The 265,023-nt window shown below is 38.6% G+C and overlaps 8 protein-coding genes and 1 long non-coding RNA gene across 12 annotated transcripts; 3 read left to right on the forward strand and 6 right to left on the reverse strand.

Annotated features, from left to right (window-relative positions):
• Window positions 1–43,932: 43,932 nt before the first annotated feature.
• ciao2b (cytosolic iron-sulfur assembly component 2B) lies at window positions 43,933–48,926 on the forward strand. Its single transcript, XM_026190145.2, has 5 exons — window positions 43,933–44,184; window positions 46,644–46,723; window positions 46,981–47,106; window positions 47,249–47,294; window positions 47,401–48,926. The coding sequence occupies exons 1-5, from the start codon at window positions 44,058–44,060 to the stop codon at window positions 47,499–47,501; spliced, it is 480 nt and encodes a 159-aa protein (XP_026045930.1). The 5' UTR covers window positions 43,933–44,057; the 3' UTR covers window positions 47,502–48,926.
• Window positions 48,927–50,436: 1,510 nt separating this feature from the next.
• On the forward strand, window positions 50,437–74,409 carry wipf1b (WAS/WASL interacting protein family, member 1b). 3 transcript variants are annotated; one of them, XM_026190325.2, is made up of 10 exons: window positions 50,437–50,603; window positions 56,853–56,960; window positions 68,567–68,675; window positions 69,598–69,727; window positions 69,903–70,052; window positions 70,151–70,901; window positions 72,200–72,300; window positions 72,466–72,642; window positions 73,152–73,265; window positions 74,117–74,409. In XM_026190325.2, the coding sequence occupies exons 3-10, from the start codon at window positions 68,613–68,615 to the stop codon at window positions 74,167–74,169; spliced, it is 1,539 nt and encodes a 512-aa protein (XP_026046110.1). In that variant the 5' UTR covers window positions 50,437–50,603; window positions 56,853–56,960; window positions 68,567–68,612; the 3' UTR covers window positions 74,170–74,409. The 3 variants fall into 3 exon arrangements, with proteins under 3 accessions (XP_026046110.1, XP_026046109.1, XP_026046111.1); XM_026190324.2 differs by lacking the exon at window positions 56,853–56,960 and having other exon boundaries at window positions 50,439–50,603; XM_026190326.2 differs by lacking the exons at window positions 50,437–50,603; window positions 56,853–56,960 and adding an exon at window positions 56,766–56,790.
• A 2,664-nt stretch (window positions 74,410–77,073) lies between these two features.
• Window positions 77,074–88,073, forward strand: gpr155b (G protein-coupled receptor 155b). Of its 2 annotated transcripts, none has more exons than XM_026190752.2 (20): window positions 77,074–77,196; window positions 77,645–77,853; window positions 77,964–78,111; window positions 78,199–78,328; window positions 79,123–79,301; window positions 79,478–79,630; window positions 79,733–79,800; window positions 80,141–80,312; window positions 80,551–80,706; window positions 80,909–80,992; window positions 81,126–81,249; window positions 81,373–81,457; window positions 81,652–81,739; window positions 82,006–82,231; window positions 82,377–82,454; window positions 82,720–82,874; window positions 83,234–83,329; window positions 83,431–83,495; window positions 83,591–83,728; window positions 84,422–88,073. In XM_026190752.2, the coding sequence occupies exons 2-20, from the start codon at window positions 77,696–77,698 to the stop codon at window positions 84,930–84,932; spliced, it is 2,814 nt and encodes a 937-aa protein (XP_026046537.2). In that variant the 5' UTR covers window positions 77,074–77,196; window positions 77,645–77,695; the 3' UTR covers window positions 84,933–88,073. The 2 variants fall into 2 exon arrangements, with proteins under 2 accessions (XP_026046537.2, XP_026046538.1); XM_026190753.2 differs by having other exon boundaries at window positions 84,364–84,625.
• A 476-nt stretch (window positions 88,074–88,549) lies between these two features.
• Window positions 88,550–95,693, reverse strand: LOC113035265 (transmembrane protein 41A-B-like). Its single transcript, XM_026190718.2, has 6 exons — window positions 95,454–95,693; window positions 95,165–95,360; window positions 91,481–91,631; window positions 91,198–91,359; window positions 90,866–91,004; window positions 88,550–90,775 (listed from the first exon to the last, which is right to left on the reverse strand). The coding sequence occupies exons 2-6, from the start codon at window positions 95,302–95,304 to the stop codon at window positions 90,540–90,542; spliced, it is 828 nt and encodes a 275-aa protein (XP_026046503.1). The 5' UTR covers window positions 95,305–95,360; window positions 95,454–95,693; the 3' UTR covers window positions 88,550–90,539.
• Window positions 95,694–96,298: 605 nt separating this feature from the next.
• On the reverse strand, window positions 96,299–97,675 carry LOC113035309 (uncharacterized). The gene is made up of 4 exons (XR_003274335.2): window positions 97,533–97,675; window positions 97,355–97,442; window positions 97,192–97,269; window positions 96,299–96,474 (listed from the first exon to the last, which is right to left on the reverse strand). It is a non-coding gene; the product is annotated as an uncharacterized LOC113035309 (long non-coding RNA).
• Window positions 97,676–103,703: 6,028 nt separating this feature from the next.
• bean1 (brain expressed, associated with NEDD4, 1) lies at window positions 103,704–156,753 on the reverse strand. The gene is made up of 5 exons (XM_026189861.2): window positions 156,208–156,753; window positions 148,849–148,968; window positions 121,778–121,981; window positions 121,186–121,321; window positions 103,704–104,340 (listed from the first exon to the last, which is right to left on the reverse strand). Exons 2-5 carry the CDS (start codon window positions 148,871–148,873, stop codon window positions 103,950–103,952), a joined length of 756 nt encoding a protein of 251 aa, XP_026045646.1. The 5' UTR covers window positions 148,874–148,968; window positions 156,208–156,753; the 3' UTR covers window positions 103,704–103,949.
• A 12,039-nt stretch (window positions 156,754–168,792) lies between these two features.
• Window positions 168,793–201,184, reverse strand: cdh5 (cadherin 5). Its single transcript, XM_026189707.2, has 15 exons — window positions 200,373–201,184; window positions 189,253–189,486; window positions 188,732–189,011; window positions 187,907–188,026; window positions 187,558–187,725; window positions 187,211–187,392; window positions 184,056–184,160; window positions 183,551–183,693; window positions 183,330–183,463; window positions 182,224–182,333; window positions 181,340–181,442; window positions 176,017–176,147; window positions 175,705–175,819; window positions 171,168–171,300; window positions 168,793–170,150 (listed from the first exon to the last, which is right to left on the reverse strand). The coding sequence occupies exons 2-15, from the start codon at window positions 189,484–189,486 to the stop codon at window positions 169,766–169,768; spliced, it is 2,343 nt and encodes a 780-aa protein (XP_026045492.2). The 5' UTR covers window positions 200,373–201,184; the 3' UTR covers window positions 168,793–169,765.
• Window positions 201,185–240,612: 39,428 nt separating this feature from the next.
• On the reverse strand, window positions 240,613–245,575 carry mtx2 (metaxin 2). Its single transcript, XM_026190290.2, has 10 exons — window positions 245,392–245,575; window positions 244,222–244,269; window positions 244,098–244,144; window positions 243,312–243,384; window positions 242,974–243,050; window positions 242,762–242,854; window positions 242,610–242,648; window positions 242,408–242,533; window positions 242,057–242,133; window positions 240,613–241,669 (listed from the first exon to the last, which is right to left on the reverse strand). The coding sequence occupies exons 1-10, from the start codon at window positions 245,429–245,431 to the stop codon at window positions 241,510–241,512; spliced, it is 780 nt and encodes a 259-aa protein (XP_026046075.1). The 5' UTR covers window positions 245,432–245,575; the 3' UTR covers window positions 240,613–241,509.
• A 3,906-nt stretch (window positions 245,576–249,481) lies between these two features.
• Window positions 249,482–252,156, reverse strand: LOC113035045 (homeobox protein Hox-D4b-like). The gene is made up of 2 exons (XM_026190291.2): window positions 251,599–252,156; window positions 249,482–250,932 (listed from the first exon to the last, which is right to left on the reverse strand). Exons 1-2 carry the CDS (start codon window positions 252,032–252,034, stop codon window positions 250,616–250,618), a joined length of 753 nt encoding a protein of 250 aa, XP_026046076.2. The 5' UTR covers window positions 252,035–252,156; the 3' UTR covers window positions 249,482–250,615.
• Between the last annotated feature and the right edge of the window lie 12,867 nt (window positions 252,157–265,023).

A 265,023-nucleotide genomic window follows, 5' to 3' on the forward strand; every position in this document is an offset into this window, starting at 1 on the left:
TGTACAGCATGCACCTTTAATGACTTTAAAATGACTTTTAAAGAAAAGAATTAGGTTAACAAGTTTGAATTTAGTTTGGATTTTCTCTAATCCACACAGGCTTAAAACTCTACGTATAGCCTCAAATATATGCATACACTCATTAAAATATTTGAATAAATGGTACTGAAGAGTCCAAAGTATCTTTTAACTTCACAAGACCAAGGCCTATTAACGTCACACTAGTGATTATGATAAAGTAAAACTAATAGTTTCTCTTTGCCAGAAAAAAAGTCAAAAGCATTCGTTCTGATTGACCAATACAATCAGAACGGAGAAAGTCCAGCAAACTCGGTGAACAGACAGAGACAGAAGACAGAGAAGAGATTTAAGTTGGGATAAAATTGAGAGGATAAGAGAAAAGTTAGGAAATTGGTTAGGCTGATCAGGAATAATCCAAAGTCTCAAGCCTGCCATGCACTGGAAATTGTTGTAACACGAGCATCACTGTCCACAATGAAGCAAGTTGTAGATGGACTAAGAGGGTGGAAACCAAGCTTCCCAAGTCTGGAGAAAAGTTTAATGGTGAGAGGGGAGGAAGATTGACAAGAAGACAAGACACAGGAGTAAGGGTGAAGCTTCATAATCTTAACAACCTGCTGTCAATAATGGTAACCTTCATGTCAAGCATGGTGATGGCAGCATCATGATCTATAATCTAACAAACCATCTTAAATAAATTCTACCAATTTTGCTAAGAAGAGTGGTTAAATCTCCAGCCTTTATTATGACAGAAGCTTACTGACTAAAACATCTGGCAAATATTTATACACTTTTCACTGAAACACTAAAAACATCTGATTGAGGTACAACTTTCAAAGGGACAGATAAGGATAAGATTCAAGGAAGTTTTTGAGCCTGGATGCATGTTTTTGACAGCAGGCAGGTGCAAAATGTAAGTGAAAGCATGATCTGCAGAGTTTCTAATCAAACTAGTGTGTAAAATGTTACAGCCTGAGCAAATAAGTGTGTTATCGTAACACATCACCTATGTCCTGACCAATGGTAGGTTTGCGAGTGGGGTGTAGGGTATGTTAAGAAGTCCAATGCATGAGGAAGGAAAGTGCTCATGTGCCATGAGGAATCTGTCCTGATGAACCCTAACTGCAATCTCCAGGGGGATGGGTGGGAGAGCACGCTTTCTTATCTCAGTATCCCGGAGGTGTGCAAGCAATAATTACCATGCATTAAGCTTATCATTGCTTCATTTCTAAAAAGCATGACATTTCCAAAAAGTTTCTACTCTGCATAGACTTTATAAAGTGACAGGATGACACTCAGTGCCCTGTAGGGTAATGACCAAGCTGACTGTAAATATTTCCATGGATAATATTTACTCAGCATTTTCAAATATTTCTGTGTGTCATCAGCAGATTCACTGTGTAAATACTGATGTAAAAACCATCTAGTGATTATCCATCATTTCAGTGGATCTTTGAAAAATATGATGATTTTCTTCTTTATTAGGCCACCCAGTGATGCAGAAGGTCCTGGGCTCAGCAGACATCTGTGGGCCTTTGTACTGTGGAAGGAAGCTGGATAACCCAGAGAGGACCCATGCAGGCACAGGTAGAACAGGCAAATGCCATGCACAAAGGCATATGTGGTCCCTGGGCAAATGAAACTTTACAATAACCAAGATACACAACAAAAACAAAAGCAAATTCAGTATCTTACAAAGGTGAGCTAAATGTGACCACAGATCTGGTTTGCCATCATACATTGTTTGTGTAGAGGATGTGTAGAGGTTTCTTTCATTGCCATTCGTATGCTATTCCAATATTTGGTTCCCTTTACTGAGAGCAGTTTGTCTAAATATGCTGCACCTATGAAGCAACTAAAACATCTGGTTAATAAATTCACTTAATTAATTTATATTTTTTATTCAGATTGAGAGCTGAGAATATTTTTTGATCAAAACTAACAAATACAGTATTTTGTACATAATGCAACAAACGTATCATCCATTCGATTTCTTGTGGTACAACTGAGTACAGCCTTTTCCAACCTAATTTACTTAAGTCACATATTAATAGTGTTCCTTTAAGTAGATCTTTGCTAGTTTCTTTTTCCTGCTGTTTCATCCTGGATGCAGAATTATTTTTTCATTTTTGAATCAACAAATCTACCATCTGGGTTATAATGTGAAAAATATTTTTCGACCAAACCATGCCATTTTTGCTCTCTTAGAAAAAAAAATGGTATAAATTATGCATGTTCCTATAGTAGTTGACTGGATGTCATTTCCAAATCTGCCTGGTGGCAACTCAAACAGCTAATGAATTCCTATGAATTGTATCAAAGTGAAAATAACTGAGATTACTTTGACATTGTGTTTTTGGTGCATTAGTGCTTATTTTGCCTTGACTTTGTCCCTCTGCTTTGCAGCTGTATTTGAGGCCCTCTGAAGCCACGTGTCAGGGATCATTTATTGAAATCGTTTTTATTGTTGCATACCAAATAAAGCCCACCAATGACTGATGTACTCGCACTCTGCTTCACTTCACTGTCTGTGTAAAGATTTTGTCTTTGGGGAAAGCTAAAATTCATCCTGTTTTTTTATATTTATTATTAACTTGACAAATGTCAAAACAGGGAAATCCAAGACTTTTCTCACAGTCTAAACTAAATATGAATTTTGTGAGGTTACAAATGTATCCTGTTAATGGTACAATCGTATGGGTTATTGACACTATTATCATGTTGTTGTCAGGCATCTCTTAACATTTTTCTCATATGCACTGTTATTGGTTTAAGTACTTGGACATGAAATAAAAAAAGGGGAAAAATATTGTATGTCCACCACATTTCCATCACTGACAACGAGAGCTGGAGCCAATAAATACCCATGACCACTGCAGAACAATCTGATCCAGGAATTACTGCTGATTTTACCCGTGTAATGACGACCAAGGACACTTTTTAATGGTGGTCAGTGTTTTGATTTTGCTTTTTGCTTTTTTGCGGTTCATTATGAAGTGGGTATGAGTGGTTACAGGGTAACAGTGATGTATGGGTTGTTTTCCTAATTACAATTACAAGTGTTTATCATAAATGTTAGGAAGAGATGTTAAGTGTAACTTCCACTGAGAAAAATGCTGTCAGTTATTAAGTATTTAGCAAATGCAGAGCTGTTTTTTGGATTTGCTTGGAGTTAGATTTTTTTCCTGAGCAGAAAATGTTATTTATACATAAATAAAAGCATGATCTTTTAGTCAAGGTCTAGTGATAGCCATGAAATGGTAAGCATTTAAACCGGTGATGTTGCTCTTTTTCTCTTCATTCACTGCATTACGAAAAAAAAAGAAATTCACAGATTTCTTTGTTAACACCTTAAAAGGGGGAATAGTGTTGGTTGTTAATGTTCAGTCTTTGGTCACCTTGAATATTAATGAAAATTTATCCTGCAACAAAGAAACTGACTTATTTATGAGGGGTATCTGCAAACCACTGGCATGCATTGTTTATTTGGCAGCCTGGAGCACTTTCTTGCAGAAAAGTGCATCTTCACTTTGGTAGCAGCAGTGTTTGCCTAGCTGATTATTTGTTTCAATTGAATGTGCAGCTAATTCTTAAATAATATGACTAAGAGCACTTTAGGTAGAATTCCTCTACATGGAATGCTGCCATGGCTAATTTCACAGAAGTGGCTGTTTCCACTATTGACTTCACTTTTTTCACTTTCATTACTGGCCATGAGAAATGCTTGGTTTCTTTGTATTTCAGCTGAACTCCAAAACAGCTAATGCATGAATAATTTTAATAAACATTGATGAAACAGACTGATTCATACAGCACTTGTGTTTCTTGTTTTGAAAAATCAATGTCATCCATGAAAACTGTGTACATGCATAATGTAAGATTTGGTAGCTTAGCTTTCAGTCAACCCTAAGAATGTGGAGAAAACAGAGGTTGTAATACAAGGGCAAATTAAAGTACAACAGGGCCTCAGGGCTCTGACTTTTTCAAGGCAATCCCTTCCCCCCATTCACTTGCATGACAGAGCTACTGCACCGCTCAACCTACCAAAATATCAGCCACTCTAAATTTCCATATATTAATGCCCCAGCAATCACTCATGACAGCAGATTAATTTAATGACTGTCACGGCACCAAACACAAGTCAAAAACTGATTATGAGACCACAATGGAGCATGCATAAGAAAGAGGATAGTTCCATATCAGTCCAAATAAACAGCATATCTGTCTGTGAAGCTGATGAAAACTCTGGATACTCTCTATGTTATAGAAATGTATCCAATCAGCATTGTGCACTCCTTGTTACTAGTCTACATATGGCAATATTTTGGTGTACGCTTTAATGTCAAAGTATGCATAATAATGTAATTACTGCTACAAACACACAGCCCACTGTGAGACTGGATAATAAAAAAAATCATAATAATTTGGCATGATAAAAAAATATTCAGATATAAGATAAAATGCCTGTGATGGAACCAAGGGCTCATCCTGAGGACGGTCACTGTGTAACAACAAAAAGCTATTTGAAACCTCCATGTTTGACAGCTTACCTGTCACAATGTTAGACAGCTGTGGATAAAACCCAAGCTGCTTCTCTGCAGAGACATATGCATAAATCAGCACAGCTCTCTTACTTCAGAGATGCTCACACTGATCCTGCAGAGATTTAATACATTCAGAAGAAAAACTGCTGCAAACACCTGGAAGCAGACCGTTTCACCTCCTGTTAGCATTTTTTGTCTTCTTCACTTTATATTAAAATTTTAGATGCATTTAAGTTTGTATAAGATTTGAAACAATATTTTTCCACCACTTTGTTTCGGTTTATGGGGTGCGTTTCTGTTACCCACAGTCCAAATCTTCCCACAATCCAAAGACAACTGATGATTTTAGAGTGGCTTTGTGTGTGTTTGTTTGTCCCTGTGCATATGTGTGTCTGTGTTAATCCCATGACAGGCTGGGCACCTGTTCAGAGTGTGTCCTAAAACAGCTGGGATAGGCTCCTGTGTCCTTTAGTTGGATAAGCAGAAGAAAATGGATTGATAGTCTCCCACAATTGCTGATTTCTGTCCTTAGTGAATGAAGGTTCAAAAGCATTAAAATAATCTTCGCATGCTTCAGGCCACACAAAACTTTTTTCTATAAATCTCACTAGTGTGTCCCTGCGTGTTCATTTGGCACGAATGTCTAAGCTGGGCTATTTGCAAAAAAGTCCCTATTACATTAATATGTTAACTTTCAATTGGATAAGATTATAAGCAGAATCAGCCGGTCACTACTGATTAATGATTTTAAAGGTTGTGACATCAAACAAACAAACAAAAATCTGCAGTCGACCACCCGAGCTGCGATCTTTAGCTGAAAAACTGACTTTCATATTTATTGTCTGGCTGTCTTGCTGATTGAGTGACTGCTCTTACACTTCCCAGACATATGACAGCTGATTTGTTCTTGGTGGCTCCGACCTCAGTGAGCAGTGGGGTGAATGAAAGCATGTCCTCTAGTGTTCTGGGGGCATTTAGGCTCAGGCTGGGCTTTTTCACGGAGCTGCTGGGTATTGACCGGTTTGTGAAGCGTGATATTAGCTGCAAGTCTTTGAGCCAAGATGCCTCAGAGCCTTAACGATTTCGGAGCAATGCTTACCCATCTGCAGTGACTGACAGGAGCCACTCAGCTGGAAGAAAACACCACTTTGGGGGTGTGACTTTTACTAGCTAGAGAACAGGATAAGTGCCAGAGGGTAAATTTGCTTGGGACAGAGAGGACGTACTAAACCATGCAACATTTATTATAACATGAATTTAAATCAATTCAGCATACGGTTCCTTTTGTTGTATGCAAACCACTTCAAAACAAGCACATTTCTTGCAAATAAGATGTGCCTGTACCTGCTGAGGCTACATTCACCCTTTATTTACTCTGTCATTATCCAGCGAGATGAGGATCTTGCAGCCAGAACTGGTGCTGAGATAATATGGAGTTGAGTCAGAGGGTTTGATGATAGGAAAGACCTTAGTTCAATGTGCAACTCTGGGGAGACAATGCACATCAACCTTAGCTTTGCCGTTTATAAAAGGAAGTTTCCAGCAAGGCAAAAATATACTGGAAGAGATGTGGATAAATCTCACCAATAACCAGCAAAATTGGTTTAAGGATTTCTCACTCTATCTGACCTGCATTGCTGTTAAGAGCATTCAGTCAGTGAATCTGTCATTGTGGTGACCTCTGACCCTTATAGTGGGTTTGTTTAGTGTATAATCTGTTCATAAAGTTGAATTCTTTCTTCCCCCACCATTAGGCACAGGAGCACTATAAAGTAAATATCCCACATATGAGGCTGCCATTTCATTTCTCAGCGAGTGCTCCATTAAATTTATGTAGGCGACAAAAATCTCTCTGAAACGGCTCGGCAGATTTCTCAATCCTGGCTTATGATGCAGTGATCAAGACCAGGGACAACGATAACCTCTGGTTTCCTACCCACTCTCCATCCACATCCAAGCTAACAATTCTCTCTCTGTCTACCTCAGCTCTTTGTCGTCTCTTCATTTGTGTCTCTGACGTCCTTTTTGTCTGTCACTGCCAACACCAATTTCCTTTCAGACAATCTCCTGCTGACAAGAGCTGTGTTAATCTGAGTAAACTGATTTTCACTCTTACAGGAGGTAAAGTACAGCATGCCTTCCTTTTTGTTATTTTTGTAACCTCTGCAAGTTGCAATTAACTCTGAAGTGTAAAGTAACATATGTTTATTCATTTCTTTCTTCTAAAACCAACCATTTCAACGGGGTTTCTCTGTTCAGGTTCAGTCGTGCTCACAGTGATAATCTCCTAACTTTTACTTGAGGAAATAGCTCCATTACTTGGGTTAGCTACATTACTTTTCAAGTCAAGATATGACGATCCAATATTTCTATACTTGGATGACTGGATGGTTAAGTTCTGGGTTTTATTTTTGCTGTTTACATTATTTCAGTGTCATTAAAGACACGTGAAATCCTTAATTTTTCATTCAAACTTGACAATAAAAATACATTTTTAAATTTAGGACCTTCAGTGATCTCGTATTTAGGATAGGACGTTTTTGTCATTTGAAGAATGAAACTTTGAATTCATTGCCTTTCCACATGTCTTGATTTGCAATTGCTTGTGCAGTGCACCATAAATTCCTATTGCAGTTTCTCTTATTTTACTTTTTTATATTACCTGCAAAGATCCTATTAGTCCATCCTACTTTATATTTTCATACATTCTAAATTATATTCAGCTGTTGTTTTCAACATCATTTGCCAAAAAGGAATGATTGATCAAATAATATTGAAAATAACTATATGAATCTAGGAGAGATACTAATTTGTGATTTATATTCCTTTTCCTCAGTGAAAGTTTGTAATTAATCATGTATTTTGCTAAAGTAATGTCATTAAATGAAAGCTGCTCATAAGTAATTCTTAAGCAGTAAGCCAAATGTAACTGTGTCTTATTGCATACACAGCTTCCTAAAGTAGCTCTTCTTTTAATTATATGAACCTTAAGCTTCTTCCTGTCAGCCAACAAATGACATAATCTCAGTAGGTAACTCTGCAGCTTCATCTTCTAAAATTTACATAGCTTTGTGAAGTGTTATGAATACATTTTCATCTCAAATCCATATCAGTCACTGAATCTGTGCACATTTAATCATTTGGCTGATTGAACTGCCTGCTGCTGGCAGTTTATTGTGGTAAACCAGCAGTGTATGGAGATGACGAATTAATGGAGAGCCTAACGGCATTACAGGATGGTAATGGAGCTTTTTTGTGCATCAGTGGTTCCAGGTTCACCAGGCTAATGGGGTATTACTTATCTAAGACAGCGATGACAAGTAATGCGCTATAGAGAGATGTGAGAAGGACAGGATGAAGCATGTAGGAGACAATAGGAGGGTGAAGAAATGCAAAACTAAGAAGGGAAAACAGAGGAAATGAGACTGAAGCATTATCTGGATACTGTTTCTGTTCTCACTTCTCATAAGTATAGTTAACGTTTGATGACACTGATGTTTGGTTTTAATTGCAGTCAACTACTCATTGCCGTTGATCAATTGCAATATAAACCCAAAGCAGAAGGTTAAGGATCTGGTTGTGTGGAATATTAAACTAGATGAGGGGAATAGTGTGATGACCTTCATGGAAACAAAACCAAATGCTCCACACTACTTTCAAACTGAACATACTCTGTGGTCTGGCAGGATGATGCAAGGTGGTGACCGCCAGACCTTCTGTCTTTATATTTGTTTACCTACATGTTTAGTTACACAGGGAGTGGGTGGGGGTGACTATTCTACTTCAGAAAATGAATCTAGCCCCTTTAGACGGGGTGAAACCTGAAACCTTGAAAATGCAGAGGATAAAGCTTTCTGACATTTTTTAATGTCGTACTTTGAGTGAAAACAAAAGCAAAAAGCAGTTGTAAGAGACAGAGGTTTGGTCTCTAGTTCAGCTCCAGGAAGAAAGGTGGGACAGAATGACTCGGAGAGCAGGTGACTTTGCAGCCTGTGCATGGAACACAGAACAGACCTAGAAAGCTGTGAACCGTCCAAAAGAGACTTTGCTAAACCTTCCTGATAGGTCAAGTGTATCCATGCTCTTTACAAAGTGCACAATGTTGAGTTTGTGTGGTGTGTATCCAGAGGAGCAAAGAAAAGTCAGGTATTCACATGTCAGCAGCCTGTCTATCATTTATACTGAGAAGAATGAACTGCTATGGAAAAGACTCAAAGACCTTTCTAGTGGCCAAAAGCTGTGTGTGTGTCCTGCTTCTTGCTCCCTTGCTTCATATATAAGACAGATTTTATTGATTCTCACTAGTGAAAATGCCCCTAAATGTCATTTCAGACAGGCTCACAGGTATTCAGAATCAGAATACTATTCAATCCCTGAAGAAATTATGTGCTCACCGTTGCTCCAAGTAAGTAGGGACAGTAACTAAACTATATTAAACAATACAACACATTCAAAAGTTACTAAATGTAACAAAATAGCTCTAATTATAAATATCTCACTATTAGACTGTAGTAGCTGTTAGACTGGAGGACCAAATGATAGGAATGATTGCTCAGTTACAGAAATCTATTTTGTTCATCTTGGTTCTGGTCTGAGACAAATTACACACAAAATGAATATGTTCTGCGTAATGTCAAAGACAAAATATTTCAGACATTTTCATTTTCTGTAGATATTCATATATTTCGAGTTTCAATATTAAAATACATGTTATTCAGTGTCACACTCCTAATATCAGCCTGGATATTAGAGTAAAGAGTCCCTTACCATAAATGCACTCGTAACTTAGGCAGAGCCTTAACCTGTTTGTTTTAACCACAATTTAGGTACTGCTACCATTTGATTACACTATACAGTCTTCAGTTGTTTTACTTGTGTGGCAGTTTTGGACTTTGCATTGTCTTTTTGTTGTGTTTCTGCTCACTGTTGCACTGAAGGTCGTCATGTGGGCAATTTTTCACCCGAGCTAAAATTAATTTTAGCTGCCTGCCTCTACCTCTGTCTCTCTCTGTCTGTTTGGAGGAAGAGGATGATAAATCAGATAACTAAACTTTTCCTTTTGTCTGTGGGGCCAAAGACACTTGCAGTGGTAATAATGAAAAAATTAAATAAATAAACAAAAAAAACTTCATTTTTGCTGAAGTAAGACTAACTTATTTTAGTGCAGTGTCATCAGTTATGCTGAATTGTTGTTTCGTTTTTGCAGCTTGGATTGTTTTGTTAATAGCTCTGGAGTTAGCACTTTGCTTGACAGTCTTAGCATAGGCAATGTTTCACAACTATGACGTCTGCTATCAGAACATATTATTTTATTTTATTATTTTTAGAATTGTTCTACCAAATCTTGGAAACACACAAACAAGAAAAAAAGCATTTGTTATTTATTCTAAATAAATGCTTTTTTTTTTTTTTTTTTCAAAAACATAGTTAGGGTTAGTTAAGACTGAGACCTCCTATGTTAAATGTTTTTAAAACTATTTTACCATTATAAAAATGGAATAAAGGCATTTTGAGGTGGGCGCTTTTTGATTTTCTTTAAAAAGGATTAACCTGAAACGCTAATGACCTGCTGAGCACATGAGAGATGAGCACACGGAAGAGACAAGAAGCTACATGATAAACAGAGATCACTGAACGTCAATGAAATTCGGCAACTTGAAGTGACGGGAAGAAAATTAATAGTGGAGTAAAGTCGATCGGTAATAGGTTAAATTAATCTGAACTGTGAGCTTCAGGTTTGAGGCCAGCATTAGGAGCAAAGGATACTGTTAATTGAAAATATGTCATCTGAGCAATGACAGCATGGAATGTTAAATAGAGACCAGCTGTCTGCTAGAGAGCAGTTTTATACATAGACAGGGTTTCAAGAGTGAAGATAAATTTATGGTCATATTGGCTCCGACAACACCAGAAAAAAGGCAGTTTATCAGCAGTGGTATAGAAGTAGAAGTAGAAACAGGAAGAAAAGATATCAAGTTGTGGTTTTTTTTCCCCAGTTTGCTCTTGAATGTCTGTTCCAGAACATCACCTATCAAGCTGTCGCAATCTGCAGTTCATGAAAGCCAAAATGATACCAAAGCCTGGTGTGCACCAGCACTTTTGGCCACGGTCCATGAGAGTCACAACAACAAGAACAAACTGGGCTTACGTGTAAGAGAGACTTGTTAAACTTGCATTCCCTGCACGGTTCGGTCTGTGTATCACAAGGCCACCTCCATATCTGAAAAATGAAGCCAACAAAGTGGCAAACACTAAAGGCTGGTTCCAATCAATCACCACAGACCCCCAAGCTAAAATGCCCAACTTTATAGCACAAGAAATTATTACTATTATTAAAAAAAACTGACAGCCTGTTATAGTTTTGGCCTCTATTGATAGTTTCGCCCATTATAACAACTGATCTAAAAAAAAAAAATCAGTCTCTATAATTGAATAAGGAGTATTACCACACTGATACTGTCTCCTAACACGGGCAGCTGGAGCCAGTCTTTTAGGCCTCATTCACTACTTTGAGTCATTAAACCTGCTGATGGTGCCCTTTGGAGCATTCTAATGGTCCACAAAGCACTAATGAGTCAATGTGTGCCTGTGCATTTTACACATATGGTTTATGAATAAATCTACAGAACATAACTGTAACTAAATACACCATTATACTGGTGTTCATGTGTGTGTATTGTCCAGTTATTACTCATGGTGTAACAGAGAGTGGTACAATAGATAAAGGATATCATGGTGGGAAGGTTAGGATTGGTGGGAATTATGCACACTTGGTGAAAGTATAGACATTCTATACTTTAAGTAGAAGTACAAGCACTACTGTTTATAAATACTCCAGTAAAAGTACTGATTTAACTTCTTTACTCAAGTAAAAGTAAAAATGTACAGTCTCTGAAATATACTCAAAGTAACAAACTAAAGAGTAGCTCTTTGGAAGATGTTTCTATCTTTGTGCAAACCTAACACAACATTTTGCCATTAAAACATTATAATAAGAAAATATCAGTAGATAAGAATACAAACTTCAGTCTAACTTTTTTTATTCTGCTTATAATCAGCTTGAATCTGAAGAAAAAGAAGAAAAATAAAAAATATCTATTTTCTGTTGCTTACACTGTAGAGGGTGACTTTGCCTCTGAACAGCAGTGAGTGGGATTCAGCAGATGGGGGAACCCTAAAATTGGTTGTAATTGCTCAGTTTGAGGAAAAGAATCACAACTCACAGTAATTTATATTGAGAGCTCGAGTAGATTTTCTTAGTGCACAGCTGACCTGCTGCTCTTTGTGGATGTACACAACTGAATTTAACCAGATGTCAGCAGATGTTTCATGAGCTGTCCTGGCTGATTTCCATCCTCTACACTGACAGTACACTGTTTATGCTGTCTTTTTTCTAGATGGTATAAAGGTGGAATTCAGTTGATGAATATAAGCATCATCAGCCAAAATTCATATTTGCTACACTACATCTGCTACACTTGATGTAATCTACCTCCGACCATGAAACCAGTGCAGCAGCCACACACTGCAGGTCAGTGCAGGATAAACAGATTAGATTAGTTTAGTCTACTGTGATGGACTTAAAGTAAAGAACAGAGTATTTTCATGTTGCCTTTAAATAACAGTTAGTCTACTTCAGTTTGTTTTGCATGTTTCACACTATGAAAAAACACAATGTCACATGTACAAACCCAATATCTGATTTAAAAACATGAGGACTTTAAATTTCCAGTTTATTAAACACCACTGAGCAGTCCTTACCTTTAAATATAACATCTCTTCTTCGTCTCCTGTCCTGTCTTTCTAAATTTCTCCATCTCTAAGTGAAGTTCAGTCTCTTTCTTTTCTCTCCCTGTGAAATACAGCAATTGGATCTTTAGCTAGCACACTGTCAGACAAACTCTTTGTTGAGCTGATAGAAATGTTGCATTTTAAATTACCTAACACTTTTAAAAAGTCACTCCCTTTATGTTTGCTCTTCTTTTATAGAGTTAGCCAGATGCTGAGTTGTTCAGGTGCTGTGGCATAAAACAGGCAAAAACAAAACATAAAACACCATCCCACTATAACCCCTGACTTTGACACACATCATCTCTTTTTAAGCGACATCTTCTGGTGATTAATAAACGAACATGAGTGCCATTCATTTGTTTCTATTTGGGCTCAAATCAGTTTGATGTTCGAAGGCTTGAAGTGACGAAATAATAACTCCTCCCAATTGCGTTAAAGCAAAAGTAACTAACCTTTTTTGAAATGTAAAAGTACAAATATTTGTTTTAAAATGTAAGCAGTGAAAATAAAAAAAAACTACCAAAGTAAAGTATAGATACCTGAAAATTGTATTTAAGTACAGTAACAAAGTATTTGTGCTTCGTTAATTCCCACCTCTGGAATTATGGTTAGATGTACAGGAAATTAAATACAGTCCACTGTGGGTTTTTGGTGTTGTGATATTCTTGTACTTGTTTTAGGCAGCAGGATTTTTAGTAAATTTAGTCTCTGCAAAAAGTCAACATGTACTTGAAAGATGTAGGAAGAGACAAACTCAAATCACTGAAAATTGCTTCCAAACAGGGGTGAGATTAACATATTAAATTGCAACAAACAGCTGAAATTGGGTCCTTCATGTGCATTAAATGATTATCAAGAAGTGGTGACAAAACCCAGCCAGATGAAAGGACTGTATTCACTTTGGGACACACAGTGAACAGCCTGTTTAATGCATTCCTGTCCCTTTGTAAATTTGTCATTTCTTGCATTTCATTCTGTTGTGTGCACGCAGTGATAAGGGAAATGGAAAAAGGAGGCTTGGATCTCCTCCTAGTTTTTAAAAATTATTTTCCCCTTTTGTTGTTCTTCATTTGAGAAGGTCTTGCATGCTCTAAAAAATGTACTTTATCTGAGATTCTTTGAAGGTCCAGTGCATGTCATGAATTATTTGCATTACTGCTGAGCCTTTTTAAATCCTACAAAAATTTTGAATAATATACAAGCAACTGATGGCTACACTTTCACTTTCTAGCGCAATCAAAGAAGCTCCAACACCAAAGGGTTTATCAGTAGAAGATACTTTGTCAGGAAGCTAAATATAGACTGAATTTCTTTAAGTTTTTTGTCCCATTTTTTCTCCCTAGACTTCCTCACCTTGTGAAAATATTTGTAAAAAGGCAGAAAACATATAAAGCAGAATGTGTGCAGTGAAGACTCCTTTTGAAATATATACGCAGTGATGCAAGCTTACATACCACAACATGACTGATCAATGCATTTTTTCAAAAGGAGCAGAGCTTAAATGGACGCAAACTCATATATAATCATGTCATCACAGTCAGAGTGAAACCTCTGAAGAAAGCTTCTGCGATTTCCTCTGCGTTGCAGTCAGAAAAAAAAAGAATCCTCTAAATGTTCTTCAAAGCCTTTTCACTTTTAGAGTGCAGCTGCTCCAACGCTGCCATTTAGTATTCTGTTTATGACTGTGGAATCAGAAACTGTGTCATTTTCACTGCTCTGCACAATCAAAGCCAATCCGAAAGCTGTGATTACATCTTAAAAACAAACATTACAGTTTTCTGTCAAACCTGCAGCGGGGTCTGCCTGTGATTTGGGTTCTCTTGTTTGTCCAGATAAATCTGGGATTGAGAGGTTTACCTGTCATCACCGCCTCATACATATATAATCTTAGAGTAATCAGCAGTTGGAACAGTCTCTGCATTGCTCCGTTAACAGAATGAAATGGAAGTTGAGACACCGGCTCAGTGAAATATGGCCCGAAGAAGCCAACTGTGGTTGGACTGCAGAATCACAACTTTTGTCAGACTAACTTTACCTAACTTCTACGAGGATGCTGATGAGCCACATTTGAAATTTAATCCTGTTCCTGTATAGAAGGTTAAATAATGTGATCCTAAATCTTATGAACCAGTAGTCCCACCAGAATCTGTTTTACTTTAACCCTCTCGAGGCAGGCGTTGCCGAATTGCAACAGTTAAAAATTAACAACCTGATTACCCCACATACATATTTTACAAGGTTTTTTTACTCAGAAGTACCACTGCAGGACTTGGTTGTGCATTAGTGTCAAGAAATATACTCTAAAACACTTCTTCAGTAAAGACTCAGAGAAGAGAAAAACACAGAACTTCTTGCTAGCAAGGGCAGCCTCCAGAACTGAGACTCGCACTGAGAAACTGCCCCGGTCTTTATTTATATGCTTCGGTGAGTGTTTGTTCCTTACATTGAAATGTGGAGGTGTGTGTGTGTGTGTGTGTGTGTGTGTGTGTGTGTGTGTGTGTGTGTGTGTGGGGGGGGTCAGAGTGTGACCCCATAAATGACTTCTCCACACCTGCTAGTCTCGAAGTCCAGTAGTTCATCAAACCAAAAAGCACTTAGACTAAGACAGATATAGCTACGTTAATCCTACCGTAAAACAATAAGACAAGGTACGACCTCTTCCCATGCTCCCAGGATGTGGGGGTGAAGCTAGAGCACCTTGGAAAGTTACAGGCCTCCTAGGATGAGACATTCTTTCAATATGCCACCAACTATATACTTCTAAACACTAATGATTACATGCAGTATTCTACCATATGCAAACTTATATCATTAAAAGATTATACTGACTACTAAGTACAATTTCCTATTGACAATTAGCAACAAAAAGTTTAATTTGAGCCTGAGAGGGTTAAAGGTAATAAAATGTCATAAATTACATGGTACCAACAAGTATATGCATGTTATACAAGCACACATTTACTGCAGGCATGAGCTGTTCAGATATAGTCTTACCATCAGTAAGAAATTACAGAGTCTATGTTCACTGCCTGCTTTCTTCAGCTCCTCTAGACACTTGTCATTTTAGCTTCAGTCTGATGCCGTTTCAAGGCAGACAGCTCATCATGTTGAGTGACATGAGGGGATGTGAGCCACTGAGGTCAAGTGTAATGGGAGTCACGCTTTCAATGGTGCAAGGCAAAAAGCTGCATAAAGTAGTTTTAATCATAATAATGTGCTTTGATTTCTTTCTGTGGGGAATTTATCTTTATATTTGTCCTCCTTCAGGGAGTGTAAAGGTCAAGGGCAGATGCAGCAGCACAACTGCAAGACATTCACAGTCAAGAACACTAGATCAGTGGATATGCTTTCCAAAAAAGCCCAGACTTCCTGATCAGCAAACGCCTTCGTTGCACTGGCTGTCCTCTACTGGCCTCCAGCTGAATCTGGTTGACTTTAAGGTTTGAGTCCTTGCTGCTGAATAAATAACTGGATTTTACCCAAGTGTATATTGCAGAACTTTCATCATCCGTTAGATCTATACTGAAAGCGTTTTCAAATGTAAAATAGACATAAAAGTCTGTCGGTTTCAGGGGACTTCAGCCTTATCATTCAGGGCTGAAATAAAAATGCATTATGTTTAACTATGTAAGCTATGTAAACTAACTATATAAACTATGTAAGTTACATTATAGGAGCCACAAAATATCTGTGATAAAAGCATAAATTAAATAACTTTTTTTGTTTTGTCTGCTTGGTTAGGAAAGTGCACGCATCACTGGAAGCATCACCGGAAACATTTTTTTAAGAGACATGATTTAGCAATGTTACTTATATTGATTTAGGCCCAGGAAATGCTAAAAAGTTTGATACTTTAATATAAGTAAATCAGGAGTTAATTCAGCAGGGTACAGGTGGATTTGCAAGGTGTGCAAGCAGACCAGTAATCAAAACTTAGACAAGTATTCTCAGGTTTACGAGCAAGCAGGAACGCCACTGAGTGCTGGAATGTTTAGTTATGCAAAAAGATTCATAGTCTCTGGACACTCTGCAACCTACGATCTGTTTCCTGAGAAGGTAGATGAATTCCACAGTAACGACCAATCTCCCTTCTCCTTGCTGGATACCAGTGACTGTGTTTGGCCCTTGTAAAGCAGCGTATTGCACGCAGAAAGGAGTGGGAATAGCAAACAGGCACAATGATAATGGGATGGGTTTTCCAAAGAGGATCCTGAGCAAAGGAGAAGAAAGGAGCACGAATGTTTCATAGATTACTCGGCACCAGCAGATATTAGAACCTGAGCAACACAATACAATTAGATGAGGTCAACAAACTGCAAATGAGTAGTGGAGAAGTTTGAGCTTAAATACCAAGCTTGATTGTAAATGGATGATACTTGTACTTACCAAAGGTTTTCAGGGACCACACCTGCTGTCAGATGAGATAGTTTGTCGCCATTCATGCCCACACTTGCACAGGCAAGTGTCTTTGTCTTGCTGTAATATTATATTGATATTAAGACTTGCCTTTAAGAAGGTCATGGTCCTCCTAGCCACAAAACCTGGATAAGTTCCACCAGTGACTTGTGATGACTGCTGATTTGGTTATTATGCACTTTAATGATTAATTAATTCACAGATTGGTTTACTAACCCAAATTACAAGATAACACCAAAACTAAAGACATGCAATGATTAGTAAATTAAGAGAACCCCTATTGCCTAGATGTTTTTTGCCCTCGTTTGGCGCATCACATCCCACTTCTGAAACCATGCTAACTATGCGTGGGGAGCAGGTGGTTGATTGTTTTTGATATCTTCTGCCTCCATTTCCACACTGAGCCATGGAGATCTGATGAAGTTTAATTAATGATTTGATAACTATCGATGCATTAAGAAGGATGAAGGCATGAAATACCACTGAGGAGTGGGAGCATGGCTAAGCGGGATTTCTTTCCACCTGCTTCTCCATATGCTCTGCATCTTGTTGTGTTTACCCTCTCTGTCGTTGTCCTGCCTTCTCTGTTTTCCATCTGTCTCACTGTTTCATTCAATGTACCTCCTGCTAGCCAGCTTATCGCTCTGTTTTTAACAAACTCACAGACACACGCCTCAAGCAGCAGGAGGTATGAAACTGTGTAGGAAATCTGCGAAGAGCCTTGCAGACACTTTGGTGTCAGAGCTAAAAGGATGCAGTGAGAAGAGTGTGTTATTTTGTCTCATTAAAAAACAGCCGTGGTTCCACTTGTATCAGGACAGTGTCGACAGTGCATCAGTGATACTATCTGGGAGTCAACTTGGATGAATAAACAGCTCTGCACAGTGAGAGTAACACACGATTACCAACTGTGGGCTGTATCTGTTCTATCGGACCTTATCTGTGTGCTAGTGTGTGCAACAGTAAAAGGAGGAATGTGTGTTTTTCACTGTTGGAGGTGATAACAGTGTATTACCTGGGAATGCATATATAAGTGTAACATTATATATTCTGTGCAAATGCTAAAATCTAACTTTATAAATGTTAAAATTGTCACATAACTGAATAACTTTAACGCTTAATTAACAGGGCTGATTCATATTTACACACTGACTTAAAATGAAATCTTCTGAACACCTGTGATAAATAAATGTGTATGTATTATTGTTTACAGTTTAACTGTAGATGGGCCCATTTGTTAAGTCAGTCGTTCCCAACTTACTCCCCAACTTCAGATTTTGAAATACAGAAATCCCACCTGGGATCATCATGCCAGCTTAAGCTTTTTTTTTCCTTCTTGAAAAATTTATGTTGACCTTCTTGAGATTTGCTTGTTAGCGTCGGTTATTCATTAATAGATTCATTTCCACCAGGTAAATCTGAAAGCCAGTGCTTCATTTTATTTGTTTCCTGCAACTGATCATGTATGACTTGAGGTTCAAAAGTTTTTTCATTAGTTCAATTTCTTCTTTTATTATTAAACAATCTAAATTTTGAATTGTATGAAACCGATGACAAATTTAAAAGAAAAACTACTTGGAAGAATATTTATTGTAAATTACTTCTTGTAACCAAATTGCCGGTGTCTACACAGGAACTTTGAGGAATCAATACTTTAAATGCACCCGTCCTTTTCATTACTTCCCAAACTACCGGGAGATGGAACGTCACCTGTCTGGTGAGGATGGAGCCTGAACTAGTGCGTAAGGATAGACATAGTCAAGCTCACCTCAATGCTGTGCTTGGGCTCTGGAACCAGTCTCCTGGAGAGGAGGTGATCTTTATTCCAGTCTGGGTTGCATTCAGAAAAAGCGGCATGTTGGTGGTTTGTTGGCGTCAGTTTTTACCAGTGGATTCGAGGGGATGATTGATCCATACATAAGGGATGTATGGATGAACTGACTGATGGATTGATGGAAGGCACAAAAATTCCAAACCAAACCACAATCCAAACTAGAATATATCAGGAAAGGGATGGAACTTGGACAGAGAAGGACACACTGAGGCTGCTTTTGGTGTGCCAAGGTTTCAACAATGAAATACTCATAGAATTAAAGCTGAAAGTCTGCACTTCATATCATCCCCATCCCCTTAAAATACTCTGTTGTACTGTGAAGAGGCCAAACAAATTAAGGCCCTAATCGTACATGAAATGAATTACACCTATTCTCATTAGTTACAGCTGTACATTATGGTATGTATCATGTCAGTGTAAACCACTTTAAAAGCACTTCATAGCAAGGGTTATTCAGAATAAACTATTTGGCAAAAACAAGAACAAATTCTGTATGCAAATGTTTGCATGCCAGAAATGTAGAGGTGGCAGCTGCACAATAACAAAAGAAAAAGAGAAAACTCTCCAGCTTAGGATGATTAGTTATTAAAATTCCTGAATTTGCATTGTGTAGTGTTGTACTCTGCCTGCTTGAACTAACTGGACTGCCAATAGAGAGGCACTTGCTTCAGTTCTGGCTTGGCTTCCTCATTATGTTCAATATTTCATATTCTGTTTGATTATATATGCACAGAAAAGGGTTCACTGGTACATGTTTCCATCCCACCATCTATGTCAGCTGTGAACCAGGTTCTGAGTTTATATTTCAGAGAGTAAGAGGATGACACATGTGGAATTACTTCCATAAAGTAAAAAAACAAACAAACCATAAAACCACAAACATCCTCATCGCAAGTGTCAGTCTAGATGCTGGACATTTTGGCTTGGCATTCTCTCCACTTTGCCCTCATCTGTGTCTTTTTTCTCTGTGGTTGGCAGTGTGCGAAGAGGAGCCATCTGTTTGGGAGGAAAGCTCATCCTTTGGCTGTCTCTTTGTTGTTAGAAATAAAACATCCCCTGTGCTTATGCTTTTTTTTCTGATCTTTGAAATCTGAAAGCGCCACATGTTTCACAATCGTTGCTTGCCCAGATTTTCAGGTTAGATTTGTTGAATATGTATGGAAATACAGTATATAAGACAAAAGCAGATTTTGAACAATTCTAATTGATAATCAATATTTGGTATGACCACCTTTATTATTTAACAGTCTGAATTCTCTTAGGAAAGCTTTCTTAGAATTTCTTGAAGAAGTCTTTAGGAAAAGCTCTCAATGATACTTGACATTTCAAGTTTGTCTGTTTTCTGTTACAATATCACAACACTGCTTCACTAATGTTACGTCTCAGGCTACGAGGAGGCCAGTCCACTGTGTGGAACACTGTTACTTAAATTCAGGTATGCTTTTACTAAATTGGCTTTGTGGTTTAGATCATTTAAATGTTGAAAACTGAATCAGACAACTTTTCAGATTATTTAGCATGGCGCACTTTTCTGTTTAGAGAATTCCATCAATGACAACAGAGCATGGACCATGTTTTACAGATGTGTGCCGATCTCATCATTGTTCCTTTCTCTGGAGCCCCCCCCCCCCCCATTAAACCTACTGCCACTGACTTCCAGTGCTTGTGTAATGTTTCCCCTCCTTCATGCCAGCCACCCTCCCACAGATACCATTTCTGACTTTAGCAAACAGTAGTTGATCACCTAAAGGACCACATGAATCTGTCAGGTGTTCCTCGTGTGACAGGTCTTTGCTGGGTTTTTTTTTTTCCCATTTTGTATTTTCTTCAGCTAGGTTGTCTATTACATATAGACACTGGTTCATCCCTTGAGGTAGGTGCCTTTTTTTTAACACTTGAATAACTAATAAGTCAGTTTTAGGTGGCTTAAGAAAGGACAAAAATAATGTTTCTCAGAAAATGGTAGAAACGAAGAAGCCTGAAAACTTAGACACTCAACACTGTAAAATAGTTTTGTTGCTAGTCCAAAGAATCTCCTCATCCTATTAGCTAGAAAACAAAAACTTTCATTCTCAAAATTATTTTTGCTCTCAGACATTTTAACGATTACCAAAAAATATATAAGAAGACAAGAGTATGCTTTTAAAGTCCCATTCTTCTGTTCTTTAGGTGGGAATAATGACATAGAGAATATTTATGCCCATACACAGTCCTATTTGTTAGCAATAATTGCACCAGTAAAACACAACTTGACAGTGAGTTGGTATATATTGCTTATTTAACAACATCAGCAAAAACTGGATGTCCAGCTTCCAAACTCCAATATGATCAAAGAATCACATCATCTTTATTTAGACAGACTCCACTGGTGGGCCACCATCTCTGAGTCTCAGGAGGGAATTAAGAAACCTGCTGTATATGTAAAATAAAGAGTACCATACCTCATTAAAATGATGCTTTGGCACAACCACTGATTTCTCCTGGATCATCTCATTATTTAATTAAGGTAACGGTGCATAAAGTTATAGAGAGATACCTGGATACAGAGAGACCTGGATGGAACAGTGCTGAGTTTGTTTACAGAAATACCAACATGTGACAGCGCTTTGCCTGCTGTTTACTGCATGAGCACATTTTGGCATTGCTTGCTGTCAAAGAATCACCATAAATATAAACTTGCATTAAAGTTCTACGAAAGCAAATTAAGTTAAAAACAAATTATCCACACAAGGCAGCATATGTTGATATTTTCATTTTATGTACAGAAGGTGACAGACTGTCACATCTTTCTGATGAAAGTAAACTGACCACAAAGTTTTTCAGAAACTGCTGTGTTTGACAAATCTGAGATGCAGCTTGTGTTAGAAGTAAGTGTTAGAACCAACCACTGGTGTAAGAAGGAAACTTTTAACATGTCACCACTTTACTTCCCTTTTTTCCAAACTCTTCAGCTAAGACAGGCCACAGAGTCAAGCTCAGCCATAATCCCAGAAGACCAGGCCAATATGACCTCATGTAAGGTGATAACTCTGCCAATTTCCCTCAATGCATCCGAGTAATCCAGAGCTATTTAAGCTTCTTGAGCCCGTCTGCAGCTGATGCAGAGCTACAAGCCACGTTGCCAGCCACCTCTTCCCCAGCTCATTAAATGAGAGAGATTCTGCTGAAAATGTTTGTTAACCTCCAATTGATAAGATTCTTTGGTTTATTTTCATACTTATAATCTGAACTGAAACTCAACTGAAAACAACTGGCTTTTATAGCAAGTGAAGTTAATTAGCAGAATCTAAATCTTAGCGTCTGTGATCCATGTTACTTAACTGAAACTGGAGCACAGCAGCTCCAGTTTCAGTCCTGTCCATCTGAGTTACAGAGGCATTTTACTAAAAATGATGTTAAAAAAATTGGTTGGTAGAAGCATTTGCTGTTTAATGTACATAATTTAATAGAGCACTTTGTTCTGCCCTGGTAAGTCCATAATTTCCTGTTGGATAACCTTTAAAATTCTGTGTATATTACTCAGTATTTGAGTACCACTGTGGCTTCATTAGCTGCCATTTATTTCCCTAATTGTAGTTTTAACAGGCTCTCCATTATAGCACCCTGTGTTTTGCAGAAGTGCCAGGTTTTATCTAATCATCTTGCCCTCGGCTTGAACAGTAATTCCATAAAAGGTTATTGTGCTTAGGGTCATTGAAAACCTTTCACGGGTAATTATGATTTTTTTCCCCTTTTTTTTCTGAGCTGCTTACATTCAAAAAAGCCACGAACCAACAACTCTGTCTTCCACAACAGGCCCGAGTACTCAGAATGGGAAGCTACCTAGAACAGATTATGTCTATATTTTGTAATAATTTAGTCAAGAGGAGTCAATCACGAGGACCATGAGGTGAGTTTGCAATGTTGGTCATCAGCAAATGTTATTGATATAAGTAGGCACATTTTCCAAAACTAGTGTTTTTAAATAAAACAGAACATCTAAGGGCATGTTGGTGGCTAAATAACTACAAAGTCCAAGGACTAAATCCAGACTGAGATGTTTGTTGTATGTTTAAAACTCTTTGTCTCCCTCTCTCTCAAAGCAATTTTGTGATATTGGACTTTCTAGTGGTCAGGGGGATTGTTAATCTACCGTTTACGTGGTGCCACACGGTGCTGTTTGGTCTGATGTTGCCTGTTTTTCATCAGTGGAATTGTGTGTGCATCTTTGCAGGTGCATCAAGACACCACCTGCAAAGATGCACCTACAAAAGGGTGCTTCTGTTTATTTATTTGTTTTTTGAACTGCCTTTTTAAATTGAGCTTTTTCCTGCTTTTTAGTTTTAAGCATTAAAGGGTGCTTGCTTTAAAGCTTTAAAGCACTTAGGTAAAGAGAAAGATTGGCTGATAACATGGCCTTTAAATTCTTTGCACTGATAAATGATGGGTTGGGAAAGACAGGCCTGTTATACTAATCCCATAAGGTGGATTTTCAGGCACAGCCACCACAGGACATCTGTGGTGTGTAAGTGAGACACCAGAAGCTTTGAAAAAACTGTATTTTGTTCACTTAGAATGAGAATGCCCTGACCAAGCATCAGAACTTGTTAAGCGTCACCATTTGACATCCATGAGGGTAATTACATTTTTTCCCAATTCTTAATGAGCTCTTACTGTCTGGATCCTCAAGACAGAAAGATCAGAATTCTGGATGCAACCATGTGTGGGTAAAGCCAGCAGAGATTTCACTTTTTCAGTAGCTGCAAAGTAAGTGGTGATTTAAAAAGATTTGCATTGTATATAGTATCTTCTCTGTAACCAGATTCAAGAAAACTCTTTTCTAAAGACCTCACAGCAAAAATCAAACTCAGGGATTTCCAACTCCAGTCCTCAAGACTAACTGTCCTGCAGCTTTTAGATGCATCCCTACTCCAACACGGCTGAATCATAATGCCGTCAAGTTTGGCAAAGGCCTAATAACAAGCGATTCATTTGATTAAGGTGTGTCAGAACAAGGATGCGTCTAAAAGCTGCAGGACAGTAACCTTGAGGACTAGAGTTGGACACTCCTGAGCTAAGTGAAGGTAGAGTTATGGAGTAAATCTGAATGCTGACATTGGAACTCAAAAAATAAATTTTATATATATATATATATATATATATATATATATATATATATATATATATATATATATATATATATATATATATATATATATATATATATATATATATATATATTGTGCCAAGCATGAACTGCACATAAATACATTTTGGAGACAGCAGAGGTCAGCTCAGATTGTATATGCATCCCTCAATTTACATCCTCATTGAGTGCATTTAAAAATTTGTTCATTTTCTGCAAAAAAAAAAAAAAAAAAAACCCCTGCTAGTTTCAATTAATCAGTATTTGCTTTAGGGTTGATGATTTATGTTTACTACTTGAGCGTGTAGTGTCCTCTTGTGACTTGTGGGTCATAAAAAAAAATAACACGTCACAGCAGTTATGTTTGTCTTTTGCAGCCTTTGATTACAAATGCCTAATAAGTTTCATTTAAGCTTCTTGTCCTTTGTGTCGACACATCAGAAATATTCTTCTGCTTTTGTTGCTGTTGATGGAAGACAGTTTCCCTATTTAATCCAGTGGGTTTTGTCAAGAAAAACTGGGAATGAAAAGCAGGAAGTGAAAAGGGAAGTGAAGGGAAAATGAAAGACAAAACCTGATCTTTTCCCCTTCTTTTTTCCAAAATCATAGCTTCACCCTTGGCTTGGGAAAATAAAACAAGTTTCACCTGAAACACCCAAACCGTATTTAAATCACCACCAGCAGCTGGGTGATTTCTGCATGGCAGCAGCAGTGTGGTAAAGCAGAACCAACTAATCAGTCCTAAAGTAATCCGCGCTGAAAGACTTTCACGTTAGCAGAGCTGCCTATCCTTGAAGCCGTTAACATGCCTTACATGGAGCAAATTGATTTTTCTGGCCTGATTAAACTTGCCCTGCCTGTGATTGGTGCTGTTGACTGACAGTGATTCTGGAGGCTGTGATTGCTTGGCTTGTTGTGTTGGCAGACACTTCATTTAAACACAGATTAGTAGAAGGGAGCATGGAATCTTTACTTTCAAAGAAAAGGTTTTCAATCTTCTTAAAAAAAAAAGTCTTCTCTCCACTTTTGTTTATTGTGTTCTTTGTTTTATATAATGTCAAAAGTCAGCCAGTAACTGATGGTTAGTGAGCTCTTACAGAAACCTAGCACCCACACATGGAATCAAAATGCGTGAATCTGTCACATTGTATGCAAACTTTCACATGTTTAGACTTACAGAAAATAATTATATTTATTGTAACCTAATTGAAATTCAAAGAAAGAGAAGGAATAAAAGAAATAATCATCGCAATGAAGAGGACGTGTCACTTACTTGTGGTGAACCTTGCTGAGACTGATGAAAGTGAACTTGACCACCAGATGTGGCAGAAAGTCTGTGATGGTATGGGGATGTGAATGATCTTTTGAGGGGGCAAAATCATCAGCCCCTAAACTCAGAAACATTAACAGGTACAAATAGTTACAGATGGCAGATTGTAGAGTTTTGTGATATTTATTGACTGGCCTGTTTTGTAGGTTTAACACATCCATTTCCAAAAGACCAGAGAACACTCTGACGTTCATCGTTCAGATACTTCCTTGTTTTATTATTTTAGTATAAGTTTCCTGGTTTAGCAGTTTGTTTTCTTCCTATTTTCTTTCTTCAGTTGGAAATGAATGATGGTGCATATTTAGTTAGTCGGCATATTTGAAAACTATTCATTAAATTCCATACAATTCCATACAATTCCATACAATAAGATAAGATAAGATAACCTTTATATGTTGAACACCTACATGGACATCAACATCCTCAACTTTGAATGGATGTTTTTAGTGCCATTTATATTATAATTATTTAGAATTCCTATTACAGAACCAGGTTGAATAAGTAGATTTCCTGTGGCACAAGTTGTTGCTGTTAGATCTCTGTCTTTTAATTGGTTATGCTGTTTTTATCCGTTGTTGTCTGTACTTCTTATCGTATTTACCTGAGGTAAAGTGATGCATATCTAACCATGCCTCTTTTCACTACTCAGAGGAACCAGCTGTTTACTGTGGCTTTCAAATGAATAACCCTCATTCTTTAAGGACCCCAATAATGGATTTAATGGTGTGAAGTTAGAGTCTTGTCCTCTTGTTTAGCCTGTGGGGAAAGTCTGCTGTTCTGGCCACTAAATGATCAGTCTAAAAGGGGATGAAATGCCATTCGATCAGCAGATTGGCCTTTCTGGATAAATCTCATTAACTCAGGAACATGCCATTCCCTCGTCACTCGTCAAGCCAAAATGTCACAGAAAATTGGCACCTTTGCTCCGGGTGCACAGAAATTTCATATGAACCCATGAAATGTTCAGCCTCCACTGCACCACTTTGCACGTCTGGGTCTTCTTTTTTTCCACTGAACACTCTTCTCGGCTTTAACTGGTTCAACAAAGTGTTCTGGATCAATTTCCCATTCGAATAACTGAAGAAAAGTATCTTTATATAGCACACATGCTTCTGAGTGAATAAGACAGGAAGAGCTTGGAAATGTGCCTGAAAGACTTTCAACTTGCTATATATTTGACATTTTATATTTTCTGAGCATGATCAAAAAGATCACAAATAAACACTGAATGTGAACGTGCATTTTGTTGGAGCATTGCACTGTACTATGTGTGTGCAATTGTGAAGCATATTATCATCTTTCCTCTATATAATGCTTACTTGGTTTTAGTGATTTTTGTTGGAGCCTTTTGTTTTCAGTTTTGAAGTAACCCAGTGATGGTGGTCAGGGGTTCCTTTTGTATACAGTAAAGGAAATATTTGTTTACAAAGTTGATTCACTGATGATTTTGCAACATCAGTGTTGCAAAATCAAAGCAAAAATGAAATAAATACTTATACTTACACTGTAAGGCATGTTATTTAAACCTAATCGAGTACTGTTAACTGAAGAATAAACTAAAAAGTTTGTGACTATTTGATTCATTACTGTTTAAGTGAGGGCCAACTTGCTTCGAAACCAAAGGAGACATCACTTCAATTTGTGTGAATAGAATAAAACTCCAAGAGCACAGTTGCCTGCGAGAGTGTGTGTGCGTACGCCCTACAGCCCTCAGAAAGCAGAGGCTGTCACATGCATGGTGGCTGTTTTGTACGCTTGACTTCTTTGTTCCACACATGTGGTTTGCTGAATTTGCAGATGAGGACAGTAGGTGTGTGCTTGTCTGATGAAATGTATGTCACTCAGATTCAAGTGAACCCGAGCAGATTCACAGACATGGAAAGTGTAATCAAGACTAGAGAAGTTCTTGTTTATTTTCAGGTTCTGTTGCTTTATGATTTTTTGTTTTAGTTTTCCTAATTGTGCAGTTTTACTCAGTGTCATGAGTTTTTTTCCCCCCATGGTTGTATTGTAGTTCTAGTTTCTTTCCTGTATTTATAGAGTTTAAGTTCATGTTTCTATTTTTTTAAATTATTGTTAGTCATTTCATGCTTTACTTAGTAGTCAAGTGTTTCTTGTGTTTAATTATACTTCTTCCCCTGTATGATTAATTTTATTGCCTTCACCTGTGTCTAGTTTTGTTTCCACTACCCCTGCCTGACTATCTATCTTCATGGTGATCTGTTATTTTTAAGGCATTATTGGATTTGTTCTTGCATCAGCTTCTGTATACAAAAAAATAAAAGTTACTTGTTTTTTTCCTGGGAATTATTTTTCTACACCAGAGGTTTCAGTTGATTCACAAAAATAGAAAAAAGTCATCTAATTTGTTTTTTTACTCAAAAAAATACAGTTCCTGTCATGGTGCTGGGTCATTTGACCGAGCCTTTTGAGTTTATGGTTTTTTGTGTTGTAATATTTGGGTTTTTTATTTTCTGTGTGTCTTAGTTACGTGCTTCCTGTTTTATTTTGGTAGCCTCATGTTCCATGTTCAGTGTGTTTAGTTTTGCTTCCCCTGTGGCATCATGTTCATTTGTATCACCTGTGTTCCCCATGTGTTTCCACTTCCCTTGTACCCTTCTGTGTATCTAAAACCTCTGTCTTCCTTTGTTCATGTTGTCTGTTGTCATCGTCACATGTCCACAGATTTCAGGTTTCTTGAGTCTCAGTTTTGTCATGCTCCTGTTCATTTATTTGTTATGCTTTTTCATATCTAGTTTAGTTCTCCCAGTCTAGGTTACTGGTAGTTTCACCCTTGCCCTTTGTTTGTAGTTTCTCCTAACAGCTTGAAGAAACTCATGTGAAGAAACTCAGCCTCTCGTGTGTCTGCTTAGGTCTGCTCCACAAACTCACCTGCCACTCGGCCTTGACAGTTCCTAAATCAAGCTCGTATTTTCAATCCTGAATATCCAGAACATCCGTGCATAGGTTATTGCAGAGCTTCAGTATGAAACCCTTAATTTACATAAGATTATATGCAACCCAGGTTTCGCATTGATGTGTTACAAGTTATCGTTTCACCCTTTGTATAAATGATGTCTGAAGTAAATTACTTCACCATATTGTAGATGGGATTCTATACAATTTGTCTCTGTGTTATGAATAATTGATGAATGATATCTTGTTAATTCCAAATAAACTGTCATAATCGCAAGATGAAGTGAAGAACTGATCAAGGAATGAAAAATGCCGCTATAATGTTGGGCACATGATCTAAAGCAGGGGTAGGGGGGGACTCCAGGCCTTAACGGTCAGCGTCCTGCATGTTTTAGATGTGTCCTTGATCCAACACAGCTGATTTAAATGGCTAAATCACCTCCCCAACATGTCTTGAAGTTCTCCAGAGGCCTGGTAATGAGCTAATCATTTGATTCAGGTGTGTTGACCTGGGGTGAACTCTATAACCTGCAGGACACTGGCCCTTGAGGCCTGGAGTTCCCCAAGGATAATGAAAGCAGGTCTGCTTTTTTGTTCAAGTTTAAAACTTAAAAAAAAAAAAAAAAAAAAAAAAAAAAAAATTCTCTCTGCAACCATCGGCCAAAACTCATAAAAAGGTCAGTCCCGTGAAATCTGGATAATGTTGCAAGGATCAGGTCTGGAGCAGCTGTCTCACACACACAACAGGAAATGCCTGGATGTTTTCCCACGACTGGAAACTCTGTTCATTGAAGCACACTCATTCACCCTGAACTCACTGGAAAATTACCTTTTTAGCTAAAGAGTTGGCAGAGTAAAGGCCCTTTAATATCCTGTTTCAGTCAGTTGGAAAAAAATTGGTTATATTTCTTATTAATTTTTTAAAAAAAAGATAAAACAAACATGACAGTAAGATCCCAGCATTTTTATGTTTTTGTCTTTTAGCCAAGGAAGAAATGTTTTACACAAAAGTTTCAGAGATGCTCTTCTGCATTCCTTGGTTGTGAGGAGTGGTTATTTGAGTCACTGTTGCCTTCCATCAGTTTAAAGCAGTGTGGCCATTCTCCTCTGACTTCTGACATAAATTTGACCCACAGGACTGGATTGGGAAATTTTTGTTTATAGGACCAATCTCTGTAAAATCTAGAAAAAGCTTTGTGGAAAAATCCAAGTAAATCAGAACTTTTAATGATACTCAGAACTACCTTACCCATTCTGATGCTCGGTTTGAACTTCAGCAGGTTATCTACATGATTAAATGTACAGAGTTGCTGCCATGTGAATTGATGATTACATATTTGTGTTAACAAGCGGTTGAATAGGTATGACAGGAAGAGGAGTGTTTACACTTCAGAATTTAAGCTAAACTCTAATTAATTCCAAAAGCATCTGTTGTTGTTCGGAGACATACAAGCAATGCCAAACAACACAGAAAATGTATATCAGTTTACACACACTGTTATCACAATTTTATTTCTATGCTGTGGGGTTTTAAATTGCTGGTCTTGAAAAGAGGGATGCAAGCATGGCAAACCTCCCTCGTAAACACAGACAAAATAAATAAAACAAAACAGCCGGCCCTTTGTTCTAATAGAGTCCATAAATAGGACAAAAGAGGCCATAAATACAGAACAGTGCTCTGTGAAGCAGAACAGTCTCTCAGGAGGTATATTCAGCTGGTGTTGTGCTCGTCTTCCTCTCTGCCCTGCTTCAGCCTGGTTTGAATTGCTTTCCATAATTGAGGACAGAGGGAGGCTCCTCATCTCCTAAAGCCTGCAGTCTCAGCCTATCTTAATAGAGATCTCCCCTCTCAGACTGAATCCATGGAACCTCATCAATCTGGCAGTGAATGCCACCTGAAAACAAAAGATGCTTAAGAGTTACTACCTGTAGGCTGAAGGGGAAAAACATGTGCTGATGATCAGATAATGATTAATGCTCAGCAGCGTAGGCTGAGGTTTCCAAAATCCACCAGTACCCCAAAATATCAGTGGTGTTTATTAAATAAGTTGTATGATCTGTCATCAGAGTAATTTAAAAGCCTGGTAATGTAAATTAAAGGCACAGAGGACTTGCAGCCCTCAAACAAGGCTCTACATTATCTTAAATTGAAAAAAATGCTTTGGAACTGTTAATCAGATTTCCTTGATTGCACACAGATTGCAGAGAATATATACGGCTAATCTCCATGCAGACATAAAAATCGAATAAGTTAAGGTAGCATGTGCATTTCAAGTCACAGTACTGATGAACTAAAAATGCGTCAAAAAAATAGATACATTGTTAACACTTAGTTTTTTTTTTAAGAACGGACAGAGTTTGGGAGGAAATTTTCAAAGTATTTATGGGCTGCAATATCAAATATTAGCTCTTTGGGATACTGTTAAGTTAAAATTTGAATGCACAAGTCGAGTAGCCTACAAATGTGTGTGTCTGTGAGTGTACCAAGCAATGCAAATCCTCAGATCTCTCAAAACTCAGACTGGACTCTAAACAAAATACTTTTAACTGAGTCAGTATCCAGAGTTGACAGTTATTTTTTGGACACATATTTTTCTGTAAACTGCAGACTTTGCTGCAAACTTGTATGGTCCTCTTCTCTATGCTCTCTAATATTTCTTATCATCATCATTCCTGTTTTATTCAGTTATTCTTGTTTAGATCCTCCACTTTTTGCTCTTATTTTGTGATTGTTTTGCCTGTCAGAATGTGGTCTGTGAATGATATTCTTCACTTATGAGTATTTGAATATTTCTTTCCCTTTTTTCATTGTTTTTCTCCTTGGATAACTAAGATGGGGGGGGGGGGGAAGAGCTTAAAGTGCAATGAGTTTAAAAATGATTCAGACGATGACAACAAAGAATGTGAACCAATAAATACAGAGGGTCCAGAAGTATTTATTCACAATTAAAATAACATCCCCAAAACATCCTACTGTCCTTCCATTTTCTTAACCATATATCCGATTCAGAATGATGAAGTGGCTAGAGCTTCATCTTCTCATAGGGCAAAAGGCAGGATTCACCTTGCACAGGACCGAATCCTGAATGACATAAACTCTTTAGGAGTTAAATATAAAATTTCAACTTAAACAGCAGTTTTTTTTTTTAAAGAGTCTCTGGGGTTTGCTGCACAATTGGCTTGTCCAAGTGTGGCTGTTCCTGCTGCGAGAAGCTCCTTGAAACTGACTTTCTCTACTGGATCAGACAGCGGTCCCTCGCCTCACTGGTTTCAGCGTGGAAAAACACCCTGTCCAAATTGTCCGGAAACAGCGTCTTTTATAAGAGTGGGTGTAAACATGTGCAGATTTTTAGTGCAGTTAATAAGTTAAACTGAAAAGGAAAACTGGGATCAATTAATTTGCCTGAACCCATGACACTAATAAAGTGTAAATAAAACACTTGCTCCCAGTAATGAAAGCCTACAATGCAGTATTATGGCCACATAAGGGCAAAATAAATATTGATCATTCTGAGAATCAAGTTGAAATTTCTAGATTAAATCTATTTTGAGAATAAAGTTGAAATACATTTAAACAACAAACGGTTGTTTTAAGACAACCTGCCCATAACCTCAGTGAAATCGTTCTTCAGATTCAGTATTAGTTACACAGAAGGAAATGGTTGCTCATTTTGCACATAAACACATTGTTGTGGTGACTATAAGGGTGTTAAAAAGATGGTGCAGAAACTGCATCTTGTGGGATGGAAAAGCACACAAATGTGGAAGAGTCAATCGATGCAAGGTTACCCCCTCGTGCAATAAAGAGCATGTATGTAGTATCACAAGGCGGCCAATCAATTTGTTTCATTAACTCATATACACAAGGCATTTTGTAGAGGGTATAACAGCCGTGGCAGTTTGTCTTAAAACAACTGTAATCTGCACATTTCGACTTTTCTCTTAAAGTAGTATTTAGTCTTTTTTGCTATATGCAATTTTGAATTTTTTCAAGATAGTATTGCAACTGCATCTAATATTTACAAAATGATTCTTAATGTAGCCCTAATACTCCTTCCTCAAAGCCCCTAATTTTAGCAGCCTTATCATTTCTTCACGAACCTTATAGTGTGACGTGGGTTTAATAATCTTGGGTATGACATCAAGTCTGTCCATGTTGACTTACATTGATATTACATACTACAAGAGGACCAAAACACTGTAGCTCAGTTCAGCAAAGAAAATGTCTGTTCACTTGCCTCCATTCAAGGACATTTCTGCAACTATTCTGTTCTTTGCATCATTTCCACTTTAACACTCTTTAACCTTCTGAGTTCTCTCAACAGTAAACTGGACTAATAATTTTCATGCTCAAATAATGCAAGCCAATCAGACTCTGCTCCCAGTGCTTATAATATTTCTGCGCTACGTCATTCTGCCTTTCTGACTCTCGTTCATGTGACCTGCCTCCTTTCCATCCCCACTTAATCCTGGTCAATCAGAGAGCTTCATCCAAGTTTCAGACTGCTTCATCTTCACCACCACTCCCAACATCTAGATTCTGCCTTACTTTCTACGATTGCTGGGACTTCACTCTGCTATTATGTTGCTTTACTGAATTCCCAAATAGTTTTATTTAAACTCTGAAAGAACTGGATTTATTAAAGCCCAAATAATCTCTTTATGCTAACAACTGCAAACCATATTTTAACTAATTTCCTTTTATGTTGGCATCCAAAACCTTTCGCTTTGCATGCTTTACTTTCATGTATCCCAGTTGGATTTGTTTTATTTCTTTATTTATTCTCTGCATGTGCCAGTGTTGAGTTGATCAGTACCTTCCTGTTGATCAGTAAGTACAAAGTAGGCACTTTGTGAGATGGTGACCTTGGGTATTTTTTGTGTGGGAGAGTACAAAATCACGCAGTCACCATCCAGTTTTAGTGTTCCCATGTGTTTGGCCTTGTTTGTCCTCCTACTTTCTGCCTCTACCTTGTCCCTTTGGTTTTGTTTGCCTGGCTGAACTGTTCACCCATGTATGAACCCGTTTTTTGCCTGAAGTAAAGTTTGTCTTTTTAAATTTTAACTCTCCTGTCATGTCATGCATCTGAGTTCCCCAGTTTCTCCCTAATAATTATTTCAAAACTATATTTTACACTTGCTGTTTGAAAAATATCTTTATTCCATAATTACATCTGTTAGAAAACATGCCTCTAATCACAATGGGACTCATGTTAAAAATGTGGAACTTGCAGCCTAAATGGCTATCAGTTCCTTTTATGGTTCAGTAGTGCAGGAGACTACACATATGGCCAAGGATTTCAGTACAAACAACCCAGATCACTATACAGAGAATATTAATGAATCTTTATTGATCATATATTCGAGCCAACATCTTTTTTTTTTTTGCCAACTTTCTAATTTGACTAGAAATCCAAAGGCCAGTGTAGTAAGTAGTTCACTCCCAGAATACTTCTATATATGACAAAAATATAGCAGCCCATATATCCCCATAGGAATTTATTCTACTTAAGTGCTTTGAAATTATTCATAATTTATTTTGGTTACACTCTTTAAAGAAAAAAAGTGTTTTTCTTTTCTTTCTTTTTTTTTTAGCCCCAATCTTCAGTTATCTTAGAAAAGTAGGACCCATACTGAGGTCATTTTCCTCCAAAACCCTCTGTGCTGACCTGTTTGCTCTCTCCTCAGCCTCTCCTCTACCAGGCTATCAGGCCAGTAAACCCTGAAAGCCCTCATAGATCAAATCACGGCATCAGAGCTATACTTAAAAAACAGATCCATCCAAACGGCGTCTCATTTTGGAGTTAAATAGGTCGGTGCTCAGCTGGAAGCTTCTACTGCCCTGGAAAAGTAGAGGGCCACACAAAAGAGCGATAGATAGATAGATAGATAGATAGATAGATAGATAGATAGATAGATAGATAGATAGATAGATAGATAGATAGATAGATAGATAGATAGATAGATAGATAGATAGATATTACTTATTGTAAGCTTAGTTTTACAACTGCCTTATTTCTTTGCCATTTTGCAGGGAGTCTGAGCGAAATATGAATTGGACTGAGAGCAGCAGACATGCCGCCCTGACAGAACATAATTACAGTAAAAGGTCAACAGAGACCCAATCTTCTCTAATGACAGGATAGGAAATGTTGTCTGGGCCGGGAGTGTTAGACGCTGGCAGAAACAGATACAGCTGTTGGTCGTTACCGAGCTGTTTCAAGCAGAGCATGTCCACTTTAGAAATTGTATTAATGCGAGTTTATCATTAACTGGCTGTTTATATTTGGTGTTACAGAACATGGTCATCATTTTGCACTGTCAGCATATTTCTGTGTGGGTCTCTTCAGGTGTGCCCTACTTCCATACTGCTTTACAGTATCTATTATTGTATACTAAATTGCATCCTGTAAATGAATAAACATGAAATGAAATTTAATACTTATGAAATTAAGTAAACCAGCCAAGTGTCTTCATAACTTGGATTGCAGATGAGTTTAAGTTTCTTTTTCAAATGCAAGCTCATGCAAATCAGCCAAAATAATAAACAGTTTCACATTCAAACACCTGAATCCCTTGTCCCCTCCCCTCTACATGAGGTCACCAGGCAGCTCTATTATATGCATGGATATTTTAGAGGTATAGTTAGAGACCCTTGTCTCTTTAGAGGAAAGGTCAGTCTGAGTGATAAACTTGATCGTACTATGCATATTAATAGGAGTGTTCTTTCTAGAATGAAATTACCCTAATTCACAGGGCAGAAGGTTTGAGTGTGAAAATAATTTGCTGTGACCTTTAGTCATCAGATCTCAATCTTCAGTCAAACACTTATGGGAGGTTGTGGACACGTTACAGAACATTCACCATCATCAAAACATTTGAGGGAATATCTTTGGGAAGAATGGTGTTTAAACCTTCCTGTAGATTCCCAGAGATTTGAGAAGTTAACACTGAGGTACATCAGGAGCATTAAAGCTGTTCTGGTGTTCAGCAGATCAAGACCAACTTGGGCTTTTTTTTGCCTTTGTAATGTTATTGTCTGTTGATATATCATTAATGAAAAATACAATTATTGTTATATTTATTTATTGAGAGGGGTTGTTTTGGGTTTTCAAAAGCTTCAATGTCTTTTATTGTTTCATTGTTTTACTTTGTCTCAAAAAAGAGATCCTACTACCCTAACACCATGAGACCCGCTTCTACATGTTCTCCAAACTGCATGGCACAAAACACACATCAAAGAACATGCATGCCTGCAGTATGACATCAATGTTTCGTTTATCAAGGGTCTTGTTTTCTCTTGTTAAAGTACATCTCAGCCACCAGACTTAAAACAACAGCAATGTGATGCTGCGTGCTGGAGAAAGGCTGCAGTTATGCGAGGCAAATTGGTCATTGCCCACTTGAACTGTGACATAAGCTTTTTATATTTGCACTTGAGGAGCACTTGACTCACTGCAGTCTTCCCAATGAATTTCAGACAAATTGATTTCGCAAAGTGCCTCTTGGATGGTTTGGGAGACAGTGTAATGGCAAGCTGTGATCAACAGTATTCACGGAGCAGCAGGAAGGCAAAGGTGAGGTTGAGTCATCAGTAGCAAAATGATCACTTGTCACGCAAACCAGTGTGGTTTCAGTGGAAATGTGTATAAAAGGTTATACTCACCAGACACTTTGTTGGCAGGGTGGACCTCCCTTTGCCTTCAGAACTGCCGTAATTTTTGTGGCATATATTCTGGACTGTGTATCCATGATGTGAATCTCCCGTTCCCTCACATCTCAAGGCGTTCTATAGGATTAAGATCTAGTGACGTGGAGGCCATCTGAGTAGATTAAACTCATTGTGACAAAACCAGTTTGAGATGATTTTAGCTTTCTGATATGGCACTGTATTATGCTGGAAGCAGGCATCAAAAGATGGGTACACTTCTGATGGCCTCTGATGGACAACATTACTCAGAACGTGCCATCTAAACAATGCTGATAGGAGTGGCACTCAGTGTGGTCTTCTGCTGCTGTAGTCCATCTGCTTCAAGGTTTGATGAGATGTGCATTCAGATGTTGTTCTGCTTGCATTGGTTGCTACAGTCTAGCCATTTATCTCTGACCTCTTTTCCTACAACAATAATATTTTCACCTAGAGAACTGGATATTTTCTCTTTGAATATTGTATGATTGTTGGTGCCAAAGAGGCTCATCTGAGTATTTCAGAAAGTATTTCCCACATGACCATCTCTAAGATTTATAAAGAATGATCTCACAAAGTCATTTAAAAATCACCATTCTTCTTCACTGATGTTTGGTTTGAGCTTCAGCAGGTCATCTTGACCATACCTTTATCCCGCATTGTATTGAGTTGCGGCCATGTGGTCATCAGATTACATGCTGACATTAAAGAGCAGTTGAACAGGTGAAATTTGTAATGTGGCCGGTGAGTTTGTAACAACATGTAACAACTAACGTGTGTTCTTTGGTTGTTTTCAGGTTGGTGTGAGCTCACCATTGAGCTGATGTGTCATGAGAGAATGACTATAGGATTTAAACACGGCAAGGTTTCAGTTTGTTGCTGGTGAAACTTTGTTGGGCTTATTCTGTTTGTGTGTGAGGCTGAATCAATACAAAATAATTTCTCCCTCTATACCCTCATATGTCACTGTCTGAACTCACTCTACTACAATCTTGTGATCCTTTCAGACTGAAGTCTCCCTCTGAAGTCCTGTCTATGTGCTTCTCCCTCTTCTCTCTATGGACAGAAGGTACATTTATCACAGTCTTTCCTACATAAATCTGACTGAAAGAGAGAAAAACAACCAGCACCCTCTTGTGAAGCTATCCTGAGGTTCACTGACTGGCTGCAGGGCCTCTGTTCTTGTCTTCCTCTCTGCTGTCACTGCTTAGAAAATAAACAAGTTCACAGCAGCTGGCTTCCTTTACATAAAAAGCTTTATATTTCTTCCCCACCTTTGCTAGAGAACTGAATGTTATATTTGACGTAACAACCTTACAGTCACATATAGTAATATTCATTATATTGCGTTTTTTTAATGTGCTCTCATTTGGTAATGAGACATGAGGCTATGGCTTTCAAAAGAGAGCAGAGGCAAGCCTGCTTTAAATATCTTTTTAAAAGGTGTTTTCAGTACAAAACTAACCAAAATGCCCTGCAGAGAGAATTCAAAAGTCCTGCCAAAGCGAAAGGCACTGAGATATAACTGCAGACCGAACAAGAAACATCAAAAAATATTGCAATCTTTCAGTTTTGTGTGCTGTGAATCTCACACACAAGAGCAGTTGAAATGTTTAGCAGTCAGTGTGAGAAAACACAAGGGACGAGAGCAATGGGGGAAAGTCAAAGCATTGATCTATATCTCCAACATCAGAAATATTTCCACAGAAAAAAAGGACCAGCTCATCCTCTGTTCTTGCCAGCATGAGTTGGGCATTAACTGACAACTGCTATGTCTGGAAATGTATGACCTCCAAGGGCTCAGCCCACACCAAACCTCAGCGTTGTGGTGGGAATTTAATGAGCTTTTATTGATTCTAGACTTGTCGGATGGACCGACAGAACAGTTGGTGGGAAAAAGGCCTCTTTCATTTTAATTTCAAACATTTTTGTGTGGAATAAGTTGTTAACTTTTATTTAAATTTATTCAGTTCAAGGGACAGTTTAATCTGGAATTTCCTTCTCCATTGCATTTTCATGATAATTAAATATAAAATACATTATTCACATTAGTTTGAGGTCTATCAATATGAGATCACTGAACATTTAAAGGCCTGGAAGAGTATCCAGAAGTATAATTGCAGCCTTTCTTTGTGATGCACCACTAGCTGTTGAAAAGCAAGTAGTGGTGTAAAGCCCTGTGCTTGTCGTAAACATTTTTATTGGTCAATAATTCATTGTTTGCTCCATAAAATTAAGAATACACTCATTGCATTCACCATTTTCAAGAAGACATCTCAGCATGTTTCATTTTTGTCTGGCCCGCACTGGGAACGTCTCATCAACTGTTGTTACACTAATAGATTAAGATAAAATGGCTCAGTTGACATCCAAAGGCCTTATCTTCTGTATAAAACTCTTCAAATGTTCAAATATTGTGTATTTTATTTAAATATTATAGTCACAAAACATCCTAAGATTAAAAGCTGCAGTGTTGCTAGATGTTTTTAGATTAGAACACTTACATTAGGACCCTTTGTTCCTTAATCTTTCTTCCTCTGTTGTCCCTCTCCTTTTGTTTCCTGTTTTTGCTCCCCTTGCTGTTTCTGTTTGCATCTCTCTGGCTCCACTCCAACCAGTATGTACCCCTGTGGCTCATTGACTTGAGCAGTATATGTACCCTGGCTCTCTGCTTACACTCCTGCTTCAGTGATAGTTAAACTGAGCCAAAGATCAAACCTATATTACCTTTAAAAGCTCCTCTTAAATAATCGTTAACTTGTCTTCGAGTGCTGTGCATCTGGGTCGCGAGACTGACATTGTTAATTAAAGACCAGGTTTTCTGGATGATCTCCTGTATTCTTGATGAAATGATCAACATTATTTATCAGCCACAGTGATATGTGTGTGCATATGTGATTGATATGTATGACTAGTGTTGCCAGCACTGGAGGGCAGATATCTGTGGAAATAAACTATTACATATTAGTTTTCAAGAGCTGTCATGTTGATCATCCCTTATTTAAGGCTCATTTCCCCACAAGTCAGTGAACAGCCAGAAAACATTGATGCCTGATTTGATGTGATGGTGGATAAATACACAGAGAGTAAAGATGTGGGGAGGGAGAACCCCACAGCAGGAGGACTCTCGTGTCAAACCTATACCACCTTGGAGGAGATCACATCTTTTAGAGACGACCTGGTCCCTGTGAAGCTGAATGACACTAAAACTGGAAGAAAGAGAAATAATTGCACTATTAGAGGGATGCAAGTCAAAACATGAAAACAAACAGAACACTGTCCCACTTTTTATTTTTTACAAAATCAATAGGCTATATGAAATAAAATGAAAACAAACCAGAGGGTGTTCCATGTAAAGTTGCTGCAAAAACATTAAGGATATCTAAGGAAAAAATGACTCAAATATAGCTGTGACTGAAAGCATGCTTGCTATCTCATTACTAGTGTGAGGAGTCAGCAGTCGAAATATAGAGAACAGTAGAGATTCAAATTGGCTCCTGAGAGGTTTGAAAAAAAAATGATCAAATTTGGAAGCTGGATTTGCATTTGCAAGACATTTAACACATTTTAACTGGACCCTGAACAGATGAGTTGTTCTTTAAACTGAACTGGTTAGTCTTCATGTTTTTGAACTGGAGTTTACTTCTCTATGTGGTTGAACTTGAGGGTTTTTATCAGCTCCCTTGACATCCAGCAGCTCAAACTATTATAAGAGATGACAAGTGACTGTTCCAAAGTATAAACCTGTTTCATCTTTTACACCTCTCTCTCTTCCTCTGTAAGACTCCCGAAACCTGTGCTGCTCCCCTCCCTGCACAAAAAATGACGAAATTATTAATTAACTGATCCAAAGGAGCAGCCATATCATACTATAGAGTCCCACTAAACCTGCGCTTAAAGAGCTGAGCTTACATCAGCTTAAACAGCCCATGAAAGACATTTACTGTATGCGGTGCTGTTTTGTCGCTGGATGATATTAAATGAGACACACAAAACGCTGAAGCCGCTCTTAAAAATTGTGAGCTAGTTTAATTTACGCCTTCAATAAATGTTCTGCCACATCCTTTTTTTATAAATAGTTGTTCAAATGATAGTCTCTTTGGCTGGTTCCTTCACCTAATTCCCCCGAGGGCGAGGTAAAAGCAGAAAAGAAATTCTTCCTGACTCTTCGAAATTGCTTTCCAAAGTAAGTCATCTTCTGCTGTCACTTTGTGACTGCTGCAGTCACTCTGAATATGCACATTAATGTGAAACAATGAGCAAACTCCTGAAAAGGAAAATGTGAACATTTCTAAAAGGCAGCAATTATGAAACACATAGTTATTAACTTTTCAACTGGAACGATACATCATTCTAAAAGACTGAACAATAATTTGTCAGAACTGATACTTTCCTCTTTGAGAGGAAAATGCAACCTGAAACTTAAAAAGAGGCACGATGTCTCATCCATTCTCATCTCACAGTATGGGGTATAAACCATGAGTTAGATAAATAATTTAAAACTAAAAGATCTTGATTTTGCCATTTCATGTTTAATTCAATGAATAACAAAACATAGGTTTAGCATGAGTGAACACATCATATAAAAGCTTATGTTCAAACTTCATTGTTCACTCTGGTTGTAGCTTTTGTAAAGAGAAAAAAAAAGTCTGGTTCCTATAGTTTGTATTTCTCCTCCAAAAGTTTACCTTTGACCTCGTATATTTAATTCAGTATTTCAAAAATGATGAAAGGCATCTCATTTTCTGACAAGACACAGAAACTCTTTGTGAGACTGCAAAGTTGGCCTCAATATGTATAATATATTTTATGCACTCCAGTGGCCAAAACCCATAGTACAAAAGGTCATGGCTTTCTGGGCTTAATTACAAAGCTGTAGCAAATCTTAAACAATATAAATGTCAACTTGAATTATCAGAATTTACACAATATTGGTCAACTTTTTTTTAATGTAGGTTCACAAATATGACATGGCAGCAGTGTACAGGTGGAAATCACTAACCTGGTAAGGAAAAATGAGCTTTTATGCTGATGTGGCAGAGATTTTTAAAGCATTTAAATGATACAGTTTCACTGATGTCTTTAACTTTATAAACTTAAACCATGATCCTAATAATTCGCAAGTAAAAGTGACAGCATGCAAGACAAGGCTTGTTCTCCTGGAAGTATTTTTGTTTTATTTTGCTTTCATTTCTGTTACAAAAATGAATAATTAAAATGATAAAATCTCTCTAAATTTTCCAGGATTTGTATTCCCACACTGGTGATTTGCGTAGCTGCCTGGATATGCAGAGAGAGGGATATGAGGGATTGAACCTCCAAAAAGCCATCAGTGCAATGCCCTGCACAGGTCAAATAATGACTTGTTGCAAAGTTGACTCGAACAGAAAAGAGAGCACGAGCAAAGCTCACCCTTAACAAGGAGAAGTGTGAAAACATCAAAGATCAAGAGGGAAAAAAAAACAGGAGAAGCACAGAGAGCTGCACTGGACAGTTTCCATTCTTTGATAATCTTTTTCCTTCACTACAAACTTCTTTGCATGTTATGACTTCTTTCTCCTCAGCTGCAGGGGCAAAGCTACAGAGCTACCAAGTAGCCGAATCATGAAAAATAGCAGTTGACATTTCTGGTTATTCAACCTATTTTTTGCCCGGACCCAGGTGACAGTAGACAACTGTTATACACAGACATGGGTCTACAAAGCTCTGCCTGGCACCTATGGACTACCATCACACTAACATGCAGGGTGCTTTAGTGATTGTCTGCTTCTTGCTACTGTTCTTACATCACATAGCAAGAGTGAAATTTACACTCCTAATGTCAAGCACTGACCTCCGTTCTGGTGTGACTGCTGTCCATCAAGTGGATAAATCACATTTACATTGTCTTTAGTCTTTATTTTAATGCCAAAAAATTAGTTACCGTAATTTAAAAGTTGTCTTGAGAGGGAAGTTCAAGCCTTCTATGCTTTTCCATTTCTCTGCACCTAATTTTTGCACTGTGTATTTCAAAAAACTACAAATACAGTCAAACCTAAAGACCTCTTTGCAATAAAATTTGCTAGTCCTCCATAATCCATTTTTGGGAATACATTGTGACATTAAGGAAAAGAATCTACCCATATTTCTTCATATTGCAAACATTTGCTGCTATTTATATGGCAAGCTGTGAACTGGTTGTCTGCAGCTTTGTCTCATTATGCACATCAGGTGTGCTGCTCCGGGCTCAACACCACCAGTGGTTCTCTATAAATATGGAATCCCACCATGCTCTGAACACAAAGACCAAATGAGGAACAATCACATAATGCACACAGTGCATGGCAGCAGCAAGCTGCTCTCCACAGGTAGCTCCATTTTATTATCAGTACTGTTGAGAATTTTAAAAAAGACTTCTTTAAATTCAGAAGCTTAAGAAACCCATGTCTGACAAACAGTGTTCATTTTTCACAAATGTTTTGACTTCAGAACAGGATATTATTTCCTTCACATTCACAATGTCAGACCATGAAAAACTCACCTCTCTGGACTCTCTACATTATGCAGCAGCAAACTCTTACTTCTCATTCTGATAGTGCACTGCATTAATGCGAAACATTAAACTTTACTGTTTGTGCCTCATTTATCTACATGCTTCTAAACTTTTCATCCCCAAATGCTGAAGGTTGTCTAATCAGGTGTTCTGATTAGACATTAAGCTTGTGAGATATTTAAGACTGGTAATGTTGATATGATTTTAATTTAGCAGCTCATTAAGATTTTGCCTTTTATAATGAAAATGTTCAGTCTTTTTCATGTAGTTGCAAGACACTGAGGTTTTGGAGTCATATGTGCTGATAATGCAATTCTTGCATAAATTGGACTTAGCAGTGAACATTTTTTCTATCTAATTTCATAGAAACAACTATTTATAAATAGCATGTTACCACCTGAAACCAGAATTGTGACTCTAAAGGTTGTTAGTCCATATTGTCACAGTTAGGAAAATATTTTCGCCCTTTCAAACTGTCGCTGCCCTTATCCATGACATTTTTGTTAAAACATGTGTCAGCGGCCGTGCGCAGTCTCATTATATGCACATTTTTTCTCAAAAAGGTGAACATATCAGGCTGAAGTAAAACTTCACATCTACCGCACTCCATATTTCCAGTGACTGCAGCAGTTCATTAAGATTCTGACTTGATAGAAGTAGGTGATGGTGGTTGTGTAGTACAGAAATGAAGACCATATGATAATTTAATCTTTAAATAAAGTGCTTCCATAAAGGGGTTTGGCTGAAAGGCTGACACAAATATGTAATACCTGTGTTCTAACCAGTTTGTTTTAATTTTTTCAAAGATAATCATTGCAGTGAGTTTGTAGGGACTTAACATCAAAATGGTGAAATTACTGTGTTTAATTGAGTTGTAGATACCAGTTTAGCTTTGAATACAGTTACAAATTCTCATTATCATACTCGAACTTTGCAAACAGAGAGAAAATTCTAGGAAACTAAAGCGAGAACTTACAGGTAATGGCATAAAAATCAGGAATAGCTAACCCACCAATCTAAACTACCACTGGTGGCTTGTCATAAATTAATTAGGATACACTTTTTACTCTGCACAGATGAAAAAGTAGAATCGCTCTTCTTCCCGCTAACAGGTCAAATGTGTTTGTGTACAAAATAAAAGAAATGCGAGAAAAAGAAATATGTTTGTGTTTAAAAAAAAAAACACAAACTAAAATATAGTAAAACAAACAAACAAAAAACAATAAAGTAATAATGTTTCATGTAAAAATTCCTGTGAAATTAAGATTATTGTGGTCAGTATATTGTTATTGCAATAACACTTTTATTAAAGCGTATTCTGTGTTAGTGTCAAGTGCTAAAATGGGCTGTATCTGCCATCTGCCGGACAAACAGGGAAACATATGCCAGTAAAAATAATATATATATTTCCATGTACAGTCTAAGCCTTCAAAATGGGAAGCCTGGGGAAATTTGAAAATAGCAAGAGAATAAGCAAAGACTAGGAAAGGAAATTTAAATGGTATTTTTTAAACATTTGTATAGGCTTACACGTCCGAAAACGCACGAAGTTAACTGAATATCCTACTAAAAGAATGTGTATTTGTATACGGATTATCCATTGTTTAAATATTATATATATATATATATATATATATATATATATATATATATATATATATATATATATATATATATATATATATATATTTTTTTTTTTATATATATTGAACGTCGCAATGTTGGCAAAGAGAGGAAGTGACGTAAGATTTGCGCATGCGGTTACCGATTGGGTTTCCGGTACGGATCGGGTAGAGACAGCAATCTCTAACAAAATACGAGGTTTTTTACTGTTTAACGCGGACTAAAGTAAGCGCTGAAGATGTCCGAGGGGACCCGCTTGGAGAATGCAAACCCTGTGATTTTTCAGCGGTCGGGGGACAGAGTACAGACGGCGTCCGAAGAGGATGAAGACGTCCACGACCCCATCGACGACAGAGAAATATTCGATATCCTGTTTTCATGTTTTACTGTGGTTTAGAGTGCATTTACGCTTTAGAGATATGCCCTTCATCATTTTTTTTTTACTGATGTTCATGTATTCTGTTATTTGCCTGACTTAAAAGCTAATGCCAGTGCCATTCAGCTAGATAATGAAATGGAGGGAGTTAACAGCAGTTTAAGAAGTAGCACGATTGTATCTGGGTTTACCGACAAGTAACAGTAGTCACATTTTTAGTATTGAAAGCGTAACTAAACATTTTGAAGTGCAACTGTGTTTTAATAGGTTAGTTAACCATCGTAGATTAAAATTATAAACACCGTTAATGATTTAGGTTGCTCAATTCGTATTCTCAGGAATGTAAAATTGTCTCATTTTTGTAAATATATTTTATTATATAATTTGAACAATTTGACAGTTTTTAATTGAGTTATTGTTAAGCTGATGTTAGTATTTCTTGGACTTAGGTACAGTGGCTATGCAAACAGCTTAAAGTTTGTCTTTTTGTCCTTTCTTTCCCCTCCTCCCAACTGGTTATGGCCAATCTCTGTACTTTGAAAAGCCTGATTCTGCTGGAGGTCTCTCCCTGTTACAAGGGAGCTCTTCTGTTCCACTTTTACCAAACACTTGCTTCACAGGAGATATCGTTCTTTGCGTTTCTTTCTAATATTTTTGGATCTTTACTTTAATATCATTAGTACACTGATTACAGTAGTGCAGAAACAAAAATATTTATTATTTGTATTACAGAGGTGGGACCAAGTCATTGTTTTGCAAGTCTCAAGTAAGTCTCAAGTCTTTATCCTCAAGTCTCAAGTCAAGTCTCAAGTAATGTCAGGCAAGTCAGAGTCGAGTCTCAAGTCACTGGTGTAAAAGTCCGAGTCAAGTCACAAGTCTGAAACTTTGAATTTCAAGTCCTTTCGAATCTTTAAAAAAAAAACGAAAAAATAATGTTGCAGTTATATGCTAAATGTAAATATTAGACCATGTAATTTTAAAATCTGTGTTTTTCTCAACACATGACAAAATAGTGAACTTAGAAAATATACACAAATTGTGAAATTGCACCTCTTTAAAATGCAGCTCAATTAAACCTAGCTCCAAGAATAATTTTCACCGACAGTTCTGAGATAAGCTGCATGTTATTCTTGGATGCGGTTGTAGGACCGGCTTTAAAATCGCATGACAAAAATATCATACACATTAAAAAAAACTGCATCACCAACGTAGCCTGGACAACATTTGCTAGTTAGATGAAGTCAGCTATCTCATCGTAGCATATTTATATGCATATTTATAATTATACGCTTCTTGGAGTGAGTGCATACACTCATGAAGTTTAGTAACTTCAGGTCACTGCAACAAGCCCAGGTACAGTTTACCGACGGATGGGTGCAGGACCTTGAAATGCACCGTGTAGAACGAAAGACCATCGTACATATCATAAGTTTACCAGTCTCACAAATTCTCGTCATAAATACACATTCGTTAACCGTTTATTAATAGGACCTTTGAGCTCAACGGTAATTAATTAGTAGTGGAAATAATTTCTGGTACCCATCACAGAAATGTAGCAGTGACAATAATATTGTATGCTGTAATCGTACTGGGCAATTAGTGATACAAAAACCTGTTTTATCCTGTGAATAAAAGTATATGTTTTTGTCAATGTACCATAATAACAGAAGCGAAACGCAATATTGTGTCAGGACAATTCACTATTTATGCACAATAAACAAAGGAGCATAGCGCGACAATTTCTGTTCAGCGCCAGACTTGCTTGTAACCTATATCACCAATTATGTTATGAAAATGACGCATTAACTACTACAAAACACTGACCTTCGTGTAAATGCTTGGAGCAGACTAACCTGTGAGCTGGAGTGTTCTGGGACGTTATATTTGATCTTTGAATGGCTGCAATCCAGGCCATCCGTCGCGTCTTTGTTACTTTGGAAACATGGCTCGAACAATTTCTCTTCAACGACGTAATTCGATAACAACCGATCTCTTTACCCGTCGGCTTCCCGTGGCTGTCATGCGACCGGCTATTGCAGTTAATAATACAACGGCTTCTTGACATTTTTGTGTTTCTTTTTATCACTGTATAACTGATTTTAATTGAAAGCCTGCATGCGCTAGTACCGCTTGCCACGAGTTCCCAGAATCCTTTGCGGTTCTACCCGTGAATGACGTCACATTTTCAATCTCTATATAATATGCATGTTAAATTTTATATTTGGGGTGAAATATCAAGTCTTTTCAAGTAAACCGGTTCAAGTCCAATTCAAGTCCCAAGTCATTGGTGTAAAAGTCCAAGTCAAGTCACAAGTCTTAGAACATTTTTTCAAGTCAAGTCTAAAGTCATAAAATTAATGACTCGAGTCTGACTCGAGTCCAAGTCATGTGACTCGAGTCCACACCTCTGTTGTATTATACCGTCTTGAATTCTTTAACTAAAGTTACATCTGATCAGATCTATCAATGACCCAGAGCATCCACTGTCACTGGAAGAGCTCAATGTTGTGGAGCAAGTTCGAGTTAAGGTATGGGTTTTTTTTTTTGCTTCCTATTATCTTATATTTTTCCTATGTTTGTAGTAGTGTGAATAAAGAAATAAAAAGATGCTCTATAACACACTTGCAGATTACTTTAGTAAAGACATGGTTGAAGACAGTTGAATCCAACAACAAACATTTCATTCAAAAGTATTAACAGTGAATTTCATTGATAAATGAATGCAGTATGCTGTTAGGAAGATAAATTGATGAATGAAGTTTATTATTTGTGTATGCTTCCTCAGGTTAATGATGCAGAGAGTACTGTGGGTATTGAGTTCACGCCCACCATCCCTCACTGCAGCATGGCAACACTCATTGGTCTGTCCATCAAAGTCAAGCTTCTGCGCTCCCTGCCAGACAGGTTCAAAGTATGTTTATGCATGTTTTTTCACATGGCATGCACATTTAACCTTAAACATATTTTACAGTGTCAAATTTTTATGTGCTTTAATTTTTTGTTATTTTCAATTGTGGCCTAAATTGCAGTATATTTTTTCTATTTTCTCTCAGATTGATGTTTGTATCACTCCTGGGACTCATGCTTCAGAGGAAGCAGGTAAAACTCCATAGAGAGAAACGAGGCGAGATGGAATTTTAGACCATTTTTACCAGTATAATCGAATGCATTATTTATCATACTGCTTATGTCATTGTGTGTACAGTGAACAAACAGCTGGCAGACAAAGAGAGAGTGGCAGCAGCTCTGGAGAATGCATCTCTACTGGAGGTGGTCAACCAGTGTCTGTCGACCAGGAGCATCTGAACAGTCAGCCAGCTTTACTCTTGTCAGCTTTTAGACTCAGATTTTTGCAGGAGGACTTGTTTGGTTTCTTTGAAAACTTGGTTTGTATCTACCAACTATCTGCACACCCCTACTCCTGGTATGAGTAGTGGGAATGATCAGGATCATACAGGTTCTGTACATTGGCAACATTTACTGAATAAGAGTGCAGACAAAGCCAGTTCTTAAATTGCCAAAGAATAATATAATCTGAGTGTAAGCTCGTAACACAGAGTCGTTTGGACAAATAAATTATTCTTCCACCTGGAAATTTTAACAGTGTGGAAATGCAGAGAAACTCTACCTGTTACATTTGTCATATACACTCACCGGCCACTTTGTCAGGTATACCTGTTCAACTGCTCGTTCATTTAATTATTAATCAGCCACTCTTATGTGAAGAACCAAATGCATTTCAACATATATACACGAGAAGGGTCATCCGCTGAAGTTTCAGTGCTAGACTGGCTGGCCTGAGGATGTTATAAAATGCTTATCTAGTGGGGTTTCCCCACTCTCCATCCACTTGTGGGGTTTACAGAGAATGGTCTAAATAAAAAAGAGAAAATATCCAGTGAGAGGCAGGTTTCTGTTAGATTTGTATTGTTGGATTGTCATTTATGCCTAGAAATATATATTTATATATGCTTAGCTTTGAAGGTCTGTAACAACTCTGTGTAGCATGAAGAGGGGAGTGCGTTCACTCCTCTTCAGAGGGTTCTGGCATAGATCACACACCTCCTAGGAGAGGTCGTATCTTCTCTTGCTGATATATGGTATAGCAAACACATGTATATCTGTTTAAGTATAAGAGCCTTTTGTTCAGATGGACCGCTAGACTCCTGGCACCAGCTTTGGGGAGTCTTCACAGGGTCACATCTTGACCTCACACAGACAAGGTATTCTTTGTCCACATGTATACCTATATGAAATGTCATATGTTAATGAACCTATACATATTCATGTAACCACAATAAAAGGATTGCTATGGGAAACCTGGTTGAGAGTGACGGAGGTCAAGTGGGTGGAACGACACTTGGCTCCAGGCAGGTCTCCCTCATGCATGAGTAACACAAAGAACTTTGCTTCCAGCATCATTCCACAAAACTGAAGTCTACTCACTGGTTTCTTGAACATGCCAATTACTTCACTGTACTCCAATGGCCTCCACAGTCACCAGATCTCAATCCAATAGAGCAGCGGTTCCCTTCATGGGCCACGGACCGGTACCGGTCTGTGAGTGGTTTGGTACCGGGCCGCGAGAGTTGAGGCTCGGGTTCCAACGTGATAACAGTAAGGTGTACCTAACAAAGGCATTTGTGACTCATAATTTCTCTGCAATAACTGTTGTATATAATCTTAATGTTTTTGAAATGTTATTAAAATGTACAGCTTATTAAATGAAAATGATGCTTTTGTCTTTTTTCCCTGTACGTGTACTGTGATGTAGAACTTCTACTACAGAGCTGGTAATTTATGGTTAAACACGGCAACTGTTTATTTAGTAAAACTTGTGTTTACATTAGTCCACCAGGAGGCAGCCTTGTCTTATTCGTGTAAGGCGGGCCACGTGAAGCTTATGTCCGTCAGATGTGAGGAGGCATTCTGGCAGAACAAACTGCACCTCTGATATGTCCAGCATGCTTGTCCACCCACTCACCAATCAGCTCGGGTTTCCTTTAAGTCCTTTTTTGCAAGAAGGGCTTCTGCATTGTCACAAGCATTTCTGAACTCATGTTGTGTAAAAGACGTGTAACTTTAGCACAAATATGAAAATAATATGTGAGTAAGATATAGTTCAAAATGTTAAAATCAAGCAAAAGAATGATAAAACATGGATTTGTTTTTGTTTTTTTAATTTTAAAAGTAAGTATCGCGATACAGCTGTTTGTCTCGCTGGGGGAAAAGGGTTATGTAATCAAACTGTTGACGGTCTTCTCTCTGAGAGTGGAATTTGGTGTTTCTTTCCAAATTCAATGACGTCAGAAACCCTTATATATAGTGTTTGTGTGTCTTTTGAGAAAATAACTTTTTCAGGTTACACTAATGCTGTTTTTTCTCTCTCTTGTTCCACATCTGGAAACATTGCATCACTATTAAAACTCCGGATAAGAGACCCTGCCGGCACAGCTGCATTGGCCGAACCCAGAGTCATACCTTCAAAGAGTTGAGCCTAGGAAGGAGGAAAAATACTGTCATCTGAAAATGAAAATGGCATGAACAGAACAGGATCATTTTAGGTCTATGTAGATGTAAAAGATGGGGGTAGAAATGACATTTGTGGGGAGAATAGGAAGACAAGGGGGGACCAAGAACAAGGCAGGAGAACCCGACAGGAAAACAAAATGTTTGATCAGGGATTTTAGAAAGCATGGAAACACTGCATATTATTGTGTGCATCATTTGCAGGCCTGTGCAGCCAGATCAATGCTAAGACATGAAAAGGGTTACATATCATTTATCATTTTGTAAAGAATAGCTGTTTCCAAAGTGGCAAACAAAGTATTTAGCCATTGAAGAATATGTCAAAATTCTACTGAAGTAGCATAATAGTACTGATTCTTCTAAAAAATAAAATATATAAAGCTTAAAACACCTAAAATACAAATGCATATTTGTTACCTGCCATTCTCTTTACAGTATTTTGGCAGTTAGCTGCACCTACAATCCTTTTTCAGGTCTGGCCAGTGCCACCACATACCTTCCCCTCTAGACACACACCTACATCTTAATATTTACTGGTAACACTACCGAAGTTATTACAATGTTTTATGACTAAATGTCTTGTGTTGTCTATAGAAAGTATAAATATTATTTATGGTCTCATTTAGCTAAACTACATTTTCCACACAGTCACTGTGATCATGAAACTACTTCCTCATGTAGCTCTCCTTCAGCAGTCTTTGCTCAACCCACTGTGCACAAGGCTCTGGATGAGGCGAGTGTGGCAGGGCTGTCTGTCTGCCTGCCAGCCCTCTGCAGACTTCAGGATTGGCTGCGTAGCGGTCCTCAACATCAACCATATTGTGTTGACGGTCGATGGAAGATTACATCGGCCGTGGACAGCAATTCGGTCTTGCAGAGGTAAGTTAAGCAAACATTGTCTTAAATTTCGTTGAAGTTTTGCTTTTGTGTGATTGTGTGGAGAAAATAAAAAGCTTCACTTAAGCGGAAACCGTGACAGACGAGTTCGCTGTACAAGCAGAAAGAAGGAGAATTGTCATCTTTCCGAAAGCAGCTGGGAATGATTTGAGCAGAGATGGAAACAACTGTTTATTTCAAGATCAGAAGAGTAGTTTACACGCTTAAAATACGACTTTAAGGCACTTGCGGGGATCTGGCTGGGACTTTGGGCACAGGCCAGGGTTTTTTTCCTTCTTCATTCCACCCACAAATAGTGCTCAGTGTTGGTTTCTGTTAAAACTTCCGATTTTTCATAGATCATGAAGATGTAGCTCGTCTCTCTTACAGTTAAGCTACACATAAGGCATGCGTTTCGTGTTGCGTAATTGTAAAGAGAGCTACAGGCGTGCGGGGACGGGCTGCAATGTTGGGTTTTATTTTCAAAGAGCCTTGTAAAAAGCAGGGGCCACTTGTGGCAACACACACACACACATACAAAAATGCACTTGACTACAGCTGCACAGAAGAGATATTAGGCTGAAAGCGTATAACGCGAGTTTGTGTGCGTCCACAACCTGTTTGGCAAGCAGTATCTCTGCATGCACTTACACAGACAGATTCATAAACCCGAGCTAGTACTGTAAACGTTTAGTTTATAAGGCTACTTACTTTGAATGGAGGAATGGCGACAACACATTAATCAAATGGGGAACACAGTACTGCTTCCCTTCTCTGCAAGGCCTGGAGAGTCATTTTCACAGTTTAGCAGCCACTTTATCTGACATTTCTTAGCTCCAGTCTGACTTGCATGGCTTTATCAGTAGTTTAAATCAGTTGACTTTTTCTTTCTTTCCACTGTGTAGCTTTTCTTGATATTGTGTAATATCTCACCTGTTACTGTTGTTCAAAAAACTTTACGTTTTGGTGCCTGGGTAGATAACTTTTTTCAGATATGGGGAGTCGGCAAACATGCTGGTATAGTTCGGGACACTTGACACTAAAAGGAACACTTGTAAATTAACCAAGTATACATTTCGTTCTGAATGGTGTGAAATTGACTTGAATTCAGTTTTCCGTACTGAAGCACTACTGAAATGCTATTTGTGCATTTGTCAATATGTAGCCACTTCTTATTTCTTATATCCTCAGTGTATTAATTCACCAAACCTCCTGGTTTGTCCCAGACCTCTCTCACTTTATTTACTTAATTGCATAATGTATTCAGAGCATTAGTGCACCAGTAGCTCCAGGGATGATGATCCAGTGTGATCTGTGCATTTCATCAAAGCAATGTCTAGAAGGACAAAAGAATAGAGTAGGCTGTAAGTATCTTGGATCTTAATGACTCATTTTATTACCCCCCCCCCAAAAAAAAAGGTTTTAAATGCCTCTTTTAGAGGGGATGATGTTGTCGTGTTGTTCCTGGAACTATGGCACCTATAGAGATTTGTTTCTTCCATTAGAAAGTTTTGTTAATTTAAGATTATTAGAGATGCTTTTAAACTGAAAGCATTACCATACAAGCACTCATTGAGCTTTGTTCCATCCTCAGTAAGAAGCAGGCTTTATTGCTCATAAGTAGAGCCTCTTGAAATCTGCAGTGAAGTCAAGTATCCTTAACTGGGGAAATGGACTGTATTCTTGAAATTACTTTTAACTGACGACAGTTTAGAGCACTTTACATTTACCTATGCTGCAAGAGCGCCTGTATCAGCTACTGGGATAATGTTTGGATACATTGTGGGGGCTCAGGGTTAGGATTATGTGTCTTGACCTTTAGTATCTTGCTGAAAGTTACTTGACTGCGTGAGTGAGGATGACTAGAAGTGGTGCTTTTTGGGATCCTGAAACTTGGAAAAAAATCCAATACTTTCACGTCAGTGCCATCACATCTTCTTTGACTTGACCTTTTCAAGCTTTGTCTATTAAGCGGCCTAATAAGGTAGCTGTGTGTAAATATGTGGTGTTCCTGTGTAACCTTATTTTGGACTGAACCTGTTACTTCTCTGGATTACAACCTTCAAAAAGAGCAGCACTGTGTAGAAAGTTTTGTTCTACTTTATGTCCGGGTTTCATTAAAATCGTTTGAGGTTTTGGTCATTGCACAACAGAGGGCAGCCTCGTGAGTGTGCTCATATCGCCCCCGGTTGTATTTCATTCATGTGCCTCGTCACAGAACTAGTATTAGCTCAGAGTTCTTTTCATTCCACAGTGCGCAGTGGGCCGAACCCAGCGTCAGTTAGGAAGCGAGGAGCTTCCACTTCTGTCATCTCCTAAAATAACTCAGAAAGACATGTTCTAAGAAACATCATACCATTTCCTTCTATGAAGGCTATGATGTGAAAAGAAATGCACCACTGTTCAGATGCATTTGTGTAGCATGTGCGGGTAGTAGTAAAACCAAAAAACTTGTTTTTTGTGCTCTGCTCGGTTTCCTGTGTAAAGCATGTGATTCTGGCACCACTGTGTCCGTCCAGTACTGAAATTCATGACCATGTGCTTCATGTGCCATTAATGTAACCAGCCAAAGCTATAAACAGGCACAGTCACAAATGAAACAATGATTTATGTGGTCAGGAAATGCCAGAGTGGTTAAATTCCAACGCTTGATTAGTATTCCTCCAATTCAATGTCACTATTCATTCTGGTACTCTACGTTTTTCCCAACTGCATATCAATCATGGGATAATTATTTTAACTTAACAGATGTACAAGTTAAAGTGTTTCTTCAAATAAGCATTAGCTGTTGCATATTTTCCGATGTTTTTTTTCACACTATTGAAGCATTTAAGTGACACAATTGTGTCATCTCTGTTTAACCTACACTATATGAGTCATATGCGGTCTGATGTGTGATCACAAAGCATCTAAAGTGACTGAGTGGCCTGCAGGCAAGTTCCACTAACACTCATGTGACTGTGACATACAGCAAAGGATGAGTCTCTTCTCTTCTCTTCTCTTCTCTTCTCTTCTCTTCTCTTCTCTTCTCTTCTCTTCTCTTCTCTTCTCTTCTCTTCTCTTCTCTTCAGCCTAATGAGTCTAATAACAGTGTTTGATGTTTGCATCTATATTAATACCATATTTGAGGTTGTGTGTTGAGATGCAAAAAAAATCAATAAGCATTTGAACCCCATGACATTCCTTCCTGAACTCTATTGAGAGTCCTGAACTCTATTGAGACTTCCCTGTGTCTACACAGGGAAGTGTGTAATATATAGACAATATAGACTGCAAGCCGTATTATCACATTAATACCACACTTTTTGTGCACTAGGCTGCTGTGTAGTAGATTTATATGCTGCTGCTTTACACCAACACCTGCCTTTATTTTGTCATATTACATTTTTACAACTGAAAAAAAACCCCACTCTGGAACCTATAGACTTATCCATGTTTGTATTGGTGATGCACTGCCAACATATTCCCCTTACATATATAAGTGCTGATACCTCAGCCAACCCACCAACCCTGGGTTGACTTACTGAGTTGTGTTACCATTCAGCCTGACAAAAGAAGTATAAATGAACCTAGATACATGTTTCCAAAGATAAGGAAAATATATCTTGGGTATGTTGAACTTGCTTTATAGTACATGCTTTAGGTGTGGTTGTGATGTCAATGGTAACAAAGAGGAAATACTGAGACACAACTCCGCTCAGACTGTGAATCTGATAGGGCTGAATATGCCCGAGACACAACAAGAGTGCCTGCTGTGGTTGTGAAGACTACAGAGATGGTGTGTAACCTTTTCAAACTCTTATTACAGTATATTACAGCAGCACTTATATATGTATATATATATATATATATATATATTATATGACACTTAAGTTAATTTAAAATTTGACATGCCACAACAAATACATCAGCATTTCAGGTAGAAGCCTGTGGCAATTTTGGAATATGGAGTCATCCACTTGCTGTTACGAGCTAGACAAAAAGATTGATAGCTCTCTCATATCTGTTAGTTTAAGATCAAGCTACAACCAGCACCGACTTAGCTTAGTACGGAGTGGAAACAGGGAAACGGTTATCTTTGCTTTGTCATAACAGAACTCACCCACAAACACCTGACTAATGAAAACGTGTCTGGTATGAAACAGTGCAGACAGCCTCTGTTCTATAGGGAGGTATAAGAACAAAAATGTGACTCTGTTCCTTTAAAGATGCATTTTCCTAGATTATTTTTGAGATTTACTACAGTTGCAGCCCAAACTGCTGATGCTGCAGTGACTAAACACTGCAACATGATGTAATGGGAAAACATCTTAGACATAGTGTTGGTGCATAACAAAAAATAACCCGTGCATTTCCAAAAAAGTCACACACTGAAAGATACTTAATACTTAATCTCTGGATTCAAAGCTTTAAGACTGTTTAATTTTAGCAGGATCTGTGCAGAATGAGTAAAAATACACTAATACACACTGCATGCTAAAGTATTGTAATGTAAATCACCATGCTATTGCTAGGGATGCATTTAAGCAGGGCTAGAAAACATGGAAGGATTTTGCTGTTGATCTCTTAAAGGTTAATGTTCTTGTGTTTCAGAATGTTTCGAGGAGATATAGAGGGATGTTTGTTTTTTGAATGCTTGCTTCATTCTCAGTCATTTATCAGTCCCATCACCTGCAATGAGTGTTTAAATCTGTGTTTGCTTTGTTTGGGTGAGTGATGATTTAACAGAATAGGCATTTCTTTGATGGATTAGCCAGTTGCAACAGTCTCCGTTAAGGGAAACAGTGGCCTTTTATATGGTTAACTGAGGTAACTACCCAGACGTGTTTTTTCCCCTCACTGGAGACTCGATTCTGGTAAAGAAAAACAGCTGAGTACATGAGAATAAGCCAAGGTGTCTCCTTAAGACGCTGCTCTGTTGCTGTAGTTGGATGGAAAGCGGAGACATGAGGGAGAGTATTGAAGTGCAGCTGACGGTGGCTTGGCAGACCGCCTCTGACTGTGTGGTGAAGCAGGAAGTTTGACACTGAGAGCACAGGAAGCGTCTGCTGTGGAGCTATGCTAACCTTTATGTCCAGCCACATTATGGGCCGGAATCAATCAATTCACTTTCAGTTAAATAACAGCTGCACCTGATATTCTGTCATTAAAAAGCAGGGGAAAATAAATAAATATATATATATATATATATATATATATATATTTATTGTGTGTCTGTGTGTGTGTGTATATGTATATGACACAGTCATGTCCCATTCACCACACAGCAGCTGAAGACACCAAATTGTAGCAAAAAAGAAAATGTTTTGGTGTCATCACTAGGCTTCAGTTTGCAGGATGCAAAAAGACTGACAAAGATGTTAATGTTCCTAGCTGGTTCATCTCAGTACTCACTTGACTCTACTGCACTCAGGTGTTGCATACCAAAGAGCTGTTAATTTTATAAAATATATAAAAAATGTCTCTTGATAATAGTGTAACATCTATTTATCAATTAGTGAAATTGGCCATTAAGGCCACCTTTAGAATCTTAGATCTTAAACAGTCGCACAAAATAACACTGCCTTTCTATGTAAAGAAGTATCGAAATCTGGTTGTGCAGGAAGGTCACTGCAACCAAATAGGTCATCACATCTTGTAAACTGAGTGAAGAGCAAGCGAGCGAGGGTGCGCTAATTCCTCTTCTCTGAGGTTTCACCTTTTTTATAGTCGCTGTTTGTATCACACACAGTGTGCAGATGATCTTTACTTGAAAAGAACGTCCTTTAAAACATGAATTGCAATGCTGATGAACTACTGCATTTAACTTTTAAAAGTATAATATATTATAGATACATTACTTCTAAAAACTCTAGAAGGACCTTGTTGTGCTAGATTATATAACAAAAAATAACTTTGCATATTTCTTCTTATTTAGTGAATTTTGCTGCCTCAGTGTACGATTGCATTCTAATGATATTGCTGGACTCCTACCTGGATGAATAACCTCCACAGAGGTCAGATATTTGCTGGATTTCTATTGGCCCAGACTTCTTTTTAAACTCCAGCTCCCCTCCCCCTCCACCAGGTGGGGGAACTGAAAAAAGGAAGTGGTGCACGCTGTATGTATGCTCTGTATGTGTTTAAGAGGGACTTCTCTGAATATGTGATATGCAACTTTAGAGGAAGTGGAATCAAGAAGTCCTACTTGGTAATGAATGTGTGTTGAAGACTTTTAGATGCTACTAATCTTCCGTTTTTTTCCGTTTTCAGCTGTATGTGGCTGCTGTTCGCATTTTGCCTTTTTATGAGGAATGAGCTAAGGTGCTTTTTCTACTGTCTACTGAATATACTGCTGATTCTTCTATGGACACAGATTGAGTAAGTCCATTCACTTCTATGTTCTTTCCACTGTTTTGCGTCACATTAAAAAAAAAAGACTCTAAATCAGCCTGAAGTCTGTTGTTAACCTGGCGGCCCCTTTTTTGGAGTAGTTTAGTTGAAGTTATGAGCTAAAAAATAATTTGTTCCTATGGTGAGGAAGTTTGAGGGCAAAGCCCAGTCTTGGTTAAAGCCAGCTGAGCATCCGTTAGAATTCATTTCCTGGATTCTTTTAGTAATGTGAAAGTACATTGCATTGAGAAACTAGATAAAACAAATACATTAGGTAATGAATGCTGACCTTTTACAACATAACACTCAAAGTTTAGGTTCTTCAAAAGCAATTAGATGGATAAACATAACACATTGACTTCCTGGAGTTGTTAAGCCCACATTAGCAGACTTGCTATATTGTACATGATGATGATCTTACCGGGCCCCATTTAGCTCTAGCTTATTGTGGTCTTTCGCTGTCTTAAGCCTGGTCTTCACTGTAACAGGTGAGTTACTTAGTATGCTGCAGATTCAGCATACTAGATCAATTTCTTTGCCCTGAAAAGGTCTTTATTAGGTTTGGATTTATGTTCAAGAATATCATGTTTAACAAGGATATTAGTTTTGATGCATTTAACTGAATCTGAGCACAAAGAATGTGAAACAGCAGTACAACAACACAGTAGTTCAGCTGGCAATAATTATTAAGGCAATAGCATAACAGAAACACCACCAATATGCAGTCACATGCTTTCAATGCTATTTTCCGGTGTATTTTTTGCCTTAGCCTTATTTTGTTTCAGCTCATTGGGCTGTGACTCAGGAGCCTACATTTGTATTTGCAAACTACAAATGGGCCTTTCTGCTCTTTGAGGATTAATGATCATTGTGAGTTTATATTCACAGTAATCCTCAAAATTCTAGCAAAAGATAGATATGCATGCCTACATCTTAGATTATCATTATTATTATTATTGATTTTTTTTGCACCACGTAGCTTGACTGTCAATTCAGTATGTTATACAAGAACATTATATATAATAATATAATGTTTCTCCTACTTCCCTGTTATATTTTCTAACATATGTTGTTAGAAAGTATCCAACTGTTTTTGAGTTTCATCTTCACTTGTGTGGTCATCTCCTATCTGAGTCTTTTGTGCATGATCTGTTTTTAAATGACATACTGCTGCCCAAACAGTGTCTCTGGAGTCTATATAGCCTTGAGGTGACTGTTGTAATTTGGAACTATATAATTAAATATAAACTGAAACATAATAACTACATGTCCAGTTACTTTGAAAGCCCTTGCAATCTGGCTGTTGTGTTAAAAGAGGTCTTTGAATAACCAACTCTGTGGGTAGTTATAGAATGTACCATCAATTTAAAAAACATAATTTTTTTTATTTAAAAGGACTGTATTGAATCATCCTTCAGCCTGCTTCAGAAAAAACACACATGATGAATCGTAAAACAAAATCTTTGAATGGTAGCCAAAGTCAAGGTAAATACATTGTCTTTTTTGTAGGAAGTGGTGTAGGTATGGAGGAAAACCAGAAAAAATGGTAAAAGTGGTTAGAAATCACATCACGTCGCCGAGTGGTTTCATATGCCTGTCCAGTCTATATTTGTCTTATGTGAATTTTGTGCAATAACCTTTTTTTCCTTTTCTGCTTAAATGTTGTCTGTCCATATTTCAATGCACGTCAGGGGAAAAACACAAATCCACAATACTTACAATAACGTTTTTTGAAGAAAAACTTAGGTGTTTTTTTTGTTGTTGTTGGAGGAAGACACATTCCCATCACAAACTATTTTCAGCTTTTAATTCTATTTTGGAGAAATGTTTGAGAGGTAAAATTACCCTGCTGAGTCGAAGACTAAAACAGCAGCAATGGAACCACATCTGTCAACATTCAGCTGGTGTGTGTGTCAGCGGGTGTGTGTATGTGAACACACCACAGGATGTTAGCTTAGCCACTCAGCACTGTTTCTGCTTAGTGTCAGACACATTTATTACTACCCTGGGCTTCTTGTAAAGTGTATAATATTACAGTTTTCCTGCAGCTCATGTTTAAAATCACCTCACATTCGGATCCTTTTGGAATTGGCATCAAATTTTTTGTTCGATTTCCAATGCATGAAAATGTTAAAATAGTAATTTGTAGTTATAGAGTTAAAATTTTTGAAATACACAAAATGTGTCTGATTTGTCTTATCGTTTATGGTAACTTAACACTCACTACTGAACCTGTTTGCAGCTTGGGTGGAGTTGAATGAAAAGTGATTGCAGGCTTCCCCTTAATGATAAGCCCGCTTCCACCCAACATGACCCCTTTGAAATTATTACACATGCTTATACTGACAAACAGCTTTTTAAAAAATAGTTTATACACAGTCTTCCACATTTCTTTACTTCCATATGAATGTAGAATCAATCTTTGGAAAAGTTACTATTTTGGCCATTCATCTGCACGTAATCAAAATGTTGAAGTCAGTTTGAGATAAAATCAGCTTTTATTTATTTATTTATTTTTTGCCTGTCCCTGTGTGGGATTGTCAATATTTGTCAATGCCATTTCCATAGAGAAGCACTGTCCACCCTCCCACCCTGCAAGCATAGTGCATGGCACAAACGCAAAAAACACAACAGCTCTTATCAACATTACAGATGGAGAGAAACGCACACTGGTGAGTTCATTTCCCACGTGCAGGAAAAGAATAACAAACAATGTATGTAATAACAGTAAGGGAGCCTTGTTCACATACAGTGATGAATGACTTTTGGCTCACGGTAACGGTGAATACAAGTGGATGGATACCAGAATACCAGCTATATTATCAAGTCATTAAATGGTCCTTGTTTCTTCTTTACTTGTTTCTTTTTGTCTTTGTGCTAACCTGTTTGTTCTTGTATACGTGTAAAACCGAAGTGCAATTTGTGGAAAGAAAAAAATAACAAAAGGGGGGCGGATTCCTGCTCTAATTCACGAACCACAGCGTTCCTGTATGCTCTGAAGCCTGATAGTGTTTGTTACTGCTGTGCATCTAACATTTGTGAACTTTAAATAATCAAGTTTAGAGCTTGAAAATAAAATCACAGCATTTACAATATTGTGATGTATTTTTTTAATTAATCATTATGCACAATATTCTAAATGCCATATATTTCTTTTCAGACATTCACCATCGCATGCAATAATGTAAATGCTTTAAGATGCCAGAATTAAATTTCCCTTCCACTTAGCTAATTCCACTTAGCTATTTGGCTAGTTGTGCCATTTAACTTTAACAGTGAATATGAAATAATGTCAAAATACAGGAGTGCAAATTTCTAAGCTCCATAAGAAAACGCTCAGCTTTGATGATGGACTTTCTGGCTTTCATGTGGAGCATGTCATGTCACCCCTCTTTTATCCAGAAAGGGACAGAGGTGATTCTGTTCGATTAACTGAGAACAGTAGTAGACTTCTGAAGTCTAAAAGTTAATGTGTTAATGTATGTGAATTCACTCTATAATGTTATTTTTACAGTACCAGGCTTTAACTGTGAATGATGCAGTGAATCACAGTCAGATTAGGGTTATTCTTGCCACACAGAAGTGTGGCTGCTCCTTTGTATCTGCACATCATAGCTCCATCGCTTATGAAGCCAACAACCTGTGCACGTTAACGTTTTTTCAGAGACACCCTTTAGAACAAGAGTTTTCAACTTTGGGATATCACAAACAGCAACCCCGAGGTATAACGGCTATTTAACAAGTTGTAAAGAAAAGCTGCAGATCTGATCTTTGTAGAGAATTATTGCTGATCAGGCACATTTTAGACTCAGCAGCCTCTTTGATCAGAAATATTTTTTAGAATTTTTGTGACGTTCCTATGAAATTTGACACTCTGAATCCTTTTAATTTCTCTTTTCATTAGATAGCTTTCTTGTTGAAATGGCAACACTATTATGGCGGTATAATAAAAAGTCCAAATGGTATGGGAGTTAGATGGTCCTGTATATGCAGTGCCATCTCTTCTGTTTACAGACCACAAGCACTCAAAGTCAATTTCTAATTGTATTGTGGTTTGCGACATAGACTATTTGAAGATATAGTGCTAAAAATCAGAGGGTTTGTGGGGGTTGTATTCCTACGAGCCGTAATACATATTTTTGCAAAGGCTGTAGCATGTAGACTGGGGGGTCTGCCCATCCATTTTCACAAAACAGACAGAGATACAATCCCTCTGCTTTCTCTCTTTATGAATAGACACTTCTCGCTAAATTCAAAGAGGTTAGATGTGTGAGCATGTATGTCAGTTTGTATGTGCATGCACGTGTGCACAAGTGTGTATGCACGTGAGTCATGTATGTCAGTTTGTATGTGCATGCACGTGTGCACAAGTGTGTATGCACGTGAGTCATGTGTGTTGGTTCAGTGCAAAGATGCCAAGATGAAAGTATAATGGGGCCGATTAAATTTAATGTGTTAGTGGGAAAACACTTTGACTGGCATTCGGTTACCGATAACTCATTGCAGCAAGCCCAGCCAGTGGTGCTTTGGGGACACATAGACGTGACTTAATAAGCTACCAAAATGTGATGTTTCCATTTTAGGGAGCCTTCAGTCGGTAAAATGCATCAAGTTAGCGAGTCACCAAGCAATGAAATGTGGAGATCTTAACAAAAGAACAAACTTTGTTCTTCTTCAGGGTAGCAGTCACAAAGTCTGTGCTTTGTAATATGAATTTGTGTATGTATGATTTTACTTAAGCAGTAAATCTAATGAGGATGTGGAGCACAGGGGGTTCAGTGGCGGGATGAAGAAGCCTTTTTATGACCATTTGTAAACTGAAGCATATGTTAGAGGTTGAGTCTGTGTTTTCATGGAGTCTCTTCAAAGTCCCTCAAATCTTCCTCCCTGCTTCTCCCTTCTTGCTCCTCTCTGTTTGTCAAAGGAACCATTGTGAAGTGCTTTGCTAATATTAGGCTATGTGTGAATAAGAGAGAGGGAGAGAAGTTTTGAAGCGCATTTTACCATTTCATCACACAAGCCTGTTTCCTTTGGGGAAGTTGATGTCTTTCTGCAGTTAGTCAGAGCTGTTTCAGCATTATTTAAAAATGCAGCTAGCACACAGCTCATAATGCAAATTAATTCTTGTTTTGTTGTTGTCACCTTAAATAACTTACATGCTCACTTTCAACTATATAAAACCAGAAAGGTGGTTTTAACCACAGCTTCACTCCCTTGCCAACATACGAGAGTGGATGGATTGTGCATTGAACACAATGACCAGTTGTCAGCAGTGAATGCACCCAACAATTAACTGCACTCTTCAGATATTGCACCAACTGACATCACACGAACTGTGTACTAGGGAACTGGCAGGTGGAAAATCATTCAACTATGTCGGAAATTTGCATTCTCAAATGCATTCTGTCAGGTATTCAGGGTTCAATGCATGTGTGAAAAATGTCTTTGGTAATCCTGACGCTCACTTACCAGTCTTCTATCTGCAGTTGTATCAGTGTAATTTCATCACTGGGAGAGGAAATGAGTTGATGCAGCAGTCTTGGTATTTGGCAACTTAGGCATATTTGGAGAAAATTTACTACAGATAAAAGCAAGATCAGACATCCCTTGTTGTTAGTCCTTTACTGATTACCAGGATATCATGAATTAACCTCTTGCTAGTAATCTAATCCTTGCGCTGTCTACTGTGATTTCAATGTTATTTTTTTTCTTTATGTAGCATCAAATCACAACAGCAGTCACCTCAATTGTAAAGCAAAGACCCTACAATAATACACAGAAAAGGAATGCCTTAAAATAGCATTCTTTGTAATGTCTTTGAGGGGAATTAGGGGACTTCTCTAGCTTCAAAAATAAATCTGTTGTATAAAAGTCTATAGACCAATAGGCTTAGGGGCTCACTCATGAGTTTCAAATCTTTTTGAATACTGCATAATGTTTATTGTATGATTGCAGGTTGTATGAGCATAAAATCACACAGTTTACCAGACATTTAATTTTAGTTTCTTGAGTTTTTCAGTCTCATCCAACCCTCATCACAGCCAAACGCCAAGATGGATGAGGCTTCACAGCAGGACTTCACTAAGCACTAGTAGAAATCACAGTTGTGTCTCTCTCATACAATGTCTGGTGGTAACTCAAAAAATGAATTGAATTTAATAATTCTGTGGGGTTGGCTTGGGCCAGCTTCATCTTATCAAGACAACTTGGACAATTCTATGTTTCAAAATTTATGGGAGCAGTTTGTTCAAGCATGCCTGTGCCCCAGTGCACAAATCAAGGTCCCTAAAGGCATGGGCTGGGTGCCTTTAGAGACCTTGATTGTGGAAGAACTTCATTGGGTCGCACAGAGTGCTGACCTCTACCGCACCGTACACCTTTGGGACACATTAGATTGCAAGTCAGGCCCTGTTCTACAACATCATTATCTGTCCTCAAAATGCTTGGGAATTCTGGATGAATGAGTAAAAATTCCCACACACATACTCCAAAATTTTGCTGAAAGCCTACCCGGAAGAGTAACGGCCTTTATAACTGCAAAAGTTACTCCACCTATTTAAAGTGGATTGTCCTAAAAGGTTGTGTAGAAGTGTAGGTGGCTTCGTATCTTTTGTCTATGTATAATTTCTATGATTATCATCTACTTGTACCACAGTAGAAAGCGCAAGGATAAATTATATTGCAAGTATCAGGATATAATGCTTGTCTTCAAAGCCAAATACATTGCTACTGTAAGAGGAAAACTCGTTTAAAACAAATATATATGTCATTAACTAACACGTTAGTTTTTCCTGTGTATCAGTGTTGACAGAGCTACTCTGTGATCACAGAGGTTAGGTAAGCTCGGGCACAGTAGGCAAGAGGTCTTTCACAATCTTCAAAAACACCCCACACGAACTGATACATTATATTTCCAAATAAATGTTATACACTGAATTTTTCAACTCTGTAGTTTTTAAAACAGAAATATTTAGGAATTGGTGAACATCTTTGTGCACCAACACACAATTTTCTTCTAAATCCTCTCTTTACTCTTCACCGAATCTGTATTCTTATTACTGCTAAATATGACTAAAGAATGTATGAAAGGAATTGCAAATGAGAAGTTTCCAATTTCTGAGTGACTTAATTACTTGAGGTGGTGTGATATACCAGCCCTGACACTGATGCATGTTTACGGTACATGCTGTCCTCTTTAGACTCTGTTCTCACTCAGTGTTTTATCGTTTGTTTCTGCAGCATTTACAGGCTTTTTCTTGCTCTACATTGAGAAATAACTGCCTAATGTTTCAACTTCTTACTAATAATCATGTTGAATATTATTGTTATTGTTTTTTTGCTATAAACATGTTCTTTTGTCCCTGTAACAGATATACAGTTGTTATAATGGAAGTAAATTTGTATGACATTTGCTGTATCCCTATAACAACCCCAGTACGAGATGGGGATCATTTTTGAAGACCCATGTATGCCTTAAAATAAGATTTGTGTTGCTAGCTTTAGGAAGCAGACAAAATCTAAACTTCACTTTTCGCTGTTTTGAGACACTGAGAGCGACAAAGGACGCAGGAACCAGTGAGACTGGGCGATAGGGAAAGGGCATTGAGTGAAACTGTCCGAGACTGAGAAAAGAAGGCTGATAGTTCATGCAAGGGTGAACATGAAGGCACAAAAAAGGAGGAACATGGGGGTTATACACACATGCAGGGTGTGTGTGTGGAGTTGGGGTGTGGTTTGGCGATTCACAGTTGAGAGAAAGAAAATGAGGTAGGAGAATATCAAAATGATGCGTGGCTGCGATGTAGAGGCATCGGATGGCAACCGGATGGCTGCGGTTCTTGAGGCGCATCGTGACTTCCTGTTTGTCAGCAGCATACAGGAAGTAAGAGGCCCCTTGAGGATGGTCTTTTTTTATGCGTGCAAATAAAAATGAAGTGAGAACGTGAGGTGTGTATTTTTGTGAGATGAAACAGTTGATATGGATAAATACAAGTGAAAGTTAGTCAATAAGGTTAAATGCCTTTTGCCTACTGTACGTGGCCTCGCCTAACCTCTGTGATTAGAGTAGTTATGTTGACACTGGTAAACAGACAAACCAATGAGTTTGTTTGTTATTTGCATTCAGACTAGTTTGCCATTATGATAGCAATGGATTAGGCTTAGAAAATAAATATTATATTATTTATATATTCATCTTTGGAGTAAATCAGTAATCACAACCCTGCCTTGATTGCTTCGTGGCTTTTTTTACATCAACCTTTTTTATCAAACAGGTAATTTAAACTATCCACTCAGATATCGACTCAGAAGTCTTGTTCATTTTCAGTTTATTTGGGGAAGTGTCAAATGTGAGTGACGCACTGGGTTTCTGACACCTTCCTGACATCATTTTCTCTGGTAGTAAACAAGTCTTACTCTTTACTGGAATCTTAGTCCTTTTCTCATAGGGTGAAATGTGACTGGTGACATGGCCACTTGCATTGGTGTAGTGTTCTGGATACATTGCATTACAGACAGGGATTGCATTTATTTGCCTCATCGATGAGAGTTTACATTCAAGAGATCCAATTGAAAAGAACTTTTAAACTTAAGCACGTAATGATGGAGATCCAGCTCATTATTTTTGTTTTTCTTTGCCATCCTTATGACACAGTTACTGTTATACAAACAGACAACTGTACTGAACATTTCTATCTGACTTAACTCTTGAAATGCAGGTAAACCAGTATACTTGCATAACTACACGTCAGCGGTCACATAAAATAATCTTAGATTCAGTTAGATACATTGGTATCTTGTGATAGGTTAAGAAAAACTGAATCTCTCCCTCGTGAAAAACAACGCATAGTGGATGCTTGAAGCAAATGAGTTTAGCAAGTTCATAGTTCTGCCTGATGTTAGAACAGAAAGCTGCTGCTGCACAGCTTCATGGACATGAGAATCAGTGGTCTGCAGCTGTTTCTACATCAGCCATGTTCAGTTTGTCCTTAAGCTGCATGCATTCACTATTCACGTACTGTTTTTCTTTCCCCTATTTTCTTCTCAGTGGAAAAGAGCAATGGTAATGAGAATAATAGCAGCTAATACATTATCACAGTCACAGGATGGTGTGTTAATCATCAGTATTTTATTATAAGCATTATAAACTCTTGGACTTCCCATTGGCATTTACACAGAATGAGCCCTTGTAACATTGTCTTCTGGCTTTGTAAAAATAAACTCTTTATATAGATTTACAACACTTTTTGAAGCTGTGGTTACAGGAACTGAACACTCAAGTTCCTTAGTGATGAAACTTTTACTGTCAGTTTGCCGTTGTATGTGAGATCGATATCAACTGATTTGTTGTTATGACCTGCTACTCCTCATATTTCTGGAAAAAAATATTTCCTTCTCGAGCGATCTTGTCTCCGTCGTTTACTTTCAGTTCCTCCAAGAATTCAACATAGCATAAATACATGACATTATAGTGCAAAGGGTGATACATTTTCCAGTCAGAACCACTTTTATTAGTAATGTTTAGTTAAAAAAAGACTCGACTAAAGAGGAAGTCATATCATAGAGAGCCTTTGCTGCTGTCTTTGCAGTTGCTGGACTCCCCCACTGATTTGTACAGCAGGCTAAAACCCAAGTGGAGCTCAGATGTAGTGAACGAGCACCACCACGATAAATGATTGTGATGTTGTGCGATCCCTGCCAGTCAAACAAAGTAACCTACAGTTTTTGTTTTTTTGTTTTTTTTGTATTCTGCATATTTTCAGACTTCTCACCAAATTTAAGGAAATGAAAGTAACTTTCTTTAGCCACTGTTTTTTGTGTGCAAAATATATAGACGCATGCACTTCAGTGCAGTCAGCTCATAGTATCTACTGTACTTGTCATTAAATAAACTACAGCTTAAAATACTTTAAAAAGGATTTCCTTGTGGTATTTTTCTAAACAGTTATTAGCATCCATATGTAGTCCTATCAATCCCTGCTAGTCTGTGAATGACAGAGATTTTGCTAGAGAAATGATCATCAGAGTGTGCTTTTGCTGTTTGGCACGAACATAATGAGAACTGTTACTTCCACACCAACATTTTGTAGTTTAACCTTTTGGTTTGTAGAAACTAGTTGAGGAAGTCAGAGAGTAACTCACAGCACAATACTATCACATCAAAGCTATGTATAATGTTGCGTTCCTGTGATATTTGAAACACGAAACAGTTATCTGTAATCTACACACATAAGCCACACTATTAGGTACACCTCACTACGTATTATATAGTTGTGGCAAATTTGTCAGATGCACATCCAAGATGCAAATCTTCTGTTCCACAACATCCCAAAGGTGCACTGTTGGATTGAAATCTGATGACTGTGAAATACATTTGAATACAGTGAACTCACTGCCATATTCAAGCAGCCAGTCTGAGATGATTTGAAATGTGTCATCCTGCTGGACGCAGCCATCAGTGGCTGGATGGACAATAGCAGGTTGGCTGTGAAGTTTAAACAATGCTCAGTTGGTACTAAGGCTCTAAATGTGTACCACCAACCTGAACCACTGGCCAGATTGGATCCATGCTTTCATGTTGGTGAAATTCTGACTCTACCATTTGAATGTCATGGCAGAAATTAAGACTCATCAGACTAGGTAACTTGTTTCCGATATTCATTCATGCAATTTCGATGAATTCGTATGAATCCTCAGTTTCCTTTTTTTAGCTGACCTGAGTGGCAACAGGCGTGGCCTTCTAGCCCATGTGCTTCAAGGCTTGCTGTTAATTTAAAGATCCTCTTCTGCTTAACTTGGTTTGTAAAGAGTTCTTATTTGAGTTACTGTTGCCCTTGCATCAGCTCAAAGCAGTCTGGCCCTGGCATCAAGAAGGCATTTTCTCCCAGAGGACTGCTGCTCACTGGAAACTTTCTCTTTAGGACCATTCTCTATAAACTCTAGAGACGGTTGTATGGGAAAGTCATAGTAGTTCATAGGTTTCTGAAATACTCAGACCAACCGGTCTGGGACCAACTGCCATGCCAAATTCAAAGTCACTTAAATCACCTTTATCACTCAATCAGATGCTTCATTTGAACTTCAGCTGGTCATCTGTTTCATGTCTACATGCCTTAATGCTTCGAGTTGCTGCCATGTGATTGGCTGATTAGATTTTTATGTTAATGGGCAGTTGAACACGTGTACCTAACAAACTGGCGAGTAAGTGTATCACAAAAACCGTGTAACTGAAGGAGGAAAAAAATGTCCCTAAAAAGGCAAAAAGCAATGGCAATCACTACATTGTGATGTCAGCAGCATACAGCATTTTTGTCACTATTTTTGTGATTCAGTTTTGTTTGCCGTCTGCCATTTTTTTACTGTCTCTACCATCCTGTGGTGGAGTCATGAATAATATAGTCATCAGAAAAGCCTTTAATTGATAAACAAATTGTAAGAGGAAACACAAATGTACTGCAGTGCAAGCATCCTGCCTCATCCCTAATGGGACACTGGGATGCTTTAAAAATGCAGTCTGCTGCTTAAGAGGTCCAAACATAATTCAACATCAGCTTGTTTTCCCTGTTTTTCAAGAATGTCTGTGATCTGTATTCCAGGGTGCGGCATCCAGTGCAGATAGAGTAAAACAGAGGAAAGCAGAAGATGCCAGGACCACCTCCACCACCGCCACCTCCAGCAGCTCCCCCTCCTCCTACTTTTGCTCTTGTGAGTTTTTGTTTTCATTTATCTAAATCAAGCCAGATCTGTTGCTCTGTTCTACTGAGCTAGAGACATCTTGTGGCCATATAATGTCATAACAAATCTTTTTTTTTTTGTTATTTTTCATTCATAGTTTCATCTACATGGCCTGTCACTTTAAAGTTGAAGTAATTTAAGAAATGACAGTTTTCTCTTTCTTTCACTGACTGTTTATCCATCTCTCTATAAAATGCTATAAAGTAATGTAGTGTTGAAAAGCTTGCTCTAGAAATCTAAAAGCTTACAATTGACTAGGTACCCTGCCAAAAATGAAAGAAATGTCAACATTTTAATCACATCCTCAATGTAATAGATTGACCTTACCTCTTTGAGCATTTAATAGCAACAGCATCTTCACCGTTTCACACTGAAGAATATGTGTTGGAGCTTTTTTTTTATTATTTCAAAAGGAAAATGCTATTTAATTTCCAGAAATTAGTCTTTTGTGACAGACGAAAAGACCACCCACTTTGAGGCATTTGACTGGTTGAAGGCATGGCAGATAGCAATCAGCAGTGATGCGACCAGCAGAAAAAGGGCAGTGTAATTTCTGCCAAGAATTTGAAGGGAAAAGAAAGCTTAAATATGTATTGAACACTGGGTAATAATGAACAGTATCATCCTTTGCTGAGTTGCGTTGTCCAGTAATATCTGAAAAAGAAGTGCAGGCATGTTCAAAACAACAATATTAATGTTAGATGTATTATAAATCCCTTAATCAAAAATATATCAAAATAACTTGTAACCTTGATTTTAACCACTAACATTTTGCTTTAATGTTAATTTAATGACATCTTTTTCCAATTAAGCATAACTAATTACAATTACATGTATTTCTCAATTTGCTAGTGGCTTCCAAAGGCTGACAGTGTTTGTGTGTCTTTTTCAGGCCAACACAGAAAAACCAAATCTAAGCCGTTCAGAGCAGCATGGAAGGAGTGCTCTTTTGTCTGATATTGGTAAAGGAGCCAGACTAAAGAAAACTGTTACAAATGACCGCAGTGCACCCGTATTTGACAGTAAGTCGATGTCATTTCAGTGACTATTTCAGTTATGATTGCAAAGGAGAAATAATGGGAGTTAGTCATATTAACTTAGTCACAAGTAATGAGGAAATAATATGATTCAGTAATGAATGTCCTCCACATGTCGCAAGAATGATTAACTCAATATTTGTTTGTTTTTTTCTATCAGAACCCAAAGGAGGAGGAGGAGGTGGGGGAGGAGGAGGAGGAGGCGGGGGAGGAGGAGGAGGATGTGGTGGTGGGGCTCCTGCTGGCTTAGGAGGCCTGTTTGCGGGTGGGATGCCAAAACTGAGATCTGCAGCGAACAGAGACTCCAATGGTAAAAAAAAAAAAAAAAAAAGATACAAAACAATGACAAACAACAAAGAAAATTTTGTGCAATCTCGTAGTTTATTTTTCCGTTTTGTTCTCTGTCAGACTCGGGACCCAGCCGAGGACCCATTCTCCCACCTGGAGGCCGATCCGGTGGCCCAAGCCCTTTTGGTGGTGGTGGCCCAAGCCCTTTTGGTGGTGGTGGAAGCCCTAGCGGCGGACCACCTAGACTTCCAGGAACCCCTGCTGGTGGCCGTAGCAGTGCCCCTGATCTTCCCAAGGGCCGCCCAGGTTTTCCATCCAGGCAAGACTCTCCAGGAGGTGCTCCTCCTCCCGTACCCAACACACCTCGACCTGCTCAGTCCTTCCCATCTCGTGGGGGCCCACCTCCACCATCACTCCCCACAGGACCAAGGCCGGGCCATGGATCTCCATCTGGACCACCAAGCATTCCATCAGGGAGGCACGGCCCTCTTCCTCCGCCACCAGGAGGTTCCACACCAGGCCCTCGAACAAGCTTCTCCTCGCCTCCTCCACCTTCAAATAGCAGCAGACCTCCCTTACCACCTGCTCCAGGAGGGAGGCCCCCACTTCCTGATGATCGACCGCCACCACCACCTGCCCCTGGAGGACACCGGCCATCCATACCACGTGACATGCCGCCACCTCCTCCTCCTTCAGTCAACTCCAAACCTTCTCCGTCTGTTGCTTCTTCCTCACCTTCGCGTCCCACACCCGGTGGGGGTGCACCTCCTCTTCCACCAGGACGTCCAGGGCCTCCTTCCTTACCTCCCACCCCAGTAGGAGGTGATGACCCCTCACCTCGTCTACCCCAAAGAAACAGCTCGCTCAACAGGTACTGACAAAGTTTTATCTGATATGCCACCTGAAATCTGTTAAATCTTAATGGATGACTGCAAGAAATAAGAAATGCAGCGGTGCATTTCTTATCAGACAATGTGAGCATGGTATCTACTTTGGTCGACATATCAGAGTTTGCATAGATTCAAATCTAATAGCTGTTCTATGATGCTGCAGTTCACACTTCATGCAAAGGAACCAGTACCTTCCTTAAAAAGGCCACTCGCAGTTTGAAAACTTAAGTTGAATGTTGATAAAATCTTTTTTTTTTCTCGAATTTAATTTGACTTTAAACTAAGAGGTTTCCTAGTCTAGTCACAGTCTAAAACATACATACCACTAAGCACTTACTCTAGCTTTGGAAGGTTCCTGTTGCTACTGAGGTGGGAAACCTACTGTTAAATTAGGTGTTTGCTTTGCTATTAAGCAGTAGGTAATCGTCCCAAACCACAAAATAAATGACAAACAGATAAAGCAAAATTAAGTACACAATAAAACAGCAAACTTGCAAATTGCAAGGAAAAATAAAAATAAAGCTAAACTACCTGTCCACACCAAAAAACACAAAATAATGTGTGTATCTATAAAAAAGTTAAGTCTACCCCACTCCTCAGCTTTCAGGATGATCTGATATCGTCGTGTTGGTGTTTTTGCTGGAACAACATAGTAAATGTTGCTCCAGGATCAACATTGCAAGTGACCAATCACATTGTTGTGACGTTATTCTTTGGCGCGCCAAGCCATTCGTGCATTTATGAAATTCCAATGTTGCAAGGACAATATCAATTCTGCTTAGTGTTTATTAAAGGGTTAGGGTTAGGTAAAAGTATGATGTCACAATATTCTGATTGGTCACTTGCAATGTTGATGCTGGAACAACATTTACTATGTTGATCTGGGAACAACACCAACATGACAATATCAGATTGTGGCAGGTTTCATCTCTTAGCTAAACTCCACCTGGTGTCTGCTTACAACATTGGCTGATTTAACAGATGGCATTCAAACATTGCTAACTGTGGAGAACAGAAGGAGAGGTGCACACAGCAACATCCAAGTTTGCTTAACTAAAATGGCAAAAGTGACTGGGGTGCAAATCTGAAAGAAGAGCGATTAGTGCTTGATGCTCTATGAAGTTAAATCTGTATGTCGTATTTCAGATATGCAGTTTAATCCTCAAGGTTTTAAAGTAGTGTGCACAATGATTTATATTTCCTAAGGGATGTGTGCTTAAAAAATAGGGATACTTTAAAAAGGATTAACATAGATTAATATTACATTTATCTTCGCCAGCCATAGTCCAGCACCACCACCTACCCGGTCAGGACCTCTCCCTCCTCCTCCAAATGAGAGACCACCAGCTCTTGGAAGGAACCAGTCATCAGTACGCTCGGGTAAAAAAGAGCTCACCTGTTAATTGAACTATGAATTACTGCAGCATTCTAATTTTATATTAGACATATTTATGATATAGCATGCCCATTAACATCAAAAGTTACTGGATTTTATGCCACTTTGGATCATTTAACATCCTATTGTTTTTTTCTCCCGCTCCAAAGGCCCTCTACCTCCTCCACCTCCTGCAGGTCGACCTATGGGACGGCCAGGCCCAGAGCCCCCTCGTGGTGGACCCGGAGGCAGGCCTCCCCTTCCTCCTGACAGGCCGGGAACAGGAGGTGGGTTTCCTCCACCACCACCCATGGGGAATGGTTTCCAAAACCACAACCAAATACAAGGTGAGAAAAACCTTTAATATGTCATTAAGGTTTATTTGAGTAGTCTATAAAATAATTTTGCTACTTTATGGCAAGACGATGCAAAAATAAAGAGGAAAATAGCACTGAAGTATGTCGAGTCTGTTTAAGGAACAACAATAAAATCCTAAAACCAGCACGTAAGCCCATGTGTACCAGTGGTTACTTTCCAAACAGAAGAGGCTAACTCTGACTTCTAAAGGACTTTTTCAGACGATATCCTTCAGCACTGTTTTTAAGACGTAAAGTCTGTTATGTTCAGTTATGGCAAAAGAACTCACTCACCTCCGCTGCAGTTGTTTTTACTCCTTTAACCAAAGTAGTAAGATTGTAAAACGAGTTTACAGGGATCCATTTTTTAAAATTACATTTTTAGTCATGTTTCATCCAATTCTAAACAAATACAATATCCTTTATACATATACTGTCATAAAGCTAAGTCACTCTCCTGGAGAAATTAACACTGACACCTTCATTCTTTCCATTAATAGATGAGTGGGAGGGTCGGTTCAATTTTCACCCAGTGTCAGACCTTCCTCCACCTGAGCCCTATGTGCACTCCCAGAAGACCTACCCCAGTAAGCTTGGCAAAAATGAAAGCAAAGGTGAGTTCTGCATGTTATCTGCACTCAGCATCGTTAGATGATCTTCATGCAGTTTTCAGTTTGCTTAGTAACCTGTTAAAGACACTGACAGACCAGTGCATAACATTACATATTTTAACATTACTTTGGACATGAGCCACTTGATCCACAGTCCTTTACAGCACAAAAAACATCAGAAAAAAGGAAAGAATACAAAACAGGAAAAAGTGATGCTGATTATAACATTACAAATTAACGATATATTATTGATTTAATATATTCAATATGAGATTCTAATCAAAGCAAAGTAGTTTATCAGCATTCCTTTATGGTTTGTAAATTACTTCTGATGAACTGACATCTGACATTGTAGCTCCTCATTTCAGCCCAGGCCACGTTCTGGTACCAGTCCTAATTGTGTTGTCTGTGGCCTATTACTACTAGCCTCAACATTAATTTATCTCTCTTATAATCGTCTGCAGTACTTTTCCGACATTTGACAATAACTCCCATTTAACTCCCAACATCAAAGTTTGCTGTCCCTCCCAGTTCATTACTTTGCTTTTGTAATCTTCTTTTCAACAATCAATCAATGTCCCAACTGTAAAACGTCACAACATTCAGTTTAGTTCTGTTAAGTCTTTCTGGCTATAATCAGACTACCTTACAATATTTAAGCATTTGTGCACCATTAAATTAAAAATATTGAACTCACTAAAGATTTTGGCTGATATTTACATTATATTAGTCCAAACTTCCAAACAAGTGGGAAAACTGTTGATCTGGCTTGTCAGACACTGCCATCTGGTGGAGGAAAACATGCTCTGTTACTAAAGAAAGCACTAACTTTGTGTGTCTTTGATTCTTTGCAGGTTCTGGTAAAAAGGAAAGAGGAGCACCTCCTCTTCCTCCTATACCCAGGTGAAGATAAGATGGAAGCTATCGCAACACTTGGAACTACCCCCTTTGTCTACCTGCCCTATTTGTCTTTTTTGTTGCGCTCATTGTGCTTTGACCTGCAGCATGTAGTTCAAGTAAGAACTGCAACATGTAAGATGGACCTGAAATACAGTTGTCCAAAAAAAGGACAAACTCACAATGTGGAGTTTACATCATGTGCCTCTGTAACAGCAGAATGACACATTAAATGACCAAAGCATGTTTATATTTTGGTACACTTTGTCTAGGTTTACAACCATGCCGTTTTATTTGGGTGTCCTGAGTCATAGCTGCCTCATGAGCAACAGTGGTTTCATGACCCTTTATGCACATCGACTTTATTCCAATAACTTATTTAGTCTTTGCTTCCAATGTTTGGATTGCATAAACTGCTTGCTAGTTATTCCATTCTTATCAACCAACCAGTTACACTTTTGAAAAGGAATAGAAAAGCATACTTGACAAATGTGGCATGTAGCACATGTGACTTTCTGGGACTATTTATGGATTAAAACGGATTAAAAATCTTATGACTATATTTTAGTTCCAGGATTGTTGTGTAGTGCAAGGCTTCTTATGCAATCAGTCATCTTATACAAGTGTTGAAAAGCTGCAAGCTGTTATTTTATGAACCAGTGTTTCCCTAGTGCCTTTTCTATTCATGATTATACTTAAGGTTACTTAAAGGAATTAGCTAGAGATGCCTTTTGTGCCTTATGATGCTTATGCCTCATCTGTTTGTTAAGTTGGAACAACTCTGGTGATGTCAGTGTTGAAACAGAAGCATTGACTACCAGATCATTTAGAACAGAGGTTCTCAAAGTGGGGTTCAGGAACCTTAGGGAGTCCACAACTTAAAGGTCCACAAAATAATTTTCTTTAAAGAATGTGGTATGACTGAAAATTGCATACGTACATACAGGGACCATTGGCGCAACTACAAAAAGCATCATTCCCACATTATCAATAAAACAGTTAGAACATCAGTACTATATCAGCGTGTCATACTTACATAGACCTAGACATGGAACCAAAGTGTAAAAGGCCTTAACTTCCAGGCTCCACTGCAGAAAACACATCAGGGGGAACATGAATGTCTAATTTGCCAAAACCACATGTGCCTTAACAATGTGCATCTGTGTGTTTCTGTTGGAGCCACTGAATGGTACGTTTTTTTGTTTGTTTGTCTTTTACAGTTATGTGTGACATGAGCTTGCTTCTAATGTTTATGATTGAGGTGTTAAAATAAATTTTGTATGGGAATATGGCAACATAATTGAACTGATTTTTGTTTTGCGTTTTTTTGTTGTTGTTTTTTTTGTTTGTTTTTTTGTCAAAGCTCCCTTGACTTAATATGAAGGTCATGTGTTTGTATCAGTATAATTTCAACAACCAATATTGAATGATGGTATTATTTTAAGTTATGTTTAAGAACTGTGCAGTATTATGTGTTTGCTTCACAAAGCATTGCTTTAAAACTGTCCGGTATACATGATCCATCATGTAGGGATCATGTATACATGATGGATCGTACATATACAGTACATGTATGGATCGTGTATGATCCATATATATGATACATGTATGGATTTTGAAACCTACATGTCAAAAAGGAACTCTTAAAGACAATCATACACAAACTTATTTACTTTAAAACAATGCTTTATGTTCTTTGCTTGGGGGTGAAAATGGAGCGCTTTTATTCTGTTATGCATTGTAAGTAATTTGATATGACTGTACAATGATCATGTGATAAAATGGGAACGATGCATTGTAGTGGCAGGATCCAGATGAAGTGACTTTTCTTTTGTATTGCCAAATAAAAATATGCATCTTTTACATATCTGTGCAATAAAATCAGCAAATACATTCTTCTGAGTGAGATCAAAGAAGGCATTGTCTGTTTTATTGTTGTTTTGTTTTGTTTGTGTCTTCTGTAACATAATTAGGCAGAATTATAGTATGTGCAACTTTCATTACCCAGCAGTATGACTGTTTATTATTTCACATTGTGTTACTGCAAGTGCAGGCTCGATCTCAATCTTTTCTTGAGCTGCAGAACTTGGGAGTCGTCTCAGACATTTTGCTCCTTTGGCATAATTTATCCCTGCTTGATGTGGTGTATCACTCAAATCACAATGTAATGTTAAGAAACCCACCCTGCTGAATTAGAGTTTAAAAAGCCCACATTACAAAACTAAAATATAAGAACTGTTTTGCAAGTATAAGATCATCCATTTTTTTTCTTTCAGTTTTCAAATTTCATTATGTAATCATTTTTAGTTAGATGAAATTATGTCAGTAAACTGTGTCTGCCCCTTAACATGACTGTCACTTCCTTTAGTGATATTGAATCCACACCCCTGATGTAAACTGGATGGATTTTCATCTCCCCATCGTCTTCCCCTTATTTTTACCCCTCCTTCCTCTGAACTGATTTATTGTTTCCCATCATTTCAGTTACATACAGTCTTCTTCACGTTACTTTAATAAGTATATCACTTCTGTGACTACATACCAGTTCAAGTCTTATTGATGGACTTGAAATCCAACAGTTTTCCTTGCGCAGGCTCAGTCATACCTCCTCACATTTGCTCAGTATCATCAAGTGAAGGATTTATTCAGTAATTGCTTAAACCGTAAAGGTATGTTTATAAAATCATCACCTCTGGAACTTACAATCATTATTTGAGGCACTATTTCTTTTTTTCCACAGAAAACGTGCAACAAACATTTATAGCTGATAAACGACAAAAATACCTGCAATTTTTTTGCACACTTTCCCTAAATTCAATAAATCCAGCGCACATGACGCTGCGACACGCCAAACTTTTTGAAAACCCAATCACAGTTGTGTGCCAACATACCTCGGCTCTCATTGGCTGAATCATCTGTCAGTCATTTTTCAGGGCGTTGCCACATCTCAGCAGCTGTCAGATTGTATCCAAATGACAATAACACGGAATTGCACAGCGAGCTTTTCTGCACAACGATGTTCGTCTAAAATAGAGAGGTAGGAGGTGTCGCTGTGAAACAAAGTATTTTAAACAGCACACTCAGTCAGATGTAAAGTTACCGCGCCCCCGTATTCGTTTTTAGCATTTAATTATGCTAGCGCTAACCTGCGGTAGGCAGTAGAAACGGTGCTTGTTTGGAAAATAGCATATTTTGTATCAGCGTTGGTAGACTTTAAATATTTCCGGATATTGCATTTAAAAAAAAGGCACCGTGCTAACATCGCTTATAGTGACGCGGATGCGCAAATAGAGATGCTGGTAACCCTGAGACTCAACCAGTCGCTAACCTTTCATTTACATATTTGTCTAAAGCCCTTTTTAAATTCTATAGACGTGACGTTGCAATTTGCTCTTAGTCTTAGTTTACCCGCTGTTATATTTCTATGTTGCCTGTTTTTGAATCGCTCCAACCTCTGATAGTTTCCTCTCGGCGTCCTCCCTTAGTGTGCTGATATTCCTCACCTGACCTCTCTGATCACCCTGTCCCACATCACAATGGAGACAACCAACAGCTATGTGTTAATCCATGGGAAGAACATCTCCCATAGCACTCTGACAGGGCCTGCTGCAGGACCTCACATGTCCATAGACAAGCTCTTCCCAGCACTCCTGGAGTGCTTTGGCATCATACTGTGTGGCTATATAGCAGGCAGGTAGGTGATTGAGAATTAGACCATGTTTTTGCCCAGTTTTCCCAAAATATTGGCTGGGAAATGTAGTAAGTGCCTAGTGTAAATGTGTATTTATCCCCCCCCCCACCCAGGGGTGACATCATCACAGAGAGCCAGGCTAAAGGTTTGGGGAACTTCGTATCCAAGTTTGCTCTTCCAGCGCTGCTTTTTAAAAACATGGTGCTGTTGGACTTCAGAAATGTCATATGGGCATTTCTGTGGAGTGTCTTGGTTGCTAAGGTTTGTGTCTAACCACTTGTAAGTTTGCATTATGCTGAAGATTTATAGAAAACAAAAACCTGATCATCACGCTTCTGTCCTGTGTAGGTGACAGTCTTTGTGCTGGTATGTGTGCTGACACTGATGGTAGCCAGTCCAGACAACAGATACAGCAAGGCTGGTCTGTATGCCATCTTTGCTACTCAGAGTAATGACTTCGCCCTTGGATATCCTATAGGTAAGTGCAACAAAACATTACTGTTTGCTCTTCATTCAGGGTTAGCAGTGGAGAAAGTCCTCTCATGTCAGGGAATAACACAGAGTATAAACAGGTTCGATATGAGCTACAAAGTGCTATCAAGGCTGCCAAGGAAGCATATTCCCAATAATTTAAGTGCTGCTGCTGAGATATGTGGCAGGGAATCAAAGTTTTAACTACCCATAAACAACGGAATACACACTGGTCAGGGATCCAGGACAACACCCTACTGGAAAACCATAATGACCTTTCAACGTTGATATCAAACTTCAGGTAGCACACATATAGGGTCTCAGGGCATCTCCATCCTAGACTTCCTTGCTCACAGATCACCGTTGGTGACGGTACAAAACAGCTCTGCCAAGCTTTCAGTCAACACAGGAGCCTCCCAAGGATGCCACTTCAGCACCTATGATTGTAAACCTTTGACTGTGCCTCTACTCAGAAAAGATCACCATAAAGTATGTAGATATGGTTATGGCACAGCCATCCTCAGCTGCATTATAGAAGAGGAGTCATGGTACAGGGGACTGGCAAACGATATAACTTGCTATAGACAGGAGAATAATTCCTCTTCTTAACATACGGAAAGCCAAAAAGCTGTCAAAATGGATCTTGATCTTTAAGAAGATAATTTTGTGAGAAAGACTGATAAATCCACCAGCAGCTGTACTGCTTTGTGCCAATGGCAATAAAGTCTATCTTAATCTTATCTAATTAAGACATAGAGAGTGTGTATATATTTCATTGCCTCTCTGTCTTCACTTTTCTAGTTGATGCTTTGTATCGAAGTACATATCCAGAATACCTCCAGTACATATACCTGGTTGCTCCTGTATCCCTCATGCTCCTCAATCCCATCGGCTTTGCTCTTTGTGAGGTGCAGAGGTGGAGACAGGCCAGCCATCCACAGCACAGTAGTCTTGGCATCCTGGGAGTTGTTGTCTTACAGGTACTAAGCATGCAGGTGTTTTGACAAGTGCATTAATACACCTGTATATCCTAAGGTTTACTTTATTTGCAAACTTTAAGGACCCAATTTGTACATTTGTAGCTGTTTCCCACTTTGACCTTTTGCACCAATTTTAGGTCTTCGAGTTTTAATTTTTATTATTTTTTTCACTCTAGGTGTTGAAGAACCCAATAGTGTTCATGGTGATAGTGGGAATCATCTCTCACTTTGCGCTGGGCCAGCAGATCCCTGCTGTGTTGTCAGAGTTTATAGATGGTCTCGCAAACTCTTTTGGAGGGGCAGCGTTGTTTTACCTTGGCCTCACTATGGTGAGTTGCACTCTTGTGTTTGTCTATCTTTTTTTCTTCTCCTAAGGATAACCTGTTTTACTTACCATGAAGGATATCATCAGCTGCCGTCTTATTTGGCAGGTTGGTCAGCTTAGAAAATTAACCAGAGACACTGGAGTTGCCTTGATATTGCTCATCACAGCCAAACTGTAAGTGAAGCCTGAATGGAATAGTGTGAGCGTAATTGGTTTAAGGTGGCCTGAGCTAGTGGGTTTTTGTATTTGACCATATTTTGCATGGTACATATTTTTGTGTTAGTTGCCATTATTTTGTATATAATATGTAATGCAAGATACACTCTGTCTTCAAAAATACGGAAATGCATCTTTCTAAAATGGCAACAAGCCTTTAAGCTTCACCAAGAACTCTTAAAGAAAATGAACAAAATATGAAGTACAGAAGTGTTTTTAATAGTCAGTTTGGTTTTTGGTTGATTACACAGCTCCATGAGTATATTTTTGTCTGTCTCTCTCAATGTCATCCTTTCAGCTTGATAATGCCGCTGGTCTGTAAAGACATGGTGGATATTCTGGACACTGGAGTGAACAGCACGAGTGCCAATCACACAAGTTTGTCCAACTTTGCTTTCTTATATGGAGTTTTCCCAACAGCCCCCAGTGTGGCCATCTATGCTGGACACTATAACATGGAGTTAGAAGTGGTATGTTCTCTTAATGTAACAATCATACTTTAAAAAGCTGTATGAAAGGAATATTACTTTTTGTTGTTGTTGTTGAAACACAAAGAGAAGAGGACTCCCTTGTGACTAAAATGTTCCATCTTTCATGCTACTGGTAATGATGGCATGGAAACCCACATGGTCGACACTTAGCCAGGTATTTTAAACTTGGTTTTTACATTCTCTCACCCCCAAATCCTGTTTGTTTGGGTTTTTTTAGGTAACGTCAGGGATGGTAATCAGTACATTCTTGTCGGCACCAATCATGTATGTGTCCGCCTGGCTATTAACAATCCCTTTAATGGACCCAACCCCCTTGGTTACAGAGCTTGAAAATGTAAGCTTCAACATCAGCATTGTCAGCCTTATAGCTCTGGTAAGTGCCTTTGAATTCACCCCAGTGCTCTGGTTGGATCAGTGGGACAGGGAAGAATTTCAAAATGATAAAGAAGAAGCACAGAAATGCTTTAACAACACCTAGAGCTTAAGCACAGGAAGTTGTGGATGATAGCTGGTGTCATGATTGATTTTCCAAATATAGACATATCAAATGATCGAGTATGATTATCTTCATTCAGGTGTGGACCATAGCGGTGATGCTGCTCAGCAGGAAATTTAACAAACTCCCTCACCTATTTGCGCTAAATCTATTCCTGGCCCAGGTCAGTCTTATTTCGAAAACATTTTTTAAAATGAGATTTCAGTGTTTAATTCAATTGATTCATTCATGAAATGTTAATTGAGAACCTTGTATAGGTACATGTTGTACCTTAAACTCTGTACTTTTCTCTATAGTTCCTAGTGTGTGTCAGTATGATCCTGTGGAATTTCTTGGTGAAACAAGAGGACAACCTGCTCGGCAAAATTCTCACCTTCACTTTGCTCTATGGGTCTCTTTACAGTACATACATTTGGACAGGTAAGTGAATACCTGTAAGTGGTTACACCTGTTTTATGAATGAAATACCCCAAAAGTCAAATGATTTGTGTTTAGCTGGTAGATGTTGGTGATTGTATTTGAATGTTTTGTTCTCTTTTTCAGGTTTAATCCCTCTCTGTCTGGCTCTGACTAACAGAGATGATCTGCTGAGACTCCGACCAGGAGTATTCATGATTTTGGGTTGGGGGTAGGCCACCACAGAGAAATGAATAAGGATATTTTAATTGACAATAGAATAAGAGAATGAAACATTTTAAAACTTTTACTGATTGAAATGTGACTTTCTTTTTCTTTGTGGAGACAAGAAAAGAAGATCATATCAGAGAATATGATCTAAAGTCTAAGTAATAACAAAATTATTCAACCTTTCTCCACGCACAGGGTTCCTTTCCTAATGGTTGGTGGTCTTCTCATATCAGGAGAGAGGAGTGATACGATAGACTCTGCCTTCTTCTATGGCAGAGCCCAGGTTGGAACAATACCTGCTGTAACTCTACATTACACTTTCTAAAGAGTCGTTCTGAACTCTTTGTTTATTTTTGTCCAGTCTTTTTCCTTTTTTTTTTCAGCTCAAGACTTTTTATTTTAAGTTCAGGTTTAATGCGGTATGTGGAGAAAACGCACTGAAATTCTTTTACCAAATTAAAGTAATATTTATAAAAAGCACACTTCAGGAATTCTAGAACAAGGTTTGTTTGGGAAGTTTAATTCATAATCTCATCAATTCTCCTCCAGATAATCAGCACTGCAGTAATTCTTGCGGTCAGCCTGGTTCTCGGTGCAATATCTTTGATGGGTCTCAGCCAGGGAGACTGGGAGCAGAGCGGCTACCAAGCCCTGAGCAGAGCTACTGTAACGGGTATCAATGATGAGGTGAGGGTCCCTGGTGGCCTGGAGGATTCACACCAACAGCAAGAGCAGACACAGATGTCAAATTCACCTGCCTGTGGTATCAACTCGGGTAACTCCATTCTTTCACTTTGTCTTTAGTTTATTCTAACTTAAACATAATCTGAGTCTGAATCTCTGTTATCTGTTGTCATTGAGTTTGTAACCAGATGATGTGCAGTAAATATGTTCATTCATTCTGTTCTGTTGCTGTGCAGACCTCCACGGTTTCTCTCCTCTCCAGCCCATACCTGATATGATAGCCAGTACACAGAGGGACCACACGAACAGCACAGGTAATAAACATACATTTCACCTCACCATTCACCGTTCAGAGTAAATTGTGACATTTCATTAGTTTTATTATGAATTCTGTTATTTTAATTCTAACAATAAGTAAATGACACAAATTTAAATGTTTGTCTTCTGTGGTTGATTATTATGCATTTTTATAACTAAACCAAGTGTATAGCCAACAGTAGTCTGTATAATCCAATAAAGATGGTTTACAACCATAAAGTTGGCTTTGTCATCTTTACTTGGAATTCTCTTCCTCTCTAGGCCACATTGGGGCGCTGTGTGATGGGCATCAGCAAAGTACTTCCTCCTCTGAGCAGCCGCTGAATCTTCCACCACCCGGGCTTCAAACCACAGACGATAAACAGACTGTGAGACATGTTCTGCTCTGTCTGCTGCTCATTGTCAGCCTGCTAGCAGTAAGGATGAAACACTCTTTATGATTATGTGTGAGAAAATGTGTGAATGGACTGATGCTGTTGTCATCCACATTTAAATCACCATTTATATGGACATTACAAGTGTATGAAAATTGCCTTCAAACAGTGTTATCAGTTAGATGAATGAGACCTTTAAATATAATAAATCCTTTGTAGTGTTGTCTTTATCTACTTATCTATCTTGTTTATGATATAAACATCTGGATTAATATAAAAGCTGTTAATAATTAGTAACCTTATGCTACGTTGGATTACCTGTTTGTAAAAATGGAAAGTTGTAATGCATGCCATAACAATGTCCTGGTGCCTGATTGGTGAATGTTTCTGCCTAAATGAAGAACCTGTCCAGCTGTCTGTGGTGGTTGTTCAACAAAGATCCAGGAAGGCTCTACCTTGAACTACAGTTCTTCTGTGCTGTGGCTAACTATGGACAGGTATCTCATACATCAGCTTATTGTATATATGAAGTGTTGCGAGTAAAAAAAATACTATGTTCAGTTGTATCTACTACATTTTGTTTTCTTTTTTCCCCCAGGGCTTTTTGTCCTTTGGGATTTTTGGTCTGGACAGACACCTAATCATCTTGCCTTTTAAGAAGAGGTGATCTGAGACTTCATTGTGGTTTCTAAATTAATTTGTGATCAAATAAATAAAACAATACTAGAACAAGTTTTTTTTGTCTGCATTTTCTTTAGATTGCTTAGCCTGTGGCAGGGCAGGGACATTGATGATTTGAGTCCCTCGGGTGTACCAGAGGAGGTCAGGCTCACCTGTACTCAGTTTGTCCGCTACCACAAAGACCAGTGTGTACAAGACATAGTACACACACGCAGGTATGAGTACTTGTTTACATGTATTTGTGTGGGGTTTTCTTTAAGGACATTTGTGTGTGTTACATAGTACAGTTTGTGTATATGATTTGTTTTTAAATCACCCCTCACATCATCTGCTTATAGAATTTATTCCCTCTAAGCAAAATATTTTTGAAGTAAACACGGGAAAAAAATTATTAGAGATCTCCGTTTTTGAGTTTGAATTCTCTCTCTCTCTTTTTTTTTTAAATTGTGTTCTTGTTCAATTCTGAGCATGTCCAAATAATTACTTCTGATTTTCCAGTTTGTCTCTGAATCCTCTTTGCATGTTGCATCAGTTTCTGGGTTTCCCTCTACATAAGAATGTTATTTTTCTTAAAATCAAGTCTAACCATTTTAATTTTATACTCTGCCGTGCCTGTTTTAAAATACTGAAGATCAAATTTAGTCACCCTACTACAAAACTAAAACTTTTTTTTTTTTTACAAGTCCTGGGTGCTATCGTTCTAACACAAAATAATTTATATTATCTCTATACCTTCTTTATGCCTTATAATCCTTCCTTTGCTTTCTCTTTTATTCCTTTCATGTACCCTTCCTTTCTTTTGCCTGCCCATTCCCTCTTCTTTTCTTCACCATCACCATCATCATCATAGTGGCTCAGGGGAGAGTGTGAACACTTCGACAGGTGAATCCTTCCTCTGATACTAACAGGTTTGGAGGAGGACTGGAGGATGAAAATGAAGTTCTGAGACATTCCTCAGCCCATGAACCCCTTTACCTAAACACAAATTCTAGTGATCAGGGTCAGCTAAACGATCACTCACAGATTCTTAACCGAAACCACAATCCAGATAAATCCAGCAGCCAGTGTTTGCTTCCGAGTCAACCCCACCTAGAGCCCGAGAATGAATTGCAAGCGCATATTTCCAACCCTGATGCACCAGGAACCTCCCTTGACCACGAACCCACCAATTCTCAGCATGGTAATGCTTCAAGCCCTCCCCAGTTTCATCAGTATCCCCAGTCCCATCTTGAAAATGTGTTCCGAGGCAGTGACTTAGTAGATTGGCTGGTGGAACGAGGCCTCAGCGCTGGACGAGCCGAGGCACAGCTGTATGGTGCCCGTCTTCAGCGGGGAGGAGTGTTGACAGGTCAGCACAGCTTCAAGGATGAACCCAACTTTCTTTATCACTTCACGCAGCCAAGACGGGAGGAAGAGTAGGAGGGATCAAGATGATGAAAGTGATGAACAAAGCTTTCGGCATACCAAGCGACGGCCACCATAGCTGAGTGCCAAAGCAGAAGTGCCTTATGGTGCAGCTGCTTCAAAGGCCACTTAAGGTTGAATCTGGATCATATGAGACACTCATTTGCCCACCAGAATTGGGTTATTTGTCCTTGTATATTCAGGGTGGTTCCCAGTTGAATATCAACTTATTAGCTAATCGGGAGAGAGGTTGCGCTTGCAGTTGCTTTAGAACAGGGGTGGGGAACTCCAGACCTCAAGGGCCGGTGTCCTGCAGGTTTCAGATGTGTCCTTGATCCAACACAGCTGACTCAAATGGCTAAATTACCTCTTCAACATGTCTTGAAGTTCTCCAGAGGCCTGATAAGGAACTAATAATTTGATTCAGGTATGTTGACCCAGGGTGAGATCTAAAAGCTGCAGGACATCGTCCCCTGAGGTCTGGATTCCCCACCCCTGTATTAGAAGGAACTTAAACAAGGAAATTGATGGTTGGGGTTAAAAAGTTAAAAAGGCGAAACGATCACTTCCGACTGTTACTTGCCTCCTTTTGGTTGTGGAAAGAGCCCTTTGGAATTTTATTATGGCTATTATATTCTTCTATTTTATTTTCATCGATTATTTTGCTCTCAGTTTTCTCACTGGAATCACTCTGAGATGTAAACAGTACAGAATCAGTCCCAATTGTAGCAGGTAAAAGTTTTATTTCCTTGATTGCTTTCTGGATATATTTTTCAAAGAAATTAACTTAAATGACCATGCTTGAATAAATAATATTTAAGATAAGCATGCACGTGGTGAGAAGACCAGAAAAGCCGTCAGTAAACTACTCAGTGACAGCCTGTGACATTTCTATCAAAGAACAATGTCATATTTTCTTTCAGGGGATATCAAAGCGTCCAGAATCTGCCTGTTAGTTCAGTTATCATTTTGCACGCTGTGTCTTTTTTAAAAGCTCCAGTCTATGCTGACTGCTTGCATGACTCAGCAGTATGGACTTCTCCTCAGCAATGAGCTGTTTGCACTAACTGAATAAATACATTCTTCCCTTTTTTTTTTCTTTTTTTTTTTTTTTAAATTATGCAACTCACTGGATAGCTGTCTCTTGGTGATGCTGCAGAGGAAGTTTGTTTTCTTTGCAACTGTAATTGTGTTGCAGCTGTTTAGTTTTAAATATTTGTTCAGGACTGATTTTGAATTCACTCATCCATGGTGGAGCACCACCTCATACGGGCTTAATTTGAGAATTCAGCCAAAATTCCTCTCATGTTCTTTGCCTTTGAGCCCAACCTACACAACAGAAGACAAAAGCACGTACAGTAGTTATTGGAATGACAAATCTGTCCATTTGAATGAAAGACAGGTAAAGCCAGAGGGCTCACGTTGTCACAGATACAGTCCTGTTTTTGTTTCAAATGGCTTATCTTTCTTTACAAACCACTGCTAAACTGTTTACATCTGTAAGAAAGTTCTACTACTCTGTCCATTTAAAAAGATCCTGTTCAAAATGTGTCGAGTCTACGGTAGCAAAGTCTGCGGTCACTGTAGACGGTTACGTCTTTTCATTGGCCCGGAGTCTACGGTGAACGTAGACACTCTACGCTCTGGTCCAATAGGAGTGCTGAATCCCACTGTAGACTAGCCAACATCTAATGTATTACCCCCATTTCTAGTCAGTGGCGACACTAGAAATTTGTGTTATAAATCCAGATGCCCCTGCATGTCGTCAGCAGGCCGGGTGTTGTGAGCACAAGAAAACGATTAGAATAAAATGTGATGAAGTTTGTTTAGATGATAGGGTCCAGCTGTAAATCAGAGGAATAAGAAAGGATTTGTGAATGTGTGTGCGTGTTTTAGGCTGGTTTAGCTATAAGCCTGAGTGTGTGTGTGTAATTTGTAACTGTAATGTAAAAGTGGGGGTCTGCCTGTCATAAAAGGAAATAGGAAGCCACAGTTGGGAGATGCTAGGAATGTATGGAACAGAAACAGGAAAGAGAGAAGAAGTTTGTTACCCTTCTTCCCGAGGTGCAGAGAGGGTACGGCATACCTCCACACATCCTGTTTTATAGGGGCCTGAGCATTTGTGTCACACACACACACATCAGCTATGTGTATCCATATATGGTAAATTAGGAAAGTTGTATTGGATGCTGTAAATGACCATTAGGGGTGCGGCTACCAAGTATAAATGTAAGGATCTGCATGACTGCCCCTAATTAATGTCTAATTATTGGGGGGGTCATACCCCCCTATCCCCCCCTGGAAATTGCGGCCCTGATGGTCACCGTAGACCTTGTGCTACCCTAGACTTGACTTCTCTGTGAATAGTGAATACAATCCCAGTAGTGCTCCAGACCTAGTGTGTTTCCTTTGCGTTTGGAAATCGAAGATGTGCAATTGAAAGTGGTCAAACTGGGATGTTCAAGGAGTGTCATCCTCAGGTGACATTAAAGCAGGCTTGAGCCGAATTTAAAAAAAAAAAAATTAAATGGTTGTTGGATGCAATTTTATTATTATTACTTTTTAAGTGGGCAGAGTTACAAAACTGTGTGGTTGCACTTTCGTAAATACCTGTTACGTTGTTGCTGTTTTACACTATTGCTACTATGAAGTTTACAGTGTGTTGGCGAAGTTATAAAAGGTGGATGGAAATATATGCATGTTTAAAAAATGTCAGGGACACAGATCATGTTAATGTCAAACTAATGTTTGCTGTGATTTTTTTTTTTTTTTTTTTTTTTTGTTGACCTACTAATGTATTTGGTCCCCATGCATATATTTCCATCTTTTGATCCTCTGCCAACAAACACCATACTGGTTCATGCAATCAACATCAGGTCCTTGTGTTTATGATGTTTGAGAAAAATGTGATTCACCTTTTTTTAAAGAGTGCCTGCCTCAGTTAACATGAAGGTGTGTGTGTGTGTCTTTGTGTTTGCATGAACAAAAATGTCTGAGTGTGTATGCGCGTGTTGCAAAGCACTGAGATAAAGTAAGACATTTTAATGTCGGTCAGCAGGTTCAGTGTAACAGTGGATGTTTTTAGTGTGTTGCTTTAAGTTAGTCGGGGTCAGTGACTGTAACAGAAGGCATAAATAAAAAATGTTTGCATCTAAATTCGTTTTTACTTCATCACTAAACTCGATTATTGATTCTAATTGGAAATTCACAAGTAAAACAAAGTAAAAAACATTTTAGATTTTTATTACATTACATACAACCATAGAATATAAAATGATGGATAACTCCACCATGATGTCCCATTTTGAAGCGTGTAGATGAGCCTGTAATTTCATCACTAGGCCACTTCCCATAGGCTCCCACAGTACTGAAAATCTTGTTTGCCCCATGATGGGCATTAAATAGAAGGTTTAAGTCAAAAACATTGGCTTCACTTTTCAGATTTGTAAGCTAAATCCATCATTTCTGCTGTCTATGGCTAAAACATGATGGAGGGGGGAAGAAAAGATTTTTGATCAAACAAGAGGAAAATAAAAATCCTCTTCCACCCACACAAAAAGCCCTTTAAAAATAAAGGCAGCATACTTAGCAACTCCCCAGCCCCCCATAAATGTGTAATTTCACGCTGCTGATAAAAAAACAAACAAACTTGAATTTATTTATTTATATCATGTAGCTTTGACAAAATTACAGATAAAAATAAGTTAGGCACTTTGGGTGTTTTTCACATTCACAAATCAGGGAAAGCAGGAAAAGTTCACACACTGGGAGGCTACATTATAAAATGTGATACTCTAAATCCTAAACTGTAGTATATTGTTGAATATCAAAAAACAGTACATATACATATACTCAAACAATTATCCTGAAATGAGGTTGATCATGAAATGCCTCTAAAATACACACCAGACAATTCAGATTTCTGTAAGTAAGGTTTGTCATTTTCTCAGTTAAGGTTATTTGTTGCCCCTCTGTTGCACCTAACATTTGTTTTTGTGTGTTTTCTTTCATGATATAAATAAAAAGCTAGATTTTAAGACTCCTTTCTAAAGACTTTCTTCTCTCAAACATTGACTTAATAAATAAAGAACAATTCCAGTCAAATGTAAAGTGCAACACCACACGTGTTAATAGGAGCACATTATACGATTTTCTCATGTCTGTAGTTTAAATATTTAAAAATGACACAATAAAAGGCTGGAAAGCTGATTTTAACTCTTCACTGAATGAATTGAGTGATTTAAGTGTTTTTCTACAAGTGATTATAATGTCTCTCTTAAAAAACAACAACAACAAAAAACAAGCTAGTTCATTACTGTAAATGAGTCCAGAAAAGCTCCACATTTCTGCAACATTTAGAGCATGTTGCTCTAAATTATCTTTGTTGAAACCACCATGAAACCTCACACCTCTCATGTCAGTGAAAAACAGCTTCATTAAGACACATGTGTAAATGCTTCAGGAAATACAGGTACAAAACATTTTAAAGTCCAAATATATTTTCTCCATGAAGCTTCTTTAACAGCAATGACTACCAAATTAGTTACTAAATAAACATATGTAAGAGAAATGTTAGTCTAGCTGCTCTCTTCTTTATGAATAAAATAAAGAACATTGTTAAACTAATATCTGTAAAGAGATCCAGTCCAGTGTCCATGTAATATGTTAAAGTTATTAGAAAAATAGTTACGTAGGACTTTCAGTCTAAATCTACCTTACATATTTTGTGTGTATTTTCCACCATGACAGATCCAGATCAGAGAGACAAACCCTGAATAGCAGCCAATGGAAACTTAGGGGGAAAAAAAGTCATTTTAAGGCACTAAATTTGATTATATTTTTGAAAGAACACCAAAATGTTGTATATCAGACACCCTTCAGTTTGCCCAGAAATGAAACTCACAGTATGACAAACATACTCATAATCATCATAAAAGCCATATCCATAAGAACTACTGAGACTGCACGGTCCGTTTCAATTATGTTTTGTTTGTTTTAGGATTTAGATTGGGATCTGTAGATGGGGAAGTTCAAAAAGTTTCTCAGGGTCATTACGCAGGGTTAAAGAAAATGACATGAAACAAGGCACTGTCGAAAAAATAAAAACCTGCAACTATTTTTAAGGTAAAATATTTTGTAAATAGATTGTTTTACCTTCTCACATGCTCTAATGTGCAGCTTTTCTTCATAATATCTGATTAATAATCTGAACATTTCTAGATTTTGGACTGCTTAGCCTTATAAAAATGCCAGTCCTGTCCTGTTTAATTAAGACAATAGGTGCAGATCATTACAGCGTATGTATTTAAACAATACCTTTATTGTTTTAGGGCATTTAATTGCCTCTGTATTGCTGTAACAAAGGAGCCCAAGACATTTCCAGCCCCATCTCAGAAAACTTACCCCAAACCTTTAGGGAACCTTCAGTATTAAAACTTGGTGTAACATGATCAGAAGCCAAGTTCAGAACAGATCGTACTGTAGGTATGATAACTCTCTGGCGTGACCTTACAGAAATCTGGAGTCACCAAAAGGTCACATGCCAACCAGCGGTCAGTTTTTCCTCACCTCACTTCTTCTCACATTAAGTTACATTTAGGTCTTCTTTTACCTCACACTCCGTCATCGCCTCTTCCGTTCCTGCTTGATATCAGTCTCACTGATTCCGTTGCTATCCATGCCATCCACTGTGAGGCGACCTTTGCTGTAGTGTTTAATCAGTGCTCCGGGTAAGAGGGCCACGAGGGCGATGGCGAGGAGCTGAGCCAGCGTCCCCCAGGAGAATATGTCATCCAGTGAGGAGATCTCTGAGAGGATGGCTCCGGTGCGAACACATATGAAGTTGTAGGGGATCAAACCTGAAAGCGAGAGAGTGGTGGCTGACTGATCAGTACTTGTTTTGTAGGTTTTTTAGTCTGCATGTTTCATGTTTGAAACTATGGTCTCACCTATGAACACGGAGAAAAAGAAAATATGCATAGGGATGTTGAGAACAGGACAGGTGATGTTAAGGAACCAGTTAGGAGTCATAGGGAAGAAACGAAGGAAAAGGAGGAAAAAGAACAAACTGCTGCGGTTTTCCTCCACCTGACGGAGGGAGGAGAATGGGTGAGGAGAGAAGAAGATAAAAGGAAATGTGAGAAAATTAAAACCTAGACAGCAAATGATAAAAAAGACATAGAGAGGAAACTGTAATTGGTTTGTCCTTCACTGAATAAATGATTTGCTGCGTAGTATAAAGTGAGAGAATAGGTGAGAAGGGGATTTAAAACATGCCTACCTTCCTCTGCAGCAGGGCCACCTTCTCAGGGAAGAGGTACACCACATACTGCTTTCCAAATGCTGCAGATAGCAGGAAGCAGAACGTGGAGCCTGTGGTGGCGAGCATGCAGGCCAATACCAGACCCTCCCAGGGCCCGAATATTGCACCAGCTAACATGTTCTGAGGAAGAAAAGCAGTCTCTGTTTAAAAGAAATTTGCACGTAGGAATAAGATATTTATCGGAAATCAACAAGACACAGGATTGGTTCGGATCATTGGTTTGCATTACTGTGTGTCTCACCAGAAAGGAGGAGCCAGGTATGGCAAAAGACTGTTTGTACAGGTATGCGCTACAGAAGAGCAACAGAACATAGGCGTAGTGTTGTCTTTTGTAAAACTTGAGCATCTCTGCGAGCTCCCGTAGCTCGACCAGGTCAGATGGGAACTTTAGCCTAGATGGAACAAACACAAGAATGCTGTGTGCATGGAAATACAGTATAAAAGGCAAAAACAGAGTATGTACTATTCTAACAAGTTGTGAGCTTTTTTTTGGTTTGACTACCTTTATTTTTTCAAAATGATTAAAAAAATAAATTGGTATTGATTTTTACCATTGTCTGCTCACATGTGATGCTACTTCGCTACCTGAGTACCGTGAACAATAAATGATCTGATACGTTTTAAATCACCTTCATCATCTTATTTTCTGCTTTGTGGTAATTAAAAATAAATGGAAAAATACAGTGACAGACAGCACGTACATGGCAGTATATAAGTAATCTGGATTTTATATGAGAGCCTGAAATTAAACCCCATTTACTTCTACTGCATTGGTTCAGTGGTTGAACTACAGCACCCATAGGCAAAAATGTCAGCATGACTATGATGCAATTGTTTTTTTGAGTTGTATATATAGTATTTTTTAAATTTGATAAAAAAAAAAAAACACACACACACACAAAGTGTAAGAGAAGTGTGTCTATCTGTGCGCATGTGTGCACCAAAGCGAATCAGAGGGTAACAGGATATATCTGATTGAAGGACAGAAATAGTGTTGCTGCCTGTAGACTTGCGCAGAGGGTAGGAAGACACTTCTCAAAGCTCACATGCACACACAATAAAATCCCCCCAGTTGAAACTCAAGATGCCGGCTTCCTCTGCCAGCTGCTCTGGCATTCAGTGTTCCTTGTTCCCACTGGTCAGTGGACGAATATTCTGTTCTGTCATTGGTCCACAAGTTGATGATGCATGAGGGTTCAGATACATGAAACTGCATGAGTGTATGTACTGTATTCAAGCAGCTACAAGTGTCATCATGGGCACTTTTAAATTTTGCTAATACACAACCTTATGCAAAACACTCTGTATCTGCGCACACACACAACATTCATATATAGCTTTCCACTAGCTTGATATTAATATGAAGCCGGACTGTATTAGGCTGACTGTAATCTCCAGCATTAGAAGATGTGACTGGGGCTGATATATAACTATTAATTAATTTCTTGTTTCTTTCAGTGATAAATTTGGTTACAGGTTCTCACTTATTCTCATTATTCAGCCTGAACCTCTGATACAAGGAAGGATGGATCCACGCTTTCATGTTGATCACTCCAAATTCGGACCACAGCAGAAATTGAGATTTATCAGACCAGTTAACATTTTCTTCAGTGTTTTTCGAGTCACTTTTGGTGAGCTTATGTGAAGTCTATCCTCCGTTTCTTGTTCTTAGCTGAGAGCAGTGCCACCCGGTGTGGTCTTCTGCTGCTGTAGCCCATGTACTTTAAAGTTTGATGTTTTGTTCATTCAGAGATGCTATTCTGCATACCTTGGTTGTAATGAGTAGTTACTTGCTTACCTATCAGCTCAATGCAGTCTGTTCATTCTCGCCTGACCGCAACAGGACATTTTCATCTAGAGAGCTGTCACTGGATATTATCTCTTGTGAGGGTGGTCAGGTGGAAAAACCCCAGTGGATCGGCAGTTTTTGAAATACCTATATCAGCCCATCTGGCACCAGCAACCATACCAACCATGTCAAAGTCACTTAAACCACCTTTCTACCCCATTGTGATGCTCAGTTTGTTCAGATTAAAGTCATTTGTAATAAAAACAATAACTCAGAAATTCTAAGATTAAAGTTACAGACTCAGAAGAAAGCAACTAAGATTTTGTAAGGAATGGCATAACCTTCCTGTGCAAGCATCTGATCACATCTCCATCTTCCATGTATCGTACCTGCAGTGGATGACCCTGAAGTTAAAATGATACTTTACAACACAAAAAAGTAAGTGCGTCTGGACTTTCAAAATCCACTGCTGTATACTGGAGCTAAACAAAATGGGGAAAAAATTATGTACTGATGTTGATGGGGTGATAGTTTGTTTAGCTGCACATCCTCACTAATGTCTTTATGGAGCATTCTCTGTGTATGTAGAGTAGTGGAGTAGATATAACATTGCAGAGGCTGTGCGATATGACCAAAATCTCATATCCCGATATAAGAATTCTATCGTCCCGATAATGATATAAATCACAAAAATTTAACATTTTCTGTAAATTCTGTGAATCTTGTGCAGCTCGACTTGCGGGAAGTGTTTCCTGCTGCGCGTCATGTAGCTGGAGTCGAGTGTTTTAACAGAGGCATGAAACTATACATTTTTAGACATAAGTTGTAACGGCCACCGTTTTCTTTGTGAGTATTTATTACACGGCGTGCTGCGGGGAAAAGCCTGTTCTAACGTTTGAGTCTAAGGTTTATTTTTTAGCACCTGGCGGCTCTTTTTTACTTCTCATCAGACAACACTACTTCTCATCCGTAAATAAAAATAGAAATTTTTATTGAAAACGTCACCTCACCAGATCCACTCACGCTATGCTTTTACTTTATAAGTAACAAAATATGGGTAATATCATTTTACTGGGAGTGCACCCTTTCTCTCTCCAACACACACACATACACACTCAAGGATCCTACTCTTGGCTTCAGAGTGCATTGGTCTGCGTTATTCTATCATCTCTAGACAACCTCACACTTGACCGTCTGGCACATTACAACATATCAGTTTCATAACTCTCTCTCTCTCGCTCTCTCTCACACACACACACACACACACACACACACACACACACACACACACACACACACACACACTGAGACACACACACTGAGACACACATATAGAAAATAAATCACTTCAAAACACTAATACACACACACATAAACACTTAGAAGTGAGTTAATCGGTCCAGTATAGCTTGGGTCCAGTATGTACTTGAGGAGACATGATGTAAATATCAAGCAGATAATATTTTAGTGCAACAATAACAATAATAATAATAAATTATTAATGTGATACTTATTGTAGATGTGATACTTTAAAAACAAATATCCTTTATTTAAGGCATATATAATTTTAGACCTTCATATCTTTAGATGAGTTCACATCATGTTCCAACTAATTCAACGATGGGAAGGTTATATGTCACTACTGCTTTGGTTTCCAAGATGGGGGGAGGCCAGGGAATCCCCAAGGAATTTTAAGACAGACTTTAGGGGTGTCATAAAACAAATGTATCCAGGAATTATTTTATTTCACTTTCCTCCTGACTAAAAATGTCTCAGATAAAAGCGTGTAAGTAAAAAAAGAAAAAGATTTCTCTGCACTAAAGCCACAACCCACAACCTTCTCTCAACCAAGATTTTCTGCTTATGAAGAGTATTAGCACCGTGCTTTGGTGAAAAATGCCTGCAGTCCAAATTCAGATTATAGGCAGATAGATTTTAAAGAATGGAGTACCATAAGTACCAGCTTTGTCAAAGACACCCAATAATACTGATAATAAGGAACAGGTTAATGTAATACTGCTATGATAATTGACTTACCTGCATATCCATCAGTAACACCAAGTGGCTCTAATAACTGAAAGTAATATTTTTGCCCAAACTTGAATTCTGCATGTAAAGTATGTAAAGTTTCCTTACCTGTACTCCTGGACCTCCTCGTGCTCCCCCTGGGAGCCAGGCTGGAGCTGCTTGGGTCCCGGGGGAAGATGCGTGGACAGCAGGTAGAGGTAGACACTTGCCGCCCCGACAACTGCAGCCAGTCCCGTTAAGGAGCGCATGTTGCTCCCTACAGAAACTCCGTGATCACCGGATAAAACTCCGCTGACAACTCGGGCTGAATTTAAGCAAAGGGGAAAACCGCCGATGAGATAAAGTCGACGTGCTGCGGTTCAGTTGGACGGCAGCGAAAAAAGTGGGTGTCGCTTACCGAGAACCAGGCTACGGTGACGGCTGACATTCTGGCCGGTGTTCGGCACACGGATCACATGGCAGCCGGGCAAACTTTCTTTAGACTGATGGAAAAGAAGCTTTGTGCCCACAGTTTCTCCCCCAACACGTCTTATTTAAAATAACACCAAAAATTCATCCCAACAGGTCGTAATAATCAGGATGAGTTAATGGTCGGTATATATCTACAGTTGCACTTATGCGACCAGCCACCAGGGGGCGCTAAAGTCCACGATGAGTTCAGAGTAAGATGATACGATCTGATATTGTGCAATGGTAGTATTTATAGAGCAGGATCCTAACTGTGTGTCATTCAGATTTAAACGCTAGGTTATAACAGTAATAATAATAATAGTTGTTATTCATACATATATAAATACAATAAAGACACTTAAAGCAGTCACACTGGCAACATTTTAAAGCATATATATATATATATATATATATATATATATATATATATATATATATATATATATATATATATATATATATATATATAATATACCTTTTTTTCATCTTTACAATGCAAAAGTTTTGTTCTTGCAAGTCTCTGTTTAGTGGATTTATATTCTTCTGCAAGGTCCTATGCATTTTATATATTATAAAAGGTAGCAATACTGCAGGAAGGTTGGATCAACCTAATTAAGGTTAAAGTTCTTCATTTGTTTTCCATAGCATACATGTGAGTTCTCTGAGGTAAAGATCAAAAACAAAGTAACGTACCTTTTATTTTACTAATTATTTACCATATAAGAAAATGTATTCTTATAATAATCTAAATTAGAGCATTGTAAATTAGGAATTAAAGATATCAGATTATCCTTTTAAATCCAAGTTGAACTTTATTATTTTTCTGTATATAATATAACACAAAATATTTACATTAGCATTATTTGTATGATTGCCATGTTTGTTTATTCAGCATGCCTTGGGTGGGAGCCACATTTATAAGAAGCTTTTGAAAACCTCTCTTTTCTGTCATGGATCATCAGGTTTCCCTGCAATAAAAAAAACAAAAGATCATTAAGTCACAAACACTACTTCCACACCAAGTACAACCAACATATACTCTGAGAAAGGTTTAGTCTGTTATCCTGAACTCTACAACTTTCTGGTTTCATAGTTGTTCGAGGTCTAAGTAAATACATTTCTGGTAAGTTTATGTACAGCACACCTGTCAGTACTTTCAAAATTGTGCTGAGTGCAACCCTGAGGTACTGCATGTACAGTTTTTTATGGCAACTTCATGGCCATAGTGGTAAAGACTTTAAACACAAACACACTTCTTTTCATATCTTAGTGAGGACATCTACTTGACTTTATGTTTTCCCTAGCCACTTACCATAACCATCACAAGTGAATGGCTAACTCTAACCCTTAGCCTAAACCTAACCATAGCCTAACTGTAACCCTGACACTAAACCACATTTTGAGCCTTAAACATGTCTCCAAACTCGTGGGGCTGGGCATTTTGTCCCCATAAGGGCTGTTGGTCCCCACAAGTATAGTAGCATTCCAATTTTTGGTCCTTACAAAGATATCTAAACATGGTACACACACACACACACACACACACACACACACACACACACACACACACACACACACACACACACACACACACACACACACACACACACACACAAATGTGAGCAAACACAAAACTATTCTTAGTCAACATACCTCCTGCGCAAGGAAAAAAAAAAAAAACATACCTCCTGCGTTTTCTGGTATAAATGGCTTCAAAGTTCCATCTCTCTCTAGCTCGTGTAGGGCTATGTAATCTGGAATGACTGTAAGATTGAAACCATCATAAACAAACTTAGTGTTTAGTAAGGGCTGTTTGAGTATTCTCTAAGTCATACACACAGGTCTTACCTTTAGAGTCCTCATTGGGATAAGCAGGCATCACTGTAAGTCCGACCACAAGAACAAGGATCAGGAGCACAATATGAGCTTTCATTTTCTACAGGAGAAATGAGGTTTAGTGTAGTCCTTTGGCTTCAATTCCACATTAAGGGGAGAAAAACAGATTTTTAATAATAGCTCATCTTACCTTTTTATTCACGAGCAGTAGCCTCTCAATGGGTCTTTAAAGTTATAACTGCTGTTTACAGTGTCTCAGACTGACTTATAAACCAGTCCAGCAGGACTTAAGCTAGGTGTGCACATGTCAGAAGCATCTTAAAAATCTACCCAGGTCAGTTTTGGGAAATAAAGTGTTCTAAAAATAAATCACATGTTCCCTGTATTCAAAAGCACAGAGCTTGGCGAACTGAACTAAACTGCTCACACTGATATGAGGTATTTGACTGGGTTAGCAATAAAGAGCACTCAAAGCAAACATACTGACGCTAAATAAAAACAATGATTGTGAAATAAAAGACTTGAAACTAAGCTTCAATTTAAATTTGCACGTATAAGCAAGGCAAATAGGAGTTGAAACTATTCATCTACAGTCACTCTGTTTTAATGTTACAAAAAGTCAAACCCTTTTTAAAGTAATCACGAAAACCTGTGTTTTTGTTACAATGAGATCCACCAAAAGGGCTCCGTATAAACGACTCCTTCTGTAATTCCTAGTATTCTATGTTGCAACTTGTAAACAGTAGATGAACAGATACATCATGACTGCATATTTTTCAGCAGTGTAACTATGTAGCTCTAAAAAAAAAAAAGAAATAGAAAAAGTGTGCCATTTGCATGTTGTTTTTCATTTCCCCAGATGACTGCAATTTAGAAACAGAGTAACTTCATATTTATCAAAGATTTTGTTTTGTCAAAGAGCTTGTTTTTCTTAGAGTAAAATGAGACTCCCCTCCTCCGCAGTTCTGTAAAAAAGTCAATACAAACTCAGAAAATCTCCCTGTGACTCTTCAGCTAACCTCTCCAAATATCTTATTGTCAATACTATTATTATCACTTTTGTAACTGCTATTGTTTTTGCAGAATAACATACCAGACAAAAACAAAATGTAGAAGAGAATAGTATGAAGTTAGAAGATGTCAAGGTGTGTGGAGTGTAAGGCTGAGGATTCAAATGCAGAACACAAGAGGTCGACTTCAGCAAAAAGTGAGCCTTTAATATGGTTTATAAGAGAAAGTCTAAAATAGCAGAGAAAAGTCCAGAAAGTAAAGAAACAATAATCCAATAACCACAATGAGTGAGGCTAACAGTATGCTGAGCACAGGGAACAAACACGGGAAATGGAGTAGATGCTGTGAAAAAGTATAAAGGCTGATTAGGGAATGTCCAACAGCAGAGTAAGGACTGGCAAGGACAATCAGGCAGATGAGAGCAACACTACACAGGGCATGAGAGAAACAAATCTTCACTGTAAAATAGGAAAAAATACAATGGGTACTAACACTTAACATGTATGAAAGAACATGAAGACTAACACTTAACACAAAAAGATGTGACAGAGAGAGGAGCAGATAGGGAAATGCTCAGGGAACTTAAACATCTACCAAAAACACGGAAAATAATAACACAAAATCCACAGAATCACAACAGCCACACCGAGGAAAATGTCAGGTTAAAATAACCCATAATTAGCCAACTTTTAAAAATCTGTTTAGAAAAAAATGGATAAATCTAATCACAAGTTTGAATTTGCAAATGTCACACTGATGCAATATTTCAACATTGTAGAGCCTCTAATGTGGGCCTTGCTAGTGTTTGCTCAAAAAACAATTTATTTAGATTATGATTGGTTACACATGTAAACCATCAAAATTGTATTTACTTACAGAGAATGCACCTGCAAAGTAATGCAATCCTAGCTGAACAATTAAGTTAAAGACTGAGACACTTTAACTAAGAAAGAATTCACACAGTTCCTATTAACTGCATTAAATCAGACAAATTTAATGATCTTTCCATTTTACCTTTTGTTTAATCTTATAAAGGTGTGACACATTCCTCCTCTGATACAGAACGTTGTGTAGTTCAGTGTTTCCCAACCGTTCCACCTGATTAGTACTCTAAGCAATCGGCATGAGTAACGGGCAGGATAATTACCTTCTCTTCCTGCTCTAATTAAATGGTTTGCCAACTGCCAGTGAAACAAAGACAAAGAAGCAATTGCGTAATAGTCATGCTGTGAGACGCGTAATAGCAATAGATAAAAAAATTTTTTTTTTTTTTAAAAGTAGTCAATCTGACCTGGGTCCTGGAGAAAATTCTGACCCAGATGAAGGCCCTAGCATGAGTAGCGATCAGAAGAAAGCAAAAAAGGTATACTGGGGACAAACCAAGCCAATTCCGCTATACCTAATGCACGGGAAAAAAATATAATATGCTTTTTGTGACATTTTTGTTTGGTGGTGTGCTGTTTTCTAATGTAAAATAAGTGCCGTGGCTCCAAAAGGTCGGGAAACACTGCTGTAGTTAGATAAATGTTCTCACCATTCTGTGTAGACTATTTTGTTCTGCAGCGCCCCCTAGTGGATAAATGTAAAACTGGCTTATCATAATGTCTGATTTTTAAATATTCTTCCGAGACCCAGCATATTCATTCATGGTCATTTGTCATTTTGGTCTTTATAACTTTTGACTTATTGGAGCTACCCTACTAAGTCCTGATGTGCCTAATTGTGGAATTTCCTGGTCTTTCTGATGATATCTCATGTGTTTGGGTGGTCTCTTTCAGTTCCGAAGAGACAGGAAATCACAAAAAAGTTCAACAGGAAGATACTTTTTTCCTCGGTTCTCAGGAGAATATGGTCAAAATACATAATTGGTTTAAATGTGCCTGTCTGAATCTTTGCTAGCCTGGGTGATTCTATCACGTTTGTTATGTGGCTTATACATCTTCTCATAAAACCCATCATTTTTATTTCATATTATTTTTACAAATGATTTTACTCTATACTTTTTCTATAGTATATAGAAGTCAGAAAAATGAAAGAGAGGAAAATAAGTAAACATGAATAGTGCAGAAACTTTGAAATGGCAGACAAAAACGTTTTATTACAACATATGGTAATCCATCAGAGAAAATTACTCTTGACTGAATGCTTAAAATCTTAAAAGCAGTACTGAGATTCTAACGTAATGAAGTAAATGTTGTGAGTGGCTCGTTTCCAGGTGCTAATTTGAGCCAAAAGACAACCAGTGATTAACTAGAACCCTTAAGAACAGCTTGAAACAGTCAAGAAAATGGTATCCTTTAGTAAAATCTGTCATCACAAGGCATTTAACAGGGATTCAGTTACAATAGCATGCTTTTACCTACATCACAAAATCAGTACATCACCAGAGATTTAGCTCAAAGCAGCAGATTGGTTGCCTTGAGATAATTATGGCTACAATGTTCAAGCTAACAGTCTGGGGGCTAATAGGCACATCTTTAACTAAAACACTATGTCACACGTAAAGATAATTTAAAAAAAATTGTCAATTTCTCAAATTAAACTAACATTGAAAAAAAATGTTATTAAAGCTCAGCCTTTAGTGGCTTCCTGCTTCAATAACTGGTGAATGATGATGTTGTCTACAGGTCTTAGTGTCTCCAGGATAGCCCCAATTTTAACTCTAAACACTTCATTCAAACATTTTGTGTATTTGTGACACATATAGTAAATTATATAACATATGTACACAGACACCTGAGGTGATAGATCAGGTTGCCTGGTGACCATAATGCAGGTATATTCATATTTTGTGCACCAACAGTGGCTGTCTGGGTTTTTGTTCCGTTTTGGTTAAGTTAGAAAAGTTTGTGATTTGTTCTGCTTTTATCCAACCGGGCTGTTCAGAGATAACACCCACATTGTAAAAATCCCCCTCTGAACATGTCTATGTCATGGTAACTGTACCATGTTTGTTGTACTTTAAAGAATTTCCCAACTTATTATGTTTCAAACTCAAACACAAAATAAATAATGAACAATTTAGATTTCTTTGGAAACTAATTGCCCTGATGTTTCCCCACATCTCATTAACAGAATGGAGTGTGTAATGATTGCATGGTCCATTTGAAAGAATGGCTGCAGATATATATTAAAATAACAACATTATCTCTCCGTTATTAACTTATTTACCGTTTTAATGCTGACTAATTATTAATTGGCAAAATTGTTCACTACAGATGCTTCCGACTGGCTTTACTTCCCCTTTGCTCAACTCAATTTATGTACAGCTGATGCATTTTAGCTCATATCTATTGCTTTGTTTCTGATTAGGAAATGATGCATAAATGGTGAAACATCGAAAACATTTGTATCTGGATTTACTTTGTTTACACTTTAAGCAGTTTGCTCAGCAACAGTCAGCTCTGATGCATATTAGTGTAAATGACCACCAATACACAGCATTACCAGATCACCCAAACCACCTGCTAATGGGATGCATTTGACCACATATCTGCTGTTGTATAAACTAATTTCCCCTGATGCATCTACAGCAAAATAACAAGGAAATACTGTATCAAGGACACAATGATAATTTTCTTTTGTCTTGTCTTGAACCATTTTGCAATTCTAACACTTGGAACAGTCCATACATGTTTATCACCTTAAACATTTTTAAATAATGCCTGTAAAAGAAGTCTGGTGCCTGTCAGGCAGAATGATGTAATAACCTTTCAAGGGGACCCTTTGATTTACAAGTACCAGCAGAAACTTTGCAGCTGACAGTTACATGTTTAAATGTTGAGATACTGTAGCGGAAACATTTTTTTAGAATCAAATGCGAAAGGCTTTGCATATTACAAAAAATCTTACTGGGTCACTCTGTCTCAAATCATCGTTGTCCTTCAGCTCAGCCATCTTTGACTTTCCTAAAAATATTCATGGTTTGCATATATGCCATGATTGCTATGACATTTTGCTTTCATGCTATGACATTTTGCCCCCAAAACCATCTCACGTTGTCAAAGACCACTATTGACAAAGTAATTTAAATGTTCAAAATTTAATGTAAAATGAAACACACAGAATGCTTTTTGACCTAAAAATGCTATTTTCACTAAACTTCCATGCTGTTTTAAATTTTTCATTGTGTTTAGGATACGTGCCTGAATATTACACTAATGTGTAAATTAATGTTGTTGTTTTTAAAATCTAGAAAGGTATTTAATATCTTAAGGTAAAATTTCACAACAATTATCATACAGAATATATCCAAACTTTGAACATTTCGTCGAAAACAAAGGTGGCTGAAAAGAGAAGTTACTAGAAATTTAATGAGTTAAGATGGAATGACCCAAAAAGTTTCCACATCAGTTTATTTTGTTCATTAGTAATTAGTTTAGTGGCTATCGCAAGCCATGTGTTGCTCACCTGTGTGCAATACAGAGAACATTTGTAACGGTTTAAGCCAAGTGAATTATTTTATGAGAGCAGAACAAGAACAACAACGCAGAAGCATCCCTTATGAGTGAATAATGTAATAAAGTCTACAGTTTACTGTGTTTCTTCTCCGTTGCATCAACCCAACCTCGACAAGAGGAGAGCTCCAAGCTACATTTTGCTGCTGGGATCCAGTTACAGCATTGACATTAAAACCAGAGCCCTTGATTGGAAGAATTATGACAACTTATACAGCTGGACAAGTTGAACTCCTCTCTGGTGATGACAGATTCAAATGACATGCTAGCAATGTTTTCTATGGCATCATCATGGTGCTAAAAGGTAATACAAATATACCTGGAAAAATGGCATGTTGATAATTCCTTGTCCAGGTAGTTCCCCTGTTATACACAGCCATTTCATCACAAACTCCTTCTAATCAAACTACCACAACCAACAAACTAACACTGGAGGTTGCCATAAACCACGCTACTGTCTGCACACACTATAGAGATTGTAAATCAGCAGTGGTGTGCTGGTAGTTGACATGTTCTATATAACATCAGAGCTAAGTACAGTTTTTTCCCAAAACATTTCTAAATACGAAGATATGTGACATCACAGCAAAATAAACTCAGGGATGGTACTGAGTGTGCTTGTGTATACCTTAAACTAGACTACTAAAACCCACATCTATACTGTTCATACTCTTTCTTGTAAAGACAAACTCAATTTCCTGTTGTCTATGACATGATGGATAAATGTAAATGCATTTGTTTGGAAGCGATTCAGACTAAACTCCACACAAGACACACAACTCTTGTATCAGTCCTACTTCAAGGAGACGATAACAGTCAACACATGGCAAAACTAAACTAAACAACATAGAGGAGAGCCATTGAGAGAAGTTGCCATTCCAGGAACTTTGCAGTATAATGCAGTTCTTGAGTTTTATTTTGTCCATAGTCAAACAACAGTAAAATGGTTGAAAGCTGGAGTTTTGACTGCACTGCAGTCAAGCTTCAGCCTCTTCAGGTCTTTGCAACCGTGTGGAAGAAATGCACATCTTTTGGACCATCGTTTGGTGTCACAGCTGCTAATGAAAGCTATTTTCCACACATCCCAAGTGTTTGTTTAATTCACCAAGCCCACAGGTGAGAGAAACAAATTAACTGTCCTATGAGATCTGGTTCGCAGGGAGTTGCTGGGAGTTGCCATCATCCCCCCTCTCTGATTGGTGTTTATAAAGGTCACATGGCATGAGAGGGAGGGGCTGTCCCTGCTCTGGCAGCATTGACTCATAAGGTGGTGCTGCCTCCAGTGGGAAGGAGATGGATGCAAGATGTTGATGCTCCTGCTCTTGCAGTCCCAGTGGGTAGTGGGAGGGAGAAAACCAGGCAGCACTGGCTGAGGTCTCTCCGCAGTGTGGGGAAGGATCTGTAAGGGAGTAGCAAGGCCGTTCATCCTGCTCTGCTCCCCCCTGACAGGGGTCCACCAATGAGTAAGGAGGTGGGTCATCTGTAGGGATGTAGATCTGAGTCGAACCTGGACCGACACACTCATCATAGCTACAGGCAAAAGGACAAAAATGAAAAAGTTAGATAAATTACAGAACATTGATTTTATATCATAACATCAGTTACTAAGTTATGTTCTTCTTTGCCATTTGTGCATGTGGGTGTCTGGAGGTGGTTTTCTTTTCTCTTTATTATTTTTTTAGCTTACTCCAAGTGCAGGCACATAAAATGTATCCTTCCCAACACAGGAAAAATGATAGCAACTGCAAAATAACTCATACTTAAAGGGAGTAATCTGCTCAAACTCTTAATGGGCATTTTGTAAAGAAACATGTCTTTAGCAAATTTACAGTTGTGCTGACAAATGGTTCATGTCAGGTAGTGCGCTTGCTGAACTCTCCCAATGCTTATCTTTTTAATAAGCCGGCTTTTAATCTGCTATTTCATGATAGCTTGATGCCATTGCCTTATTTTCTATGTTCAAATACATCCATCCATAATAGAAATTCACAGGAGAATACCATAGGAGACAAGATGGACCCCTCCCACCATCAGACATGAGCTGTTGCACTGAGACATTCAGTTTCAAATATAAAGACAGTTTTAACTATGCACAATCAAGCAATATCTACAATGTGCTCTATATAAAACCATCTAAAACATACATTTGGAAGATAAATAGGCAAGACACAAAAAAATATAAACCTGCAGAATTCAGCTGTAGTCTAGAAAAGGTTTATGTATCTTTAATGCAAATTTTAAATACAGTTGTTCAGTGTTCTGGTAGGGAAAACCAAAGATGCACACTGTTGGCACTCAGGACTGAGCTGTTAATGAAGCCATAATATTGTTTTGCTTGACTAGTGACTCTATACATGCATAGCTGCAGTTATTAAGTCTTAATGAAAAGTGAGATTAAAGTTCCATGGCTTTTGTCAAAATATTCACTTAAGGTTTATAAGTGGGCTTAATCCATGTAAAGAAAACTGGAAATTCAACCTTAAAATTATGAAAGATTTCTGCAGGTTAGATGGATTATAACTGAATAAAAGACAAACAAAATACAAGCCAATGTAAAACGTTTCTTGTTTGACAGCAACTGCGTCATGTTGATGCTGGAAAGATGCAAAGCATGGGCACAATGACGTGACTGGTTCAGCTGCTGTTGTTCTGATCATTGCTCTGCCACTGCAAACCATGAGGAGCCCTAGAATTTTTATTTTATAAAATAGCCCTGTGGAAGTAATGGTAGATGAGAATGGGCCGTAGGAAGAGGTAAATCAGCGTAACTTAATCAGCACAGTGGTTAACAACATCAATACACAGCAGTTTCTTTCTTTCTTTTTCAATTTCATTTTAGTTCAATTCAATTTTATTTATACAATACCAAATCACAACAGCAGTTGCCTCAAGGCGCTTCATATTCTACAATAATAGAAAGAAAACGGAGAAAACCCCAACAATCACATGACCTCCTATAAGTAAGCGCTTAAGCGATAGTTTCTTTCACGTTAAATTTGTGTCTTTCTGTGTATAGAAAAAGTGAGTGAGAGCTACTTCCGCCATGATGTGAAGATAACAGCTAATGTTCACTCCAGTTGAACATTAGCTGACGTCATTAGCTGTTTCCGGGTCAAAACTCTTCAGGTCTCAAAGTCAAACAAACACTGCGGCATCACTAAGAGTTAGAAAACTTTTCAAATAATGTAAATATGTAAGAAAATTGTGTATGTTTCTGTTCCGTGTCCTGTGTACTGTTTGTTTGTATATTTGTCTTTTTGGCTGCTGTTACAACCAAATTTCTCCTTGTGGGACAATTAAAGGATTATTCTATTCTATTCTATTCTATTCTATTCTAAATTCTTTCATCTTTAATGACATGATCAGTGTTGCTGCTTTACCAGGTGTAACAATTAAGTTTGACATCCAGGCATCCATAAAAACAGGATTTATTAAGTTTAACAGAATTTGAAGTTAGCAGGGAGTTAGCTTGCTAGTTTCCATCTAAGGTCTATATACCATGCTCTGACTGAGAGATATCTGAAAAATTAAAACGTACAGCTCTGCTATCTCTTCCGACATAAATGAAGATAGAAAACTAAACAGTGATGTTTGTAGGGTTACTGAAGTTGGGCTTGCTGGTATATAATGATGTGCTACATGGTGGCTAGCTACATGGCTATGGTTAGCATAATATAAACACATGAAGCTGGAAGATGAACACAATCACTTTTTTCCACTTGATAAAAGTTAACATGAGGAGAAATATAATACAAAAAACATAATATAGAAAAATAAAGTTTTCTGCGATGGCTTTAGTTATAATTATTTATTATTAAATATTGTTTATCATTTATCATTTATCGTCTTTCTCTTCTCTTTCTCACACCCCCATATAACTCAGGGTTTCAATAAATATATTCATGTGGATTATTTTCACTTGCCTCATGCTAAGAAATCTGACTGTAAACATCAGTGGCATGACAGCACGTTGAGGTGAAAATTGAAGACAGAGGGAAAGTGAGCGCTAGGCACGATGAGGTGTTGTAACACACTCTAAATCCCTGTGTCTCTTGTCTCTGAGGAGCTATATGCTGCTCTGTTCCCACTGTGTCTGTTTCTGCAAACACCTCACACTAGATAATGAATGAGGTGTTTTACACCTTTGTGTGTTCACTAGCATGTGTGTTAGCAGGGTGTGGCAGAATAAATAATAATTCGCCCCCTCTGGGAGACTTGCTGGGAGCTGCACAACTGCTTTTCTGTTTGTTGTTTTGTTTGTTTTTATCTGCTGCTTGTTTCTATTTAAAGTCCAGACATATCATGTAAATGAAATTCAATATCAAGGTATTAATTTATTAATAACTTAAGGATGCTGTTGCTTGGTGGCAAACAAACACATTGACACAATCCTCATGCTACAGTTTGGGAAATCCATGTTTCAACGTTTTTCCTGCATAGGCTGGCTGCTTCTGTCAATTAAGGCTAGGTTTATCTACTAGTTATTTTGCTATTTTATGCAGCTGTATGGAGGTTTGCTTTACAACAAAGCAACCCCCCCAAACTTTCACATGCAACCAATAAGTGAAGCCTGTCAAAAGCAATGGATGAAGTAGTTTGCCACTGATACAAGTGTGAAGAATGTTGCTTTTTCATTTTTCCTATTAACAGTCATGGTTTATTTAAACCCAGATATTTCCCAGACTTCTAACCTTGACCTAAAAGATTTTGTCTTAACATTTGTCACAGTAGAAAAAGAAGTCAAATGCACACGCATGTCAGCAGAAAGGGAGGACCTCTGGCATGTATTCATGCAATGGTTATGACGCTCTACAGAGCTGAACACCACACAGCTCTTGCTTACAGCATATGGTCTCTGTGTGTCAGTGCAAGTGTGTGTATTTGTGTGTGTAAAGCCAGCATGTTTCTGCTCTTTACCACTGTGAGAGGTTCTTGCCTGTGGAGTTAAACTGTAGATGGTGCTGCTACTGTGTGTGAATCATACCCAAAACTGATTTGATTTTTACAGCATAAAGCAGAAACAATATGAAACCTCTATATGACATTCAACAAATCAGTTTTCATCATATCAAATTACTCTTAGTGCCAGAAAACAATAATCAGGTGTCTACTTTCATTTTCCTGCTTTTCATCTCTTTACATTACCAGTTTGTGCACAGTGGGAAGATTAGTTTCCTCCTATGAGATGACAAGTGACACTGTGCAGAAATTGCTTTACAGCTTAATAACATGAAAAAACGCTTCCTGTATTTGTCAAACACTTGCAGTTAGTGTCACGCAGCCTGACACAGCAACGGGCAAATTATTGCAAATGCCTCAGCTGCTCCTAAACATGTCATTATTGAATGTTACGTGAAAAGTCACAGATGCAGGCTACTGTTGCTCCATCGTGGTTTACTGCTGTACAACTGGTAAAACACAGGTAACATCTCTGACTGCCTGCCTTTGCAACATGTAATTTACAGTTAATTACATATTATATATCAACAAAGAAGCAAATGTGATTCTAAATTCTCTATAATTCCAAGCTTAAAATACAAATGGATAAACTGTAGTTTTCCATCCATAGGTCATAGTATCCATAAACTGCTGACCAGAAACTAAGATGTTTCCACTGTTGTAGGCAGAACTCTGGATCAGAATCGGCAATCAGACCAGCAGCATATGCTGTGACACTCGAGACCAGACATAATAATGGGCAAACCTCAGCCTAAATTTGAGCAACATGACATAAATATTCCTTTTCACATGCTCACCATAACAGAATTGAAAAAATTATATTAATAGATCAGTGTCTGGACACATGTAAGTGGCAAACACAAAACAAATCAAAAGGAAACAAAGCTGTGACGTTAATGCTTATTTAAATCTTCTCAATACACGATGAGAATGTCACACGTGCCTTCCTACACTATGTGCTCACCAATGCTATTATGCAAATCAAATCAGAAAGAAAGGAATCTGTGTCCATGCGTGTGTGTGTGTGCTTGCTGAGCTTCTCCCTGAGAGGAAGCAGAAGCTTTCAGTCTCCACAGGTGAGGCGCTGATCCGCAAGCGTGACTTTTTTTCTCTACCAGACTTTGTGTGTGTACGTGTGTGTCGGAAGTGTAGCGTTCACAGTCGCAGCAGGTGAGCTGTTGATCTGAGTTCTCTGAGTTTTCCTCAACCATCTGTGGCCTACACACGCAAAAATATGCACGCCCACACACGCTCTGATCATATGACTGCAACTACCTGCTTCTTCACAGGGTACCAAACAATAATTTGCCAGCACTATGGTTACAAAAAAAAGTGTGATTCGAATGTATGGATGTGAGTGTATGTGAGTTTATGCATATGCGTTGGTTGGCTGCTGTCCTGTAGTCCAAGCCAAAAAGTACGTCTCACACGCAGGCGGTCCAGAACATTCTGGTTTCCTGCCAGAGTACTGACGTAGCGCTCTAGCTCCCCTTCCTTTTCCCTGCTCTCCTCTTTGCTTTCTTTCCTTATTCTTGATAGAAAGCTGAGGAGTTCTTCACAGTTATTCTCACATTTCCGCTGTTCAAACTGAAATTCTCTAACTGCGTATGGGCACAATTTGTCGCCCACATTAGGCTCAAGCATCATTTAACACCACCAAACCCTGCTGCTACCAGGTGCATCCCTTCACATATGAGGTTTGACCAAAAACAATAGCAAACTTTACAATTGAAGTCCATATGGGGCTTTTTAAACACTGCACAGAGAATAAACTAAAAGGAAAAAAAAAAACCCCAATAACTTAAAAATAACAAGGTCATGTCTTAATTTCTTTTTTATTTCTATTGTCATATGTAACAAAAAAAATGCATTTTTGCAAACAGTGTTTGTCAGGGAGACAAAAGGTTAACTCACTTAAAACAATGTGGTTTGTAGTTGTAATACTCTGATAAATATCAGTGGTATTTATTTTGTTTTCATGAGAATAAGTTAAAGAGAAAATAATTGTTCATGGTGAGGTTAAGAGTGGTATAGATATGTGATATAACTGTTTGTATTAAAATGCATAAATAGTGTATGAAAAAATCAGTTACGTTAAAAAACCATAATTTCATGGAATGTGAATGTCTGTTAAAAGAGAAGAAGTGTAACTTGTTTTGTATGCTACGTCACGAGAGGTCATGACTTGCAGATGACTTCCGGGGGAAAGAGACTCGGGAGGAAGAGAGGAGAAAAAGAAGGATTACTAAAATGGCATAGACAAAGCATGGACTTCGGGACTGCTTATGTCACCAAAGTTGTTCGGCAACAACATATCACCCGTCTGCGGACTTCCCGGTAATCATTCGGAGCGTTTGAGCCGGGCTTCCCGTATCTTTTGGTGCTTGGCTAAGCACGAGGCACGTTTGGCTACATTGGCTAGCTGGAGCTAGGCTAACGCCACGGTCCTGGCTAACGGAGATTCCGCCGGAGCGGAGAGACGGAGTTGGAGAGTTGTCTCGGGAGAGAGTCGCTAACCGTGGATGATTCGCTGCTATCTAAGGAACCGGAGATTCGTTGCTCGCTGCCGCGAGTGGAGACGGTTGCTACCACAACGAGCGAGTTATTCATCGGAGGAGGTGGAGACATCACGGATACTCGGAGGTATTGTTGTTATTATTAAGAGCTCCAACTAAAGCGCGCCAACAACAAAAATAAACTAAGAGTGCACTCTGGGAAAAGAATAACATTGGACAGGTTAAGGGAAAAAAATACTGAAATCTATCCCCCGGGGGTTTATTGTATGTTTTGTATATGTGTTTTTTTCATGAAGAAAAAAGGGTTGGATGTGAATTTCCTGCAATTGTTTAATACATTTTCTAACCCTGAGATCCTGTGTTGGGTTTATTGCATGGTGTCTTATCATTTGAGTATTCACATGTATTAGCCTTAATCGGTTAAGTGTATTTCCTTAGCCTCCGCTTGTCTGTGTAGACACGAGAATCATATGAACCCTAGACTGATATTTATTTTTCGAGATGTATCTTTTATCACAGAATGTTTAAGTAGAGTCAAGACTGCACCCGAGGGCATAAGGGGGGAGTCTTGTCACACGAGCCGGTGGTAAAAGTGTTACATTTTTGGGGGCTCGTCCGGGATTGTATGTAATTTGTGTTATGACTGACCTGGTTTTCCGTTATTCACCAAAGAGAGGGAACTAATTTTTTTTTTGAGATTGCTAAGGAAATTATTTTCATTGTCAAGTGTGGTTACATTTATTGTGAGATCTCTTACTGTTTGAGCTAAAAAAGAAAAAAAAGAAAAATGGAAGCAGTTGAAATTGAAGCTTGGTGCAAAAGGAAGCAGTTAGCTTATGGACATGCAGTTGTTTTGAGTGATGTGGACCCCGATGTCACAGATGCAGTTCTGCTATCGGCCTTGAGCCAGGTCAAAGTATTTGGAAAATCCGAGATAGTTGACCGTTGTCTTGATGTAGCTTCTAAGACACAGTTGGTACTGATCAAGACTTCAACTGACTTAAAAAATCAAACCGTACCGGATGTTGTTGGACTTCCTGGGGAGGCGGGTCCATGGCCAGCTCATGTGCTCACTGCTCCTGCAGAAAATGATGAGTTTCAATCTAAGCTAATGTCATTCCTGAATGCGGAAGGTAAAACTCTTACTGACGTTGGTGGCTTACTTCAGCCTTCACCCCTTGATGTGAACACGGCTTTGATACATGCTATCAGTTCCTTAGTGGATAAATGTAACGCCACATCTGTTGATTCTCAGAGCTATCGTAAGCTGCGCATGTTCTCTGGTGTGAAACCTACGCCCAATGGGGAGGAAGAGTATGATGCCTGGGCAGAACAGACAACACATCTGCTAGATGAGTGGCAGTGCAGTGACAACATAAAGAAACAGCGAATAGTGGAAAATCTGAAAGGTCCAGCTGCAGACATTGTAAGGTTCTTGAGAGTGCAGCAGCCCACTGCAACTTCATATGACTACATGCAGGTTTTGGAGACGGCTTTTGGAACAACTGAGAGTGCGTCCGATCTTCTGGTGAAGTTCAGACATACCTACCAAAATGTGGGCGAAAAGTTGTCTACTTACTTGTTGAGGTTGGATAAACTGCTGCACTGTATTTTCAGAAAAGGAGGCGTGGCACTGTCTGACATGAATCGATTACGGATGGAGCAGGTTGTGAGGGGAGCACTGCAACAAGACATGATTGCACTCCGTCTTCGTATGACTCACAAGCTGCGAGAACCCCCTTCTTTCAGTGAGTTGCTAAAAGAAGTAAGGGAGGAAGAGGACATGCTCCAAAGCAGAAATGATAGCAAGAACCCAGTAATGTCACAGTCTGTAACTCCTGTTTCTAAGTTGGCACCTGAACAAGAAGTTGATCCTGAAGTGGCAAAGCTGAAAAAAGAGATAAGTGTCATGAAAGCTGAGATGCTTAGTCTTAAAGCTGCTACGGTTGCATCACATCCAGACACCCAGATTTCACAACCAGAAGTCCCTGCCAAGCCACCTTATAAAAGAAATGCTACCCCACAAAGGTCTGGCTATCAAGAGGATAAACCTGGAATATTTTGCTACAGATGTGGGGAGGATGGACATTTTAAGAGAGAATGTGAAGGTGAAGAAAACCTACTCAAAGTCAACAAGCGCCTCATTAAACTGACAAAGAAATCGGGAAACTACCGCGGGGTCCAGTAGAGGAACGGCCTGGCATCCCGGTGGTTGTAACACGTTCCACCAAGTGCAGCACCTTAGAGGGAAAAGTGAAAGACACTGTACCTGCAGGCTTAGTGGGCCCTAGCTCTGTAGTGTCGGTACAGATTGAAGGCATCTACTCTAAAGCCATACTCGATTCTGGTTCTCAAGTAACCCTGCTGTACAGATCCTTCTACGACAGATATTTGACACACCTGCCATTGACGTCTATCGACACGTTGGCGATATGGGGTCTCAGTTCCGCCGAGTACCCTTATGATGGCTATTTGTCACTTAGGCTGGAGTTTTTGGAAGCAGATGTAGGTGTGAGTGAGACCATTGATGCACTTGTGTTGGTATGTCCCGACCCAGTTGTGAGAGGTGAAGTTTCCCTGCTTGTTGGCACTAACACACCCACTGTGAGTTGATTGCTTAGCCACTGCAGGGAAAAGGGAGGAGAAAACTTTGTGAGATCCATGCACATTCACCCAGTCTTCAGAAAAGTTTTCAGTGAGATCTCAGTGTTACCACCTGATGCTGACAGTAACCAGAGGGGAACAGTGTGGTTCACCCAAGCCAAACCTGTCATCCAACGGCCTGGGGGAGTCGCCCAAGTGGCTGGGGCACCAAAGTTTCATGGAGTGCTGAGCACTCAGACAATCCTTGTAGACTCACCTGATGACCCTGAGAATGAGTCACGGTTTCCCGATGGACTTCTGGTGAGACCAGAGTTGCAGACCTCCACTGGTGTGACGGCCAAAAGAATTACTGTTCTGGTTAGAAACGTGTCAGCACGGGAAATTACCTTGACCAGAGGGACACCAATAGCTCATCTGTTTCCAGTCGACGTCGTGTCATCTCTACCTGGGAGGGAAGAGTCTGAAGTCGAGTTCCCTGGGAAGCTGAGCCCCTCTTCTTTCAACTTTGGAGACTCACCAGTTCCTAAGGAGTGGAAGGAAAGGTTGGTGACAGAAATGATGGAGCGAAGTGAAGTTTTCTCTCTGCATGAGTTTGATGTCGGATGCAGTAAGGGCACCCAGCACACTATCAAAACCACAGAGGACAAACCATTTCGGGAGAGGTCTCGTCGGTTGCCACCTGCTGACGTGGAGGCACTGAGACAGCATCTAGCGCAGCTAAAAACTGCTGGTGTTATTACAGAGTCACGCAGTCCTTATGCCTCACCCACTGTGGTCGTGAGAAAGAAGAATGGGAAAATAAGGATGTGTGTGGATTTTCGGACTCTAAACCGCCGCACCACTCCCGACCAATACACGGTGCCAAGAATTGAAGATGCTTTGGCATGTCTCAGTGGAAGCAAGTGGTTCAGTGTGCTTGACCTTCGGAGTGGATACTATCAAGTGCCCATGGCAGACTCCGACAAGGAAAAGACAGCTTTCATTTGCCCGGCTGGATTCTTCCAATTTGAAAGAATGCCACAGGGAGTGACAGGGGCTCCCGCTACATTTCAGCGGGTAATGGAACAAACTGTTGGAGACATGAACTTGCTTGAGGTGTTGGTCTATCTCGACGATCTCATTGTGTTTGGAGCCACGCTTGAGTAGCATGAGATCCGGTTGCTGAAGGTGCTTGACCGTCTAAAGGACGAAGGACTGAAGCTGTCACTGGATAAATGTCAGTTTTGTCAGCCATCGGTGACTTACGTTGGGCACATATCTCATATCTCAAGACGGGGTGTCTACTGATCCAAAGAAGACTGAAGCTGTAACCGCATGGCCAAGACCCAACACTGTGACTGCGTTACGGTCGTTTCTTGGATTCTGTGGGTACTACCGGCGTTTCGTGAAAGATTACTCCAAGGTAGCTCACCCATTGAACCAACTGTTGTCTGGTTACCCTTCAACTGCAAAGAAGAAAGTAAAGGAGAGACAGGATGGTCCGTACCTTAACCCCGCAGAGCCCTTTGGTGGTCGATGGAGCGGAGAATATGAGGCAGCCTTCGAGGAGCTGAAGCGACGACTTATTCAAGCTCCTGTGTTGGCCTTTGCCGATCCTCAGCTACCTTATGTGCTGCATGTAGACGCTAGCCGGGAGGGGCTAGGAGGAGTGCTGTACCAGGATCAAGGCAAAGGATTGAGACCTGTGGCTTTCGTCAGTCGGAGTTTGACTCCTTCAGAAAAGAATTACCCAGCCCATAAATTGGAATTTTTGGCGCTGAAGTGGGCGGTAGTGGACAGACTGCATGACTATCTGTACGGGACCAAGTTCGAGGTGAGGACAGACAACAACCCTCTGACATATGTGCTAACGTCTGCCAAGCTAGACGCGACGGGTCACCGTTGGCTTGCTGCCCTGTCTACATATGACTTTAGTCTCAAGTACAGAGCAGGAGTCCAAAACATTGACGCTGACGCCCTCTCTCGCCGGCCACAATCGGGGTCGATATCCAAATCCGAGTGGGACGACGTTCCTGCAGCAGGAGTGAGAGCCTTGTGTCAAATGTCTGGGGTGATGAAACATAAAAACCCACGATCCAGAAGAGCCATTGACTCTTTTGGCACTTCTCCACAAGCTATCCCACAAGCTTATTGCAATCTGGCTTCTTTGAGTGTTAAGAATATGCCCTTTGTGAGTCTTGCTGAGTTGTCGACCGCTCAACGGGAAGACCCCGGCATAGGACAAGTGTGGACAGCTCTGAGTAATGGGAATAGTAACCAAGTTGACAAGACCAAGCAACCAACTTGCTCTTTGCTGTTGAGAGAGTGGGACAGGTTAAAGATGCAGAAAGGAGTGATGTATCGCATTGTAACTCCTCCAGGGAAATCCCGCTGTTCTCAGTTGGTACTACCAGAAAAGTATAGAGTCCCTGTACTGAAATCACTGCACGATGACTCAGGTCATTTGGGCCTCGACAAGACATACGGTTTGGTAAGAAACCGGTTCTACTGGCCTCGGATGAAGTCAGAGATTGAAGAGTATTGCAAGTCTTGTGAGAGGTGTATAAAAAGAAAGACTCTACCCAAGAGAGCTGCACCTTTGTCGCATTTGCAAAGTGAGGGACCGTTCGACCTCGTTTGTATGGACTTTTTGTCCATAGAGCCTGATTCGAGCAGCACAGAAAATGTTCTGGTCATTACCGATCACTACACTCGTTATGCTCAAGCTTTTCCAACAAGAGACCAGAGAGCCTCTACGGTTGCAAAGGTGTTGCTGGAGAAGTATTTCGTTCATTACGGACTGCCACGGAGGATGCACAGTGATCAGGGCAGAGATTTTGAAAGTCGCCTTGTCCATGAAGTGTTGAGTTTACTTGGAGTTGAAAAATTAAGAACGACGCCCTATCATCCTCAAGGAGACCCTCAACCCGAGAGGTTTAATAGGACATTGTTGGACATGTTGGGGACCCTGGAACCGAACAGAAAGAAAAAATGGAGTCAGCACGTCGTTCATTTGGTTCATGCTTATAATTGCACTCCAAATGAAGCTACAGGTTTCTCTCCTTATTTCCTTATGTTTGGGCGTGAAGCTAGGTTACCTGTGGATTTGTGTTTCGAGACTTCTAGTGATGGCACACCACAGAAAACTTACCTCAAGTACGTTTCTGACCTGAGGAAGGAGTTAAAGGCTGCCTATGAACTAGCAGAGTCCGTCGCTGCCAAACAGAATGAGAACAATAAGCAGCGGTATGATAAAAGAATTAGGTTCGCACAGCTGCTACCGGGAGACAGAGTCTTGCTACGAAACCTCGGGTTGCAAGGGAAACATAAACCGGCCGACCGCTGGGCGTCAAAACCATATGTTGTGGAAAGTAAGATGCCGAACCTACCTGTGTTCCGGTTGAAACCCGAAGATGGTGATGGACCAATCAAGATCCTCCATCGGAATCACTTGTTGCCTCTTGGGGAGAGGATATGTCTAGACTCTGCATCCCATACGGATCTCACCCCTACAAGGAGAGTTTTGCAACGGAGGAAACAGAAAGAATGCACAGACAAGCCTGGAAAGGAAAAGACACTATCGCAGAGAACGGCAGATAAAGACTCTGAAAGGGAAGGAGTCACACCCTGGAGCTAGGCTAACGCCACGGTCCTGGCTAACGGAGATTCCGCCGGAGCGGAGAGACGGAGTTGGAGAGTTGTCTCGGGAGAGAGTCGCTAACCGTGGATGACTCGCTGCTATCTAAGGAACCGGAGATTCGTTGCTCGCTGCCGCGAGTGGAGACGGTTGCTACCACAACGAGCGAGTTATTCATCGGAGGAGGTGGAGACATCACGGATACTCGGAGGTATTGTTGTTATTATTAAGAGCTCCAACTAAAGCGCGCCAACAACAAAAATAAACTAAGAGTGCACTCTGGGAAAAGAATAACATTGGACAGGTTAAGGGAAAAAAATACTGAAATCTATCCCCCGGGGGTTTATTGTATGTTTTGTATATGTGTTTTTTTTCATGAAGAAAAAAGGGTTGGATGTGAATTTCCTGCAATTGTTTAATACATTTTCTAACCCTGAGATCCTGTGTTGGGTTTATTGCATGGTGTCTTATCATTTGAGTATTCACATGTATTAGCCTTAATCGGTTAAGTGTATTTCCTTAGCCTCCGCTTGTCTGTGTAGACACGAGAATCATATGAACCCTAGACTGATATTTATTTTTCGAGATGTATCTTTTATCACAGAATGTTTAAGTAGAGTCAAGACTGCACCCGAGGGCATAAGGGGGGAGTCTTATCACACGAGCCGGTGGTAAAAGTGTTACATAGTGTTTTGATTTTTAAGTTCATATATGTAGATCAGTTCCAAAGAGCCCAAAAACAATCATAATCCAGGAAGCACTACATTTCTTATTTACCTTCTATGTGAACTGAGGAGATGAAGATGGGAATCCTTGATTATGTCACATGCAGCAGTTCTGTGATGCTCAATACATTGCACATGACAATTACTTTGTAACTACATAAGAAAAGAGCAAAAAGCTGGATTTCTTTCCGCAATGTGGTGCCACTGTGTCTAATTATTACTATTATTATTAAATTTCAGTGAGTCATTTCAGTAAATTATCTCTCTGATATCCTCGTTATCCCTGTTGTCTGACAATAATTGTGGAAGTGATAAGATGTAATGTCATCTCAATCACGTACTACAGATGGATGATACTCCCCGGATAATCATGAAATAGAGTGTACACTTGGTGCCAGCAGAAAGGGAGAACTGTAAGCAATATCCTCTGATAAACCATAAAATAAAATGATATGTTCAGTCGTATGACAATTATTCCCTCTGAGTTATAGACTACAGATCATCCACCCTTGAACAGAGTAAAATGTTTGAACGGTTCTAAAGAACTGTGATGAGAATGAAGCACACACATATGCACTGCAGGGGAGGGATTTATGTGAATTATTAAAGTTGCCAATTAGACCAGCTGACATTTAGATCAAAAACACCATGACACCAGCTTTTAGCAAGTCCATTCTCTCTCTCTCTCTCTCTCTCTCTCTCTCTCTCTCTCTCTCTCTCCCTCTTTCTCACACACATGCACATATTCACAGCCAACCTTGCAATGGGCACCAAAGTTAGCACTGCTCTCTAATAAATGAATTACCACAGAAAAAGGTCAAACCAAGTGGCCAAAGAACAGTGCATGATAGTGTATGAATGGTCACTTATATTTCATACTTGACATTTCACATATATGTCAAAGGAAAGGCTCTTCTTTCTTATTTTGACAATAGAATGTAGTGTGTAGCTGAGGAAAGGCAAAAAATTCCATTTGACTTGTTTTTTCTTAATATTTTATTTTCAACTTTTGCCAGAAAAAAGGAATTTTCCAAAACCAGAGACCTTCCTGCGCCGTTAAATCTAAGTAATTATCAAATGGTATGTGTAAAAAAACCCAAGCGTCCTTCTGTTTCCAATTTTAACAGGTGTCTAGCAGTATTTTAGTTTCATATTTAGTATACAGACATCACTATGGTACATTTTCATTTACATTTTGTTGTAATAAAGCAATAGATGTATAGTAGATTAAACTTTAACTTTTTTTTTTTTTTTTTTTTTTTTGGCCTGTCCCGTTTGGCTCTTTTGCCATCAGAATTGTTGTCTAAAGGCAAAGAAAGATGCCCAACGGATTTACTTTACCAAACTGACCATCCCAGCCTTGCCGTAATGGTCCATTTGATTCACCTTTTATTGTTTATTTTATTTTCACTTACTGAATACGGGACAGACTTGACTGGGGGAAAGAAGGGGAGAAAGAAAGAGGGAAAGAGAAACAGCTGAGAAGAGGGACGGGGAGAAGGGCAAAAAACAAAAACCAACAGAATGAGCAGAGAAAAAAAATGCATATATCAATCACCTGGATCACCTGCTGAGAAAGAAAAAAGAAAGCAAGCAGAAGAGAACAAGAGTAATAGAATAAACAACATCACAATGATATATGGGAATATGACAGTAAATACTAAATGTTAAACATTATTGTGCAGCACATAAGATCAACAGAACACAGTGTGCTTTGAGGTAGGAGCCAAAAAGGGTGTAGTTTGTGGGTGTGATCACCCGTGTGTACACCTGTGAGCATGGACGCGCTTGTTTTTTGTTTTTTAAAAGGTTCCTTCATGTAATAATCTGCTAGAGGGTGTGGGGGGGGGGGGGGGGGGGGGGGGGCACAGCCCCGTCCTCCAGGGCGTGAAGCAGGTGTGGAGGAGATCAAAACTCCAGACATCCAGAGGCCCCCAGAACACAAGAGACCAAGGAAGACCAACAGAGGGGCAGCTGCGCCACTGTCCCGGAAAGAGCTGAGGAGAGTCCCAGATGAGGGCTCACTCAGCAGCCGCGGAGCAGAAGCCAGGGGGAGTTGCAGTGACGCGCCCGTGAGCTCCGCCGGCAGCCAGCTGCGCCTGAGTGACCGAGCCCCAGGCCGAGAGGCCGGGGGCACCCCACCTCCGAAGTGGCCCGAGCGAGCCCCAGGCTCCAGGCCCCGATAAGCGGCCGCCAAGGAGTGAGCCGGTGTGTACCTGGACGCCCATCCCCGGACACAAAGAACCACCAACGCACCGATGTCTGAGGGGGTCCGCCACTGGCAGGGGAAGTGGTGGTAGGGGGAGATAGGCCTCCAAACCTTGGAGGGCCTGAGATGTCCCCAGAGAGGTGGCGCCTGACACCCAACCTGACATATAGACACAGACATACAGGCACACACAGATACAAACATCCATTCCCACCCTCATGCTCTCATATGCACTTACTCCACACTCAACCAACGTGGAGACAGACATAAAGAGACGTTGTACACACGATCACACTCCCCAAGCGTACTCTACAAACCGGGTCTAGGTGCCCCCGCCCCTGGAGGGGGGAACTGCACCCAGACCCAGGTGGTGTTTCCCTTTTCCCTGTGGTGGGGGGAGGCAGACCGCCCCGACTCCGCAGCAGCAGGAAGGCTCCACACTCCAGACCGCAGTCGGACGGCCAACTCCTCCTCCTAGTCCTAGCCCCCCTGCTCCAGCAGGTCGCAGAGAATGGGGGTGAGAGAAGACTCCAAACCTCCCTCCACCCGCTCATTGTAATGTTGATGCATGTGTGTTCTAAGGTGCATTTAAAACCCAGGAGGGCTTGGAGCTACCTGCCAGAGAGCAGCAGGTAAGCGCATGGTCCCTCCTGCTAGCCCTCAATGTCTACGTGTATTTAAAATTGAGAGGTGGGCAACGATGCCAGGGGTGGGGTGTACACCCTGATGGTACTTTGGACTCCGTGTATCGTGCCCACCCCCAAGATCCTATATGTATGTGTAATGAGAGTGTGAGTAATGTGAATGTCTAAGTTGTGGGATAAAATTGAGGCAGAGGCAGCCAGAAGGGGACAGAGGGGGGGGTAGCCTCCTCTGCACCCTGGTGACATACCCCTACTCCAAGGCCCTGCATGTGTGGGTGGTTGTGGTGGAGCGGGAAGAGGGAGGCAGCTGGAGATGGGGAGGGAAGGAAGGGAGGGGCAAGTGACCCCTCCCTGGGGCCAGCTCCCCCGCTGACCCCAGTAGGCACCCCCATACTCCGCGACCCGCCAGGGAAAGGGGGCCCAGGCCCATCCAGACCGGGCCCAGTGCAGCAGCGCCGCCCGGCCCCACAGAGCCCGGGACAGTCCACCCAACCCCACCACAGAGAAAACTGCACCCACCCCACCATCCACTCATCTTCCAAACTACATAAGACAATAAACACCCAGGCTGAGATCTTCCTCCACCTCTCCTGTATCTCCCCCTCCTGCAGAGGGAGCTCCTGAGGAGAGGAAAGCTCCTGCAAGATGTGACAATCTCCCCCACCAGTTGAAGAGCCCCCCAGGTGGCTCGACGCACCGGCGGCACCCTGCTCCAGGGCTGGGCCCCCATGCACCCACCCGCCCACAACCCCGGCAACACACCAACCAGGACCCAAGCCCCCGAGGCCCGATCCGGGTCCCAGCCCAGAGACGGAGCGCCCCCAGAACCTCACACCCATCCCGGACCCACCCAGGGGCAGCCAGGCTACCAGGTCAGTAACCCACGTCCGTCAGCACAGACCCTCCCCTAGCCCCGCTGCACGCAGCCGCGAGGAAACAGTCACCTGAGAGCCAACAGAGCCCCTAACCGGACATGACCGCTACCCCGGGTTGAGCCCCCCAAGGAAGATGCCTCCGGGGAAACTTTAACTCTGAAAAGAGGGTTTTTTATTTGAATACTGACATCTGTTACACAGGCTTTTTAAATTCAAAAAGCACTTACCGTGGTGGGGAGTCAGGATACACACTGTTTATCTGAGACTCTCTGTATGAGTCAAAGTCTAAACCAGGAGGAAAGTCTTCCAAGCAGCTAGACCTCAGTTCACCTGCTGAACCTCCATAAGAAAAACTGTCTTGTCCTGTGGAGACACAAAAATCAACTTCATGCTGTGCTAGAATCAGACTTTTGTCATCTGGGGACATTCAGTTACTTCAGCGTGATGAACTAAGGTTTATTTGAACCTATTATGTGGTGCTCTTCTACATGGCATCTCATCTCATACTCCAGCTGTGCTTTACAGATCAGCACCGCACCACTGTATTTAGAGCCAACTTTTGCATATTTCAGTCTGGTATCATGTCCTGATCCTCACCGTAATTAACCCCAAACCTAACCAACCAATTTACGTCAATTTAAGCTCGTAGCATGACACTCAAAAAGATTTAAATGTATAGTCATACCTGAAGTCGTGGACATTGTATCAAGTTGCGTATTAACTTAATGTCTTACGATGCTGTATTTACATTCCAATGGGAGTCTGAAAAGCTACCAAAAAGGAAGTTCTAGAATATGTCAAGGTGTGTCACAGACTGACCATAGCTTGCTCGAAGGTGAGGGTTTCGGAGTCGACTGTCTTTGCGCAAGCTGCCGACGATGATGGTGATGCATGAGAGGAAGAGGACTAGACCTATAACGATCCCCGCCACCACCAGCGGAGACACCAGGAGAGATGCCTCCCCTCCTGACTCCCTCTCACTCCGGCAGTCTGGGTACTCCCCATGGCTCTGGTTGGAGCTCACTGTAGGGAAACAGAGAGAGATGGAGATCAGGGTGGAGTGTGTATTTGTGTGATTCAGTGTGTTTAACTACTTTAAAAAATAACTGAGGTTTGAGGGAGTGCACCCTTAAAGTTAAATATTAAACTGTTTGCAAAAAGCCAACAAAAAAAAAGAAAAAATGAAAAAAAAAAACAAAACAATAAAACTTGATAGTCAACACTAAAGAAAATGTAAAAAGCAAATTTCCAAGAATTATGAAATGTGGGCTTAATAGTTTTCCATTTCTGTTTTATTAATAAATACTCATAGACATGCAGCAAATGGTACAATTTCCCCACATCTACAAAGACAGTCTTCTAGTGCTATCTGTCCATCTGTACATTAAACATGTATCCAACTTGGTGTTGTGAAGCTGGAGTTGTGAAGCCAGTGTAACCCAATGACACATTTCTCAAAATCAGTCATCACAAGCTGCACTGCTGAAGCACTTTCAGCTGTCATCTCTTGCACTATCCGCCTCCTGAACCGTCAGAAATAGCATCCATCTATTTTGTGAATCAGTGAATCAGTTCAGGGTCAAAGGAACTGGAGCTAATCCCAAATGTCTTGGGGTGAAAAGCAGGGTACACCTTAAACGTGTCACTAGAACATTACAAGGCTAACACTGAAAAAGACATCTACGTATTTATGGCACAGAATCGCCAAGAATCACCAATTAATCCAACATTCATGTCTTTCCATTGTGGGTAGAATCCATAGTTTCCAGATGAAACCATTGTCCTGTACCTATAATGAGCTGCAGCACAGCTGGATGTTACAGTCATGTCAAACATCCCATGGCTTGTAGAACCACCTTAAGCAGCAATCATTTTCCCTATGACTTTATCAGTTTCTCACGTCGCTGTGGAAGAATTTTGACCCACTCTCTTTTACAGTGATGCACTGGTTTATTGAAGTTTTTGACATTCGTTTGTACACAGCTCTCTTAATGTCCTACCAGACCATTTCAATCAGATTGAGGTCTGAACTTTAACTGGACCATTACAACACCTTCTTTTTCAGCCATTTCGTTGTAGATTTGCTGCTTTGCTTGGAGTCATTGTCCTGTTGCCTGATCCAATTTTAGCCAAGCTTTATCTGTCTGACAAATTGCCTCACATTTGACTCCAGAATACTTTGGTATAAAGAGAAGTTCATGGTTGACTCAATGCCCAGGTCCAGCGGCTGAAAAATCAAGGTTTTTACTAAAGTGATGCTGTGCATTACTTTTCGCAAAAGGTCGGCATTAAGTTCTGTGAAACCTCTCTTTGTCACATGACTGTGGGGGCATTTGTTTCTCAGTAACATGTGAGTGCTTTAAATTAGTATAGTCATGTCCTTCCTGCGAAAAGCCCTGATATTACATTATGGAGCATTATCATACATCATCAGCTGTGCATTTGTCTGTCTCTTGTGGTAGGCAAAGCATGCTTTACCTACTACATATATGGAAGGCAGAAGCATTTGTAGTTATTCTCCACCACCAGATGACACCATAAGTTAACATACAGTGTTGTTTTCTGAAATTTTGTTCCTCTACATATTTGGATTTACTTGTCCATAAATAAATGAAAAATTGGTCAAAGTTAAGTTTTCTACCCATCATCCATCTGTTGATCAGATATCTGGTTTTATGACCACAACAGTATGCCAGGGGGTCATGTTATGCAACTGTTGTCTTGCCCTGTACACATAGTACTGCCTCCTCATTCTTTCTCCTTCCCTTCGTCTTCCCCCCTCTTTTCCAGCTCTCTCTCCCGAGGACTTATTCCATTTCAGTGTGTGACAGATAATTAGACCTAGAGTCTAGGCACACAGTCCCTCTCTCTCTCAGTCATCATCATCATTAGATTACAGACCGATCCTGTTCCTCTCCATTTCTGTTTAATGTCTCATCTGTCTGTTTGTTCTGCTTCTCCAGCATCAGCCTGTTTCTCTGTCTGCCTTCTTATCTGTCTTCCTGCCAATCACTTGGAATCAGTCTGTCTACATTCACAATGCAGGTGAAAGAGAAGACTTCTTTATTCTTTTCCTTTATTTTTCTGTTGCAGTTGTTTTGTTCACTCTGCACCAAAAGTGTTCCGATATTGTCAAGCTATTTATTTTGTTGTGGATAATTAATGCCATTTAGATTTATTATTTATGTATCACTGTGTAGTTTAGATGTTATTTCTCCATATTATCGGAGGATGAGCTCATTGATGCTTCTATTAAAGGACCATTGTGCAATTCTATAGCTCACCCACTGTGTGTACTATACCAGTTCCTCAAAATAAAGTATGCATTCTCTGATTTGACCTTAATTATCTTCTTAAATGATGCAATGCTGTTTTTATGTATTGTTAACATCACTCTGGTTTTGGCTAGCTTAGTGTTAGGATGCTGTCTGCGTGTTTCAAAGTTCTGTCTTGGACACAGTTTGCACTTTACCATCATGCTCTTGTCCTTTTGTGCAAAAAAAAAAGTAAAAGTGATGTCCATAGCCGTGCTGTAGACTGCGTCACTATTTTCCTGAAATCAGCTGATTGTACCGCAAGTTCAAGTGGAATTGATTGGCAAGCAGACAAACAATTTTAAGGAAGTGATTTACTGGGCACAGTATCCACATTGTCTCTTGCATGTGCATGTTATGTGAATAAATAATTGATAGGCACTTTCATTCATTTATCATCATTATTTTCTAACTTTTGTTATATTGTGTCGATCTGTGGAACCAACACCCCAATACAGGAAGTTTGGATCGGTTGTCTGTTTAAATAGTCCAGTCTCTGATCCGATGAGTCGTACCCAGGAGGCAGTGCAGAGCTCAAATGGAGCAGATGGGTGAAGGGACTTGCCCAGTTCGAATTGCCTCTATCCCACGGATTTCTACAGGCAGGGATTTCTACCCTGCCTGTTAAACTGTGAAACTGATTATTAGGATGACTGCTTTTATTTAAAACCATTATCATCAGCAACACAAAAAACAAAACAAAACAAAAAACTAGACAAAACGTGACTGGATCATGGGACCATTTTTTTCTATTGATATTTAACTTCAATATATGGATTAAATACAGTTTCTGTTTAAATCACTGCCTTTTTAAAGACAAAAAGAAACAAAAAGAAACATGATGAATGTGTTAGCATGAATTTAGTCATGAAAAGTAAATTGAATTTTAAGGTTTTGATTCTATAAATATTCATCTCCACTGTGTTGCTACAGTTAAAGCTGAGTGAACCGATCTTGAACTTCAACAGGTAACAAAAGCAGTGATGAAGAGTCAGGCTACAGCCTCCATTTATACCTGTTCATGTTTCTCAGGAACCCAATGGGAATCAGTAAGAGCACTGATAAGGAGTCAAGTCGATAAGTGATGCTGACAATGGAAATGGAATTGCTAAATTCTTAATTTCAATTAATGCTTGATTTCCATCCTTTGTGCACATATTAATCACAAATTCCTTCTGGAGTTCAATGAGGGACTAAAATATTATTATTATTAACTTAGGTTTGTGTCTTGCTTGTATGTGCATTTGTGTATTTTAAAACATGTTTAAAACAATTTAACTATTATCTGGACTCAGTATTCAACAAATACTGAGGTTATGGAGGTGCATTTGCATGCAATCCTCCTTCAAGCCCACAACTCAAAGGCTGTGTGTGTTGTGCTAAATGAAACAAAGATGAAGGAAGAAAGGATGGAAATCTTGGTTTATATTTATCCACAGCAGAGGCAAAGCTAAAAAACAAACACTAACACAAATCAGAACTACAGCAGCCCACGTTACCAGTTGCCAAATATTTTTGGCAATGCAGCCAAGTAGCCATGGAGAGATACAACATATAGAACTGCGAATTTAAAGCTTTGCATAGCATTTACACCAAAACAACACAGGAATATTTTGGAGTCACTAGAACTGGAGTCTGGAGACACAGATGGAGACATCCATCTGATGTTTCCTTGCTGTTTCCTTTTAAAAAAATATTTCTGTCTTCAGCTGCAATGAATGTAAAGCAGGAGGAACAATCAAAGTCTCTAAATGATTTACAATCACAATATTATTTTCATTTCAGTCTCTGGGCTTCTCCATTGCTTTTTTCTTTTCTCTTTCTCCCTTGTATGTCTACGTCTATAATTCTGTTGTCAACAGTAATTTGGTTTAACACATTTCCCCGAGAACAGGAAAATGTTCTCTCACCCCAAATGATTCTCAGCGGACCTCTTTACTCTCTTGGTAATGTTTCCTCTCTCTCACACTTCTTTGTCTCCTCTTTCTCTCTCCCCTAACATGATTTTCTCTTCAATTCTCTTCTCATCTCTTCCTCAAAAACTCCATTTTCTCTCATTCTCTCTAGATAGAACTCACAAGGAAATCTATAATTGTATAGATTTAAATTTGCATAACCCTTGCTTCCTTCCTTCCACACATATGCACATAAACATCTACCTTTGTGAGGAGATTCACTGACATAGCCATCACAGCTGAACACCTAACCCTAGTCCTAACCTATAAAATACACTGCACAAAAACACTGCCTTAAGGGGACACTAAATCACAACAAAACAAAAACAAAAAAGTCAGTTAAACTTCAGGAATATCAGTCTCTGCAGTTAGGAACCATAAACAATTGTGAATCCAGTTCACCTGCTTTGACGTATATGAAAGTGACAACGGGTGCACTGGAAAGGCAGCAACAAGCCAATACACCCCACAGGGAATAGTTTTGCAGGTGGTCCATTCAAGTTGCACAGGCAGTCTAGCTCATGGCACATCAGTAGGTGCTGTCACAAGAAAATTCATCTCCCAGCACAGTGTCAAGAATGTGGAGGAGATACCAACAGATAGCCCTTTATACAAGCAGAACTGGGCAGGGCCATAATAGGACATCAATCAAGCAGCAAGACCAGCATTTGCTCCTTTTAAGGAACATGAACAATGCTTACACAATGATCTCTGGCAATCTATTCATGTGCATGTTTCTGACCAAGCTATCAGGAACACACTCCATGATGGTGGTGGTAGACCCCAGGATACCTTAGTGGGACCTGTGCTCGCAGCCCAGCGTCATGCAACTGGCATTCACCAAAGAACACCAGAAATGTCCACTGACGCGCCGTTCTCCTCACTTAGATTGCAAACATCCTAAATTTTGCAACTGTGTCTCTAGAATCTTTCAAACCTGTCACATGTGAACCTTCTCATGTTTGATTCTGACAGGTTGGTCAGAAACATGGACATGAGCCAGTACTCTGCTGAACGTTATTTTGTAGAGCCCTGGCAGTGCTCCTCCTGTTCCTCCTTACACAAAGGAACAGATACCAGTACTGCAAAGGTTGATGCCCTTCAGTGGTCCTGTCCAGTGCTCCTTGTGTGTCTTGATATCGCCTTCATGCTCGAGACTATGCTGGAGGACATGGCAGATCTTCAGCATGTAAGAATTTGTCATCCTGTTTGAGCTGGACTAACTATTGGTTTAAAACTATTTAGACTATTTACAATGTTATCTTTAATGTCAAATATATAAAATAATAATCTAACACATCTGTTCATTTGCATACTTAAATTTCTAATCTGTTTCCACTCACAGTGGCAATCACTTTTGCTTACGCTTCAATAAAATAAAGTTTTATTAATGACAAATAAAGTGTGACTGGTGCACATGTGGGACATATTTGTCGGGGGTCTCCTAAACGTCTCCCGAACAAATGCAGGAGTAGTCAGGAACCATTCAGTGTGTATAGTTTATTCCTCCCAGGTGCACAAAAGATTATTTACAAAGAAAATAAACAACTGACTTAATTCAAAACAAAACAAAAATCTGTATACAAAACACAAGCGGCTGAGCCAGTCTGCATGTTACCCTCAATGTAACATCTCACAGAATGCCCAGGTAGGCCCTGACAGCCCCACTGCCCCTCCCACTAGGCATAATAGTCATCCCTTTATCATTTCTTTCCCCCAAACACTCTTTTTTCCTCAGCATATTTCCAGCTGTATTCCTACAATACATATATATATATATGTATACACACATTTATGGCCACTTCCAGGCAGCCTACAGTGTTTCACAATAACAAAAAACAAAACAAAAACAAAACAAACCAAAATAATGCAGTTCACGTGACCTTTCCAAGGGCGCGCAAACCCACTATTTGAACCCCGGAACACCATACCATCGGCTTGCATAACCACTCGTATGATCGGCGATCACGGAGAGTCTACGCGACCGGCTTTATTAAAGGTGAGTAAAAAAAAAATATGTTGGCCACCCTCTGTGCCGCTCAAAATATACCTCTTACCCCTTCCTGTTATCTGCCCGGTCGACTAAAAGACGCGCAGCCATGGTAACCCAGCGCTACAAGTGTAGAAACTAACGGTGGTGGTGCGTGTATGCGCTCAGGTCAGCTGTCTGCGGCCCGGGACGGTGTAACTCCGTCACATATTTAACAGCTGGTTCTCTCAATTGGTCTGCAGCTGACATTATTTACAATTCTGTGTATCTTCACAATTAGAGATTATCGTGCTAATTTAAAGACCTCATAATGTACCTGCTGAGTGATAAAAGCTATGTTGTTAAATCCCTGCTATAAGGAAAAATTGCTCTTGGACATTCACGATGCATAGTCATTCATTTGAGCTTGCTCACTGGGATTGGTCAATGCTCTCTTACAATATCTTAGATCATCATATAGCTTCTTACTTCTTATTGAGGAAGAATTTGCTTCATACAGCACCATGGATTTTATTGTCCTATAAGGCAGCTGGGCAAGGCTTTTGTTCTTTCCACTTCCAATATGATTTAAGACAGAAGGAGAACTTAAGTGATACATAGAGTAAAGTAAGAGCGCAGGGAGAAGGCAAGCACAATAATTTTGGAGTGAGGGCGCAGGAAAAGGAAGAGGGAGGGAACCCTTGTAATAAAAGATGATAGTGTTATATTTCACAAAACCCTGAGGGGACTGGATGCACCTGCAGAGATAAGGTACAGAAGGATGAGAGAAATTTTGCTTGTATGTATGTGTTGGTGATTCTGGGTTAGATGAGCCTTAAAGTGTAAATACTATTTTAAAAAATTACATTTAGATAAATAGGTTATGAAGCTTTGACAACACAAACTTCCACCAAAGCTCACAGGGAGAAGTTTAGTTCATAAACTCAAACTTTGTTAAGAGAAGCTATAAACTTACTATGGTATGGAAAACATGTGGTTTTGTGTTAGAAGGTTTATGCCTATTATCCCCAAAACAAAACATTTGGATGTATTTATTTGTATTTAATCGGATGTATTTATTGGAAGTAAATTAATGCAGACTTTAATTCTAAGAATTTCAAATATACACCAAAAATTATCATAGTAAAATAAAAGCCATGCAAATTCTGACACAATAACCTGAAAAAAGAGAAAATGCAGATTAAAAATATACACTAAAGGTACCGACTCACTCAAGACAAAGCATAAAAGTAAAAACACTTGAGCACCTGTCATTTAACATAAAACATGAAGTAGCACAAAGGACCACTGTGGCGGGGCGTGGTCTGCGATGCCGCTGCAGGCGAGATGGACACGCCTGCGTGGCATCTGCAGTCATGCCTCACCTGCATAAAAAGCTGGTCCTGACTGCCATGATTGTTGTTGTTGGTATGTTGGTAGTTGAACTGGCAGCGGGAGAGCTGCAGCTGTGTGTTTGAACAGCAACCATACGTGTGAAAACTGGTGTTAATAAAGATGGTGAAGAGCACAGGAATGTCATCGGGTCTGCCGTGGTTTGTTACAAGGACTAATAATAAAAATTCCAGACAATTTAAAACAGACAGAGGGAATGAAAAATAAGTAGGAGTCATCACAAAGAACACTTTTCATACAACAGCCACTAAAATTATCTTGAAATTCATTCTGAAGCAGACATGAAGTCAATGCAGAGACTTCATAACTGGTGTAGCCATGTAAACCAGGGTGTCATCAGCATAACTATAGAAAAAAAATGCAAACAATTGTGATGAAATATTGCAGTTAATTTTAAATTGGTTGAGATGTTCAGTGTGATGACTTGCAAGATAATCTGGAGATTAGTACATCACAGTCATAATGGATTTATGACCTCAAAGTTTGACTGGACAGGAGCCAGGCTGACCCACCAATAAAGGGCCTGCTGAACCTCACAACCAAAGAACAACTGAGTATCCAGTATCCAGTTCTTTTTCTTACCCGTGTTATTATTTTATTATTTAATTTGAGTTTTTGATAAAGAAAAAAAATGTTTCTTTCTTTCTTAAATATACACATCCCAAACATGCTTTTCCTGAAAAAAAGCTCTCTGAGCTGTACTTCATTATTGTTTCAACTCTTACCTGGGAGCATAACTGCAAGAAGTAATATTAGTGCCACATTAAAAAGAAATATATTCATAATTCTGAGAATAATCTAGAAAGTTTGAGGTTGAAATCAAAATACTATTCCAGGAAAAAAGAAAAAGAAAAAAGAGAATAAAGTCAAAATGTGGAGATTAAAGTTGTCGTTTTAAGCCAAACAACTGCCTCGACTTCTGTGTGATCTATACCTTGTGTTGATGTATTAGTGAAACAGCTGGATCAGCTGTTATATTATCTCTTGTGATACAACGTACATCCTCTTTATTGCACTGGGGTGTAGCCATTAGTATCATGCCATGCCTCCTGATAACATTTCCTATGGGTAGCATTAGATTTTTCCCATTTCCCATTGTTATTATTTTAAGCTTTTCATTTTCTTACTTTTTGCACTGTACTGTATATATCTACTTTTGTATTGTTTTGACTTTTTTTCAAACTGTTATTTTGATTTTAATGTCAAAATTTTGACTTTAATTTCAAAATGAACTATTTTTTTCCTGAATGTGGCCCTAATGCCCCGTTGTAGTCTGTGTTTATGTATGTGGAAAAACTTGGAATAAACATAGCATTTTAATCAGAAAACAAACAAACAACAAATAAATAAAAGAAAGGTCTGGCATGTACTTTAGAGGTTTTATTAAAGCTGTATTTTAATGGTTATTGGAATTTTTTTTCCAATAAGAATTGTGCTTTGTACATATATGCACACATTCCTGTTTCATATGTCTCATTACTGAAAAAAAAAACAAAACGGATCCTCCAAACAAGCTGGCTAGGGCTTTTGTGCCCGGGCTTCTGTACGTTGATGATTCGGGCATGAATATAAGCATGTATCTAATTTCACAATTAATCCTTGGATATTTATCTGGTGTTAAAGGTCAAACTGCATCTAATAAATGCATGTGTACCTATCCAGACTGGTGACTCACTAAGGGTGTCATAAACTATAAAGGTTAGAAGCTTCTCATATTGACTGCTGTTGTGCATGCTGCATCACTTTATACATTAGCTGCACAAATTATACAGAAGCATCAAGCAGCTGCTCGAATTCAATCTGACAGCTTGTCATTATGTGTTACAGCCACCTTCTCTTCAATATAAAGTATACCATAGCACTGACTCAGTGTACATCCATTGACACTGAGGCAGAAAGAGTTTCTCCTGGAGAAGGGTTTAATAGGAAAAAAGAAAAAACTTAAGAAAAAGAAATCAGCTCAAGCCAATAGTGACATCTCTGTCAGACAACGAGGATCAAAGAAAATATCTTAAGGTATATGACACTGAACTCAAAGTGTAGAAAAAGTTATTTGTGCCTTATTTTACAATAAAGTTTCATTGTGAGGAAGCATGACTGATTCTCAAAAAACTGCTATAGGGCTTATTTGTTGACTCCAAACGACTTAGGGAAATCATGAAAACCTAAAATGGTATTTTATCAACTCAAATCATAAATAAATTACCTTTTATCTTTTCTCTCATCCATCTAAAAAGTTAACATTTTCTTAGTACATCTCAACTGAAAGCATAAATTCATCCTTTATTGTGGGTAGGGTTTTTTTTTTCTTGAGCGACATTGTGTTTTTTTACTTGTATTGCTATGTATCACTTTTATTTTATTTATCTCTTTAGTTTCAAATAGTTTTACAGCACTTTGTTTGAAAGCTCTTTATAAATAAAGTTATTATTATTATTATTATTATTATTATTACTACTACTAATGGAAAAAGTGCTAAAGTGTGCCTCATACGCCAACAGGGAGTGGGTTTTTAAAACTAACAGGGACACCAGTAAGAACACAAAACATAAACATTGCAGAACCGAGAGACGGCGTGCCATGACCCCCGGTGCCATCTTGAACACATACTCGGATCGACTCATCATGGGTTGCCACGACTCTATTCGGATCGACTGGTTTTCCATTACAATCCAGTACTACCTAATGTGCGTGATTTCGTCATAGCAACACTGCAAAGCGGGGTGGGACACTCTCACGACTCATCGAGTGACGCTACTGAACAGCCAACCGGTGGCATGAAGTCTGATGACTTCACATTTTAGTACCTGCTCAGATCACTTGGAACCCCGGCCGAGCAGGTACTAAAAAAGTACCTGGTACCACGTACTATGACCTACTGGAAAACCCTGAAAACCATGGTGAACCGCTGTGACTCAATCCGAGTAGGTACTAATGGAAAAGGGGCTTTTGTGCTCCTTAGTAACCATCTTCTGATGGCTGCTGACAGAAGGATAACATGCCAAATCAGAAAACTCACACTGATGGTCAACCAGATCTCAAGACAATAGAGTACATTTGGAATGTGTTAGAAAAGGAAGCTGGCATCGTGGATGTTCAGCCAACAAATTTGCAGCAACTGTTTGATGCTCTCATGTCAAAAGAGACCACAGTTTCTGGGAAATGGTTCCAAAACCTTTCTGAATCTTTGCCATGAAAAATTTAGGGAATTAGGTATAAGTGGGTCAAATCAAGTGCTAGCAATCTCTAGCTAGTGCTGGATTAGTGATTAGTTATATTGTTATGAAAACAATTATTATATATACAATATTATGACATTTTGTTTTTTTTGTAGGTGTACTGCGATATACATTAACATAACAGCTCTGATGAAATATGATTTGCCCTGTAAAGCCTTAACCATTAAATAATTGCCAGGAAATTATATTTTTTGAAACTATAATATTTACTGAACATTCCAACAAATTTAATTAAAAGAAATAAAATATCAATTTTCATAATTTTGTATCACTTTTACTACATTTGTGCAATTTTTGCTCACAGTCACACTGTGTGTGTCTGATTGGTTAGCTACAATGGTAGATAAAGTTGTGTCGAATAGCAGATGTGTATGTTGTGACTTGAAGAAATGTTTATTCTATGTGAGTAATAGCAGAAACAAAATCTCATCTTCAAAAGAGTATTAAAGTTTGACCACCCTTTGTAATAATTATTTAGAAAAAAAGATTAATCAAGACGCACTATACAGTAAGTCATTAGGAGATGTTTCTCATAACATAGCATGGAGGATTGCTGTAGGCAGTAGAAAGATGAATTGGTTTTGGTGATTTTTCTCTTACCTTTAGTAACATACCAAGTTAGTCCTGTTCATCTAAATATTTGCCTAATTTATATAAATAAATGCATTTCTTGCATATAGTTTTTTTTTTCTTAAATAGGATCAAAGGAAGAGTTTTTTCCAAGGTAACAACACACGATCAAAAAATTGCATAGGAAGTAAGTGAGTTGTTTTTAGGTGACTGATTTTTTTCAAAATCTCTGTATGTCTAGAAAATGTGTTTTAAGTGAGCTCATTCATTAGCTAATGGACAACATTTAGCACATTTGACACTGAGGGGCAATTAAGGCAGTTACACATAACAATCAGTATCAATGCAATTCGTTCAGGATGCTCATTAGGGTGCATTATCATCATTGCAAGTGTCTGACTACACAGCAGGGGTTTCAAGCCAATCAGCCTAAGTGATATTGAAGACATCTCAACCACAATATACGGCCATTTACCTTGTTAGCATGCAGTCAATTAATTAAATGTGCTTTTCAATTTGAAATGGGGACATTTTGACAGCAGTATTATGGATACATTTACAGTTGCACATCTTTTGATTTAAATACTATGACTGATTTTGTGTCATTCAGTATTCTTTAATAGCTGTATGTCTGTTTCTTTTTGACCTCTCCAGTCTTCAGCGTTAAAATAAAATCTTCCATTAGTTTTTTTTTATGAACCTTTAAAAAAAATCAAAAAACTCTTTGGCATCCAAAAAGGGTTTAATAAATTAAGCGTTTTCTATCATTGAGGAACACATACATCCTTTCCCTCCAATTTTTATGTACATTTCCTGTTCAGGATTCTGTAGTTACAGGCAAATATGCTTTAAATGTTCCTGTTGTTGCTTTTTTGTGGATGGCTATAGCAGAGGTGCTAGAGTGGGGCATCTACAAATCAAAAGGTCAGTGGCTTAATCCCTGACTCCTACAGTCTATGTGTCAAAGCATCTTTGGGCAAGATCCTCAGCAAATTCATCAGTGTGTGTGTCAATGTTTGATAAAAGTAGTTAGGTATAGGTAAGCTGAATGAAAGTGTGTGAATGGGTTAATAGATAGTAGAAGAACTATGAGTGCTCAAATTGAGTAGAAAGATGCAGTACCAGTATACCATTTGACAATATTTTGACTAATTCTATTCTAGAATTTGGGCCATAGAGCCGGCATTGTTGTGCATCGATCATAGGTAGAGCCTAAGCGCAGCTTAGCGGACCAACATCTAGATGTTGCTGCTCATTATCACCAAGGTCCAGTTTCAAAAATATGTGGAACAATATTTCTGTTGGATATTCTTGCTTGTGCTCTTTTGGGTCTTTCATCCAGCGGCCAAGATAACCAAAGTTGTACCATACAATGAGTTGATGTGAAACTCAGTGTTAAAAACAATGGAAATTACCACTGTCTGTGTTTCTTAAGCTGCTTTTTTGAAAAATGTTTATTCTTTTTTTTCTTTCCCCCTTTGTAGTAAATGACACAGTTGCTTCCTTTTCATGGTCAGGCCAAATTTTTTGCCAATCAGTATTCAACCTGCACAAAGCTTCATCTGTGTCACGCTAAACCCATCTCACTTTTTTGAAGAGTGCATACAAGCACATCTGGTTATGTACGTGCAATTCTTACCTCTCCACAGCTAAACGGACACAAATGCACTACTTTTCCAACCAGACAGCACAGACATACAGGGAGTGCAGCATTATTAGGCAAATGAGTATTTTGTCCACATCATCCTCTTCATGCATGTTGTCTTACTCCAAGCTGTATAGGCTCGAAAGCCTACTACCAATTAAGCATATTAGGTGATGTGCATCTCTGTAATGAGAAGGGGTGGGGTCTAATGATGCACACCCTATATCAGGTGTGCATAATTATTAGGCAACATCCTTTCCTTTGGCAAAATGGGTCAAAAGAAGGACTTGATGGGCTCAGAAAAGTCAAAAATAGTGAGATATCTTGCAGAGGGATGCAGCAGTCTCAAAATTGCAAAGCTTCTGAAGCGTGATCATCGAACAATCAAGCGTTTCATTCAAAATAGTCAACAGGGTCGCAAGAAGCGTGTGGAAAAACCAAGGCGCAAAATAACTGCCCATGAACTGAGAAAAGTCAAGCGTGCAGCTGCCAACATGCCACTTGCCACCAGTTTGGCCATATTTCAGAGCTGCAACATCACTGGAGTGCCCAAAAGCACAAGGTGTGCAATACTCAGAGACATGGCCAAGGTAAGAAAGGCTGAAAGACGACCACCACTGAACAAGACACACAAGCTGAAACGTCAAGACTGGGCCAAGAAATATCTCAAGACTGATTTTTCTAAGGTTTTATGGACTGATGAAATGAGAGGGAGTCTTGATGGGCCAGATGGATGGGCCCGTGGCTGGATTGGTAAAGGGCAGAGAGCTCCAGTCCGACTCAGACGCCAGCAAGGTGGAGGTGGAGTACTGGTTTGGGCTGGTATCATCAAAGATGAGCTCGTGGGGCCTTTTCAGGTTGAGGATGGAGTCAAGTTCAACTCCCAGTCCTACTGCCAGTTTCTGGAAGACACCTTCTTCAAGCAGTGGTACAGGAAGAAGTCTGCATCCTTCAAGAAAAACATGATTTTCATGCAGGACAATGCTCCATCACACGCGTCCAAGTACTCCACAGAGTGGCTGGCAAGAAAGGGTATAAAAGAAGAAAAACTAATGACATGGCCTCCTTGTTCACCTGATCTGAACCCCACTGAGAACCTGTGGTCCATCATCAAATGTGAGATTTACAAGGAGGGAAAACAGTACACCTCTCTGAACAGTGTCTGGGAGGCTGTGGTTGCTGCTGCACGCAATGTTGATGGTGAACAGATCAAAACACTGACAGAATCCATGGAGGGCAGGCTTTTGAGTGTCCTTGCAAAGAAAGGTGGCTATATTGGTCGCTGATTTGTTTTTGTTTTGTTTTTGAATGTCAGAAATGTATATTTGTGAATGTGGAGATGTTATATTGGTTTCACTGGTAAAAATAAATAATTGAAATGGGTATATATTTGTTTTTTGTTAAGTTGCCTAATAATTATGCACAGTAATAGTCACCTGCACACACAGATATCCCTCTAAAATAGCTAAAACTAAAAACAAACTAAAAACTACTTCCTAAAACATTCAGCTTTGATATTAATGAGTTTTTTGGGTTCATTGAGAACATGGTTGTTGTTCAATAATAAAATTATTCCTCAAAAATACAACTTGCCTAATAATTCTGCACTCCCTGTATTGCTGTGGTTCTCCACTGTGTCGGTACCGGAAAGCATGAAGACATGTGTTTACTTATTAGGAAGAGGTAGTTCCTCCACTGTTTATTGCTGCTTTATTATGAAACATCTCTCTCTGCACCATCCACACAGAGGGATATTATGGTGTTAATGTAGTTCTCAGTCACAAGACATTGAGGTAACGTTACTTACCTTTGCTTTACGGATAGTCTTTCTCTGAAAAGATGAAAAATTGCCTTTTTCTTTTCAGTAGAGCTCCAACGATTTAATGCCAAGGCACAGTGAACCTGTGTGTGCTAGCTCACAACCTCACAGCTAGTTTTAATTGGTTTCTCTTTGACTCGTTACCTGACTGTGTCTTTAAAACAGCTAGTGCTCAGCAGGACGCTAATGAAACTAAGAACATGTCACTTTGTGCACATATTCTGAATCAGCATGTTTATAATTGTTTTTCTTTCCTTGGCACTGAATCATTGGTGTCATTTAAACATGATACAATCACATTCTTGTAAATTTCTTCTTCACAATGACTGACATTTTGACACATTCTGTAGTGGGTTCATTATTGTATCTAAAGGTATACAAGGGAGACTACTGAGGGTTTATTAGTCTATTAGTTGTATTTTTCATAACCACATTTTTTAAATAATTGCTGGCAGTGTCTGGTCGGGTGATTTGTTTTGTTTGACATGAAGCCAAAAGTGTTTGTGCTCCACACATTATTGTTTAGCTAATTAAAAAAAGACTAGAAAGAATAGAAAGTTGGCACTTTACTTCAATATGTCTAACTTACCACTGCTGGGAGAGTCTTGACATGATTTAATGCGCCTTTGTACAGAGTTTTCATGCTTAGCAGGGACTGCGGAGATTTGAGTGTATTTGAAAACCCCTCTGTGTGCATCTAACCCATGCTGGATTTGCATCAGCTAGCACAGACACTAATTAACCTCTCAGCTGGTGTTTTTTTTCAAATGCAATGTTACATTTATTTGTTTATCATTACAAAATAAGGAACATTTCCAACCTAATTGTTTTTGGTAGAAGCCTTCAGGGTCTCTCTTACTTTGGCTATGAGCTTTTTTTTTTGATGGTTTCTTTCAGTAAGACACTCTTCCAAAGTATTTCATGAAGCTTAAAAACCCCCCAAAACTAGTGACATACACTCACGCAACTACACATCTGCTTGTTAATGCGCCATGATGTATTTAAGAATGAAGACCTGCTAGATGGGCTTTTCTGAATATTTCACAAACTGGAAATTTGCAAACAACCATCTCTAGGGTTTACATAATTTTATTAGGGATTATTAAAGCATTCTGATTCTGATACAGAGAATGTTCTGAAGAAGAGAAAATACGTCCTTATTACCCATTGAGAAGCGGCTTTATGGGCCAATATGTCTTGTTAAAGTCAGAGGCCAGAGGAGAATAGCCAGAGTGCTTTCAGCAAAAGGATAGGATAGCAAAATTAATTCAAATAACCACTTGTTACAACTAGAGCACAATAGCAACTCTGACTTCATAAAACCTTGAACCTTGAAGCAAATGGGATAAAACAGGACAGGACCTCACCAGAAGTCACACAAGTTAGCTAAGAACAGGAAACTAAAGGTACAATTTACACATGCTCACTAAGTTAGACAATAAAACATTGGAAAAATGATGCTATGTCCGATGAATCTTAATTTCTGATGTGACAATTTCAATGGTAGTGTCAGAATTCAACATAAACAAAGTGAAAGCATGGATCCATCCCGCTTTCACATTTCCTCAGGCTGCTGGTTGTGGTGTAATGTTTTAGGTACACTTGGTCCTCTTAGTATGAACTGAGCATCATTTAAACTCCACAGCTTACATGAGTAGTGTTGCTAACCATGCCCATACCGTCATGATCACAGTGTACCAATCTTCAGGTGGCTGCTTCCAGCAGGATAACACACTGTGCCATCTCGAATGGTTTCTTGAACATGAGAATGACTTCACTGTACTCAAATGGCCTCCAGTCAGCAGATCTTAATCCAATAGAACTCCTTTGGGATGTGTTGGAAATCTGCAAATCAACTGTATGATGCCATCATGTCAATATGGACCAGAATATTTGAGGAATGTTTCCAGCCTCTTGTTGAATGTATGCCACAAACAATTAAGGTACTTCTGGAGGCAAAAGGGGCCCAACCAATAATTGCAAAGTATAACTAATGAAATAGCCATTTTTACACAAAGCTTATGTGTCACACTGTGAAGTTAACCTGCTGCTTCTGATGCTGAACACTTGTGTTCAGCATCAGAAGCAGCAGGTTAACATCCAGTCTGTGAACTTGTCTGGGTGGCAGAAATATTGCACTGCTTGCAGAAACAATATTTTTCCTCCTTTTCTAACATGTGATCAGTCTTGACACTAAAACTATTGCTTTCAGAATGAATCAAGCCAAACATGGCTATTTTATATGGGATATTCAGGAAAAAGAAAAACCTGGACCTGTGAGGTACTGAAAGTAAAGAAAGAGGCTTGCAATGAAAAAATAAAACAAAAGGTAGTTCTATGTTGTCAATGTCCTTCATTTAACTAATTTGCAGATAATAATAATAATAACAATAATAATAATAGTAATAATAATAGTAGTAGTAATAATAATAACATTTACAGTCTTATGAAAAAATGTTGATCCTCTAAATGCAACAGAATTTTTTCAAACAGTGTCAATTTGTGAGTGCTGCAGTCATGACATTAAATGACAGATGTTATCTCTTCACTTGTGCAGTGACTGGAAAAGTTTTAAGCTTCCTACTGCCAGGTCAAAGGACAACAGGAAGCACAAAGAGAACATCTCTCACTCAACCTCCTCTCTTCCTCTCTCTTTCAATGCTGTCTTGCTCTTCTCCTTCCCTTTCGGTCTTTAATCCTTCCTGTTGTTGTATTGAATGAATGCCAGGAAGACTGGCATTGGACGAGGGAGAACATTGTCCATTAAACCATCATGTTCCATTACCAATGGAGCAGGGAATGGAGGAGGAGTTGGAGAAGGAAAAACAGGAGGACCTACATTCGCACTGGAAGAAAACAACAGCAAAGTGCCTCGCATGTGCCGAAATATTTTCTTCTAGTTTCGGGTTCGGAGTAACTTCACACCTCACAAAGAAAAGCTAAAGCACTCCTCTTCTCTCTGGATGAGAGTGTCAAGTGTGTTTGGGTGTTGTACTTTCTGCTACATCCAAAGTGATGCTGCTGAGTCCTGGAGTACATCCACTATACCACGGGCAGAATGTCAGCCATGGGTCACAGAAGCTGTTAGTAAAGCTTTCTAATGTTACCAAACTGTATACTGTTATTTCTGAACACAATACTTCAGTGTGTGTCCAAATTAGAGTTCCACTTCAACAATTTGTCATTTTTTTCTGCTTATGCTCAGCCGACCTTGGTTTAAAACATAATTTTCATAAATTATGTAACTGTGGATTTTATGTTAGAAGCAGGGTTGGCTGTTCCTCGTGTTTAGTGATCCTTGCTCAAAGGTTTAAAGTATTAAAATACAGCACTACAAAATCATAACAGCCATTAATAAATACTGAAGATTACATAGGGTACACCATTACTTCAGCTTTTTCTGATCGATTGGACAATATAATTAAAAAGCAGTACATTAGGTGAACTATTTGTATTACATAACTATCCCCTGTGTATAAGCTTATTTATTGTGGGCTGGCTGGTTATGTCTGTATTCACAGGTGCAAGAAAGTGAAAAATAATGGTAAAAGTAAGAAAAGAGTAAAAAAGAAAAAACATAAATGCATGCTTTAAGCGACTCAGCAAGATGGATGAGGGTGATGCCTGTTTAAGGCATTTTTCATTTATCATATACTGAGGATTTGTTTCTTTTCACAAAGCTTTATGCAAGCTTTACACACGTCATCCTGATGAACGTCATCAAGATGATGGACAACTACAGTAGTATAAACTGAGTGATGACTTGGCTACACAACGCTGATTCAGCAAAGATGTAAAACAGGCCAATGTCCAATGTCTTATGAACAAGAAACAAGCACAAACAACTCGGCAGGGCTTATTCCTGCAGTGTGAGGAATAGTGATGTTTTAAATCACTTGCCCATGGGCCTGTGATCTATTCATATTAAGCTATTGCCATGCTTATTAGGGTCTATACAACTACTACAACTATTCCCAAGAAAGGTTGTGCAATCATTGGTAAGTATAGATGATCAGATTGCTCTCTGATGTTATCATGTAATATAAATGTAAAACTTCTGAAGTGCAACATTGAAATGTAATAAAATAAAATATATTATCCACTATCAAGTGAGCTGCCAGGATCTTTTGAAAGCAAACCACAGAACATAACAGAATGTAGGTTAACCAGCTTTAAAAGCTTCATATTCTAGGTACAACTGTGCGTTCATTCTTGATAACGCACAGAAAGCAGTTAGTATAACATTTAGATGTGTAATTGGACGAGGTAGTATGTGGGTCACAAAACATGCTGTGTGTGAGAATATGGGTCAGAATACATCATACATCCCCTTAATCGCTCTCTGTCTCTCGCCCTCCCATGTGAGATAGATGACAGAGAGACATATTATCACACCCTGCTGGCCCATATTCCTGCTTTCCCCTCATTTAATCATCAACCTCTTTTCTAATTCATTCATCTGCTACCATCCTTTATTGTTGTGTTAATCGCTTGTTTGGATTGCTTATCTCCATAAACAACTGCTGGCACACTAACCAGATAATTTAGATGATATTATCAATCATGAATTGTAAAAAATAATCTGTCAGAGGATTTAGGTTATCAGTGTAGCATTGTCAAACTAGCCTAAATACTATATCTGCTTTGTTAGCATTTACATGATGAAGAATGAGTCTGAAGCATACCGAGGTTCACACTTGGCATCAAATTAGAATTTTTAATTCTTATTGTATTCTGGCTTACCTATTATTTAATCTAGGAGGAAATAAATACTTACAGCTGTCAAATTAGGTCAATTCCATGCTAATGACGTAAGACTGGTGCCACTCTCTATATTGGTGATAGGCAATTAGCAAAGATTATCCAAACTCCGAAACATAATTTAATTAGCTAATTAATACAGATTATAGCCAAACATAGTTTCTGAAAACAAGGTCATAGTCATGGTGACATCAGCCAGTGGTTTCTAGGCTTCATAACCCTCAAATTTAGTTTTTTGCCTGCTATGTTGTTGGTTTTTAGAGCTAGAAGTTACTGTCTTGGACACAAGAGCAGAATTAGTTAATGTCAGGGTGCAGGTGCTAAAAGACTAATAGAATACTAGTATGTCACTAAGCAAAACTAGAGCACAAACTATAGCTACACACACCGAACTTTAAACCTGATAAAACTTGCAGTTGTTATGAATTGGGGACCATAAGCATACGACAGGTTTTTATAGCTAAAATTAGGGATTTCAACATAAGTGTCTGTGGGGATCTGTGGTTTCTGGTGCTTTCACATTGGCTTCATTTTTCAGTCCTAGAACATGCTGATTGGTTATAACATGCAAATGTGAGTGCTCAAAGGGTTGTTACAAGGTAACTATAGCCAACTATTTGTGTCCATTGGTTGTAGAAGCAAATAGGCTGCCATCGTGCTGAACACAAGCATAATAAGACAGGTGATCTTACACGGCTCCAAACAAATTCCTTCACTGGTCCACTTAGTTAGTTAGTTCAAAGTAAAATGTACTTGCAGCTGTTGGCGGTGTTGATTTGGCAAGAACCAGGAAGGGAAAGTTTTTAATGAGCAGGTGCATCAGAGACCTGGGAGGTTTACGGGGTGTCCTGTGAACTAGTTGTGTCAATGTGCAGAGGAACAGAAATATGTATTAATATTCTTTCATGCACATATGAACCACATAGTCAGACTGTGGTATCTCAGTGGTGTGCACAACACTGAATAAATCCTACCACTGATTGCAGTATATACTTTTTGTGATTGGTCAGTCATCCCTGGAAATCCAGTTTTGATTTATAATAACTGGAAATTATGATTGCTCAGTGAGCAGGATGGAGCCAGTACAGACTGGAAAATGAGCCATAGGAATTCAGGGAGCACTTTATATCCAGCTATGATTGGTACTGTAAATCAAGACAGCAAAAAATAGCATGTTTGTACACACACACACACACACACACACACACACACACACACACACACACACACACACACACACACACACACACACACAGAGTAAACACACCATACTGTCTGCTGTGTGTTCCCATGTGCACCCTTGACCATTTTCACTAAAGTCTTGTGGGAAAATTCACTAAAATAAAGTGTTTTCTCACAAGAGATTGTGAAGCTCAGATGCATTTGTAGATTAAGTGACTAATTTCCTGTCGCTGAGTCCTTCCACAAGTCTCAACATAACACCTCCAGTCCCCTTTGCCAAGTGGAAAAAAGCCTTAGCATAAAGGATAAAGGATAACATTTTACTGTTACCCTTTTTACATTTTAGAGCACTGTCACTTCACACAAAACACCTCAGTTGAACTGGTTAGAGTTTCTGCATGGCTGTTTCTTCTTGAGTGACAGGTGCCTTACCCTATCACACTTGACTGTGAGGTGACAGCTGCACCTGCTTACCCCACTTCTGTTCTCTTGTGGTTCCACATTGTTGCTCTAAGCAGCTGACAAGATGGCAGTACACCCTTACTCGCTTGAGAGTGTCCATCACTGTCTGCTTTCATCCATTTCTGCTGTGTCTCTGAAAAGGCACCCTGGGATGCATGCTGGGGCGAACACCAGCATCACTAAACCTCTTTAGTAAGTAGACCAACTGAAAAAGAAACTTCAGATTTTGAAAGCTGCTGGTGATAAAAACTGAACAAAGAGACATTTTAAGACTGAATACTTTGTGGAACTGTTTCACTACAACTTACTTTTTTTTTTTTAACTTGAAAAGACGCTACATTTCTTTTGTGCATTGCATTTTGGGAGCATTTGTGCTTCAGTAGCACACTCAAAAATGACTCAAAATAACTCTTCTAACAGGAACACATTACAAACTAAAAACCTGTTTAAAGCAAGCGTGTAGTACAGCTAAGATACAAGGTGCAAGAAAGTCAGGTCACGTGGACTAAAACAATTACTTTTTAAAACTCCTGTTCTGCTTATATTACCAGTCATCCATCAGACTTCATGACTTGTATGAAAGCCAAAACACCATGAAGTCAAAAACAACAGCTGTGGCTCAGGAGGCAGAGCCAGTTGGAAGGTCGGTAGTTCGATCTCCAGCTCCTCCAGTCCACATGTCAGTGTCCTTGGGCAACATACCGATCGCCCAAATTGCTCCCAATCCGATTAAACCCCCATGCAGAGTTTGAAACTGTGCATGATAGGCAGAGAATACTTATAAAGCTCTGTCAATGTCTGAATGTGATCAGAGTAGAAATGTACTATGTATATAATAGTTAATGTATCTATGTTTTATTCTTCTTCTTATTTTTATTTGATAAGTTTATCTGATAGAGTAGATTTGAAAATTTGATGTAAGAATTTTGTTATAAAACTTCCAGTTGATATTTTACCTTCATTAGTAACACTGTTGAAACCTGCCAATAATAAACTCTTCGGTTGACTGAAAAAAAGTGGTCATCATTGCGAGTTCCAAAAAATGACTTTTTAACAGTTTTGTGATGACTTTCTTGTTACACAATTATCTCCATAACAACATTATCGCCTTTAAAGCCTGACTGAACAGACAAAAGCTGAGAAATTGTTCTGACATTTTAAAAAGAAAGAAGCAGATTCAGAAGTGTCCACTGAGAGTTTGACAGGCGGCCACATGCCCAGCTGGGCAATTTTTAGCCTCTGCGAACAACACTCATAAGGTTAGGTGAAAATTCAACTTGGAGTTGTTTGGAAATGGTGTTGAAATCTATAATGTTTTTTCTTTTGCAACTGTATACTATCTATTACATCTAAATCTGTCTGCTTCTCGCAACTTGTACTGTATCTGATATCCTTCACTTATATTGAATTGCAGTAAATGCGTTTCTGTCTTTCTGTCAGGTCACTAAAGTACGATTATACCAAGTCCAGCAAGTGCTGAGTGCACAGGGCCAACTGGAGCAGTCTGATAAATAAAAAACCAAAAAATCTGTAACATCATATCACAGAATTCCATTTCAGACAGACACCTCCCCTTTGAATTAGAAGACTGATGTCTTTCTTTCCCTGACCCTTTTCCCCTCACATGCTGTCTCACTCTCTCTTTGGGTTTCAGTGTGTAAATCCTTGTGTTGCTTTGCCCTTTTAGGTCTTTCTCTTTTTTCCTTCTTTGTCAGAAGTGCTGTGCAGGGGATATAAGCCAGAAAAGGGTGGAGAGGGATAAGATGATAAAAAAAATTTAAGGGAGGGGATGAAAAGCAATGTTTTAAATTGTGTTAAAACAGCACCTGCACCCCCTTTCCTGTCTGGACTCAGTCATAGACTGATACTAACATTTCCATGGATCAAGATGTTACATAACATGATGGTGTGCTATGAAATTGTATTATGAACCACCAATCATTAATTCCATTAATCGATACAACTGACTGTTGTGAGAAATTAGATGAGTAACATCCTCTGCCTTTGACTATCTAAGTAATCTTTACACATCTAGCTAATTTTACATGTGACACTGTTAACCATTTTTGAATGTATTCTAATGTTTGTCTTGATTATCTACCTCTATCTTTCAGAAGATGGAAGCTGAAAGTTGAATGGATGGATTTTTTTTTTCTTAACTGTCCCACCTGTTCCAAATTTGGTTAATTGACATTTCACTGTTACACAGTCCACCCTGTCAGGAAGTAGCCTTGAAAAAATAATTAGTTCTCACTGAACATTGACACTGAATTTAAATCTCAGAAGCTCATATTTCCATTAAGAAAATGTGATGTTTGGCCATCCATCTGTCCGTCTGGCCATCCGTCCGTACAGCCGTCCATCCATCCATCCAATGTGATGACAATGAACAACTGAGCCAACAGGTCCATTTTCTAATGACAGAGCTAACGATCTGAAGAGGATGCAGTAAGTGTACTAAAGTCAGAGGGAGCCAGTGTTAGTCAATATTGGCACCAAAGACATTAGCAAAGACATTTACCCTTCACTTCTCCTTCCTCTCCCCTCCCTTGCACTTTCTGTTTTTTCTTATTCTTTAAACTGTTCCAAGACACCTCATCCAGTTTGGCCTTTTAATCTTAGAAGAGAAGCAGTTGTTTCACTCCTTTTAATTTCAGCCATGATTCATCACTTCTGTCGCTCATTTCTTCAGGTGGTGATAGATAGATAGATAGATAGATAGATAGATAGATAGATAGATAGATAGATAGATAGATAGATAGATAGATAGATAGATAGATAGATAGATAGATAGATAGATAGATAGATAGATAGATAGATAGATAGATAGATAGATAGATAGATAGAATTATTTCTCATACACAATCACTTATAGACATAACTTTGACCACCTGTGGTATGTACTAAATGTCTATGGGCCCTGAGATCAGGGGTTAGTGAGCTGGAACAGCTTTGATATTTGCTGACCTGCCGGGCCGTGAAATATCCCTGTATATGCCCACGCCTCATATCCATTTAAATAGATTTAAATAAACAACCTCATACTGTGTCTGGATTGGATGAGAGCTCAGACAGATGGATGGATGGAGGGACAAAGAGAGATAGGTAGGTGAGGTAGAAGGTAAAATGCCGTTAAATGCAGTTTTTCCTCCTATTACCATAAAGCATGGGAATGTGATGATTGATGGTTTGGTGGAGGGATATGGCAAGCGCGGATAGACGATGTGTGCAGTGAGGAGGAACGGAAGAAGATTCTATTTCAGATCTGCCTTCATCTGACACACACGCATGCCATTGATCTTATATGTAGATTATGTTTAGCTTTTATCTCCTGCACAGACTTTTTCACTTAATACTTAGACAATATAAGTGTTCACTAGAACATAAATTCTCTTAATTCTCCCTGTACAACGCATCCACTTAACACACTGTTTGCTGCTACAACTACACATGTTTCTTTTCCAAATATTTATTTATAAGTGACTTATGTATGTATGTATGTATGTATATATATGTATATATTGTACTATTCTTAGTTAGCGTATTGTCTGTCTTGTCTTAATGTTGGTTTAAAATGGAGCACTGTAACAAAAAATAATTTCCCCCAGGGATCAATAAAGTATTCTGATTCTGATTCTGATTCTGATTAATTGTTCAAATAACCTTTATGACATTGTTACATCTTTACAGTTCAATACCATTAACTATTTCATTATTATACCTTATGATACATTTCAATAGATGCCGTTTATTATATGATCATTAGCAGTTAATGTTCTTAACATTTATCATTTTGAATACTTTCAGCTCATTGAATAGCCATTTTCAGTTGCTTTCAATTTGGTGTCATCCTCTTCCTACAAGGAGTCATTTATTACCTAATCTTAGTTGAAATTTGGTTGTTTTACTGCATTGAATGGAAGTTAGAGTTGGTGTTCAGTTTAATATAGCAACAAAACTCCACCTTTGGAGACTGGTGACAGTGAGTCAGTGACTTAAAGCACTCAGTTGTAACATTAGTTTGAGTGTCAGCATTCAGCTTCAGTACTCATTCTGTACTTGGTTTTGGTTTGGGTTAAAATACACCCATTAACACCTTATTATGACATCTACACAATGAATTTATGGACATGCTGAAGGCGGAAGAGTGTCTGAATAAATCATATATTTACTCCATGAATATCTTCACTGACTGCATTTTCCTGTCTTCAAGAAAAAGAAGACAGATGTGGATGTTTTTACTGGCAGCTGGGAAATGCATGCCCTTCTCAGGGGCACAGCTGCAATGAAGCTCAGGGATAAACTGCTGCCACGTGTCATCCTCAAAACAACCAAATGCAGTGACACTAAGAGCTCAATGAAAAAAATTCACAACATGCTTTGAAATTCGGTCAAATATTGAAAAACACTGCAGTTAATACTGCATTTAAGCTCACTAATGCTGGATACTACGCTTCAGTAATGAGCAAAAAAAGAAAAAAAAACATTTTTGGCAACAGTTCTGTGTTGAAAAACTGCAGCAACATTGCAAATGCTCTCCTTTTCAGCTCTGTCTGAATGCTACCAGCTCAGCCTGGAAGAAATACCTTGGCATATCGATAGAGCCACCCATACCAAAGCTTTTTATCTATCTCTTCACTCTGTTCTTTTATTCATCATTCTATTTCTTTTCCTGGGAGGGAAGCACTGTCGGTGGAGGCCTAAACACCCTGAAGGGGATGGAGAGATTTCAGGTGTCAAGGGAGAAAGAGAAGAGTCAGAGAGGGATGTGAATAATAGATCAGAGAGGAGAACGAGAAAGTGGGAGAGAGTCAAAAGGAGAGAATGACGGCGATATTAAAGGTGTGAGCAACAGAGTGGTGAATAGAGGGAAAGAGAAACTGATAAAGAAACCGAGTCATATTCTAGAGGAAACTAGAGAAATTTACAGGAGTGAAGAAGGATGGATCCTTTTCTCGAAGGGCAACCTTGACAGAAAAAAACACATCTGCAAGAGTCATGCATCTGTCCATGCATCCAGCAATCCATCTGCTTCTCCATCTATCTATCCATCTGTTCCTCTGTCCTTCCATCTCCATCCTGTCTTCATTGTGGTCAGGAGTTGTTGCATAAGACAGCGATTCATCTTTTATTGAGATGGGGAGCTTCTATAAATATGTCTAACTCGTTCTCTGGGGTTTAAAAGCTCAACCTGTAATCCAACTAAAAATAAACAAAGGATTACCTCAATAACAAAAACAAATCTCATTATGTCTGGTACCAGCACGACATAATAACTTTTGCCTTTTTCTTGATTAATTTAGAGTAAAACTGATCAATAGCATTGTTAAAGACAATTTATGTTATATGTGTTTTTTTTCACACACTGTGCTCCAGACTGCATGTGACCAGGTTTGGGTTAGGCTATGTTTTAGCTGCATGCTAAACAAGACATTTTCTAGAAAATATTCCATAAAAGAATAAATTTTCACCTTTTGAATGAAGTCCCATAGATGCAGTTTGACATTACAATTGTTCATTTACAGGCTTTTGAATATCAATATGTCATACTTGTTCCTTACCTGAGCAGATCAATTTCATCAGCATGAACCCCTGTTCAAAGTGTTTCCTATTGGCACATCTCAGCAGGCAGGAAGCCAACTTCTACTGGTCTGTATGACACAGTGCTGCTATACATGTAACTACAAAGACAGACAGAGAACAATGGGAAGGTCAGCACATTAGTGAGAAAAAAATGTGTGGTGTGAGCCTAAAGAGGGCAGGGAAAGAAAACAAACAGCAGGCGGGTGGATGGCCAATGAGAAATAAATGAAAGAACGTGAGAGATGCTGTGTTGCTTTACTGAGAGATGGAGGAAGAGAGGGAGGTAGCAAAGAGTGATGTGTGAATTGCAACCTCCGAGCTTGGCTGTTTAGAAAGCCCCAGGCCACATGTGTGTGTGTCTGTGTGTGTGTGCAGGTGTATTTGTCTGTCTGTGAGGCAGTCAAGTGGCCACCCACACCATCCTTTGAGTGTATCTATGTGTACATTTGAATGTGTGTGTGTGTGTCTTTATTGCTCTTTCAGGAACATGGCCAAAGGGTTGAAGCGTTCCAATCAATAGCTGAACCACACACACATATAAAGGCAAATACTAGTAATTTACTACAAGGATCTAATACTTGTAATACTGTATACTGAAGGCTTTAACTCTTCTACTGTAGTTGTGCAACAGCTATGCAAAATAACAATGATGCCAGGAAAACACGTTAGCATCAAAAGGATAATTTTTGTAAGTACGACTTTGAAAAATCTGAAAGCAAGAAGAAACCTGTGGATAAAACTTTCTCTGATTTGCTTAACTTTAGAGCAGTCTCTCTGTAAAATGATTATGCTTATTCCTCCTCATAAAGGCTTGTATTGCTAATTTATTTTCAGGAACAAACACCAAGATGCCAGCTTGAAGCTTTCTTTGTTATATTTACTTTTTCCATTTATTTTCACCACAACTAAGCTAATGTTTTTCACATTTCAGAAAATGTATTAGTGTTGCTTAGGCTGCTTTTACCTCAGGCATAAATTTTGCATTAATCAATAGAGGCACTTCCTCCGTTTCATTACATGTCGACTTCTCTTATTCATCACATCGCTCCACTGACTCACTATTGACATTAATGACACAGCCATTTTTAAAACCTTTTATTCATCAAGAAAGTATTATTGAGGGTCAGGCTTCTTGTTTTGGAACTCGGAGATGAATTGCATGCCATCCGATGTAGGAGGATCTCTATTTTTACACATCCAACAGGCTTGTTTAATTGTGAACATCTTTTTTCTTCTCAAAAATCATGAACAGCTGCTGTGAACCAGTGGAGACGTAGGTCTGTATCCCGCATTCAGATACAGAAATTGGAAAAGGTCATTACAGACAGAGTTGAGTTTGGTAAACACATCCCGTGCTGTCAAACACATTGTCTTTGTCAAGTCAAAGCGATAATATGTCACGCTACAATTTGTTCTGATTCTGATAAATCGTGAACACGTGGAAGATTGTAATGCCTCACTTCCTGTTCGCAGTGAGAGTGTTAGGAGCCTGCATGTGTGTGTGTGTGTGTGTGTGTTTGTGACTCATGAACCTGTGATGCTTTCTGCATTGTTATTATATAACTGTCCCTGCACACACAGACCGATATTACGGACAACACACTCTGGCAGCTAGACGGAACGATCTCTCCTCTCTCACACATAGTGAGTTGTTCTCACTCCAGTCTTGTCCTGGACTATGTTTATGTGTGTGTGCGTGTGTGAGAGAGAGAGCAGAACTTTCAATCCCAAACAAACATTCAATCGGATGAGCTGAAGCTAAGAGAGGAACTGCTTAGAGGGATGAGTGAACTAAATTAAGGGGGGTCTGTCTACTGATAAAGCACACTAAATTTCAATTAAATTAAGTGGAGATTTTAGTTTAGTGTAGCTTTGTCTGCTTTTTTGCCTTTTTTGTAGTAACATGTTACACTGTGGGCAGCATGGTGGTTCAGTGCTTAACACTGTCACCTCACAGGAAGAAGATACTAGGTTCCAATCCGTGTTTCCGTGTTCTCCCTCTGGCTTCCTTCCAAGTCGAATGAGGTGGGCGTTAAGTTAATTGGCGATTAAAAATTGGGTGAAGCTGTGGAAGGTTTTCTGTTAGCCCTGTGATATGTTGGTAACCTGCCTATGGTGTACTCTGTCTCTCCTCCATGACAGCTGGGATAGGCTCCATCCCCCCCGTGACCCTGAATTTGATAAGTGGAAGAAAATAGATGGATGCTGCAGTGCTTGGATTTTTGTGTTAGCTGTCAGCCTTTAACAAGACAACAAAGCAGCACATGCTTTGTCCTTTTACTGCATTTTACAAGTTTAATTCATCCATACCTTTTTTTATTGTAATTTCCCAAATCAAAAAGCTGAAAGGAACTTGCAATCTACCATCAAGCATTTCCATAAAAGTGCTTTGAAATAAATCCTTTAAATTATTCAGTACCAAATTAAGACAACAGAAAGTAAAGATTACTTTTGTTTTTTTGTCAACATGTAAGTACTTTGGCCCCAAAATATAATTTTATGTATATAGTTATGTTTGAATTCACTTTACATGAAGCTCTATTACAGATACAACAGCAATGCACATCTTTAAAGTGAAAATTTTGAAGATGCACTTTATTTTTTATTACATATATAAAATGTTATATGTAAAAGTTTAAAAGCTCTAAGCACACAGAAATATATAGCTTTCAAAGGAAAACAAGGGAAGCAAACGAGAAGCAAAGCAAATGGCTCATCACATCACAACAGCTACAAAAACAAAAACAAATACTACCCCCACACAAACACATTATATTTATATACAAGTTACTTCAGTGGGAAAATGGACCGGATTATTTAATCCACTTTATGGGCCAGATTTAGCCCACTGAAGAGTCCAGCCTGGCTGGATGTGTTTTTAAAACACTGCACAGAAGGACTTGTGACAAACTACTACTAGTTCACTATTTGTTTTTTCTTTAACTGGTTTCTTACAGACAGTGACATAACCAATGTCATGCCAGACCACAAAGCATAGAGAGAGCTGGTGCTGGCACAGTTATATTTACCTTCAGTGACATTGCTGAGATATTATGGAAATTTCATGTATTTTGCTTAAGACAAAAACAATTCGAGTTGCCTGTTATTTGTTTTGTAGATGGACTGTTCATTATTGTGATTTAGGTGTTTTCTTTTCATTTCTTTGGTATTTTTTGTGGATTATTATGCAATGGTTTCAGTGGCCTGGCCCTCTTGGGATCAAACTTGGCTCTATGTGGCCAATGAACTAAAGTGAATCTGACACCCCTGATTAAATAGAATGCACACAAAAGGAAAAAATGCACTAGATATTCAGTTTTTATAGCTGTAAATTTCAAAATAGGAATAATGTCATTTCTTCACAGAGCTGAGCTCTACGTAGTTGCCAACACAAGACAACTGCCAATTTCTCAACATTCCATGTAAATGTCCTTAGAGAGAGTTTGTTGGAGATAAAAGGCTTGTGAAAACTCTAACTGGACAAGCAGAGTGGGAAATAGTATTTATATCCTTTAGATTTTGTAATCAAACACAGAAACTCATCTACTATACCACAATTCTCCAGAGCTTCACATATGTTGCAACACATGACAACATGCAGACGGACTGATGACACTAAATACTGTTCTCTCTCTAAGCAGCCAAAGCAATAAAGTGTGGCAATACTACATGCATAACAGTATAGGGTTACTAATAAAAAATAATAATAATGATAATAGTAATAATAACATCAACATCATTTGGAACAATAACAACGATTATTATCAGTTGTAAATTGAAATGACTGTTGCCTCACAGCTGACTGGCTCGAGTGCTTCTATGTGAAGTTTGCATATTATTCTCTGTGTGCCTGCTTGGGTTTTCTCTCATTACTCAGGCTTCCTCCCACAGTTTAAAGACATGATTTTTCGATTAAGTGATTCTTAATTGTTCGTGGCTGTAAATCTGACTATGCATGGTTGTTTGTTTCCCTCTATCCGTGGTGTTCCCTGCCTCTGGCTCCACGACAGCTAAGCTATGTCTCAGGTCCTCTGCGACACTGACCTGGAAGATATGGATGGAGATGGATGAATAGATGTATAATTGTTAATATGAACTAAATAGTAAAAATAATTTTGTATGTAATGAACTGCAGGGTTATTGTAAAGTGGTTTTTAAAACCTTTGTTAATAAATACTATATAGTGAGTCTGTTCTTTTATTTAAATGCTATTATAAAGGTACCATACACTGTATGTAAAAGATGGACATAGTCACTATGACTTCAGTCAGCAAATAATAATTTAATAAAAAGAATGAACGTTAAAGGCGCTTGTACTGTTGCGTCACTTTTCAGACCCAGAACCTACACCCATCATTTATGCACCGTCAGTGGTTTAAATGAATGATTACAATACTATTTTAGAAGATGGTGATAAGCAAACCTGCAGCTTGTGTCTCGTTATACTTACCATTTTGATTTTTTTGATACTTTAGTTTATTTGTGCCTTTACTAGCTGGTTTGGTTTAGACACCAGACTTACTGGGCTGGGTATTGGTGCAACACGGACATCACAGGCTTAATGCTAAAGAGAACTTTGTGTTTAGGCAGCTTTGACTTAATAACTGTATTTTCTGTTCTGGGAGTGAGAATACATGATTCATAAAACATACACCAACCAATGACTGATAAACATTTAGCATTTCATTGGTTGCTAGCAGTATTTTATTTCCTAAATTTTAAAAACTAATAGTTTACGATTTATAAGCAATTTTGGTGGTTTTATACAGAAAGTAGGGCCCATTGTCACAGTAGCTATCACACATTTCTAAGGTGCTACACTCGTTCTTTAGCAAAACAGCTCCAGACACTGTGTAGAGCTTGTAATACCCCATAGATTAGAGAAAAGCAGGCGATGATAGGAAAAGAAAAGGGGGTGAGGGTGAGGGACAGGAACAGTTAGAGAAAGAGAAATTGAGGGAATCAGGTATTGCCTGTGGCCACAACAGCACTCCATCATTTCTTCAGCTCTATTTTCTGGTATTCCCTCTCTCTGATGTTCTTTCGGTGTCCCATTCTCCCTCTTCTCATCCATCTCCTCACAGCTCTCTCTGACAGTCTATTTGGCCCACACAGCCCTGTCATCCATTCAACCTGTCAGTCCTGGGTACGGCACCAATCTCAGAGCAACTCCTGATTGGAGCTGGGCAGACAGGACCCTTGGTTAGAATGTCCATGCCACCCTTTAAAGCCCAGGAGTTCAGCTCCTGTGACGGGTGGGTCACAGAACTGAACCCCACAGTGAGGGGATCGGAAGTTCAGTCCCCGTGGAGCTCAGTGTTCATCGCTTGTTTCAAGGTTGTCACTTAATCTACGTTAACCCTGTTACTGCATTAAAGGATCCCCTCTGTGGAAAATCACTAAGTTGTCTTAATAATACATCACATACAACGCAACCACATGTATCACATTTTTAAAGACATATGGTGACATTAGTTATGTAATTTGTAGCATAGAAAGCAGATAAAGAGCATCAATTGATCTAATTCCACTGTGAAAGACACTGTAAAATTGTTGTGCACACAACTAACAAATAATATTTTGCTTCATTAAAGAGAGATTGGTGGGGTTTATGATAATTGCAAGGCTCTGTCATTTTTCCACATCCTCATTAAATCTTTGGATTCAAACATGCAAACATCAATTTCCTAAAGTTAACACATGTTCTTCCTTTGTTCTATTTGCACCTCCAGGCACATTTACACTGAACTATTTAACCTGAAAGGTCACTGCACAACGATACCAAACATGAGATGTCATAAGTTTAAAAAAATGTATAAATAAATTTTTAAGAAATCTCTCAATACCAGTGTTTACTCCAAGTTACAGTGTATGTGTCAGAGTAAAGTCAAAGGGCTTTTTGCAGCATTGACCTTCATAGCTGAGTGGAGACAGGCACCACTTAGATAACCCATGGCAGAGCTTTAATATTCTCGGGGGACTCTGAGCACTAAGAAGTGCCTGCAGCCCTGACACAGCAAGTCTCTTTTGATCAAACCGTCAACCCACATGTCACCGAAAATGTCACACATAATAAAACTGGAAATACGTCTTTTAACACAAGGACATAGCTAACTACACTTTTACCATGTCTGGGGAATTTTATGTTTTTTGTATTCTCTAGTTGATAAGCATTTATTTTTTGCTATTTTGATTTCTCTTATAAAGTTGACCTATATGCTATCTGTACTTCTTCTTCTATGCCTCTTTTATAGACCCGAATATTTGTTACACAACCTAGTATTTGATCTAAGGGATAAAGTGACATTGGGCTGCAGCATTCCTCTTTGTTAGTTTTAATGTAACTGCAGGGTTGTAAGGCTACTGTACTCCACTGCTGAAACAAAGGAGTTAAAGTGTGTGGGAGGAAAGCCTGGGAGGAAAGCTGAGCAAGCGAGATAGAGATGAGCCTATCCAAAAATCACTACAACACGCCTACAATACTCCTATAGGGACCTACGGTGTTTGTGGTACCCAACAGTAAATTTGCCTTACATGTAATTGCCTCCTACAATTTGTGTTTTTTGTATTTACGCTTTTATTTCTCCCCTGTGTCACAGAGTTCACCAATAATGTGCCAGTGTGGTGGATGTTAGATAAATGTAGAGTATGAAAATATATTATTTTACTCACAATATGCATTTATTCAGCATTTGTTCATATTCACGTTATAACTCGTCAATATGAATTAATACTTAGACACTTTTCAATTAATTCAACAGTTCAAAAGCCCTCTCCCACATGTAAAACTTTAAATTATAATTAACAAAACTACTTAAAATAGCAGTAAAAGCCACTAATTAAGCAGTTAGATTCTATTAGAGTTACTATACATCAATTTATAGACTATAACCACTAATTTCACAATTTATGAACAGCATTTGTTTGCAAGTCATGCTGTAGGATATATTATATGTTGTGTGTATGTTTTTAATTCAAATGATCAAGCATGCAGTAACTTTAGTACTTTTAACTAGAGTGCATGTACAGTGTGCATGCAAGTAATAAAATAAATGTACTTACATGGCACCAGCTAACACTTTATAGATTCTTGTTAATCTCCTCTCTGTCCACCTACTGGAATATTACATAATGTTAATCCGTGGGAGGCAAAATACTGTGAGGAAGAGGTCAACATGAACTTACTGCAACCACCCCTCCCTGTAACTCCCTATTTAGTGTTATATCTTTCCATAGAAGGGTGTACGTGTTTGCAGCAATATGATCACCAGAGACAGAGAGAGTTTTTGGATGAGGAGAGAGACACAGAAAGCGATACAGAGCAATTTGCTGCTTACCTGCAAAAATGTAGGAATATGTGTCAGGATTCCTTTCACCAGCTCCTTAATGTCGCCTCACATCACTGACAACAGAACAACAACATCCCTGCTGGATCACCGGCACTCAGTCCAAAGGTCCTCGGAGAGCTCTCTCTCTCTCTCTCTCTCTCTCTCTCTCTCTCTCTCCTGGGACTTGGCCCACCTCCTCAGAATAGCGCTTCGTTAAACTCTCGGTGATACCGGAGGTTTTACCCTGCACAATGATCAAAACTGAGCGAGCAGGTGCTCCGAGCGTCCGAGCATCCTCGCCTCTGCGGTCCCGTACTCACAATCCAAACTGCCTCACGATCAGCATCACCACTGTTACTATCCTCCGATCCCGCAGAGCTTTATTTTCCGTTCTTCTTCTTCCGCTTCTTCTACGACCATTCCTTCGTCGATAGCATCATCACTCTCATCTTCATCCCCGTCCTCGCCATCATCATCGTCATCTGTCGCGCTTTTCTTACCCGCATCCTCACCTCCCTCGCCTGCCTCTGTCCTCTTGCTTCCTCGTCGTGTTTCTGTCCCGTGGCTCTGCAGCCAAGTAAGTGTGTCATGCCTGGGAAGAGAAGCGCATCATCCAGGGCAGGCATATGCCAATAGTAAGACAGGCAGGCAGCCAGGAAATCCCTCACCAAAAACAAAGCGCAGTTACGCTCCGATACATTTAGGATAGCATTTAATTTAGGATGTATGAAAAAATCAGTAACTGAAAGCGAACTGTTGAAACCATTAAAAAAAAGTTTGAACGCTAATATTTTAATGATGCCCTAACAGGCAGTGGTCCACACTCGGTTAATCTTGGAGGTTTGATGGAGCTATTACTCTAAGGTTATTAGTTAATGTTTCTCACCTGGACCATCCAGCCTATAAATGATGCCCCGCTAGTTAACCTGCTATTAGGCTTCTGCGTTTGCACTTTGAACAACCTGGCAACTCATATGGCTCACAATCACTCACTGCCTTGCTGAAATTACTGACTTTCCCATATATATATATTTTTTAAAGTTTAATAAAATACATTTATTAAAACTAAACTACATCCCTTGCCATTTCCAGCTGGCCACTTTCCCAAAGCTAGTTTTTGACAAATGGGGGCCTGTCCTGTATTTAAACCCCCAGGACCTCCTGCACACCAAGAAACGATCAATATTACAAATCCAGCAAATGTCATAGTGTGTTTAAAGCTTGCAGCCTGGAGGTTTCTACTTCAGTCCGAGATGTAACGGGAGCTTCTTTATCACAGATCTTGAGGTCAGACTGTGCATTCCCTTGGGCAGCTTCTGTGTTTGTAGTAAAGAAAGCTAAAGTATAGCATGCATGTGTTTTTCAAATACATCTATGTTAGCAGCATCATTTTGCACAAACCCATGAAAGAAATGAAAATGATGTTCCCAGTTCAATATGGAAAAACAGGCAGCCAGGGCACAGAGCCTTAACCTAGACCTCATCCAATACTGTTGGGCTTAACTGCATCCCCAACTGTTAGCCAGGCCTTATCACCCAACATCAGTTGCCAGACCTCATTAATGCCGTTGTGGCTGAATGGAAATCCCTTCAGCCATGTTCTAAAATCCTGTAGAAAGTCTTCCCAAAACAGTGCAGGCTGTTACAGCAGCATGCTAATGCTTAGGTGTAATACTGAATCCCCACAGGTGAATTTGATTTTTGCTGGTTAATTTACAGGCATATGCGACTGACTTTTCTGTTTGAGCAAGGCTGCACTGTCACGGTAGACCTTTGCATTGCTGTAATAATTATATATCAGAATAGAAAATAAAATGGAAACAAAAACAAACAAACAAAATAGAAAATTCTATTAAAAAACTTGATCAGACCATAAAAAAGGATATTGTGAAGGATTTTCTATTAAAATAATGCCTATTTTGGTGAGACAGTGGAGGTGTCAAACTGATGTAATGTCATCTGAGATTAATCTTTTAATCTGAAATGGGATTAGTGTTTTTAATGACTGGGGTTAGAAGCATGTAGATGTTCAGAAAGTTGATTCAAACATGTCTTGAAAGACAGTGAGAAATTCAGATTGACCGTAAATATGATCTGTTCGAGAAAGAAGCTTCAGAACTGAGGCTCTTCACAACAAGTATTTTAACATTCGCTTTTAATCTATTTTCCTTATTTACATTTTTATGAGTAAGACGTCTGAGTCTCCTGAGAGTTCTTACAGTAAATCTCATCTCACATAATTTCCAAAACAATAATAAGTAGCACTTTTCCCTACAATATTTGCTGTAATCAAGGACTGTTTTTATAATGCTGTTGTAGATTCACCAACCTTATGGTCTCAACTGGCACCAAATTTCATTCTTCTTGTTGTCTATTTGTCATAATTCTGCCTTGGGGTTTGCCGTTATTGGCCACAACATCGTGCATCACACTATCCACCCACCAGATGTCCTCAGTCTTCCATTGTTTTCTACTAGTCACCTGCCTGCACGAACCCATCGCACCTGGTTCTAATCCCCTTCAGTCAGCTCACCTGCGTCCACTTCCTCGTTTTGGTGATCCCTCAGAACATAGTTCCCCACTCTCCACTTACCAGGTTGCATTTTGACCTTCATGCTGCTGCATCTAAGTGACCATCTGTCTGTTTTTGACTCTGAAACCTGGACTCGGGCTTTGACTGCTCCGTTTTCTGTGGTTGCATTTTGTTCTTTTGACGTTAGACATGACCGGTTTGCTGTATAACTCTTTTCTGTTATACCTAAACAACAAAATCCCATAAACAACATTTAGTTCGGAGATATAATGTGATTATAATATGGAAATTTTCTTTAGATTTATTTACATAAAGTGAGTGTCTCATTTTGTGGTGCTTTTAAATAATCCTTTTCTTGAAAGGAAAATCCTGTTTCATATCGTAATCAGGATATCTTTAAGTAACGGATTGAAAAGTACTATTATGTCTTACTCATCTTCTTAACAAAATGAACCAAATGTCTAGGAAAACCATGGAAGGATGTATTTAACGGTTTGAACCACAGTGTGGAGACAGCGCACTTCCAGTTTTCTTATAGAGCTAGCTGTCTGCTCAGGTAGTGCTGTTTCCCCTTTGCTGGTAAATACTGCATCTCATTTTGAGTGCACATTAACAGTATCAAAGATACAAACCTGTGACAACTGCACCCCTGCTACAATGTTCACTCCTAACCAAAAAAGTATGTATGCAGTGCTTTTCTCCCTGTACATCAATGCACATTTCCATCATATCTGAAATTTATATTTCATGCATAATTAATCAATAGTTAAGATAAAGCTGAACTTTTTTAGTGCTTTCATTATTTGCGCTGTCATCATTGGTGCAATATTTTGACATCATTTAAAATCGCCTTTGATTCAGCAGTACCAGCTGTTCCAAGGCTCCTTAACAGGATATGGAGAAAACAAAGAGTGTTGAGCATGGAGAGGATGGAAGGAAAAAGAATATCTTTTTCTTCACATTGTGAAGCGTTTATTGTTCACAGGCAGGATGTTAGTCAAACAGGTCTCCTTGTTGTGTGGAGAAACATCTCGTAGTGCATTTTTCACTAGAAAATGCCTCGTGTGTCTTTTCTTTAGTCAAACAGGGAACCACGGCATGTCTGTGGTTCCAACAAATATGAGCTTTTAGACATGGGCAGTGTCTGCGTTTGTGCTCCTGTTTTTGTAGGGCTGTTTTGAACTTGGGTTTATTTGTCAGTGTGTCATTGGGATGTTTGATGCAGCTCTGCTTTTGTGATGGTTGACTGCAGTGCTTTTTAAACCAGGAATGAGGGCTAGGACTGCTGCCAATGGGCATACATTTGGGAGGGGTACTGGTAAATTTCAGTAATCTGCTCTGCCATGACTTACACATTGAACCTTTACATCTGGCAATTCCATGATCTACCTATTTATCTACATGCCACAGCTTTATTTCTTCCCATTACAAAGACAACAGCACATCTGCTTTACAGACCGTCAGAGGACATGAAAACAAAAGCAACCCAATTGCAAATCCTCATGCACAACACGAGGCCAGAACCTTTGTATGTCAGTGTTTAGTCTGTAGATGTTTGTGTTACACCACACTGAAATATTTGCACAGACAAGCAAAAGAAAACATTTTTCTCCTTCTGCAATAACAACAGAGACAGACCGTTTTATTTACGAGATTTTATCGAAAGAGCTTGGCGAGAAGACGAGTTGGAAGGCTTTATAAAAAACATCAGTTTATCTGTGACAATGGAAGAAATTCTTCATGTTTGATTGGACAGAAAGAAAATCCATTTTCGAAAGATTGCTCCCTGTTAAAGCCCATTGACATTTATATTGACTTCTTTTTACTGTAAGATCAAAGTGTTTCAGATCCAAAATACCACAGTGCACATGTAATTAGGCACAGGTGCATGAGTTTGTGGAAGGCACAACATTTAGATTTATTCATTTAAAAATAGTTTTTTTTAATGTCACCCTCTTTATGCAACATTTCTTTGAAAGTTTCTTTTAAATGACTTCTAAATGAAAACATTCTTTGGTTGCATCATAGACATTTTCTCTTGGCTGCACATGAGTTGGAAAATTGAAGACATTTGTGCATTTCTTTTCCATTATTTTCTGCTGAGTCATTTTAGATCTGAGATCACAGTTTTGACAGTTTGAAATATTCTTTAACTTTCATCTAGCATCTATAATGAATGTCTAAAGGGTAAATCTAAAGGGTCTAAAATATAAATGTTTCTTCTTACACTAACAATACTCTGTGTAAACTATTAGACCTACAATCTGAAGGATAATGTAAGGGTAGATTGTTAGCTCTTGTTGAAATCTTGAAATAAGGCTGCAAATATAGAATATCAGAAGGAAATATCATGCCTAAAAACCTACGCATATCATATACCTTAACCAAAATAATCTGAAGCACAGATACCTGTGCCACTCTCTCACATTCATCTGTGCTATTTTTTTATGCCAACAAACAACAACAGCCGCTCTTGACAAGACAGAGCGCTCTCTAACTGGATTACATGCTGGAGTCATGTAAACAGCTACCCGTATCAACTCCTTTTGCATGTAAACACATACTGCACCCCACTTCAAAATTCAGACTTTCTTTGATCAGGCTTCAAAGGATTATCCATTTGCAGTCTCCATGTAATCTTTTTCAAGTATAAGCATGCCTCACTTTAATAGTCTGATTTTTGTAGTTTGACCGTAGCACAACGTTTAGCACGTGGCTGCCGGCTAGTCCTGTCCCATCCTCACCACAAATGGACCAAAGTTGAGATGAGGCTGAGACACAAGTAGAGATGGGATGGAAGTATGTCTCTCTCCTCTCTCATTCAACATTTTCTTTCCTTTTCAGTCTCTCTTCTTCATGCAGACATCTGTCACATCTCCCAGCTATGCTGCTTGCCTGAATAACTGATGACAGACTGGTGTCTGTGCATCTCAAAAATCACAGTAAAAGCTATTTAAAAGCATCCCACTTTCTTATTAGACTGAATTAGGGTGTAATTGTAAATGTGAGAAAATATGAAAGCTTGAATGCTGATAAATGTGCAGGGCTTGAGGGTCGTAAAGTCATTGTGCTCTCTAGGTAGAGCTAATGAGAAGTTCATTGTTTAAACATACAAAGTCTTTAAACCAGAGTGTTCTAATGGGAAAAATATGTTGTTCATTCAGATGCTGACAACCACTAATGACTGCTGGTTCTCAGAAGCAATGGTAAAAGTAGGGTGGTATAGAGTGTAGGATAATCAGTATTTTTTAATATGCATATGAATTATTTTGTAAGGCTAATTATGTATTCTGATGTTAACATCAAAAGACTTGTGAAAAGGTTTATAAATATATACAGGTATTAGCTTGTAGGTCGATATAAGGCCAGTAATACTGCACCGAGTAAAGCCTGAGGGTGTAAGAACACTGGTCCTAATTTATAGCATAATTTATCAGCTAGATCAAGATCACAAAATTTCCACTCTCGAAGTCTTAACTCTGTCTTAAATCTGTGTGTGTGTGTGTGTGTGTGTGGCTCCCAAGAAGTCCCAAAAGAGCGGATGTCACTCTGGTATTTCCTTCTTATTCACGTCTGTGTCTGTTTCTCTGTTTTAACCCCGTGGACATGTAGAATGAGTCACGTCGCATATGGACATGATCACATATGGAGGTCTGACACCCAAATCCACTACAGGCCCTACAACAATAAAACTGCACGATCCTGAGGTGAATTTACACTCATGTTAAAAAAGGAGAAAAACACAGGATATCCTCCAACTGACATCTGATCGCTTGTCAAGGATTAAGGGAGGGAGATCAGAGCTTTTCCTCACACGGCCCCACAATGTGTAATCTTTGACATGCTGGATCATTTTACACAAAGGAACAGAGCTGGTCTCACCGTGTTAGAGAACTTGCTAGTATTTTGGTTTTTCAGACCCATGTTGACACTTTAAACCTGACAAAAAAACATTTAGTGGGTTATCCCGGTAAATTCCACTTTTTCTTTGCATGAGACTTAGGTGTGTTTTTGTCATGAAAAGGCAGACACACCACATATGGTACCTGCTGTTCTTTTTCTTTGTTTCTTGTTGTTCTTCAACAGAGTGATGTGACAGAAAATATTGTTCATGTTCGCCTCCTTTTCTCTTGGATTTCTTACATGAGTCACAGGCACTTTTGATACTGAGTAAAACCTTAAAAAAACTTGAAGATTAGTTAGATGTTTAAGAATTCTCACCCCTATCATATTAATTTGTTGAACAGTATCTGGCCATTAAGGATCTTGTGATTAAGTTTGGTTGATTATGTAAACAAAAAAAGCTTTGTGTTGAATGAAAACACCCCATTGAGTTGTTTTTAGCCCATCAAATTTTTATTATCAGTCCTTCACATATATGCATATACTATAATCTCAGGGATTGCTATTACTCTGTGGAGCATTAAATATTTTCAATATGTAGTTTTTTAAATGTTCTTTCAAGCTGTATTGTAAGCCTTCCAGTATAAAGTGCTCTAGAAAAGTCTTAAGTCACTCCTCATTTCTTTATATTCTGCTTGCAAAATGGTAAATATGTGCAGCTATCTATTCAATAATGTGCAAACACACATGGAAATACACTATATGAGGCAAAAACAGAATTTGGACAGTTCCAACAAACTTAAAAGTCAATATTTATTATCAGCACCTTTATTCTTCAGTAGAGTCTGAACTCAAGTCAAGTCCTCTTCCAATTTCTTTAAGTACTCTTAATAGTAATAGTTCTCCAGGCTTCTTGAAGGACATTCGAAAGCTCTTCTTTGGTTGCTGGCTGAATTTCTCTGTTTCCTCTGTATTATTGTAGGGTCTTTACTTTACAATATAAAGCACCTTGAGGCAACAGTTTTTGTAATTTGGCGACGTATAAATAAAAAGGAATTAGAGTGCCTTTAGTTCTGTCAAGATCCCACAATACTTCAATAATGTTGAGTTCTGGGCGCTGGAGAGGTTATTCAAAGTGTGTTTTTCTGTCCAGGTATGCTTTTACTGTATTAGCAGTTTTCTTGGCATCACTGTCATGCTGAAAAGTTTCTTAAGGAAATGACTTTCACATGTTCATCTGCTGTAGATAGTCTTCTTTTTTTTTTCTTTTGCCCTTCACTTGTCCAGTTTCATTACATTTTTAAGGACACCCTTGACACCTTGCTGAGATTTGCCAAGTTTGCAGCTAATAGCTCTCTGGGATATTATATTCATTGATTTGGCTGAAGAAATCAGAAAAAATTATGTATTTTTGCGACAGGCTGCTAATAAAATACCTAAAGATACAATTTACAATATTTTTTCTTTGCTAAGTTGTTTGTTATGTGTAGGTACACCACTTGTTGAGTTAGGTGCTTTTTTATGCTTGACCGATTCATAGGTCAGTTAAATAGATTAACAAACACACCAAAAAGCAAACAAACAAAATCATTCCTCTGAAAATGGCCTGGGTTGAAAAAGAATTAAAAAGCAGCCAAAGACCTTCAGAAAATCTATGTGGAGGACTATTGCTGAAGACCACTTAAAAATACAAGAACCTCTGGCTACTTGAAGTCATCTGGGGTGGCTCAAAACTGGAGGCAGCCACTTACTGGCATCATGTATCATATCATCAGATAGTGGAATTTACAAGCTGATGCAATTTGAAATGGTTGTAAGAGCTTACTTGAATACTTTTTAGTATAAAAATAAACCGGTGAGCTAGTACATCCACATTTATTCAGCACAGATGTCTTGGCTGTAGCTCAGGAGGTAGAGCAGCTCATCTACTAATTGGAAGGTTGGTGGTTTGACCCTTGGCTGCTCCATTCACCTATCATACTATCCTCAGGCAAGATGCTTAACCCAAGTTGCTTCTCAAGCACCCAAGTGTGAATGTTTGATCTACCCTTAGGTGTAGAAAAAAAAGTGCTTCTCTGAATGGGCGAATGAAACATGTTGTGTAAAGCTCAAGCAGAGCAGAAATGTGCTGTACATAAACCAGTCCATTTAACATTTTATAGTTCATTTGGTGAAATATTTTCTTCTGTCCCAAAGTGTCAGTAAAAATCACCAGATAAACAAAACATATTTGAGTGGATTTTTATTCTTCTACACTTACAAAAATTCATGTAATAAAAAGTAGTTGCTGTACACCATAAAACACTATAGAAAACATCGTGTTCACCATCAAAAAAAAGCATTTTTCTTTTTCTTTACATGTTTTTTTTTTTAAAGAGTAAAGGCACATGTCGCTCCCTTGCAGACCTTAATGTTTTCACACAAGAGAAATGTGGTTTCTTTCCCTTTTTTGTTTTTTTTAACTGGTCTGATACTCATTTGTGTGTATATCTACATGGGTACAGTCATGGTACGATCACAAGCACCCTTGCACACACACACACGCACACACACACACACACAAAAGTGGACACACAAGCAGAAAGTTACATATTCACTCGAGGACTCATTCATGCATCAAACACTATTTTCTTTCATGTGCTGAAACTGAATCTAGTTTTCCTTTATACAGCAATTAAAAAAAGAGAGTGTCAAGTTTATAATCCTTTAAATACAGTTATTTAGGCAAAAATAATAGCAACAATAAGAAAAAAATAAACAAGGTGAGGCCAGAGAAAGATCCCTATTAGGCACATTTTTTCTATATACATTTCAAAATAAAATCCCTTGTTGAAACATTAGACAGAAACAGAAGAAAAACACTTAAATGTTGTCTTTTAAACCACACTACATATTTTTGTTTCTTCACGTTCATGTGAAGAACTTTTTTGTGTTGGGATCCCACCCTGAGAGGTTTAATTTTCACTGCTTCCAATGTGACTCCTTCAGCAGGGGAGGTAAATGTCCTCCCACAACCACTGATAACCAACATATCAAATTAATTATGGTACTCGTATGGCTGTCATTGTCCCGTAGCGTGTTATTGTAATACTTGGAAAATGTTGGAAGTTGCAAAATCTGATGAATAAGTGTGGAGAAGCGGGTGAAGAGCTCAAGAAAATTCCTAAAAATGAAAGCATGCTGGGCATGATGGATTGGAAGAAACATGTTAGTCTAAACCAATATGTCCAAGTCTTGGTCCTGGCAGAAAAAAGAAAAAAGAAATATGACACGCTCTGGAAAATATTACGCCATGTCTGACTATATGGTCCATGTTTTGGAAGTGTTTAATGATTGATGTATTCTATTAATGGATTTTTGTCATAAAAATGTATGTGCTACATTTTATATCGTTTTGGAACGAGCTTAACAAGTTGAAAATACTGCTGGCCAAAATTGCTAGCGAATGTCCATCTGCCTCGAATAATGTGCCAGCTTTTCTCACCTAAGTACAGCCAGCACTTGTTGCTTTTAGGAAAGTAGATAATGGAGCACCTGTCTCTGCTACAGCCTGCTGGTTTTTAACAATGAAGTTTTTCTTTTTCATGGGAACACCTTTTAAATAACAGCCATGATTACAATAATAGTGAACATACACACACGCACACACACATAAAAAAGATTACTGTTACTTTTAGAGCCACGAAATAGCTTGAAATAACAAGACAAAAAGTTTTTCTTTCACTGCACAATGAAGCAAAATTGAACCAAAGTTTACAAAGTTTGTTTCCATTCTTTGACTCAAACAAAGATGTCAGACAGAAAAATGAGCCATTGTTTGTTCACTGAGCAAGGACATGGATTATAAAACTAGCTAAGATTCTTAGATTCTAGAAATGTTTTTTTTTTTTTAGCAGTGGTGCTTGTTGTGCCAGAATTTTTAAGAGATATTTGAAGGTTTTTTTACACTTACAAAACAGTGGGTTGCTTTTGACCAAGATCATGAGTGCAATGCCTAAAAACAATGAGGAGAAATAAACTGAAGGTAAGAGTACTTAAGATTCCATTCCTGCCATTTTGAAGCCACAAAACTGAGACTGTGTTTGTTTGTTTTTGTTTTTTTTAAATAAACGTAATATTTACTGGTGGGATCAGCCTTCTTTCATGAGGATGGCAAATTGTACAGGTCAAAAAAAACACATCTTTGCTCTGAGGTGTTTCTGTTCAGCTGGAAAACTAATCATTGCTCTGCATTGTTCTTTTCATCTTTCTTTCTTCTTAACCCCCAACCTCATCCCATGCGGCTCCTTGCCTCGCTCCCTCTTCCTCTTCAAGCCCATTTCTCAGGCTGGACTTGCAGGAAGTGAGCACAATGTGTTGGCCCAGGAGAAAGATAACACAGACAGGAAGAGGCGGGCACAACCTCCCAGATGGACAGGAAGTTGAGTCCACTGTTTGGTCTCACTGATTAGACGACGGAGAAAAAGACAGCGCCGAGGAGATATGGTGAGGCAAACAAGGAGAGCAAAGCTAAGACTGAGGAGAAGGAACTGGCTAAGTGTATATATATATATATATTTAAACCCCAACAGGAAGGCGTTGAGAGGACTTCCAGCTATTGTCTCACTGTTTATCAAAAGGCATTCCAAGCAGGACTGAGTTTTAAGGGAACAAGTTCAACTCCGATTCCTGGGACTGAATAGTAGGTTAAATAAACTGAAATGAAATTACTTTTTTTTAAAAAGAAAAAAGAAACACACTACGCTGTGTGTGTGTTCAGTAGGGTGGTACTATCAGCAACAATTGGTACTAGATTCACAGATGTCACAATAATCACAGACAATGGTGACCTTCTACCTTCGTGGTGCTTTATGAATGAATGCAGAAACAATGGTTTATTTCCTGGGCATTTGTTCGTGCAATAATCTAAAAGATCTGTGATTATTGTTTAAACGCTACCGAGTGCGGCCTTGCGATTGGTTGTTCCTGATTACTTAAGAGACGGGGCAGGCCAAATATCCAGCATATCTGGAAAGGAAAAAAGGAGCTACTTTGGTTTTTGAGAAGCTCTTGTGGGTATTTCTCATATTTATTGACATTTTATAGACAAAACTTCAATTTGACGCCAAGGAGCGCCGTATCCGTTGCTAAGTAGAATATCCTTACTATGTAATGCTAAAATTCAAGGTAGAAATAATCCTACACAACTATTAGGAGAAACTATTACCTAACTTTTAGTAGCTATATTAAGTAATCATCTAGACTATCAAAAAGTTTGGGGTATTTTTCATCTCAAGTTTTATGATCTGATAGCAGCCAAGAAGGTTTAGAGGTTAAAGTTATTCAAGCCACCTCAGAGTCATTGTGGCTGCCCAACTAGCTGCTTTTCCAGCTCTGTGCTTCCTGAGTTGTCTGAATTACTTTTGTTCCAGTAGGCCTCTGAGAATTAGGCTTTCATCTCAACAATAACTGTGATGATGGGTTCTGTCAAATAAACCCTCGGAACATGCTGTAATTCTGTCTGAGAAGCAGTAGCGTCATTTCCTTTCTGTCTGTCGATTGTCTTTTCTCTTTTCAGAGCAGAAGATAACTGAGAAAATGGGCAAAATGACTTACTCGGAAAATGACCTTATTCATATCAGAGGGTTGGTTTCAGGAACACAAAGCGGGAAAGTTTTTTTAAGGTTTTCACCTTAAAAAACAGCAAAAAAAAAATCAGGGACTTCTGATGCTTCTTTTGAATTCTGTTGACTACTGTTCAGACACCTGATGTCATGTCTGGACCTCAGAAAAATCACGAACTCAATGGACGCGTCACAAAATAACCCATCGGACTTGACGCTCTGATGAACAAAGTAGACTTTACAGAGCTGAACTTTCCTCAGAGACGGTCTCTTCTAGTATTTCAGATGAAGAAAACATAACTGGCATCTTGCTGTGATCAAACACTTCAAACCCCTTTGAGCTTAAACTCGCGTGGCTGCTCAGAGTTTCCCAGTACAGTAACCCCCTCAAGCAATCATATTTACAAATCAAATCATCAACTACAGATCAAAAATAAAATCACCTCGTTCTCCCAGTGTTCGTGTCCCTTTTGTCAAATTTATAAAAAAAAACCCCACACATCAAAGTTAGAAGAGATCACACGCCGTATACCAAAAGAGACAGAAAAAAAGAACGAAGGGGGAAAAAAAGATCAGCAGTGAGTTGCTTTCACACGCAGCATTTTGCAGCCCCTGTTGGATTGAATTATTACGATTCCTTTAATTCTCTTTGTAGCAAAATGAACTAATCTTCAGAGTCTGCAATATTATATTAGCAATACATTTTAATGTTAAACAGGATATAAGGATTTAAATATATGAATTCAGTTAATCATACATTAACAGGCCAATATGATGGGGAAGGTTAATGCTTATTTTAGGGGATACAAAATGAATCGTTATAAACTTTTCATCTTCAATAGTCTGTGTCTTTTGCCAAAGTCACCACAGGGGGAAAAATCATATTTCAAAATGCTGCTGCAAAATTATTAAATGCAAAAGAAATTAAGTAATTGAGTAACATCACTGAAAGGGACTGGATTATCCATACCCATCCATAACCAACCCAACTGGCTTCACCTGCTTAGACCTTTTTCAGAATAAAAGGGTTACCGTGTAAAACTCACAACACTGCTGTAAAGGAAAATCCTCATGGTGTGGATCTCGTATTGTCACCAAATAATCAGTCCTCTTGCAAATGTATGAAGCCACTATTTCTATTATTTCTATCAAAGATGTCCTGGTGTTCTGTTCCTTTAAAATTTTTCCAATATTTCACTGGAAACAGGAAAAAAAAAAGAGCCTCCTTGACTCAACTTCATGGAGCTTCCAGGATTTTGATGAAGCTTTTTCTTTTCTTTTCTTTTGACTGGGAGTGAAAAGACAGAGGCACAACACACTAATGGATTCACTGAATTACACATCATAACAGAAGTTAGTCATTGTTACTGGATAAAAAGGAGCTCCCTGATTTTGTTTTGAGGAGCTGGAGAAGTCTCTCAAGAACACGGTTATCTACTGTAGGTCTGTTTCTGTGTGAATGTGTATATTTCCTGCATGCTTCTGGTCAGTATGTGAGTGTATTGCTATGGCTCTTTCTGATTACTGTATCAAGCTGTATGTTTGTTATGTATGTGTATGATTTGTCATTATGTGGTGGTATGTGGTATCAGTACTGATGGTAGTAATCTGGGCCATCTACACCATAGAGCTCTGCCAGGGTCCTGAACCTCGGGCCCCAATCGTTGAGAAAGTCATAATCCAAGTTCGAACCAGTAGAGGAACTTCCCAGAGAGCTGAGACTTCCGGCTAAAGACTCGGGTCCCTCGTAGCCGTAGATGTGGAGAGTGTCATAAGGGAATCCATCTCGGTCGTGATCAGCTTCGTCTTTCTTTACCTCAATCATCGCTGCCATGTCGCCCTTACATGCGGTGGGCTGAGTGTGGTGGGGGGGTTTCTGGACCATGGCGTAGAGTGAGGGGTGGGGGCGGTGATCTTGGTGGCGAAGCAGGGAACCGTCATGGCAAGCGGAAGTGAGGATTGAGACATCATAGCTAAAAGAAAAGAGGATAGAGTGAGTAAATTTGCTGATCACATTTCTTCATCACAGAGATTTTCTGGGTACGGACATTTAAATATGTCCACTGACATATTTATTACAGAATGCTTAATGCTACAGCTCAACTATCAAGTTATATTTGATCTTTTTGTCTTTTTAAATATATTTTAGAAAGTCACCAATAGTAATGTAATGTCTTGGCTACTCTGCAACTTAGATATTCTTATATTAACTTGCGTTTGTGGCTTTTATCGGCAAACAGTGAGTTCTGGTACATTTAATATGGATAGTTTACCTGAATTATGTGGATCTCTAGTGATATTTCGATTTAGATTAGGTGAAACTAAGTCAGTAGATACATAAAAGATGATACGATTAAAGTGCAAATAAATGGAGATATAGGAGGTAGCACACTTTATTATTTGTTGTCAAGGATTTTATAATAATAAAAAGATTATGCAAATAAACCATAAAAAAGCATAAGAAACGTTGAATATATCTGTTTCATTTATTTTAAAAATATGAATATCAGGATGTAAGCAATAGAAACATAAACAGTATAAGGTAAAGAGGAATGTTTAAATGTTTAAAAAGCTGTCTATGTTCCAGTAGACAGTTTCAATCCTACATTTAAATAATTAAAGCTCCCTTCAGTTTTTGTGAGCTGTTTTTTTATGCATGGCAGCCACAAAAGAGAAATTAATGACATAAAAAAGAGCATTAATGGCCTCACTGGCATTGCTGAAAGTGTGAGTAAGAAGCAACATTTATTTTACATTTTTACTTAAAATGGATTTTCTGTCATTCTTTGTCAAGACTTTATAAATTCTTGGGTTTTTGTTGTTTCATTCAGAGGTGAAAAATCTTTCCTTTGAGAGGATTATAAAGAAAATAGAATCAAATGTAAGTCTGCAAAAAAGGGGGGCTGCTGATAAACCATGTCAGCTCATTTCAGTTATATTCAAGTTGTCAGTTTAAAAGTGTATAGCAGTGCTTCTTTTCATCTGCATACCCATTAGTGTCCATCTCTCCTCCTCCCTCCTCATCGTATGTGACCAGCTGCTCATGAATCTCTCCGCTGTTTTTCATATTGGCCAGAGAATCCTTCTGGTAGCGTTTCCTCATCGCGAACAGGATCACTATGACTTAAAAGCAGAAAAGAAACGTGTGTTTAGAATCTACTCGGCTGACATCCAGCACAGCGAATCAAAACTGCTGTTGGTAGAAAATGAAGACATCAAGAGTAAAACAAAAAGACAGACTGCATTTAATCATTTATCCTTTCAGACCAATGGCTCTATGACTGTGAAATCATGATAGAGACTCGCAACCAAAGCAGAATAAGAATGGGGCCAGGAAACAAGTGAGAAAAGTAGAGCACTGACAAGGGAATGAGACTAGAGAGCAGTGCAGTGACGAAGGAGAGAAAATGAGGAATAGATGGTTTAAGGTATCTGAGACGTTCGCCCCAAGCGTGAAAACCTTAAGTGAATCTACCCAGCCAGAGACATGCACAGAGTAACTGCACAAAGAAAGACAAGAAAGGGGAGCATAAAAGACAGGAAGGGAATTTCAGTAAACACAACGAGGGAAGTGGAAATGAGTGTGAGAAAACAACGTGCAGGGGTGTTGAGAAGGAAAGGAAAGAGAAGCAGATGACGATGAAATAAACAATTGTGAAAGAGAGAAACGGGGGGAGGGGGTGTAACAATGGGAGTCTTAAATCACAAAATCAATAAAGAAAAAACATTTGTTTCAGTTCAAGAAACAAAGACAATTATCAGACTTGAGACTTTTAATTATGTCTGTCTCAAAAACAATCGAGGTAGCATGCTGTGCACAGGGCAAAATATTCTAGCAGAACAAGGCCTAACTCTAAACCTAATTATACGTGCAAGATTATAGATTATATGAAAGTATAATCTGACTCGAACTGTGACATTATTAATTTTAAAAATTCCACTGGAACATCAATCAATCTGTGTTCCTGTAGTAAGCAGCTATGAACAAGTATGCTGTTATTCATAAATGTCTTTTATTTCCACACAGGAACCCAGCTGTGAGGGAGGTGGGTTGCAAAGTGGCTTAAACATGTAGAGCAACTGTGGGCAGGTTGAAGCAGCTATGCACTTGATTAGATATCAACCAATTGGATGTGTAGAAGGATAACAGCTGAGCTCGACTTCATAGTCTGCATGAAATAGCTCTTTGCTATTGTGTGTAAAACAATCTCAGAGAGAATGATGGGCAGCCCCTTACGATAATCCCCTTATGATTTTATCTGCAGGCTGTTACACTAGAGCCGGTCTGATCATTCATAAACTGAAGCTATAACTGTAATTGTTTCCAGAACAACCAGGCTTACTCTAAAATTAAACGAATTGACTTGTACACAACATTATGATGACATTAAAGTGGGTTCAAAAGGCCAAACTTGATAAAAAGTAGGGTAAAAGAAGCTCAGTAAAGTTTTTGATTACACGCTGCATGTCAGTGGGCACAGAGTACAGAGGAGAAGGAAGCAAGAGAAAAAAGAAGAAAACAAAAAGGGGGGAGGGTACTGATTGAGGGGAGGAGGAAGTGGAAGAAACTGGCGACTTAGGGGTGAGGAAATCAGGAGAGAAAGAGAGCGACAAGGAGAGAAGGAAGGATACATTTGACATTAGATTAGGCCCCAAGCCTCGGTCCCGATATGAACCTCTTTCTCTCTCAGCGGACGGGCAGCATTAGCCATGCCTTTTAGTTGAGGGTGAGTGGGACTAATTTAAGTTTGCATGGGAAACCAACAGATTAATCTTTTACAACACATGCTCTGCAGTTTAATAAGCTCTGGAGATATCAGACTTAGAGGGACAAGAAAAGAGAGGGGGGGAAAAAGAAGCCCTTTCTTTAGAGAAGAAGGACTGTGAAAAAATGTCTTTTCGTGTGTCAAACCCGGCTTCATGTGAGAAAATGTGCCTGTGAATGGGGAGCACGCTAAATTGCTTTGGGCCCTGACAGATAATGACAAGTGCATTAAATAGTTAATCTAGCCTGTGTTGGGGCTGTTTGATAAAGAGAAGGAGAGATAGAAGGGGGAAGTTAGGGAGACAGAGAGACCCACAGGGAAAGAAACAGAGGAAGGGGGAGATGAAGGGAAAAAATGAAGGGGAAAAGGCCCGATAGTGAAGGAGTGTATTAATAGTTAATAGGTTGAGTGTTTGGTGGTGCTTGATAAGCAGACGCCACCTAAAGAACTGATAAACTCCCCTCATTACCACTCCTATTCTTCTGCTGCTTTTCCCACAATTCTCCTCTTCCATGTCTCTCTTCTTTAACCTCTTTCTGTCTCTCTGTCACTCAGCCGGTCTCATTCCATCTCAATTCACCGTCTTACATCTGTCCGCCTGTTTCACCACTCTCCACATCCAATATCTAAGTCTTGATATACACTTTTTTCCACGTGTCACTTTGCCTCCATCCCCCCTTATCTTAAAGTTCCTCTTCTTTTTTCCTTCCTTCTTCAGTACATCTCATTCCACATCCCTCTTGTTTGGCCAAGTATCTCCAGTGTGCCTCTCATCCAACATGACAACTGTCTCTTTTTCCCAAAGAAATACAAAAAAGGCAGGGGGCGAAGGTATCAAAGAGAATATTGAGTGCACAACTACAGGCATTATTTTCACATCCGCCGCTGCATTATTCATAAAACCAACAACACCAGAAGGGGAAAACGTTCCCCGCAAAACACAAATCTTATTTATCGCAAAGCAAGGGCAAGTGAATCTGTGCACGTGTCCCGATCACTCAGCACTGGCTTTTTGCATCTATCACTGATGCTGTCTTCATGAATTTCTCTCAGAGAATAACAATATATACAGAAGTTCTCTGCTTACCGGTAATAAAGTTAAAGAAGAACGAAGAAAAGTACTATTTTTACATTACTGTCTGTCTAAACATTTAGGCATCGATCTTTGATTCAATCTTCAAATATTTCACAAAAGCTTGTTTATTATTTGTTGTGTGTAAATGCAAACAAACCCAAAACAAGGCGAGTGAAAATGTTGTTTTTTTTCCTTGTTGTTTAGAATTTTTTTCAAGTCCTATTGTTCATTTTTAAAACTTTTCCTACTTCCAACAACAAAATTTTTTTTTATCCAATCTCTATTCCAGGCATAAACATGGCTGTCTACACAGTGGGTTAAAATGTTTCATTGCCCTTTCTGTTTGAAAGTTGTATCTCCTTTTTCACTTCCAGATCCCCTTGGGTGTGCTTTGCTTCATCCATACCCATATTATGTTTGAGTTTTTTCAGCTGCTCTCTCATTAGTTTATTTGATTTGGCACATTTTTCCAAGCATGTGACCCCTTCGAGCATTTTTTGTGTTTCCTCCTGGTCTCAAACCAGAGATCTTTCACACATAAGGTGAAAGTGTTAACCACTACACCACAAGACTCACACCCTGGAGTACACTTCAGTGAGTCTCTGAGGGTGAGAAAACACATCTGACCACTGGAGAACAGTGGAAAAATAGATTTTTAGGTAAGATAAATTTCTAGCTTTGAAATCAGTCAAAATGCTTTTGCATTTCACGAGCCAGACCGAGTTCAGAAATTAAACGATTCTGCAAAATGAAAATGGTTTTGTTTCTGAATGTTTATTGGCTTTGTTATTCCAAGAAAAACAGGAAAACATCTTTTTTGGAAAATAGTCAAATGTTGGAAAAAGCCAAAAATAATTACTATTGTAAGACAGAAGATGACATTAAGCAGGTCCTCTGGTATTAAAGGTGAAAAGCTATAGTCTTAAGAAAAAACTTGTCATTTGGATATATGGATTTTCCTGTTGCATTATAATCCCATCATTATGTGCACTGATATTGCACATGCCATTATGTGTAACTTGGACAGATTCTACAATACGAATGCAAAAAAATGCAATAAATATTTCAATGCATTTCCCATACTTTCAGCATAAATGCAAATATGCTGGGAATGATGTGTTTTCACCTTTCTATATATTCTAACACAGACAAGCATAAATAAACTTAAAACAATATAGAGATAGTTACTCAAGCAAGTTCACATGCAACCAAATCAGGATCTATTACCTAATATCATAACAACTTAAAACTTCATTTTCACATCATATTCATGATGGACGGTCTAAAAAAGGATGCTGAAAAACCATATATATTATTATGCTTTCTTCCTGTCAAAATCTGACACCTACAATACCCAGAATGCAACTCAACCACTGATAGATCTGTCAGATATCTGTTCGGGTTTCTTTTGGCCTCAAGCAAAGATGAGCAGAGAACAGACATCATTGCTTTTTATTAACTCCATACCTGCACAACTTCTAGTCATCTGTGACATCATTGAGGTTCAGATTTTATGCAGCTAAAAAATAATTTTCTTATAAACATTAATACTCTTAAAAAAGCCTGTATACAGACTATAGCATTAAAAATCTCAAGGTTAACCCTTTAAGGTGGCTCTAAAAGTCATAACAATGAAACAAGGTAGAAAAAACAAGTAGTATAACAAAAAAGTAAAAAATAACTTACCGAGAATTGTCAGTATGCAAAGCAAAATGGCTGTCAGGGCATGAACACTGACTCCCATTCTCCGAGCCTCAGGTTTGCAATAAGTACGATTCCGGTTGGGATCACACTGACATATCTACAACATATTACCAATCAGTCGGTCAGTACCTTGCCTGAATGTCCATTTACTGAACATTCATTGAAGCTACATATTTACTGCATTAAAACTGGGTTTACAGAGACAAGACATTTCATCTTTACAATTATTTAAAATTATCAGTGCTAAAATAATCTCAAGCAGCTTTCAATATCACACACACAAAAAATGCATACCCCAACTGATACTGTGGAGACGCTGCTCTTGGAGGGATGTCCTCCGTCACTGACCCTTATATCCACCTTGTAATTCTTGGGGTCATCCAGGCTGAACGGGCCCTGTTTCACAATGAGAGCTGCTGTGCCATCTATACAAAGAGATACAAGAAAATACACATAGTAAGTTAAGTACAAAATATCACACCACCTTTGCTTCACAAATTTCCCTTAATTTGCCTCACCCATCACCTCGTTTCACTAAAGCAAAACTAATGCTCACCTGCTCAGTCTACAAAGTCTATTTATGTGAGTCATGCTGAACAGATAAGACTAGATTTGAGATAAGACAGCGAGGAGAGAGTGACTAAATAAAGGCAGAGAGATCATTTGTGGTTATGGCTTTGATGCATTTCAGATTGGAGTCAATTAGGATCATAAATAATCACAGAACATAAAAAATCTGCAAAAGCAAATCCTACAAGGAGCCAAGGCGGTTTTTAAATGAAGTGGCAGAACAAATGTATTAACATAGATCACTCTCCTTTGCAGAAGAATGTTGTTGTCATTGGAAATATCTCTTCATTACAGACTACTCTGTATGTAATTTGGTCTATCAGTGACCAGACAAAGTCTGATACAGAAAACTTTGGTCATCTCATTGCCGTCGTTTACATTTTGATGCCTCTCCATCGATTCTTTTCTGCTTTTCTTGCCCCTCACCCCCCATTTCCTGGCACATGGGAATCCCCAGTGTTAAGACAGAGGTTTACCTTCTCACTCCCATTCAACAAGAGTAACTGCCATATTGACTTGTTGTAATAATGTATGATCTTCAGTTACAATAAAAAAAGGCACCTTGAGATTACTGTTATTGTGACGTTATTAAAAAAGCTATGAAAAAAGAACTGAACTGAATTGCAGTTTTAGTTAAAAGAAACTTGTTGAGTAGATTACATCGATGTCCTTTTCATAGACCTGAGCAACAATACAGTCATTAGTCAAACTCCTGGCAGGCAGAAATTTCCTGCCAAACGCTTTCCTCCACAATATCCCACCACTAGAGGAATTTCAGAGAACACAATGGCAGGAAGGACCCTTCTGAATACTCTCAAATAAAGAAACACATTCAGTAGCTTTGGTTTAAGTTCAAGTTCAAACAAAAACAACTTTGCGATTTTTGACATTTGGACTTGAAGTTCAAATCCAGAGTGTTTAACAGAAGCCCTGATTTTTCACCAGCATGAATAACTTCCTGCCTGAAAGCATTTTCACAAACACTTGCACAGAGTCAAAGTATGTTCTTACACTTAAAGTCCTTTAAAGTGTTGCAATTCTTTTTCATGTACAAGTATTTCCAGCGAAAATCAGGTCACACTGTCTTGTGTGATTTATATAGGGGAATACTGAGAATGTTTACTGAAAAGATCTAGTCAAGTATTTGTTCCATTGTGTGTTGAACACCCAATCATTTCTACCTTGGAAATGAAAATATATTAAATACCTGCACCACAATTTAATTATTTATTTATTGTTTTTAAACTCTTCATGAAGGATATGTGATATTGTTGCTCTTTGAATTTGCAGTTGAAAGAATGCTCATGAACACAAATGAGTATATAAACTCTAAAACTGTGCTGCAGGTATTTCAAGTGTCCGTGTATATGGGAAAAGCAGCAATAATGAATACAGGAGAAGATTCAGTTCTGTAACAATTCCTCAATGCTGTATGGGAAATAAACAGTGATGACACTCTGGTGGTATCCAACCACCTTTTTGCATTGATCTTTAAAATATGCAGAGGTTACAGAGACACACTTGTGTGTATTATCCCAAAAGGCCAAGAGCACATAACATGCAGGACAGTGGAGCTCATTTCAAAGAGAAAAAAGTACATGATAACAAAACAAAAAACCAAACATCAAAAAAAAAAAAAAAAAACATGCTTGAGAAGCACTGCAATTTCTATTGTTTTTAACCATTTATCTTCACTACAAATACATTCTTTATCTTCTGAATTCTGATTTCTCTGCACGATGAACTAAACTAAATGATGAGACAAAAGCACGAACATGAATGAGACTAGTCTATATACACAGAGTCTTCCACATAATTTTGACTCTATTCCCAGTCACAGGACATAGGGATGAACAAGGTTCTGCATATAAGGTGCTTAACTAAGTTTACTATCTCAATAACCAAGATAAACCAGATAAAGCCTGTATGACAACATCTGCAAAGGTATGTGTGGAAGGATATGGTTGTAAATGAATCCTTAACTAACCGAATAAAAGATGAAACAGCTTCTGTCCGCCCTTCATCTCATCCCTCCTCTCCGTCTCGTCTCCTGCTCTGTTTTTGTTTGATTTAATCTCTTTCCTCTCTCTCTGGATATTTCTCACTATCCTCTCTTTCTCTTTCTTTTTCTATTTACATATTTTTCTTCCGGCATCCTATTCATCTTTTCTTATTTTGTTTCCTTGTTTTCCTACCTCTCCTTCCCTTTTGTCTGTCCAGCATTAATGGGCTAAGCTTCATGTAGTCATGTGGTCGGAACATGGAGTCCTGTCACTTCACTGTGCAGCTACATTGACTGTTGGAGTGTGAGATTCTTTGTGAATCCCATAATGAAGGTTGTTTTTTGCAAGTTTTAAAGAGCTGGTAGTCGATGAATATTTCAAAAGCCTTCACTTTGCAGCTCTTGTTGTGTATGTGTGTGTTTGTGTCTCTAGGCCATGTTTTAGTTTGTGTGTTAAGTGGTGTGAGGTGTTGTCAGATGGGTTTTGGGGGGCACAGTCTTGAGCCACAGAGGAAAACATCGGTTTGCACTGACAACCAGCACTTTATCAAACAGCTACCTTCTTCTCTCTTCTCTCCTTTTCTCTGTCCCACCTTTCTTGCATCCCTGTTTCCTCTTCACCTTTTTAACCACTGCTCTTAAAATGTGGTGTTTCTAATGTTCTTTCATGTCCTCATCTTCTCTTGCTACTTTGTTCTGCAAGTGTCCTTATTTCATTTTTCATCCCATGCTCTTCTTTCTTCTCCTCCCCTCTCAAGGCACTGCTTTTCCTCCCTCTTCATTAGTTTTAGTCCTCTTTTATCTCAGGTTCTCATCTACTGTTATTCTCCTTCTTCACCCTGGCGTTGTTCCCGCTAGTGCAGGGTCCGCTCTTCGGCAAAGGTTTCTCCATTTGGTTCTGTCCAAGGGGTCCTCGGGTGATGCATTGACAGACTTAATGTCTTCCTTGATTTTGTCGGTCCACCGTTTCTTCAGTCTGCCTCGAGACTGTTATTCTCCATTTAGTTGTCTTGGATTTTCTATTTTTCCTTTCCTTCTTTAATCTTTGCCTTACGTAAAGCATCCATTTCAGTTTTATCTTCATTTTCTTTTTTTCTTTTACTGCTTGTAAGTCTCTTTTGGTTCAGTTCCTCCTGCTCTCCTCTTAGTTCTGAACTTCTTGCCTTTTTTAAAATCTTTTCTTGCACCTAAGCCTAATTTTTCCTTGCTTTTGCACTACTCTGTCTTTCTTTCCTCCTTCAGTTCAACAAGTCAACCCCTCTGGGCACGTGCACGAGTGGAATTTGTTGAGTAAAATTCACATCATTTTTCTGTTTATCTTCAATATGGTTCAGGTTTCAGATTAGATAGATTAAATACTAACACCTTACCTAAATGTTTCATCTGATTACCTTAGGCTTTCATTTACTTATATATTTTTTTTATTTCTGACTGCAACAGTTGGTATGAATTTCCCTCTGGCTGTCATGGATAATAACTGAATATGATGATAAAAATCATGAATGCACTTTTACTTCTGCTGTTATGTATCCTATATTGAATGACCTCTCCCCTAAAGCTGATACCAACAAATTTCTCTCAGGATCATACCTCTTCATATGTCACATCAGTTAATTCAAGCTAAACCTTTTTCATTTGTAAATATACAGTACACCTACATATTTTTCCCCAAATGACATCAGTACTATTCACTCTTTGAGCTCTTTGCATATGGAATAATCAAAATGAGATGTCTGCATGCTGGCGCCAACTAGCTGGTTCATTTTAGTGTCTACAGACATACTACATCCTGAAAAAGACCACTTGCATCATTTAATGAATGAGAATCAAACAGCCATCATGCCTTTGAATCCTTTGACTACTTTGAAGACATTAGTTACAGAGGTTTTAGTATTGTGTGTGTTAATATTAATAAGTTTTCTCTGATTAAAATTCTTTGTTCATCCCTAATATATTCCAATGTGTTAATTACTCCTCATTTAATGAGAAAAACTAAAGCATGATATAGATATACTAAATTAAATGAGCAAATTAGCATGTCAGCACAATCCGTCCTAAAATACTAACAATACTGGTCAGTTTTACATGTGACCTTTAGCAGTTTCACTGTTTTTTAAGCACAGGCGTAGACAGTTCATCTTCATGTGCAAAACATAAGACGTGCTTTTTTTTTTCTAAATTAAATGTAATCACAATTAGCATCACAATTAGCACTAAACCTGTAAATCAGTTAGCATGTCTAATTTAGATATTCTCATCGTTATATTTTGCACATTGAGAAAGGAACTCCCACTGAGAAATTTTGTCACTGTTCTCTTGGTAAATACCCAAAGTAATTTTTTTATGCCAAAACCCAGTTTGCAGTGCTACAAGTTATTAGTAAACCAGGCCCATAAAATATATATCACCAGTCTGTCACAGGGGGATCATATAGAAGCAAACAACTCACACGCACACCCTATTTAAATTAACCACTTGCTAATATGAATGTGTTTTGCCGTACCTGGTGAGAACCCAAGTAGGCACAAGGAGATCATGCAAACTCCACACAAAAAAGACCCTAGCCAGCCACTGAACTTGAGCCCAGGACCTCTTTCTACAGTTTCCATAGTTAGTAATTGTCCACTTGATGTAGTTTCTCTTTTTTCCGTCCTTGAATGTATTATAGACCTCTCAACAGCACCACTTTGTGTTACTATGCTCATTGAACATCATCAGCTGTGACAAGGTTACAACACAGAGGGAGTTATCTTCAAGCCCATCGAACTGATAGCTCTCATTATTTCCAGTCTTTGTTGTGCATTTTAGATAGTACTTATGGTCCCAGACAGGCTCTCAAAATCTCCCGTCTGGCTTAAAGAACTGGAGGATGTTTTTGGAAGTTAAAATAATTTTACATTTCAAAAACAGAACATTGGGCTTCACATAGAATTCCAGTTGTTGCATAGCAACAAGTTCCAAGGCTAGTGCTTGCTCAGAGCACCATTTAAAGCAACAAGCAAGAAAAGAAAAGTAAATAAATGTTCAGTACACAGAAGGACTTACTGCCATAGTTTCTGATGGAGAAGTTGGAATTCTCACTCGCCAGACTGAAAGTGAAGGCAACTGGCTGATCATCTTTATCTGTGGCAGTCAAGGTTCCAATTATCTGAGGAAAGACCAAAAAATGACTCTAAAATTAACCTTTCTGCACATTGACTGCACATTTCTGCAGTCAATGTGTGCAGTCCATATATGTAAATTATATATGCACTGATTTATGCAGACATGTATGGCATGCATGTGAATCATTGAGTCATCGACTGCCATGTACATGGCACGTGGCAAAAACACCATTTTAGGTTGGGATCCAAATTTCAGATTATGTATATTAAAGTCACAATTGGAAAAAAAATCAAATAAAAACTTAACTGTAAATAATGGAGAAACCTATTGTAGCTTCCCAGGCTCCGTTATTGAGGAGACAGACAGTTAAATATGCGTTTAGGCTTTTATGTAAAATGCATTCATTACCCCAGCTCATCACATGCTTGGCTTCACGTGAGTTTTAATTCAGAAGACACATCAACAACAATTCAGCATGATCTGTTGGCGTTTAGTTTCCATTAAGATGCATCCTCTAATAATAAGAAACAAGCTTCTCCTCATGTTTTCTCCTAACCTGACACAGCAGATGGCTGCCTTTCCCCGAACCTGGGTCAGCAGAAGATTTCTTCCTGTTAAAAGGGAGTTTTTCCTTCCCGCCATCACAAAGTGCTTGCTCATAGCAGATAATTTGATTGTTGTGAGATTTTCCTGAATATTTAGTCTTTACCTTATAGTACAAAGCCACTTGAGGCTAATGTTTTTGTGTGATTTGGTACTATATAAATTAAAAAATATAATTAAAATCTATAAATAGTATAGATATAAAAACTATCACCTCTTACCGTATTAGACTCGTCGTTCTCACATATATAGATGTCGTCAGCTCTGAGTTCAGGTTCATTGTCATTCACATCCTGAACATTAATATTAACTTTTACAACTGACTCTAAACCTAGAGAGGAAAGAAAACATCACATTAATGACACGTCTAACAATGAAAATAGTCCAAATAAATGCGCAAAAGCTGCAAACAGAGATTCAAGAGGGCATTCAGTAGTGATAGTATAATTTAGTCTCATTCAGTATTTGCGGAGGAGATGCAAATGTGGAAACAACTGCACTTTTTGTTTCTGCAACACTTTGTGTCATTTATCTTAAAATACTGAAGCCACATAGAAATGAAATATAAAAGTTCTTAAACTAAGGATTTAGTTGTCATTTACCTTGATGCGCCAATGTAACAGTGACTAACTATGCTGGAGATTAGTGTGTATATCTCTGTCACTGAAGGACTAGATTAAAGGTCAAGTAACTGAAAGCATTTCTATTTGTGAGCTGTTTGTTGGACAGCTATTTTCGTCACATTAAAGCATCTTTTACATTTATTTTATATCACTGATGTTCTTTTTGAATATTCATCTTTTGATAAATATGTGAGTCTCTTTTTTGTCTCTTGTACTAAGATTTTGAATCTATCTTTAGTACAGAACATGTACTGTATACCGAGGACCTTGTCAAGCTCAGGGGACCATTGTCTTCCTTAAACGCTGTGACAAGCCACTAAAATAGATCTCTGTATTTCATTCATTGCTGATCTAAAAATATAGAGTTTGGTTTGGAAGCTGGAAGTGAACAAAGAGGCAGTCTAATGTGATTTTCCTGCTTACTCTCTCCTTCTCATGTGGGTCGACCAGGTGTTATGGTGGTGTGTTAAGTCTGTAAAAATCCCTGTTAATGTGTTACACTCCCATCCTTCAATAAATCTACAAGAGATGTTCAGCCAAGAGAACAAACTGTCTTTTTTGGCCTTTGTACTTTAACTCCCTCCCTGTATGCACATTGCTGTTGTTGTAAAACACGTGGTTTCAATTTTTCATGTGAGGATGTATTGTTTAGAGGAAAGGGATTAATAAACCCTGTACAGCTCTTATGAGAGTGTGTGACATACCACTTGGCTCCTCTTGCGCCTTAACTTGAAACATGTGTGTGGGCTTATCCTCTCTGTCCAGATTTCTCAGAGTGTACAGTTGACCTGTGAGTCGGTTGATACCGATAGGACAGTCCGGCTGCATGATGGAGAACCTAAACAGAGAGACCAAGATCACTCTAACAAACACTTTACAGGATTAGTAACACTATTACTTATTTTGGGGAATGAGTGCAGCATACTGTATGGTTTTGTTGGCTCTGTCAGGATCTCTGGCTTTGATGAATCCTATGTTGTTCACATGCATTTCTTCCTTCACGTTAAAGCTGTACATGTCCTCAGAGAAGATCGGTGGCTCATCCACATCTAACACGTTGATGTTGACCTGGCAATTTTAAATGATTTAAATGATTGCCAACAGTTTAGACCAACATTGGAAATGTAATTGTACTAGGAATATGAAACTATGAAATGTTTTGTTTAATTTTTTTTCTATAATCCTTTACACAGCATCACACTGTGTCCTGCTAATCCGAATCTGTGAAAAGTATTTCTTGACAGTGAAGCATTAAATACATTCCTCAGCATTGATTCTCTTTATTTAGAGAATGAAAATCAAGTCGGCAACTGTCTTTGAAGATGGCTAAAGTGATCAATAAAATAAAGTAAATAATCAATTTGAACTGCAAATCACAAACATTCACTTGCTGACTCATGAAAGTTACAGTTGCCCTGTTTGATATTTACCTGTGCACTGGTGATTGCAGCGTTTGTGTTGTCAGCGGGAGTTTGGACATTTTCTTTCATCCGGACAGTGAAAGAATAGCTGTTTGTCTTCTCAAAGTCCAGAGCCTAGGGAGCAAAGATAGTGTGAGTGAGTAAGCAACATGTCAGTGCTAATTAGATTAGAATTGATAGCTGTGACTCTAAGCTTCAGTGCAGAGTCAATACTATCTTTATTACATAAATATACAAAACAGTGTTCGTAGTGGAAGGTTGCGCTCTTTCAAACATTAAATATTTGAGATTTTTGTTGTCGTTAATTTCCATTTTTTTAAGGCATCTGAAATTAGATTATGCTGTTTGCTTAAAGTTCTCACTAACACAGAACTCAACTGTATGCTGTGTGAATCTGATGCATTTGGGTTCTGTTACAATTTCTTTCAGTCTTCCACAAAATTAATAGTAGTCCTTCAACAATATGTTACTCTTTAAGCCTGTCAACTTTAAATCTTTTGACCTCATTTTCCTTGTAGGTCTTTGCTTGTAACTGGGGACACACTGCATTAGCACCTTAGTGGTTTTTTTCTTCATAAATGTGTCTTGTACACCTGCATCAGTCCACCAAGGACAACTAACGATTTCAGGTGCAAAAAGGCTGTAAATGTCACAAATCAGTCTATGCAACCTGTGTAGCTCACTTTCCTCAATTTTTAAAAGGTTCTATATTTTTGGGTGGGGGGCAACAACAACTTTTAGTTGCAAAGTTTTATGGAAACATTTTTACATTGGCAAATATAAGAGCTCTTACTGTCATATTCACATTGGCACTATAATTTATTTCCTATGTATTAGAAATACACAGATATTCTTATTTTTTCTGGCAGATTCTTTTATCAGTGAATGGGACACTAAAGGTAGAGAGGAATATTCTGCTAACTGGATTATTCATGGTTACAAGGATAGTCAGTCCCAAGGTATCAAAGGCATTTGTAAACAGCTTAACAAGAATAAGACCTTAACCACAGTGTGGCCAACAGCTGGCTTATTCTGTATGTGTAAACACAGCCGTTGAGAAAGATGAGAAGGGCTCGAGAGCTGAGGGGAAGATTGAGGTACGATTTGATTCCAGGCCAGCAAGGGTGCAAGCCATTACAGAGCTCATTTCATTAGAATACATTTCCAGCTCTCTGATGTCCTAAATACTTTATCTGAAGAGCACAACCCAGTGAAGTCAACCTGCTAGAAATCCCGCAAGCATAAATATCTTTAGAAACCAGAAGGAGGCCAGATTTCAAGTCAGTCTTAAACACGTCACACCTTATACATCCTGCAGGAAAAAAAATCTGAAATTTGACATTGCACCTTTTAATGTTATATATAATTAGTGGCCATGCGGTGGCAGAGTATGCAGGAAGGCTTCAGAAACCACTTTGAAAATGTCAGTACATTAGTATTTTGAATTTGTGGAAATCCTGTCACCATGCTGTGGCTATGATCCTCGTTGGTAATGGTAGACTGCAAATCTATTTTTGTGCTAAAGCTGTTTGGGCATGAGGTCCCATCAATTTGGATGCTGTAAAAAGTGTGAGGATACAACACTTCCCAAAACACTCTGATTTACTTGTGTACATATATAAATAAAAATAAAAGCGAGTTGCCCTTTATGTATTTTAGGATATGCATCCATTTCCTGGTGCTGCATGGAAAGACTGAGCCAGTTTACATAGCACATTAAAACTAAATTATTGATTTGATTACATAATATTTATGCGCAATATGTGTTCATGGGGCAGCACGGTGACACGGTGGTTAGCACTGTTGCCGCACAGCAAGAAGGTCCTGAGTTCAATTCCAACATCAGGCCGGGGTCTTTCTGTGTGGAGTTTGCATGTTCTCCCCGTGTTTGCGTGGGTTCTCTCCTGGTACTCCGGCTTCCTCCCACCGTCCAAAGACATGCAGCTTGTGGGGATAGGTTAATTGATTAATCCAAATTGTCACTAGGTGTGAATGTGCGAGTGAATGCGAGTGTGAATGGTTGTCTGTCCCTATGTGTTAGCCCTGCGACAGACTGGCGACCTGTCCAGGGTGTACCCCGCCTTTCGCCCTATGACAGCTGGGATAGGCTCCAGCGCCCCCCGCGACCCTGAAAAGGATAAGCGGAAGCGAATGGATGGATGTGTTCATGAGGAAAATGAACACACTAATAGGATTTTTAAAAATCTATGTATTGCAAAACAGATGGTCATCAGACTGATAAATCTGCTTTTACAAAAGTAATAATATTTCACTAATTTCACCGTTTTTTGTTTGTTTGAAATACAGAAAGAAAACCCACATAAAAATAATGTCTGATGCACATTTATAATATAAATTACTACAATCCCTTGATTGGTAGCAATGGGTCAAGTAGCTAATTGAGTTTATAAGCCTGGTACTGATTAAAATTGATCATGTATAATAAAATTTTTAAAGGCAATCACTCAGGAATGGTGCCACTCCTCATGGTAGCATGAATGATGAAATTTCACCTTTATCATATTTTGACCAACAACCAAACAACTTTGGCAGAATAACATGTTTGAATCAAGTTAAATAAATAAAAGAATAAAATGAAAGTCAAGGTTTGTTTCAAAATAATTCAAATTAATCCAATGAAATCATCATGTCTTTTAAAACCATAAAATAAAGATGAGGTTGAGCAGGTCAGAGCTGTTTGCGTGCACAGGGAAAAAAAATGCTGGGAACCATGTCTCTATTTTATCCCCAAACTGGAGACAGCAATTACAAGAGAGAAATCACTCTCTAAATGAATTATACAAAAATATGGGACAGCCATGGCAGTTCAGGAATGTTAAATTGAAATACAACAGAGAATTATACGTCAAATATGGTTGCCCCACATTCCTCTTATAAGCCAAACAGGAAATGAACCAGCAGGACTGTTGCACAGGTTCAGCTGGGTAGTGATAAACATAGCTATATGCATTAATTGTAGTAAAAATGCTGATAAACGTACTTGTAATTCCATCAGTTAGACATATCCATAATATATACTATATAATACTAGCATGGATTTTATTAACATAAGATTATACACGATTGATGGGAAAAAAAACCAACTTATTTTGTTATGGTTATGTTATGGCTCTCTTTCTACCATTTACACATAAGTCTCCTACCTCTTTGAGCACGAGGTTTCCATCCTTGTTATGGTTGGGTTCAATATTGAATATGTTGCTATTAAGATTTTGAATGGTAAATATGGGCTCCTTGTTCTGAATCTCATCTTTATCCACCAATTCCAGAATCCCAATCGTCTCATCCACCTTGTGGTTTTCTGGAACGTTCAGATCATATTTTGCTGTGGATGGAAAACACACACTAATTAAGACTGAATATTTCTGTTGATTCTGTACAATTTGATAATGTAATGCTTCTAATGGTTCTAAAACCTGACTGATGATAATCTCTTCTTTTTAAGCATCTCTTTATCATTACTGTAAATGCTCATAAAACTGTTCCTTACTTCTGGTAAAAGAAGCAATGTTGTCATTGATGTCAGTTATCTTAATAGTGACCGAGGTGGTGGCTGTGCTGCCAGAGGCCAATCCTCTCATGTCCTGAGCTTTAACCACCACCACATACTCCTCCCTGGTTTCCCGGTCCAAAGTGTTTATCTTGCAGCTGATCACACCTGCAGAGGGACAGAGAAAGAGCGAGACATTTGGAGAGGGTGTTATCTTTCAGGTCAACTCTGACTCATATTACAGTAAAAATAGCTTGAAACCCTCAAGTGATCCTAAATTAATTTGCCAGGATGAAAAAAGGCCGCTAAAGCATGGCAAACATGGTGGGTACCACTGGAGTCAGCCTACCTGTGATGCTGTCGATTTCAAAGGCTGAAATGTCTCCATGGGTCAAAGAGTACCTGAGTTCTGCATTAGCAGTGGTGGGGTCGTCTGCATCAGTAGCTTTCACCTCAACCACTATTCTTCCTAGAAGAAGGAAATAATATACATGTATGATAGAAATCCTCATAGTAAATAGCTGATCATGTTTAAGTGTATGTGTTTTGCAGATGTCAAATGGTTAATGCTTCATGACTAAGTGCCAACACTGTAATTAAAGTCACCGACTTGTGTTTTTCACAGCGAGATGTACTAATGATTGTGACAGGTGTGAGCATAATGTTTCGTTTTGCTTAGGATTTTCACACTTCAGTCTATTTTGAATCTGTCTCATTACCCCTGTTTAGCAGATGCCACATGCATACTTAAAAAAAATAATGTTTAGCAACTCTGAAAATTGTGTTTCTGTACCTTTTCTTTCTGAGTTTGGGTTCCTTCCTTAACATTAACCACTACTTGAGAGTGTGATGCCTCATTATACTTCAACTGGAAGTCTACATTGTAGATTATAACCGAAAACCCCTATTAACTCTACACCACAACCTTCCTTGCCATTCAGCCATTGTAGGCTGCGTTAACCTCATGTGTGGTTACAGTTCTCAGGAGGTGCACGTGGAAGGCTACAATCTAGGGTTAAGAGGGGTTTCCAGTTACATCGTAGGTTTCCACTGCACAGTTAAGGCACGAGGCAGTACAGATAAACGTAAATGCATGAACATCTTTTTTTAACCTGAAATAAGCTGCTGGCAATTCCTTCTACAAAAAAAAAAAAAAATCCTTGATAATACTTACCTATTCTAGACCTCTCCTCAATGGATCCATTGTATGATTGAGTGAAAACAGGAGTGTTGTCATTGATATCTGTCACCTGGACAACAAATTCTCCAGGGTTTTCTATTCGGTTGCCATATGCATCTGACATCATAGCAGTCAAATGGTAAGCATTCTTCTTTTCTCTGTCCAGAGATTTGGTGACAAACAGGTCTCCTTTATTATCCACGATGAAGATGTCGTTTGCTCCCTCACCTTCTATTTTAAAAACCCCACCTGGGTTACTCTTGTCTGACTTGAGCTGAGAAAGAAAGAAAATAGACCTTTTAATAAATTACTGCAAATAAACTATTCTGAAAAAAAAAAATTCAGATATGCATGAAAGAGATTCTCAGCAACAGATAATGCCCCAGATTCACTTTGGATGTTATAGCTTCAACCTGAGGGGGCGTGGCAAAATACCAAAATGCTTTCTCATAGACAGCCATGGCAAGGAGAATGCTGTTTTTGACTCTGAGGTGAAAATACTAATATTAATATACCCGTCCTATCTTGAGCGGAGTCACAACAGGTTTCTCCTCTTCTACATAGAGAGAGTTCCAGATCCAGCCTCTTTTTTGCCGGAACAGCACAGGATGGGATTCCTTTTTGACAATGTCAGCTGGGCCGAGATTCTCTCTTTCTACCCCAGGAAGTCCAGAGTCTTGAGCAGTGATGACGGTCAAGGCCATAGTGGCCATAAGTCCTGTGGTCCACTGCTGGAGCCAAGCCATCATCTGGACAGAAGAGGATAGGATCAAGAAGAGAGAGGAATGAGAGGAAGAGGGGGTAAAAGAATAAAGATGAAAGAAGGAAGAGGCAAGACAGGAGTAAAGGATGCAGAAAGGAACATTGGGGTAGTAGAAAAGAGAGAAGAGAGAGGGACCAGAAAGGAACAGAGAGAGGATCACATTAAAACCACTTATCAGCTACGGACAGACCCCTTCACTGTGCACGGGTGAGACTTAGAGTGAAGGCCAAGGACTCTCTGTCCTCCCCTTACAGTCAGCTACTGAGCTCGAGGTCTAGCTATCATTTAGGACCAGGGCTCTTAAAGCTTTTCATCCTGGGACTCCAATGAAACATTTAGCCCCTCATCATGGGACCTGGAATGAAAGCACATCACCACTGTGGTCATATGGGGATCTATTAAACATAGGCTTGTGACCTATTTTAGGTCTTGACCCACTGGTGTAGTGCGAGAGAGCGGCACAGACAGAGAAAGAGAGACTGACAGAGATGCTACAACCACTTACGATGTCTGTCTTAATCAGCCATTAGAAAGGCCACTTTCCATAAAGGGACTTTTTGACATTTGGATTTCTGGATTTTCTTTCTGGATTTTCTTTGTTCTTTTTCAATATAAGGTAGCTCGGGTTTTGTATTCAAAGTTGAATAATTCCGGCAACTCATCCAACAGCTGTAGAGACATAATACTCAAAGCCAAAAAGTTAGCCAACATCATTATTATTCATCAAAAATGTTTGTACAAAGCAACTATAATTAATATTAGAGATGGCACGATACCACTTTTTTATGTCCGATACCAATACCGATATCATAAATCTGGATATCTGTCAATACCGATATGAATCCGATATAGTGTAGTTTTTAATCAATAAAACAGTTTTTTTTAAATATCTTGCTGCATTTCATATAAGTTCATACTCAAGTTTAAAAAACAAACAAACACTAAAGCTATTCTGTTATACTTGTATGCAAAAAATATACTGCACCCAAAATATTTCAAAATTCAGCAATACTGATCAATCTAATGAACTTAAACCTACACCATCCTCCCTATTCTGGTATTTTAAAGAGTACTTAGCGGAAATATTAAGCAACCTAACTAATAGGGTTGCAAGCTCCCAGCAAAAAAAAAAAAAATAGGGAACCACCCCCCACCCTCCACCTCCTGATGCTTAATCGCGGTAATCAACTTTAATTTAATGCACGTGTAAAAAAAAAAATGCACAGAAATCAATTATTTTTCCACAATAATTAAATAGATTCAACATCTTTCTTCAACAGAATTGCAGACAGCACAGATGGTACCTTCCCAAAGGAAAAAGTACTATAGCTTACTAGGGTATATATTAGACTTAACAGTTACTATATACAGTAATGGACTTCTATACATTTTACATCAGATCAAAACTTTGGGTGTAAGATTCAGATAATTATTTATTAAAAGCTACACATTTTAAATGAGAATAAGAAAGAAAAGTATTTCTTTGTATCCCCACTTTTCCCTGTTAATGCCCTATCGGCCCCCCTGGCTATACTTTGCTAGACCCGCCCCTGCACAGTTACCAGCTGTCAGCTAAGTAGAAAAGGATAATGGTGTAGAAAGTAATATTAAATACATTCTAACAATAGCCTATCAAGCTTAAACATGCTGCTGTTGTTTAGCCGCTGGTTTCCTCTTTCTGGTGCAAAGTAGGCCAAAAACAAACAAGAGAGACCTGAGTTGCGACAGAAAAGCCGATCAGCTGATCATTGATCAGTTTCATGATTGAAGTAGCAGCAGGAGAGGGAGGGGGAGAGAGAGGCACTCGCTCCATATATGGGTTGTTAAGCTTCACGTGGGAACACTTTACAAACATTCAGAGATGAACTTACACACTTGCTTTACTTCCCTCTGGGATAACTTTCTCGGAGATGAAATGCTGCTTCAAATGCTCAACCAGACCGCTGACAGGTCTCACATACCACAGCCGCTCTATCACATGACATACTGCTCCTATGTGCTAAGGTTATGAGCCATGAGTTACGCCATGTCGCAAGTTTTGTGAGGTGCTTTCGTGATATTTAATAGATCGGATTACATTTTTTTTATTTTTCTCCGATATTCGATCCAGTAATTTAGGTCAGTATCGGACTGATAATAATATTGGATCGATCCATCTCTAATTAATATATATGAGATTTTGCATTGCAATTCATTCTGATGCATGAAAGTTAATCATGCTGCTAGTGTAGTTAAAAATATAAAAACAATGGGATTAAAGACATTCATAATACACTGCACGGAAAAGACTGACGCAACCTTCAGATCTAAAAAGTTAAACTAATGCAGAAAAGCCTTAAACCTGCATTATTTCTCATTCCCAGCAGGGGCAAGTGCTCTGGTTGTGAAAAGACAATTCTATAGAAGTCAACAAGAAAACACTCTCACTTGATTTTTGACTTCAGTAGGCATTATCCTGATGTCTTTACTGTATGGTCCCAATTGTTTTGCATCTTCTTTATTCCAGAATGACATTAATATTTAAATGATGGTTCCTTTCAAAGTTAGATAAGCGAAAAAGCAGGATATGAAGTAGGGACTGGCTACCTTGTAACTGACAAGTCACTACACTATGAGAGTGCAAACCCTCACTCATCGCTTCTGATTTCAGTCGAGCGATATTACCAGTATTAACTGATATTGACCATTTTACATACCTCAGCTTTTTTCCAACACTTGTAAGTCTTACTGTTTTCTTACATTTCCCACCACTTCACTCATAGATTGCATCATAAACCATTGATGTGGTGTGTACTGTAACACATGCAAGCGATTCGCATTTACCTTGACCCAAGCTATCTAATCATGAACAACAGCAATCATTGGATTCATTTATATCAAATTCAAAATTGCTTCCATTTATCGTAAAAACTTGGGCCCAACTGGCACCTCGTTTGATTTATGGCTTTTGACTGATTACAAGTTGGAAGGCGTTTCAGTGCGTTGCATCACTTCTTCCTGCCTGCAAGGCATTTAACACCATTTAACCAAAATGAAAGTGTATGTGGTACACAAACACCAGCAGTGCAGCAAATCTTCACTTTTGTTGCCAGTCTTTCTTATACTGTTTCACCCTCTCTGTCTGTGTTTGTCTTCCCCATCGTTCTTGTCTCCCCCCACTGGGCCCTATCTAATAAAGCAGAAATGCCAGGGAAATAATCTTCAAAACACTTTAGTCTATATGCACTCTGTACTTCAGTAGATATTTCAGCACAGCCCCTCGCCATCCCAGCAGAGATTAGTGCATCTTATTGTCTTCCAGCCATTAGCAGCATGGAGGAAGAAAGCAAGATTATGATGAAGGGATTATACTGGCACAAAGTCTCCTCACTCTAATGGTCTAATCTCATATTCTGCTGACCTCCCATGACCTCTTCACACTGCTCCCCACAAATCAGCTCAGACAAAGACTTAGTAGTGTTTTTTGGCCTTTAGTTGACGTCCCTTTGTTTGGGTTTTATTTTTTTCTCTTGTGCTTTCTTTCTTTAGTTTCCTTTCAGGACTAAATTAATTAAACAGAAGTGCATTGTGTTCTATTGCAGTCTAACAGAGACTTGAGTGAACATCTGAGCACCATGTTCATAAAAGTGCATTTGTGCAGCGCTAATAAATATTTGTTTTTCCTGGCTGTGGATCCCCATACGTCTGTCCCCATGGGCAGGTAATAAACACAGTGTGATCAAAATGAAATTAAAAGTTAATACCACTGAGAAATAATGTTGCCTCCAAATACTTTAATTTCACTTGCTATTAACCTTCTTTTGCTTTATGATTTTTGTTACCTTTAAGTAGCTTCAGCATCTGTTTTCCATAACACTGTTATTCTATCTTCTAAGTAAACATTTTTTTTATTACTTTTACTATTACTTTAAAGCAGTAATCCAAGGATTTGGTGATTTGATTTGATAAAATTACTATTTGTGTCGCTACATTTAAATTTTCCTGTGAGGGCAGTTTTAAATCTATCAGGCAACCTACATTTACCTTATTGGAAATGTCCCCCAATCATCAATCACATAGGCTGATGATAAGCACCTGTAAACACCTAAAGTTAGAAACACTGATGGATGGGTAAATGTGACATCAGAGGATACAAGGGAGAGTGTGAGATAGAGGCAAATGATCCGCTGGTGTGACCCTTGTCAGGATCAGCCCCCAAAAATGAGGAAGACTTTGATCTTCGGGTTCAGGCAGCTGTGGCAAGTAGCTGTCTGTTAGGCATCACCTTTTCTAATTTGAATTACTAAAGTGTTCATTTTTTGTTTGCGGACAAGTCAGCATCTTCCGGGCAAATTATGGGAAACCATGGCAACGACAAGCATGGCAAAGCTGCCAAGGAGGTCTCTGTGAAGCACCTTAAACCCCTTTGAGACCAATTTTATTGCTAGCGACAGCCAAAAGCTTCTACCTTCCACTTGCCAAATGGTCACAGAAAACAGTCCTTTGGTCTCTAGATCTGCGTGAATGGAGCTTTAGCAACTGATTTAAAAGCAAATGCCAGCAATCTCCAGTATCCACTTTCAGTGAGTCAGGTCTAGACACTGATTGCTTCAGGTTTCTAGACCTGTGGTAACTGAAAATGAATTTTGCACTAATTAGCAAGTATGTGTGTGTTTGTCTGTGGAATGCAGCCCTACAGTCTATTACTGTAGCTTGCCAATCAAGCTTGTTAGCTGATAACAGCAACCCATTCCAAGTAGGATCACTTCTGGCTCCAACATGACAAATATGCCAGCCTTGAGGTTTTGAAACATCGGTTTGGGCCACAAACCAATAAATGATGCACGGCTGCTACAGCTGTCTCTTATGTAGAGTTGACAAGAAAAAAATGTAAATGATGATCATGAGGAGAAGAGTCTGAAACTATCAAATATTGCCCCTTTTTTATTTTCATGCAATACATTACATCTCAAAGTTTATCTTAATTATATTTCAGGGGTGAGTGTGATGTCACAATGCCGATCTGTAAATGGATGACAAGGTGATTTATTTCCCATTCATTCCGCTCCTTATTCATTTTTTTTCCTCTGAAAAACTGGAAAAAAAATAATAATATGCATTTGGTCCCTTCAAACATTTACATCTTCAGTAAATCATATATTAACAGTACATTTCTAATCACTGTATCACCTTTGTTTAGTTTGTCAGCTTCTATGCTTCTTCTTGACATAATCTGAACAAAGAAAGCAATCACACTTTCTGTTGCCTTTAAAACAAAGAACTGTACTCACTAAACTTGCCTTACCCTAAATTTCAAGAAGAATGTTAGCCAAGACTAAAGCTAAAATAAATACAATTACATTAAAACAAAATAAAATAACTCAAAACAAAATTATTTGAGAGTTAATCAAACTCATTAAACCTCCCTAAATTTCACAAACACCATAAATGAAGCAATTTAACATATAAAACATATGCAGGAAAACCTCTTAGGTGACCAAACCTGTGATTTGTCCCATAGCTGCTTAAGAGGACTGCGACTCATTCAGTGTATTTTGATGGCAAAATGAGCTACTTAACTATTAGAATTTTTACTTAAACAATTGTTGACTTCATTTATGTTATTCCTGAGCAATAGAGTTGAAATAAGCACTAAAAAAAATTAAAGAATTGCTTCACCTTAGTCTCAGCAGCAGCAGGGGACTTTTTAAACTGACAACTCAAACATTAATGGAATTGTGAAGGGTAAATCCCCACCTTAGTTCATAATTTAGTGAGTACTTAAAAGTAAAAGACCGAATCAGAGATTGGCATTATTTTGATTCCTGTGATTCACACCTACTTGTTCATTTTGTGAGTTGTATGTTTAGCCAATATAAACTAATATACCACAAATATAAAGGAGTTTAATAATTAATTACTAATAACCATTAATCATTATTACCTTTATAACATTTCCACCTTAGAATGTTGACCAGCAGTTAGAATGCTGCCCTTTATTTTATTATTTATTTATTTATTTATTTATTTATTTATTTATTTATTTATTTATTTATTTATTTATTTATTTAAGTGTCTCCACAGTGTAATAATTTACACATTTGCCTAACAACCGAATGATCCCCAATTCAGTCATGGAAGGAAACACAAGTCCCCTGGATTGTGTCAGGAAAGGCATTCTGTATAAAAATCTCCCAGATCAAATATGTGGAGCTTCACACTGTGGCAACTAAAAGTAGCTTCAGATGAATAACAATAATTGTTTGACAAAGCTGAACTTTAGCTGTGATTGCATACTGAAAAAAGAAAGATAAAAGTCAAATATCTCACCATCACAACTAACTTTTACACAGAAATGTCACACGTACATTCACAGTTATTTCTGACAGAGAAAAAATCTGTTGGGGGCGTTTTCCCCAAAGGGGCTTTTTTTTTTTTGAAACAGCAATTCCTCCTTCTCTTTATCAGCAAACAGGAAGTGTAAACACAATGCCTTCTGGGAAATGCTGTCGGGTCTACTAATGTGGGGTCATCATTAGTAAGTGGACACACCCTTCCTGGGATTCATTCCTGCTGCTGACTGTACATTTGTCTCAGTTTCAGACTCAGTGTCTCACTGTGTTTGACTAACATTTTGTATTTTGTGTCATTCCTTTTTTAGTTTCCCCGTCTCTTTCTGCCCGTTGACACCTCGCTGCCTCTCTTCCCTCCACGTCTTCTTTCTTTTCTTTTCTCTGACAGTGCTTTCAATACATTTTTCCTCTTAAAAGTCTCCACTTGTGGCTTGTTGTATCTCTCAAGGTGAAAGATGCATGTTGTTTTCATACAGTCTATTTCTGTCCCTGTCTATCATTCCTTCTCCCTTTTCCTTTTCTCACCTTTTTTCTCCCCCTTTCCTTTTCTCCACCCCCATACTCTCTCTGTCTCACCTTAAAAGCAGATCTAGCACCTTATAAGAACCCAGATAAATAAACACACCAGTGCACCCAGTTTACCCAAGTTCACCCCTTTTTTATAGTTTAACTCAAGTTTTTTTAATTCTTTGAATTAAAAATGTAAAAACAGACATGCAGATTGATGTATGAAAAGTTACAGGAGTTTTCAGTTTAAGTGTATGTTTGTTTGTTTTTTTAAATACATGACAGTATATATATAAGCTTATATAATAATCACTTTGTAAACTGCAAGTGTCAGACACACAAATCTCACTTGAGGATTATACAAAGTTATTTATGGCATCATTTATCAAAGGCATCTTTCGGAGCTATGAAGAATAAATAACATTCAGGAATATCTGTAATTACATCTGTACATTGTCCGCAGGCAAGTGAGTGTGTGTGAGTGTGACAGAGGAGCAGAAACAGACAGACTCAGAGACACAGTTGTCATTCTCCGGGATGTTTTGTGACTGGCAGACAGGTCTGACCTAGTTCTTCAGTCTACCAAAGGCTAAAGCACAGAAGCGAGTCAACAAGACTTCATAATCCTAGCGGTCGCTGAAGGGTATTTGAAGTTCACGTTGAAGTCCTGTTGTCGCGTCTGTGTTTTTGAAGATGGAAATATAATTTGATTTAATCCTTTCTCACTATGGTGGGACAAGAAATCTGTCTTTCCTTCAGTCTGTCATTCAGCATATCTTGACACTTGGTGGATTTGAGTCAATGACTTTTTCTCACAAAGAAATTCAGGCAGATTTGGATTTGCAAGAAGTTAATTACACTTACCAAGTTTACTTCTACTTTTTCCTATCTTTGTTTTTGACTTATCCTAAACCAAAAGTTTTAATTAAGGGTGCCACAGTGGTAGGATGTCTCCGCGACTCAAAACACCACCTCTAATGGGCAGGAAATCTGAAGACAAATCTTAACCTAATAACTCATAACTAAATAACTAAAACATTTAAAATGACTAAAATAAAAATGTGTCCATTCAAGTTTAACTAGTTCCAACGCTCTAAAATCACATCACTTTTTTTAGTTGTTAAAACCAATCTGGTCTTGAGAAGTGGCATCTGTTCCTCCAGTATTAAATTGACAAAGTAAGATCCTTGATGATGATGATTCCTTTCAGATTCTTTTTGCCATAATATAATAATAATATGTCTATAGATGAAATTGTAACTAATTTATGATTTCAATATGCATAACTTGAGCATATAAAATCAATATTCAGTAACATCTGTCCAATGCTTGTGTTGAAGCAAAAGATCTCAACAACAAATCACCACATAGACATCATATCTTTGCTGTGGATAATCATCATCTGTACCTTTAATTAAAATAAAACTAAACGTTTGTGTGCAAAAGCGGGATCATGTAAGTGGCATTTACATGATAATCTATTAAAGTTATCAGCTGGTTTATTTAACATGGAGGTTGTCGTAATATGAAGCAGGTTTAGTATGAGATTTGCTTGGACTCCAGATCACGACCAAGTTGTTGATTCTTTTGAACAAATTCTCATAGCTGAGAGCTGGCGAAAAGCAAAGCAGAGCTGGAACCATTTTAATGAATTCTATCTCACTTTAGTGCTATTATTGATCACATTTAAATTCATGTCTTTATCTGTTCTGTCTTCCCCAAGTTTGGATATTTTAATCATATTTTGTACATTAAATAACAAATTATACATGCAAAGGGACACTAGTTTCTTTTTAATGAACACATCACCATCAGTCTTTAGGTTGTGTTACACAAATATCAGTGTTTGGCACTATTTAGCTTTTTTAGCCGTTTTTGTCACCTTAAAATCAGGAGGTTGTTTATTTGTGGGCAGTAGGAATGCAGAGTGATTTCACAGTCTCAGATCTGTGATCTTCGCCTATTGAATAGTGTAGTGTGTGTTGTAGAGATTAAAACAGGTTTAATCACAGAGCAGCTTCTAACAATCTGTCTGCCAGAAAGTCACACCAGGAGTCATTCACACACACACACACACGCACACACAGCGTCCTCGCTGACACAGTCACTGGGTCACATCAGACAAATCCCATTTCCATACAGTGAATTGGTTATGACTGATGTTGGCCAGCTTATAAGCGATGGTGATAACAAACAGTCATTTGAAAGTAATTTAAAGCCTCAAGTCTTATCCTCATTGGTTTGGACTCAGCTGTCAGCCCCTCTGCTGAAGGCAAATTTTGCAACTACAGCGCTACATAGCAGATAAACAAAATAAATGAGTCTAAATACTGGACTTATGAGTTTCCTTTCAAATTAAACATAATTTAAATGACCAAAAATACTATGAGCAATATTTATAATCTAATTATTTCTCAAAAATCGAGCTTCATCTCCAGTAAATACTCCATAACTCTAAGTGGTGCTGACTGAATGTAAAAACAATAAATACATGAATGCTGATTTGCCAGATCAGATCAGTTTGCTGCACTGGAAAGCTTTTAATTCCCCACAGTGGGCATAGTAGTGTGGGAGCTGGAGACCAGTTGGATTATTCCTCACTTTTATTCTTAATTTTATTGATGGCATTTTCCTATTAATCAGTTTCTCAAGCGATCACAAAAAAAAGAAACAAAAACATTTTAAAAAAGTCTGAAGTAACAAATGACATTGTGGAGATACACAATGGAATAAGGTCTACTGTGTAAAACAAAGAATACAGGTCAGTCCCTTTAAGTAAAACCTTAACTGGGTCTTTCAGTAGTAATCAGTAACTTCAGCTGAGCTAACATCGCCACAGCTGGACAGCTTGTCAACCACACTGACATATCTGAATGAATGAACGGCTCTAATCATGAATCTTGTGTGTTTGTGTGTGTGTGTGTGTGTGTGTGTGTGTGTGTGTGTGTGTGTGTGTGTGTGTGTGGGAGGGTGAAGTCTCCCAGATGGCACCCAAAGGATTTCTCTCTCCAGGAATTAGACCACTGGGTTTAGTTGCATCAACGGCTTTCAATGTAACAAACAAATCAAATCACTTCTATCACTTTGAGCCATAGATCCAGAGTACTACAAAACAACTGTTCCCATATATACAGGGCATATATGCAGGTACACAGAAACACTTTGTCTGTGTAGTGATAGCCACAGGCAACTACAGCACACTCTGAATAACCTAATAGAAATTAAAATTTTACTGTAAGGTGTTATTTTCTCTATCCTTTCATGTACAGTTTGGCTTGAAAGGTTGATAAGAGGGAGCCTAAACTCACTATAACGCAAGGAAGTCTTCAGCTCACAAATTGACACCACTCAACTGACAAGAGCTACGCTACCTTTTAATATTAGATGTGCGTCATACTTTGTTTCATCAATATTTAATCGCAAATGAACTTGACATCAGCTTGACAGTTAAGTTTTTTTTTCATTGTTTAACTCCTCAAAATTGAATAACTGAAGACCACCCGGTGAACTGAGATTGGTTCTAAATTTTTCCTGCTGTGTCTCCGGATCATCCTGTATTGTTTTAATGGTTATAACCTCTTGTCTCCAGGAATGACAGCCCAGCCTCTGGGGGGGAGAACAGCACTCAATTACAGCATTCAAATCTACACAGAGCTGTCCGAGATCATTGGCACAGCATATGTGAACAGTGACGGGGGCTGACAGCATGTCCTTAAAAGGGGTTATAACCATCATTTTCAGTTATTTCTGTACCTTCTTGGAGGCAGTTTTACAAGTATTCATGAGCATTTCACCCTGGAGTGAATGGGAAAGTAGCCTGTAGCGTTTTAAAGGGATCTGGGCTACATTTTTCTGGGTACGCTGCAGTGCACTGCTTTTCAATCAGAAAGAACTGCTTCACACTTTCCATTTGCTGAACATGAAAGCGCACACCCTTCACCAACTCACATTCTCATTATTCAGGTACAGACACACACGTATATAACACACATGCACAGTATTTTTCTTTCCAAGACATAAAAAGAGAACTTACCAGTCAAACTGAAGTCGAAGCCAGGCAGAACTGCTGTTCAGATCTTTGTCGAGGTATAAAATGAAGCCCAAATCCTTCAACGTGTTCACTTGCTCAGACTTGAGTTATGCTTTATTAATTTCGCAGGTAGAAATCAGTGGTTGGTGGGTGGTCATGAGCTCAACAGAGGCAAAAACCACCTACTGATACGACTACTTCTTTTCCTCTCTCGTACTCCTTTTTTTTCCCCCTGATGTAGAATGAGAGCAGCAGGTGTACAAGCAGGGATTTCTCTCTTTGTTAGATTTTTACTAGGCTTCTGTACAAATCCCTTCCTGGACTGCCAGAGAGATAAGAAAGTCTGTGATGATGAAAAATGGGTTGATGCCTCTTAAGTTGTATCCCAGAGATGGATTTCCAAAGAAAAACTGAGAATCAAATATAAAAAAAACCCCACTCATCAGATAATTATCAGTTTTTACTCAAGTGGGTATTACAGTTGTCTCTTAGTTAGTAAGATTTTTATCAAAAAAGTAAAAGCTCCAGCTACTCCAACAGTGGAGTTTTTACCCCAAAATGTCTTTGTCACCCTCTTTCTCTTCTCAGGTTGTCGAGGTTTTTCCGCAGGTGTGAATCCAACAGGTTTCGAGTCTCTCTTGTTCTCTTTTCCTCTCTCCCCTCTGATGTGGTTTTCTCATCCAAGACCCAAAAATGGTGAACCACAGCTGTCTGACCGCAGTCCTCTCTCACACAGGTCACTGCCCACTTCCTCTTCCTGTTATTCTGGTCAGTGTTGTCCGCTGGTGCTCCCAGCTACTGCTCCTTTTCCTGTCCTGGAGGGGAAAACAGAAAGAGATGGAGGTATGGGGAGGTATTGGTGGATTGGTGAAAAGACAGAAAAAAAGGGAGAGAGCAAGAGAAGCAGAGAGGGAGTGCATATGTCAAAACAGCTCAAAAACACTAGGAGAGGCAGAGAAAGCAGCCGGCTCATGTTCATGAAGCAGATGGAGTGAGTGTGTGAGATAGGAGAAGGGAGGGAGGGTGATGGAGAGTAAGGTGAGAGAGGCGTTACTTCTCGGTCCTTCTCAGAGAGCGGGAGAGCGACGGGGAGTGGGGGAGAGATTTATTATTCATGTGTGTGAGATAAGGATTAAGTTAAACAGGTTATTGGGGATAATCCTTAGAGATTTCCCCACATGAGGCTAGTAAATATTTCAGAGGGCTGACTTTGTGTGTGTGTGTGTGTATGTGTGTGTGAGTGTATCTGACAGAGAGATGTCGTCTAAGCTGGAAAATGAGATGAGAGGGACGCCTTGCCACACGCACGCACACTCACACACTCCTTATCTTACTCCCCCCGTCTCTTCGGGGGTGAGTTGTTCGTCAGTAATTTGGCGAATTGGACAGGAAAGCCGGCTGTGTGTTTTTAAATTGAAACCTCTCCTGTGGCAATAGCAGTCCAGCCTTTCTTTTTCACTCCCATCTCACCCTCCCTCCCTCTCTCTGTCATCTTTTTCTCATTCTCCCCGTTTGCTCTGTCTCTTGTTTCTTTTATATTTTATTTTGCAGTTTCAGCTCAGTTCTACATAAAATATTGTCATTTCATCTGGGAGCAGCTTTTCCAGACATCATACATCAACATTTACTTTAAATCTACTTTATGTAGTACTTGTGTATGTACAGTCTCTCTCTTGCTCTCAGTTCTCTGATCTGATTAGTGAGGGCAATACTGTTATTTTTTTCTCTCTAGACACAGTCCAAACTTTAAGACAAAAGGACTGTTTGTCATTGCTTTTCAAATAAGAAACAGACGGCCTTCACAAAAACAATGCAAGCTTCTTCTAATCAGGAACTTCTTTAATTAATGAAGGATTTTCTGTGAAGCCTGTGCTGTGTATGTTCTATACAAGAGGATTACAGACTTTATAAAACAGACAAATGTCATGTATGAGGCCGCACCTCACAAAGCAGCCCCACCCACAGCCCTAATTTAAGTTTTTTTCACTATGCAAACACAATGAAAAATCTGCTAGTTTCTCTGTATTGCTAAAACTGACTTCAGCACTGCATGAAGCACAGCAACAGTGCAAAAAGCTCGAGGAGAAAAGAAGTGCAGAGGTGTGAGATGGCTAAAATCTGACCAATCAAAATGATGGAAGCACAAATTTCTGGCCATTTAATTTGCAGTGTGAATACCTTGTGTGTGCAGTTTTTTCCACTCCATTATCGAAATGGAGGATGAAGGGGTCTTGCACTATTATAAAAACGTCATGCTGCCTTTGCATTCGAGAGTCTTGTCTGCTCTGTTCAGTATTCTTGTTCCACCCTGGTGAACCACCCTTCCTAAGTGTTTTCTTGTTTCTGACCAAGTAACATCTACCTTCAGGGAAAATCTTTCACCCGCTTCACTCCTTCTCTGTCGGAAAATGACTGTGTGTGTGTGTGTGTGTGTGTGTGTGTGTGTGTGTGTGTGTGTGTGTGTGTGTGTGTGTGTGTGTAGGTGTGTGTGTGTGTGTGTGGGAGAGAGAGAGATAGAAAGACTGTCATTTTAAACAGATAAGAAATAAGAAACTAGTGACTTGAATGGCAGCTGCACATCAGGGGGAACAAAGAAAGCTTGAACGATGGTGTTTGAAAATGTGTCGTTTTTTATTTGTTAGTCCATCGTTAGATTTAATGAAAATTAAGATTGCATCCTTTACATTGTGTGCAACATTTAATGACATTTGCATGCTCACATCATAACCATTGTTAAATCTAAAAAGACACTCTTTAAATCACCCATTAATTGGGCTCAGTTTTACAGAGCAGAGGCAGTGATGTATGTGAATAAAGGCAACAAGCGCAGAAATAAGAGGAAGATTTTTTCCTCATGTTGGCTGTCTGTTTTCTTTCAGTAAACAAGGCGACATGTACAAGACTGAGGGTTGTCTCAAGAACAAACAAACAAAATGTCACAAATATGATGGAAACTCTCTTGTTTACACATCTCTTTCCCTCTACCCCTCAGTGTATCTCTGTCATTCTGTCTTTTCAAAAATCCTCATGCTCTTGGCCTACTTTCCTAAATAACACTTTGGCACTAAAAATTGCATCCTCGTTCCACTCATGACATGTAAGGAAACGGGCGATATTCCCCCACTAGTGGTTTGACTGGAAGAAGACCATTGGGGGCTGAACATCAAGGAGCACTGAGAGGGAAGAAAGAGAAGGATGAGCAAGAGAGGAATATGTCTAACATGACAGATGTTTCTTAAATAGTGTCTATGTGCCTAGAGGGTCCACTTTCATCATTAACACATATAATGTTTTTCCTATAAATATAGATCCCTGTTGAAAACACTACCTCAAAGGTGGGTCCACACGACACAGGACTTTTCCTACTTATCTGTTCCAGTATGTTCCCACTGCTCATAACGATTAAAAGCAACAACGTTTCTGAAAAAGAAACACGTTCCCTATTAGGTTCACAAATATCATTCTTTTAAGGGTTCAGTTGCAGCTGACCTTTAAGCAAATTCAGCTTTTAAAAGTAAAAGTAAGTTGTTTTAATTTCAGAGTAAATTATTGGCTTTTTAGTTTGTCCAGCTGACTCCCACAGGCTTCAACAAGGCATTTATTTTAAATGAAGATCCACCAGTTTTATTTTGACTTAGTTTTCAATAATAAATTAAAAGTTTGAAAGCCACGCTCGTACTGTAAGGAACCATATGTTTTTTCCCTTTAAATAATTTTTGTTTTTCAAAACTGCCAACAGGGACTTGGAAATTTTGACATGTTTGTTAATTTATAAGCAGAAGACTTATTTTTCTTTAGGAGAAAAACTGCTCACAACTGGGCTTGATTTACATCCGTGTAATTTTTGCACAAGGAATTCTGCTGCTTCATGACTCTGCGGCTACACCAACCATGTAACATATGCAGACCATTTATGAGACACATGCTACATGATTATGTTACTACCACAATAAGTGAAAGTGGTTACGCCGACATATGCACTGCTAAGATCTGCTCAGATAAACCAGTCTCTTGATTTTATTTTTATCTTTTACCTACACTAGCATTTGGTATTTAGCATTTTGCCAGTATCAGCGGTCACACCTCTCCTTAAATACTCTGCTGTCTCACTCGTTTTTTATTGTAAGCAAAGCATGCAACTCTGCTGTCATTATTATAGTGAAGGAGTCAGTCAGGAATAGCACTACATTTAGCACTTTAAGAAAACAGATCTTTCCATCAATACTACTGCAAATCCAGCATTAGTTCTTATCTGCTGGTTTGTTGGTTTGGTTCTGCTTGGTTTGGTCCAACCTCAACATACAGAAGCCTTGAGTTTGGGTCTCTGTTGGTTGTTCTGTTTGATCTTAATCTTGATTAATTTCTAGTTTTATTATTAATACTTTTGGAGTCTAGTTAGTGTGTCTCTGTTAGTTCTTTGTGTTTTCGTTGAGATTGCGGTGGGTTTTTTGTAGCATCCTGTTTTAGTTTTACTTGCTGACTGTCTTCCCTTTATTGCTTTCAGCAGCTCTTTATTAGTTTCATTTGCATTTAATTTACACTCCTATGTTAAACCCCCCCATTAGTGTGTGTCTATAAATACTTCTATAATTCCTTTGTTCAGTTGTTCAGTATTGCATCATCCATTTAGCTGGGTATCTGCAGCAGTTTGTTCCTGAGCTTGTGATCCTAGTGATTTTTGGATTTCTTAATTCCCTGGACTTTGCCTTTTCTGTTTTCTTGGAATAGAAGATTTTGGACTATGCATTTCTTTGACTTATTAGCAATAAATGTTTATTTTTGTACATCTTCCTCCTGCGCCCTGCTCTTGGGTACTCAAAAAAAAAAAACCAACTACACTCGACATAGAAATCTATTGTCATGACAAGCTATGTCGAGCGGGCAAGAATGATGAAATCCATTTAAACACTGAAAAGAGACATAAAAATTAAGTCATTTTGTTAATGAGCAGTTTAGAAGATAAATGTCTGTATTTGTTAAGCTTTCTGTGCCTCAAATCTTTGGCTCATTCTCTAAAAGAGTGCATCTTCTTTTAAATTATAGTTCCCATTTATATTTTCTTTGTTGTTGTTTTGGACAGTTTTCATCTACTCTTGAGACAAGCATCATATTTTATCCTCCTCAACCCTTCATTATACGAAAAAACCATACTACAATGAACCACAACAAATTCCATTCCCTGCATTGTTATCTATAAGCACCAGGCAGCACATAGTTAGAAAAGCAACAGACTAGAGCATTGTAATCTGCCCATCTGCCCATCCAGTATATCAGAATATTACCTAATTATCACATAAAACTAAAATGATCACCTTACGCATTTATGCCTCCAACAGTCAGTTTAACTTCATGTCAGTCTGGAAGACTGTCTAGAAGAGTTTAAAGCAATTTAATAGGTGGGCATCAAATCAGTATAAAATCAAATTTAAGTATAGTGTGAGAACAGTGACGGCATTGAATTCGATTTTTTCCAGAGAAGTGGACCTTTTATCATGTGGACATAAACTATCATCACATCATTATCATTAGACATTTGCATGAAATTTCTTGAGGAAGGAAAAACGTGTTTGTGAGGTCACTTGACATTTGATTACTAATGTCTATTGAGGTTTTCCATATATATGACCACTTACCACATGAAGTCAACATGTAATCATGGTGAGAATATAAGATCAAGTGAATAAAGCACCAGTCACAGAAACCTAGAGACCAGTCGGTGACCCCTTGGCAACCATCTGTCGCTAGGGAAAAATGTGTATTCTGTAACTAGTCTGCAAAAACGTCCTTTTTCTGCTTTGGTCACAAGCAAATTGTTGCATACAAATTTTAAGTGGAACCAACTGGCTTGTCTATAAACACCAGTGAAACTGTTTATAGACAAGTGTGAAATATGAGAAAAATAATACACAAACTGGACCATAATGGTGAGCATTTGACTTTCAATTAAATATGCTTGTGAAACATGTGGGCTGAGGCAAAAGTCTTACTTTGAAGGCTAACCTCTATTTCTGCTTTGAGTTGAAATTTGTCCTAGTTTTACTATACTGCTCAGGAAGTAGTTAGAAGTATTTGCAGACAAACGTGAAAAAAACAAAACAAACATAGGCCACCATGCTAGCAACCAAGCGATCAATACGAGGTTTTCATTGTAGCACCTTCATTGCAACCAGTTTCACCCAGTGACAGCCAGCAAGCTCCAGGAACCACTGCTAAGTAGTTGGGCGATAGACGTTTCCTTACTGGTTGTAAGTATGTCCGATATCGTCGGGAACCAATCTCTGACACCACATGAGAAACCCCAACCGACTTCAATTAAAAAAAAAAACTTCTCTTGATGCATTACTGAGATTCCCTACCCCAGAGATACCTCATTTGCAAGAACAGGATGACCTTGATTGTTGACCTATTACCGTCTAATCACTTCATCATTGAATGCAAGTGTAAATTTCCATCAAACTTGAAGAAATCCCTTCAAGGTGTTCAACAGATATTGGTTTCAAGAGAATAAGGCAGGCAGAGTGAATTTTTATTATGCCTCTAGCCAAAGTTTTACTCTACTTCAAAATATGATATACACCTTTACGCTTTGAAGTTACTGTTAAAATGTATTTTTTACATAATTTTTTATTTTAAGATGAATTCATTGGGAAAAACTGCAGTTTCCTTATCTCTCCTCATCAAATTTTCACATTTTTATCTGATAAAGAGAATGATTACAACTCTTGTGACTGGAATGAGTCTTTCTTGCTGTCATTTGGCCAGTACTTGCATCATCAGATGTAGGATTTCAGGTTGTGAACAGAGCCTGCCAAGAAGATACAGAATATTGACAAGTGAAGTGGAGTATAAAGGCATGTCATAGGATGACAAAAGCATGGAGCTACAGTTGAAGAACTGTGAAGTAGTTACTTAAGTGATGAGAAGTCCTTCCTATCTCTTTAGTAAATAATTTGAATCCCATCCATATTGCTAACAAATACTTTGAAAATATATTTTCAGTGGAACAAGTTCTGAAAAGAACATTAAAAATCTTCATTGCACCAGTTAAAATGAAGCTAGAAAAAGATTTCTTACTGAAAAAAATAAAGATAAAAGTAATTCTATTCAAGTCAGGACACCAAGGTTAGATTTGTAACTTTAAGGAACTGAATGCGTAAATTGATTTGGAAATGTTTAACCTTGAAATCATCAGCCTTCAACTACTTTATTTTGTTGCAGATTACACTTTGTACATGCTAGAGTCTGTTAAATCCTCCGTGCTATACACCCACCTCACACCATGCCGAATAACAATGTTTCAATGCTTACTGCACAAGCTGATCACTAAATACATTTCAGCATGTAAATTCAGTCATGATTCATTAGTCATGCTGCAACACATTTGTTAATCGCCTAACCACCACAAAAAGGCTGTTAGAAAAGCATTATGTAAATGGCTGTCAGTAAATTTCAGCATAGTGACTGAAATGGTTTAATGGTTGTACAGACCTCCTCAGTGTGTTATTGCATCAGATTCATTTCATGTGAAAAAGCTGCATATCTTTACTTTTAGATCATTCTTAGCAGCTGTTGTACATTTAGGTCAAACATACTGGGATGCGATTAGATGACCCTTCGTCCTGGCAAGCTTGTATTAGAGACTCATAGCCTCCATGTTTCTAGTCACCCACATTATGCACATCAGCCCTGATTTCCACTAAATGTTGTATTTTGGCTCTCGTTCCTAGAGCAAGTTGGGCAGAATTATCAAATGCCATGTCTGATGTTTCTTTCAAATCTCTACTTTTTCCCCCAAATCTTAGGTCCAAATATTTTATATAATATAAACTGTAACTAATGCAGAGGAACCCCCCCCCCCCCCCCCACACACACACACACACACATATTTACAGTAATATAAAGTTAGATCATCTACTACAAAGTAAACGGCTGCTTCCCATTTATAGTCAGTGTTGGCTTCATTTAGCCATCTTGATCCTTGTCTATTTTCAACCAACTATTTATGAACACAACACTCAACATAGATCATACACACACACACACACACACACACACACACACACACACGCACATAAAAAAAATCTTCTAAGCCACATTTAAAGACAACTTTTTTCACAAACCATCTTAGTTCTTACCAGCAATAAGTAAGATATGTTTCCACTGGGTGTTGGACTCTGCAAGACCTGCACTCTGTCACTAATTCTGTACATAATTATTATAAACAGGATTTCTAGGAGCAGCCAATGGGTGGAGAGTATTGGGTTAGATGGTTTCAGGAGCTTATTTCTGCGTTTTTTGCAGATAAATCACATCTTTTGGCTGGTTTGGGAGCACCTTGGTCTCACCAGAGGCTGGGGAGAAGGTCTGTGCATGTCCACTTAGACTGCTGCCCACAACACAGATCCCGGTGATATCATAAAACTGGTAACATTTTTAACAATTATTTTTGCTAGAAAAATAAATTTTCGAAAGCAGATTAAAAAGCTCATCTATATTGTTCTACCTGCCTGTAAGAGGAAGTAAAAACCTAACCATCCACAGGGAGAACATATAAAATCCACACACATGCAAAATAAAGTGTATCGTCTGTAAAACAAAGATATAATGGAGCTTCCAGTAAAAGAGCTCTTGTATGCCGATCCACCATATATCTTAAATATGTTATGGCTACAAGTGAAAAAAAAAAGATTTGTGGCCATAACATCATTTACTAGCTATCAAAACCCAAATTAGAGCCAAACAGACAAGTTACCCTTTTCTGCTTGGCTGCCTCAGGCAGACTGTGGGCATCTTGCTTCATCACCACAGACAGTTTTAAAACAGGTCAGACTGAGTTGCAGATGTATGATTTAGTGTTTGTGTCTGTATCTGAAAAGCTGAGGTATCTAACTCTCCCTCATGCTGTCAGTCAGCTGTGACTCTAAAGCTTGACACCTGTTCTTGATTTCTCATCACATTAATCTATAAAATTTAAGAACAGCAGTTAAAACAAGGATTGAAACCAGCCTGTTCTGCAAAGTGTACTAGTATCTAGTTTCCTGTTAAAAGATGCAGTATAATATTTGTTCCACTTTGCACTTAGAAGGAAAAACAGAGGAATTTTCTTTAAAATTTAAAGAAAAAAGTCCAGCCTTTAACCTGGAGACTGACTTGATTTGTATCTTTCACGTTATTTTTGAATTTACAGTAAAATCTAGAGAGCTTTTGTAATCTGAAAATGTTGTTAAAATGAAACCAGGGCAAACAAGGCCTCCCTCTCCTATGACCTCAGTTTAAAAAAAAAAGTCATTTCAGTTTTAACCAGCTTGAATTGTTACGACACACCAATCAAGAGAGATATATGTTAGGACATTAACCCCTCCTGTGTGCATGCGTGTGAAAATCTTTTGTGTTACTATACATGCGTCTAACATCATTTGTGTGTGTGTCTGTGTGTCTTTGTGTTGTGTAAATAGACAAGATCCCTGAGGACAAATGATGAGGAGATGATATCTTGTGAAGTGTGCCCTTTAAAAATAGCAGGGTCGCTGTCAACATTACTTGGCTCTGGATGAGCTCTTTGTTTCTGTGTCCATTTGTCCGTGTTTGTGTGTGTATTCCAAGATACCACAATGATCTTTGTGTGCGCTAATGCATGTTTATTCCTGCACTGTATCATTCTGTGTTTTCTGCATGTGTTCCGATGAGAAAAAGGATCTGTTTTCAGGCATGACTGATCACTGCATGCCCTTTGTGCATGTGTGTAATAATAAATATATGTGTGTGTTTGCAAAGAGGAATGAGGTGTATTCATCCAGAGCTCCTGTGTCTGATGTACATAGTAATGTGAAATACTGCCCCGGGGTGACTCAGGAAGAGAAAGAATGGGATGGGGGGGTAATAAAAAAGGTAGATGAGGAGCCAAAAGAGCAATATAAAACAAACATGCTAAGTATTTATATTTGTATGTTAGCTACATGTAATTTAATGTTCCTCCATCCCTATTTTAATCCCCACAGTTTTTGACATAGCTTCTGTTATTATCGCCCCATTGCATTTAAATGTGAACAGAAAGAAAGTGTCACCTCTATAGGCTAAATCATACATAATCCCAAAAGCTCAAATGTAAAGCATCCACAACTCACATCATAGGTGTAGATTTAACATTTCTGTGGGGGTTGGGGGTGTGCATAAAAGACAAGATTTATGAATCAACTGTGAAGAAAAGGAAGGGTCTTTTTACTCACAAAACATAAATGATGAGCTCACATAACCAATCTTTTGTGGTAAACAACTGTGACAGAGGGAGTTTTGTGATCTTAGTCAGCAGCTGCAGCATTTCATCTGGTGTTGGCAGTTGATAATCAGGGAGGAGGCACACGGAAAAAAGGGTCGAAAGTCAGGTATTCAGACATCTTTCCATAAGTTTAGAATTGTTGCTGTTTGCAAACCAGCTTGTCAGATGGGTTCAATCATTACATGCTGACTGTCACATCTGGGGGAGTGAGCAACAGACAAAACACAAAAAGGCAGAGCAGAGCAAATTTATGCCTATATGTGTGTTAACTCAGTAGGTATAATAAAAACAAATAAAAACAAAAAGTCAAGAATATTTTTCCCCAGGACTCAGGAAATTGTGCCTGCAGCTCAAAAATGTATAGGGTGTTACCCCACCCAACCCCTCCTCCCGATGCTGAAATGAAGCTCAAGCCCATGACTGTCATTATTAATTATCTTATCTAATTCTGCATACATCAGGAGGGAAAAAAAACGAACCAAACAATGAAAGAATTTGATTTTTTTCTAATCAGTCACTAATGACAGATGTGTGGCTGTATTAGCTGTCTGACAGTGCAAATTAAAGCTGCTTAAGTAAACAGCTTTATCTTAACACTGAATCAAATTATGTTATTTATGAATACAAAGCCAACAATTTAGCAGATAAAGATTTACAGGAAATCTGTGGCAATCATTTCTCTGAGGAGTAAATGAAAGCCAAATGTTGAAAGCTAATGTTGGACCTTCAGGGTTTGGTTGAAAAGATCCAAATCCAAAATCAGAGGCTGATAAGATAAAGTAAAAGTAGCCTTTTATTTAGGCTGAAGGAAAACGCTCAAAAAACAAAGAAAAGACGAAGAAAAATTCTAAACAAGAACACCGAGACAAACAGGTCAAACTAGGGAAACAAAAAGGTGATCTCACAAAAGCAATATCTACACAAAGACACACTGAAGGTAATCATGGGTAACAGAAACACCTGAAACCAATCAAGGATAAAAAAACAGGGGGACAAAGAACTGACAACACGATGACATAAAGGAGGCATCCAGCAAAACAGAACACACATTAAAGGAAATTAAAGCTACACAAAGAAACATGTTTAATCGTAGATTTTTTAAGACTCGTTAAACTAAAGTTCGTTACACCAAATAGACACAGAATATATTTAATTTTAAATAAAGTTCCTATAGTGGCATTTGAACCTTCCACCCCACCGATCCAACTGCCAAGAATATAAAGAAAAACAGCAATAAATATAAAAATGGGAAACAATAAAACAAACAGAGCAAACAAACAAAGCATAAAAAAGAAGCACCATATAATACCTCAAAATCCACAGTCCCAACGCTACCTTCACTGGGTGGCCTGAATCACATCTTGTTGGTATTTGACTGTGTGACTTAGCCAGTTATTTGTTAAGCTGTTTGTTAAAAATGTTTCTGAGAGTAAAAGAGTAGCGTAACATCCTTGACCTAACAAAGTACTGATGCAAAATGATTCACTGGTAATAGGTGCTGCTGTGCTTCAGCTGCTTAAAAAAACAAAATTGGAAAACTGGAAACATGACAGCAACTGGCCTCAAACCAGGGTGTTACTTTCATGTTATCCAAAGAGATTAATATAAAAGAATCCATGTTATTTGGGGTATTTTAAAGCAGAAAAATGACCAAGCTTAGAAATATTTTCTTCCAGTTGATCTCATAATATATTTAGTAGTACAGTTTCCTCATGACACCAGAAAATACTACTTGTCTTTTGTTCTGGTGTTTTGAAAGACAGTCTCTAGTGTAGAACTATAGGGAGAAAATATGGAGGTGAAGAAGGGAGAAAGGGAGGTGAAAAGAATAAAGAAGCGCTAAAGGATACAGGACTCACTTTCTTACACCCACACACACACACACAGATGCACACACAAAGGATTTATATGCAACATCCCCATTAAAATCCAGAGATAATGACCTACAAATTTCTCCCAAACAGACTTTCCTCCCTTCTGCCTCCTCTTGTTTTACTCCCCCATCTCTCCTTCTCTCTCCCACCTGTCTGTCTCTTATTGCTGCTGTCTTTCATCACCCCCTCCACTCTGTGGCCGAAACCTATCAGAGGTTGAATCAATGACGAGATGTCTGAGGATGTCTCTGCATGTATATCTGAGATCTGAGTGAGAGAAAATGTGTGTATGCATTTGCACATTGTGAAAAAAAATCTGTGTATGTGTTTCTTCCTCATTATTGAGAGATTTTGCGATTGTGTGGTTTAATGTGCTCTGCCTAGCTCCCATTTCAGTATTTCATACATCAAAAAGTGTGAAAAAACACATTTACGTGTGTGTGTGTGTGTGTGTGTGTGTGTGTGTGTGTGCGCGTGTGTGTTTTTGCATGTGTTTGAGTGAGCTTCTTCTTTGAGGATGCTAACTAGTGGATGCTAAATAATGCAGCATTCTGCCGAATGCCTCTCCTCCCCAACAACATCCTGATTAGTGATTCGGGGTTTGAAAATGTTAATGCTTTTAACACAGTCACTTCTCATTCACATCAAACTGTTGAAAACAGCAGGACTGAATAGGCTCACATATAGAGCATACACAAACATGGACAGTGGTAGAACCAGATAGACATACTTGTACCAACTCACATGTAGGTAGACAGATGCAAGCATGGAAAGATACCCCTTCAAAATATAGAAACTGACACTTACATTATTGCATATCCACAGAGAAACAGGATAAAAAAAAAAGACATTGGAAGAGCAGGTTTAAAATTTTTAGCTTTTGTTGGTTTCTTCATTATTGACCTTCATTAAACTATTAAGTAGTCTTTACTGTTGAAGAGAATTTAATTGAATTGTCTTTTTTAGGTTTCGTCAGCTTCACAGACAGAGTTACATCTGTTTCAGTTTTTTCAAGCAGAGCCCTGATGTAAATTAGCCTTTATATGTTTAGTGTTCCTGGCTTCTTTAACCCTGATCAAGACAACCTACTGAAGCTCAAAGTGAACATCAGAATGGGGAAGGGAGGTGATTTAAGTGACTTTGAATGTGGCATGATTATCGGTGCCAGACAAGCTGCTCTGAGTATTTCAGAAACTACTGATTTACTGCAATTTTCCCACACAATCATCTCGAGGGTTTACAGCGAATGGTCCTAAAAAGAGATAATATCCAGTTAGCAGCAGTTCTGTGGATAAACATGCCCTTGTTCACGTCACAGGTCAGAGGAAAATGGGCAATGGGAACTAAAATGTGCGGAAGAACATCTCAGAGCACACAACACACTGAATCAAAAACAGGATACTAAGAGTATAATTCACTTCGGTTTACCAGAGTAGATAATACAGTAGAAGATTGGAAAAATGTTGAATTGATTAGTTTTGATTTCTGCTGCAACAAAACTTGGTGTAACCAACAAGAGAGAATAGAGCCATCCTGCTTTGTATCATTAATTTAGGCTGCTGTGGTGGTGTAAAGGTGTGGGGGATAATTTCTTGCCACACTTTCAGCTTCTCGCTACAAACCAAACATTGGTTGTACTCCACAGCCTGCCTGAGTATTGTTGTTGACCATGTCCATGCTGTTTCCACCATTGTTACATGCCTTTTCACAATCACCTAAAACTGTTTTTGTGAGCATGAAAATAAATTTACTCTATTCAACTCACCTTCACAGTCACCAGATTTCAATCATAAATAGCACCTTTCAGATATGGTGGACCGGGAGATTTGCATCATGGATGTGAGGCCAATAAATCTGCAGTAACTGTGTGATGCTATCATGTCGATATGGGCCAAAGTCTCTGTGGAATATTTCCAACTAGGTCCAACCCAATACTAGGAAGATATACAAAGTGGCTGGTGAGTGAACAATAGGTCCACTTGGTAATCATATGTTGTCTGTGTATGTGGGGACACTGTTCTCCCCTCACCCCTAACCAGTGATGGCAGACAGCCCCTCCCTGAGCCTGGTTCTGCAGCAGGTTTCTTTCTGTTGAGAGTTTTTTCTTCCCAATGTCACCAAGTGCTATCTCAAAGGGGCAAGTCTAACTATTATTTGTCCTTCTGTTATTGTAGGGTCTTTAACCCAAAATATAAAGTGCCTTAATTTTATATGAATAAAATTCATTGAACTGAACTGAACTGAATTAAAACAGCTATACTAATTAGCATTCGGATAATTTTTCTGTGAAGTAGAGTTTAACCGAACGTACGGTATTTGTAACTAGCGTTCTCACAATGCTAATGTAATGCATGATTCCTGTCTATGTATATTTTATAATTTTCATGAGGTTCAGACATTTTCTCTCTCTCTTTCTTGCATTCCAGTAAAAGTACTTTTTTATTCAATATTTATTAACACCATGTCCAATGTGATCAGCTCAGTTTCACTAGTGGTGAGAGAGCAATGCAGACTAATCAGCATGTAAGTATAAATGCAAACCCAATTTTTTAAATTTAACACATTGACCAGCTGTGATGAGCAGAGTGAAAGAACTGTGTTTAACCTTCACACTACTGGACCACCCACACTACCTTGTGGAACACATTCTCACTTTAAATGACAAACAAGGTAAAGTATTACAGCAGTACTTTCTATTACAGCTCAGTAATAAAGTGGTAATAGTAGGGAAACACGAGAGAAATAAGAACCTAATAATGTGGTGATCAGACAATAGTTTTCCCCCATTCACTCTGCTTCCATTGCAGTAAAAATAAAGAAAGAAAATGTACAGCAGTTATTTTGGTTTATTATGGATTTTTATGAAATGTAATTAATTAGTTTAATAATTTATGCTTTCCTTATAGTTGTGAGTGTTGGTCACTTTAAACTGTCCCCTTCAACACTAGGCACTGCGGGAAAGAGCCACCTGCCAGGAGGTGGCAGAATGCTGGGAGTTTGCACTTTCTGTTTTATCACTGGATAAAGACAAAGAAGAAGTGGGGCGACACCTGTTAACTTTAGCCTCCTTTTGCCCCCTTTTTGGCTTAACTCATAGATCCATGCTTGTATAAACCAGTCGATTATAACACAAATATCTGGAATCAAATCCATATGCTAGCTACGGCTGTACTGCAAGGTAAGTTATATTGTCTTGTTGTTATTAACTTAAGCTACATACTATTAGCTCACATTAGAGTATCTAACAGTGCCTTAGCATCAAATTTTAGCTTAGTTCTTCAATAAAGAAATAAAAACTCAGACTGAATAAAAGTAAGGTTGTCTTGAAATAAGTTGACCATTATTATTGTAAATATGAATAGAGAACTAGAGCTTATTAGACAAAACTACCATAGATGTTTTCATTTATTAATCCAGAACATAATATTTAAATTATTGCTTTTAAGCAAAGCAGAATGCTGGGAACCTAGTGTAGGATTCATTCAAGCATTGTAATATAGTAATACTGTTCAAATATGACATGAGCCAATATTACCTATTAATTATGAGGTTATTACAGTGAAAACTTTTAAAAATGTGAAAATTCAAGCTCACAGACATTACTTTCTTATTTCTAGCAGGTTATCATATTGCTACCTAAGTATTACACTACTATCAGCAATTGGTTTTGTCTCATGTGAATTTCTTTATTTCCACATTATTATCCCCAGTTTGGGGGTAATATTGGTGTAATATTACTCAACTGTTGATATTTCTTGGCTATTAAGTAGTCATTACTTTGGTAATTGAGTAGTATTTACCATGTTATTACATTCTTGTTTGTGCCTTGTTACCCTACTATTACCACTTTTTTACCGAGCTGTAACAGAAACTGCTATCAGTATTACATTTTAAAAAATTATTACTATTTAATATTTTTCTAAAATGTTTTCTGTCTTCTTGCTCTACAGTCTCAGCGTTAGCTTACAGAGCCACAACATCCGCATGAAAAACGAGCGATATTTCAGATGAAAACAATGTCTCATTGTCTCAGCTCTCAGCCTTTCCGCCTCATTGTGACAGAAAGGCTGAGAGTTCACTGGAACTGTAGTCAGCTTTTGAAATAACCAGTCATAACAACAGTGTGAGATAGCAGTCAACTACACCATAGCTGCTTTTCCATACCACAATTCTGCCTGTGCATTATTTTAATCAAAGGTATTTGAAAATCCTTCACTTGGAACTTGCAAAATCTTACAACTGCACCAGTGAGCAGCACATATCAACACTTTGTTTACAGGCAAATGGAGTGATGCTCAACTTCTGAAATGAGGCAATAGACAACCAACTCACACTGCTGCATAGAGTATTAAAATGCAGAACCGTGAAACTGGCATGTGTTTTATTCTGCTTTGTTTGAATTTTGGGTAGCGCTCAGCAAACAAGGTGAAAAGAATGAGCTCCTGCTTTTAAAAGAAAAAAAAGTGACAGAGAAAGACTTTATCTTTTCAAATGACTGAATTCAAATGAACTCACAGTGCAAAAGAAAATGTGTTCAGTTTAAACTGCCTGAGGCAGAAAGGGAGAAATAAACATGCTCTGCACGCTTCCTTTTTGTATTCCTCTTGCATTTTGGTTTGAAAATGAAGCATCTTTAGAGACATTCTGCATGTCTCATGCTATTTAAAGAGAAAAAAAGGATCTATATGACGAAGGTATATTTTGGTTGCCTTTGCTTAGTATTAAACATCCACAGTATATTTGCCACATAATAAGTACTTAGCATTCTTATATATTCATGAAGCTTTTGTGTGTTTCCGTCTTTGCTTCACAGGCATCCTTATTTATTTATTCTTTTTAATCATTTTGCCACAGGCATAGCAATATTGCAGTACCACGGGAGCAATGCTGTACTATTGGGATTACTGTATGTCTGTCTGGATCTAAACCTCCGCTAAATGTGTTAAAAGGTAAAAATGCAAATGATTTTGTTTTCAAGGTCACCAGACTGTGTGATTTTCTTTGACATCCAGCCATCCAGCTGTGATACAGAGAGCATCAAGGTTAAAATGCTTTGATGCTTCCAGTAGGTGATCTCCCTCCGTCTCTCTCTCCCTCTCTCTCTCTGATGATGCAACCTCTCATCACTCCTTGCCAAACGGTGCTAACTAGTGCCCAGACTCTACAACTGCCTCCTTCATGCCTTTTCTTGATATTTTTCTTCCATATCGCTGTGTTTCCCCCTACTGAATGCGATTCAAATGCCCTCCCTAGAAGCACACAGAGCACCATGCAAGCCAAACAAATCTGACCGAGTTGTTTATCACAAGAGCTTGAATGTCAACTTGGCAAAACCTCCAGCTATAGTGTGTGGAAAGGAATGAGAGTAATTACACAGACTGACAGACACAAAAACACACGCGCACACACAAAATTGCAAGAGATGCAACTGTGGAATCAAAGACACAAACACACACACACACACTGTTTTTGTATAATAAACAGACTGAGGCAACGCTTTCATGTCGTCTCTCAGTTAAATGTGTGTGATGAAGCCATTAATTGTCTTTCTCTCTCTACCTTTTCCCTCTCTTTACTTAGGCTCTATTCACCTCTTTCCTGTTTCCTCTAAACCTTCTTCATTCTCTTTGTCTCTTCCCACCTATTTCTGTCTTTCCACCTCTCTCGCTTTCCCCTTTGCCTCTTTTTCTCACATGGTTCAATGATTGGAGACTTCAAATTGCCACTGAATTTCATCATAGAACCCCACTCCTGCTCTCACTGCCCTTGTAGCCTCCTGCCAAATACACCAAGATATGCAAGAACACACACAAGCTCAATATGCCACCAGGACAAAAATCCATGTCAAAGACAATTGGAGAAAAGAGGGGGTTAGGAAAAAAAATACAGGAAAAAAAACCCCATTTCTTTTGCAAAAAGCAAAAAATATTTGGTGCAATGTTTGATCCACATAAATCAACAAGGGACGATAAGAAAGACTGAAACATTACACTCAACTAGGCAGTGCTTTAAATGTAGTGCTCTTCCTGTGGCCGTAACTAACCACTTTTTGTTGAAAAATGTATAAATTAAAAATTGCCATTATAATTTTGGGCATTTCTTTTTTTCCAAGATGGCGACGTTGTACAGAACAACAGATTTAAATTTATTTTTTCTTTTCTCTAATCCACACAGGTGGTCGTAGGTTTAGGAACGTAGGTGTAGGCTAACAAGTTGCAACTTGTTAAAAGACATTTAAACATATATTGGTGGGGGTGTATATGTATATATGAGCCTAGTTTGAACTAGGCTTAACCTAAAAAAAAATCCCAAATAAACTCAAATTTGTGCGTGCAATTCTTTTTTTGTTTTGTTTTATCAATCATTAAAGATGTATACCCTACAATCATTCCACCTTTGAAAAACAAAAGTTCAAAGGATTTATATAAAACCAAAAAGTACCATGACATTTATGACCATGACGAGTGTGTGTAAACTTCTGACCACAACTGTGTGTGCATATACAGACTCCCTAGGCAAAGGTATTTTACACTTTGAGCTTGACTAATCAGGTTTGAGTAGGTTTGGGCTACATGCAGGTTTAGAGCCCCTGTGGCGAGGACTGTTTGGAGAAAAAGAAAAAAAAAAAACTGCTGTTGCCCTCAGAGCCCAGGGGAACTAATCAGGCCATCTAGTTGTTGATTATTGTTTCTCAAGTCCATATTTCTGTAATGTTGATGTATATGACCAGTCACTTCTTCCTTTGAAAGTTCCTCAGAAATAAAAAAAAATAATAATTTTTTGTTTTTGCCCACAGTTATAAGCAATTTTCAGTTAAACAGGTCACATTATAAGGTGGGCAGCATGTAGATGGGAGATTGTATTTTGAGGCTTTTTTGGGCCCAATTTAAAGTTTCACTTTCGCTCACTGTTCACATTTAGTTAGGGATAGACACAAACAGTTTGTGGTTAAGGTAAGGAAACGATCCAGGTTTAGCTTTTAAAATTGGCTATTTAAAAAATAAATAAACCAAGGCTACAAAGCTTTATTCTACAAATTTCTCTGATGCTAGGTTTCCCCAAATCTAAAGGTAATGGCACCGAGTTCGAGCTAATTTTCACTCAAGGCATTACATCAGCTCACACAGATGGCCTAGCCTCTCCCTTCTGAAGGACAATAGTTTCTGTTTTGCCTAATTCCAACGCAACTATAATAAAAATCCACTTTTCACTAATCTACAGATCTTTCCAATGAAGAATCCTCCTAGAAAGAGAGCAGTGTGCGTTGTGATTTAATGAGCGTTATATCTGAGCTGTGTTTAGCAGATGTTCTTGCAACAGTTAAATGAGTCTTATAGGAGAACAACATGGATCTGGACAAATCAATGCTGTGAATCAATCATTTTTAACTTATCCATCGTTAAATTATATCCAAGCAAAATAAATTGTTCTATCAGTTATACTAATACTGGCAGGGGCAGCAGTGTAAGCAGACATTCCTAGAGCTTCTGCTCCCTGTCCACTGGATCCAGCTCTTCTGGGGGAATAACAAGGCGTTCCCTAGACAGCCAAAGTACATAATCTCTCCAGCATCCGGAAGAGAGTCCTGGGATTCCCCAGGGGTCTCCTCCCAGGTAGACATGCCCAAAACACGTCACCAAAAAACCATCCAGGAAGCATTATAGTGAGACGCCTGAACTACCTCAGCTTACCGCATTTTATTGAATTTTTTAAAAAATATATTTGGCATTAGTCAAAACTGATGTTTTCATATGGGAATCCCAGAAAACTGATTCTGTTCATCTGGATGTTGCATTTCGAATATAACATCCAGATGAACAGAATCAGTTTTCTCAGACCTTACCTGTATGATTGAGCATACTTCAAGACCTTTAATATGGGAGGCTCAAACTACTATTGTCACAGTAAAATAAAATAAAATAAAATAAAATAAAATAAAATAAAATAAAATAAAATAAAATAAAATAAAATAAAGGTTTATACCTGGGACATGGAACATGTCCAATATCTTTTATGGCACCTTAAGAATATAAGATATCTCATGTGTGATTTCAAAGTGTTGAGACCGCGTTGTTCAGCAGTTTTACTGCTCCTTAGTAAATCATATTTCCTAAGAACATGGCCAGTCTGGTGACCTACAGACAAAGAAAGGTAAACTCTTAAAAACGCTATCAGTTACTTTTGGAAAACAATAGATACACGCAGCATTTTTTTTACAAATTCTGTTGTGTTTTTTAAAAACACTATTATTTATGACAGTGATGAATAAATGAACAAACAAACTTCCTCTTCTGATAACTGATAAAAACACCAAGAGGTCTCAGCTCAAACCTTATCTTCTTCTAATTACACTTTGCTCTTTGAAGTGAGGTCATGTTATTGTTGCAATGTATACAAAAGGAAGTTAGTCACAGAGGTAAAAAAAAAAAAACCTCAAATACTTTTCAGACTGAATAAAATGTTACGACATTTACCGTAACAAACCAGTCAGCTGGCTGGCTATATTGACTACAGTTGAATCTAGATTCCCATTTAGGGAACTGAGGCTCATATCAAAAATCATTTCCATAAAAGGATTTCCTCCTTGCTCACATCTGGAAAACCAGTCCCACAGAGTGATGTGTTTGTGTGTATTTGTTTGTGTTTCAGTGTGAACATGTATGGCGTGTGTGTGTGTGTAATGCGCGGACGCACGTATGAGCACGTGTCCACTTGTGCATGTGGGTGAGCCAAGTGAGATAATAGAAACAATACTTAATCTGATCTAGCCAGTCCTTAATCAGGTCTCCCCAGTCCTTCCTGCTGGTGGTTTCCATAGCAACAACCCTTCACTTCTTTCAAGTGCTCCTCTGATTTGTTGTTTTGTACTAAAAGTATCTTTGAAGACACTTGGCTGAACCTCTAATAAAAACATAATGAACAAAATTAACAACATGCTGCTTAAATTGTAGAAATCTTTTATAAAACTTGGCTGTGATACAAAAAGCATATCAAAATATATTAATAAGATTGTAAGAACAGCATTATAGGATATATCATAAATACTTAAAATTCACAATGGCTTCATCCTGGTCACATCTGATAGTGTTAAAAATTAGAACCTTTCACTTCAGCTTTACTTTTGATAACATATTCTTATAGACATTACTGACTTTTCTCATTTACCAGTGCATTGTATCAAAGTTGTAAAGTTTTTTGTTTGTTTGTTAGCCTGGGGGGGGTCCTAATTGAGTTGACAATTTTAATTAATTTTATCCAGTATTACTTTATTTTTTCACATTAATGTTAACTGGTTTCTATTTTAAACTCCTTTATTTTGCTGTATTTCGTTTTTATTGCTATTATTGTTACAAATTTTAGTCTATGTGAGCTTTAAATCGCAATATATTTTAATTTATTTTTGTCTTTTTATTAGATTTTTATTTAATTTGCTCTGTCTTCTTATGTTGTTAGCATTAGTCTTCTCTGTAGCACTTTGATTTGCACTGATCTCAAGACAAGCCGCTATATAAGAGATTGTTTTGATGACCATGGTTAGCTGCTAATTTACTGTTTTCATTTTAATTTTTATCTTCAACCCTCAAAAGTGGCAGTAGAGGAAATTGCAGAGGAGTTCTTAAAATATTCCCAAGGTGTGGCTGCATCGAGTTGAGTTTTTACAGTGAACTTAAAGTGACGTAAAGTAGTTATCCAGCTGCACTGGTCAGAAGTTTCCATCAACTCAACAGGAAGACAGAGGTTACGGCATTTCACAGTGCTCTCTGCATGTGTGTGTGTTGCATGCTGCTACTGTTTCAATAGTAGGAAGTCAGTGTGACCCCACACAGTAGAAAAATTCCTCGGCCCAAAGCATTTCACACTGGTAACATCACGTTGAGGACATTTACTCGCCTGCAAGTTACTGTTGATGATTTGTGGCAGAAGACTGAACAAGCAGTGGTGGTCCACAACGTTTCAGTACAATGTTTCAGTAAAAGAAGGCACTTCTCACCGGACATCCAGTTATCCGGTTCTGCTTGTCATATAGCATGCTGGAGAAGGTGTTCTTCTGAATCGCTACTGAATAAATAATTATTCAGTAGCAGCACTTGAAGTTGCCATTGTGATTCAAGAACTAGCTAACCAGTGACCAGTGTTGGGGAGTAACGGAATACATGTACCGCCGTTACGTATTTAAAATACAAAATGCGAGGAACTGTATTCCGTTACAGTTACCGTTTAAAAAGGTGGTATTCAGAATACAGTTACTTTGCTGAAATAAAGGGCTTACACGGCGGTATTTTCCTGTATCATATGTTCAGCTATGCCCTCTCTATTTTTGGTTTCCACACCCCAAGCAAAACACGCATTGAGAGGCCCTAATGCCTGTATCTCAATCCTGCGGCCCATGTCACCCCTACTTGCAGCCCACATAATGATGTGAAGAAATATTTTTCAAAAAGTATTCACAAAAATTATTTAATATGAGTGTTACAGGCATAGTCCCAAAGAATGTAGCCTCATGGGCAGTGTAATCTGTGCTGCAGGGAGAATGGACTGCCATACCCGTTATGTGTCTGTGAGCGCCAGGGAGGAAGAAAAAGGAGAGTCGAAAAGTAAGAGATGTCACTGACCAGAAGCGGGAGATGGAAGCATGTAAATATAATAATAACCACTGCAGCCAAAAAGAATATCTGACGAGCCCAGTTGTAAGTAAGCTATTAAGACTCGACTGTACACTGTGTTCATGTTTTCCTCCGAAACAATAAGTTCCATTGGAGCAGCCTTTCAACGCCTCTCTCTGTCTCTCGCTAGCAAAGTTGACCCAGACAACAAAGTAAAGCTAGTTTTTGGCTACGAGCCCGACACGAACCCGACGTATTAGCCAGAGGTCCCTTCCGAAGTATTCCGAATACGTTACTGTTATTGAGTAACGTAACGGAATACGTTAGAAAATACATTTTGGGGCATGTATTCTGTAATCTGTAGTGGAATACATTTTAAAAGTAACCTTCCCAAAACTGCCAGTGACTGCCTGTTCTTCTCTGAGCTGTGACAATGTGAAATGTGTGTGAACATGGGAATGACGTTGAATTGTCCAGTCGACTCCAACACTCTGGGCCTGCGGAGCACAGGTCTATCAATGCCTCAAGCTTGGGTCTGGAAGAAGTTGGTAATTCCTTAGAGCAAGGCATTCAGTCAGCTTTTAAGTGATTCTGACAAAACTCACACTACTCAGGAGGGGGAAGCAGCTTCTTGCTGACACTGCATGCAGTGGGAATGGAATGCTGCTGACTTCAATACAGGACATAGTTGGACAATGGAAGGAATAACTAGACGACCTCCTCAATCCTAATACCTTCCACAGACAGAACAGAGTCTGGGAACAAAGGGAATGGCTCGCCCATCATAAGAGGTGCATGAATCTGTCTGCTTGGTAACCATTGGAACCCGGAAGAATAAAGTGGTTTCAATTGTAGTTAGGGTATGGGGAATGTAGTTTGACGAAATTGTGTAACAAATAGTTAAAATTAGATGAACAGAATAATTATTTCAGGTTTATGAAGTATAATTAGCACACTGGAATGTATATCCCAACAGACATGATGCAAGAGGCTGAGTAGATCCCAGACAGTAGTCCATCACAGGCCTAAAAGATAGACATACATATCCACATAAACTATATAGAATCTCCATTTATCATAACAATGTGGGAGGAAAGTGGAGGACACGGAGAAAGCCTAACTGTCAATCATGTCATTGCTTTATTGCACATCTCGAGTCTTACTATTAAGTTTAGGTAGTATCACACTTTTCTGGCTGCAGATAAAACTTTATGAGTCTATCTATAAGTCTAAATTATTTTCTTTAGTCTAATGTATAACATAATGCATACTTTCTTTCTGTGTATGCAATGTCTAGTATTTGCAGTGTACATCGTTTGAGTTCAGATCACTAATTCATTGCGTTTGCCTATATTTTCGCTGTTTTTTAGTGTGGACACCACTGGAATTAATGCTTTTTGGCTTCTGCTGGTTAGTGTGAAGTAGATATAGATAAAGAAAAACATTTGCCTTTTAATAAATTACCAGGATGTTCTTCAGTTGTTTAATTATTCTGTGATTAAAGAAAATTACTATAAAAGAGATAAGCTGCTAAAACACAACTCAAGTTAAAGTTTTTTTTTAAGTGCCTGAATAAAAAGCTAATTTCTTATCTTACATACTTTCTGTCTACTTTTTGTCACGCTTTCCTGTCTGGATATGGTAGTTTCCCAGTGTTAGTAGTTTTCTTGTTTTCTTGTTTAGTGAACATCATAAAATACTGACCTTTCAATTTCACCCATAAATCAGTTTATAATAAATAGAGAATCAAATACAGGAGAAGAAGTGATAACAGAGGGAGACTAGTGTAATGGAGAAAGCAAAGTCCAATAAGTTTACCTTTTTAAAATAGTATTGCAGTTCAGTCTCTTGGGTGAAAATCATTTCTTTCATATCCATAAGACAGAAAAAAGTCTAATATGCCTCTTCTAGTATATTTAGGCTCTAATGTTTATTTTAGTGATTCTAGCAAATGTGACCAGCCATCACTTTGGTCCAGACTCACAGTCTGAATTGAAAATGATTCCTTAATTTTCATCTACTGCCACTTGTTTGTTTAAGAAAAATAATCATTTTAAGTTATTCAAATTGCAAACTATATATAAAAGAAGGAGGTACCCACTGCAACATCATTCACTCACTATTATAGGAGTATAGCAGTTGTCATCTTGGTTTTCTAAAGCCAGAAGTGGCTATCCTTTGATGAAATGCAAAGATTTTTGGCTTAAATTTAAGCTACTAATGTTGCTAAGATAAGTGTATCCACTGGCGAAAGTTATTATTGGCTAAAATTATTTGCTAAGACACAAATACCGGCTAATAAATGCTAAATGACACTGTAAGAAGCACAGACTTATTGGACTGTGAGTTACTACATAGTAAACCATTTTATTTTTCAGATAAAAATTCAAACAGCACAAACACAGTCCAATTCTATGACTTGAATTTACATAAAGTGAAGGCAGCAGACATCTCAGACAGCTACAGCTGCCTGTGTAGGCATCTATCTGCCAGTCAACATGGTTACCTATCCAAATAATGCACCCATAAACCTATAAATAGGTTTAAAAAATTAAGTTGCAGCTTAGTTATGTTATTTGCTCTTTAGCTGTGGCTTTTTTCTTGTATAAAAAATTACTGCACTTCCATGTTGAGGTTGTTTCCTGATTAGAATCAATAGTTAGGGACATCATCAGCTTTTTCAACAGCTCCCAAAATTAATTGTTCAGGAAAAAGGTAAGGTGCCATAGAGCCATTGGACCTGAGTGCTGTAACCAGGTAAAGATTTAAAACTGGTGACCAATTTGGGTACTTTGGGTACAAACTTTGCTTTGCTTTTTGTATAGTACAAATGCTGGAGAGCAAATCCAGTACTGAAACTCCATTATGTGGACATTCAGTCCCAAACAGATTCTCTGAGAGTTTAGCAGTGACAGCTTTCAAGCCCAACTTTCAAATCCTCTTTCTGTCCCACCCCATTTACACAAATCCTCACCTCTATCTCTGTTTCTTTCGGTTCTGAGTTAATGCATTTTACTTTATAAAGGCTTCGCATTTATGCAGTCATGACAATCCCTCTTGGGGGTTTTGGTGTGTAAAAAAAATTAAGTACGTATATACACAGCTATGCAATTCAGCTTGAAATAGACATACCAAAGCTTAGTTAGCATTAGTTTCATGTTTGTATTTTTGGTCAGGAAACTAGCCTGAGGGGTTTAATCTAAAATGAAAGTAAAGTGGAAAGTTTTCAGAATCTTGCACAATAATAACATAATCAAAGGTTTGGCTCATGCAGAGCAGGGACTGTAAAATCTGAGATAGAAACTAAGTTCCAAGAAATGTCCCAGTTCCACACAGTTTAAAAGCAGTCAGCAAAGTTCAGGGTGAGCAATGCTTCCTCCTCCTCACAACATGTGTGTGATTAAAAACAGCAGCACAATAACAACCCTAGAGTCCCATCACCAACAGCAGAGGGCCGTTAAGACGACTGCACACTCCGTTCACAGCGCTGCCGAAGCAGGCACGATGCAGTCTGTGTCCAAAGGCTGCGACCAGATGGAGGCGTGAGAGGTGAAAGGTTTTCTCATGCTCATGTGTGCTTGTAGTGATTTGTTGGACTCCAGATCAAAAGTTCATGTAAAACGTGCTGATGATGCCAACTGGAAAGAGTTTGGATTTTCACTGGCATGCAGTTGAAACTTTAGTGTACACAAGTAAAATATTCCTGTTATTATTATGGTTGTTTATTATTACTCTGTTATAAAAGGCATTTACAGCTACTCTCTTCATGAAAATAAAGTACCAGGTTGAGTCACCTCTAAACCTATAGGTTTCTCAAAATGTGCTCTCCAAGCCAGAGATGGCCTTTGATAACATTTTGCGCAACTCACACACAACGAGGACTGATATGGTGCATTCATCCACAGTTTGTATCATGCATATTGCATTTCAATTTCAACTCTGTTCTCGCCATCTTTGCAGATTAAATCCTCCTAATGTCGGTTCACTAATGGTAAATGGTAAAGCACTTTTCTACTCTCCTGAAGACTCAAAGTGCTTTATACAACACACCTCATTCACTGATTCACACCCCATGGTTAAAAAATATAAACCAGCACAAAAGATATAATTATAGACATAAATCTTCATCTTCGGATAGATTACAAACATTAAATTGAAAAAAAAAAAGGTTGGTATTTGCATTTTTCTTCTGTAGCCTTAAGTCAAATACTAGCACACTAAGTTGGTGCTTGGTGATCAAAAACCTGCTCTCAGCATTTTTTAATCTCCTGTTTAGTCAATTCAGTTTACTTGCAAACTAATGAAATTGCCACTGGTCATTGATGTACTTTTGTTTTTAGTGCAGATTTTGTAGGGAATCGAGATGTTGAATGTATTATATCAGCTCAAATTTTGGAGCATTTACATGGTGAGCATATTGGTATTCTTAATTTTTTCCTCTTGTGCCAAAATACAGCTTCACACAATCTGAGTGTGGCAGGAGACTTGGAAGATTAATGAGAGCTATTTATGGTTCATATGCAGAAAGTGTATAAAAGTTTTTACACCTTTGTTCCCAAGATCACGTCCCAGTGGTACAGGGACCACAGAATCTTTATCCTGTTACTCCAATTATTCAAAAAGTGTGCGGAGTGTCATTATTCTCAGTCACTACCATCATGAAAAGGTCAGGAAAAGCCTTCAGGTATGAAACAATCACATCCACTCATAAGCACATGAGAAAGAGGGGGTGGCTGACATCGACTTTACCCCAGGCAACAACAGCATCTGGTGTGCGTGTGTGTTTTAATCTGAGCAGAGTGTGTGTTTAAAGCGCAGTGGGATGATCTCCCCTCATATCCAAAAGAAGGAGTGGAAAAGTGAAGGGGGGTGGTCTAAGCTTGTTATTAGGAACACCCAGATTCTGTAGAAAGGGATGGGAAATCCCTTTCTGTCTCTTTTTATCTTTCTCTGGTTTTGCAGTCCAGATGCCCCCTCACCCCATCTATCGTCCACTACTGCTCCTATGATTGCAGCTTAAGCTGCATTTTCCCCACAACAACAGAAAATTGATTGTTATATTGTTAAGCCAGTTCTAATGTCTACATAAAATCCTCTTCCTCACCCCCACCCACCACAAAAAAGAAACACAGGAATGGGATTATAATAAAGTGCTGCAAGTATAGTGAGACCTGCATCCTGTTTTTCATCATCCGAAGATGAAGGATTGTTAAAACTATAAGTGAAAAGATTTTAAAGTTAAAGGAAAACTCCAGCTTTTAAATTTGTTTAAGCCCAAAGTGTGTATTACACAATAAACGTGGCATTTTACAATACAGAGCCTTGTTGTGCTCAGTTGTATTTTTGTAAAAGTTGCTTCATTGTTGGACTGGAGGTTTCTATCTGAGCACCTCTACGGGAATGCGTGCTGATGTCTGGAAGTCTTTTTTGAGAACCGAGTTTCACAATTAAGTGAATCTGATGACTTTCACCCAGGAGACTTGAGCTTGGATCAAGTTTTTGGATTTAAGTTTCATCTCCATAGTTTTCTTTTCACTCACGATTTGGTTAGTGATTAAAGTAAAACTGTGTACTATAATGTAAACCACATGTTAGAAAGCTTGCTAAAATAAAATGATGATGGTTTTCATTGCACTTTTTCACATGACTGCAAGAGATCTCTTGGTTTACTTTCTAATCTGATCACTGATTCTACATTTTGAATAGGTCAGATTGGATGATAACACCTTTTCTGACCTTCTAGTATCCATATCAATGTAAATTATATTGATTTCCTTCATGGCACCACAACAGCTTTGATCTGCCTGTTCATGGAGAAGGGGTGCCTGTCACCCAAATACTGATAAATACGTTTTGGTTTGGTGGTCATTTGTACCCACATGAACAGCTCAGCCAACAATGCACAACCAAAAAAGCAATTATTGTTGTTTCTGGATACAACATTATAAAAATGCCTGGATGTAAAACAGGCAGAAAAATGCAGACATGCTGCTCAGTCAGATAAATGATAGTTAGTGACAAATAAAACAGAGCTACCAGAGCAAAGAGGAGCACCGAGGACAGAGGGCAGTATTCATTTAGCACGCAAAGGCCAAGCAACGAGTTCACCAAGTCACTATTTCTGGGAAAGCGGATTCAGTGGAACGATTGGATTTCAGCACCGTGGCCCAGTTCCTCTGAGCTAGTGACTCTTTACTGCAGGCTAATAAGACACAGAAGATCAGTCAGCCACAATGAGAAGACAGACAAAAATAACTAACTAACTAACTAACTAAATAAATAAATAAATAAATAAATAAATAAATAAATAAAAGTAAGACAGAAGGACACAATAGCAGCAGGTGGAGATATTTGGTGAACTCCAGTGGTAATACATGTACACACACACACACGCCCAGGGGGATTTAGTTATTGCCCAGGGGGCAGCAGTTGTATTTGATGTGTGATTAACAGTTTAATCTGTAGTCCTTCTCGATATGATTAATGAGCCATAAATAGCTCTCATTAATCTTCCATGGAAATAATGACATTAGCATCATTAAGAGGATCTAGATTGTTGGCATAATTTGAATTTTTCAAGGCTGCTGCCCACTTTGTGATTGTATGTATGTGGTTATCAGATCAATCATAAAGCACTGTCAAGAACATCTTTAACAGTTTCCAGGTTTGAGTCTGTAAAGTGTGCCACATTGAAGGGTTGGTGCACTGGTTCAAAGGTAAAATGACAGATTAAAGCCCTAACTTAACATTGCTGGAAGCTTCTTCTCCTGATGGCAACCAAATGGTTTTAAAAAGTGAGAACATTTGTCCTCATGCATGTTATTACTATTACATCGAAATAAGGAAACTTACTGCATATGTTTTAATTTAAATCTGAATCTGTTTAACCCGTTTGTTGAAATAAAGTTCAAAAATTTTGTTTTTAGAGAAGGGCCCAGAGTCAGCCGTTGTAGCTGGGTGTGCTCTTGTCCTCTCTGATGCCTGCAATTTGAGACATGAAGCTTGAGTGAGACATTTTGGCTTGTTCTTGCTTCTTTGCACTTGTAATGTTTAAGAATATGATTCACTTTGTTTGGTCTTCTTTTAGCTTTAACTTTAGGTGAGGCTACTTGCATGTTAGATGAACTGTACCAGCACAAATATTTAGAATAATTTTGCAGTGTGTATAATGCTAGGCTCAGACTATACAGTATAAACTTTACTTTATTTTATTGAATTATACAACACTCTTCACAGGATAAAACCCACTAAGTGCTTCACAATAATATAAAACAAATAAACAAAAACCAACACAATCAAACATACAAGCCAAATCTAATCAAAAGCTAATCTAAATAAATGAGTCTTAAGATGATGTTCAAAAGAATAAATACAATCCAGGCAACGTGAAGATGGAGAGAATTCCAGAACCTGGGGGCCACCGCTCTAAAAGATCTATCACCTCTGGTCTTAAAACGTGTTCGTGGGACTACCAACAGCCTTTGATTAGATGATCTCAGGCTGCAAGAGGGAGTGTGAGGTTCTAAAAGATCAGAAATATAGATAGGAGCATCATGATTCAAAGCTTTAAGAGTCAGGACTAAGATTTTAAAATGAATTCTAAAATGTACTGGAAGCCAGTGTAATGATCGTAAAACTGGTGTAATGTGCTCTCTTTTTCGTGTCTTTGTTAAAAGCCTTGCCGCAGCATTCTGGACTAACTGGAGACGGTCAAGATTCTTTTTGCTCAAACAGAGAAAAAGACTGTTACAGTAATCTAAGTGAGAAGAAATAAAAGCATGGATAATCATGTCTAACTCAGATTTAGACAAAAAAGTTCGCAGTTTGGAGATGTTTCTTAGCTGAAAAAGGCAGTTCCTGCATTTGTGTTGTCTGCCGAGATTATGGGCAGACAACACAAACATTGGTTCGGGGTGGAAATAAAAATGGGTTTTACATTACAGCCAATTGTTTGTTGACCAATATATGTACAAAGCACTTGCCTTCACCTGAGTTTTTTTTCTCTGCTCATATATATACATAGACATGGCACGGTGAGAAAAAAAATAATGTTGCTGGTGCAGTTATGTAAAGCTGTGACACAGAGTACACTAGACAGCTGGTATCACACACACCGCTTCAGTTGCCATTGTCTCTTTACATGATTTTTACATTCTTTTCCTGAAAATGGTGAGCCCCACATGCAAAGGTGAACCTTGCTAAACTACTGCAGTGCATGCTGTGCAGCTTTTAATCGTGTATCTAATATGTAATATATCATGTATGTAATTGTGTAATCGTAGATCCAACCATGTAGTGGACACCTGATCATGACCTGCCTTCACACCTGCCCCTCACCCTCCACTTAGCATGCACACATTTTCCAGCTTGACATTTATCTTTGGTTTTGCTTGTCTTCCTGATTGCTAATGACTCTTTTTGTTTTGATTACCTGCTTGTCCTGATTTTGGATTGTTGTTGTACACTGACTGCTCCCTTGCTCCTGACTCTTTTCTGAATTTGATAAATTGCCCTTTTCAATTTCCTGGTTTAACGTTCACACCAAACACTAACATGCCAGCTCCTAGGATTTTAACACCTTTAAAAAAAACTGTGATGTTTTGTCAGCACATGTACTCAGTTCCTCAGTTTATATTTTGAAGATGCACAGTTTTCTTTGGATAATAAAGGCTTATTTGTTCAGATAGAGAGGGTGACAGCAAATTCATCAAATGCCAAAATCCCAAGCGCTTTATCCCATTTCTGACCCTTCTCCTCTCTCTAGATGTTGACAGCAGCAGTATAAAATGGTAACTCTAGAAAAGGTTCTTCTCCTTAATAACATGAATCGCCACTGTAGTCGTATATATCTAAAAAGTATATTACTCATTTTTGGCCATCATCTATGCCAATAAGATATATGAGATTAAAAAGAAAGAAATAGTAACAAAGAGAATGCACCTAATAATGAATGCAAAGCATTAAAGAGGAAAAGGGTCGATGAAAGGAAATAGAGATAAATGAAAAATGACACAGATGCCTTCCTAAATACATATGCCTATCTGTGGAAGGCATATAAACATGACAAGTACATGAAAAACACATTCTTCCACACCCGAGCACACACTACCACTTTCAGCTCACTTTTCCACTAAACATCACTGTCACACAGCCACCGCTGTCCAGCTGTGCTCACAACTGAAACACAAAACACCACTGTAGGATAGAAAGTATTATATATGTATGCCTGCACACTAGTTCAAAAGGCGAACAATCAGAGAAGACCAGATAAAGTGTCTGAATATGTTTGCGAAGGTAAACGTTTTCGCTCAATTTGTATTTAAAAACAACCAAGTGGAAAAAAAACTCAAGTAAAAAATTGAATGTAAAAAAAAGTCACTTACCTTTTCAACCGTGACAATTACAAGCACTTGCTTTGGCCAGCGGGTATGTTCTTGCTCTGCCTTTTGCCGACTGAATCTGAAGTTTTGGTGCGTGCATGTGTTTTAAGGTCTGATGTTAATAGGTCTCGTTATGAACAACCTCTAATCAGTAAAAATAGCAATGTCGGTCAGTGTTTAGTCTGCACACACATTCACGCAGTGCAACACACACACATTTTCAATGCGGTTCACATGATCATTAAATTTCAGGGTACATATGTGTGTGCGTGTGTGTGATTACATGGTGTCGGGGTCTCTGGGGCCACTTAAGCCTCATGTTCGAAAAGGGCCTCAAATGCAAGCGCACTCTAAGAGTGAGGTCATTGGAGAAGGAGTGACAGCTTCAGGAAATGAAACACACCTCAAATTACAGCTAAACAACATTAACTAACATTTAAAACATGTGGTTTCGCATGACTCGCTTTCTCTCCATCAGACCAGCGTGTTTCTTGATTGAAACCTTGCCTTTTTCTGTCGACTGCTTTAAAACACAAACAGCAGAGTGTGAGAATGTCACACCGTGAACACCGAGGACTTTCTCTCCAGAATGAATATCGCACCGTTTTAATACTCACTATTTGTGCCAGACTTGTAGTTTTCCCCTTTGCCTCTGCGTTGTTCCTCTCGGTGCCTGCACACATTCGGCATAGCGGGAGATATCGAGGCTTGTTTTCCTCCCTTCAGAAGCCATCTGCTGTTGTTTAATATTAAAAGACAAGTTCTGGAGTTAAGTAAACCATCATAGTAAACATGCAGGTTTCTGCTGAGAGTTTTTCCCATCCACACATTCATTAAGCCACTTTTTGCTTTCTGTCAATCACTCGACACCACAACAGTTCTCTGCCTGAAGATAACCTTTTAAAGACACGCAATGCCTGAACTGAAAGTACAAAGGATGTAATAATCACCAACTAACTAAATCACATATTTTTGATTATTTAGGACATGATCATTTATGAAATGGCTTTTATGTAACTATGGAAGATGGTGTTGTTTGCCATAGTTTACTGCAGTGTTGCAAAGTTCAGCTTTACAACACTGATGAAAATCTAAAATTGTTATTCCCACAAAAATGACCAGATAGTTTGTGCAGGCTCACAAGACTATAAAGGGGTCTACATTATTGTGCAAAAATCTTGAGTCATATAAAGACATGCTGCTGCATTTAGTGGTGGAGGTACTGTCCCATGGTTCCACAAAATGCTCTAAAAGTGTATCTGTTTCGCTTTATGCCACAGAAACATAAAGCACCTGGGTTACAGGTTTAGTTCAGAGCTGTATATTCTTTATCCTTATTTGTACTCTGAGTAGTCAACATGCATCCAAATAGTAATCTCAAGACTCTCAGCCTTGCTGGATGAATTTCCAACACAGGAAGGTGGAATATCTCTCTCTTGGAAAATGTTGTCATTCAGCTGCTGAGGCCAGGGCTGGAGAGAAGGAAATGGGTGCCACAACGTGATTACTGTGATTACTACGCAGACTAATTTGAGCTGAGTAGGTGTGACTCTATGATAAGTTCCAGTGATTTGTGTGCAGATAAAATGGTATAAACATGAAATATATCTGTCTAAACTGAAAAAGTAAACCCCTTTGCTGACATTTAAATGACTGTGTGTTTGCAACCTGAGACACTGTTGGAAAAGTGACCCTGTGCATTAAAGGATTTAAGCAAGTTGGCAATAGCAAACACACGGACATAGACAGAAATGTTCATTTCTGATTGTTTCCTGAATCTGAGCATGTCTCAAAAAATCGGGGGTGTAAAATAAGAAAAGGAGAAAGAATTAATCTAGTGAAGAAGGTACATCTTTAACACTGGTGGTATGAAGTTAGAAGAAAAACAAGATGGGTTGGAAAAAACTAAACATATTTTTTATACTTTATTGAATGCCAGAACAATTCAAGGATGGCTTATTAAAATGATGCTTTCCTTAAAAATGTGTTATCCCTCCTTAGCTCACTTTGTAGTTTGCTGCAGAGAGTTCCTGGGCCATTTGCTGAACGCCCCCCACCTTTCCCTCCCTTCTGTATGTCTGTCTCTCTCTCTCACTGTCTCTATCCAATAAAGGCAAAATGCCAGAAATAGATCTCAATGTCTCATTTGACAGTGAAAGACGTGCTGTAAAAACTTTGTAGTTTTCTGTATTTCTGTGAAGCTGAGGGCTGGGATCCATTCACAGTGGTTAGAGTGGATTCCAGCTTTCATGGTGGAGACAGTTTTAAAGCTAGTCATATGGCATAATCCACTTCTCTGCTGGAGAACTGTATACTCTTTATGCTTCAAACACTCATATTTTTGACCAAATTTGACTAAACGCACTGTTTTCTTTTCATTTCACATGCATGACACTGCAGCTCAGTTACTGATTGTGCTGTAAACCAGACCCAGATGTAAAAGGGCCATACTGACTCTGAAGGGAACCAAGAGCCTTTAATAGACTTGTCTTGACCACAACGCTCATCGTTAATCATCAGCAGAATCACCGACTTACAAAACAGTAATATTATAGTTTCTTTAAATGTTGGCAGAAAAAATGATCCAATAACCGCTTGCTAAGAAAGTGGATTTAAAGTGTTGTGGAAGGAACCTTTCAACTGCGGTGGAAGATTTCCAATGCAGACTCTTGGCTCAAATCCACGATGTTATTCGTTTTTTGTCCTTGATTACATTCACGGTTACATTGATTTTCCATTGAGTGAGTGCTAGTACATGAAACCATCTCTTTATTTGTACAGAAAATGAATATTAACACTATGTACCTGACACTCCATTCATATTAAAATTAATGCATCTTAAGACCATGGAGGGGAATTATTTTTAACTCGTAAGAAAAGACATTTCAGGGGAAGCAGACAGCTTTTACTATTTATTTTAAACACGTGTCTCTTATTCCTGCAGGGTGAGAATTAAACATTGGGTGATATGTATGTAAAACTGGGAATTTCTGAGAGGCATGTGGGAGAGTATGAGTCTGAAACTTTGAAATGTTTAAGCCTATTAGAGTAAACAACAACCTGCCTGAGACAAATCAGACTTATTGTTTTTTTAACATGTAAATTCTGACTTAAGTCTGCTGCAGCAAAGCAAGTGTATCAGCATAAACTGTGAAAGATGAGGCTGAACACGACAACTAGAAGCAACATGGCTGGTAAGAGAAGACATCATGAAAGGAGACGGTAATAAAATGGTAGTACGTGCGCATGTGTTAGTGTGAGGGGATGGACTTTGACAAGAGGATTATCAACACACAGCTAATCTCGTTATTCCACTCTGATCTACATCAACCCATCACAAAAAAAAAAAAAACCAAATACACTTTCTCAACAACCATCTTCTCCTTACATACTTATAAAGTGAATCCACACATATAAACACGCATGATCACCATGGAATGTGATGGAGACACACATGATAAGATGTTTCAGGTATACAGAAGTCAACATACTCTCAAAAGCAGCCACACAGGCGTGTATTGGCAACATATTAGATATGAGTGAGAATGACTACCCTCACTGGGGCATTAGTGTCCTTTATCACTAAATTAAACAACAATGACAAAGCAATTAAAGTAATTCACTGGTTTGTGTGTGTGTGTGTTTGTGAATCAATGCTAAAGTTTTGATGACTGGAGTGCAAATGTAGTTGGCCACATGGGAAAATCCACACGCATCAAACATGTTTCATCTTTCTAACGAGTCATTTTAGCCAATAGTGAGTTAGCTGAAGAAGATTTGATGAGCTATAACAGCTGGAGCAACATGAAATGAAAGTAAATAGAAATGCTCTCCTGGTTTCATTCAGCAATGCATTGTCATAGTATAATGTGAAATTAATGAAATGTACAGTGGTGCATTCTTTCCTTGTAGTACTCAAAGGCTGCATAAAATATAACTAAGAGCTGCCCTTAGCTTACTTTAAGAATCCTGCTGGTGCTAAAGGTAAACTGCAGCAGTAAGGTTGGGATCCCTGCTCTAGCATTGCACCTTCATTTGCCAGAGCATCTGTGGCAACAGTCTGGAATCTAGATCCCAGTTATGAGGAATACAGGTTAGTTTTAAATGTTTGATTCTTGTGTTGACCCAACATTATTTCTGCTTCCTTGTGTTTTTTGGATTCTGTTTCTCCTCTCATTTGGAGTTTTTCTTGGACTTGCTACCAGCAATAAAGCTCACTTTTTGTTTGCAACCTCTATCTCCTGTGTACTGCATTTTGGGTCTCCTACAAGAGTAGTATGTGAAACTAAATATAGCATTTTAAAGGAAATGCTAGAAACAAGAAAACCTACCTGGAGAAAGAGGTAGAAAACCCTGGTTTGGCTGCAGGGAAAGGACCAAGAAAGCAAAAAATGAGATGTCGTCTGCCTTTTCTGTAGTTTACAATGAAAGTGCTTACGTTTTACTAAACTATATCACTTTTTTATACTGTTTTTCATATTAGATCATACCAGGAGAGGTTCATAAGAAGCACGGGTGCAAAAATGTTTACTTAAGTAAATTTCTCAGTGGCACCAGACAGGGAAATGTTTGCTTAAGTAAATTCTGGTGCATTGAAACAGCTGCTGCAGCTCCTGTGCAGAGTGTTTCAGAATGTGAACGGTTGCAGGGAAACATTTGATCACATAGTTAAAATGTTACACTTTTAAGGGTTTAATATTTAAAGCCAATCATCTCACAAAGGATAATAGTAAAAACAACAAAGAAATTTTAAAATATATAATTGATTTGTTTCTATTGGCATATTCATGCTTCAGTTAGTTTAATGTTTTAAAAAGAACAACTAATGATTCTTTATTCAACTCAAAAGCCAACATATCCACATCTTTTAACTCCAGTTTATAATCTTGACTGTCCTCGCTGAGTAATCGTCATAATAAATAAAGTAATATGTGTAAAATGTGTAAAAGTGCTTCCTTACCTCTAAAGGCAATGAAGAAAAACTAGCTTTAGAGTTAAGAGATTGCTAATCAGTGAAGACCTCATAAGTTTAAGTCTATACATCTTTGTTTTTAACAAGAAAGGGTACATTTCTGCGCGGACTTAGAAAGCTTTTCCGCATTTTCTCCCTGAAAATCATTGCCTGCAAATAGTTTTTGTTTCTTTCCATGAGTGTGAAATGTGAGTAGAGAGGCAGAGTTTCCAGCAGAGCTGTAATGGCAGCGAGTCTTGGCAGAGTGGTGGTAAATTGCAGGGAATGTAGGGGGTTGTGTCACGTCATATTTTGCAAAGTCAGCCACTCAGTCTCAGTGAAATTACTTTTTCAAGGGTGGGATGATTCTGTCATGTTAAAACGTAAGATTCACAGATTTCTCTCTCTCTGTGTGTGTGTGTGTGTGTGTGTGTGTGTGTGTGTGTGTGTGTGTGTGTGTGTGTGTGTGTGTGTGTGTGGCTCACACCCATATACAAACCCACAGGCACTTAGCTCAGTGTTTGACTGCCTGAGGTCTCCAAATCACTTAAACCACCCCTATGCTTTGACACCTGAGAAGACATGCTGATCCAGTTTATGTGAATGAGATTAAAGAATTACTGGGTCGCAGCATCAGAAACTACACATTGCATTGATTCAGTTCAGTACTTGCATAGACACACACACAAACCAGCTCATACACACCAGATGCAATTAACATAAGTGAAAAAACAACCTCTTTCACAGAAAGTCCACATTGTGCATCATGACTAACTCTGAAAATCAAGCTGTGTAATCATCAGCCTCCAGACGTATTGGCTAATCTGATATCACAGCACATGTGCAGATGCACATTCACATCCTTGAATACAAAACTTACATTGTCAACTTCTTCCATGATGGGACAATGATTCCCACGATTTGGCAATAATCTTCATTTTTACCTCCCTCCCATCACCGCCCTCATATTAACTAATTGTACTATCCTTTGATTTAATCTATCAAAGAGAATGTTGAACTGTTACATGGGAAGACTTTTTGGGGGGAACAAATCCATAAACGTATAAATCGATCAAGAATATTATCAAAAGAAAATGCATCGCCTGTTCCAGGCCATCACATGAAATCCACAGCTGAAAATAATAATTCTAAGTACATTTGGACGGTACAGCTCCACCCACTCAAATTCCTCAGTGGTTTGAATTTGAGTACACACTGACCCAGCATGATCAAGAAACATAATGATAACCAGTGCAACCAGCTGTGTGACTTTCTTTCTCATAATAAGAACCAAATGTTTCTCTCTCCAAAACTGAAAAAGCAGTTAAACTAGACTCTCTCGCCATTTGTTTCATCCTTTTTCTTCTTCTTTCAGTTTTTTTCCTAACCGCAGTTTGAGAAAATCCACGATAAACTTGCTTCGACAAGCTGGCCCCAAATCCCTTAAAGCCCTGCCACTGCAAGATACTTTGGAATCCCAATGCTGCCCCCTTCTGGACAAACGTTTTCAATACAATTTGTAGCTCGGGGTAAACCTGCTTTAGTGATAAATCTTGTCCATGTTTCAAAAATATATCTGTATGCAGTCCCTTCCTGTATGCAAATATTAAGCTTGTGTGGGAGGACAAATGCATGTTTTTCAGTTTTCTGTGCACTTTTATGAACGTAGAATTTGATTAATATCATTTTGGTTTCTAATATTCCTCTGTCATGCTTTTGACTTGAGTTAATTTGTGATTCAAAACTGACTGTAGGTGTGGATATAAGACTGTGTTACCCTGTGATGGACTAGTGACCAGTCAAGGCTGTACCTCTGCCCTTCAACCCCAAACTCATTGCCACAGATTGAACCTGAAACCCTTTGCCCCCTCTAATGGCCTCGGGCATTGTCTCCTTGAAGTGGAAGGCCAAAATAAGAGTTCGGACACAGCATGAGAACATTTTAAAGGTAACAGAAAAGTCAGAGATGTGTGGACTCGGCTGTAATCTTCCTCCCTGCAGGAGAGTAGAATCAAGGGCAATCAGGGAAAATTCTGCTCGTCTGGTGTCACCAGTTTTGACAATAAACCCATTACTATCTCTGCACCATAAAACATTCTCGCTGTCCACTACTGTTGTGACTCTATTTTAGCTTAAAATCAGTTGATTCACATTAGAAATCATGCATTGTTTACCCTTTTTCCCTCATAAGCTCCAAATCTAGAGCTTGCAGTTGGGCAGCATGATAATAATGTGAATTGCTCTTGTAAAGATGTGCTATTTCATATTATTCAGATGTTTGTAGTTATATTGCTATATGTTATATTCGTTGTATTTTGTGTTGCCCTCATGGCCAGGTTTCTTTTTAATCTCTGTGAGACTTTTACCTGGACAAATAAAGGATCAATTTTCATAACTTTTATTCACACTATGGTTTTGCATACATTAAATTTTTTCCTTAGAAATGTTCAACAATAAAAAAAAAACATGAGAATATTTATAAGGACCTAACTACAAATGACACTGTAGGTCTGCTGACAATGTCTCAGCATTGTTCTCCATCATCTGTTCAATTTCCAACCAAAACGAATTCACATTACTTCAGTCTTTTACTTGTATGGTGTTTTAGGTCTATTTTTAGAGGTTAATAATTAATCAAAACCCTAATATAGCATAAAGAAAATCCACAAAAAACTGCAGACTTGACTACATGTCTTCAATAAGATGTACCGTTTTGTTTTTCCATGTATTTATCTCTGTCTGGTGCCTGGCTGATGACCTCCAAGTGTGCAGCATTTGGTCGTTGCAGGTCATTAGTCATGATGCCACAGCTCCTGGAAGTTCAAGGGTCAAAGCCCGACCTCACAGGAAACCTGGAAGACAGACTCGCTCTGCCCGTCTGTCATGCACTCACAACCTGTTCAACTCAAGGGCAATCAGAGGTGATCAGACATTACCATTGAGCTTGTATTAGACCCAAAGGTAGAAACAGACACCCGATAACTTGGCAGCATGTTCCGTCTTTTTAAACTTCTCTTTCAGATTTTGTTTTGGCAACATATGAGGGATTAATCCAATAAAACCCGATGCTAAAACATACAGGGGTACCTAATGAAAGAGCCACTATATGGTTTTGTGTTATAATTTCAAACAATATTAAACAAACTTCCGAACACGTATTATTTGGGGGAGAAATGTATTGTGGCAAGTGTATTCCATCATGTAGGCACTTTCTATTCACACAAGTAAAACATGGAAAAAATAAGGAATAAATCACATCTTCATGATTATGTTCATGCATTTTTTACAGAATAAGAAGTAACCTCTCTCTGGATTTTCTCTCTCTGTTTCACATTTCTTGCAAGCTTTGGGAGTGCCCTGGAGGAAAAACACAGTGAGCCATTTGACCTCGGACGTAGGCCAAGTGGAGTTCTGTTTTTTGAAATGCAGTCATGTCACGAGGCTGAGAAATCCACACCTCGGTTTTCAGCGAGGCGGTGGGCGTTTAGAAACGCACTCATGCACTCTAACACATGTAGACACTACTTCCGTGAAAAAGAGTGTAAAACATGAAAAACCCAAGTGTGTGCAGACATTCTGCTGAGGTGAACTTGATCCTGACAACAAATCTGAAAGATTTGGAAGTCTGATCAGCATTTAATCCTAATCTTTGACGTTCATTTCAGACTGATTTAAGGTTGTATATCAGCTGATATTTTTTGTATTCACTTTTTATAAAGCTAGATTCTCAAGGTCTTCCACTAACTGTGATGATCACAGTTACTAGCATATGTGGCATTTGTTCTTATAATATTCTGAAAAATACATTTAACTCAGGACATTTTCTTTTACATATTCTTAATACACTTACAAATTATGCTTACTTTAGGACATTCATAATTCTTAAACTTCTGGAGATGATGTATGAACAGGAAGCCACAAGTGAAGGAAAAATAGGAAAAAGGACACGTATGCATTTTTTTTGTTTTAGGCATTTCAGCTTCTTAGGGCTACAATCTGGGGAATGAGAGAAGGAAAGAATGTACGAGAAGAGGTGATATGTTATTTTCAGTCCTTCAGGAGCTCTTGTCTTCAAAGTAGGTCTGTTCAATGCGTCTGCAGAAGGACAGAAGATTGCTGTAGCTCTTGACCCTCTCTGCCAGCTCAGTGCTGGTGAGTCTAGTAGTCAGTATAGTGAAGAGATGGCCAAACACCAATGCATCCAGCTCTGTAGGCCTATAACACACACGCCACACACACACTCTGTTAATGACTGGCACTCCTTCAGCTTTAAATATAATCAGAAATGAGGTGTTACAGACACTGGCTTCACTTGTAATACTTTGTTCTAACACAAATCAAACATTGCCAGGGAGTACAGAACAAAGCCTTTCAGTTGATTACGAGATCAATACAATTTTAAACCACAAGGTGGTGCTCCAGGAAAACTGCTTGCAATAATTAGAAACATTTCCTTTTTGGTGTGAATGCCTATAACAGGGGTTGGAGAAAGGATTCTGGAGAACTCGGATGTAGATTTATTATTTAGTCGCTATAAACAAGACAAAAGAGAAAGCGATAACCAGAAACATACAGATATAAAAAATTTAAAAAAATACATACTGTTTATTAAAAAAGTATGACTGTGTTCCCAGCCTCTGAGAGAGAGCCTGGCAGCATTGACTCACATCTTCATAAACCTGAAATACATGAGGACATACAGACTTTTAAAACAAGTTTGTTTACTTTATTTTTTATAGACAGACTGGGTTCTTTTTCCTACTTACACAAATAAGAGACAAACACAAATAAGTTAAACTTAAGGGCCTTCAAACAGTCTAAAAGATCAATTCTGTAAAATTTTGAAGAATTCCACCTTTAAAATAAAAAGATAGGAAATTATTTTTCTGATTGCAGAAAGGGAATTGTAGAGCTGGCAAAACATCAACTTTTCACTTCCAGGTTGTTGCTAACCTGCTCCAACGTTTTCCCTCCCCAGCCAATGGCGTTCATCTTCCTACGCACCTCCCACTGCTTCTGGTAGGCGAGGATTTTATTGAGAGGCCATGAGTATGGACTGCTGTATCTGGGACGAGAAATCTACAAAAACAGATACAGCTGATTAGGAGGCTATCAAGACTTTAACAAGTTTTGTTTTTAAACCTGGTGTACACACCTCAGTGGCTGTAGAATCATCACACCACTGAATGTACAACTGTAGAGAGATGAGGACATGTGTGAGAGGATACTACTCAGACACATTCATAAAAACTGTACATGTGCTGAAGTTCTAGTATCAGTATGTTATGGTTTTTATGTTTTTCATACCTCAGCAGTAAGCAGCATATTGTTGACCAGCTCCATGTACGCTTTCATTTCAGCTCTCTGAACGTCATCTAAGCCATCGCTCAAAGAATGACCCTAAGTACCCAAAAGAAGACAACAGCAGAAAGAAATATGAAAACCTGCTCCTCCACTGGGAAAAACTAGAAGCAAATTTGCCAAAAGAAACAAACAGCTTTCATCTGTACAACACTTGCCTTAGCTTTAGTAAATTGCACAATCGGCCCCAGTTCTGACACCACCTGGTTGCCCACGTGGATAAAGGGAATTTTACCTGTGGACACAAACATAAAAAGGCTGGGCATTAAAATCATCACATTTAATTCAACACAAAAAGCTAACCTGCAACAAAGTAACTTCCAGATGCACCTACACGAATCCTGGAAGCAAACTTAGCATTTCATTTCGAATAAAATCCTTCCAGCTTACAGTGTATAGTTGTGTAATGTTTTAATGAGCAGAATGAGTGCTGAGATTCACACAGTGTTGAGATCAGACACCCAGAATTTGTCTCTGAAGCTACATGTATACTAACCAGAAGGTGACATGTATTCAGCATTTGCTCTGCAGAACACCTGAACAGGCAGACCACACATCCTCAGGTACGCCTGCACATCAGAAACGGGACAGAATTAAGCAGCTGAGGAATAAAAGCACTAGGAGGACACTAGCTTGTAATTCCATGAGGTTGGGTTTGCATCTCCTCCGAGTCTCAAATAGTTCACCTATGGGATGAATGTGTTAACTAAACATACTGTGAAAGTAAATGAAAAATATTACTTGTGGTATACTTTGATATGCTTTAAAAAAAAACAAAAAAACAGTTAACTTTATTTTGCAGCACTGCAGATTTCCTTCTGCAGTAAGGTCAAATCCAAAGTCAGAGTAGAGGTCAAAAGGTCAAATACAGATAATATCAACAACTGCATTTCATACTTGATGCATTTAAAAAAAATATATATGTATATATTTTCAGCAGTATAACAACCTAAGATCAGTATCTTATTAGCTGGCAGTCAATTAATAAGATACCAAATAAGTTGACATTAAATCGTTGGCAGAAGCCAATGTTCATCTGTTATCTTATATCAGTTTTGTGCTGGTTAAATGTTCAAAATTGCGCAATTAAGAACTGAAAGCTTTTATACGAGTTCAGTTTTAATTCATTAAATAATGAAAATAGTATTAAATATTTGAATTAAAACCACTAAAACTTACAGAAGCTTTCTTTGTTTCTTGAGCACAACAGACTGAGTTATTAACAAATAAACATTATATTTAAACAAGGTGTTTAAATTGTGTACATGCATGTTTGCTTTACCTGAACAGCGAGAGATGAGGCACAGTCTGACAGGAGAATCTGATCCTCTGCAAAAACAACAAAATATATAAATAGCTATATTGCTATTGACATTATGTATTGTGCCTCCATTTCACTAACTCACCCTTCAGTGGCTGGTACAAGGTTGCATTTTCAGGCCACGGCTCAGCAGCTGTCAACGTCACAAACAGACATGCAGGCAAACACACACAATTATACGGTGATAATGTGACTCATTAATCTATAATGTTGCTTGTGGGATCAGCTGTCAACATTCTTTTACTAATTGTTCTTCGTCTACTTTTGACTCTCCCTTTAACAGTCATCCCGGTGGATCATCTGCCTTCATCTCACAACAACTCTCCCCATGTCCTCCTTTTGCTATATCCATGACCATTCGTGTGGTCTTCCTTTTTTTCCTCCTGCCTTCCAGCTCCATGTTCACTACCCCTCCTCTGCAAATATCTAAACCATCTCAGCCTCACCTCTCTAACTTTGTCAAACTCCTTAACCTGATCTGTCCCTCTGATATACTTAGTTCTAATCTTGTCCATCCTGCTCACTCCCAAAGAAAACCTTAGCACCACTGACCTTTGTTAGTGTACCGTCTACAGACCATACATCACAGCAGGTCTCACTACCATCTTGCAGACCTTCCCTTTCACTCTGGCTCACTTTGTCACAAATCACCCGTGACACTCATCTCCATCCACATCACCCTGACTGCACCCTCTTCTTCACCTCTACTCATATAAAGTTAATCAATAAAAGATTATAAAGAATACAGACACGAGGTGCACGGTGCTCACTCAACGACCTATGCTGTAACACCGCCGTGCTTGCAGTACAGCCTCCAGCCACCGGGGGAATCTCTGAGCATGTCTCTGTTAAAATTGATAGATTTGAGCCGTTTTTGTAACGATACGGGGATGTCAGTAACTTTAGCCCTCTTGAGCCGTTTCCGCTTGAATTCGCCGTCCCCCTGCTGATTTATGATTTTAACAGTAAACAGAAATATGGCGCTATTTACATTAGAGTCCTGTGTTACACCTGCCAAGCAATCCACGACATGCAGAATGACAGAGTGCCTTGGGGCTTTTCCAGGCCAGTCAGCCTTTTTTTAAGAAACCAAGAAATGGCGAACAAAGGCAGCTATAGTAACAGCTAAAGGTCCATATATGTAAGTAACTACATTTGTAAAGAGCTTATGTTACTGTGAACCTTAGCTCTTGCTAGCTAGCTGGCTAATGTTATTCATAATCAATAGAAAAACGGGGTGAAGTCAACATATTACCTGCCATCTGCGACATGAACGCCTCTGCCGCAAGAGACATGGTGCTGCTGTTGTACTCTTATTGTTAAATAATGATTAGAATAATGAGCGATCTGAGCAACAGCACTGCTTGCAAGTTTAAGGGCAAGTACTTGTTCTGCAGTCACTGACCGGTCCGCCTGCGATTGATGTCCGTAAGAGAAACGGTTGCATTAATCTTTAGTTCCACTTTATGGACGCGCATAGAGGCTACTGTAGCAGTGTTGTTGTATTTAACTAGAAATAATTGGGGCTTTTGATGCATGGAAAAATACATATTATTAAAGTAGCATTTTTAATTTGGGTTTAAGGGAAAGAACTAACCGCACAAAAAGTGTATAGGAAACTGACTAAAACAGACACATCATGTGAGAGAGACATGGACTCAGAGAAGCATTATTTGAAATCTGTGTGATAATTTTGTTACAGCAAACATAGGATTAAAAGGATAATGTCCAGGGCAGAAAACATACATTTGGAGGGTAAAGTCAGCAAAACCTAAATATGAATGGATTTTATCATATTTGACTGGTGGTGTGGGGTGGCTGTGGCTCAGGAGATAGAGGGCAGTGGTTCAATCCCACACTTCTCTAGTTTGCATGTTTAAGTATCCTTGGGTAAGACACCAAACTCAGGTTTGGTGTGAATTTTAGGTTAATAGCGTTTGTAATATTCGTGCATTCATCCACACTCCATGGCTGCTATTACCTAGCAGCAAGTACAATATCCTTCTTTAACAAGCGTAAATTTTTAGCAGAACTGCATTTATGTGTGTTTATACCTTTATATCTGCAAAGTTAATATACTTGTTATTTTGCCCACTATTTTATTGTTGCTGTCTTATTATATTTGCTATTTTGTTGTATTGTTATTATTTAATTCAGAGGAGTTTCTTTAAGAGTTGCCTCCTTCCCACCAAGTTTATGAACGCAGAAATTAACATCTTCTCACATATATACTCACTTCAATTGAAATGCAGTATACAAGGCACAAACAGGGGTTGTGCAATTCTAATGAGCTTGAAAATCCATATTTGATATGACCGCCTTTATTCTTCAACACAGTGTGAACTCTCTTAGACTCTATTAGTTTTAGACTTTCTTGTAATTTCTTTATTCAGGAATATTTCTCCAGCCTTCTTGAATGACACTCAAAATTCCATTTTGCATGTTGGCTCCTTTTTCTGTCAAGATGATCTCACATTGCTCTAATAATGTCGAGGTCTGGGCTCTGGGGAGGCCAGTCCATGACTGATAGTGTTTCATTATGTGTTTTTTTTTCTAGCTAGACATGTGTTTACTGCATTGACAGTTTGTTTGGGATCATTGTCAAAAAATTAAGCTGCTGGCAATCAATTGCTTTCCAGAAGGTTTTGGGTGGTGGATCAAACATGTACTGTACTTTTCTGCAGTTATAATTCCATCTATCAAGATCCCCCAACATTACTGGTTGAAATGCAGCCCCCAAAAATGACACAGATAGCGGAAGCATCTCACTGTTGTACCTGTCTCTTTATGATCTCTGTTTATACTGGGGGTGAACCTAAATTTTCACATTTGGATTCATCACTCCATAAGACATAAGATAAGAAAGTCAGTGATTACTGATTTTCAGTCCAGTTCTTCAATAGTTTGACATACATCAGCCTTTTCTTCCCAGTTTCCTTCCATTGAGATCATTTCTGCAAACAGATGAATCAACTGAAAGGTCAGATGCATCTTTTGCATCCTGTGTCAGTTGATTTTCAGATACTTTTCAATTACACACTGCTCAGCATGCTGAGACATCCCATGTTTTTGTCTAATATGTGTTTGGGAATTGCATTGTTGTTGCAAAAAGACTAAATGCCTAAAAATGCTATTTTAAAATGAGTTCTTTGATACACACCTTTCGTCCCTTGTGAGATGACTTTTTACTCTTAAATGAATAATATGTCGGTGTTAAGTGATGTAGAAACAACAAAAAGAAAAAAACATTTCTCTAAAAATAGTCAGGTACAAGGAAAACGACTGAAAAGGCAGATGATGTCCAAATAAAAGATAAAAACTTTATCTTTAAAAACTTACAAGAAAGTCACAGCGACTGTACTTTATCTATTTAAACATTTCTCTTTTAAATTTTGTTTATTAATCCAGACTATTTGCAGAAAAATGCTGCTGCATTCGACCATATCTAAACAAGCCAGTGGCACACCCATGTTTCTGTGTTTTTCTGTAGCTATGTTATTGTCCACACCCTAACAAGAAATGCTTCACTGTTTCATTCTCGTGACATTTCTCACCCTGTCCTGTTTTAAGCTCTACAATCGAACACGTGACTGTATTTAAAGTGACCTGCCATGCTCTTAATCTTGTGAGAAGTATCCAACATTCATTCCCGTCTTAAAAGTCTTACTTGTTGGTAGATGTAGTCGTACATTTTTACGGTTGTGTGTTCACAGTGCAAACACAAGTGGACAAAGTAACTGAGACACATTATGATGCATGGATAGATGTAACAACCCAAAATTGTAACCTTTGCAAAGATGTGTATGTTTCTGGTTCATATACCTTATTATTACTAAGGCTAATTTAGCATTGATTACGGTACATTGTATTATACACATTTCTGTTAATCCAAAGGGCTAATGATAAATATATCCATGTATTTCTAATGTAAATATTTCCATGTTTTCTTAAATGAAAAAATATTATTTATCTTAACCTGAAAAAAAAATCTCTTCCAGACTGTAATACTTAATGCTACCAGTCGGGGGCATTCCTGTTTCATCACAGACTAGAGAAAGATAGGTAGGTGTACACGCACAAACACAAACACATGCATATCTACAAAGTATGCTGTTCAGTATTATTGCATTCTGTTTGCATTCTGTTTCTGTCCATTTAAATGTACATAAAATACATGAATGTGTGTGAACTTGTGGTGTGAAATTTTAGGAATAATTGCATCTCGTTTGTAATCACGCGTGTGTCTTAGTGGGATCAGGTTTTGAATTCCAGATGTTTGACGTGTTTTTGTGGTATTATTCCCCTGAGTAACATCTCAAACTGCAGACATGCAGAACTTCAGAAGCTTTTCTGTTTTTAGTGAAGATCTGAACTTTGTTTGTCATGATTGTGGCAGCTCTGTGGTTGATCTTCAGCGTGTGATAGATAATCCAGGTTGCTCCGTGTCAGCCCCTTTGTGCCTATCCTGCACATGTAACCGAGTCTCCAACGGAAGCCACCAATTATTGGCACTCAGCGCTCATTTCTCTTACATATCAACACACAAATACACACAGCCATGATTTCACTACTTCAAGGGATTTTACTTTGATTTACGTTCCTTTCCCGTAAACTTACTATACACATAGGCCTAACCGCTAATCTTGATCCTGGCACAAACGATTTCACTTAAGTTGATATTCATACAAAAATATGAATATCAACTTAAGTGATATTAAGTTGATATTAAGTTTATATATGAAATTCGCGATTTGGACAAACAAATCTATGAGAAGCCCGAATTATTGTATCTGGGATTTATAAACTTCTAAACAAAGATATCATCATAGACAATACTTAAGTCTCTTAACATAATAATTTACATCCCAAAAAATTTTAAACAGTAAAAGACACAGAATACCCACAAATTTAAATATTTTAACGCCAAATTTTCTCCTTAGTTTCGGCTCCGTTTAATAACTCCTCGAAAATCAGAAAACTGTAAAGATCAACCTAAATCCACCCGTGGGACAGCGTGCATGCATTTTAAAAGCTTGTCAACGGAGCCATGACGCACTAGACATTAGTCTTGGCTTATCTATACCATGAGTCCCCGTTAAGTTGTGACTGCGACAAAGACCGTGCTGCTTAAAGATGACACCGTATTTTATTTATTTATTTTATATATTTATTTATTTTATTTTCTTAAGCCGAAAATGGATATCACGATTTCGCCTTTAACTCACTGTTTCTAATCACACGTCACTTCCGTTGATTCTCTCCCGACCTCATCTTCCCCTATCGCCAAAAAAAAAAAAAATCATCGGTCCTTCGCTTATCTTCCAACACAGAAAAATATTCACACCTTTAATGTTTGAAGTTTTTTATTATTATTATTTTCTCATCTATTTTTATCAAAACATTTCCACATATAAAATTATTACAGGAATACACTTTTTTTTTCAAAAGTAACGAAAAAATAACGGAGAAGATGCTTGCTATAAAGAACGAATAAAATATGCTTCTAATTATTACAAATTAAACATAAGTACTGGCGTAGACTATGATAGATATCGATAGCATATTAAACTGGAATCAAAGAGAGAACATACCTATTTATATGCAACATCATGGTATTTCACAGAGGGCTAATTTAATCCTCTCGGTGCGAAATCAAACAAGTTTTTTCAGAAAAAAAAAGATCTCTTTGTAAAACCCTGTAACCCTGAGAAAAGAAGTTGGATTTACAGTCAGGTGTGTGCGTTAAAAAATTGTACCTTCATTTTGGCTCTTTTTTAAAAACAAAATTATAAATGTGGGAAATAAAATCCAAGAAAAAATATGGCTAATTTCCTTCCAAATATGAATTATTTTTGGATGCTTCTCTGTACAAAATCAAAAGCTAAAACATAATTTGTGCAGTCACTCAACACGCAATTTGGTGTTTCTGCTCTTCTACCTACCCTTTAAGCGCCAGTTTATGTAACATTTTGGTAACGTGCATATTCATAAATTAGGATTTTTCTGCTTTTAGGTAGCTGTTATATAACCCTGTATTATGTTTACCCTGTGGAGAAAAGAAAACCCTGATTCATCCTGTTCCACGCAGTCACGAGTATTTTGGCACCGCGACAAACGAGCACTGTTTTTGCGTCTTCATCGGATGTCTAAATATGAAGCAATTCCCTGTCTGCACCAGAGAGATGTCAGGGCCTCCGTGAACTTAAAATATATTCATTCATTCATTAATTATGAGATTCAATATGGATGAAACCTCAAAAAAGGAAAAAAGTTAAAATGCTCCAAAGGTGAAGTTAAAAACAAGGGAAAAAATACATAATGGAATTTATAAACGTGTGTTCGTCAAAGCCGTAACTTTAAAGCAGGTGAGAATTGTTTGAGGACTGCAGTCACCCTGGATAAATTAAGCAACATCAGCTTTGGAGAATGAAGGTGCTACCATGGCTGCTTCGACTGCCACACTCTGCGCTCCTGTGTGTTTAGACAGTTATAACCGTCTTCATGCTGTCGCTGCTGCTGCTGTTGCTGTTGTTGTTGTTGTTGTCGGTCGCTTTCTTGTTTTTGCTCTTTCCTTTGGTGTTGGGCAGCTTGTTGTCTTTCTTCCAGCGCATGCGCCGGTTCTGGAACCACACCTTCACCTGCCGTTCGGACAGACAGAGCGCGTGGGCCACCTCGACGCGGCGGCGGCGCGTGAGATAGCGGCTGAAGTGAAACTCCTTCTCGAGCTCCAGGACCTGCTGTCGCGTGTAGGCCGTCCGCAACCTCTTTGGCTCCGGGCCCACGTGATTTGGATTAACTGTAAAAACAAAGAACAGAGGTTTAAAGACCGCTTTAAATTTATTTTATTTATCTTACAGCTTTTATTTTGTTTTGTGTTCCGTAATGATGAGGATGGGCCTGGGTGAAGCCCCATATTAAGAATATATTTAAAATAAAAATGAGTTTATCTTTTAAAATTCTCATTCCAGATATAATCACGTAGCCTTTCCTGTCGTAATCTTCATTCGTGGTGGTCTGGGAAGATGCCCAAGAAACGATTTTGACTTTTATCTTTAAAGGTTTGTTCCGCCGCAAGCGTTACACATCAGATACACACAATAAGCTTGCTTGCCCCCCCCCCCCCCCCCCCCCCCCACACACACACATACACACAAACAAGCTGTAGCAGGGCAGGGTCATAAAACTTTATAGGGGTTGTAATTCTCGCTGACTCTCACTAAGATCGTAAATAACTCGACAACAAAAAGCGATGCTCACAAATGGACAAAACACTATACAAAGAAAGAAAGAAAGAAAGAAAGAAAGAAAGAAAGAAAGAAAGAAAGAAAGAAAGAAAGAAAGAAAGAAAGAAAGAAAGAAAGAAAGAAAAATAAAAAACATTAACATGAGAAATACACCAATGTTATGGAGAAATGAAATGGGGAGTGAAGATCGACTGATTAAAACGTTCAGGCTACCCTACCATGAGCGATGTGCACTTTCTTCATCCACGGGTAGACAACAATGGGCGGCTTGTCTTTGCCCTGGCAGGCCGTTTTCCTCTGCACCTGAGCGGGCTTTGCGCAGGTCATCCAGGCCTGGCACTGCAGGTCACCCACGGGAAACCTCTCCTTCACGGGCCCGTCCGTCTCTCTGTAGACCGGGTAGGTTGCATCTTGATGCTGCGAGGCGTCCTCTCCATCTTGCCGGCGATGCCCCTGCAAAGAGTGTTGATAACCGGTTTGTTGTTGTGTATAGGGAGGCGGAGGGGGCTGCATGGACATATAGCCCCCTCCAAAACTGCCACTGTCCTCGGGGTTGTTGTAATACCCCCCTTGTTCATTAAAATTACTGTAATCTTCTTCACATGGCGGGAACTGCGGCTCAGCATATTTACAGCTCACCACGTAGGACTCCATGATTGATTTATAGTGAGGCTGGTAGGAGAATACTAATTTTTCTTTCTCTCCCCTCTCTCTGTCTCTTTTCCCCCCTCTGGCATGAAGCCATCCTGCGGCTGTCAAATAGACGGACGGCCGCTCGGGCCACGTGACCCTGCGGCCAGCCAATGAGAGGCGACACTTTTGGTTGTTTATGTCAGACGTAATGGGATAATTTGGAGGAAAAAAATGTTCATTATAGAACTAATGAAGATTTGCTGGCCGGGTAAGTTGCTACGGTTAGGTGTTTGTGGACACTGAAAAATAATCCAAAATCCAAAGTGTTAATATGAGTAATTCAAATCTATCTATCTATCTATCTATCTATCTATCTATCTATCTATCTATCTATCTATCTATCTATCTATCTATCTATCTATCACCCTCTGCCACACAGCCCCTATTGAAGACGCGCTGACTGTAGATTTATGACTTTTAGCTGACTGACTTTTACCCCCACAGATGGCCGAAACTGAAAAATTAATCTGGCCCATATTGAGGGACGGCGGGGCCATATTTGGCCTTGTGGCCAGTCAAAGGACGGACAACAAAACGTGGCCGGTCAGAAAGGCCTCAAATAAAAGAATGGGATAAAAGGTTCCCAGACAGTGACTAGTAGTTGGCTTTGTTCGGCCGAGGTCAGGCCGAGGTGTCCCGCTCACCAGCACGGCTTTTAAAGGAGGGGGAGAAAAATGCATTGCTTTAAAAAAAATGATGCTAAATCAAGCCGAACGAGACAAAAATGCGACGGCTTAAAAAATGAAGCTTAATGCAAAATTAGTGGAAAAAAGGGTGAAAGAGATAAGTGGGAATATGCTAAATGTGTGCCCTCACACGAAGAAAGAGAGACATAATGAGCGTCATTGCGCAAGGAATTTTGCTCTTTTGCTAAAGTGATCCCTTTAAAAATGGTAAATCGCAAATGTCAAGGTCTTGATAGATCATCTTTACACCCAGCAATCGACCATTAATCCGTATGAAATCCTTCAAGATTTCACGAGGATTTCTTTGGCTGCAGCTGCTCTCCGAGGATTTGGCAAGACTGATGCGCAGCTAAAACCCCAGTTTTACTACATGAACTACTTTTACCCCTTCCTATAATACTCCTGTAAAAAGCATTAAAGAGTTCCTATGGAGGATGTAATGCGTTTGAAGTCTTTGCCATGGCTGACAAAATACAACTGGACTCATGCATCTTTGGGCTTAATGGCTCTGATCTAATGAGTCATTTAGACAAAGCAGCCCTTAAAGAGTGACTGATAAGCAACCAAATAGGTAATAGAGTGTCAGAATATTTTTTTTCTGTGTCATGGTCTAGTGCCATTTAAATAGGCAGCTCTTCCATTGTTGTTACAATGGATATTTTTCAGCCGAAGCGTTTGTAGCTTCAGTTTCTATCAGACAGTTTTTGTTCCAGCTGAGATAAAGGGAAGGTGTGAACAGATTTTCACTGAAGAGTTACAGATTTACTACATTTGTGAATGGTCTGCAGAGGTGGTGTACTCAGGGCAGCAAACAGAGTTGCATTTTTTTCATAAGCCAGGGCTTTATCAGCTCTACACCCCAGAACAAGATACTGTGCTGTGGTTCTTGTTGAGATGCTGCACTTAATATTGATTTTATGATTTGTCACTGAGCAAACCTTTACGCTACCATGCAGGAAATTAGATCCAGCGGCATGATCACAATTCATGCCGTGAAACTCAGTATGAGCAAACCATCCTGCCCGATTTGCCAATCCATTTGTATGCAGCAAAGCACAGCATCACTTCACGGACACTTTTCTGTGCTTGACACCGCACAAATGTCAAACAATCCTTCTAATCTATGAAAGTGTGGAACTGTAGGGCTGAAGAAGGACATGTTCCTTTAGCAAAGCTAGAGCACAGTAAAGAGTCATCCCTTTTTCCTCCCCTGTCGTGGATTTTGATGGATGGTTAGTCATCGCCCATAGACTCCCCAAGAACCCAATCTGTGACTGAGGCAGCTCCACACACATTCGGTTCTACAGGGTATATATAGGCGAAGGTTCACTTCATGGCTGGCTGCTGATGACTTCTTTTTGTTGTTGACAGAGATTTACACTCCTGTGCCCTCATTCTGACTTTTTTCATAGAGGCCATTGTGTTGACTAATGCTCTGCGTAAGAGTAATTACAATGCCCAAAATCACTATTCAGCCAGTCCCTTCTTTGTAAAGATGTGCGTGTACCTGTTGTTAAGTGTCATTGTATAATTTATTGAAACCATTAATGGTGCTTCAGCATGTACCTTCTGACATCAATAATTCGTTATAAGGCATAACACATTAATTCTGATACATGTGTGCAATTACTGTAAACTGGTGAGGCCATCATCCAGAAGACTAGCAAGCTCAACAAGAACATCCTGAGACTTCAGACTTCTCCTCGGGTTAAATAATCATAATGCTCTCCACATAGGCATGAATTGATTCCCTGGATCCAGAAGGTTATCTGGAACTGGATTAGTTTATGATATTTTCTTGAAAACTGCAAGGCAGTGTCTTCTAATTATTCGTATATCATTTTAATGTGTACATTTTAAAGATATGCTGCAAAATGTTTCATTTTGTCCTACCTAATATTGGTAAATGTCCTTGAAGTTAATTACTTCTAAATTGGCTCTACAGTTTAACATAAAACCATAAATTCTAGGCAGGTCAGCAATAATTCGCACAAGGTGAATTTCAGGTTTATGAAATTGGTCTTGCTGCATGAAAAATAGCTCACCTTCCACTGGAAAGAGGGCAAACAGTTGCCCATAAGATAACTGCAGCAGAGTATAGTTAATGTGAAACTGAGATGGTCACCTTGTCCTAGCCACATTCTCATTTGTTAATTATTATACAAAGTGTCGGAGTTACTCTGATATCAATTTTATCGTTTGAACACAATTCATTGAAGTTCTGCAAGTGTGACTGTGAGTCTGACCCCGCTTTCTCTTCCATGTCTTTACTGAGGCATACTATTTTGGCTTTCTGAGGTAAAAGCTAGCTTATCAGAAAGACTTTGTTACAGTAGAGAAGTTTGTTACTGATGACCTCACTTTGTTAAACAAGTATGCCACATTTCTTTACGTTAAACATTAGAAATCAAGGAGGAGGCGATCTGTGCTGTTGCCCACCAGCAGTTAAAAGTTGCATGTCTTTCATAATTTAGCCGGCCAAGCTTTGATTGTAGTGTAACTGCCAAATTGCAGTTGGTCTCCTGCCAAGTTTGCTGGTAAACAAACTACCAGCTGCAGTGAAACTAATCCACATTAAAATAGTGGCTGGGGGTAATTTCCAAACTTGGCCTCGACCTCAGATTTATTGGACTGAACTGAAAATTGCAGAGAACTTGGCCCTGAAACTGAATCTAAATTTCTCATTAGTTCCTGCTGAAATACATTTATGGTGGTCCACAGCGCCTCTAAATGTTTACAGCTGAACATCTGCCGTCAGCTGCCAGTGAAGGCACCACAGTTTATACCCAACTGTATTTGAATTCAAGTTGTGCACTTGCAATTGACAGCATTAGTCATCATGTTGACTCTTTTTGCTTGTATATTAAATTTTGGGTAAGATGTATGTGTTACATATGTATTGATTTGTCTCACGTGTCAATGCTCATGCTCCACTGAGGGCAACATTCCCACACACTTCACCTCTTTATACAGTAATGTATCATTATGAATATTGCTGACGTCTGCATTGTTTTTCGAGTTGTATTGCAAATTTGGTCAAGATGCCACATAGAGTTTCTGTTTCCATTTCTTCCCCTAGGCGATTTTCTGTGCTCTGGCAGACGCTCATTCCTTGTGTTTACATGTTCTAAATTCCCATGGCTGGTTGAATGAGTGCTTGATGACAACTCCGGTCAGAACCATTTGTTGCGAAAGCAAAAAGCTCGCGTTGCATGGAGTGAGAAGAACAGCAAAACTTTATGTAGAGCATGATTGGTTTCACGTTAAACAGTGGGAAAGCTAAACAAAAATAAAAGAGCGAAGCAAACACTGATCCATAACAATTCTGATTGATTTTGGGTGAAAAATGAAACTGCAGAGTTTAGGGCACCTTTCTGCTGATGTGGAAAATACAAATGGTCAAAAAAAGAGAGTTCATTCACGTTGAACTATTAATCCTGAGTTTTTTGTTTTGTTTTTTGACTTTCATTTTTCACAATTATTCTTGCCCTCGGACACTGGCGTCATTAGCTTACACCTTTGAATGGTGTTCCCTAGCTCTGAACTTTGGTGGATTTCTTTTACAGACAACAACAACGGAGCGATGCTTCGGTTTCTCAAAGAGCATTCTTCTTTAAGAATGTAGCCTAGCTGCCGTCAGGTCGCCAGAGGGTCAATCAGAATCGTTGACCGCTGGTTCACCGTTTCATTAGTCCCCGCGCTGGACAGGCCAACGCAGGGGCTCGAGGTGGGGACCACGCAGAGTTCACGCGGCCTGCGGGAGTCGCGAGCCTATTGTTCCGTGGGTTTCTCCCTCCCTCTCTCCCTCTCTTTCTCTCTCTCTCGCTCGCTCGTTGGATAGTCTCCTCCGATATTAGGGGTTAAAGTGGGAGGATGCGTGCGTGACCGTTATTTGAATATGATCCACTGATCTAAAAGGGATTCTCTACCACATGTATGACTTATTGCTACTTTGGCAGCGGTTTAATCAACCTTCTCGTATCGTTTTTCCATTGTAGGTTGATTATTGATTAACGCTGTAAATCTGGTAGTATAATTAGACGTCTTTAATGTCCCTCTTCACTCCGGTTGTAGATTTAATTCAGTCCAAGATGATCGTCTTGGATACTCTCGCTGCAGACTTGGTGTTCATGTGATACTCCGACTACGTAATTTTTCACCAGGCTGTCTTTGCAGATCTGAATCCAACACTCGGGTCTGCAGATGATATAACCACAAGCAGCAGTAACATAAGCACTTATCCGTATAAACAGCCTATTGCCTTTTAGAAGATCGCATAAATAAATTTTCCTCTCATCCCGAGTTTGACATGAAGCCATTCAGTTGTGGCTTTTCTTTCTGGGGTCGTTTCACTTTTTCATCTTAGACAGGCTGACCGCGGGCTCACCCCTCCACCCCCGGCCCTGTGCCGGGTCAAAGCCGAGCTGAGAGCTGCTTTAACCCGGTTTAGACATTAACTGCGAACTCCAGCCCCGCATGGGAACCCAGGCACCGTCTCGAACTGACCAGTGCGATCGAGCAAAACCCGGAAAATCTGGCTGTAAATTAGTAAAACTAACTGTAAAATTAAATGCTGAGGGCAGTTTAAATGAGCAAGCACTTATGGCAAGACTGCAAAAATATTTTTGGAATTAATGTATTATCTATAACGCCGGAAACGATCCTTTTACATTTAACAAGATACACTTTATTAACTGTGAGACTAAAATGATTTACTTTGAAATTGTTTCAAATATGGTCATTTTTCACTAAGAGGGAATAAATCAACTTTCAGTACAAAAACAACAATATTGACCTCATAATTCTAATTAAAAAAATTTATAAGCTTCTTTTTTAATTGATTTTTTAAGTTTGTTTTTTCCACAAACGCATGCGTAAAACTACAATTATATCAAACTACATCAAAATAAGACACCCCTAGTTTTAAATCCTCAAAAATCACACGGGTTGTGAACATAGCTCCCATAAATATCTGTGAACTGCACCAGTTCGAAATGGTTGCCGGTATGTAAACAATTAAATTCTTTAATTTTACGGAAAAAATAAAATGACATATTAAAAAATATATACAGTTAAGCCAAAATAAGAATAAGTAACACACACACACACACACACACACACTGCTTTTGTTTCCAACAATCCGTCTTCAGAAGACTGAACTCACTTTTAAGTTAAAATGTGAAAAAAGATGCCTCAATTGCAAAATTTGTTGTTGCAGCTTAGTGAGGCTCCCCTCTCCGCAGTCGTAACCATTATTTAGTTATTTAAAAGATTAATGTCCCTGCTGCCATGTATTTTTTAAATTGTCATGCCTCTCTTGAACGGAGTGCCCAGCTGTGAGTATAATCAAAATTTTCCCCTTGCCATAAACCACTGGTTTATAGTTCTCTTCTGGCTTCTGTTTATAGCCTATAGGGAGCGGGGCTTGGCGTTAGAGAGATAGCTGTAAAATTTAACATCTCAACAAAGACGCCATAACTCCTGTTATCTGATTGCGTTTACATATCCATACAAACATGAGCCGAGCAACGACAATAGTAAAATCATTTTGAATGCGCCAAACAGAAGTGTAGTTCCCAAGCAAGCGACTGGTTAGTTTTGCATTATTGCACTTCTCCAGCCTGATTAAATTATTCCACAGGATATTCATATTAATATTATTATGATTTGTTTTATTATTGATAATAATAATAATAATCTAAATGGGAGGTTATATTTTCGAAATGTACACAAGCAAGATAATCCTCAACATATGGAATAAAGCCGCCTCAGAAAGGATGCAGGCTACCGTTTTCCGATTTAGGAACACACACATATGCCACATGGAAATCGTAAACCCACACACCCACACACACACACACGAGCACGGATATAGAGTTTCATGTTAAGGACTTCCTACAGAGCACGTTAAAAATTCTGACTACTGTTATCTTTCTTCCAGAATCAGAGGAACAGCTTTTCGGCATCAATCATCTGTCCGCAATGAGCTGAATGCAGACAGCAACATTAAACCTGTGATCCTAAACAGTCCCCCACTGAAAGAGGGTTTTTTCTCCTTGAAAGAGGTGTAAGTGGATAATTTTGTTTTTGAAGAAAATCATATATATTGAGTACTGGAGTATACCGGCAGTTTCAATATTAGATCTGAGACAATATAAAGCAAACAAATATTTCTTCAGATTTCTTTCTACTAAAACACGCCTTAAATCGAACTAAATGGGACAGTCAACATTTTTCTCACAAATTCGATGTAAGTTTACTTTCAGTCCAAACGTATTTATTGCTTCAGTTAATTCGATTATATATTGGACTACAGGTGGCTCTCTGAACCGCTCTCTCACTCTACCAAGGGCCCTCGGGGGTCTCCCGACCACCGCTTTCATTCGGAGATCACTTCCCCCACCCATGTTCTTCCTGCCCCCCTTGCCCCATAGTCATAACTTCATATCTGCGCCAAATATGAAAAACGAAACACACTTACTTGCTCTGTCCTGCTCTCGCGTTAAAACGCGATCGTTCGTTAGTGTAGTGTAAAATCCCGTTAGAGCGGATCGAAGCTGAGCGTGGAGACCGTCTCGGTTGTTTCTCTCAGCAATACAAAGCGCATTCTGTTGATTTCGGACAAATATCGGCTACCAATCCCATCTGGCCGCCTGTCGGCTATTCTCTCTGAGTTATATTTTGGGGCTTGTCAAAGCTCCGGCAATAAAACACACTTTATTACCGTCACGTGCTCAGCTTTTTTTTCTTGCAACTCCCACAAGGGTTCATAAATTATTAGGCCCTGCACCAGAACCACTTTATTCGATAATGGCGCCAAAGGAAAAAAAGGGGAGCTTTAATCTCTGGGGGTTGTGCTGTTGGAGATTTAAAAATTAACCGTTTTGTGGTCTTTTTTAAATATAAATATATATATATGCGTTTTCCTTCTCACTTAAATGTTCTTTGAATACGGGTTTCTCAATTTATTGAAGCTTCAAATCCTTTTTATCTTTCATTTCTAAAATATATTGATTTTTCCCCCATTTTCAATCTAACGCCTTTTTTTACCATTAAAATTTTCTTTTAACAGATACATTTTCGTGCATAAAATACTTTGTGTGCGTAAAATGGGGAGTCTGCATGCTGTCACTCCCATGAGACTCATGTGGTTTGCACTGCAGTGCTTTCCTCTAAAACAAGCAGAGACTGAACGCCTTTTGCATTTTCCGGATGTGTCTGGAATGCTGTTTGGAGCATTTGTTTCCTGCTTTGATTTCCGTAAATGGGGAGCAATAAAGCCATAAAAGTTGCTCTGTGAAAACAGACTGGACACCGGTATGCTTGCTTTAGCAGCTTTGCGGCTGCTGGGCACAAACAAGACATTTAACCAAATGTTACACAAGAATCTCTCTAATGAAGTAGCAATGCTTCAAAAACCTAATAACCGAACTTACTGCTACTAATAATAAGAAGGAAAAATATGAATAACAAAAACAATGGTAACAATTGAGCCTAATTCAAACACACAGGCTACTGGTGCGTACAAGCCAATAACACTTCAATAAAACGCATTTCATCGGTTCTTTTAAACATATCGTTATTCCTAGTATGGCAGATTTTATTGATTTTAGTTTTGGCTTATTCCTTCCTTGAAAAGATGATGCACAATACCCTCAAATATTCAACATTTGGCTAATTAATAATTATGAATCATATTAGGCCAAACTTTCACTGATCAACAGCGTTCGTGCGCGTTTTGTATAAATCTTTCCATCACTGAAGCTTTAGTGGTGCTTTTAAAACCACAAGCCACTTGACTCCCTGATTTATAGCACCTTGGCTTGGCGTCTTGCCTAATGACTCCCCCTAGCAGCTGTAACATAAAATCCCATCCAGACCAAACAAAATGATCCCGGGACACTAAGCGGGAGAAAATCCCCCTGCTCCAGGTGCATTCAATGTAAGTGGGAGAAAAGAACGTCATAACGGGGCTGGACCGTGAGGAGGATGAAGATGGTGTTGCTACCCCAGTCTGAACAGCGGCTGTTAAAAATCCATAGAGCTTCAATTTGTGCAGCTAGCTGAGGCCATTGTTTAAAAATGTCATCCTTGGGTCTCTAACGCCATCTAGTGGTCAAACGACACCGAATAACGCCAGCTCACATGTATTCGAAGTCTGAAAAGTACATATATATATATATATATATATATATATATATATATATATATATATATATATATATATATATATATATATGTATATATATATATATATATATATATATATATATATATATATATATATTTTATATATTTTTTTAAATGTGCTACAAATTTGATAATGCTCTTGGGCTTTGTGTTACTGGCTTTTAAAAGCCGTTCCCTTTTCTGTCTTGAATGAAGTGGGATTAAACTGTCTCCTGTATTTTTCTATCTATGTGTTTGTTAGCACTGTGATAAAGGTGGATGGATATTTTGCAGTATCTGCAGTGTGCGCTGCAGTGTGCATTGCCAATTTCCTGGCAAATAGCACCCTCTGCTGGTTAATAATAACATTAGCACTCCAGGCCTAGCAGTTCCCCCAAATTGGTCTATGTTTTTGTCTAAGTTAAGAAAGTTAGATGACAGGATCAATAAGGCAATCACTGCTTGTAAATAAGTATTTGCATTCAGTGATAATGGCCAATTTAGCCGAACTGTGTGAATGCTGGGAAATAAGGACATTTTATAAAGAAACACATTGTTATTTAAATGCTCAAGCATGAGCTGAACTGTGCCGAACACCAAATACGAGCCATGACAGAAGGACTATTAAAACAGAAATAAACAGCAGCCTGCATGATCAAGCCTGAAATTTGATAGTGTTTAAGCAACTTAAACCTCGATGTCTGCCGAGGAAAACTGTGAAATGAAGCCCCCTGGACAAACCTGCGGTCTGTTTTTGTCTTCAAAAACATCCAGTTGAAACTTGGGTTTTTGCACTGCACTGCAAAGAGAGAGAAACAGGCATGTTTTATACTTCACACACACAAACTCATCTCACACATCTTTGTCATTATTTCTCAGGCTTTCTTTCTGTCTGTCACAGGCTTTAATTTAATGTCTGCCCCGTTCTCTGCGTCACTATCTCCTATTGTCTCTTTGTTTCTGTCTTATACGCATTGACCGCACACACACACACACACACACACACACACACACACACACACACACACACACACACACACACACACGCACGCACGCACACACACACACACACAGTCTTTGCCGCATTGCAGTAGGTTGTAAATACTCAGTGCCAGCTGAGCTTGAGTGAGCAGCACCAGTGAAATACTGTCTTTGTTTCTCTGTATCTCTCACACCCCGCCTGCTGCCCTTGTGGGGGAAAAAAAATGTAAAATTCAAAAGAGGGAGAAAACACTGTCTTTCTGTCTCTTTGTCTCTCTGACACTTGCCCTCATAAAAAGGGACATCAGCAAAAACAAAAACATGGGGGAAAGCATTCCTTCTGTATGATTCTGCCCATCTGATTAAGTACACTTACAGGGGAAAGAAGGAGAAATTGAATTTCTGACATAAAGACCTTGAAAAGTATCAGCACTGAGACAGATGGCAGAACAAGCACTAAAGATAACATGTAAGGAGATGATATTTTGTGATAATACTGCCAGATAATCCCCTGAGAATGAAAAAAAAAAAAGCTTTCTGGGGCTATTTTTGCAGTTTGCCTCACAAGAGCCACCAGGTGTCCTGTTAGTGTTGCACCCCAATGGTTCATGGAGCCATTTACAGATAAACATTGCATTGATGGCTGAAACAGACAAATATGTATGAATATTGGGCTAGCATATGCATGTGCACATTGTCATGTGATCTTAAATGTATGTTAAAGACTCAGAGGAATCAGGCCTTATCTCACCGTCATGTACATCATGTATATTTACAATTATATTATTGTTTTACAATATAAATTTTAAATGTATAGTATTTATATAGATTCAAATGATGCATTTTTCATATTTGATTTAGGGTAATTAACCCAATTCAGTTATATGCAAATATGAAGGATGCTGCTTCTTTCTTTTTCCCTTATTTGTTTTTTTATTTTATTTTATTTTTTTTACAATAGTATTAATATTTGGTTTCATCATTTGGATAAAAAGAGTTAAAGAGGAGTCTGTTTCAGTCTGTTTCTTGTGTGTACAGACAGACCCTGAAGCATTAATACCATCATTACAAATTCAGTTATTTAGTAAGGGTGCACGGTTTTGCACACAGTGCACAAAGTTAAAAATTTCTGCAGCATAACATGAGAGCTTATTGAACCTTGGATATTAGTCGGCAGAAAAACACAACTACTGTGAGGACTCAATTACATTGCTGAATTACATTCTGGATAGTTCTAGATAGTAAAGAATTAGTCAGAAGTAGTACCTGACATCATCAGTCTACTGGACTCCATTTTCTTCCACAGCATTCTGAAATAAGCAGGAAAAAAAAGGAGAAAAAGAAAGGATGATTAAATCAGTCAGAAATCAGCGCAAATAGCACGAGGCTTGTAAAAGGCCTACACATAATGAAAAGAGTCTAAAAATACGTCTCATTTTCAGCACTGCTTTCTTGACAGCCTGTTGGTTAGAAACTTGTCTTATATGGGTAAACAAGTAAAGTAAACCGTACATATGACGTCTTAACGTTCAAACGAAAAGTGTAACGAGTTATTAAAAAAAAAAAAACAAGACCTTAGGGTGAGAACAGTAGAGAGACAAAAATAAAAAGTGAGAAATTGTTTACCGTCCATGGAGGCGCGCGGATGCCGAGAAACACTTCTGTGGTGTCAGAGCGCGCGAGGCAAAGCTGTCGGCACACTGCACGCGCACACATGACAGTGAGCGGCCAATGGCGAACAGGGTCAGGTCGTAAAACGCTTTTACGACCTGTGAGTTGTGCAAAGAGAAAATTGGAATTTGTGGCAGCTGGGTGCAAAAGAGAGCCGCATTTCCAAACAAACAAACACGCGCAGGCAGGGCTCCAGATAAATCTAAGAAGCAGTTTTAAGAAGGTTTAATCATTATTTATTTAGACCACCATCATCCGATGACCACCTCTGATACTAGCTGTTATTTAACCCTTAAAAATATAAATGTTGTAAGAAAAAACAAGTCAGCTCCTTTAGGCTACATTACACTTACAGAACAAAACGGAAGGCCCCAGAACCTTCAAATATAGGCATCTTGTAACTAGAATTTTAGCTATGACGGCAACAACCTGTCTGGATACACAGTTTATAGTTATGTATTGATGTCGGGTTCGCCGCAACAGGAATATCAGTGTATTTTATTGGAAGATTGGAGTAATTAATAACTACCACAATTTCGGCCCACATGCAGCCCAAACGTCGTAATATTAATAATAATAATTTTGCCTTAATTAAATTTGTTGATTAAATCATTAAACTGGCTTTTTTTTTTTTTTACCCTTCTTCGGAGACGACTACACAAGTGTCTATATATTAGTATTACTGCCCTTCAAAATACTTTGAACTCTGGCTGGACTTCAACCTAATAAATAAAAATAGTTTTAATAGCAACTATAAACTTTTTTTGGCGTCAGTTTACACGTGTGAAGACAGCTTAACTTCTCTACTGAAATATTCATATTCCTGGCTGATATCGAATAGCCCCAAAATATGAGTGGTGCATTAACTTTAAGTAATTGTAATAACAGAGCTGCTGAATGCATCACGTGTACTTTTTTATTTTTATTTTTTTGTTAAACAACACTAATTTTATTTTTTTTTAACAAGACAAAACAAACAAAAGTAAAACACTAATTACATTCATGGGAGATCTCCAGACCTCCTTGTGTTGGTGAAAAGTACAATATTAATAGTGTAACATTAATATTTTAGGCTAATATTGATAGTATAATAGTAATATTATAGCCTACAACGCTTTGTTGCAGAACAGCTCTCATATTTACCCTGATTTTCTGGTTATTTCCTGAAATAAAATAAAGTACATTTTATTAAAAAGTCTATATTGGTATCTATAGCAAATTTAGGCTGGCCTTATAGGATGGATACATTTTATATTTGGTTAATGTAACAAATACTGAATTATTGCAGCCTAATTATTTATAAAGTTCAGCGACATCCTCTGTCTGTCCACAGAGAGCTTATAGCAAGGGATAGAAAACATCCCGTCACACTAATCTAGTCATAACGCTCTAGTACATTCATTTTTGGTATGTAATAGTTAGTATTTTACAGAATGAATAAAC

This window comes from Astatotilapia calliptera, chromosome 13 (assembly GCF_964374335.1).
Source record: "Astatotilapia calliptera chromosome 13, fAstCal68.1, whole genome shotgun sequence".
Lineage (NCBI taxonomy): Eukaryota > Metazoa > Chordata > Actinopteri > Cichliformes > Cichlidae > Astatotilapia > Astatotilapia calliptera.

Excerpts from the sequence above, each read along its gene's own strand:
- ciao2b (XM_026190145.2), top strand. The coding sequence starts at position 44,058 with ATGTCCGAGGGGACCCGCTTGGAGAATGCAAACCCTGTGATTTTTCAG. Across the intron at positions 46,724-46,980 it reads TGGAGCAAGTTCGAGTTAAG|GTTAATGATGCAGAGAGTAC; the intron begins GTATGGGTTTTT and ends ATGCTTCCTCAG. Across the intron at positions 47,295-47,400 it reads TCATGCTTCAGAGGAAGCAG|TGAACAAACAGCTGGCAGAC; the intron begins GTAAAACTCCAT and ends TTGTGTGTACAG.
- wipf1b (XM_026190325.2), top strand. The coding sequence starts at position 68,613 with ATGCCAGGACCACCTCCACCACCGCCACCTCCAGCAGCTCCCCCTCCT. Across the intron at positions 70,902-72,199 it reads AGAAACAGCTCGCTCAACAG|CCATAGTCCAGCACCACCAC; the intron begins GTACTGACAAAG and ends TATCTTCGCCAG. Across the intron at positions 72,301-72,465 it reads CCAGTCATCAGTACGCTCGG|GCCCTCTACCTCCTCCACCT; the intron begins GTAAAAAAGAGC and ends CCCGCTCCAAAG.
- gpr155b (XM_026190752.2), top strand. The coding sequence starts at position 77,696 with ATGGAGACAACCAACAGCTATGTGTTAATCCATGGGAAGAACATCTCC. Across the intron at positions 80,313-80,550 it reads ATAACATGGAGTTAGAAGTG|GTAACGTCAGGGATGGTAAT; the intron begins GTATGTTCTCTT and ends GGGTTTTTTTAG. Across the intron at positions 82,455-82,719 it reads GGACCACACGAACAGCACAG|GCCACATTGGGGCGCTGTGT; the intron begins GTAATAAACATA and ends CTTCCTCTCTAG.
- LOC113035265 (XM_026190718.2), bottom strand. The coding sequence starts at position 95,304 with ATGCGCTCCTTAACGGGACTGGCTGCAGTTGTCGGGGCGGCAAGTGTC. Across the intron at positions 91,005-91,197 it reads TGGCCCTGCTGCAGAGGAAG|GTGGAGGAAAACCGCAGCAG; the intron begins GTAGGCATGTTT and ends TCCCTCCGTCAG. Across the intron at positions 90,776-90,865 it reads CTTTTTCTCCGTGTTCATAG|GTTTGATCCCCTACAACTTC; the intron begins GTGAGACCATAG and ends TCTCGCTTTCAG.
- bean1 (XM_026189861.2), bottom strand. The coding sequence starts at position 148,873 with ATGCTGATGAAATTGATCTGCTCAG. Across the intron at positions 121,982-148,848 it reads GATGAAATTGATCTGCTCAG|TGAGCTCCAACCAGAGCCAT; the intron begins GTAAGGAACAAG and ends GTTTCCCTACAG. Across the intron at positions 104,341-121,185 it reads TATCCTGACTCCCCACCACG|CTATGATGAGTGTGTCGGTC; the intron begins GTAAGTGCTTTT and ends TTTTGCCTGTAG.
- cdh5 (XM_026189707.2), bottom strand. The coding sequence starts at position 189,486 with ATGATGGCTTGGCTCCAGCAGTGGACCACAGGACTTATGGCCACTATG. Across the intron at positions 187,726-187,906 it reads TGAAATCGACAGCATCACAG|GTGTGATCAGCTGCAAGATA; the intron begins GTAGGCTGACTC and ends GTCCCTCTGCAG. Across the intron at positions 181,443-182,223 it reads AGAACGACGAGTCTAATACG|ATAATTGGAACCTTGACTGC; the intron begins GTAAGAGGTGAT and ends GTCTTTCCTCAG.
- mtx2 (XM_026190290.2), bottom strand. The coding sequence starts at position 245,431 with ATGTCTCTTGCGGCAGAGGCGTTCATGTCGCAGATGGCAG. Across the intron at positions 242,534-242,609 it reads ATGATTCTACAGCCACTGAG|ATTTCTCGTCCCAGATACAG; the intron begins GTGTGTACACCA and ends CTGTTTTTGTAG. Across the intron at positions 241,670-242,056 it reads TCATACTTTTTTAATAAACA|GCCTACAGAGCTGGATGCAT; the intron begins GTATGTATTTTT and ends TGTGTGTTATAG.
- LOC113035045 (XM_026190291.2), bottom strand. The coding sequence starts at position 252,034 with ATGGAGTCCTACGTGGTGAGCTGTAAATATGCTGAGCCGCAGTTCCCG. Across the intron at positions 250,933-251,598 it reads GAAAGTGCACATCGCTCATG|TTAATCCAAATCACGTGGGC; the intron begins GTAGGGTAGCCT and ends TTGTTTTTACAG.